Here is a 288,358-nt window from a genome sequence, read left to right as displayed (position 1 = left end):
GCTTTCTGCGCACCTCATATCTCATTCTGGGCCACACTCTCCTTCTCCTGATCTGCTGCCTGTCAGGCAGGTGCCGAGTCCAGGCAGTGTGGTGTCTCTGTATCCAGTGCTCACAGCACAAGGCACATTCTATGTTCCCAATACAGCCTCTGACAGTCATGGTATCGGGGGAGGAAGGTGGAGATCCCCCAGTAGAAGGCACCCCCCAAGCCGCAGCAGACCTCCCCCAGGAAAACCCGGCAGCAGGCAGCTCAGGTCCGGGGACAGGGGGGGGGGAGACAGGCATCACCATCAGATGGTGATCAGTATCCCCGGTCAGAGCAGCCAACATTCACACCACAATGGAACTATAATCCTCCACAGCCTCAACAGGGTGGGGACACATCCTCTCACAAAAAGACAATATCCAAGACCGCTTATCAGCCACTGCAGGACCCCAGTGCACTCTATCACAACTATTCCTCTGATGAGGATGAAGAGGGGACTTCATACATGCTACCCAGTACTAGAAAGAAAAACCCACGGGCACCTAGGAGACAGGGGCAGATAGAAGCACCACCATTACACTATGTGCACTTCACCCCAAGTCAGGTGACCAGTATCCTCGAAAATCTTCCAGACCCAGAGATGCACCCCATGCCATTCTACAGAAGAATGCAGCAGAACCAGCGCACATATGCAGCCACCTGGAATGATCTGTGGGCAGTGATGGAGATAAAGGCAGGTGATGCCTTCTGGCCAATCATGAAAGAACACTTCAAGCTTTTAGCAGACTTAGACGTACATGCCTGGGAGTCAGGGCCGAAGCTGATTGAACAACTCAGTGAGTGGGCCAAAGGCAGGCTGGCCGGACAGGCCCTCAGCTTACATGACATGAGTCAGGAGAAGACAGAGACTGTGGAGAAGTTTCATGGCAGAGTAATGCAGGTTTTCCAGGACCTGGGCTTCACCATTCATGATCAGATACACAGGCAGATGTTAGCACAGGCCTTTGTGCATGGACTCAGAGAACCAATCAAGAAGCCACTGATAGTGGCTAGACCCGAGTACAGGTCAATAGCAATGGACACCCTGCTCACCGTAGCCAAAGGGATCGAGTCCCAACCAGGAGTGCGGAAGACAACACCCCTTATGGCGGCCATAGACTCTGAAGAGCCACCGCAATACCGAGACAGAAGGAACGTCAGATGTTTCAACTGCGGCAAATTGGGTCATTACCAGAGCCGGTGCAGAGCTCCATCACAACCCAAGACCCTGCCCAGAGGAGCAAGCCGAGGAGCAGACAAGGTGGACAGTGAAGCGCCCCATCCATAGGACAGGGGCAAGCCAGGTCTGCAAGACACCACCTGACATGCAAAACCCCTTCAGCAGGACCAACCCCTCAAATTACCCTGAAAGTGGATGGCGTTGTCAGGTCTTTTCTTGTGGACACTGGTGCAGCCAGAAGTGTGATGAGACATGTGGAACTCCCTGACCCTACCTGCCTATCAGAATCCTCTGTGTCTTGCGTAGGCATCGACGGTCAAGTCAGAAATTCTCAGCTTACAAAGCCTCTGAGCGTGTGCACTCAGCCAGGACACTCTATCCTATCCCAGTTTGTGGTGTCAAGAACCTGCCCCCTCAACCTACTGGGGGCAGACCTTCTACAGAAACTAAAAGCAACCATAGTGTTCCAGGAAGATGGGACCGTGACCCTTTCTTCACCTCTGACCCAGGAAGAGTCAGTCATGCTGGCAGCCTTACAGGAACCTCAAACAACCCATAAAGGCCTACCCAAGGAGGTACTGGACGTAGTACCAGAAAGTCTATGGTCTAAGGGACCCCAAGATGTGGGAAAACTTCAAGTTGCCCCGGTGCGGGTATCACTCAAGCCAGGTACTCCATATCCTCGTAAGGCCCAGTATCCTTTGTCCATCGCACAGAGTCAAGCCGTCTCAGACCAATTGAAGGTGTTCCTGGAAATAGGGGTCGTTGTCCCCTGCACCTCTCCTTGTAATACCCCGCTTTTCCCCGTCAAGAAAAAGACTGTAAAAGGAGAGCCAGCCAAGTTCAGAATGGTACATGACCTAAGAGCGGTGAATGACGCTACAGTATTTGAAACTCCAATTGTGCCGAATCCACACACCCTGCTCTCAAATGTGCCTTCCACAGCAACAGTGTTCACGGTGATCGACCTGGCAAATGCTTTCTTCAGTGTTCCCCTCCATCCAGACGACCAGTTCCTGTTTGCCTTCACGCATCAGGGGGCACAGTACACATGGGCGGTGATGCCCCAGGGGGCCCAGAACAGACCCTCGCAATTCACCAAAGCAATGTCCACAGTTCTCGCCAACTGGATCACAGAACATGCAGAAGTGACCCTGCTACAATACGTGGACGATCTACTCCTTTGTTTAGTTGACTGACACGTGTAAAGCACATTCCGTGTCTCTCCTACTCTACCTGGCGAAACAACACTGCAAGGTCTCGAAGAACAAAGTCCAGTGGTGTCTGAAGCGAGTTACTTTCCTTGGGCACTGCATTGCTCACCAGACTAAACACCTGACAGATGACCGGAAGACCACAGTGGAGAGGATGGCTCCCCCAACATCTCCAAAGGCACTACAAGCTTTTCTTGGTCTAGTATCGTACTGCAGAACCTGGATCCCTGATGCCTCAGTCCTAATGCAACCTCTGTATGACTGCGTTAACGTAACCCCGTTCCTGCTGACAGATGTGGCCTTCATTTCATTCAAGAAGCTAAAAGACTCAGTAGTCTCAGCGCCAGCGCTAGGCCTACCTGACTACGAGAAGCCATTCCGTCTCTACCTGATGGAGAAAGAAGGCCATGCTACTGGAGTCCTGACACAGACTCACGGGGGAAGACAGAGACCTCTAGGCTATTTTTCAGCTCGCCTGGATCCAGTTGCAAGGGGAGCCCCCTCCTGCATGAGAGCAGTATTTGCAGCACACGCCCTCCTGGACAAAACAGCTGACATCTTTCTTGGACATCCACTGGAAATCCTGGCTCCACATGACATCTCAGCAATTCTCAATCAAACCCAGCCAAAACATCTCTCCACCGCAAGACATCTTCGTCTACAGTGCTCACTACTACTGCCTGACAACTTCACCATCTCCAGATGTACAGTCCTCAATCTGGCCACTCTACTCCCACTCCCAAGGGGGATACAGATACGAACCTTCCAGATCAAAATCTGCATGATACCTTCCACAAGGATCTGGATTTGCTCCGACCGGATGATTCTATCTTCGGCATTGAATCCTGCATGTATCTATATATGTTAGTCATCCTATTATGCCTTTGTTTGTGTTTATAGATATTTAACTCACTTTTGCATGTCCTTACTCAGAGAGATCACATAACTGTTTCAAAGCGGTTTATGATCCATGTAGACCTGGACATTTGTTTATCTGATCACTACATTTATTGTGTCCTGTTGTCTCAACTGAGTTAGATTGATTGCTAACGAGCTTTAACCCCAAAAAAAAAAAAAAAAAGAGAGATCTAAGGGCTAGCCTTCTATAAATGTAGATTTAGCTTGGGGATGCATTCGTGCAGGGGTGCATTCGTGCACTGTTATTCGTGTATTTTTTATTCAAAGTATTTTTTTTTCTAAGTACTCGGCAGTTATAACATGGCAGTTAGACAGGGCAGGAGACAGGTAAGACAATCAAAATCTAATCCATATTCACTTGAAATAGCACAAATACTCACCATATTTATTTGTATAATCTATATTCTAGCTGCTGCATTCACTCACATTCACCGCCCTCGCATTAACTCTCTACACTCCATCCATATCGGCCCCTCTGTCCTTGCCTCTCCTATGTATAGCACTCATGCTCTATTCACATTGCTTAACAGCACAGATCCATTCAGTCCCACCATCCAACACAAGAGACGCTCTCACAAATCACTTAACCATCTGCTCACTCTTTCGATCCTCCTTCTCCTAGTCGCTGGAGACATATCTCCAAACCCCGGCCCCCCATGTTATAGCCAGTCAAACCTCCCAATTGCTACACCCAGAAACCCCTCTAACCTTATTAATATTCCCTGCATGCCTTCTGTCTCTTTCAATTGTGCCCTTTGGAATTCTCGCTCTGTGTGTAATAAACTCTCCTTCATTCATGACTTCTTCCTTTCTAATTCTCTTAATCTCCTGGCTCTTACTGAAACCTGGATCCAGCAGTCAGACACCACTGCTGCTGCTGCTCTTTCATATGGTGGACTACACTTTTCTCATACCCCAAGGTCAGACAACAGAGCAGGTGGAGGCGTTGGCCTGCTCCTTTCACCCAAATGTACTTTCCAAATTATCCCCCAAGTACCCTCACTTGTCTTCCCTTCCTTTGAGGTCCATGTGGTCAGACTCTACGTCCCCTTCTCCATGCGAGTGGCAGTGGTGTATCGTCCTCCCGGCCCCTCTCATCAGTTCCTGGATCACTTTGCCACCTGGCTTCCACACTTTCTCTCCTGTGACACCCCCACCCTTATCATGGGTGATTTCAACATCCCCATTGCCTCTCTCCTCTCCCCATCTGCTTCTCACCTTTTATCTCTATCCTCCTCTTTTGGCCTCTCGCAGCATACTAACTCTCCAACACATGAAGATGGAAACTCCCTTGACTTGGTCTTCTCCCGACTTTGCTCAGTGGATGATTTCGCAAACTCCCCTCTCCCGCTCTCTGACCACAACCTTCTTTCATTCTCTATCAAGAACTGCCATCCCGCTCAGGTCACCCCCACTTTCCACACTTATAGAAACATACAGGCCATTAACACCCAGAAACTTATGAAGAACTTGCAGTCCTCATTGGCCCCTATCTCCTCCATCTCATGTCCTGATTCTGCATTGAAGCATTACAATGAAACCCTGCAAAGTGCTCTGGATGAAGCTGCTCCTCCTATACATAAAACAACTCGGCACAGACGGCAACAACCGTGGCACACGCTGCAAACACGTTTCCTGCAGCGGTGCTCCAGGTGCGCAGAACGTCTGTGGAGAAAATCTAATCTACCCGAAGATTTCATCCATTATAAGTTCATGCTAATGACATACAATTCTGCCCTTCACCTCTCCAAACAAACCTACTTCAACACCCTCATCACCTCCCTGTCCAATAACCCTAAACGTCTCTTTGACACGTTCCAGTCCCTACTCAACCCAAGAGAGCAGGCCCCAACCACGGATCTCCGTGCTGACGATCTGGCCAATTACTTCAAAGAAAAAATTGACCACATTCGACAGGAAATCATCTCCCAATCTCTTCATACCATGCACTGTCCTCCCTCCCCCACTGCATCTAGTTCACTCTCTGACTTTGAAGCAGTTACAGAAGAAGAAGTAAGCAGGCTCCTTGCATCTTCTCGCCCGACCACTTGCACCAGTGACCCCATTCCGTCACATCTCCTCCAGTCCCTTTCCCCGGCTGTCACCTCTCACCTAACAAAAATATTCAACCTTTCCCTCACTTCCGGTATTTTTCCCTCCTCATTTAAGCATGCCATCATACATCCATTACTTAAAAAACCATCCCTCGATCAAAACTGTGCCGCTAATTATAGACCTGTCTCTAATCTTCCCTTCATCTCTAAACTCCTCGAACGCCTGGTCCACTCCCGTCTTACCCGCTATCTCTCAGATAACTCTCTTCTCGACCCTCTTCAATCTGGCTTCCGCTCTTTACACTCTACTGAAACTGCCCTCACTAAAGTCTCTAATGACCTACTTACAGCTAAATCTAATGGTCTCTACTCCATGCTAATTCTCTTGGATCTCTCTGCAGCATTCGATACTGTGGATCATCAGCTCCTCCTCACTATGCTCCGCTCCATCGGCCTCAAGGACACCGTTCTCTCCTGGTTCTCCTCCTATCTCTCTGACCGATCCTTCACTGTATGTTTTGCGGGTTCCTCCTCCTCTCACCTTCCCCTTACTGTTGGGGTTCCTAAAGGATCAGTCCTAGGCCCCCTACTCTTCTCGTTGTATACTGCCCCTATTGGACAAACAATCAGTAGATTTGGTTTCCAGTACCATCTCTATGCTGACGACACCCAATTATACACTTCTGCTCCTGATATCACACCAACCTTTTTAGAAAACACCAGTGATTGTCTTACCGCTGTCTCTAACATCATGTCCTCCCTCTATCTGAAACTAAACCTGTCAAAAACTGAACTCCTCGTGTTCTCTCCCTCTACTAACCTACCTTTGCCTGACATTGCCATCTCCGTGTGCGGTTCCACCATTACTCCAAAGCAACATGTCCGCTGCCTTGGGGTCATCCTTGATTCTGACCTTTCATTCACCCCCTACATCCGATCACTGGCTCGCTCTTCTTACCTGCATCTCAAAAACATTTCTAGAATTCGCCCTTTTCTTACTTTCGACTCTGCAAAAACTCTGACTGTTTCACTTATTCATTCTCGTCTGGACTATTGTAACTCTCTACTAATCGGCCTCCCTCTTACCAAACTCTCCCCGCTCCAATCTGTCCTGAATGCTGCAGCCAGGATCATATTCCTCACCAAAGGTTACACCGATGCCTCTACCCTGTGCCAGTCATTACACTGGCTACCCATCCACTCCAGAATCCAGTACAAAACTACTACCCTCATCCACAAAGCACTCCATGGCTCAGCACCACCCTACATCTCCTCCCTGGTATCAGTCTACCACCCTACCCGTGCCCTCCGCTCCGCTAATGACCTCAGGTTAGCATCCTCAATAATCAGAACCTCCCACTCCCGTCTACAAGACTTTACACGTGCTGCGCCGATTCTTTGGAATGCACTACCTAGGTTAATACGATTAATCCCCAATCCCCACAGTTTTAAGCGTACCCTAAAAACTCATTTGTTCAGACTGGCCTACCGCCTCAATGCATTAACCTAACGATCCCTGTGTGGCCTATTTATAATAATAAAAAAAAAAGGTTCCTCGCATCATGTTTTCATACACTTTATGCAGTATTAGCCCTCTGTGTCTGTACTGCTACATACTGGTTCATGCAGCTTTACATGAACACCTGAGCCTTACACTATAGCTGGTCCGAATAACTAAAGCAATTGTTACCATCCACCTCTCGTGTCTCCCCTTTTCCTCATAGTTTGTAAGCTTGCGAGCAGGGCCCTCACTCCTCCTGGTATCTGTTTTGAACTGTATTTCTGTTATGCTGTAATGTCTATTGTCTGTACAAGTCCCCTCTATAATTTGTAAAGCGCTGCGGAATATGTTGGCGCTATATAAATAAAAATTATTATTATTATATTATTATTATCATGATTGTTTCAGCATCATGCAACAGGAAACAGCAGGACTACCCAATGTGGCAGAAGAGCCACTGGCCAACCCAGAGTTGATCCTCTATGTAGATGGCTCCAGATTTGCAGATGATGAAGGAAGATTTCACACGGGATGTGCAGTGACCAGCAATCAAGAAATCCTGTGGTCCAGGAGTCTGCCACCTAGCCTGTCAGCCCAGGAAGCAGAACTGATAGCGCTGACGAAGGCTTGCCAGATTGCAGAAGGCAAAACTGCGAACATTTACACCGATTAAAGGTATTCGCATGGCATAGCACACGACTTTGGACCCATCTGGGCTGCAAGAGACTTCATCACAGCAAGCGGAACAACCGTAAAGCATCATGGAGCTATTAAAGACCTACTGAGTGCACTCCAACTCCCAAAAATGGTGGCAGTACTGAAGGTCAAAGCACATGGAAAACTGAACACAGTAGAGGCACGGGGCAACAACATGGCGGATATGGCAGCCAAAGAAGCCGCCAAAGGAAGACAGTATGGAGAAATGGGAGAGGTCGTAGAGCCGGATGGCTACTGCGTGGCAACTGAGGACAAGACACCAGATGAGATGACGTCTTGGGATCTATTCAAGAAGTTGCAAGAACAAGCCCCAAAGGAGGAGAAGGAGAATTGGATGCGGAAGGGTGCAACACATCAAGAAGGAAGGGTATACTCAATGGACTTCAAACCCTGTTTACCCTGTTATGAAAGGCAATTCAGAAACACAATGTACATAGCGATCAGAGCACACACAGTGATCTGACAACAACCCAAAATAACAGAACGAGCTCTGAGACGTGGGAACTCTGTAGACCGCAATTCCTAATCCTCTCCAAACACAACTAGAGGCAGCTGTGGATTGCGCCTAACGCTCCCTATGCAACTCGGCACAGCCTGAGAAACTAACTAGCCTGAAGATAGAAAAATAAGCCTACCTTGCCTCAGAGAAATACCCCAAAGGAAAAGGCAGCCCCCCACATATAATGACTGTGAGTAAGATGAAAAGACAAACGTAGGGATGAAATAGATTCAGCAAAGTGAGGCCCGATATTCTAGACAGAACGAGGATAGGAAAGATAACTTTGCGGTCTACACAAAACCCTAAAGAAAACCACACAAAGGGGGCAAAAAGACCCTCCGTACCGAACTAACGGCACGGAGGTACACCCCTTGCGTCCCAGAGCTTCCAGCAAAACAAATAGACAAGCTGGACAGAAAAAATAGCAAAGAAGCACTTAGCTATGCAGAGCAGCAGGCCACAGGAATGATCCAGAGAAACACAAGTCCAACACTGGAACATTGACAGGAAGCATGAATCAAAGCATTAGGTGGAGTTAAGTAGAGAAGCAGCTAACGACCTCACCAGATCACCTGAGGGAGGAAACTCAGAAGCTGCAGTACCACTTTCCTCCACAAACGGAAGCTCCCAGAGAGAATCAGCCGAAGTACCACTTGTGACCACAGGAGTGAACTCTGCCACAGAATTCACAACAGTACCCCCCCTTGAGGAGGGGTCACCGAACCCTCACCAGAGCCCCCAGGCCGACCAGGATGAGCCACATGAAAGGCACGAACAAGATCGGGAGCATGGACATCAGAGGCAAAAACCCAGGAATTATCTTCCTGAGCATAACCCTTCCATTTAACCAGATACTGGAGTTTCCGTCTTGAAACACGAGAATCCAAAATCTTCTCCACAATATACTCCAATTCCCCCTCCACCAAAACAGGGGCAGGAGGGTCAACAGATGGAACCATAGGTGCCACGTATCTCCGCAACAATGACCTATGAAATACGTTATGTATGGAAAAAGAATCTGGGAGGGTCAGACGAAAAGACACAGGATTAAGAACCTCAGAAATCCTATACGGACCAATAAAACGAGGTTTAAACTTAGGAGAGGAAACCTTCATAGGAATATGACGAGAAGATAACCAAACCAGATCCCCAACACGAAGTCGGGGACCCACACGGCGTCTGCGATTAGCGAAAAGTTGAGCCTTCTCCTGGGACAAGGTCAAATTGTCCACTACCTGAGTCCAAATCTGCTGCAACCTGTCCACCACAGTATCCACACCAGGACAGTCCGAAGACTCAACCTGTCCTGAAGAGAAACGAGGATGGAACCCAGAATTGCAGAAAAACGGTGAAACCAGGGTAGCCGAGCTGGCCCGATTATTAAGGGCGAACTCAGCCAAAGGCAAAAAGGACACCCAGTCATCCTGATCAGCAGAAACAAAGCATCTCAGATATGTTTCCAAGGTCTGATTGGTTCGTTCGGTCTGGCCATTAGTCTGAGGATGGAAAGCCGAGGAAAAAGACAAGTCAATGCCCATCCTACCACAAAAGGCTCGCCAAAACCTCGAAACAAACTGGGAACCTCTGTCAGAAACGATATTCTCTGGAATGCCATGTAAATGAACCACATGCTGGAAGAACAAAGGCACCAAATCAGAGGAGGAAGGCAATTTAGACAAGGGTACCAGATGGACCATCTTAGAAAAGCGATCACAGACCACCCAAATGACTGACATCTTTTGAGAAACGGGAAGGTCAGAAATAAAATCCATAGAGATATGTGTCCAAGGCCTCTTCGGGACCGGCAAGGGCAAAAGCAACCCACTGGCACGAGAACAGCAGGGCTTAGCCCGAGCACAAATCCCACAGGACTGCACAAAAGTACGCACATCCTGCGACAGAGACGGCCACCAAAAGGATCTAGCCACTAACTCTCTGGTACCAAAGATTCCAGGATGACCAGCCAACACCGAACAATGAAGTTCAGAGATAACTCTATTCGTCCACCTATCAGGGACAAACAGTTTCTCCGCTGGGCAACGATCAGGTTTATTAGCCTGAAATTTTTGCAGCACCCGCCGCAAATCAGGGGAGATGGCAGACACAATTACTCCTTCCTTGAGGATACCCGCCGGCTCAGATAAACCCGGAGAGTCGGGCACAAAACTCCTAGACAGAGCATCCGCCTTCACATTTTTAGAGCCCGGAAGGTACGAAATCACAAAGTCAAAACGGGCAAAAAACAACGACCAACGAGCCTGTCTAGGATTCAAGCGCTTAGCAGACTCGAGATAAGTCAAGTTCTTATGATCAGTCAATACCACCACGCGATGCTTAGCTCCTTCAAGCCAATGACGCCACTCCTCGAATGCCCACTTCATGGCCAGCAACTCTCGGTTGCCCACATCATAATTTCGCTCAGCAGGCGAAAACTTCCTGGAAAAGAAAGCGCATGGTTTCATCACTGAGCAATCAGAACCTCTCTGCGACAAAACAGCCCCTTCTCCAATCTCAGAAGCATCAACCTCGACCTGGAACGGAAGAGAAACATCTGGTTGACACAACACAGGGGCAGAGGAAAAACGACGCTTCAACTCTTGAAAAGCTTCCACAGCAGCAGAAGACCAATTGACCAAATCAGCACCCTTCTTGGTCAAATCGGTCAATGGTTTAGCAATACTAGAGAAATTGCAGATGAAGCGACGATAAAAATTAGCAAAGCCCAGGAACTTTTGCAGACTTTTCAGAGATGTCGGCTGAGTCCAATCATGGATGGCCTGGACCTTAACAGGATCCATCTCGATAGTAGAAGGGGAAAAGATGAACCCCAAAAATGAAACCTTCTGCACACCAAAGAGACACTTTGATCCCTTCACAAACAAAGAATTAGCACGCAGGACCTGAAAAACCGCTCTGACCTGCTTCACATGAGACTCCCAATCATCCGAGAAGATCAAAATGTCATCCAAGTACACAATCAGGAATTTATCCAGGTACTCTCGGAAGATGTCATGCATAAAGGACTGAAACACTGATGGAGCATTAGCAAGTCCGAACGGCATCACTAGATACTCAAAATGACCCTCGGGCGTATTAAATGCAGTTTTCCATTCATCGCCTTGCTTAATTCGCACCAGATTATACGCACCACGAAGATCTATCTTTGTGAACCAACTAGCCCCCTTAATCCGAGCAAACAGGTCAGATAACAATGGCAAGGGGTACTGAAATTTAACCGTGATCTTATTAAGAAGGCGGTAATCTATACAAGGTCTCAGCGAACCATCCTTCTTGGCTACAAAAAAGAACCCTGCTCCTAATGGCGACGATGACGGGCGAATATGCCCCTTCTCCAGGGATTCCTTCACATAACTGCGCATAGCGGTGTGCTCAGGTACGGATAAATTAAACAATCGACCTTTTGGGAATTTACTACCAGGAATCAAATTGATAGCACAATCACAATCCCTATGCGGAGGTAGGGTATCGGACTTGGGCTCATCAAATACATCCCGGTAATCAGACAAGAACTCTGGGACCTCAGAAGGGGTGGATGACAAAATTGACAGAAATGGAACATCACCATGTACCCCCTGACAACCCCAGCTGGACACCGACATGGATTTCCAATCTAATACTGGATTATGGACTTGTAGCCATGGCAACCCCAACACGACCACATCATGCAGATTATGCAACACCAGAAAGCGAATATCCTCCTGATGTGCAGGAGCCATGCACATGGTCAGCTGGGTCCAGTACTGAGGCTTATTCTTGGCCAAAGGTGTAGCATCAATTCCTCTTAATGGAATAGGACACTGCAAGGGCTCCAAGAAAAACCCACAACGCTTAGCATAATCCAAGTCCATCAAATTCAGGGCAGCGCCCGAATCCACAAACGCCATGACAGAATATGATGACAAAGAGCATATCAAGGTAACAGACAGAAGAAATTTTGACTGTACTGTACCAATGGTGGCAAACCTAGCGAACCGCTTAGAGCGCTTAGGACAATCAGAAATGGCATGAGTGGAATCACCACAGTAGAAACACAGACCATTCAGACGTCTGTGTTCATGCCGTTCAACTCTGGACAAAGTCCTATCGCACTGCATAGGCTTAGGTTTAATCTCAGATAATGCCGCCAAATGGTGCACAGCTTTACGCTCACGCAAGCGTCGACTGATCTGAATGGCCAAAGACATAGATTCATTCAGACCATCAGGCATAGGAAATCCCACCATGACATCTTTAAGGGCTTCAGAGAGACCCTTTCTGAAAATCGCTGCGAGCGCAGCTTCATTCCATTGAATGAGTACAGACCACTTTCTAAATTTCTGACAGTATACCTCTATCTCATCCTGACCCTGACACAAAGCCAGCAAATTTTTCTCTGCCTGATCCACTGAATTAGGCTCATCGTACAGCAATCCGAGCGCCAGGAAAAACGCATCAATATTACCCAACGCAGGATCTCCCGGCGCAAGGGAAAATGCCCAGTCTTGAGGGTCCCCACGCAAAAAAGAAATAATAATTCTCACTTGTTGAGCTGGGTCACCAGAGGAGTGAGGTTTCAAGGCCAAAAACAGCTTGCAATTATTTTTGAAATTCATAAACTTGACTCTATCACCAAAAAACAAATCAGGAATAGGAATTTTAGGTTCTAACATAGGCTTCTGAACCACCAAGTCTTGAATCTTTTGTACATTTATAACGAGATTATCCATTGAAGAGTACAGACCCTGAATATCCATGTCCACACCTGTGTCCTGAACCACCCAAATGTCTAGGGGAAAAAAAAGACAAAACACAGTGCAAAGGAAAAAACTCAGAACTTCTTTTTTCCCTCTATTGAGAAACATTAGTACTTTGGGCTTCCTGTACTGTTATGAAAGGCAATTCAGGAACACAATGTACATAGCGATCAGAGCACACACAGTGATCTGACAACAACCCAAAATAACAGAACGAGCTCTGAGACGTGGGAACTCTGTAGACCGCAATTCCTAATCCTCTCCAAACACAACTAGAGGCAGCTGTGGATTGCGCCTAACGCTCCCTATGCAACTCGGCACAGCCTGAGAAACTAACTAGCCTGAAGATAGAAAAATAAGCCTACCTTGCCTCAGAGAAATACCCCAAAGGAAAAGGCAGCCCCCCACATATAATGACTGTGAGTAAGATGAAAAGACAAACGTAGGGATGAAATAGATTCAGCAAAGTGAGGCCCGATATTCTAGACAGAACGAGGATAGGAAAGATAACTTTGCGGTCTACACAAAACCCTAAAGAAAACCACGCAAAGGGGGCAAAAAGACCCTCCGTACCGAACTAACGGCACGGAGGTACACCCCTTGCGTCCCAGAGCTTCCAGCAAAACAAATAGACAAGCTGGACAGAAAAAATAGCAAAGAAGCACTTAGCTATGCAGAGCAGCAGGCCACAGGAATGATCCAGAGAAACACAAGTCCAACACTGGAACATTGACAGGAAGCATGAATCAAAGCATTAGGTGGAGTTAAGTAGAGAAGCAGCTAACGACCTCACCAGATCACCTGAGGGAGGAAACTCAGAAGCTGCAGTACCACTTTCCTCCACAAACGGAAGCTCCCAGAGAGAATCAGCCAAGGTACCACTTGTGACCACAGGAGTGAACTCTGCCACAGAATTCACAACATTACCCCGAAGCATGTACCCTATGGTGGTCCAGTGGGCACGTGGGCCCACGCACAGATCAAAGACACAGATGAATGATCTGATTGGTGCTTACTGGTTCGCTCCAGGGATCTCCACCCTAACAGCCAAGTTCACTAGCAGCTGTCTGACCTGCGGCAAATGCAACCCTGGAAGAATGGAGAAAGTTCCCACACATCATCTTGCCAGACCGCTGTACCCCTTCCAGAGGATCCAAATAGACCACATCCAGATGCCGCCAACTGGAGGATTCGAATATGCCCTTGTGGTCGTGGACGTGTTTTCAGGATGGCCAGAAGCTTTCCCAGTGAGGAATCAGTCAGCAAAGACTACTGCAAAGAAGCTACTCTCAGAAATCGTGAGCAGATACGGGGTCCCAGAAGTGATAGAGAGTGATCAGGGGCCCGCATTCACAGCAAACCTCACAAGGGAGATCTGGTCAGCATTAGGGTCAGACTTAGGCCTACACACTCCCTACCACCCCCAGAGTAGCGGGAAAGTAGAAAGACTGAATGGGGCACTCAAAAACAGGATGTTGAAAGTTGCCCAAGAAACACACAAACCATGGCATGAGACACTCCCCATCGCACTGTTTAGTGTCAGGCACACTCCCCGGGGCCCAGAAAAGCTGTCACCTCATGAGATTCTGTTTGGGTCCAGCCCTCGGTTAGCGGTATTCTTCCCTCAGCAGTTGACAATGCAATATGATACTTTGTCTGCTTATGTAATTGAACTCACCAAGAAACTTGCTAACATCCATTCTCGAGTTTTCTCTTCATTACCAGATCCAGGATCGGTACCCGGTTCACACTCCCTGAAACCAGGAGACTGGGTGTTGGTGAAGAAGTTTGTGAGGAGAATGCTCGACCCCAGATTTGACGGTCCCTTCCAAGTGCTGCTGACGACACCAACCTCTGTGAAACTAGAGGGAAGGCCCACTTGGATCCACACATCGCACTGCAAGAAGGCTCCCGTACCAGAAGATACGCCTAAGCCAGAATGATCCTTATGATGGAAAAGACAGTAAAGGAAACAACAAACCTGATGCCGCATCTCCTCCTGGACGAACCTATCCGAATTCAGATTCACCCACCTGATGGCTCCTCCAATCCTGATGACGACGAATATGTGGAACTGATCGAACAGAGTCGCCAATATGAGACCATGCATGTTTCTACCCCCGTTTAGGGACAGATCTCCTGATCGCTCATTGCGAAAGTCTGTACGGTGTAGGGCGTAGGCACTAGGTTTGCGTCAGTTCGCCGGCAGCACAAAAGAGTTGCAGCGCCTTGGGACAGGAGGCTAGGCTTAGGGCAAGTGATATCTAAGGGGGGCTTGTGATAGAAATATGTATATCATGTAGATCTTACTTGCATGTATACTCCTTTAAATCATATATATATTCCTTTAAATCACATATACTTACACAAAAGCAAATATATATCTATCTACTCAGCTACTTTATAATCAATTGCTCAATTTTACCACATGAGCTAGGCCAGATTGTGCTCGGTACTTTCCGCTGTTACGTCCGCTGCACATACTTACCCGGCTACTTCCATCCCTCGGCGCACTCGCGATCCTGTCCCTCACCGCTCTGCCTCCTCCTTCGCCGGCTCACGGCGTCCGGTCTCTCTGCGCATGCGCGGTCGCGTCTCCTCCGTCGCAGAGCCTTCTGGGAGGTCGCGACCCGATGGCTCCGCCCCAACATGGCGGCGCCCATCGGGTATTTCTTCCCGGCGTCTTTCCAGGCAAGACGCCTTTGCTTTGTAGGTGCACTGTCTGCCGTCAGTGTCCCTTTGATCTAGGCTCCCCTGTATCAGTATCTTTTCCCTGCTTAGTTTTCGCTTTGTCTCAGTGTTCCTGCTGTGTCCTGCCAAGTTCCGTGTTCCTGCTGTGTCCTGCCAAGTTCCGTGTCCCTGCTGTGTCCTGCCAAGTTCCGTGCTCCTGTTGTGTCCTGCCAAGTTCCGTGTACCTGCCGTCTCCTGCCAAGTCCTGTGTTCCTGCCGTGTCCTGCATCGTCTCGTGTTCCTGTCATTATCAGTTAAGTCCTGTTTTCCTATTATTCCCCGCCATTCCAATAGCTCTGTGGTCTTCTTCTTTATCTTGGGTCGTCCCTTTGGCTCTAGCTGTTGTGTCTCCATTCCCCCGAGGTCCTGCTCCTAACACTCCCTGTATAGGGGGTGATTCCATCTGGTCCGCTCGACCCCGGGGGCTCTAGAGTCACGACCCAGAGGGTCCACTCTCGGATTTCTGTCCGAATCCCTACATCCGCTATGTCTCAAACACCTTAAAAACGGGAAGTTGGACCAGATGTTCGGGACTGATACCGCTGAGTCTTCTGAAATGGCAGATCAACAGTGCCAAATGTATTAAGTCCTGGTCAGATGTCTCAACTTTGCCCTACATACCGAGAGCTACATTTTAGTTGCATAATCAGCAGTCATATGCGCATTAATCACAATATTCCATATATATCAGATAACCAATAACTGAATTGTATGTTAATTAACTAACCGCCCCAACCACACCTTTCTATATGCTATTATAAAAACTATGTATCAGGAAATAAATGTCCAGTCTTTTGATTGAATGTCAAGCTGTCACCACGTGTCAGACTCATTCTTTAAGGGCTCAGAAATAATTGGGAGCGGCCGCAGCACACACGGGTAGATTTATCCAACCCAAATTTCCATAACATAACCTATTAAATATTTGTTAAAATCTGCAATACAATTTAGGTATATTTTGACCAATAATATCACATACAAGGAACAAATACCACCGCACCATGACCAGACCACAAATTACAACCACAGTGATCGAATATTATCACATACAAGGAACAAATACCACCGCACCATGACCAGACCACAAATTACCACCACAGTGATCGAATAATATCACATACAAGGAACAAATACCACCGCACCATGTCAAGACCACATATTACCACCACTTGGTGACCAAATAGCACATACAAGGGACAAATACCACAACACCATTTCCAGACCACATATTACCACCACATAGTGACTGAATACTACAATACTGATCAGTAATTAAAAAAAAACAAATCACAATACTATCACCATAAGTGCCAGTATTCACAGGAGCTCTGCATATAATGTATAGGTAATACAGTGATCACTGGTGACATTGTACACAGGACCTCTGTATATAGTATACAGTGTATAGTGTCAGTGTATAGGCAACACTGACTCACCAGTGACGTCTCTAGGTGAAGTCCTTCATCTTTCATCCAGCACAGACCGCCATCATTTCTTCCAGCCAGGACTCATTTCTGCAGGAAATAACACAGTTATCTCAAGCTCCGCTTGTAGAACACATTACTTAATTTTTCACAACTTCTACATTACACCACATGAAGAAAAAAAGGCGATATAGTGTCACTCTGCACAGTGACAGGACTGCCCCCCATTTAAAACAGTATACTCAAAAAATAAAATAAATACATCACTGCAGTAATAATATCCCTTAATTAGCCCCTATGGTAATAATATTCCCCACCCTGGCCCCGTGTGTCTCATTCCTGGCTCCAGCCATATGTTCTCCCATCCTGCACTCATGAGTATCCATTCTACACCATATGATCTCCCCTTCCTGCCCCATCTGTCTCCATCGTATCCATCCTGCCCCATGATCCAATCCTGCTCCATGTCTTTCATTCTGCCCCATGTCTCCAATCATGCCCCATGTCTACATTCTGCCCATGCCTTCAGTCCTGCCCCCAGTGTGTCCAGCAATCTGCCCCAGTGTGTCCAGCATATTACCCCCAGTGTGTCCAGCATATTACCCCCAGTGTGTCCAGCAATCTGCCCCAGTGTCTGACTCCAGCATATTGCCCCCAGTATGTCCAGAAATCTGCCCCAGTGTGTCCAGCATTGCCCCCAGACAGTGTGTCCAGCAATCTGCCCCAGTGTGTCCAGCAATCTGCCCCAGTGTGTCCAGCATATTACCCCCAGTGTGTCCAGCAATCTGCCCCAGTGTCTGACTCCAGCATACTGCCCCCAGTGTGTCCAGAAATCTGCCCCAGTGTGTCCAGCATTGCCCCCAGACAGTGTGTCCAGCAATCTTCCCCAGTGTGTCCAGCAATCTGCCCCAGTGTGTCCAGCATATTACCCCCAGTGTGTCCAGCAATCTGCCCCAGTATGTCCAGCATATTGCCCCAGTGTGTCCAGCATATTACCACCAGTGTGTCCAGCAATCTGCCCCAGTATGTCCAGCATTGTCCCCAGTGTGTCCAGCAATCTGCCCCAGTATGTCCAATTGTCCAGTATTGCCCACAGTTTGTCCAGCATTGCCCCAGGGTCTCCAGCATTGCCCCAGTGACTCTAGCATTGCCCCAGTGTTTCTAGCAATCTGCCCCAGTGTGTCCTCCAGCATTGCCCCAGTTTGTCCAGCAATCTGCCCCAGTGTCTCCAGCATTGCCCCAGTGTCTCCAGCAATCATCTGCCCCAGTGTGTCCTCCAGCATTGCCCCCAGTGTGTCCAGCAATCTGCCCCAGTGTCTCCAGCATTGCCCCAGTGTCTCCAGCATTGCCCCAGTGTCTCCAGCAATCTGCCCCAGTGTGTCCTCCAGCATTGCCCCAGTGTCTCCAGCAATCTGCCCCAGTGTCTCCAGCATTGCCCCAGTGTCTCCAGCATTGCCCCAGTGTCTCCAGCATTGCCCCAGTGTCTCCAGCAATCTGCCCCAGTGTGTCCTCCAGCATTGCCCCAGTGTGTCCAGCAGTCTGCCCCAGTGTCTCCAGCATTGCCCCAGTGTCTCCAGCAATCTGCCCCAGTGTCTCCAGCATTGCCCCCAGTGTGTCCAGCAATCTGCCCCAGTGTCTCCAGCATTGCCCCAGTGTGTCCTCCAGCATTGCCCCCCCCCCCCCGTGTGTCCACCGTTAACTGATGAAAAGACAAAACAAAATAAAAAAAACAAACAAACAGAGTCTCCTCACCTGACCGACGCTCCAGCGGCGAGCTCCCTCCAGCAGCGCACACTCGCCGGCGACAGACAATGACGTCAGACGCCGGCAACGTGTGCGCTGCGGCCGACTTCAGCTGCCAGCCTCCAATTGGCTGGCGGCTGTTAACTATTGACGTGCGGGAGCGCGCCCGCACGTCAATAGGAAACCGCCGCAGCGCCGGAAGGGGCCCGGTGAGCAGATGAGAAGGGGCCCGATGCGGGCCCCCTCTCTCTGCCCACCGGGTCCGGGGGCACATAAATGCCGCCCGGCGGGCACAGTCACACTCAGGCGGATTATCAGAGGGTCAATCTGTGCGGTAGCCCATATTGACCCTTTGATAATCCGCCCCTGTAAGTGGCAGAAAGTGGCTGGCTGGTATAGACAAACTAACAAGACTGAAGTATATACACTTTGTGAGAATTTGAATCTCCCTTTTTTTGGTGGAGACTGAACCAAAACTCTGGCCCTGTGCATAAAACAACACAATGTAAGTGGCAGAAAGTGGCTGGCTGATATACAAAAAACTAACAGGACTGAAGTATATCCACTTTGTGAGAATTTGAATCTCCCTTTTTTTTGGGGGGAGACTGAAACAAAACTCAGGCCCAGTGTATAAAACAGCGCAATGTAAGTGGCAGAAAGTGGCTGGCTGATAAATGAAAAACTAACAGGACTGAAGTATATCCACTTTGTGAGAATTTGAATCTCCCTTTTTTTGGGGGAGACTGAAATAAAACTCAGGCCCAGTGTATATAGCAACGCAATCTAAGTGGCAGAAAGTGGCTGGAAGATATATGAAAAAATACAAGGACTGTAGTACAATTTCAATCTCCCTACAATGATCTCAGGACAAGTATGGCAGCAATAAAAAGGACTGCTGCACACAAAAGTGTGGACAAATAAACAAGATAACTGTGCAGAAAGGAGCAACAGGATTTTTGCTTTTAAAAAAGCAGTTGGTTTGAACAGCAGCGTGCAAACAGCAATGCAGCTATCAGGGAGCCTTATAAGGCAGCCTAATAGGCTACAGAGCTGATGCACAAAAATATAGCCTCCACTGTCCCTGTAAAAAAATGGTGGTGTTGGACAGTGGAAATTGCTACAGCACAACCAGTTTGGGGGTTAATCTTCCCTCCCTAATGATATCCCTTCTTCTGATGAAGCTGCAGCAACCTCTCCCTATGCTACGATCGGCAGAAGTAAGATGGCGGTCGGCGTGCACGCCCCTTTATAGCCCCTGTGACGCCGCAGAAAGCAAGCCAATCACTGTCATACTCTTCTCTAAGATGGTGGGGACCGACACCTATGTCATCACGCAGCCCACACTCTGCGTCCTCCTTCATTGGCTGAAAAATGGCGCTGAAAGCGTCATACGAAACGTGACTTTGGCGCGTAGATCGCCGACCTCATGGCCGATCCCATATTAGGATTGGGTCGGGTTTCATGAAACCCGACTTTGCCAAAAGTCGGCAATTTTTTAATTTGTCCGATCCGTTTAGCTCAACCCCAGATTAGACGAGAGTGGAGAGATGAAGGGGAGATTAGAGATGGGTCTATAGTTAGCAGCACAGTTTTGGTCAAGGGATGTATTTTTAAGTAATGGATGTATGATGGCATGTTTAAATGAGGAGGGAAAGATACCGGAAGAGAGAGAGAGGTTTGTTGTGAATTCTGTGGCAGAGCTCCCTCCTGTGGTCACAAGTGGTACTTCGGCTGGTTCTCTCTGTGAGCTTCCGTTGGTGGAGGAAAGTGGTACTGCGGCTTCTGAGTTTCCTCCTCAGGTGATGTGGTGAAGTCGTTGGGTGCTGCTCTATTTAACTCCACCTGGTGCTTTGATCCTGGCCTCCAGTCAATGTTCTAGTATTGGACCTGTTTCCTCCTGGATCGTTCCTGTGGCCTTCTGCTCTGCATAGCTAAGTTCCTCTTTGCTATTTGTTTGCTGTTTTTTTCTGTCCAGCTTGTCAATTTGTTTTTTACTGCTTGCTGGAAGCTCTGGGACGCAGAGGGTGTACCTCCGTGCCGTTAGTTCGGTACAGAGGGTCTTTTTGCCCCCTTTGCGTGGTGTTTGTAGGGTTTTGTGTTGACCGCAAAGTTACCTTTCCTATCCTCGCTCTGTTTAGAAAGTTGGGCCTCACTTTGCTAAATCTATTTCATCTCTACGTTTGTCTTTTCATCTTAACTCACAGTCATTATATGTGGGGGCTGCCTTTTCCTTTGGGGTATTTCTCTGAGGCAAGGCAGGCTTATTTTCTATCTTCAGGCTAGCTAGTTTCTCAGGCCGTGCCGAGTTGCATAGGGAGCGTTAGGCGCAATCCACGGCTGCCTTTAGTGTGGTTTGAGAGGATTAGGGATTGCGGTCAACAGAGTTCCCACGTCTCAGAGCTCGTTCTTGTTTTTTGGGTTATTGCCAGGTCACTGTATGTGCGCTGACCTCTATGTCCATTGTGGTACTGAATTACCTTTCACAACAGAGGTTGAATATTTTTGTTACATGAGTCGTGATAGCAGGGGAAAGAGACTGGAGGAAATGTGACGAAATAGGGTCACTGGTGCAAGTAGTAGGGCGAGAAGATACAAAGAGACTGATCGCTTCTTCTTCTGTGACTGGTTCAAAGTCAGGGAGTGAGCTAGATGCAGTGGAGGAGGGAGGACAGTGTGTGGTATGAGGGGATTGTGAAAAATTTCCTGTCAGATATGGTCAATTTTTTCTTTGAAATAATTGGTCAGATCGTCAGCGTGGAGATCCGTGGTTAGGGCCTGCACTCACGGATTGAGTAGGCATTAAAAAGTGTCAGAGAGACGTTTAGGATTATTGGATAGCAAGGTGATGAGGGTGTTGAAATAGGTTTGTTTGGAGAACTGAAGGGCAGAGTTGTATGTTTTAAGAATAAACTTAAAATGGATGAAATCTTCGGACAGATTGGATTGTCTCCACAGACGTTCAGCACACCTGGAGCACCACTGTAGAACACGTGTTTTGCAGCATGTGCCAGGTTTGTCGCCGTCTGTGCACATAAACGGGGGGTGTTAAGAACTGAAGCCTGGCGCACCGTGGAGGAGGCAGAGGTGGCAGGAGAAGGGGCAATGAAACTGGAAGGGTCTGGAAGTTCGGGGATGGGGCTTAACACATGAGAGGCTTGAGACGCACTGGAAGGGTGAGACAACACTGACAATACAGATACATCGGTAGGTGATGGGGGAGGAATACTAAGAGTTTTTAGTTTTTTATGGGTTTTCGGAGTTTTCTTTTGTGTTTTCCTGGTAGGGGGACGTCTTGGTGGGCTCATATGTTGTTGCGTGGTGGCAGGAGACACGTCAGGGTCCGACTCTACTATCTCACAGTCCATTTCGATTGTGGATCGCTCGGCCACGCCAGAGTCCAACTACATCGTAGTGGGGGGAAACATAAAGCCCTGCCAGGGTCCTGGTGCATCGTTGGGGGGGGAACATAAACCCCTCCCAGGGTCCTGCTGCATTGCTGGAGGGGGGAACATAATGCCCTCCCAGGGTCCTGCTGCATTGCTGGTGGGGGGGAACATAAAGCCCTGCCAGGGTCCTGCTGCATCGGGGTGGGTCCTGCCCGGAAAGCCATGCCTGGCTCCTGCTGCATCAGGGGGGGGGGGATCGGTCTAATACGCCATGCCTGGGTCCTGCTGCATCGGGGGGTGTCCTGCCCGGAAAGCCATACCTCGGTCCTACTGCATCGAGGGGGGGCCGGTCCAATACGCCATGCCTGGGTCCTGCTGCATCGGGAGGGGGCCGGGCCGAAAAGCCACGCCAGGGTCCTGCGGCATCGTGGTGTCAGCGGAGGAGGTCCAAGCCGGAGCAGCGGTTGTCACGGTGGTGGCGGTGGGATGTCCAACAGCACTCGTCATCGTGTTGGCGCTGTAGTGGAGTACACCTGTGCATGGAATAGAGGTGGCCGTGCAGTGGTATGCAGCAGAGGTAGGAATGGAGGTTAATCGTGACAGTGACGGCACAGTTGGATATGCCACCACTGTCTGCTGTACATTGCGACTCTGCTGCATAGCCTGCACAAAAGCAACATTGCAGGCCTGCATCACACTGAGCTGGAGATCAGGGCTAAGGTGTTCCGACATGTCCTGCTCTATTTGGTTAAAAAAATGATGAGCTGGCCTCTGGAGGTCGGCTTTAACTTGATCAGGGCTTTTGGTGACATCCTGGATCCTGCAATTTAAGAGGTTATGAGACACGTCCATTCTGTCACCTAAAGCCTTGATTGCTTCGTGTAAAACCGAGCTCAAGTGCAAAAACTCGGGCATGAGTGACCTATCCGAAGCCCTCTGTCGCTGCCGGGATGAGCCCGCAAAAAAGGGTGCAGTGAAAGAGGACTGCGAAAGGGGAATACCTGATGGGCCAGCTCCCTGGTCTCCAGTGAGTGTGGAAGGCCCACCTGCTGCTGCTGGATGGCTGGGACGGGTCCGTGGCTGCCGGCTGAAGGACCGCTCCAGAACCTGGTGCGACAGTCGTGCTGTGTGTGCTGTGAAAAAAGGAAACAGAAAATTAATACCAAAATATAACAAGACGGTACATCCTGTGGAATTTGAAATTACATATTATGTCAATGCAATACAACCGGAAGCATGTGAGAAATACTTACGCTCTCTGGAGAAGGACCGGTCTTAAAAAGGACAGCACACGATGGTACTTGTACAGCCGGTGCCTTGCTCCGGAACCACTTGCAGCACGATTCTCTGCGCGCACGTCCTTGTTGAAGCGGTCCTTCGTGGAACGCCAACGTGTTCTTATTTTCTCCACTGTGAAATAAAAATAAAATATAATGGTCAGAAAATGGACTTTTGGCCGTGCAAAGACAACTGTGTGTGATGAAAGAAACTCCGAAAAGTTTCTTTCATCACACACAGTCAAGAGAGCACGACCAAGGTCTCTGCTGCTTCACACTGCATTGCAATACTTGCCAAATGCATTACGGACCCGTGGCGGGGCATTCTCCCAGCCATCCCACAACGCTTGTGCCACCTCACTCCATAAGCGGCGTAGTGTGCTGTTTACTGAATGCTGTGGATCCCGGCCGTCGCACAACAGAACTCGCTCCTGGACAAGGGTTATCATGAGGTCATTATCTATCCTGTCACCGTCCCGTTGTGAAACCTAAAATTAAAAGAAAATCATTTAAGTTTGCTCAATCACATTAGGAAAAAAAAATTAACAGATGATGAGAAATGGCATGAATATGAAAGTCAACTCAGAAAAGGATTCTAGAAGAAAAATTAAAAGAAATACAAGGGTAAAGAAAGGAAGATTCAAGAATATTACAATGAGGACAGTCTGCCTTGTATACATACCCGCTGCCGTCTTCCCACCGGACCTTGACTCCGCTGCTCCGTCCCTGTCTGTCCCTCAGTAGAAGTGCTCTAAAAAAAAAAAATCAAATTGTCACATGTGTCGATGTGACAGTGAATACTTACCAAGCTGACGGGCCAAAAACTCACCTCACTCACATGATCCACTTCCGACTGACGTGGCTCAAACTCCTCATCAGATGAAGACTCCGCAGAAGACATTCTGATGCATGTTGAAAGAAAAAATGGAAGAAATTAGGACATGTAGATCCAAAAAATTGAAAATAAAGGCATTGGCTAGGATATACTAACATTGCTCTGTGTCTTGTCCACCAAAATGCTTCCCGGCAGTGTCTTGTCTTCTTGGGAGTCTGATGAGAAGTGACCAGAAACTTCCCCCAACCTCCCTTTTATCACCCTGCTGCTAGGGGGTGGCTTATCAGTGTCTAGACCACCTTATCTAAATTGAAACGCATGCGTTTGCATGCACAAAAAAACGCATGCGTTTCCATTGACTCCAATGTATTTATGTATTTTTTGACACACAAAAAACGCATGAAAACGCATGCGTTTTTATGTGTCAAAAAAACGCCTCTCAAAAATACTACATGTTGCATTTCTGCAAAAGAACGCATGCAGCAAAAAAACACATGCGTTGCAAAACGCGACCAAACGTGTACAAAAAAAATCCATGAGTTTTTAATGTTAAATATAGGAAAAAAAACGCTGCAGACAAAAACGCAAGTGTGAAACCACCCTAACTGAGCAAGTCTGGGAGAAGACCAGGTTGAGGGAGTTACCGACTTCATGCGAAGGAGAGTTAGTAAGCTGCAAAAGGCTGAAGGACGAGGTTAGAGATTAAAGGTGAGTGGCAGATGGGGAGAGGGGAGAAGCAATGGGGATGTTGAAATCACCCATGATGAGGGTGGTGATGTCACAGGAGAGAAAATGTGGAAGCCAGGTGGCAAAGTGATCCAGGAAATGATGGGAGGGGCCCGGAGGACGATACACCACCGCTACTCGCATGAAGAAGGGGATGTAGAGTCTGACAGAATGGACCTCAAAAGAAGGGAAGATAAGTGAGGGTGCTTGGGGAATAACCTTAAAGGTACATTTGGGTGATAGGAGCAGACCAACATCTCCACCTGGTCTGTTGTCTGATCTTGGGGTATGAGAGAAATGTAGTCCACCATATGAAAGAGCAGCAGCAGCGGTGGTGTCTGACTTCTGGATCTAGGTTTCAGTAAGAGCCAGAACATTAAGAGAATTAAAAAGGAAGAAATGGTGGTCTGTCTCTATAAGGATAAAGCTGAAATATGCCAGAAAAATAACCCCCTGCTATAGATGCTTCTTTATTATTACTATTCTTCACTATTACTATCAATCTGACAATTGATCTGCTTCATCCTCAGGTATGTCCACTGGCTGCAATACCATCACCCATCTTTCCTGACCGCATTCACCCTGTATCTGTCTGCTATTACTGGTATGTCCACTGGCTGCAATACCATCACCCATCTTTCCTGACCCCAATCACCCTGTATCTGTCTGCTATTACTGGTGGCTTTATCTGTCCATTTGGATCTATTTCCTTTGGCATTTTACCTGCTAATTAATCCCCTCCTGTGTCTGTGATCAGTCTCCCTGCTGCCCCTCCCTCCTGATCACACCTGGCCTATTTCATGTGCACTTAGCTAGTTATAAATACGGATTTGTAGGTCTGTCGGACGGTGGTCTGTCTCTATGAGGATGGCTCTAAAAGGATAAAGCTGAAATATGCCAGAAATGAGCCAGAAGTGAACAGAAGGTACGACTAATCACTGTTAATAAATGTACTAAACTTATTTCTCTTTCCTCCACACTCATCATGCTGAAATATGCTCTAACAATTTTTGCTCCATTAATCCTCACTCTCTTTCGCTATCCACAGACCCCAGCACCCACAAACCAAGTAATAATCTCTCCTTCCTTCTTGCCCCCCCACCTGACCTCTGCTGACCTGCTCCTCAACCTCAGATCATCTCTCCTAATAAAGCACAAAACAAGCTGGCCACTCTCCTTCTCCCACCTGCTCTGTCTCTCTCTGCTTCTCCTCACTGCTGGCGACATATCTTCCAATCCTGGACCCCCACAGTTCATTCCTCCCATTACCCCCTCCTATCGCTCCCAACCCAATATAAACACCCTAAATCTTTCCCACCTCAAATCCGTGCCCTTGACACCCACCACCCTGCTCCCTCTCTCTGGATCACTCTGGAATGCCCGCTCCGTCTGCAATAAACTCCAGGTGATTCACGACCTCTTCACTTCTCGTAATCTTTCCTTCCTGGGCATCACCGAAACATAGCTGACACCCTCCGACACTGCCTCCCCTGCTGCACTATGTCACCGCGGCCTCCACTTCATCCACACTCCTCGCCCTGGCAACAGACATGGTGGAGGAGTGGGCCTTCTCCTTTCTTCCAACTTTACCTTTAACCCAATCCTACCTCTCTACCCTCCCTTATTCTCCCCTCTTTTGAAGTCCACTCTGTCCGTATCTACTCACCCTACAACCTTCAAATAGCCGTCATATACTAACCTCTAGGCCCTACCACTGCCTTTATTGAGCATTTCTCCACCTGGCTCCTTCACTTTCTCTCTGCTGACATTACCACCATCATCATGGGTGACTTCAACATCCCCACTGACACCCACCAGTCAGCAGCCTCCAAACTTCTATCCCTTACTTCATCTTTTGGACTTACTCAGTGATCCTCCTCAGCCACCCACACAGACGGTCATACATTAGACCTGGTCTTCACCCATCTCTACTCACTATCTAACTTCACAACCTCCCCTCTTCCTCTATCTGACCACGATCTCTCCACCTTCTCATCCCTGTCCTCTTCACCTGTCACCCATGTCCAGCAACATGCGCATCCCCGCAGAAACCTCGCACACCTATACACCCACATGCTCTCTGACTCTATCCTACCACTGGCATCCATATCCTCACTCCATGACACAGACACTGCCACTAGTTTCTACAGTGACACTCTTGCATCAGCCATCGACTCAGTTGCCCCTCTCATGCATGGCAGAGTGCGACAAATCAATTGACAACCCTGGCACAATAACATCACTAAAAAGCTTCGGCAAGTATCCAGAAATGCAGAAAGGTGTTGAAGGAAAACGCTTTCGCAAGATGACTTCACTGCACTCAAACAAGTAACACTCGCATTCAAATCAGCTCTCACTTCTGCTAAACAGGCCTACTTTACATCCCTTCTATCTTCCTTAACCCACAACCCCAGTTGTTCGTTCAACACTTTTAACTCCCTCCTCCGCCCACCACTGCCCCCTCCGAGTTCCGTAATCTCTACCGAGAACTTTGCCATGCACATCAAAAATAAGATAGACCAAACAAGGCAAGTTTTTGTTGTCAAACCACCACAACCCCTCCATACCAGACCAATGCCCTAACCCCATAACTTCCCTCTCCAAAATCACTGAAGGAGAGCTTGCTTATCTTCTCTCCAAATCACACCTCACCACTTGTGCGCCTGACCCCATCCCACCTCCTCCCCAACCTCACCACCACCCTAATCCCATCCCTAACCCATTTCTTCAACCTATCACTAAATTCTGGTACCTTCCCCTCTGCTTTCAAACATGCCACAATCACACCTACAGTGGGGCAAAAAAGTATTTAGTCAGTCAGCAATAGTGCAAGTTCCACCACTTAAAAAGATGAGAGGCGTCTGTAATTTACATCATAGGTATACCTCAACTATGGGAGACAAACTGAGAAAAAAAAATCCAGAAAATCACATTGTCTGTTTTTTTAACAATATTGCTGACTGACTAAATACTTTTTTGCCCCACTGTATCCTTAAAAAGCCAACCCTCGATCCAATTGCTATGTCCAGCTATCGCCCAATATCGCTGCTCCCACTCGCTCCAAACTCCTGGAGCAGCACGTCCATGCTAAACTTTCCTCTCACTTTGCATCTAATTCTCTCTACCTACAATCTGACTTCTGTCCCCACCATTCCACTGAGACTGCCCTGACCAAAATTGCTAACGATACTAACTACAGATCCTCTCTTCCTTTGGTGTCAAAGACCTTGCACTTTCTTGGATCTTCTCATACCTTTCCAACCGCACATTTAGCGTTTCCTACTCCCATACTACCTCTTCATCTCGCCCCTCTCTGTTGGTGTCCCTCAAGGCTCCTTCCTATGACCCCTTCTCTTCTCAATCTATACCCATGGCCTGGGACTACTCATAAAGTCCTATGGCTTCCAGTACCATCTATATGCTCATAACACTCAGATCTACCTCTCTGGCACAGATGTCACCTCTCTGCTATCCAGAATCCCAGAGTGTCTATCAGCCATATCCTCCTTCTTCTACTCTCGCTTCCTCAAGCTCAATGTGGACAAATCTGAATTAAGTATCTTCCCTACCTGATCTATCTATCAAAATAAATGAAATCATACTTTCCCCTTTCCCGGAAATCCGCTGCCTCGGAGTAACCTTCGACTCTGCCCTGTCCTTCAAGCCGCACATCCAAGCTCTCGCCACCTTCTGTCGCCTCCTGCTGAAAAATATTTCCAGAATCCGCCCTTTCCTCAGCCCTCACTCTACCAAAATGCTTGTGCATGCCCTAATCATTTCCCGCCTCAACTACTGCAATATCCTCCTCTGTGGCCTACCTTCAACACTGTCGCACCCCACCAGTCCGTCCTTAACTCTGCTGCCCGACTAATTAATCTTTCTCCTCACTACACTCCTGCTTCCCCTGCTTTGCAAATCCCTTCACTGGCTCCCAATTTCCCAACGTATCCAGTTGAAACTACTAACACTGACCTACAAAGCCATCCATAACCTTTCTCCTCCATATATTTCCGAACTAATCTCTCAATATCTTCCCTAACGTAATATCCGGTCCTCCCAAGACCTCCTTCTCTTCTCCACGCTTATTCGCTCCTCACGCAATCGCCTCCAAGACTTCTCCTGAATATCCTCCATCCTCTGGAATTCTGTGCCCCAACACGTCCGGTTATCCTTCAAACGGAACCTGAAAACCCACCTCTCAAAAAAGCTTACAATCTGTAATGACTACACGACCACCTCAACACCATCAGAGCTACTGCAGCCCCGAACCTGCTGTCTCCTTCCCCTTAATCCTGTAGAATGTAAGCCCGCAAGGGAAGGGTCCTCTTCCTTCTGTACCAGTTTGCCATTGTTAGTTTGTTTACTGTAAGTAATATTTGTATTTTAATGTAACTCCTTCTCATGCACAGCACCATGGAATTAATGGTGCTATATAAATAAATAAATAATAATAATAAAAAGTAATGGAAGAACGAGAGTTTATTACAAACTGAGCGAGAATTTCAGAGGGCACAATTAAAAGAGACAGAAGGCATGCAGGGAATGCGGCGTATTTTAGGCCATGCCTCTGACCACACCCATTTCACAACTACTCACACCCCAACCCCACCCATTTAGCATTGCTGATCACAATGTTTCATAAACAATAATTCTAAGCAAAAAAATATGGCCACACAGTGCTCCATACTGTATAATGGCCACACATGATGCTCCATACTCTATAATGGCCCCACATGATGTTCCATACTGTATAATGGCCACACATGATGCTCCATACTGTATAATGGCCACACATAGTGCTCCATACTGTATAATGGCCCCAAATGATGCTGCGTACTCTGTACTGGCCCCATGTGATGCTCCATAAAGTATAATGGGCCCACATGATGCTGCATACTGTATAATGGCCACACATGATGCTCCATACTGTATAATGGCCACACATGATGCTCCATACTGTATAATGGCCACACATGATGCTCCATAGTTTATAATGGCCACACATGATGCTGCGTACTGTATAATGGCTCCACACGATGCTCCATACTGTATAATGGCCACACATGATGCTCCATACTGTGTAATGGCCCCACATGATGCTGCGTACAGTATACTGGCCCCATGTGATGTTCCATACAGTATAATGGGCTCACATGATGCTTTGTACAGTATAATGGCCCCACATGATACTGGGTACAGTATAATGGCCCCACATGATGCTGGGTACAGTATAATGGCCACACATGGTTACCCTACCGCCATCATTGCCTTCTCCATAACTACATACACACACCTTTCACCACGATCCCTCGCATCAGCCGCCAGCTTCCACTCCCGCGGCGCTGAATGATGTCATCCAACTGCGCCGCTGACTGCTCACATCGCTGCAGCTGTTATACGACACTGAAAAAGACCTCTCCGTGTCTCTCTGCTCTGATCCGACAGAACTAGCATCTGCTACGTACACCTCGTACACACGCGACTCCGCTCCACACACCTCGTATACACGTGGCTCCGCTCCACACACCTCATACACACACAAATCCATTCCATACACCTTGCACATGCGCCTCCACTCTGTACACCTTGTACACACACGGCTCCGCTCTGTCACCTCATACACACACAGCTCCTCTCCAGACACCTCGTACACACACACGACTCCACTCCGTACACCTCGTACACACACGGCTCCACTCCATACACCTCGTACAGACACACGACTCCGCTCCATACACATTGCACACTCTGCTCCGCTCCGCTCCGTATACCTTGTACACACACGGCTCCGCTCCGTACACACGTGGCTCTGCTCCGTACATCTCGTACACACACAACTCCGCTCCATACACCTTTCACACGCTGCTCCAATCCGTACACCTCTAACACACACGGCTCCGCTCCGTATACCTCTTACACACACGGCTCCGCTCCATACACCTTTCACACGCTGCTCCGATCCGTAGACCTCGTACACACGCGACTGCGCTCCATACACCTCATACACACATGACTCCGCTCCATATACCTTTCACACGCTGCTCCGATACATACACCTCGTACACACACGGCTCTGCTACATCCACACTGTAAACACCTCCTGACCTCACACATACACTTACCCTCATCCAGCACCATGACAACCACAGTCCTGTACACGGAGGTCCTCCCGATCAGGTGACCCCTGACTCGTTCCATCCTGTGCGCACAGAGCAGCCAATATGTGATGTGCTGCTCTGCGGGTGCAGGGACTTAGGGAGCTGACCGGGTAATATTACACACCTCCCAACCAGTGCGGAACAACTAATGTCCCACCCATGATCGCGGGGCTCACTGTCAAAATCGGGACAGTCCCGCTGGATCCGGGATGGTAGGGAGGTGTGTAAATAGTAGAGGAGAGGAGAGGACATAGGGGCTGATAAAGATGGAGTCTAAAGAGTTAGTGCAAGAAATGTGATTGTGAGTGCATGCAGCAGCCAGGATATAAAATATACAAATACATATGGTGATCATTGGTTGCAATCCAAATGTACTGGAAATAGGTTTCTTTAAATGTCTTACCTGTCTCCTGCCCTGTCTAACTTCCATGATTAACTATATGGCACTTTGAAAAAATGTACTTAGAATAAAATGTACATAAATGCCCCCTTTAGAACTCAGTCAGAGGCCTCTCATACAGCCAAATCATAACTCATGCTCTGTATTGACAAGGGGCATCATCCCGAAACATGTGTCTGTAAATTAAGCTTGTGGGTTGGCATTTTTCTATGTGATATGACAAGGCACATTAAAAAGTTGATATGGACATTTATAGGATTGCAATTTCCAATTCAGTGGCTCTAGAGTTCTAGTCCTCTTCCTCTCTGAAGAGGCAATTTCCATATGCAAGTAAGCTTGTAACTTATAGTTATCTTCTGTAGAATGCGCTATGCTACATAGTTTGCACTTATCTCCAAAAATAGAACGACACTATTAATCCTGGTTTTTAGCCAGTTTTAAATCTTTAGTAAAACCACTCTGGCTATCACTAATAATGTTATTTTCTATCAAATACTCCTGTGTGGTCCCTTACAAGAGCTTGAACATTCTTCTTGCAATAAAGATTAAAGTGAACCTGTCAGCAGATTTTAACCTAACCTTCAGACACTGTCATGTTGCTGCTGTTAAAGTGATTAAAATGATACCTGGGTGGGGTAAAGAAACCCATCTTGTGGTTCTTGTGTAATCAGTGTTAGAAGTTTTAGCTAATGATATACTCGTGTTCTGGGGTGGGACTGCAGGCAGAGTGTTATCTTCCTGCTCTAAGCCAGAGAAACCAAGAAAAGACCTTCCCACAGTTTGCCCCAAAGCACAAAGTCTGTCTCTATGATGAGAAACAGGTTTGTGCTTCGCGACGGCCTGTGGGCAGGTCTCTCCTTGGTCTCTCTTGCTTAGGCTACTTTCACAATTGCGTTGTGTGACGTACGTCGCAATGCATCGTTTTGGGTTAAAAACGCATCCTGCAAAATTGACCGCATGATGCATTTTTTCTCCATAGACTTGCATTAGCGACGCATTAGCGACGCATTGCGACATATGGCGACACGTCGCTTCCGTTGTGCGACAGATGCGTTGTATTTTGGCGTACAGTCGGCACAAAAAAAGTTACATGTAACTTTTTTTGTGCGTCGCGTCCGCCATTTTCGAAACTCCGCCCCCCGCTCCCCGGACATCACAATGGGGCAGCGGATGCATTGAAAAACTGCACCCGCTGCCCCCATTGTGCAATTCTTTCACAACCTGCGTCGGTAAGCCGGGCCGACACAAGTGTGAAAGTACCCTTAGAGCAGAAAGATAAGACTCTGCCTACAGTCCCGCCCTGGAGCACGAGCATATCATTAGAAGCACCTGAAGAGTGTTAGGGTTGTCAGATCGCACTAAATATATATTATGATGAAGTGCGATCACCGTGCAGAGATGGAAAACTGCAACTAATATGAACAATGGCGGAACAACACAGCGAGTTAGCTTGCACTGAGTGTAATGTCACTCAGTGTATAGCACATGAGGTGTGTCAATCGCACTCAGCAACAGAAAAGATGCTCTGCAGTAGAGCTGTGTCACTCACACACAGTAACAGAGCAGGTATGGTGCTAAACACGAACCCGGTTAACTTCACAGGAGAACGCTACCCTCACTGGGGCAGGGTAACAGGTAGTGGACACAAACACAGCGTGTGCACGCAAAAAAACTCCTCTCTGGAGGTGCCTGAATTCTAAAGGCTTTACGCCTGCCCTGAATTCACTCACACTCCTGTCCGGAGGTGCCAGAATTTTAAAGGCTATACACCTGCCCTGAGCACACGCAGACAAGTCCACACTACCTTTAAGTTCCACACACTCATAAAGCATAAATGATCTTAAAAAATTGTGCTGATGTAATGTAGACATGTGGGAAATGTTATTTATTACCTATTTTATGTGACATAATTCTCTGATTTAAGGGCTGTGAGGGGTTGACACGCTTAGCTGCTCCTCGAGGTAGATGCAGGCACATATGTGGTTAAAGTCTATGGGTGGTTTATTACATCATAATAAACCCCCCCAAAAAATGGTAACAAAATAACAGCCTGTCAGGCTCAAGTGAAAATTAACAGTTCAAACAGTACATACACTGTCCTGCCCAGGTCCTCTGGGACAACACATAGGGCAGCTCTCACAAGAGCTAGCAATTGGGAGGCTTGCTTTCCTCCACACATAGGAAAAAAAACTGGTTGGACATTTAACTCCCACCAGCCACACCCTGGAGGTGGAGATATGGTGGGGTAGGCGTTCCTCCCATCTCTGACCTACCCACCATAAAAGTCAGGCCCAAATAGCGACTGTATTGCTCTCAGCACATATCATGCTGGAGAAAACACTTAAAGCTTTTACATCATGTCAGAAAGTAACCTTTGTGACACATATCTCCCTTCATGTATGACACCAGTGACCCTGTCACATATTCCCCCCTCTGCCAAAAGCCAGGGGCTTTGGCACCTACGGACATAAAACAGAGAATTCGGGAGAGGGCATCTGCATTCATGTGTAGATTCTCAGGCCTATATTTTACGTGGAACCTGAAATCCTGGAGGCCTAAGAACCATCTCATCACCCAGGCATTCTTACCCTGTTTCTCCCTTAACCATCTCAGAGGGGCATGATCGCACAAGAGTTTGAACCTCCGGCCTAGTAGATAATATCTCAATGTGTCCACTGCCCATTTTATAGCCAGACATTCTATCTCCACAATGGCGTAATTTTTCTTACATGACGAGAGCTTCCGGCTCAGGATTAGGATGGGATGCTCTTCCCCATTTATCTCCTGAGAAGGCACCAACCCGACTTCTGAGGCATCTGTCAGGATCACAAACTCCTTGCTGAAGTCTGGTGCAACCAGAACTGGATGTTTACACAGAGCCTGTTTCAGCCCCTGGAACGCCTCTCTGTGTCAGCAGTCCTTTTAACTACGGTCGACTTAGTACCTCTAAGAAGATCCATCAATGGTGCAGCGAATATAGCAAAACTTGGGATGAACCATGCGTAATAGCCCACAATTCCAAGAAACGCCCTTACTTGCTTCTGAATTGCCTCAATCTTATTTATCGGCAGTTTAATTTTGCCCTTTCCTACGACAAAGCCTAGGTAGTTAGCCTCTTCCTTTCCTATGGCACACTTTTTCGGATTTATGGTGAACCCCGCTCTTCTTAAAGCATCCAGCACCGACTCTATCTTTTGCAGATGATTGGCCCAGTCAGAGCTAAAGACCACTATGTCATCGAGGTACGCTGCTGCATACTTCTTATACGAAGTTAGCATCCGATCCATCGCACACTTGAACGTTGGCCGGGGCACCCTGCAGACCAAAGGACATCCTGATGTATTGAAAACACCCATCAGGCGTTGAAAAGGCTGTCTTCTCCTTGGCACTCTGGGACATGGGGATCTGCTAATAGCCCTTCATAAGGTCCAGGGTTGTAATGTATCTCACGGGTCCAAGTCTCTCTATGAGTTCATCCACATGAGGCATCGGGTAAGCGTCAAAACTAGAGACTTCATTCAGCTTGCGGTAGTCATTGCAAAACCGCCACCCACCGTCAGGTTTCAGTATGAGGACGATGGGACTTGACCATCCACTTTTCGACTGCTTTATCACCCTGAGGTCTAGCATCCTTTTCACCTCATTGGATATCACCTCTCTCCATGCTTCTGGAATTCTATAGGGCTTGAAGTTCACCCTGACGTGCAGTTCCGTCAACACGTCACGCTCGACCACCTGTGTATGCCCCAGCAACTCTGAGAATAGGTCCCGATTCCACTGCAACAGCTCCTGACACTGTTGCCTCTGGGCCGGCGTCAGAGTCTCTGCAATGGTGACATCGTCCACGGTGACTTTGGGACTGGCTCCCAGGCAAGGGGTGTCCAGCGGTTCTCTGTCTTGCCAGGGTTTGAGCAAGTTCACGTGATAGACCTGGTGTGGCTTCCTTCGCCCCAGCTCGTGTGCAACAGCTCCTGACACTGTTGCCTCTGGGCCACCGTCAGAGTCTCTGCAATGGTGACATCGTCCACGGTGACTTTCGAACTGGCTCCCAGGCAAGGGGTGTCCAGCGGTTCTCTGTCTTGCCAGGGTTTGAGCAAGTTCACGTGACAGACCTGGTGTGGCTTCCTTCGCCCCAGCTCGTGTACTTTGTTATTAACTTTGACAAATTTTTCCACCACCTCATATGGGCCTTGCCACTTGGCTAGGAACTTGCTGTCCACCGTGGGGATAATCACTAGCACGCGGTCTCTGGGCTGGAACTGCCTCAGCCTTGCTGATCGGTTATACACCCTTGCCTGTGCCTCCTGTGCCTGGAGAAGATGCTCCTTCACGATAGGCATTACTTTTGCCATTCTCTCCTGCAGGTGGGCGGCATGCTCTATGATGCTCCTATGTGACGTGACCTCAGCTTCCCATGTTTTCTTGGCGATGTCCAGGAGCCCTCGCGGATGTCAACCATACCGGAGCTCGAACAGCGACTAGCCAGTACAGGCCTGGGGAACTTCCCTGATGGAAAAGAGCAAAAACGGAAGCAGGTAGTCCCGGTCATGACCATCCTTCTCAATTACCTTTTTGAGCATGGCTTTCAAGGTTTTATTGAAGCGTTCTACTAGGCCATCGGTTTGTGGATGGTACACTGAGGTGCACAGCTGGGTGATCTGGAGGACCCTACACGGTTCTTTCATTACCTTGCTCATGAAGGGATTGCCTGGTCTGTAAAAATCTCCTTCGGCAGGCCTGTCCTTGCAAAAATATGGACAAGTTCTCGGGCAATACTCTTAGCCGAAGAGTTCCTTAGGGGTACTGCTTTAGGGTACCAGGTCACATAGTCCATAACCACTAGAATATATTGGTGCCCTCGTGCAGACTTAACTAAAGGACCAACTAGGTCCATCGCAATTTGCTCTAACGGGATCTCTATTACCGCTAACAGGACTAGACAACTTTGGAAGTGAGAAAAGGGAGTGGTTATCTGGCAGGTGGAGCAGGACCGATAATAATTCAGGATCTCCCGGTCACATCTCGGCCAATAAAACCTCTGCAATATCCTCTCCTGTGTTTTCTCCACCCCAGATGTCACCGCAAAAACATGTGAATGTACCATGTCTAGAATCCTTTGCTGGTGTGGCCATGAAACCAACAGCTGCTCCACTATTTCACCTCCCCTCAGGGTAGTCACTCAATACAATAATTCGCTATGGACTGCAAAGTGTGGGTACCTGGTGTCAGCCCCCGGCTCTTGAGCAACCCCATCAATCACAGACATATTTTCAAATGTCCCTTTTAGGGTAAGATCCCACATTTAAAGGGACTCTGTCACCTGAATTTGGAGGGAACAATCTTCAGCCATAGATTGCCTTGTGCAGGCATGTACTACGGAGGACAGAGAATGAACTTCAATCCAATATTGCAGCCAGCATGCAGCCAGCGGGTAAGAAAAGGGTGAATCAAACACCCGAAAACCCCGCCCCTATGGCTGAAGATTGTTCCCTCCAAATTCAGGTGACAGAGTCCCTTTAAAGGGAACCTGCCACCCCCAAAAGGGAAGTTGAGCTAAGCCCACCGTCATCAGGGGCTTATCTGTTATGGACCTGGTGGTTAGGAGCACCCGGAAAGACCTGATGGTTAAACTAACACAGGGTAAGCTCTGGGAAGTGGGAGCTCTGCTGACCGCAACCCCTAATCCTATCACACACACTAGAAATAGCCGTGGAGCGTACCTAACTCGGCCTAGATGCCTCTTCACAGCCTAAGAGCTAGCTAGCCCTAGAGATAGAAAATAAAGCCTACCTTGCCTCAGAGAAATTCCCCAAAGGAAAAGGCAGCCCCCCACATATATTGACTGTGAGTTAAGATGAAAGTCACAAACAAAGAAATGAAACAGGTTTCAGCAAAGGAGGCCAGACTAACTAAACAGACTGAGGATAGGAAAGGTATCTTTGCGGTCAGCACAAAAAAATACAAAAAGACCACGCAGAGTGTGCAAAAAGACCTCCGCACCGACTCACGGTGCGGAGGTGCCACTCTGCATCCCAGAGCTTCCAGCTAGCAAGGCAAAATCATGATAGCAAGCTGGACAAGAAAACAATGAACAAATAATTAACTAGCAGGGACTTAGCTTCTGCTGGAGTAGACAGGTCACCAGAAAGATCCAAGAGCGAACTGAACCAGTACAAGAACATTGACAGCTGGCATGGAGTAACGATCTGAGTGGAGTTAAATAGAGCAGCCAGCCAAAGAATAAACTAAGTCACCTGTGGAAGGAACCTCAGAAGCAGCAGCTCCACTCACAGCCACCAGAGGGAGTCCATGGACAGAACTCGCCGAAGTACCATTCATGACCACAGGAGGGAGTTCGATAACAGAATTCACAACACTTATCTACAGCATGCTGTAGATAAGTCCCCGATGTATCCTGAAAGGTGAGAAAAAGAGGTTATATTATACTCACCTGGGCAGGCGGTCCAATCCAATGGGCGTCGCGGTCCAGTCCAGGGCCTCCCATCTTCTTACAATGATGTCCTCTTCTTGTCTTCATGCTGCGGCTCCGTCGCAGGCGTACATTGTCTGCCCTGTTGAGGGCAGAGCAAAGTACTGCAGTGCACAATACGTCGGGCAAGGTAAGAGAGGCGAGACCGCCCCTGGGTGAGTATAATCTAACCTCTTTTTCTCATCTTTCAGGATACATCGGGGGCTTATCTACAGCATTCCAGGATGCTGTAGATAAGCCCCTGATGCCAGGGGGCTTAGCTCAACTTCCATTTTGGGGGTGACAGGTTCCCTTTAAGCAGTCCCGAAATATTCCCCAGAAACCCTCAGTTCAGGAACCTCAGCCTCCCTGGTCACCAATTTAGCCTCATCACCAGCTAGGACACACAAGGGGAACTCCTCCACCTCTGACTGCAGTGGGGATTCATCAGGGTTGTGCTGGCTCCTGCCTGAGACACTGGGTACTAGTGATGAGCGAATATACTCGTTACTCAAGATTTCCCGAGCATGCTCGGGTGTTCTCAGAGTATTTTTTAGTGCTCGGAGATTTAGTTTTCATCACCTCAGCTGAATGATTTACATCTGTTAGCCAGCATAAGTACATGTGGGGGTTACCTGATTGCTAGGGAATCCCCACATGTACTTATGCTGGATAACGAGTATATTCGCTCATCACTACTGGGTACCCCTGTTTTTCCCCACAAGTCCCAGAACAGGCTGAAGTCCCGCCCGATTATCAAGAGGTGCAGCAAGTCTCTGACTACCCCGACCTCATGAAACTGTGTACCACGGCTCGTTTTAATCAACACTCTGGCAACAGGGTAGTTTTTGGAATTCCCGTGGATACAGCGGATGCCCACGTTTCCCTGTGATTAACTGGTGGGGAAGTGCAGGAGCCCTCCCCCAGGGCCAGGGGTTACTCGGATCCGGGCCCTTTGGTTCTCGTCGGGGATGTCACGGTGACTGACCCAGTCCGTGGCCCTAGGGGAAGTCTCTTGATAAGTTGGGGAAAGGTCTTTAAAGGGATAATGTTTGTGACGCCACCTGTGGTATTCTGTCAGGGTGACCGTTGCTGCTTAGGGGTCCACTGGGGTGATATTATGGCAGCCAGATGGTGTACCTTCCCACAGGTGAAGTGTTTCCCCAGGGCTTCCCAGAGGTGTAGATGGTGGATGATGTAAGGCGCAGTGAATAACGAGGACACGAGGTTGCAGTCTCTGAAGGCTTCAGCGTCCACAGTCCAGGGTACGGACCACAGGGTAGGCAGAGTCCGGCCGGTCTGAAGGCAAATCCAGAGTCCCCTTATCCAGGTGGAATTCAATAGCCTTCCTCTAGCGCCTGGGCGTTGTAGTACCTCCCTGCTGAGCAACTCGGTGAGGTCCTTACAACTATTGTAAATGTAATGTCTCTTCCTCTCTGTCCCCCTGATGATTAGGATAGGACAAAACCCGTATGACTGGTGGCCTGAGGCTTTTTATAGGGACCCTAGAGACGCCCCGGCCCCCACAAGTTGCCACCGTGCCTCCTGGGTATATGGTCGGGCAGCCAACGTGGAATCAACTGTCCTGCCAGTCTCTGAAGTAAAGCATAGAGATCCTTACTCTCTCGGTGTTCTGGCTACCGGCTACTGCGCTTCAGAAGGAGGCAGCCTGCTCCTGGCTGGTCTCCCCCTGATATTCCTCTCCTTTCGCTATGACTTTGTTTCTCACTCACTGCAACACAATTCCTTTCAATGTCTCTTTCTTTGGATGCTGCCGCACGTGGGGCAGGCGCAGCTCCGAGTACCCTCGTCCTCCGCAGACCGCAGTCTGGATCTGGCTGGAACCCACTCCAACCAGCTTCTGCCAAACTCCGTCGGGTTCTGACTAACTCTCTGTCCTGACCACCAGTTTTACCTATATGTGAGGAGTGCACGAATAGATAGCTTAACTCCCCCTGGCGGACTGGAGTGTGAAGTGTGTTATGTGGTTGTGATCAGTGGCGTAACTAGAAAGTTATGGGCCCCGATGCGAACTTTCAAATGGGGCCCCCCCAACCATGCAAAAATATTTTCCACCCAAATTCAGATTTTCCCTATTCATTTCGCACACTATAGCTTTATTGCAAACTTGTATAGTGTGACCTCAGTGGCGTAACTATCCGGTGCCCCATCCTGGTATATATCTGTCCCCCGTACTGCCATTGTTATGTAATTTATAAAAGAAAATAAACGATTATACTCATCAGGGGCTTACATAGAAGTCATGGGGATCCATATAAGAAGTATAATGCACCCCCATAGTACTCCTTATAATATAATGCACCCCCTAGTCCTCTATATAATACACTGCAAAGTTCATAGTCATCCATATAGTATAATACACTCTCCATTGTCATCCGTATAGTATAATACACTCTCCATTGTCATCCGTATAGTATAATACACGCTCCATAGTCCTCCATATAGTACAATAGTATAATACACTCCCCATAGTCCTCCATATAGTATTATACACTCCTCGTAGTCCTCCATATATTAAAATACACTCCTCATAGTGCTCCATATAGTGTAATACACTGCTCAGTCCTCCATATAGTAAACTACACTCCTCAGTCCTCCATATAGTATACTACACTGCTCATAGTGCTCCATATAGTATAATGCACCCCTCATAGTCCTCCATATAGTATAATACACTCCTCAGTCCTCCATATAGTATTATACACTCCTCATAGTCCTCCATATATTAAAATACACTGCTCAGTCCTCCATATAGTATAATACACTCCTCATAGTGCTCCATATAGTATAATGCACCGCCATCGTCATCCAAGTCGTACAATTCATTTCTCATAGTATAATGCACCCCATAGTATTTCATATAGTATAATGTATTCCCCATAGTCCTCGATACAGTATAACGCAGCCCACATATAGTATAATGCAGCCACCCCACAGAGTTTAATGCAACCACCCCACAAAAGTATAATGCAGCCCCACCATAAAATATAATGTAACCCCATAGAATATAATGCAGCCCCCCTCATAGTATAATGCAGCCACTCCATACAGGTGCAATGAGAAAGACACGGGCAAATGGTGACTATGGGGCAGGGGAGAAGGACACAAGGGGGCTAAGGGAGATAGGCACAATGGTCACACGGGGGGCTAGGGAGCAACGAAGACAGGCACAAGGGGACACATGCGGGCTAGGAGGCAGGGGAGAAGGGCACAAGGGGACTAGTGGGCAAGGGAGACTGACACAAGGGGACACACAGGGACAAGGGACTCAAGCGCAAGGGGACAAAGGAGACAGGCACAAGGGGACAAACAGGGACTAGTGCGCAAGGGAGACTGACACAAGGCTACACACAGGGAACAAGGGACACAAGCACAAGGGGACTTATGGGGACCAGGAAGAAGAGAAGGGCACAAGGGGACACATGGGGACTAGGGGGCAAGGGAGACAGGCACAAGGGGACTCCGAGGGCAGAGTAGATAGGGACGCAAGTAGACGGAGTTGCAAGGGGACAGGGGGAGACTTGGGACCAGGGAAGAAGGGGGCACAGGGATTACGAGGACAGGGTAGATGGGGAACACACGGTGAGAAAGGGGACAGGGGAGACTTGAGAGAAGGGCAGACGGGTCACATGGGGACAAGGGGCTGGGAATGCATGGGGGGAGCAGGAGGACTCAGGGCATGGGAGATGGGAAGCATTGGGGGACCAGGGGAGGAGTGACAAGGAGCATATGGGGCCTGGAGGTGCACAATGACCTGAACCTGGGGGCCTACGAGGACATGGGGCACGGGAGAGCAGGGAGGAAACGGGGCTGGTGTCACAGGAGGCTGGGGATGCTGGGGGCCGAAGACGGCGACACCCGGGCAGCAGACACACCTCACTGCCGCCGGTCCCGTACACCTTCATGTTCATCCCTGGATCCTCCACATGGCTGAGCGGCTGTGGCATGCCCCTCCTAGGCGGATCGGTCCACGTGCCCCCCGCCAGATCCGGAGCCGAATGTTCCTCGGACCCAGCAGCCACCATAGGCTCTGCCAATATGGTGGCCGCCATCACCTGTGCAGATGCTGCACTGCCTGGGTCCTGCAGAGAGTGGGTGCGCGATGAAGTGATGTCATCACGCACCCGCAGTGTCAGAGGCAGAGGGGAGTGCTTTGAACTGTATTGGCGTCATAGACGCCAGTATAGTTCAATGCGGCGGAGGGGGGAAGCGGGTTCTTTTGACCTGCCGGGCCCCTGACCTGCCAGGCCCAGTCGCAACGGCGACCACTGCGACCGTGGTAGTTACGCCCCTGCCTAACACACACACATACTACAGATCACACACACACACACTACAGATCACACACACACTACAGATCACACACACATACTACAGATCACACACACACACTACAGATCACACACACTACAGATCACACACACATACTACAGATCACACACACACACTACAGATCACACACACACGTACACACTACAGATCGCACACACGTACACACTACAGATCACACACACATACTACAGATCACACACACACTACAGATCACACACACATATTACAGATCACACACACACGCACACACTACAGATCACACACACACACACTACAGATCACACACACACACACTACAGATCACACACATACACACTACAGATCACACACACAACAGATCACATACAATAAAAGAAAAGGTATCAATAGAAGCTTTGAAGAGAAAATGAAAATGCGCAAGATTTAATTTTCAATAAAGTTGCAGAATGAATGTTCAATAACTTTTTATATATAATATTGTGTACATTTTTGATTACACCAAATATTTTTCTTGTTCATCTCGCTTGAATGTAATTTCATATGCGTTTTGTGTAAAATCCATACGTGATGGTTAAAAATAGAAGCTTTTTTAAATCAGGAGAAAATACAAAAATCATAAACCCAAATTTAGCAAAAAAATTTGTTTTGATTATAACATTTCCTACATTCTAAGCATGAAAATCTATTTTCTCAGGTGTGAATAATCTGATGTCTAAGAAGATTTGATTTGGATGTAAAATATTTCCCACATTGGGAACATGAAAATGGCTTCTCTCCTGTGTGACTTCTCTGATGTTTTTCAAGATTTGATTTGGCTGTAAAAAATTTCCCACATTGTGTACATGAAAATGGCTTCTCCCCTGTGTGAACTCTCTGATGTGTAACAAGATTTGATTTTACTGTAAATTTTTTATCACATTGGAAACATGAAAATGGCCTCTCCCCTGTGTGAACTCTTTGATGTGTAAGAAGATATGACTTGTTTGAAAAATATTTCCCACATTCTGAACATGAAAATGAATTTTCCCCTGAGTGAATTCTCAGATGTGCAATAAGATTAGTTTTCTGATAAAAACATTTCCCACACACTGAGCATATAAATTGCTTGTTTCCTGTGTGAGTTTTCCGATGGTTATCAAGATCAGATTTCTGAAAAAAAAATTTCCTACATTCTGGACACGAAAATAACTTCTCCCCGGTATGAACTGTTTGATGCCTAACAAGAGTTGATTTTTTTGCAAAACATTTCCCACATTTTGAACATGAAAATGGCTTCTCCCCTGTGTGACTTCTCTGATGTGTAACAAGATGTATTTTCTGATTAAAACATTTACCACATTCTGAACATGAAAATGGCTTCTCCCCTGTGTGACTTCTCTGATGTGTAACAAGTGTTGATATCTGATTAAAGGATTTCCCGCATTCTGAACATGAAAATGTCTTCTTCTCTGTGTGAGTTCTTTGATGTTTAAGAAGATTAGATTTGCGAGAACAACATTTCCCACATTCTGAACATGAAAATGGCTTCTCCCCTGTGTGAATTCTTTCATGTGTAACAAGATTTGTTTTCTGAGTAAAACATTTCCCACATTCTGAACATGAAAATGGCTTCTCCCCTGTGTGAATTCTCTGATGTGTACCAAGAGTTGATTTGTCTGTAAAACATTTATCACATTCTGGACATGAAAATGGCTTCTTTCTTGCGTGATCTCTTTGATGTTTACCATCCCTTTGGTTATTTTGTTTTAAAGTCTCTGATGAGTCAGTTGAAAGAACCTGTTCAAAGGGATCAGATGATCCATCTATACTGTGAAAGGCTGGAGGTATATCTTGGATAATGACATACTCTTCATATGTATCTGGTGTAATACTATGGTCATCGGCTTTAACATCTGGAAATATCATATGTTCCTGTGAGCTCCTGGCACAGTATTCTGCAAAAATGAAACCATTGATATTATTCAATAACAGTGCATTTTATGAATATTAACTCTAATAAACATTTTATATCATATATTTATTAAAGTGTCTAAACAATTTGTAGTAAAATTAAATTTTGAACTGAGTAAGACATTGGCTGCAACAAAAGATTTTGGACAATGAAGAATTTCACAAGAAAAACAATGGGGTGCTTGGTTTTAAAGTAACTTTATTCTATTATGAGTTATTTACAAGTTTATGACCACTTATAAAATGTGTTCAAAGTGCTGCCCATTGTGTTGGATTGTCAATGCAACCCTCTTCTCCCACTCTTGACACACTGATAGCAACACCGCGGAAAAAATGCTAACAGGCTTCCAGTATCTGTTGTTTCAGATGCTGCACATCTCGTATCTTCACAGCATAGACAATTGCCTTCAGATGACCCCAAAGATAAAAGTCTAAGGAGGTCAGATCGGGAGATCTTGGTGGCTATTCAACTGGCCCACAACTTTTCAAGAAAGGCATCCAGTCCCTTCTTAAATTTTAATAGTGAATCACTCATTACAACATCATACGGCACAGAGTTCCATAGTCTCACTGCTCTTACAGTAAAAAATCCACATCTGTGATTATGATTAAACCTTTTTTTCTCCAGACATAGAGGACACCCCCTTGTCCCTGTCTCAAGCCTAAGAGTAAAAAGATCATTCGAAAGGTCTCTATACTGCCCCCTCATATATTTATACATTGTAATATGGGATTATTTTTACTCTCTCTGGCAATGAGTCTCTGTCTCAATCTTTGCTGCCTTGATTTGTATTTTACAGAATTTAATTGTCTGTATTTATTTAATGCCTCATCACTACCTACTTGCTTTAATTCTTAAAATGCTTTATTTTTCTCACTTATTGCGCCGCTTACAGCTCTATTTAGCCATATTGGTTTCCTCCTATTTCTAGTATTTTTATTCCCATACGTTATATATTGTGCACAGGTCCTATTCAGAATGCTAATAAACGTCTCCCATTTTTTTTGTATACTTTTATGTCTCAGGATATTATCCCAGTTTACTGAGATAATCTCTCAACCGTTGGAAATTTGCCTACCTGAGTAGAAGCACCCTTTTGAGCTAGTACAGTCATGAGTCTTCTTGGGAATGATGCAACAAGTTTTTCACACCTGGATTTGGTAATCCTCTGCCATTCTTCCTTACAGATCCTCTCCAGTTCTGTCAGGTTGGATGGTGAACATTGGTGGACAGCCATTTTCAGGTCTCTCCAGAGATGTTCAATTTGGTTTAGGTCAGGGCTCTGGCTGGGCCATTCAACAATGGTCACAAAGTTGTTCTGAATCCACTCCTTTGTTATTTTAGCTGTGTGCTTAGGGTCATTGTCTTGTTGGAAGGTGAACCTTTCGCCAAGTCTGAAGTCCAGAGCACTCTGGAAGAGTTTTTCATCCATGATATCTCTGTACTTGGCCGCATTCAAGTTTCCTTTAATGACAACCAGTTGTCCTGTCCCTGCAGCTGAAAAACACCCCCATAGCATGATGCTGCCACCATCATCATGTTTCATATGTCTTGCCCTGAGGAGAGGCTTCCGTAGGGCCACTCTGCCATAAGTGCCCGACTGGTGAAGGGCTGCAGTGATTGTTGACTTTGTGGAACTTTCTCCCATCTCCCTACTGCATCTCTGGAGCTCATCCACAGTGATCTTGGGGTTCCTCTTTACCTCTCTCACCAAGGCTCTTCTCCAACGATTGCTCAGTTTGGCTTCCATTTAAGGATTATGGAGGCCACTGTGCTCCTAGGAGCCTTGACTACTGAAGAAATTCCATTGTAACATTGGCCAGATCTGTGCTTTGCCACAATTCTGTCTCTGAGCTCCTTGGCCAGTTCCTTTGACCTCATGATTCTCATTTTGTCTAACATGCACTGTGAGCTGTGAGTTCTTATATAGACAGGTGTGTGCCTTTCCAAATCAAGTCCTATCAGTTTAATTAAACATAGCTGGACTCCAATGAAGGAGTAGAACCATTTCAAGGAGGATCACAATGAAATGGACAGCGTGTGACTTAAATATGAGTGTCTGAGCAAAGGGTCTGAATACTTATGACTAGGTCTTGAGCGAAACGGATTGGACAAATTCAAAAGTCGCCGACTTTTGGCAAAGTCGGGTTTCATGAAACCCGACCCGATCCTAGTGTAGGATCGGCCATGCGGTCGGCGATCTTCGCGCCAAAGTTGCGTTTCGTATGACGCGTTTGGCGCCATTTTTTCAGCCAATGAAGGAGCGTGGGCAGAGTGATGACATAGGTCTTAGGGGCGTGGATGCTTATCGCCATCTTCTCGCTTGTGCGCTGTAGCGATTTGCAATGTGTAACACCAACTTTTCTGTTCAGGGACGGAGGGGAGAGAGAGAGAGAGAGAGAGAGAAAAAAAAAAAAAACATTTCCCATTGACTTTGCATTGGGTTTCGTGTTTCGGTCGATCCCCGACTTTTCGCCATAATCGGCCGATTTCACTGGACTCGACTTTTGAGATAGTCGGGTTTTTTCGAAACCCGACTCGACCCTAAAAAAGTAAAAGTCGCTCAACCCTACTTATGACCATGTGATATTTCAGTTTTTCTTTTTTAATAAATTTGCAAAAATTTCTACATTTGTTTTTTTCAGTCAACATGGGGTACAGAGTGTACATGAATGAGAAAAAAAATGAACTTTTTGAATTTACTAAATGGCTGCAATGAAACAAAGAGTGACAAATTTAAAGGGGTCTGAATACTTTCCGTACCAAGGGTATGCACTCCCGGCATTCATAAGTGTACGTTGGTTGTCGGGAAGGAGTTAATGACCTAAACATAGCGCAGAAAGAAAAATTCTATCTTGCATCAGGGTGGACACTGAGCAGGAGACAGTTGCACTGAGTTCCGATGATAAATTCTGCAGTGGACAGATTGTGACATCTGGAGTCAATTTCTTCTAGAACTGTCAGATCTAGAAGAAACTGATGATTTACTATCCAACCTCTAATTCTCTGTATACTGCCGTGACTTTGCTCTTGGATTGGATATGATTTTGTGTAAACGTTGTCTAAAACAGATCTGGGCTTTTCCACTGAATGGGTGAAACGTCTCTATCACCAGCTAATTAAATTGGCATTATGAACTCCATCCCACAAAATATATCACAGCACGAATCATACTGCATCATAAGGTATCAGACAAATCAATAAATGGTAATTTCTGGTGGCTCAGATCTATAGCCTTGATCTTTTTTCACTTGAACAATCTTCCAAGCTGATTCATGACACAATCATGGTTGAACCTCTTTCCTGTAGCGGTTGATACTCCTGGGTCTGTTTCTGATCATTTCAATACTATCTGGTAAGAGTCTAGTAATATACAAAAAAAAAAATCAGCTGACAGGAGCAAGTGCAAGAGTTTCTCGTTTCATGGCTCCAATTCTTTACAACTAGCAATTTTTCATGCTTTCATTTTAACTTTGCCTCTCACTTAGCTGTTCTATACCATTCATATCTGCTACACAGCCACAGTTTCTTGACAAATTCAATTAAAGTGCTTCACTCAACTCTTCTGTTTATCTGTTCTTGACCCTCCAGCCATACCTAGCTCTGCTACCTCACTGGGCTCAGCTCTACTATTTATCCAGTCCACGTAAGATGCTGCCACATACTCTGCCCATTCGCTAAGTCTACTCAAAGGTGCTGCTATCTTGACTATCCCTCATCAGTCTCTATGCTGACCCACCAGCTTCTTAGTGGACTCAACAGATCCACTTGCCGTTTACTCTCCACAGCCTATGTTCCTTCTATCGGATCGAGTGCTGCACCAACGTAATCTGTATGTACAACTGTAATACAACTACACATGCAAACCAAGGGCTTTGATCTACCTTCCCAGGTGAGACTTAACACCTGGGGACTGTGGGATGCGTGCCGCAGTCTGTCATTATTAATACTTTGATCATTGCCCAATGCAGGGTGACTATTTAGTAACCCTGTTTTACTCCTGGGACTTGTGGCTCTGGGAAGTGAATAAGGTTTGGGGTTAAATTCCATTAGTTTGTGTTTCTTCCTGCTGCCAGCCCTGGGTTGGGTTTCTCACTATTTAAACTCTTGAGAATCAGTATTCACTGCAGTTATAACCTAAATCGCTCTGGTTGTGTATCGCTGATACTGTATTTTAGTGGATATTCTTGTTTTTGAGACAGAGTAAGACTCTGTAGTTGAAATGGGTTGATCGTGGTCACTGGTGTGCCAGGTGTTTGCTATATACATTTTTTGAAGAACGTTATGCATTTTTAAGTTGTCCAATAAAGTTTCACAAAGTTTTAGCTGCCTCCCCTCAAGCTGGATCATTTCTCCTCTTGTTCTCATTTGGCGTGGGTGCTCACCCCAATCCATGCTGGGCGTTGGCAGGTTTGGGGATTTCATCGCAGACCAGTAAGCTGACTATTGTTTTAAAATTATTTTTAACCCCTTCATGACCCAGCCTATTTTGACCTTAAAGACCTTGCCGTTTTTTGCAATTCTGACCAGTGTCCCTTTATGAGGTAATAACTCAGGAACGCTTCAACGGATCCTAGCGGTTCTGAGATTGTTTTTTCATGACATATTGGGCTTCATGTTAGTGGTAAATTTAGGTCAATAAATTCTGCGTTTATTTGTGATAAAAACGGAAATTTGGCGAAAATTTTGAAAATTTCGCAATTTTCACATTTTGAATTTTTATTCTGTTAAACCAGAGAGTTATGTGACACAACATAGTTAATAAATAACATTTCCCACATGTTTACTTTACATCAGCACAATTTTGGAAACAAAATTTTTTTTTGCTAGAAAGTTATAAGGGTTAAAATTTGACCAGTGATTTCTCATTTTTACAACGAAATTTACAAAACCATTTTTTTTAGGGACCACCTCACATTTGAAGTCAGTTTGAGGGGTCTATATGGCTGAAAATACCCAAAAGTGACACCATTCTAAAAACTGCACCCCTCAAGGTTCTCAAAACCACATTCAAGAAGTTTATTAACCCTTCAGGTGCTTCACAGCAGCAGAAGCAACATGGAAGGAAAAAAGGAACATTTAACTTTTTAGTCACAAAAATTATCTTTTAGCAACAATTTTTTTATTTTCCCAATGGTAAAAGGAGAAACTGAACCACGAAAGTTGTTGTCCAATTTGTCCTGAGTACGCTGATACCTCATATGTGGGGGTAAACCACTGTTTGGGCGCACGGCAGGGCTTGGAAGGGAAGGAGCGCCATTTGACTTTTTGAATGAAAAATTGGCTCCACTCTTTAGCGGACACCATGTCACGTTTGGAGAGCCCCCGTGTGCCTAAAAATTGGAGCTCCCCCACAAGTGACCCCATTTTGGAAACTAGACGCCCCAAGGAACTTATCTAGATGCATAGTGAGCACTTTGAACCCCCAGGTGCTTCATAAATTGATCCGTAAAAATGAAAAAGTACTTTTTTTTCACAAAAAAATTCTTTTAGCCTCAATTTTTTCATTTTCACATGGGCAACAGGATAAAATGGATCCTAAAATTTGTTGGGCAATTTCTCCTGAGTACACTGATACCTCATATGTGGGGGTAAACCACTGTTTGGGCACATGGTAAGGCTCGGAAGGGAAGGAGCGCCATTTGACTTTTTGAATGAAAAATTATCTCCATCGTTAGCAGACACCATGTCGCGTTTGGAGAGCTCCTGTGTGCCTAAACATTGGCGCTCCCCCACAAGTGACCCCATTTTGGAAACTAGACCCCCCAAGGAACTTATTTAGATGCCTAGTGAGCACTTTAAACCCTCAGGTGCTTCACAAATTGATCTGTAAAAATGAAAAAGTACTTTTTTTTCACAAAAAAATTCTTTTCGCCTCAATTTTTTCATTTTCACATGGGCAATAGGATAAAATGGATCATAAAATTTGTTGGGCAATTTCTCCCGAGTACGCCGATACCTCATATGTGGGGGTAAACCACTGTTTGGGCACTCGGCAGGGCTCGGAAGGGAAGACGCGCCATTTGACTTTTTGAATGGAAAATTAGCTCCAATTGTTAGCGGACACCATGTCGCGTTTGGAGAGCCCCTGTGTGCCTAAACATTGGAGCTCCCCCACAAGTGACCCCATTTTGGAAACTAGACCCCCCCAAGGAACTTATCTAGATGCATATTGAGCACTTTAAACCCCCAGGTGCTTCACAGAAGTTTATAACGCAGAGCCATGAAAATAAAAAATAATTTTTCTTTCCTCAAAAATGATTTTTTAGCCTGGAATTTCCTATTTTGCCAAGGGTAATAGGAGAAATTGGACCCCAAATGTTCTTGTCCAGTTTGTCCTGAGTACGCTGATACCCCATATGTGGGGGTAAACCACTGTTTGGGCGCACGGCAGGGCTCGGAAGGGAAGGCACGCCATTTGGCTTTTTAAATGGAAAATTAGCTCCAATCATTAGCGGACACCATGTCACGTTTGGAGAGCCCCTGTGTGCCTAAACATTGGAGATCCCCCAGAAATGACCCCATTTTGGAAACTATTCTACCAAAGGAACTAATCTACATGTGTGGTGAGGACTTTGAACCCCCAAGTGCTTCAAAGAAGTTTATAAGGCAGAGCCATGAAAATAAAAATAAAAAATTATTTTCTCAAAAATGATCTTTTAGCCTGCAATTTTTTATTTTCCCAAGGATAACAGGAGAAATTTGACCCCAAAAGTTGTTGTCCAGTTTCTCCTGAGTACGCTGATACCCCATATGTGGGGGTAAACTACTGTTTGGGCACATGCCGGGGCTCGGAATTGAAGTAGTGACGTTTTGAAATGCAGACTTTGATGGAATGCTCTGTGGCCGTCACGTTGCGTTTGCAGAGCCCCTGATGTGGCTTAACAGTAGAAACCCCCCACAAGTGACCCCATTTTGGAAACTAGACCCCGAAAGTAACTTATCTAGATGTGTGGTGAGCACTTTGAACCCCCAAGTGCTTCACAGAAGTTTATAATGCAGAGCCGTGAAAATAATAAATACGTTTTCTTTCCTCAAAAATAATTATTTAGCCCAGAATTTTTAAATTTTCCCAAGGGTAACAGGAGAAATTTGACCCCAATATTTGTTGTCCAGTTTCTCCTGAGTACGGTGATACCCCATATCTGGGGGTAAACTACTGTTTGGGCACATGCCGGGGCTCGGAATTGAAGTAGTGACGTTTTGAAATGCAGACTTTGATGGAATGCTCTGCGGGCGTCACGTTGCGTTTGCAGAGCCCCTGATGTGGCTAAACAGTAGAAACCCCCCACAAGTGACCCCATTTTGGAAACTAGACCCCGAAAGGAACTTATCTAGATGTGTGGTGAGCACTTTGAACCCCCAAGTGCTTCACAGAAGTTTACAACGCAGAGCCGTGAAAATAATAAATACGTTTTCTTTCCTCAAAAATAATTATTTAGCCCAGAATTTTTTAATTTTCCCAAGGGTAACAGGAGAAATTTGACCCCAATATTTGTTGTCCAGTTTCTCCTGAGTACGGTGATACCCCATATCTGGGGGTAAACTACTGTTTGGGCACATGCCGGGGCTCGGAATTGAAGTAGTGACGTTTTGAAATGCAGACTTTGATGGAATGCTCTGCGGGCGTCACGTTGCGTTTGCAGAGCCCCTGATGTGGCTAAACAGTAGAAACCCCCCACAAGTGACCCCATTTTGGAAACTAGACCCCGAAAGGAACTTATCTAGATGTGTGGTGAGCACTTTGAACCCCCAAGTGCTTCACAGAAGTTTATAATGCAGAGCCGTGAAAATAATAAATACGTTTTCTTTCCTCAAAAATAATTATTTAGCCCAGAATTTTTTAATTTTCCCAAGGGTAACAGGAGAAATTTGACCCCAATATTTGTTGTCCAGTTTCTCCTGAGTACGGTGATACCCCATATCTGGGGGTAAACTACTGTTTGGGCACATGCCGGGGCTCGGAATTGAAGTAGTGACGTTTTGAAATGCAGACTTTGATGGAATGCTCTGCGGGCGTCACGTTGCGTTTGCAGAGCCCCTGATGTGGCTTAACAGTAGAAACCCCCCACAAGTGACCCCATTTTGGAAACTAGACCCTGAAAGGAACTTATCTAGATGTGTGGTGAGCACTTTGAACCCCCAAGTGCTTCACAGAAGTTTATAATGCAGAGCCGTGAAAATAATAAATACGTTTTCTTTCCTCAAAAATAATTATTTAGCCCAGAGTTTTTTAATTTTCCCAAGGGTAACAGGAGAAATTTGACCCCAATATTTGTTGTCCAGTTTCTCCTGAGTACGGTGATACCCCATATGTGGGGGTAAACTACTGTTTGCAGACTTTGATGGAATGGTCTGCGGGCGTCACGTTGCGTTTGCAGAGCCCCTGGTGTGCCTAAACAGTAGAAACCCCCCACAAATGACCCCATTTTAGAAACTAGACCCCCCAAGGAACTTATCTAGATATGTGGTGAGCACTTTGAACCCCCAAGTGCTTCACAGACGTTTACAACGCAGAGCCGTGAAAATAAAAAATCATTTTTCTTTCCTCAAAAATGATGTTTTAGCAAGCATTTTTTTATTTTCACAAGGGTAACAGGAGAAATTGGACCCCAGTAATTGTTGCGCAGTTTATCCTGAGTATGGTACCCCATATGTGGGGGTAAACCACTGTTTGGGCACACGTCGGGGCTCGGAAGTGAGGGAGCACCATTTGACTTTTTGAATACGAGATTGGCTGGAATCAATGGTGGCGCCATGTTGCGTTTGGAGACCCCTGATGTGCCTAAACAGTGGTAACCCCTCAATTCTAACTCCAACACTAACCCCCCCACACCCCTAATCCCAACTGTAGCCATAACCCTAATCACAACCCTAACCACAACCCTAATTCCAACCCTAACCCTAAGGCTATGTGCCCACGTTGCGGATTCGTGTGAGATTTTTCAGCATCATTTTTGAAAAATCCGCGGGTAAAAGGCACTGCGTTTTACCTTCGGATTTTCCGCGGATTTTCAGTGTTTTTTGTGCGGATTTCACCTGCGGATTCCTATTGAGGAACAGGTGTAAAACGCTGCAGAATCCGCACAAAGAATTGACATGCTGCGGAAAATACAACGTAGCGTTTCCGCGCGGTATTTTCCGCACCATGGGCACAGCGGATTTGGTTTCCATATGTTTACATGGTGCTGTAAACCTGATGGAACACTGCTGCGGATCCGCAGCCAAATCCGCACCGTGTGCACATAGCCTAATTCTAAAGGTATGTGCACACGCTGCGGAAAACGCTGCGGATCCGCAGCAGTTTCCTATGAGTTTACAGTTCAATGTAAACCTATGGGAAACAAAAATCGCTGTACACATGCTGCGGAAAAACTGCACGGAAACGCAGCGGTTTACATTCCGCAGCATGTCACTTCTTTGTGCGGATTCCGCAGCGGTTTTACAACTGCTCAAACAGAAAATCGCAGTTGTAAAACCGCAGTGAAATGCGCAGAAAAAACGCGGTAAATCCGCCATAAATCCGCAGCGGTTTAGCACTGCGGATTTATCAAATCCGCAGCGGAAAAATCCGCAGAGGACCAGAATACGTGTGCACATACCGAAACCCTAACCCTAGCCCTAGCCCTAACCCTACCCCTAACCGTAGCCCTAACCCTACCCCTAACCCTACCCCTAACCCTATTCTAACATTAGTGGAAAAAAAAAAATTCTTTATTTTTTATTGTCCCTACCTATGGGGGTGACAAAGGGGGGGGGGTCATTTATTATTTTTTTTATTTTGATCACTGAGATATAATCTATCTCAGTGATCAAAATGCACTTTGGAACGAATCTGCCGGCAGATTCGGCGGGCGCACTGCGCATGCGCCCGCCATTTTGGAAGATGGCGGCGCCCTGGGAGAAGACGGACGGACCCCGGCAGGATCGGTAAGTATGATGGGGTGGGGGGGGATCGGAGCATGGGGGGTGGATCGGAGCGCGGGAGGGGTGGAACGGAGCACGGGGGGGTGGAACGGAGCACGGGGGAGTGGAACGGAGCACGGGGGGGGTGGATCGGAGTGCAGGGGGGGTGATTGGAGCACGGGGGGAGCGGACAAAAGCACGAGGGGAGCGGAGCACAGGACGGAGGGGAGCCGGAGCAGTGTACCGGACAGATCGGAGGGCTGGGGCGGCGATCGGTGGGGTGGGGGCACATCAATGTTTCCAGCCATGGCCGATGATATTGCAGCATCGACCATGGCTGGATTGTAATATTTCACCAGTTATAATAGGTGAAATATTACAAATCGCTCTGATTGGCAGTTTCACTTTCAACAGCCAATCAGAGCGATCGTAGCCACGGGGGGGTGAAGCCACCCCCCCTGGGCTAAACTACCACTCCCCCTGTCCCTGCAGATCGGGTGAAATGGGAGTTAACCCTTTCACCCGATCTGCAGGGACGCGATCTTTCCATGACGCCACATAGGCGTCATGGGTCGGATTGGCACCGACTTTCATGACGCCTACGTGGCGTCAAAGGTCGGGAAGGGGTTAATTAATTGTTTTTGAGTACAGCTTCTTTGCTAACATTTCTCCTGCTTGATGATTTTATATCTACCCGTACCTCCAGGTTCTGAGCCGGCTACCAGACAATTCTTCCTGCCAGTTTGCCCCATTGAACAGCAGCTGACTCCCTTGCCCCAGCCTAGGGGCACATGTGTAAGTCCAGATCCCTGTACAGCAATTAATTAGCTCCAAGCTTGTTCAAATTAACCATCTTAAGAGCTGCCAAGTGACCACGATCAGTGCCCCCACAACAGGGATTTTGTAGCTGTTACGGAACCCCACCGCACCAAGAATATGTTGTGCAGTTATATGTATGTATAATAGGTTCCAGGTGAGATGGATGATGGATATCCCTAATGCATCAGCCCACAGGCTGCGCCCCTGGGCAGAAAGGACAAGATATTTCCCTTTTGACCTTCCCCACCTTTGTAATTCATAGTAACATAGTAACATAGTAACATAGTTAGTAAGGCCGAAAAAAGACATTTGTCCATCCAGTTCAGCCTATATTCCGTCATAATAAATCCCCAGATCTACGTCCTTTTACAGAACCTAATAATTGTATGATACAATATTGTTCTGCTCCAGGAAGACATCCAGGCCTCTCTTGAACCCCTCGACTGAGTTCGCCATCACCACCTCCTCAGGCAAGCAATTCCAGATTCTCACTGCCCTAACAGTAAAGAATCCTCTTCTATGTTGGTGGAAAAACCTTCTCTCCTCCAGACGCAAAGAATGCCCCCTTGTGCCCGTCACCTTCCTTGGTATAAACAGATCCTCAGCGAGATATTTGTATTGTCCCCTTATATACTTATACATGGTTATTAGATCGCCCCTCAGTCGTCTTTTTTCTAGACTAAATAATCCTAATTTCGCTAATCTATCTGGGTATTGTAGTTCTCCCATCCCCTTTATTAATTTTGTTGCCCTCCTTTGTACTCTCTCTAGTTCCATTATATCCTTCCTGAGCACCGGTGCCCAAAACTGGACACAGTACTCCATGTGCGGTCTAACTAGGGATTTGTACAGAGGCAGTATAATGCTCTCATCATGTGTATCCAGACCTCTTTTAATGCACCCCATGATCCTGTTTGCCTTGGCAGCTGCTGCCTGGCACTGGCTGCTCCAGGTAAGTTTATCATTAACTAGGATCCCCAAGTCCTTCTCCCTGTCAGATTTACCCAGTGGTTTCCCGTTCAGTGTGTAATGGTGATATTGATTCCTTCTTCCCATGTGTATAACCTTACATTTATCATTGTTAAACCTCATCTGCCACCTTTCAGCCCAAGTTTCCAACTTATCCAGATCCATCTGTAGCAGAATACTATCTTCTCTTGTATTAACTGCTTTACATAGTTTTGTATCATCTGCAAATATCGATATTTTACTGTGTAAACCTTCTACCAGATCATTAATGAATATGTTGAAGAGAACAGGTCCCAATACTGACCCCTGCGGTACCCCACTGGTCACAGCGACCCAGTTAGAGACTATACCATTTATAACCACCCTCTGCTTTCTATCACTAAGCCAGTTACTAACCCATTTACACACATTTTCCCCCAGACCAAGCATTCTCATTTTGTGTACCAACCTCTTGTGCGGCACGGTATCAAACGCTTTGGAAAAATCGAGATATACCACGTCCAATGACTCACCGTGGTCCAGCCTATAGCTTACCTCTTCATAAAAATTGATTAGATTGGTTTGACAGGAGCGATTTCTCATAAACCCATGCTGATATGGAGTTAAACAGTTATTCTCATTGAGATAATCCAGAATAACATCCCTCAGAAACCCTTCAAATATTTTACCAACAATAGAGGTTAGACTTACTGGCCTATAATTTCCAGGTTCACTTTTAGAGCCCTTTTTGAATATTGGCACCACATTTGCTATGCGCCAGTCCTGCGGAACAGACCCGGTCGCTATAGAGTCCCTAAAAATAAGAAATAATGGTTTATCTATTACATTACTTAGTTCCCTTAGTACTCGTGGGTGTATGCCATCCGGACCCGGAGATTTATCTATTTTAATCTTATTTAGCCGGTTTCGCACCTCTTCTTGGGTTAGATTGGTGACCCTTAATATAGGGTTTTCATTGTTTCTTGGGATTTCACCTAGCATTTCATTTTCCACCGTGAATACCGTGGAGAAGAAGGTGTTTAATATGTTAGCTTTTTCCTCGTCATCTACAACCATTCTTTCCTCACTATTTTTTAAGGGGCCTACATTTTCAGTTTTTATTCTTTTACTATTGATATAGTTGAAGAACAGTTTGGGATTAGTTTTACTCTCCTTAGCAATGTGCTTCTCTGTTTCCTTTTTGGCAGCTTTAATTAGTTTTTTAGATAAAGTATTTTTCTCCCTATAGTTTTTTAGAGCTTCAATGGTGCCATCCTGCTTTAGTAGTGCAAATGCTTTCTTTTTACTGTTAATTGCCTGTCTTACTTCTTTGTTTAGCCACATTGGGTTTTTCCTATTTCTAGTCCTTTTATTCCCACAAGGTATAAACCGCTTACACTGCCTATTTAGGATGTTCTTAAACATTTCCCATTTATTATCTGTATTCTCATTTCTGAGGATATTGTCCCAGTCTACCAGATTAAGGGCATCTCTAAGCTGTTCAAACTTTGCCTTCCTAAAGTTCAATGTTTTTGTGACTCCCTGACAAGTCCCCCTAGTGAAAGACAGGTGAAACTGCACAATATTGTGGTCGCTATTTCCTAAATGCCCAACCACCTGCAGATTTGTTATTCTGTCAGGTCTATTAGATAGTATTAGGTCTAAAAGTGCTGCTCCTCTGGTTGGATTCTGCACCAATTGTGAAAGATAATTTTTCTTGGTTATTAGCAGAAACCTGTTGCCTTTATGGGTTTCACAGGTTTCTGTTTCCCAGTTAATATCCGGGTAGTTAAAGTCCCCCATAACCAGGACCTCATTATGGGTTGCAGCTTCATCTATCTGCTTTAGAAGTAGACTTTCCATGCTTTCTGTTATATTTGGGGGTTTGTAACAGACCCCAATGAGAATTTTGTTACCATTTTTCCCTCCATGAATTTCAACCCATATGGACTCGACACAGTAATTCCCACAGTAAATATCGGCAGGCTCCGGCCACCTGCGGCTATGGTAATGTATGTCTGGCCTGCCGCTTTTCAATTGGCCCGCCCTCTGTATCTGTGTGATATATATTCTGTATCCTATGAGTAATTCTGACTCCAGCCAAAGCAGAGTGGACCTCCTGAAACACAGGTTGGTACTAAAAGAGGTACTCCAGCATGGCAGACCCAGTTACAGTAGTGTTATTCTGCCTAGTTACTACCTTTGTCTGTTCCCGATTTCTCAAAAAAACATATCACTATGGACTTTATAACAGAATTAATCTGCTAATTTTACTGTACAGTTATTTGACTGATTGTGGACTGATTTTTTCAAAAAGGTTTACTTCTTCTAACTGGTTTTCCTGCAACCACCAGCGGCACATCTTTCATTTACATCCACCATTGCATATCATCTCTGATAGACCTACAGAGTTTGTAGCAATGTACTAGAGTGTGTTAAGAATCATAGAATGTTGAGTTGGTGGGAACTTCAAGGGTCATTGTGTCCAACCCCCTGCTCAATGCAACGCAGGATTCACTAAACCATCCCAGACAGATGTCTATCCAGCTTCTATTTGAAGACTTCCATTGAAGGAGAACTTGCCACCTCTTGTGGCAACCTGTTCCACTCATTGATCACCCTCACTGTAAAAAAGTTGTTTTTTTATATCTAATCTATATCTTTTTCCTTTCAGTTTAATTCCATTGCTTCTCATGTTTCCATGTGCAAATTAGAAGGAGGTTGATCCTTCTACACTGGGACATCCCTTAACATATTTGTAGACAGCTATTAGGTCTCCTCTTAGCCTTCTTTTTTGCAAGCTAAAAATTCCCAGATCCTTTAATCATTCCTCGTAGAGCATACTCTACAGTTCGCTGATTATCTTGGTAGCTCTTCTTTGAAACTGCTTAAGCTTTTCAATATCTTTTTTAAAGTGTGGTGCCCAGAACTGGACTCAGTATTCCAGATGAGACCTGACAAGGAGTAGAGATGTAGGATTGATTCACGTGATTTAGACTCTATACTTTTCTTAATACATAATAGAACTATGATTGCCTTTTGTTATGCCGCGTCACACTGTTTACTCATGTGCAGTCTGTGATCTATTAGTATACCCAAATCTTTTTCACACATGCGGTTGCTTAGTTCTATTCCTCCCATTTGGCAGATGTTATTGTCATTTTTATTGCCCAGATGTAGAATCTTGCATTTCTTCCTGTTAAATACCATTATATTAGTAGCTTTCCATTGTTCAAGCTTATCTAGATCCTCCTGAATACTTCCTCTGTCTTCCCTAGTGTTAAGGTACCGTCACATTTAGCGACGCTCCAGCGATATAGACAACGATCCGACCTAAACTAGATCGCTGGTGCGTCGCTGTTAGGTCGCTGTAGAGATGTCAAACACAGCAACACCAGAACAATGCAGGAGCGATCCAGTGACGTACTTATCGTTCTCGCTGGTTGTTAGCTCCGTGAAAAAACATTGCAGGCATCGTTGCTTTTGCTGTCAAACATGACGAATCACGCTGACCTGACGACCAAATAAAGTTCTGGACTTTCAGCTACGACCAGCGATGTCACAGCAGGATCTAGATCGCTGCTGCATGTCAAACACAACGAGATCGCTATCCAGGACGCTGCAACGTTACGGATCGTTGTCGTTCTCGTTGTAAAGTTGCTCAGTGTGAAGGTACCTTAAGCTATCCCTCCTAGCTTTGTATTGTCTGCAAATTTGATCACTTACCTTTAGTTCCCTTATCTAGATCACTTATAAAAATGATTCTTGTGGTTGCCCACTTGAAACACTCTTCCAATTGGATGTGCAACCATGCTTTACCACCATTTGAGTACAATCACTGAGCCAGTTATGAATCTCCCTAACCGTGGCCTTGCCAATCCCATACTTGGTCATTTTTTTTCCAATAAGGATAGTATGAGATACTTTATCAAATGCTTTCCTGAAGACGAGATATAATATAACTACCACATTTCCCTGATCCATCTTCTTTCCTTTTTTGAAGATAGGGACAACATTTGCCCTCCTCCTATCTTCTGGCACCTCTCCTGTTCTCCCGGATTTTTCAAAAATTCTGGCTAGTGGTTCTACATTTTCCACTGCTAACTCTTTCAGTACCCTAGCATGTAATTCATGTGGACTAGCAGACTGGAAAATTCATTTAAATTAGCCAAGTGTTCCCTCACCCCATCTCTATTTATAGATAATGTGGATTCTTGTATTCCTTTGAAGGCACCGTGAAGGTCAATTGATGTTACAATTACTTTATTACAGAACACAGATGCAAAATTAAAATGTAAAAGTTTGGACCTTTCCTACCCTCTTTCTGAGTCTATTAAAATATGTCCTTCTGAAGTCCAACTTTAAAGTCTGAGTACACACTGGTCTTCCTTTTCTTGTAATCCAAAATTCGAGGATAGCATGATCGCTGCTTCCTAAATTCCCAGTTACCTTTACTTCCTCAAACATTTCCTCCCTGTTGGTAAAAATTAGGTCCAAGATTGCCGACCTACTTATTCTTTCTTCTACATTTTGAAAAGATAACGTTTTCAGCAAGAGAAGATAAGATTTTTCTCTGCACATTTCTTTTGCCTCAAGAGATTACCAACAAATATCTGGATAGATAAAATCTCCCATGATCATTATGTTGTACTTTTTTGAGAACAGAGACATCTGATGTAAAAAGAATTCATCCATATCTTCAGTCTATCCAGGTGACCTATTGTAAACGCTTACAATAGTGTCCTTTCTGTTCTTCCCTGCTTGTTTTCTTACCCAAACAGTTTCTACAGAGCTACCAGTCTCTGAAGATTGGATTTCTGTGGAGATATACATTTTCCTAACATGCAATGCAACACCTCCTCACTTCTTGTTAAATGGACTCTGTCACCTGAATTTGCAGGCATGTACTACGTGGACAGAGAATGAACTTCAATCCAATATTGCAGCCAGCATGCAGCCAGCGGGTAAGGAAAGGGTGAATCAAACACCCGAAAACCCCGCCCCTATGGCTGAAAATTGTTCCCTCCAAATTCAGGTGACAGAGTCCCTTTAATCATGTTTCATATTTCTAATAAATAAGCTGTAGCCTTCAAGGTTTCTATTCTAAGCATGTGTATCATCCCACCAAGTTTCAGTGATGCCTATGACATCATATCTCTCTTCCTATGTTAGCAGCTCCAATTCTACATGTTTGTTTCTAAAGCTCTGTGCATTTGTATAGATACATTTTAGTTTGTAGTCGGTTTCTCTTACTCTACTATTTTCATTCAGAGTTTGTTTTTGTTCTTTATTTCCACTTCTAGTAGCAGGGTTCTCAAAAGAATTCATTAGCTGCATATTTTTTCCTGGCAGTATATATCCCGTACATATCCCATAACAAGGTATCTACCAAATATGTGTTTTCTTATTTTCGTTAGATGCAACCCATCTCTAGCAAGTAGTCCATTATACTGTGTATTCTGTGAATTACTGCATGTCCAGTTAGATTTATTTTCTTCTCACCCACGACATCAATCAGGACAATTCCATGGACTACAAACTGCACATTCCAGCATCTTTGCAGAGTCTCTATTATTTCATGTGTCTCATCTAAGTCAATAGGCCAAAATCATTTCCCTAGGAGTCCTGCTGTTATGTCAGAGTCTTCTAATCCATGTCCTTAATTCAGGTTTGAGTAAAATAAATGTACAGATGTCCTGAATAAATGTATTATATTTCATGGGCTGGAGTAATTATGGTCTTGCCTATGATAAAACAATAAGGCATAGTCACCTTATAACTGGGACCATTTCAGCCTCTCACTAACCTCAGTAGTGACCATTACATTGATGCTGTGACCATTGATTTGATGCAGCAATCATGTTTCCGTACATCCAGAACACAACGCACAGAGACTAACTCTCTTTTTATTCTTAAAAGCATCAGTTTACTTTTGCCTAATTCAATTTTGCAAAAACAATACAATAAAAATAAAACAGGTATGAAAATGCTGAGTAATACACCTTAAAAATTCATCATATAATTGTATCAGCATCTGGATGAATAAAATCTGTAACTTCTTTGCATTTAGTGGTTACTACTCACCTTTGTAGTCATCTGTAGGAATCTCCTCTTTACACTGCCCATCACCCCTAGCATATGTCTCTGTAGTAATAATATGGGTCAGATCTTCACCCTGAAACAAATATTATAAATATGGAAAAGTTGTGTTAAAAACAGAAAATATCATAAATTAAGAAGATGACCACAAATCAAATGACAGCAGTAGCTATCACATAGCTGCTCGTCTCCTGTACAAATTCAACAACCTGTTAGCTCCTAATTCTAACCAGCAGCCTCCACAAAAAAAATTGTAAGAAGATCTAGACAACATCTAATGTCTATGGTCAGCTTTATTTTGCCTTCTCCACCAAATATAAAACATATAATGAACAGTCACGTTATTAAAGACACCCACCTAGTGGAGCATTAAAACTTCGTGACCATCAGAATCTCAGCAATTTGTTGTTGTTGAATACACTTGTTAAAATGTTGGCCATTGAAGGCAGGATACTTTTTCACCAAACCTTGTGACATGGGGCATTGTCCTTCTACCACAGGGTAAACAGCTGCCATGATGAGATGAGCTTGGTCATCTACAACAATCAGTTCACGCAAATTTCCTACTCTATTATATATTCAGTTGCAATTTGCATGAATTGTGCACCACGTGTTTGCTAAGAACGGTTCTTGATATCTTTTTTGATGAGTCGTTAACATCCACATGATCCCCTTTCAATGGTAGTTTATCACTGATCACAACGTTCTCTATATACTCCTGACACATTATATGTATAAATCTCACAAAGTTGGCAGTTTCTGAAATACTGGCCCTGACCCTAGCACCAATTATATGCCTTATTCAAAGTTGCTCAGAGCATTCTTGTTTTTCATTATACTGTGGATTCACAATGAAAACTTATCACTTCTTTTCTTGCTGCATTCTGGGGTCATTGGTCTAATTTCCATACATGGAAGCACTAATTATGAAAGAACCAGTGTCTCTAATAAATTGGCAATTCAGAGTACAATACTGGTGAATAAAACAAGACTGAACACAAGACCTTCACAGCCTTGAATACATCATAGGGAAGATTTCATGACACATTCTCTCCATGTACCTGATGATCCTGAGGGGCATTGGGACTTTCTTGTTTACAGTCCTGTGGAAGAAGAGGACGGGGACATCTCTCTGGTGTTGAACTCTTACTCGATAGAACTGGAGGAAACACATACAGTAACTGAATTAATTCTTTACATACAAATAATTATAGGCCGTGTGTGTTAAGTCCTGTTTATTACCTGGTGATGTGAGGGGCTGGGGAACCTCCATCATGGCGTCCTTGTACAGATCTTTGTGTCCTTCTAAATACTCCCTCTCCTCCATGGAGAAATAGATGGCAACATCTTCAAACCTTATAGGAACCTGACACATATAATAATACCGTCATCCCCCAGATCCCTTCATAGTGTTACTGTATAATGTCCCAGCATTCCCTGCAGTGTCACCTCTCCAGTCAGCAGCTCAATCATCTTGTAGGTGAGTTCCAGGATCTTCTGGTCATTGATGTCCTCATCTGTCATGGGGTGAGGTAGAGGCCCCGTGATTGGGCTCAGGGGTCTTCCACATCCCTCAGACACAGAGGCCTGATAGTGCTCACTAGAGGTCTTCTTCACTACTGTGTAATCCTAGTTATGGAGAGACACATTAATAAACCTCACTACAGACATTTCCAGAGTCCTCACCTCTCCAGTTCTGTCCATTTTTGTTATTCCCATAGATAAGAATGATGTAATATGACGTCATCAGAATCTCTCACCTCTCCAGTAAGCCGGAAGAGAATCTCTAGAGTGAGGTGTAATATTCTCTCCATCACTTTGTCCTTGTTCATATCCATCCTTGATGGTCAAGTCAGAAAAATTCTCTTAAATAGAAAATCTCCACTTAAAGGATCCGATATTGTAGGAATCTGAATGGAAAGAAGATGCCGATGTCACATAATAAAGAATCCCATGCAGGGCTGGTGTTAGGGGCAGGCAGACCAGGCAGCCACCTAGGGCCCCTGCTCCTCCAGGAGCCCCCAGCCAGTGGCTGCTATGGGGCCCCTGAGTATGAGGGGCCTGGCGCGGCCCCCTCCCCACATTCAACTTATCGGCATCACAGATAAAGTTGAAAGCAGTGATGGAGGAGAGTGTGTCATATGACACTCCCTCTCCCATCACTTCTCTCTGCCTCTGACTCAGCGTGTTTCAGCTGTAGTGCTGATGAGACGCTGAGACGCTCTGCCGAAATCGGAGCAACAGGGGTAAGAGGAGGAGAGGTAAGTATTGTGTGTGTGTGTCTGCATTATAGTGTGTGTGTCTGTCTGCATTATAGTGTGTGTGTGTCTGCTGCACGATAGTGTGTGTGGGGGTACTGAACTATACTGTATGTGGGGGCTGCACTATACTGTGTATGTGGGGGGCTACATTGTACTGTGTGTGGGGGCTGCACTATACTGTGTGTGGGGGCTGCACTATACTGTGTGTGGGGGGGACTGCATTATATTGTGCGTGCTTGGGGGGTCTTCATTATACTGTGTGTAGGGCTGCATTATACTGTGTGTAGGGCTGCATCATACTCTGAGGGGGCTGCATTATACTGTGTGTGTGAGGGACTGTACTATATTGTGCTTTATACTCTGGGGGCTGCATTATACTCTGCGGGGGCTGCATTATACTCTGGGGGGCTGCATTATACTGTGCGTGTGTGTGTTGGGCTGCATTACACTCTTAGGGTGTTGCATTATACTGTGTGCAGCGGCTGCACTATACTTTGTGTGGGGGCTGCATTATACTATGTGTAGGGCTGCATTATACTCTGAGGGGGCTGCATTATACTGTGTGTGTGGGGGGCTGCACTATATTGTGTGTTTGTGGGGGGCTGAATTATACTGTGTGGGGGTGGGGCCTACATTATACTGTGTGTGGGGCTGCATTATACCCTGGGGGGCTGCATTATAGTGTGTGTGTGTGGGGGCTCCATTACACTGTGTAAAGGGGCTGAACTATACTGTGTGTTTGTGGGGGTGAGGCCTGCATTATACTGTGTGTGGGGGCTGCATTATACTGTGTGTGGGGCTGCATTATACTCTATGAGGGGGGCTGCATTATACTCTATGACGGGGGCTGCAGTATACTCTATCAAGGACCATAGGGAGTGCATTTTACTATATGTACTACATGTGACCTACATTATCCTGTATCGAGGACTATCTGCACCAATCATTCTTCCTCACCCGGAGTAAGGGTAGGTGCACACGGTTAGTAAACGATGCAAGGTTGGACAATGTGTACTTGTGCAGCAGCCAGATGTTACAGCATAGCAGATGGGATTTCAAGAAATCCCATGTACACTATGCATGCACAGACACCCGCAGCTCACCCATGGAGACGGACATGCGGCGCGTGTTTTCAGACAGCAGCATGTCAATTTATCTTTATTTGTCTCCGCAAGATAAATTTCACCCATACAATGTATTGAACGAAGTGAATCCACACGGTTCAATGAACACATGCGGATTCACCTGCGTTCAATAGCCGGCAGCGCTTTGGACGCAGCGGACATGTGCTGCGTCTAAAGCGCTGCCAATTACTGAACGTTTGCACCTCTCCTAAAAAGGCCGGGAAACAAGCGTTGAATGAATTCAATACTGTCGATCAGGCTCATTTAGTGGCCTGAACGTAGCGCTTGTAAATAAAACGGAAATGTTTCTGGGTGATGTGAGCATTTGGGGCCCCACCTTAAACTTTTACCCAGGGCCCCAGTTTGTCTAAAGCTGGCCATGATCCAATGAAATTTTACAATTATTGGACAAAATAGAGGTAAATATATGAGGAAATATAATGTTTAAATTTTGTATTTTCTCTTTGTATGGACTGGAACATTTAATTTCACATGAAGCCAGCGCCATCACGGATACCAGAAGTTGAGGATGATAAAGACGCTAACAACAGGATTTGTGTCGTAAAGATGGAGCGCAGCCTGAATGCCATGTGCTTTATTTCTGTCCACCAGAATCTGCCGCATACACTGGGAGTGAAGGAGATTATCACTACAGGAGCCGCTCAGGTCACAGGGACCCCAGAAATATGGAGGAGACAGGCAGAAGTACAAAGAGTAATGACACTGGGAAAGTCCCGAGGAGCGGCCATGATTTACAGGAGTCATTAATTATAAGAGCAGCATATACTGTACATAGCAACAATTACCCATAGAAAAAATAACATCTCTCTGATATATAATATATCCAATTATAAAATACTACTTTTAATGTGCAATTAATATAGTTGTACTCTTACGGTTTGCAAGACAGATCGTTGATAAGTAAAGTAAAAAGAAACACTTCTAAAGCAATCCATGAAAAGCTTGATTTCCATGTAATATCATTCAAAACATTTAGTACATCTATACTGTCCATTAGAAAACCTGGTGCCCTCTGAATGAGAGGCTGGAGGAGCTGGTCAAGCCACTCACCCAGCCTCCTGCCCAGAGAGCCAATTACTGACACTATGGTTCTCATGGGAGGTGAATGTCTTCCCTTTTGGTTTTTAGGCAATACATGTAAAATTGGCAGCATTGGGTTTGTCACTCACCTTGAGGTATTTAGCTTAATTGTTTTTTTTCTAGGAAAAAACTATGACCCTGGTCTATTAGTGAAAAAGTATTTTCTGGATAGACAAAGTGGGATAACTAGATACCGTAGGTGTCTGTACACATTCGTGTCAGAAAGCGTTTTCTCAACCCAGGCTGTATATTCCCTGTTATCCATTACAATGACTGACCCTCCCTTGTCTGAATTTTTTATAACAAGCTTGTCATTGTTTTTTAAATGTCGTAGGACTGATTGCAGACTAGGTCTGATATTACAATTGCACACATGCCGTTTTGTAATTTATTAGAGAGTGCCTTCAGGTATGACTCAATCTTGTTTTGGAAACATTGTTTGTGCTTGACAGTAGTAAAGATAAGATATATTTTATTTTGAGGGGAAGGGAATATTAATACCACTAATATCAAAATTATCATTTTCTAGACCTTGTAGACAGATTAAATGACTAGATATGAGCAAACCTTTTAGGTTCGGTTCCATATGCCGAACATTTAGACGTTCCCTGAACATGTTAGTCGAGCGGTTTCGATGAATGTACCCGAATCCTATTAAATTCAATGTGAGGCCAAACCAAAAGTATACACAACACCTTAAGGGGGTGACAATAAACTTCCAAAACAACTAAAATTAGGGGTAGACATCATGAAAAGTGGCATCAATTGACCCACAGTAGAAATTTGCAAATGGCACAGCAGCACTCAGCCATGGGCCATTATTAACGAGGTATCAGGTTCTGGGTGAGCATATACAGCTTGTAATTGAAGTTTCAAAGATGACCTGGTGGTTAAGGGAGTGGTATAAGCCTTCTTAGCTGGGAGTCCTGATACCTCATACAAGACCTGCCCATTTTTTTTCCCAGCCACACTCAGATGGCACAAACATCAGTTTTATACAATACTATTGGTAGAAAAATGTAAGGAAAGTAACACAGGTACTAGAGTGAAAGTAAGTGCAGGCCTGCCTATCTGGGAGCCCTACTTGTACAGGCAACACACATGAAGGAGACCCAACTCAAATTCTCCACATTTCAAAAAAATATTGTCTCACACCACTAAAGTAACATCAATTTCCACCGAGTAGAAAGAGTATAATAGGCCTCTGACACACCTTCCACTACAGGCAACCCACCAGACGGAGACCTAACTCAGAGTCTCCATATTTCAAAAAATTGTTTGTAACATCAGCAGCAGTAGCAACAGCAGGCACAGAAGCCACGACAAAGGAGTCACAGACTACAATAATGCTAGATCAATGCATGACACTAAAAACTACAAAATCGCCCAGTCTGCAACTGGAGTGCAAAAGTCATTGGAGATCCATGACTTGTTCATTTTGATGAAAGTTACACATTCAGGGGACAGCCATATGCACTTATCCTTCAGGACATCACCAGCAGCGCTGAAGACACGTTCCGAGAGAATGCTGCCTGCTGAGCATGACAAAACCTCCAAGGCGTGACAGGCGAGCTCAGGCCACCCGTTTTTGAAGACCAAAATGCAAAAGGGTCCAAAACTTCCTGATGGCATTGATATTGAGCTTCAAATATGCCTGAACTATCCTCTCCAGTCACTCACAACATGTCAGACTTGCACTCTGTTCTGCTTGTGCACGGGCTCCCCTAAAAATGTGAGAAATGACTCACAGAAATTGCTTATGCTACGTACACTGCTGCAGCTGCTAATATTTCTGCGATGACTCCTTGACATTTTGGGGTTGGACGTCTACAACTGTGATGCACACTGTGTGCCTCACTGCTGTCTTGGGCAAAACCACTCTTAAGATTGTCTGCAAGCCTGTTTTCATAGAGGACGTCCCTTTCCAGGGGGGAAGAATTTGGATAAATTTACTCTTGTACCATGGATCTCACAGAGTGGTAACCCAGTAGTCTGCATTATTTCTAACCCTAAGAATACCGGCATCATGTTGAAGTGCAGCAAGAAGGTGCTTATGTGTCAGGCGCTTCCATAACATCCAAGTCCATGGTATGTTGGTGGCAGGGTAACACTCAAGGTTGCTTCCTCCGTCACCTCCTGCCAAGCACGGACAATAGAGAGGGAATCATTATCCTCTTCATCTCCTGACTGTTGCTCATCCAACAACCCTGCCTCCTCCATTTGTTCGTCGGATCCTGTACCTTCACTAACAGTGTGTCTGGTACCAGGAGCCCCCTCGATCGCTGTAATCCACCCCTCCATGGCACCTGCCTGTGCGACAGCAGCCTGTAAATTTGAGATATTGTTATCCCGTCTGCATCCTCCTTTGCTTCAACCTCTTCCTACTTCTCATGCAGACTATTCAAACTTTTCCCAGCATCTAGATCATATAGATGAATGGAATAGTGATACTGATCAGGCATCGTCAGCACTAACCATCTTAGTAGCCAATTCAAAACTGGGCATTGGTCCTTCATCTGTGCCCACTCCACAAGCGTGATTTGCACCACGTCCGTACTGCGTTGGCCCACTTCTATGCAAAAGGACATATTGCACCAGGGTTCGTTGCTAGTGTCACAGTCGCTGCAACATGTGCAGAGCAGAATTCCACCGTGTTGGAACATCACAAATCAAAGGAGTAACCGGTAGGCTAAAAGACCTCTGTAGCAATGCAAGTCATTGACCTGCGGGGTGTGATTGTCGGAAGTGAGCACACAGTGACCATACTTTCTGCAGCAGCTCATCCAGGCAGGGATAGTGGCAGAGAAATTGATTTACCATCAGGTTGAGGATGTGAGCCATGCAAGGCATGTGTGTGAGGTTGCCCCAGCATAGGGCTGCCACCAGATTTGCACCATTATCGCACACAGCCTTCCCTGGCTCCAGGTTCATTGGAGACAGCTATTGCTCTAATTCAACCTGGATAGTGGTCCACAACTCTTGAGATGTGTCACTGTGATCTCCAATGCATATTAATTTGAACACGGATTGTGGTGAGCCATGGCTGCTCAGTACGGAAGTGGGGAGGATTCTCTCTGTACTGTTGGAACACATGTCTGATTAAGGGAGAGATTGAGGGCACAAGTGGCAGCCCTAAAGGAGGTGGAGAAGCCAGAAGCAGTGGAGGAAGTGTTAGATACAGAGATTTTTCCCGCAAGCCTTGGAGATTCGAAGACTTGTGGTGCAGCCCCTTGACTGCATGCCCCTGCTGCCACCAGAGTCACCCAGTGCCCAGTCAGAGAGATGTAACGTCCCTGTTCATGTTTGCTTATCCATGTGTCAGTGGTGAAATGCATGCTGGCAGACATAGAATTTTTCAGGGAATGGGTGATGTCTGTGACATGCTGATGTAGCGCAGGCACAGCTTAGAGAACTAATGGTGACTGCGCAACTGATACTGAGGGACTGCAATGGCCATCAACTTTTGGAAACAATCTGTATCCACCAGGCAGAAATACCGGATTACTCACCGGTAATGCTCTTTTATAGAGCCCACTACAGCACCCACTAGAGAGAGAGAGAGAGGGGATCCGCCCCTAGGAACAGGAAACCTACAGAGAGATAAAAGGGGCGGCCCCCCTCGCTCCTCAGTTGTTTTACAGAGAATAGGAGGAACCGCCGCCAGGTTTTAGTTAACAGGTTCAGGTATATACATATATATATACATATTTACAACCTTATGGTACATCCTTCTAATATTTACACCTCACCAAAAAAGCACCACGTGCAACTATATAAGGAAAAGGGAGGGATGTGAACGGGTGCTGTCGTGGGCTCTATAAAAGAGCATTACCGGTGAGTAATCCGGTATTTTCTATTCGCCACGACAGCACCCACTAGAGAGAATTACAGAGACTATAGATTGGGTGGGTTTACTGAGTCAAGGACCGATACCCCAAAGGTTAGATCAGAAGCAGAGGATAGATCTAATCTATAATGCTTATAGAAGGTATTAGGTGAAGACCAAGTTGCAGCCTTACATATAAGGTCTATTGGCACATTCGCCCTTTCTGCCCAGGAAGTCGACAAGGCTCTTGCAGAGTGTGCTCCTATATGCATTGGAGGATCTCTTCCTCCCGCTTTATATGCCAAGATTATGGCCTCTCTGATCCAGCGAGATAATGTGTTCTTTGTGACTCTGGTACCCTTTGTTTTACCCTGGAAAGACTCAAAGAGAGCCCTACTCTTCCTCCAGTCCCTAGTTCTCTCTAAATAGGCCAAGACAGTCGTTTTTACATCTAGGGTGTGAAGTCTTTCTTCTTCTGGAGTTGAGTGGTTCTCATAAAAGGTAGGTAACAAGATCTCCTGGGATCTATGAAAAGTAGTGGCCACCTTAGGGAGATAACAAGGATCTGTTTTTAAAAGTATCCTATCTGATGTCACAGATAAAAAGGGAGGATCTATAGATAATGAATGAAGATCACTTACTCTTCTAGCAGAAACTAACGCCACTAATAATACAGTTTTCAAAGAAATATTTTTTAGTGAGGCTGCATGGAGAGGCTCAAAAGGTGGTTGTGTCAATGCATTTAGGACTATAGATAGATCCCACTGAGGAACCTGTGGTATGCTAATTGGTCTCGATCTCTCACAAGCAGATATAAACCGGGATATCCATTTATTACCCGCAACGTCATAATTAAAAAGAGCTCCTAAGGCTGAAACCTGAACCTTCAGAGTGCTTACGGAGAGACCTAATTCCAGACCCTTTTGTAGAAATTCTAACATTGGAAATATAGGAACTTCAGAGGAAAGCTGCGTAGTATGGAACTGAAGAAATTTCTTCCAAATTCTAACGTAAATCCTGGTAGTTGAAGGTTTTCTACTCTTCATAAGAGTATCGATTAACCCATTAGAAAACCCCCTGAGATTTAGTAACCGCCTCTCAAACTCCATGCAGTTAAGTTCATGCCCTTTGCCTGAGGATGGAGGAATGGACCCTGAGAGAGCAAGTCCTTGGACTGAGGCAGAATCCATGGATCTGACACTGACATCGCCCTCAGCCATGAGAACCATGGCCTTTTGGGCCAGAATGGGGCTATTAACAGAACTCTTGCGCCTTCCTCCCTTATTTTTCTTATTACTATAGGCAATAGATTCCATGGAGGGAAAGCATAGGCCAGGTCGAATGTCCATGGTACCTGGAGGGCATCGAGTATGTCCGGCTTGTCCTCCCTGCTTAGAGAGGCAAACACCTTGACCTGCCGGTTGGCTCTTGTGGCAAACAAGTCTATTTGAGGAACACCCCATCGAGCTGTTATCAATTTGAAAATTTTTCTGTTTAGCATCCATTCCCCCTGATGAAGAGTGTGACGGCTCAGGAAATCGGCACGAAAGTTGTCTGTGCCTCTGATGTGCACTGCTGACAGTGATAGCAGATGACCTTCGGCTAACTCCATGATGTCTGATGCCACCTCCCTGAGTTTGACTGCGTACCTCCTTGATGGTTCAGATAAGCCACCGCAGTGGTATTGTCGGAGAATACTCTTGTATGAGAGCCGCTGAGCTGAGGAAGAAAGTGAAGTAGGGAATAATATATAGCCCTCAACTCTTTGACATTCGAGGAACTATTAAGTTCTGAGCTGGACCAAAGATCCTGAACCCACTGATCCTGAAAATGTGCCCCCCAGCCTTCAGGACTAGCATCTGTGGTCACTATACTAGAAGGGGTGATTACTAGTGTTGAGCGATACCTTCCGATATCGGAAAGTATCGGTATCGGTTGGGATCGGCCGATATTCAAAAAATATCGGATATCGCCGATACCGATACCCGATCCCAATGCAAGTCAATGGGACCAAAATATCGGAATTAAAATAATCCCTTTCTTTCCTTGTAGGTTCATTCTACATCAAGGAAAACAACTAAGAATAATGTAGGATGTATTGTGGGAGGTGGCGGAGACATTAAAGGCAATGAGGTTTAGCCCAATCAAATAGAATAGCATGTTTTTGTTTTTTTTTAAGACGTTCGGAGTGAAAAAGATATTGAGTATGTAAATTTTTTTTTATTTTGTCAGATATTGATGTTTCACTATTCCACGCCCTTCCCCTTCTTTTTTTTTTTTACTTTTCCCACACTTTCATCTTCATCATCATCAGCATCTTTGACATCAACTTCTTCTTCACCTTATTCATCTTCTTCTTCATCTTCTACCTATTTTTTTTTTTATTACATTCTTCATATTCATTTTATTCAACTATTATTATTCTTCCTATTCTACATATTCTTTTTATTCCACTGTTATTATTCTTCCTATTCTACTTCTTCATCATATTCTCATTTGTGACAGGCATTCCCGTAGTTGTTATCTATAAAAGTTGGAAGATTACACCTTCCGTTCTGCCAGTCACAAAAGTTACATTTGTCCGCGTTCAGTTTGGCCTGCAGCATCAGGCTTTATCCAGGGGCACCACGAGGAGGAACGGACTCACCCCCATACACTGCTTAGTCTTCTTCTGCATATGATTTAGATAATATCTTTTGCTCTGATATTAAGTCTTATGCTTAATGTTCTTCTGCTCTTTGTTCTGCAGCCTCTTGTTCTTCTGCTTCTCGGTCTTCCATGTCGTCGTCTCCAGGGTCGTCGTCTCCAGTGTCGTCATCTCCGCCGTCGTCGTCTCAGCCGTCGTCGTCTCCGCCGTCGTCGTTGTCGTCATCGGGGTGGTCTTCCGGGTCGTCGTCGTCGTCATCGGGGTGGTCTTCCGGGTCGTCGACTTTAGGGTCTTCAACTTGGAAATGTAGCAGAAGGTACAAGAAGGCTGAGAAAATGCCAAGAACCAGCTGATGGAACTGGAACTCGGATGGCTACCCGAAGGTTCAAGAGCCTATGGAACTACCGAGGACCAGCTGACGTTACTGGAACCCGGTTACTAAGCAGGAGGTACCCGTGCTAAAAAGCACTACCAAGGACCGCCTGACGTTGGCGGAACTCGGATACCCAGAAGGAGGCACCTAAGCCAAAGGCTCTGCCCGGAACCAGCTGACAATACTGGAACCAGGATGGGGAGCAGAAGGGACAAGAGCAAAAGACACTGCCGAGAACCAGCTGACGGTACTGGAACCCGGATGGGTAGCCGAAGGTCCAAGAGCCAATGGAACTACCGAGGACCAGCTGACGTTACTGGAACCCGGTTACTAAGCAGGAGGTACCCGTGCCCGAAAGCACTACCAAGGACCACCTGACGTTGGTGGAACTTGGATACCCAGAAGGAGGCACCTAAGCCAAAGGCTCTGCCCGGAACCAGCTGACGGTACTGGAACCAGGATGGGGAGCAGAAGGTACAAGAGCAAAAGACACTGCCGAGAACCAGCTGACGGTGCTGGAACCAGGTGGTGGACCTGAAGGTCCACAGGAGAGGAGAGAACAGCTAGGCCGCGAGGCAGCCGCAGTTACCGAACCCCAACAGTCCTACAGGGGGAGCTGGGCCTACTGGCACTACAGAACCAGCCTTGACTACCAGTTCACGCAGCCCACATAGGAAGCTCCTAAACTGGAGGCACCCTGGAGTTGGCTAACCCGACCGCACCACGACGGGGCAAGCATAGGCGTCTCAGTGAGCTTGACACAACCCGGAAACAGCTGGCGGTGCTGAAACCAGGCTTGGCACGAGGGAGTACCTGTGTCAAGAACACTGCCGAGAACCAGCTGGCGGTGCTGGAACCCAGATGCGTTGCCCCAGTGTGCAAGAGCCAATGGCACGACCGAGGACCAGCTGGCGGTGCTGGAACCCGGTTACTAAGCTGTAGGTGCCCGCGCTTAAAAGCACTACCAAGGACCGCCTGACGTTGGCGGAACTCGGATACCCAGGAGGAGGCACCTAAGCCAAAGGCTCGGCCCGGAACCAGCTGACGGTGCTGGAACCAGGTGGTGGACCCCAAGGCCCACAGGAGAGGAGAGAACAGCTAGGCCGCGAGGCAGCCGCAGTTACCGAACCCCAACAGTCCTACAGGGGGAGCTGGGCCTACTGGCACTACAGAACCAGCCTTGACTGCCAGTTCACGCAGCCCACATAGGAAGCTCCTAAACTGGAGGCACCCTGGAGTTGGCTAACCCGACCGCACCACGATGGGGCAAGCATAGGCGTCTCAGTGAGCTTGACACAACCCGGAAACAGCTGGCGGTGCTGAAACCAGGCTTGGCACGAGGGAGTACCTGTGTCAAGAACACTGCCGAGAACCAGCTGGCGGTGCTGGAACCCAGATGCGTTGCCCCATTGTGCAAGAGCCAATGGCACGACCGAGGACCAGCTGACGGTGCTGGAACACGGTTACTAAGCTGTAGGTGCCCGCGCTTAAAAGCACTACCAAGGACCGCCTGACGTTGGCAGAACTCGGATACCCAGGAGGAGGCACCTAAGCCAAAGGCTCGGCCCGGAACCAGCTGACGGTGCTGGAACCAGGTGGTGGACCAGAAGGCCCACAGGAGAGGAGAGAACAGCTAGGCCGCGAGGCAGCCGCAGTTACCGAACCCCAACAGTCCTACAGGAGGAGCTGGGCCTACTGGCACTACAGAACCAGCCTTGACTACCAGTTCACGCAGCCCACATAGGAAGCTCCTAAACTGGAGGCACCCTGGAGTTGGCTAACCCGACTGCAACACGACGGGGCAAACATAGGCGTCTCAGCGAGTTTGACACACCCCGGAAACAGCTGACGGTGCTGAAACCAGGTTTGGCACGAGGGAGTACCTGTGACAAAAACACTGCCGAGAACCAGCTGGCGGTGCTGGAACCCAGATGCGTTGCCCCAGTGTGCAAGAGCCAATGGCACGACCGAGGACCAGCTGACGGTGCTGGAACACGGTTACTAAGCTGTAGGTGCCCGCGCTTAAAAGCACTACCAAGGACCGCCTGACGTTGGCGGAACTCGGATACCCAGGAGGAGGCACCTAAGCCAAAGGCTCGGCCCGGAACCAGCTGACGGTGCTGGAACCAGGTGGTGGACCCCAAGGCCCACAGGAGAGGAGAGAACAGCTAGGCCGCGAGGCTGCCGCAGTTACCGAACCCCAACAGTCCTACAGGGGGAGCTGGGCCTACTGGCACTACAGAACCAGCCTTGACTACCAGTTCACGCAGCCCACATAGGAAGCTCCTAAACTGGAGGCACCCTGGAGTTGGCTAACCCGACTGCAACACGACGGGGCAAACATAGGCGTCTCAGCGAGTTTGACACACCCCGGAAACAGCTGACGGTGCTGAAACCAGGTTTGGCACGAGGGAGTACCTGTGACAAAAACACTGCCGAGAACCAGCTGGCGGTGCTGGAACCCAGATGCGTTGCCCCAGTGTGCAAGAGCCAATGGCACGACCGAGGACCAGCTGACGGTGCTGGAACACGGTTACTAAGCTGTAGGTGCCCGCGCTTAAAAGCACTACCAAGGACCGCCTGACGTTGGCGGAACTCGGATACCCAGGAGGAGGCACCTAAGCCAAAGGCTCGGCCTGGAACCAGCTGACGGTGCTGGAACCAGGTGGTGGACCCCAAGGCCCACAGGAGAGGAGAGAACAGCTAGGCCGCGAGGCAGCCGCAGTTACCGAACCCCAACAGTCCTACAGGGGGAGCTGGGCCTACTGGCACTACAGAACCAGCCTTGACTACCAGTTCACGCAGCCCACATAGGAAGCTCCTAAACTGGAGGCACCCTGGAGTTGGCTAACCCGACCGCACCACGACGGGGCAAGCATAGGCGTCTCAGTGAGCTTGACACAACCCGGAAACAGCTGACGGTGCTGAAACCAGGCTTGGCACGAGGGAGTACCTGTGACAAGAACACTGCCGAGAACCAGCTGGCGGTGCTGGAACCCAGATGCGTTGCCTATTAAAGATTGTCTTCCTAGAGCCCCAACTAGCGGTGTTGGAGCTAAGGGTAAGCAGGGGGAGCAGAGTGTAGGCCGAAGCCTGCACTGGAGGCAGCTTTGTGTCTGCGTTGCGTTTGCAGGACAGTTTGCCGGCTACACAGTGGGGGAACAGCTGGCGTTGCTGAACCCCACTAACACAATGGCGTGTGTTTTTCTCTGTGCAGCTAGCACTTGCGGTCAAAAACTAGCGATGTTAGAGCCCGTGTTGAAGCAGGAGGAGGAGGAGAGGAGCAGAGTGTAGGCCGAAGCCTATTTGAACCAATTTCAAAGGAAACCTTTAACCCCCCTCAGGTGTTACAAAGTACAAGAGACACACCTTGTGCAGTATTAATGCTGCACAAGTGAAAGGTTGCTCTATTAATTTGTCTACTTGCACACGCTGAATGAAAGACGTACACAATTTAGCCCATTCTACATTCAAACTGTAGTGGATGCGTGACTTGGCTTTTTAAGGAGACGCAGCACAGGTGTCCCAAATAACGCCTTGGTGCTTGGCGCAGCTTCCTGAGCGTTGTTATTTGCTGTACAGGAGTCTGCGCTCTTGTGTTATCCCTTGGCAATGCCCTGTTAGAGCTGCCCGTCTTATGACCTCATTTCATGTTGGCCGGTGCGGTTAACGATGGCCATAAATCCCAGACCCACAGTGCCTTTTCATAAAGTCACACTGCGGTGCTGTGATTCGTGGCCTTGAGCAGTAAATATTTTGGCCGCTCACACACGTCCTTACACCTGCTTCAGACTGGGCGGCCTCTGCTGATCCCTTCTCGCATGCCGCGGCCATGAGGCTGCACAGTCTGAAGAAGGCGGAAGGAGATGAGTTAAGACAGGTGAAGATATGCACTGCTCGTGCCCATCAATCACACCCTCGCAGTCAAAATAAGACAACGAGGAGCATTGTTTCAGGCAGGGCGGACGCACAGGCGCAACAAGCCAACCAATGATGTCAGAAGACGGGAGGCGCTACCAAGGGGGGTGCTGCGTATCATTAGAAAGGAAAGTCACACCTCAGGGACAGTGGAATGGTCTCAATGAGACACATTTTGTACGTTTTGAGTTCCACGTGGGCAAGGACAAAAAGTCAGCCACCTTGTACAAATGCAGCAGTACTGCTGTACAAGGTGGCTGTTATACATAGAAACACCTGGGGGTGGGGGGCAGGCTCCCTTCAATTTCAGTTCATGTGCCTGCGTGGCGTTTGCAGGACACGTTGCCAGCTACACAGCAGGGGAACAGCTGGCGGTGCTGAACCCCACTAACACATTGGCTGGTGTTTTTCTCTGTGCAGCTAGCATGTCCGGGCAGAAACTGGCGTTGTTTGAGCCCAGGGTCAGCAGGAGGAGGAGAGGAGCAAAGTGTAGGCCGAAGCCTGCACTGGTGGCAGCTTTTGTTCAGTTGTGCCAGCGTGGCTTGTGCTGGACACGATGCCGACTACACAGCAGGGGAACAGCTGGCGGTGCTGAACCCCACTAACACATTGGCTGGTGTTTTTCTCTGTGCAGCTAGCATGTCCGGGCAGAAACTGGCGTTGTTTGAGCCCAGGGTCAGCAGGAGGAGGAGAGGAGCAAAGTGTAGGCCGAAGCCTGCACTGGTGGCAGCTTTTGTTCTGTTGTGCCAGCGTGGCTTGTGCTGGACACGTTGCCGACTACACAGCAGGGGAACAGCTGGCGTTGCTGAACCCCACTAACACATTGACTGGTGTTTTTCTCTGTGCAGCTAGCAGTTCCGGGCAAAAACTAGCGGTGTTTGAGCCCAGGGTCAGCAGGAGGAGTAGAGGAGCAGAGTGTAGGCCGAAGCCTAGTTGAACCAATTTCAAAGGTTACCTTTAACCCCCCCTCAGGTGTTGCAAGGTACAAGAGCCACACCTTGAACAGCATTAATGATGCACAAGTCAAAGGTTGCTCTATTTAATTTTGCTCCTTGCACACGCTGAATTAAACACGTACACTATTTAGCCCATTATACTGTCAAACAGTAGTGGAGGCGTGACTAGTCTACTAGTCTTTTTAAGGAGACGCAGCACAGGTGTACAAATTTACACCTAGGTGCTGTGCGCAGATTCCTTACCGTTGTTATTTGCAGTACAGGAAACTGCGCTCTTGTGTTATCCCTTGGCAATACCCTGTTAGTGCAGGCCGTCTCATGACCTCATTTCATGTTGGCCGGTGCGGTTAACGATGGCCATAAATCCCAGACCCACAGTGGCTTTTCCTAAAGTCACACTGCGGTGCTGGGATTCGTGGCCTTGTGCAGTAAATATGTTCGCCGCTCACACATGTCCTTACACCTGCTTCAGACTGGGCGGCCTCAGCTGATCCCTTATCGCATGCCGCGGCCATGAGGCCGCACAGTCAGAGGAAGGCGGAAGGAGGGGAGTGAAGACAGGGGAACATATGCACTGCTCGTGCCCATCAATCACACCCTCGCAGTCAAAATATATGAGACAACGGGGGGCGTTGTGTCGGGCAGGGGGGACGCACAGGCACAGCCAGCCAACCAATGATGTCAGGAGACGGGCAGCGCTAACAATGGGGGTGCTGCGTGTCATTAAAAAGGAAAGTCACACCTCAGGGACATTGTAATGGTCTGTAATGAGACACATTTTGTACTTGTTGAGTTCCACGTGTGCAAGGAGAAAAAGTCAGCCACCTTGTACAAATGCAGCAGTACTGCTGTACAAGGTGGCTGTTATACATAGAAACACCTGGGGGGGTGGGGGGCAGGCTCCCTTCAATTTCAGTTCATGTGCCTGCGTGGCGTTTGCAGGACACGTTGCCAGCTACACAGCAGGGGAACAGCTGGCGGTGCTGAACCCCACTAACACATTGGCTGGTGTTTTTCTCTGTGCAGCTAGCATGTCCGGGCAGAAACTGGCGTTGTTTGAGCCCAGGGTCAGCAGGAGGAGGAGAGGAGCAAAGTGTAGGCCGAAGCCTGCACTGGTGGCAGCTTTTGGTCAGTTGTGCCAGCGTGGCTTGTGCTGGACACGATGCCGACTACACAGCAGGGGAACAGCTGGCGGTGCTGAACCCCACTAACACATTGACTGGTGTTTTTCTCTGTGCAGCTAGCATGTCCGGGCAGAAACTGGCGGTGTTTGAGCCCGGGGTCAGCAGGAGGAGGAGAGGAGCAGAGTGTAGGCCGAAGCCTGCACTGGTGGCAGCTTTTGGTCGGTTGTGCCAGCGTGGCTTGTGCTGGACACGATGCCAACTACACAGCAGGGGAACAGCTGGCGGTGCTGAACCCCACGAACACATTGACTGGTGTTTTTCTCTGTGCAGCTAGCAGTTCCGGGCAGAAACTAGCGGTGTTTGAGCCCAGGGTCAGCAGGAGGAGTAGAGGAGCAGAGTGTAGGCCGAAGCCTAGTTGAACCAATTTCAAAGGTTACCTTTAACCCCCCCCCTCAGGTGTTGCAAGGTACAAGAGCCACACCTTGAACAGCATTAATGATGCACAAGTCAAAGGTTGCTCTATTTAATTTTGCTCCTTGCACACGCTGAATTAAACACGTACACTATTTAGCCCATTATACTGTCAAACAGTAGTGGAGGCGTGACTACTAGTCTTTTTAAGGAGACGCAGCACAGGTGTACAAATTTACACCTAGGTGCTGTGCGCAGATTCCTTACCGTTGTTATTTGCAGTACAGGAAACTGCGCTCTTGTGTTATCCCTTGGCAATACCGTTAGTGCAGGCCGTCTCATGACCTCATTTCATGTTGGCCGTTGCGGTTAACGATGGCCATAAATCCCAGACCCACAGTGGCTTTTCCTAAAGTCACACTGCGGTGCTGGGATTCGTGGCCTTGTGCAGTAAATATGTTCGCCGCTCACACATGTCCTTACACCTGCTTCAGACTGGGCGGCCTCAGCTGATCCCTTATCGCATGCCGCGGCCATGAGGCCGCACAGTCAGAAGAAGGCGGAAGGAGGGGAGTGAAGACAGGGGAACATATGCACTGCTCGTGCCCATCAATCACACCCTCGCAGTCAAAATATATGAGACAACGGGGGGCGTTGTGTCGGGCAGGGGGGACGCACAGGCACAGCCAGCCAACCAATGATGTCAGGAGACGGGCAGCGCTAACAATGGGGGTGCTGCGTGTCATTAAAAAGGAAAGTCACACCTCAGGGACATTGTAATGGTCTGTAATGAGACACATTTTGTACTTGTTGAGTTCCACGTTTGCAAGGAGAAAAAGTCAGCCACCTTGTACAAATGCAGCAGTACTGCTGTACAAGGCGGCTGTTATACATAGAAACACCTGGGGGGGTGGGGGGCAGGCTCCCTTCAATTTCAGTTCATGTGCCTGCGTGGCGTTTGCAGGACACGTTGCCAGCTACACAGCAGGGGAACAGCTGGCGGTGCTGAACCCCACTAACACATTGGCTGGTGTTTTTCTCTGTGCAGCTAGCATGTCCGGGCAGAAACTGGCGTTGTTTGAGCCCAGGGTCAGCAGGAGGAGGAGAGGAGCAAAGTGTAGGCCGAAGCCTGCACTGGTGGCAGCTTTTGGTCAGTTGTGCCAGCGTGGCTTGTGCTGGACACGATGCCGACTACACAGCAGGGGAACAGCTGGCGGTGCTGAACCCCACTAACACATTGGCTGGTGTTTTTCTCTGTGCAGCTAGCATGTCCGGGCAGAAACTGGCGTTGTTTGAGCCCAGGGTCAGCAGGAGGAGGAGAGGAGCAAAGTGTAGGCCGAAGCCTGCACTGGTGGCAGCTTTTGGTCAGTTGTGCCAGCGTGGCTTGTGCTGGACACGATGCCGACTACACAGCAGGGGAACAGCTGGCGGTGCTGAACCCCACTAACACATTGGCTGGTGTTTTTCTCTGTGCAGCTAGCATGTCCGGGCAGAAACTGGCGTTGTTTGAGCCCAGGGTCAGCAGGAGGAGTAGAGGAGCAGAGTGTAGGCTGAAGCCTAGTTGAACCAATTTCAAAGGTTACCTTTAACCCCCCCCCTCAGGTGTTGCAAGGTACAAGAGCCACACCTTGAACAGCATTAATGATGCACAAGTCAAAGGTTGCTCTATTTAATTTTGCTCCTTGCACACGCTGAATAAAACACGTACACTATTTAGCCCATTATACTGTCAAACAGTAGTGGAGGCGTGACTACTAGTCTTTTTAAGGAGATGCAGCACAGGTGTCAAAATTTACACCTAGCTGCTGTGCGCAGATTCCTGAGCGTTGTTATTTGCTGTACAGGAGTCTGCGCTATTGGGATCCCTTGGCCATGCGCTGTGAGCGCTTCCTGTCTTCTGACCTCATTTAATGTCGGCCGTTACGGTTAGCGATGGACATGAATCCCAGACCCACAGTGTGTTTTCAAAAAATCACACTGCGTGGCTGGGATTCGTGGCCTTGTTCAGTAAATATGTTTGACGCTCACACATGTCCTTACACCTGCTTCAGACTGGGCGGCCTCATCTGATCCCTTATCGCCTGCCGCGGCCATGAGGACACCCTGTCTGAAGAAGGCGGAAGGAGATGAGTGAACACAGGCAAACATATGCACTGCACATGCCCATCAATCACACCCTCGCTGTTCAAAAAAATAAGACACCGAGGGGCGTTGTTTCGAGCAGGGCAGACGCACAGGCGCAGCCAGCTAACCAATGATGTCAAAAGACGGGCAGCGCTAACAAGGGTGGTGCTGCGTATCATTAGAAAGGAAAGTCACACCTCAGGGACAGTGGAATGGTCTCAATGAGACACATTTTGTACGTGTTGAGTTCCACGTGGGCAAGGAGAAAAAGTCAGCCACCTTGTACAAATGCAGCAGTACTGCTGTACAAGGTGGCTGTTTTACATAGAAACACCTGGGGGTGGGGGGCAGGCTCCCTTCAATTTCAGTTCATGTGCCTGCGTGGCGTTTGCAGGTCACGTTGCAAGCTACACAGCAGGGGAACAGCTGGCGGTGCTGAACCCCACTGACACATTGACTGGTGTTTTTCTCTGTGCAGCTCGCATGTCCGGGCAAAAACTGGCGGTGTTAGAACCCAGGGTCAGCAGGAGGAGGAGAGGAGCAATGTGTAGGCCGAAGCCTGCACTGGTGGCAGCTTTTGGTCAGTTGTGCCAGCGTGGCTTGTGCTGGACACGATGCCGGCTACACAGCGGGGGAACAGCTGGCGGTGCTGAACCCCACTAACACATTGGCTGGTGTTTTTCTCTGTGCAGCTAGCACTTCCGGGCAGAAACTGGCGGTGTTTGAGCCCAGGGTCAGCAGGAGGAGGAGAGGAGCAGAGTGTAGGCCGAAGCCTGCACTGGTGGCAGCTTTTGGTCAGTTGTGCCAGCGTGGCTTGTGCTGGACACGATGCCGACTACACAGCAGGGGAACAGCTGGCGGTGCTGAACCTCACTAACACATTGACTGGTGTTTTTCTCTGTGCAGCTAGCAGTTCCGGGCAAAAACTAGCGGTGTTTGAGCCCAGGGTCAGCAGGAGAGGAGCAGAGTGTAGGCCGAAGCCTAGTTGAACCAATTTCAAAGGTTACCTTTAACCCCCCTCAGGTGTTGCAAGGTACAAGAGCCACACTTTGTGCAGCATTAATGCTGCACAAGTAAAAGGTTGCTCTATTTGTTTTGCTCCTTGCACACGCTGACTAAAACACGTACACTATTTAGCCCATTATACTGTCAAACAGTTGTGGAGGCGTGACTTGTCTTTTTAAGGAGACGCAGCACAGGTGTCAAAATTTGCACCTAGGTACTGGGCGCAGATTCCTGAGCGTTGATATTTGCTGTACAGGAGTCTGCGCTATTGTGATCCCTTGGCCATGCGCTGTGAGCGCTTCCTGTCTTCTGACCTCATTTCATTTCGGCCGTTGCGGTTAGCGATGGACATGAATCCCAGACCCACAGTGTGTTTTCAAAAAATCACACTGCGTGGCTGGGATTCGTGGCCTTGTGCAGTAAATAGGTTTGCCGCTTACACATGTCCTTACACCTGCTCCAGACTGGGCGGCCTCAGCTGATCCCTTATCGCCTACCACGGCCAGGAGGCCGCACAGTCTGAAGAAGGCGGAAAGAGATGAGTTAAGACAGGCGAACATATGCACTGCTCGTGCCCATAAACCACACCCTCGCTGACAAAATAAATATGACAACGAGGGGCGTTGTTTCTAGCAGGGCGGATGCACAGGCGCAGCCAGCTAACCATGATGACAAAAGACGGGAAACGCTACCAAGGGGGGTGCTGCGTATCATTAGAAAGGAAAGTCACACCTCAGGGACAGTGGAATGGTCTCAATGAGACACATTTTGTACGTGTTGAGTTCCACGTGGGCAAGGAGAAAAAGTCAGCCACCTTGTACAAATGCAGCAGTACTGCTGTACTAGGTGGCTGTTATACATAGAAACACCTGGGGGGGTGGGGCCAGGTTCCCTTTAATTTCAGTTCATGTGCCTGCGTGGCGTTTGCAGGTCACGTTGCCGGCTACACAGCAGGGGAACAGCTGGCGTTGCTGAACCCCACTAACACATTGGCTGGTGTTTTTCTCTGTGCAGCTAGCACTTCCAGGCAAAAACTAGCGGTGTTTGAGCCCAGGGTCAGCAGGAGGAGGAGAGGAGCAGAGTGTAGGCCGAAGCCTGCACTGGTGGCAGCTTTTGTTCTGTTGTGCCAGCGTGGCTTGTGCTGGACACGTTGCCGACTACACAGCAGGGGAACAGCTGGCGGTGCTGAACCCCACTGACACATCACCTAGTGTTTTTTCTGTGTAGACAACACTTCCAGGTGGCAACTGACAGTGTTGAAACCCAGGGAATCAAAGAGGAGCAGAGTGTAGGCCGAAGCCTGCAGTGGAGCAAGTTGAAAAGGGAACCTTTAACCCCCCCCCCCCCCCCCCTAGGCATTTGTTGCTGAAAGAGCCATCTTGTACAGCAGTAATACTGCACATGGAAAATGGTGGCTCCGAAAATTATGCTCCTTGCAAACGCTGAAGTACACACTCATATAATGTGTCCCCTCACACCGTCAAACCATCCCGGAAGTGGGACTTTCCTTTGTAATGTGACACAGCACAGCCGTCATTCCAACCCCCTTGGTGCCGGGCGCCACCTCCTCAACGTTGTTTGGTTCTGTCACGGAGCCCGCGCTGTAATGTTATCCCTTGGCCATGCACAGTTAGCGGTGCCCGTCTTCTGACATCATGTAGGTGTCAGGCTGGCAGTGCCTGTGCGTCCAAGCTGCCCGAGATCCAACCTTGCAGTGTCATCTAATGTAGTCCCACTGCGGGCCAGGGATCCATGGGCATGCGCAGTGCATATCATCGCCTCTCACTCACCTCCTTCCTGCTTCTTCAGACTGTGCGGCGTCACGGCCGTGGCATGCTATTAGGGATCAGCTGACGCCGCCTAGTCTGAAGAAGCGTGAAGAAGGGGAGTGAGAGGCTAGTATATGCACTGCGCATGGCCATGGATACCAGGCCCACTGTGGGATCACATTAGACGACACTGCGAGGTGTGATTTCGGGCAGCGTGGACGCACAGGCGCAGCCAGGACGACAACAAATGATGTCAGAGGACGGGCAGCGCAAACTGTGCATGGCCAAGGGATAACATAACAGCGCAGGGTCCATGACGGAATCAAACAACGCTAAGGAGGCAGCGCACGGTGCCAAGGGGGTAGCAATGACGGCTGTGCTGCGTCACATTACAAAGGAAAGTCCCACCTCCGGGACGGTTGGACGGTGTGAGGGGACACATTACATGAGTGTGTAGTTCAGCGTTTGCAAGGAGCATAATTTCAAGAGCGACCTTTCCCTTGTGCAGTATTAGTGCTGCACATGGTGGCTCTTTCAGTAACAAACGCCTAGGGGGGGGGGGACAGGTCCCCTTACATTTTAGTTGTGCCAGCGTGGCGGTCGCATGACACGTTGCCGGATACACAGCTGGGGATCAGCTGACGTTACTGAACCCCAATAACAGAGGAGCGACTGTTGACTGTGCACACAGCACTTCCAGGCACCAACTGGCGGTGTTAGAGCCCAGGGACAGCAGGAGGAGCAGATTGGAGGTATTGCCGCACACACAGCTGGGGATCAGCTGACGTTACTGAACCCCAATAACAGAGGAGCGACTGTTGACTGTGCACACAGCACTTCCAGCCACCAACTGGCGGTGTTAGAGCCCAGGGACAGCAGGAGGAGCAGATTGGAGGTATTGCCGCACACACAGCTGGGGATCAGCTGACGTTACTGAACCCCAATAACAGAGGAGCGACTGTTGACTGTGCACACAGCACTTCCAGGCACCAACTGGCGGTGTTAGAGCCCAGGGACAGCAGGAGGAGCAGATTGGAGGTATTGCCGCACACACAGCTGGGGATCAGCTGACGTTACTGAACCCCAATAACAGAGGAGCGACTGTTGACTGTGCACACAGCACTTCCAGGCACCAACTGGCGGTGTTAGAGCCCAGGGACAGCAGGAGGAGCAGAGGAACAGAGTGTAGGCCGAAGCCTGATTGGAGCAAGTTGAAAGGAAACCTTTAACCCCCCCCCCCCAAGACGTTTGTAGCTGAAAGAGCCATCTTGTGCAGCACTAAGGATGCAAAAGGAAAAGGTTGCTCTTTTAATTATGCTCCTTGCAAACACCGAAGTAAACACTAAAAATGTGTCCCTTTATACCGTTAAACCGTTCCGGAGGTGCGAATTTCCTTCGTAATGGGACACAGCACAGCTGTCATTCCTATCCCCTTGATGCCGTGCGCTGCCTCCTCAGCGTTGTTTTAAGCTGTCACGGAGCCTGCGCTGTTCTGTTAGCCCTTGGCCATGCCCAATTAGCGCTGCCTGTCTTCTGACATAATTTGGTGTCAGGCTGTCAGTGCCTGTGCGTCCACGCTGCTCCAGATCCCACCTCGCAGTCTCGTCTAACGTAATCCCACTGCGGGCCTTGGAACCATGGGCATGCACAGTGCATAACCTCGACTCTCACTCCCCTCCTTCCCTCTTCTTCAGACTGTGCGGTGTCACGGCCGTGGCATGCTAGGGATCAGCTGACGGCGCACAGTCTAAAGAAGGCGGAGGGAAATGAGCGAGAGCCCGAGGGGAAGATATGCACTGCGCATGCCCATGGATCCCAGGCCCACAGTGTGACTCAATCAGAAGACACTGCGAGGCGGGATCTCGGGCAGCGCGGCCGCACAGGCGCAGCCAGCCTGACACCAAATTATGTCAGAAGACAGGCAGCGCAAATAGGGCATGCCCAAGGGATAACAGAACAGCGCAGGCTCCGTGACAGCTTAAAACAACGCTGAGGAGGCAGCGCATGGCACCAAGGGGGTAGGAATGACGGCTGTGCTGCGTCACATTACGAAGGAAAGTCCCAGCTCCGGGACGGTATAACGGTATCAGTGAACACATTTTATAAGTGTTAAGTTCTGCGTGTGCAAAGAGCTAAAAAAAAAGAGCTACCTTTTCCTTGTGCAGCATTACTGCTGCACAAGATGGCTCTTTCAGTAACAAATGACGGGGGGGGGGGGGGGACAGGTTCCCTTACATTTAGGTTGTTGTGCCAGCGTGGCGGTCGCAGGACACATTGCCGGCTACACAGCTGGGGATCAGCTGACGTTACTGAAACCCAATAACACTGGGTCGTATGTTTTTACTGTGCAGCCTGCACTTCTGAGCCGCAACTGGCGGTGTTGGAGCCCAGGAATAGCAGTTCAGGTGGTAGAAAGATGAACACAGCAGGAGACCTGGATGACACCCAATTACTTAATCAGGCAGAGGAGTGGCAAATTCCTGCGAGATCCAGGCCTGGTTCATTTTCAGGAAAGTAAGCCGGTCAACGTTATCGGAGGATAGTCGCATGCGACGGTCTGTTAGTACACCACCTGCGGCACTAAAGACACGTTCCGATAAGACACTAGCCGCAGGGCAAGCCAGCACCTCCAATGCATACTGGCTTAGCTCTGGCCATGTATCCAGCTTAGAGACCCAAAACTTGAACGGGGAAGAGCCGTCTGGGAGTACAGTAAGAGGGCAAGCCATGTAGTCTGTCACCATCTGACGGAACCGTTGCCTCCTGCTGACTGGAGCCGCCGGTGATGGTGTAGACATTTGGGGCGGGCACACAAAAGTGTGCCAGAGTTGTGCCATACTGGGCTTGCCTTGGGCAGAGGCACTGCTTCTGCTCCCTCTTTGGGCAGAGCCTCCCCCACTGCCTCGACGCACTGAGCTGCTTTGTAAAGCACTAGCAGCACTCCTCTCAGTTGGACAGGAGAAGATGATGGAATTCACCAGTGTGTCGTGGTACTCCCGCAATTTACGCTCCCGGGTCAACGCAGGGATGAGGCTTTGGACGTTGTCCCGGTAGCGAGGATCGAGGAGGGTGAACACCCAATAATCAGGCATGTTGAGAATGTGGTCGATGCGGCGGTCGTTTCTCAGGCACTGCAGCATGAAATCCACCATGTGCTGCAGAGTGCCAACTGGCCCAGAAACGCTGTCCCCTGCTTGAGACATGATCTCTGCCCGCTCGTCATCACCCCACCCTCGCTGTACACACTGACCACTGGACAATTGTGTCGCTCCATCCTCTGGACGGAGCTCTTCCTCCTCCATTGACTCCTCCTCATCCTCCTCACAAATTGGCCCCTGCGTACCCCTTTGTGAGGAACCACGTGGCGCTGACTCTCCAGAAGCTGATGGAAAAGGTGACTCCTCATCCTCCACCTCTTCCACCACATCATCCCTTAACCCTTGCAAAGTTTGCTGAAGCAGGCAGATAAGGGGGACAGTCATGCTGACTAGTGCATCATCTGCACTTGCCATCCGCGTGGAATAATCAAAAGGACGCAAAACCTGGCAGACGTCCTTCATAGTGGCCCACTCTGTGGTTGTGAAGTCTGATCGGCGCTGACTGCGACTTCTTTGCGCCTGATGCAGCTGGTACTCCATAACTGCTTGCTGCTGCTCACACAACCGCTCCAACATATGTAACGTGGAATTCCACCGGGTAGGTAGGTCACATATGATGCGGTGTTCCGGAAGGCGGAATCGGCGCTGCAGAGCAGCAATGCGGGATCTGACCAAGCTGGAACGCCGCAAGTGAGCACACTCTAGGCGGACCTTGTGCAGCAGGGCATCAAGATCCGGATAGTCCCTCAGAAAACTCTGCACAACCAAATTGAGCACATGTGCCAGACATGGGATGTGAGTGAGGTTGCCAAGGGCCAAAGCTGCCACCAGATTTCGGCCATTGTCACACACTACCATGCCTGGCTGGAGATTCGCTGGCAGTAACCACACATCGCTCTCCTGCTTGATGGCATTCCAGAGCTCCTGCGCTGTGTGGCTTCGATGCCCCAATGAAACTAGTTTCAAGACGGCCTGCTGACGTTTGGCCACGGCTGTGCTCATGTCGGTCATAGGTAAACGTTCACGGGTCCATGTGGAGGTGGACTGTGACGGATCCTGCAGAGAGGAATCAGAGGAACTGGTGTAAGAGGAGGAGTCGATGCGTACAGACTGGATTCCTGCAATCCTTGGAGTGGGCAGGACACGTCCTGCGCCACTCGCACGATCTGTACCTGGCTCAACAACATTAACCCAATGGGCAGTGAGGGAAACATATCGCCCCTGTCCATGCTGACTGGTCCACGCATCGGTGGTGAGGTGGACCTTGCTACTGACGGCGTTCAGTAGCGCATGTTTTATGTTTGCCTCAACATGCCTGTGCAGAGCAGGGACAGCCTGCCTGCTGAAGTAAAAGCGGCTGGGCACCTTGTACTGTGGGACTGCCAATGCCATCAAGTCACGGTAGCTGTCAGTCTCCACCAGCCTGAACGAGAGCATTTCCAGGGACAACAGTTTGGCAATGCCTGCATTCAGAGCCTGTGCTCGGGGGTGGTTGGCCGAGAATGCCCGCCTTTTCTCCCATGCCTGGACTACCGATGGCTGTAGAGTAGACTGGGAGTGTGAGGATGACTGGGAAGGTGGTGCTGTGGGTGGAATTACACTAGGTCTCTGGACAACAGTGGAGGAAGAGGCAACACGAGATGAAGAGGTGGTAGCTGCCGCTGTTGGTTGGCCTACGTCTTCACTGTGTTTCTGTAACTCCACCGCGTGCCTGTTCCGCACATGTTTCCACATATTTGTGGTATTGAGGTTGCTGACACTTTTACCTCTTTTTACTTTCTGATGACACAGCTTGCATTTGACAAAACAAATGTCATCTGCAACTGTGTCAAAAAAGGACCAGGCACTGCAAGTCTTGGGAGCGCCCTTTTTGGCTTTGGAAAGAGACAGGCTCCTAACGGGTGCCAAAGTGGAGGCTACAGGCTCCGCAGTCTTCCCCCTCCCTCTCCCTCTTTGGCCCGTAAGGGGAAGCTCTTCCTCAGAGCTGCTCCCACCACCTTCCTGTTCCTCACGCCACGATGGGTCAAGGACCTCATCATCTCCACTACCCTCTGCCACCAACTGCTCCTCCTGGGTAGTCTCGGCAGCACAGTACGCATCAGAAAGCGGCACCTGAGTTTCATCATCAGATGCGTACTGCGCTGTGGTCACCGGAGGCACTGGCCCACCTGCCTCTTCAGAGTCAGAGAGATAAAGCTTTTGGGCATCACTGCACACTGCCTCTTCTTCCATTTCTCCAATGCTGCTTGGCTGGCCCCCTGTTTCCAAGCCAAGAGATTCAGAGAACAGAAGTAGAGACGGCTCCTGTCCTGGGCTCTCTGACTGCCTGGCCAATTTGGCAGGTGGTGAAGAGACAGATGGCTGCTCTCCAGTGCTCTGTGCCTGAGAGGATGTGGCACTAACTGAAGTCGATGCCGAGGCGTTAGCTGCCATCCACCCGACAACGGCTTCAATTTGGTCTTCACGTAGCAGCGGTGCACGGCGCTCTCTGACAAAGCTGCGCATGAAGGACTGTTCCCTGCTGAAACTGAGTGACGACGAGTCACCGGCGCCCGCAGCAGGCACAGAATCACCACGTCCTCTCCCTGCTCCTCTCCCTGCTCCGCGCCCACGCCCACGTGCCTTACTCCCTGCCCTCTTCATCTTGGTTGACAGATAAAGATAAGCAGAAAAGTACTAAGGCCTTAGTGTGCTTATTCCTGAAATGCTCCTCCTAACAGGTGTAAGAAACACTAATGTTGTAAATTGTGGACTAAACTTTATTATTTTTCAAATGTGGCCTACACAAGTGTTAAGTTGTGTTTGGTGAACTTAACTTTTTTTTTGGTGCAGATCGGGCTACAGAGCTAGTTTAAATCACACGGAGACCGTGTAGACAGCCGTAAACGGCGCTGCAAGGCCAAAAAACCCTCCTCTCGGTTATCCTATATAGTGTTTTTCCACTATTTAGCTGGATACGAGTGGAAAGACACTAATAGGAATTTTTTTTTTCAAATTTTAAACTGGCTGCACTATTTGAAAAAAAGGAAATTGTTTTTCAAGGTATGAGGCAGTAACGCACCCTGAGCTGAATCCAACCGGCTATGGCTGCACACAGACTACAGGGCGAGCTGGGCTCACACGGAGACCGTGCAGACAGCCGTAAACGGCGCTGCAAGGCCAAAAAACCCTCCTCTAGGTTATCCTATATAGTGTTTTTCCACTATTTAGCTGGATACGAGTGGAAAGACACTAATAGGAATTTTTTTTTTTCAAATTTTAAACAGGCTGCACTATTTGAAAAAAAGTAAAATTTTTCTCAAGGTATGAGCCAGTAACGAACCCTGAGCTGAATCCAACCGGCTATGGCTGCACACAGACTACAGGGCGAGCTGGGCTCACACGGAGACCGTGCAGACAGCCGTAAACGGCGCTGCAAGGCCCAAAAACCCTCCTCTAGGTTATCCTATGTAGTGTTTTTCCACAATAGAGCTGGAGACTGGTGGAAAAACACTAATAGGAAATTTGAGAAAAAATGTGCAGCAGGCTGCACTAAGAGCAAAAAAGGACAACTGTGTGAGGCAGTGTGAACCCTCCCTGAGCTGAATACAACCGGGTATATGGCTGCACACAGACTACAGAGTGAGCTGCACACACACACACACACACACAGAGACCTTGCAGAACGCTGTTAAAACAGCGCTGCAAGGCAAGAGCAAGGTGAACAGTGAAGAACACACAGCGTTTTGCTAAATTAGCCTTTGGAAAGGAAAATAAAGCAATTAGCTAGCTCGACTGGCCCTCAGTTAGAACACAGCGTCCTGTCCCTAACTGAAATCACAGCAGAGTGAGCGCAAAATGGCGGCAGCGTTTTTTATAGTGCAGAGTGACATCATTTCAGCAGCCAATCCAAGCCTTGCCAGTACTTACATGCCCACCATGCTAAACAGGATGTGCCCACACTTCCAATCATTCCTCATTGGCTGCTGCGTTCAGTTTGAATTCTGGGAACTTCCGATTCCGGTATCCGATACGCGGGAAGTATCGGAATTCGGTATCGGAATTCCGATACCGCAAATATCGGCTGATACCCGATACTTGCGGTATCGGAATGCTCAACACTAGTGATTACCCATAGAACCCCCTTTGAAAGATTTTCCTGATCCAACCACCACTTAAGGGAGTGTAATACTTCCGACGTTAGGAAAACTGTTTTATCCAGACATCCTCTATTCTTAATGTCCTCCTCCAATACAAATTTTTGTAGATGCCTAGTATGGAACTGCGCCCACTGGACCGCAGGAATGCACGATGTTAGAGAACCTAGTAATGACATGACCTGTCTTAGTGACATACTACGCTTTTTTATTGCTAAGGATACTTTATCAACTATGGAAATTTTCTTATCCTCGGGCAGCTTACAAATCTGGTCAACCGAATCCAGAAGGAGCCCAAGGAATTTCTGACACGTTACAGGCTGAAGTCTAGATTTTTCCCAATTAACCAGCCAGCCCAGGGATTGTAAGGATAACACTACCTCCCGTAACCTCTGCTCACACTGTAGGGTTTTTTTACCTACAATCAATAGGTCATCTAAATATGGAATGACCAAAGTATCCTTTACCCGTAAAAAAGACATTACTTCCAATAGTAATTTAGTAAAAACCCTTGGGGCCATAGATAACCCGAAGGGCATTGCCCTGTATTGTAGATGACGATTTTGCCCCTCTATACAAACTGCTACCCGAAGAAATTGCTGGTGTAAATGATGTATAGGAATATGGTAATAAGCATCCTTAAGATCCAATACTACCATGTAACAGTTTAGAAATAGATTTTTTATAGCTGAACAAATGGATTCCATCTTAAATGTTTTAGGTCTTATAAAGGAATTCAGCTTTCTTAAATTAATTATAGTTCTGAAAGAGCCATCCGGCTTACTAATCAGAAACAAGGGAGAGTAAAATCCCCTCCCTATCTGGGAAGATGGAACCTCTACTAGGACTTGTTTGAGTAAGAGGGATTTAACTTCTGTTTCAAGTGCCTCTTGCTGAGGCCTGGATCTTAAGGTGGTAAGAAGGAAAGAATCCGGAGGAGTTCTAATAAAGTCTAACGTGAGGCCTGAAGATATTAATTCAATAGCCCATGGATTAATCATTATTTCTTTTCATTGTTGAATAAATTGTTTTAGTCTTCCACCCACCGGAGAAATATAATCAATGGAATTTATCTGCTGGCTTGAAGGGGCGTTTATTAAACAAATTTCCTTTTTGTTTGAAATCTTTATTATTCCATCTGTCTCTGAAGCCTCCCCTCCTTCCGAATGGTGGCTTCCTGAACGCCCTTCTGTAAGACGGAATAAAGGGATTAGGAAACCCTTTCTTCCTTTCCCCCGCCTTAGTGAGTATATCATCAAGGACTGCTCCAAAGAGGTACTCACCCTGACAGGGTATGGCACACAATTTGGATCTAGACTGGGCATCCCCCTTCCAGTTTTTTAGCCATAATGCACGCCGAGCCGTATTGGAGAGATTAGCTGTTCTGGCCGCGAGGCGGAGAGAATCAATTGAGGCATCCGATATAAAAGCAGCAGCACCCTTAATCAAAGGAATAGATGCCCGTAACTTCTCCCTGGATACGCCACTTTTAATATTTTGATCCAGCTGTTCCAGCCAGACTAGCATAGACCTGCTAGTACACGTGGCTGAGATTGCCGGCTTGAATGCCGTGACACAGGCTTCCCACGATTTTTTAAGAAGTGCGTCTGATTTTCGATCCATGGGATCTGATAAGGAACATGCATCCTCCACAGGTAAGGAGAAACGGCGAGATGTAGACGCAACCGCCGCATCCACTTTTGGCATTTTAGCCCAGGTATTCAAATCCTCGTCATCGAAGGGGTAGCGTCTCTTACAGGATATTGGCACAAACCCCTTTTGACCTCTACTCCATTGTTTCTTAACGAGGTCCTTTATGGCCTGGTTTACCGGAAATAAGTGGCCCTTCCGCTGAGAAAGACCAGCGAACATGACTTCCTGTGGTGTTTGGGGTTCTTTTGACTCAGATAACCCCATCGTATTCCTCACTGACTTAACTAAGTTGTTTATACCATCAGTTGGAAAACAGACAAAGTCTTCTTCCTCTGAAGAATTGGACAGCTGAGAGACATGTGAGTCGACCTCCCCACTCTCTGCTGACGTGTCAGCTTTAGGTGAGGATACTCTTCTACTTCTTTTTTCAATATTTACGGAAGAAGAACCACCTCCCAACGACTGAAGTTCTTCCCGAATTATAAGCCGTATCTCATTCATCTTAACAGACTCCTCCTGCGGCAAGGTGTTATCTATACACGCCTGACACAGACTTTTAAGATAGGAGTCAGGCAGGGGTTCGGTACATATAGCACATTGTTTGTGCTTGATCTTCCCCGTCCTCTTTGCCTAGGAACAATATAAGCAAAGGAATCAATATAAGCTTCAGTGAAGCTATATATACACTCACCCAGCGTATTATTTTATACCGGCTGCGGGGTTGTCTTAGCTTGGGATGTAGAACGGGACGACTTCCTTCCTGATTTGTCAGTGGAGTCACTTATTTTAGAGTGTCCACTACTCCTTTTCCTGGCTTCACCACTGGGTACTAGTGGCTCTTCCATAGGGTGCACACCGACCTCCACTTGGGACGACATAATGGCACACAGACTGCACTACTAACTCAACTTTATAGTGCAGTAACTCCCTGTACACGCCCTTTCCTCCGCTGCATCCCCTTTTTTTTTTTTTTTTTTTACTCACAGAAGTCCGGCGTCAGGGCAATGGAACCGCATAGAGGAATCCAATATGGCGGTTCCCCCGGAAATGGTACTCCAACCCCGCGACCCCGGAAGTTCAAGCCTCTTTTTCCGGGACGCCGACGCTACTGCGCATGCGCCCGCATCTCTGCTGCACCGGAAGACGTCGCCGTAAGCGCTACACCTACAACCATGTCGCCTCTACCTTGGAGGGACCAGGAGGGAAACCCAGACCGGGGAGTCGCCACACAGCCGCTCAGCCCCACATACCTCAGGAGGGCACCATCTACCTGCTCCAGGTCCGGGCCGGACAAGGTACTTGTCGCACTGTCAGCGCTTCACACAACGGTGTCCCAGCAGGGAGACCGTTGGTAACCTCCAGGCTTCACATCAGCCGCAGCAGATGAGGGGGGAGCCAGCAGGATCATTCCCCCGATACCTGCTCTGGGGCCCCTGCCGCTCAGCAGAGTCGTACAGGCGGCAGTCCAGGCTGGTCTTCCTCTTCTTAGCTCCATAGAGTCTTCTCTGTGGGTTCCCATCTAGGAACAGGAAACCAACTGAGGAGCGAGGGGGGCCGCCCCTTTTATCTCTCTGTAGGTTTCCTGTTCCTAGGGGCGGATCCCCTCTCTCTCTAGTGGGTGCTGTCGTGGCAAATAAAAAAAGCAGCATTTCCATGGCCAACAGATTGGAGATGGTGGAGTTCAACCTCTTAGCTTTGGCATGTGTAGGAGGAAACATACTTTTATGTGATCACAACTATGGGACCAAGAGCTGGCTGCTGTGCTGAGAGAGGGTGGAGTACGCAGAACAGGACAAACTGCTGGACTGTGAGTGAGCAGAGATGTTATGGTGGATTGAGAAAGATGTGTTTTGCTAGGTAACACAAAAAGAGCAGGCATGTCCGATTCCGTAACAGCTGACGGCCTCTCACTCATCCCAGCTGTAGGGGGTAAACAACTGGAGTTTCTGCGGCCGGTGACCTTGTGAGAACACTTGGCATGGTGACGGAGGAGGAGGAAGCAGCAGATGTGGTTGATGGGACAGCTGGTGGTTGGTGTGTAACGCTAGTCGGCATTTTACTGCAGTAAGATTCCCAGACTAAGGCATGTTGATAGCGCGCATGCCGATTCATGCATGTAGTTGTCAAATTATTGGCCCCGGATCGAACATGAAAACATTTTGGGCATTGGTGCAGATGCTTTCCTCCTCTGGATTCTGTGAATCTTTAAGCAGACTGCTGATGCCCATCGAATAGATTGTGTGAACAGCTCTGAAGAATGGCTTATCTGTGGTTCCCCAGTCAGTTGGACGTTTAGAAAATTGTGTCGCGGAGAGAAACAAGGGTGATTGGGGAGCCACCTCTGAGGATTGTACTATGTGATGTTAAGGTGGAGGCAGAGGCACTTGATGCAGCGCTTGCCAACCACTAGAGCACATGCTCTTTCTGGCCCTTATCTACAAGGCATACCGCTGTGCAGCTGCCAAAGAATGGGAGTGAAGTAGCCTGTCCAGTAACAGATGTTGTAAGTCGTCTTTGGATAGGAAGATATGGTGTTTGTTCAGTTGAGCTTTCATAATCATTAACACTTAACCCATGTACACATCGAAAACGAAGCCTATTAACCCTCCCACTACGACTTCGCATTTTTTCACTCATGTTGAATGTACTCTTCCCCTCTTGTAATCTGCTGTTTAACAACCTTAGGCCCACACCTGTCAGTCACATGTCACTAAATGAAGAATCACTATTTATTTTCTTAGATAGTATGCCTGAACAACACTGTTATACCCAACGATTTTTAAGAGGAAATGTGGCCTTCTCATTTCTCACTGCAACACAGTAGTATCAAAACCTATTTGGATTAGCAAATTGGGCCTCCTGGCTGCACCCTAATGTTAGGCCTAACGATTTGTAAGTGGAAATCTGGCCTTCTGATTTGTCACTGAAACACAGTTTTATCACAAAAGATTTGGATTAGCAAATGGGGCCTCCTGAAACTGCAACGCAGTTTTAGCACAATCTAGTTAGATGCTGGAAGATCGATTTCACACAGGACAGGATCCTATGTAGCTAACTGACCAGTTCAGTTACAGCAGTAGCAGAAGCGACTTCTCTGCACTGTGACACTGAGAAAAGGGTGCCAGCAAAACAAGATGTCTGCTTTTCATATGGCCAGGGACAAGTGATTTTGGCAGCTAATCACAGAAGACCTTCTGTAATGATGTTGTGGATGGCTTCTGCACCCTGATTGGCTGTCGGATTGTGCACATATTAAAAGTTATTAAAGAAAGAAAAAAAGGTAAAAAAAAAATCAACTCCACAGCTCCCCTGATCTAGACACACCACATCAAACATGTCTCCCCCCCCCCCCACTCATCATAAAGCACACTATCGTAGCCAAAGTCATAACAAAAGCATTAGTGGAAACACGGTGATTTACCAAACTGTGACCAAATTTTGCCGACTTAAAGGAAAAATGTTCAGGAAACCGAACACGAATCTGAATGTGCTACATTCTTGCCAAATTTAAGTTTGGCAAACGTTTTCCGAACAAGTTCGCTCATCTCTATTAATGACAGTTGTTCAGCAAAATGAAGTGACCTGAAGGAATTCTCTGGATCAACATCAGCAGGATGATTATCAAAAATGTAATTTTAGAGTGATGTATCTGATTAATTTATTAACATCACATGCAGTGGAAAAAAGATTGAGGTCACAGGCAGGTAAAAAATGTATGCCATACAATAATTCACGTCGATCGTAAGTCAGAATAAAAGAAGACAAATTTATGACATAAAATGTCTTATTGAAGATTCCAGAGTTGACATATCGGTACATTTTTATTTGTGTTGATGTTCCCTTCCTTTTCTCCTACATGTTTTATTTTGGAGTACGGATGTCTGTTTTTTTTTTCTGTAGTAGGATTTTTTGCATTCATGAATAGATTCCGAATATGTGTACTCTGTAACTTCATGGGAAGTATCAAGACCCGAGGAACTAAATGTGACCTTGTCCGGTGTGCTATACACATTAGTTCAGTATTTGGGATTTCTTAGGATAGATTTGGGAGATTTATTTTTTTTCCACCTGCCTCATACGTAAACCTGTTCTATGGAGTAATCACATGTATCACGCTCCCATTTTTTTAATGTCCAGGATTTTCTCCTCTGCTTTCTTTATTTTGATCTTGCTCTTATTGATAAAATCATCAAAATGCTCAGGTGACATTTTTCTTTCACTTCCATTTAAATGGCTTCTATATTGATTTGCAACTATTTGAGCGCTACCTCATCTTGCCGTATAATAAGGGTAATTAGTTTCAAAGAACAGTCTGAAAGTATTTCATTACACAAATATGTCTCAATAAACTGTGCTAGGGGGATTTTTCATTCTGAGTCCCCTGGGAATAATACTCATGTCCTTATAGTTTTTAACCCCTTCATGACCTTCTGATTTTTCGTTTTTCCGTGTTCGTTTTTCACTCCCCTCCTTCCCAGAGCAATAACTTTTTTATTTTTCCGTCAATTTGGCCATGTGAGGGCTTATTTTTTGCGAGACGAGTTGTACTTTTGAACGACATCATTGGTTTTAGCATGGCGTGTACTAGAAAACAGGAAAAAAATTCCAAGTGCGGTGAAATTGCAAAAAAAGTGCAGTCCCACACTTGTTTTTTGTTTGGCTTTTTTGCTAGGTTCACTAAATGCTAAAACTGACCTGCCATTATGATTCCCCAGGTCAGTACGAGTTCATAGACACCTAACATGACTAGGTTATTTTTTACCTAAGTGGTGAAAAAAAATTCCAAACTTTGCTAAAAAAAAATAAAAATTTACGCCATTTTCCAATACTCGTAGCGTCTCTATTTTTCGTGATCTGGGGTCGGTTGAGGGCTTATTTTTTGCATGCCGAGATGACGTTTTTAATTATAGCATTTTGGTGCAGATACTTTCTTTTGATCGCCCGTTATTGCATTTTAATGCAATGTCACGGTGACCAAAAAAACGTAATTCTGGCGTTTCGAATTTTTTTCTCGCTACGCCGTTTAGCGATCAGGTCAATGCTTTTTTTTAATTGATAGATCGGGCGATTCTGAACGCGGTGATACCAAATATGTGTAGATTTGATTTTTATTATTGATTTATTTTGATTGGGGTGAAAGGGGGGTGATTTAAACTTTTATATTTTTTTCACATTTTTTAAACTTTTTTTTTTTTTACTTTTGCCATGCTTCAATAGCCTCCATGGGAGGCTTGAAGCAGGCACAGCACGATCGGCTCTGCTACATAGCAGCGATCTGCTGTTCGCTGCTATGTAGCAGAAAATCGGGTGTGTTGTGAGCGCCGACCACAGGGTGGCGCTCACAGCTACCGGCGATCAGTAACCATAGAGGTCTCAAGGTCATTTCCGGCCGCCCGGACGGATGCGGTAGTTAAATGCCGCTATCTGCGTTTGACAGCGGCATTTAACTAGTTAATAGGCGCGGGCAGATCGCGATTTCGCCCGCGCCTATTACGGGCACATGTCAGCTGTTCAAAACAGCTGACATGTCCCAGCTTTGATGCGGGCTCACCGCCGGAGCCCGCATCAAAGCGGGGCTTCTAACCTCGGACGTACTATCCCGTCCGAGGTCAGAAAGGGGTTAAGTGAGCTAAGGCTAGGTTCACATTATGTTATGTGAACCCGTTTAACGGACTATGTTACGCCGCATCATAACGCGGTGTAACGTAGTCCGTTAACGCCGCCATTGCTTGTAATGGCGAACGCATCGCTAGTGCACGCCCACATTGGGCGTGCGCTAGCGATGTGCCGTCATTTGAGTGACGGACCGCGAACGCTGCTTGCAGCGCAGATCGGGCATCTGCGTTAGCGGGATCGGCAAACGCGATCCCTTTTGGGACATTGCGTTAGCGCAGTCCATAGCGCATAGTGCTAAACGGACTGCTCTAACGCAATGTGAACCTAGCCTTAGATCCCACCATAAGCCTACAACCTGCAGTAACCACCGATTGACCAAACCGCTGCACGGCCAGCTCTACCCTCACCTACTGTATCCTCACCCATCCCTTGTAGATTGTGAGCCCTCGCGGGCAGGGTCCTCTCTCCTCCTGTACCAGTTGTGACTTGCATTGTTCAAGATTATTGTACTTGTTTTATTATGTATACCCCTCCTCACATGTAAAGCGCCATGGAATAAATGGCGCTATAATAATAAATAATAATGTGCTGTCCATCTTTGTTTACCTATATGTATATATACCCCCTTCCCTCAACTATTAGTCTTTCGATAAACATTTGTATTTTGTCTATTACTGGGGACTTTTGAAAGTCTTTTGTGTTTCTTTGTTCTTTGTATATATATATATATATATATATATATATATATATATATATATATATATATATATATATATACACACATATATATATATATATATATATAACCGCAGAGAGGTTTCCCCAGGAGACGAGTGCGCTTCTCTCTATTCATCGTCTATGGAGAGAACCGAAGCTCCAGAGAAAGAGAAGAAACTTCAATCAGTAAGTTATATGGGAGCGAGGAGAGAAATGTCACCAGCACTGAGAAAGTTAATGTCCCCAGATAGTGACAACATGGCGATGGCTATAATGGAGACTGTACAGTAACAGAGCAGCGAGCGGCGTCAGGAGGGAAGTGACCCAATGTAATCCAATACAGAGAGACCCTGATATAGCGACACAGACGGGAACACGTTCTGTCTCCTGGAATGTGACCGCAGCTCTGAGGGGGTTAATGTCCCTGCCCCCGCCCAGTAATGGGGAATCTCCAGCACCTACCTCCACCTGCAGAGCCGCACACCACATATATGGCTGTTCTGTGCGCACAGGACCTGTGATGAGGTCACAGTCATGTGATCAGTCACATGGAGGGGGAGGAGTCAGGGGTCACATGATCAATTACCTCAGTGTCTCAGACTCAGCGGGAGCATTGGTGAAGCTGCTAAACAGAAATAGGACCCCGGCCACCACATTCAGGAAGAATTGTAGAGGAGACGTTTGGTTAGAGGAGACCGATCAGTAGAGAGTTGCAGTAGTCCAGACAAAAAGAGCGATTTTAAGAGATTTTGCAAAGTTGAGAAAAGAATCAGATTCTGGGGATGTTTTTTACAGTCGCTTGCACAAGCACTTACTCTCTTGGCTTTTTACCTATTTTTTTATCATTATAACTTGTGTTTAAATATTTTTGTAATCCGATTTGTGTGTGATGCATCGGCAAATAGGCTAAGTTAGTAAAGTGAAAAAAATATAGGCAAAATTTTAATTTATGGTATAATTTTTTTTTCATGTGCATATGTATTCACCCCTTTTGCTATGAAGCCCCTATAATTTTTTGGTGCAAGCAATTACCTTCATAAGTCACATGCTTAGGGGCACAAAGTCCACATGTGTGCAATCTAAGTGTCACATGGTCTGTCAGTATCAGGGCCGCCATTAGGGCATTACAGCCGTGACTGGCGTATGGGGCCCGGTGGACAGAGGGGGCTCACAGCGGGCTCCATCTCATCTGCTCACCGGGCCCCAAGCCGCAGGCTAAACCGGGCCCTTAGCGGCGCTGCAGCTTTTTAACGGGCCCGCGCCCGCACGTCAATATTTAACAGCCGCCAGCCAATCTGAAGCTGGCAGCTGACGTCAGCTGAAGCGTGCATGTCGCCGGCGTCTGACGTCATTGTCAGTCGCCAGCGAGTGCGCGCTTCACTGCGTGGAGAGAGCTTCGCCCGCCGCAGGACCGCGGTCAGGTGAGAAGAACTTGTTTTTTTGTTTTTTTTATTGAGAGCGGCGATCCGGGGGGCCCAGGGCAGAATGCTGGACACGGGCAGAAAGCTGGGCACAGGGGCAGATAGCTGGGCACAGGGGTAGAAAGCTGGACACAGTGGCAGAACGTTGGACACAGTGGCAGAGCGCTGGACACAGGGGCAGAAAGCTGGACACAGGGGCAGAAAGCTGGGCACAGGGGCAGATAGCTGGGCACAGGGGTAGAAAGCTGGACACAGTGGCAGAACGTTGGACACAGTGGCAGAGAGCTGGACTCGGGCAGAAAACTGGACACAGGCAGAACGCTGGACACAGGGGCAGAAAGCTGGACACAGGCAGAAAGCTGGACACAGGGGCAGAAAGCTGGGCACAGGGGCAGAAAGCTGGTCACGGGCAGAACGCTGGACACAGTGGCAGAACTCTGGACACAGGGGCAGAAAGCTGGGCACAGGGGCGGAACGCTGGGCACAGGGGCAGAAAGCTGGACAAGGGCAGAAAGCTGAACACAGGGGCAGAAAGCTGGGCACAGGGGCAGAAAGCTGGACACAGAGGCAGAAATCTGGACATAGGGCCAGAATGCTGGACACGGGGCATAATGGATATACGGGGCATGATTGGAGACACAGGGGGCAGGATGAAAGACATGGCGGCATGACTGGAGACACTGGGGTAAGACTGGAGACAGATGGGGCAGGATTGGAAACAGATGGGGCAGAATGGAGACACAGGGGGCATGATTGCAGACATGGGGGCATGATTGGAGACGGGGCAGAATGGAGATATGGGCATGATTGGAAACACTGGGGGCAGGATTGGAGACAGATGGGGCAGGATGGATACGATGGAGACAGATGGGGCAGGATGTGGAGATCATATGAGGTAGAATGGATACTCATGAGGGCAGGATGGGAGAACATATGGCTGATGCCAGGAATGAGACACACGGGGGCTAGGATGGCAAATATTATTACCATAGGGGCTAATTAAGGGATATTATTACTGCAGTGATGTATTCATTTAATTTTTTTAGTATACTGTTTTAAATGGGGGGGCGGTCCTGTTATTGTGTAGAGTGATACTATGTCGCCTTCTTCATGTGGTGTAATGTAGAAGTTGGGAAAATTAAGTAATGTGTTCTGCAAGCGGAGCTCGAGATAACTGTGTTATTTCCTGCAGAGACGAGTCCTGGCTGGATGAAGTGATGGCGGTCTGTGCTGGCTGAAAGATGAAGGACTTCACCTAGAGGCGTCACTGGTGAGTCAGTGTGTTACCTATACACTGACACTATACACTGTATACTATATACAGCGGTCCTGTGTATAATGTCACCAGTGATCACTGTATTACCTATACACAGACACTGCATACTAAGTACAGATCTCCTGTGTATAATGGCACTGATGGTGATAGTATTGTGTTTTGTTTTTTTTTATTACTGATCAGTATTCAGTCACTGTGGTGGTAATATGTGGTCTGGTCATGATGTTGTGGTATTTGTTCCTTGTATTTGATATTATTCGATCACTATGGTGGTAATATGTCATCTGGTAATAGTGCTGTGGTATTTGTTCCTTGTATGTGGTATTATATGTCATTTTAAAAATTGAAAAACAAATAAAAATATACCTAAATTGTATTGCATATTTTAACAAATATTTAATAGGTTACAGTAGAGTAGGGCCCGGCCAAAAGTGTCTACCTTGTCATTTTGGTGGCTTAAAAAATCTTTTGGCCAAAACAAAAGCTGCTGGCTATATGTGTGATCTGTTGATGGGAACTGTGTGATAGGTGAGAAGTGGAGATTTTCCAAGAGAGAGTGGTGGGACTGTGGACAGTTCGAGGGGTGGGGGCGGGGCTGGGTGTTATGGCTGGCAATCAGGCAACACAGCGTGCAGTAATCAGCGCACATACAGAGATCTGGCAATAACCAAAAACAATAGGACGAGCTCTGAGACGTGGAATCTCTGTAGACTGCAGTACCTGATCTATCCTCACACAACTATAAGCAGCAGTGGATTGCGCCTATCACTACCTATGCAACTCGGCACTGCCTGAGGAGCTGACTAGCCTGAAGATAGAAATACAAGCCTGACTTACCTCAGAGAAATACCCCAAAGGAATAGGCAGCCCCCCACATATAATGACTGTTAGCAAGATGAAAAGACAAACGTAGGAATGAAATAGATTCAGCAAAGTGAGGCCCGATATTCTAGACAGAGCGAGGATAGCAAAGAGAACTATGCAGTCTACTAAAAACCCTAAAACGAAAACCACGCAAAGGGGCAAAAAGACCCACCGTGCCGAACTAACAGCACGGCGGTGCACCCCTTTGCTTCTCAGAGCTTCCAGCAAAAGTTAATAGCAAGCTGGACAGAAAAAACAGAAAACAAACTAGAAGCACTTATCTAGCAGAGCAGCAGGCCCAAGGAAAGATGCAGTAGCTCAGATCCAACACTGGAACATTGACAAGGAGCAAGGAAGACAGACTCAGGTGGAGCTAAATAGCAAGGCAGCCAACGAGCTCACCAAAACACCTGAGGGAGGAAGCCCAGAGACTGCAATACCACTTGTGACCACAGAAGTGAACTCAGCCACAGAATTCACAACAGTACCCCCCCCTTGAGGAGGGGTCACCGAACCCTCACCAGAACCCCCAGGCCGACCAGGATGAGCCACATGAAAGGCACGAACAAGATCTGGGGCATGGACATCAGAGGCAAAAACCCAGGAATTATCTTCCTGAGCATAACCCTTCCATTTGACCAGATACTGGAGTTTCCGTCTAGAGACACGAGAATCCAAAATCTTCTCCACAATATACTCCAATTCCCCCTCCACCAAAACAGGGGCAGGAGGCTCCACAGATGGAACCATAGGTGCCACGTATCTCCTCAACAACGACCTATGGAATACATTATGTATGGAAAAGGAGTCTGGGAGGGTCAGACGAAAAGACACCGGATTGAGAATCTCAGAAATCCTATATGGACCAATAAAACGAGGTTTAAATTTAGGAGAGGAAACCTTCATAGGAATATGACGAGAAGATAACCAAACCAGATCCCCAACACGAAATCGGGGTCCCACACGGCGTCTGCGATTAGCGAAAAGATGAGCCTTCTCCTGGGACAAGGTCAAATTGTCCACTACCTGAGTCCAGATCTGCTGCAACCTGTCCACCACAGAATCCACACCAGGACAGTCCGAAGACTCAACCTGTCCTGAAGAGAAACGAGGATGGAACCCAGAATTGCAGAAAAATGGAGAGACCAAGGTAGCCGAGCTGGCCCGATTATTAAGGGCGAACTCAGCCAACGGCAAAAATGACACCCAATCATCCTGGTCAGCGGAAACAAAACATCTCAGATATGTTTCCAAGGTCTGATTGGTTCGTTCGGTCTGGCCATTAGTCTGAGGATGGAAGGCCGAGGAGAAAGATAGGTCAATGCCCATCCTACCACAAAAGGCTCGCCAGAACCTCGAGACAAACTGGGAACCTCTGTCAGAAACAATATTCTCAGGAATGCCATGTAAACGAACCACATGCTGGAAGAACAAAGGCACCAAATCAGAGGAGGAAGGCAATTTAACCAAGGGCACCAGATGGACCATTTTAGAAAAGCGATCACAGACCACCCAAATGACCGACATTTTTTGAGAAACGGGAAGGTCAGAAATGAAATCCATCGAAATATGTGTCCAAGGCCTCTTCGGGACCGGCAAGGGCAAAAGCAAGCCACTGGCACGTGAACAGCAGGGCTTAGCCCTAGCACAAATTCCACAGGACTGCACAAAAGCACGCACATCCCGTGACAGAGATGGCCACCAGAAGGATCTAGCAACCAACTCCCTGGTACCAAAGATTCCTGGATGACCGGCCAGCACCGAACAATGAAGTTCAGAGATAACTTTACTAGTCCACCTATCAGGGACGAACAGTTTCTCGGCCGGACAACGATCAGGTTTATTAGCCTGAAATTTCTGCAACACTCTCCGCAAATCAGGGGAGATGGCAGACACAATGACTCCTTCCTTGAGGATACTCGCCGCTCAGATAACCCCGGAGAGTCGGGCACAAAACTCCTAGACAGAGCATCCGCCTTCACATTTTTAGAGCCCGGAAGGTATGAAATCACAAAATCAAAACGAGCAAAAAATAACGACCAACGGGCCTGTTTAGGATTCAAGCGCTTGGCAGACTCAAGATAAGTAAGGTTCTTATGATCAGTCAAAACCACCACGCGATGCTTAGCACCCTCAAGCCAATGACGCCACTCCTCGAATGCCCACTTCATGGCCAGCAACTCTCGGTTGCCCACATCATAATTACGCTCAGCAGCAGAAAATTTCCTGGAAAAGAAAGCACATGGTTTGAACACTGAGCAACCAGAACCTCTCTGTGACAAAACCGCCCCTGCACCAATCTCAGAAGCATCAACCTCGACCTGGAACGGAAGAGAAACATCAGGTTGACACAACACAGGGGCACAGCAAAAACGACGCTTCAACTCCTGAAAAGCTTCCACGGCAGCAGAAGACCAATTAACCAAATCAGCACCCTTCTTGGTCAAATCGGTCAATGGTCTGGCAATGCTAGAAAAATTACAGATGAAGCGACGATAAAAATTAGCAAAGCCCAGGAATTTCTGCAGACTTTTTAGAGATGTCGGCTGAGTCCAATCCTGAATGGCCTGAACCTTAACCGGATCCATCTCGATAGTAGAAGGGGAAAAGATGAACCCCAAAAATTAAACTTTCTACACACCGAAGAGACACTTTGATCCCTTCACGAACAAGGAATTAGCACGCAGTACCTGGAAAACCATTCTGACTTGCTTCACATGAGACTCCCAATCATCTGAGAAGATCAAAATGTCATCCAAGTAAACAATCAAGAATTTATCCAGATACTCACGGAAAATGTCATGCATAAAAGACTGAAAAACAGATGGAGCATTGGCAAGTCCGAACGGCATCACCAGATACTCAAAATGACCCTCGGGCGTATTAAATGCCGTTTTCCATTCATCTCCCTGCCTGATTCTCACCAGATTATACGCACCACGAAGATCAATCTTAGTAAACCAACTAGCCCCCTTAATCCGAGCAAACAAGTCAGAAATCAATGGCAAGGGATACTGAAACTTAACAGTGATCTTATTAAGAAGGCGGTAATCAATACACGGTCTTAGCGAACCATCCTTCTTGGCTACAAAAAAGAACCCTGCTCCCAATGGTGACGACGATGGGCGAATATGTCCCTTCTCCAGGGACTCCTTCACATAACTGCGCATAGCGGTGTGTTCAGGCACGGACAAATTAAATAAACGACCCTTAGGGAATTTACTACCAGGAATCAAATCGATAGCACAATCACAATTCCTATGCGGAGGTAGGGCATCAGACTTGGACTCTTCAAATACATCCTGAAAGTCCGACAAGAACTCTGGGATGTCAGAAGGAATGGATGACGAAATAGACAAAAATGGAACATCACCATGTACTCCCTGACAACCCCAGCTGGTTACCGACATAGAGTTCCAATCCAATACTGGATTATGGGTTTGTAGCCATGGCAACCCCAACACGACCACATCATGCAAATTATGCAGTACCAGAAAGCGAATAACTTCCTGATGTGCAGGAGCAATGCACATGGTCAGCTGGGCCCAGTACTGAGGCTTATTCTTGGCCAAAGGTGTAGCATCAATTCCTCTCAACGGAATAGGACACCGCAAAGGCTCCAAGAAAAATCCACAACGTTTAGCATAATCCAAATCCATCAGATTCAGGGCAGCGCCTGAATCCACAAATGCCATGACAGAATATGATGACAAAGAGCACATTAAGGTAATGGACAAAAGGAATTTGGACTGTACAGTACCAATAACGGCAGAGCTATCGAACCGCCTAGTGCGTGTAGGACAATTAGAAATAGCATGAGTAGAATCACCACAATAGAAACACAGTCTGTTCAGACGTCTGTGTTCTTGCCGTTCTACTTTAGTCATAGTCCTGTCGCACTGCATAGGCTCAGGTTTACTCTCAGACAATACCGCCAGATGGTGCACAGATTTACGCTCGCGCAAGCGACGACCGATCTGAATGGCCAAGGACATAGACTCATTCAAACCAGCAGGCATAGGAAATCCCACCATTACATCCTTAAGAGCTTCAGAGAGACCCTTTCTGAACAAAGCCGCTAGTGCAGATTCATTCCACAGAGTGAGTACTGACCACTTCCTAAATTTCTGACAATATACTTCTACATCATCCTGACCCTGGCATAAAGCCAGCAGATTTTTCTCAGCCTGATCCACTGAATTAGGCTCATCGTAAAGCAATCCCAGCGCCTGGAAAAATGCATCAACATTACTCAATGCAGAATCTCCTGGTGCAAGAGAAAACGCCCAGTCCTGTGGGTCGCCGCGCAAAAAAGAAATAATAATCAAAACCTGTTGAATAGGATTACCAGAAGAATGAGGTTTCAAGGCCAAAAATAGCTTACAATTATTTCTGAAGCTCAGGAACTTAGTTCTGTCACCAAAAAACAAATCAGGAATCGGAATTCTTGGTTCTAGCATCGATTTCTGATCAATAGTATCTTGAATCTTTTGTACATTTACAACGAGATTATCCATTGAGGAGCACAGAGCCTGAATATCCATGTCCACAGCTGTGTCCTGAAGCACTCTAATGTCTAGGGGAAAAAAAAGACTGAAGACAGAGCTAAGAAAAAAAAATGATGTCAGGATTTCTTTTTTCCCTCTATTGGGAATCATTGGTGTGGCTCCTTGTACTGTTATGGCTGGCAATCAGGCAACACAGCGTGCAGTAATCAGCGCACATACAGAGATCTGGCAATAACCAAAAACAATAGGACGAGCTCTGAGACGTGGAATCTCTGTAGACTGCAGTACCTGATCTATCCTCACACAACTATAAGCAGCAGTGGATTGCGCCTATCACTACCTATGCAACTCGGCACTGCCTGAGGAGCTGACTAGCCTGAAGATAGAAATACAAGCCTGACTTACCTCAGAGAAATACCCCAAAGGAATAGGCAGCCCCCCACATATAATGACTGTTAGCAAGATGAAAAGACAAACGTAGGAATGAAATAGATTCAGCAAAGTGAGGCCCGATATTCTAGACAGAGCGAGGATAGCAAAGAGAACTATGCAGTCTACAAAAAACCCTAAAACGAAAACCACGCAAAGGGGCAAAAAGACCCACCGTGCCGAACTAACAGCACGGCGGTGCACCCCTTTGCTTCTCAGAGCTTCCAGCAAAAGTTAATAGCAAGCTGGACAGAAAAAACAGAAAACAAACTAGAAGCACTTATCTAGCAGAGCAGCAGGCCCAAGGAAAGATGCAGTAGCTCAGATCCAACACTGGAACATTGACAAGGAGCAAGGAAGACAGACTCAGGTGGAGCTAAATAGCAAGGCAGCCAACGAGCTCACCAAAACACCTGAGGGAGGAAGCCCAGAGACTGCAATACCACTTGTGACCACAGAAGTGAACTCAGCCACAGAATTCACAACAGCTGGGATGGAGCCTGGGCGGAGTCTCAAGGGGGCCCCGAACATTTTGCCAGTATGGGGCCCCAAAATTTCTAGTGGCAGCCCTGGTCAGTATATACATTTACTTTTTCTGAAAGGCCACAGAGGCTGCAACACCAATAAGGAAGAAACACCACTAACCAAACATCATGAAGATCACGGAGATCTCCAAACAAGTCAGGCACAAAGTTGTTAAAAAGTTCAAGTCAGGGTTGTGTTATAAAAATATCCCAATCCCTGATGATCCTCCAGAGCACAATCAAATCTATTATCATCCAATGGTAAGAACATGGTACCACAACCAGCCGGCCAAGAGATGGCCACCCAATAAAACTCTCAGCCTGGTCAAGGAGGACATTAATCAGAAAGGCAGCACAGAGACCAAAGGTAACCCTGAAGGAGCTGACGAGTTCCCAAGCAGAGACTTGAGTATCCATATGATCGGTCACATCTCCACCAGAACCTGCTCCTGCGACTTTTGCTTCTGCCACCAGGTGCTGCAATATTCACTCTGTGGGTGGCGCTGGTGATAGCGTTGTCAGAACCAGAAGCTCTGGAAGGCGTGCTCTGTAGTCTCTGAAAACCTTGCAGTATTTTCTTGGGTTTGCAAACTATTATTGTAAATTCCTTAATAATGTTTCCAAGATTGCCAGATCACTCACTGACTTGACTAAGAAGGGGGCAGATGTGGTTAATTGGAAGCCCGAGGCAATCTTGAGTTAAATTAATGTTTTTTTGTCTGACCCTATATTGGTTCAGCCTGATCTTGAGCATCCTTTTAGTGTGGAGGTCGATGCCTCTGAGGTTGGAGTTGGGGCGGTGTTAATGCAAGGTACCCCATCTCTCACTGAACTTCATCCATGCACCTACTTTTCGCGAAAAATGTAATCTGATGTGCCTGATGAAGAGACCCTAGTAGTCTCGAAAGCTTGCAATTTGTTACCATCTTTTCAGTTAGCCATTAAAAAATATCAACCACTGAGGACTCTCAATTCTAAATATTTTTCCATCTGCTGAGAGGAATTCTGACATTAGTAATCGTGAACTGTTGGCAGTTAAGTGGCAATCAAGGAATTGGCTTTGTTCTTTTCTAGATTTGATATTGTGGTGACTTTCAGACCTGGTACTAAGAACCTCAAAGCTGGTGCACTTTCCCAGAGTTTCTGCTCTTCACAGTCTGAAAACCTGAACCAGTTCCTATTCTATAGGGTATAGTTGTGTCATCCAAAAAAATAGTTATGTTCAACTGTTTTAGTCTCTGAACCAATTTGTCTGTAGTACAGTCTAAATAATAAACTAAACTAGTTGGAATAATTGTAAAGCCGTGTGTAACTCCCTGTCCTTATTATAGTATCTGTGAATAAGTACACCTAAGCGATGAGTGCTTGATAAAACAAAGATAAATGTGCAATGATGATTGATCAACTGAAACCCTTCAGTATCTGTGAATATGTGTAAACATAAATGAGAAAAGTTGGTTGTCATGATTCCACCACTCACTGTATTCTGGATGCAGTGAGTGACAGCTCAGCCACCCTGTAGGATCAGCGTTGTGCTGAACTGTCAGTATTGTGAGTGACAGCTCAGCTGTTCAATCTGAAGTAGGGGCGGGCTGAGCTGTCAGTATTGTGAGTGACAGATCAGATTTCCTACCTGGGATAGGGGTGTGCTGAGTTGTCAGTATTGTCAATGACAGCTCAGCCATCCAATCTGAAGTAGGTGCTTGCTGAGCTGTCAGTATTGGATTTGGATTCTCACCGGGAAAATGTCCCTGTGGTATTACAAGGGTTGAGGGAGAATTCTTTGTTGGCAAAATTAAAGAAATATATCTTTTCCTTTCCAGGAAATTTCATCCCTTCATTGTTCATTCATTGTTTCGGCTGAAGGGTTTAAGATGGATCCTGGGAAGGTGCAGGCCGTAATTGATTGAGTTAAACTTTGTGACCTTAAAGCATTGCAACGTTTTGTAGGATTTACCAATTACTATAGAAAATGTATTAGGTTTTTTTTTTCAGATCCTTAAACCTTTTTCTGATCTCACATGTAAAGTGGCGGATCTTAAGGTTTGGTCACCGGAGGCTATTGGGACTTTTAAAACATTGAGTGTTTCATGAAGCTCCAGTTTTAATCCATTCCAGAATTCATTGTGGCGTTAGATCAGGATAAGGGTCGTATTTTTTCAAGGTTCCAAAACTGTGACCAACTTGCGGTCATGTGCATTTTTCTGTGGGAAATTTTCTTCTGTTGAAAGAAATTACTGTATAATGAGTCGCGAGCTTCTCGCTGTCAAATAAGCTTTTGAAAAATGGAGACAATTTTTGGAAAGGCAGTTCATCAGTTCACGGTGGTTACAGATAATAAGAATTTAGCTTATATTGAATGAGCTAAATGGATAGCCTGAAGACAGGCCAGATGGTCATTAGTTTTTCTACATTTAATTTTTTTAGAACGTTCAGGCTGTGATTCAAGAATGTGAGGTCTGATGATTTATCACGCAGCCTTTTTTCAGAATCTCCATCCTCCATTCTTCCTAAGAGCATAGTGGTTTCCATGTGATCCTCGGAGTTGGAAGCGGAGATATGTAGAGTCCAGTTGATGGCCTCTTCTGCTACTCCAGGGTCCAAAATATTTGTACCCACAGTATGTATTTAAGATTGCACTTGTTACAAGCCATTTCTAGACTTCTTTTGGGAACAAAAATACATAATGATGTTATAGATTTTGTTTCTGCCTGTGAAGTTTACGCACGCGCTAAAGTGTGTCATAAACGGACAGCTGGGGAATTGTCTCCATTGACAATTTCAGAAAGACCATGGAATCATTTGTCTATGGCTTTCATCACGGATTTGCCATCTGGTGGGGAAACCGTTATTTGATGGTGGTTGGCCGATTCAGCAAACAAGCTTTTTTTGTTCTTTTATTGGGACTACTGAATGGGGAAACACTTTCCAGGTTGTTTATCTGTTGTGGATTCTGTGGCTGAGTTCACTTCTGTGGTCACAAGTGGTATTGCAGTCTCTGGGCTTCCTCCCTCAGGTGTTTTGGTGAGCTCGTTGGCTGCCTTGCTATTTAGCTCCACCTGAGTCTGTCTTCCTTGCTCCTTGTCAATGTTCCAGTGTTGGATCTGAGCTACTGCATCTTTCCTTGGGCCTGCTGCTCTGCTAGATAAGTGCTTCTAGTTTGTTTTCTGTTTTTTTCTGTCCAGCTTGCTATTGTCTTTTGCTGGAAGCTCTGAGAAGCAGAGGGGTGCACCGCCGTGCTGTTAGTTCGGCACGGTGGGTCTTTTTGCCCCTTTGCGTGGTTTTCGTTTTAGGGTTTTTTGTAGACTGCATAGTTCTCTTTGCTATCCTCGCTCTGTCTAGAATATCGGGCCTCACTTTGCTGAATCTATTTCATTCCTACGTTTGTCTTTTCATCTTGCTAACAGTCATTATATGTGGGGGGCTGCCTATTCCTTTGGGGTATTTCTCTGAGGTAAGTCAGGCTTGTATTTCTATCTTCAGGCTAGTCAGCTCCTCAGGCAGTGCCGAGTTGCATAGGTAGTTGTTAGGCGCAATCCACTGCTGCTTATAGTTGTGTGAGGATAGATCAGGTACTGCAGTCTACAGAGATTCCACGTCTCAGAGCTCGTCCTATTGTTTTTGGTTATTGCCAGATCTCTGTATGTGCGCTGATTACTGCACGCTGTGTTGCCTGATTGCCAGCCATAACATTTATCAGCCATGTTGAGAAATTGCATGGAATTCCACTTACATTGTATCTGATAGCGGGGTGCAATTTTTCTCCAAATTTTGGAGTTTTGGGTAGGAAATTGGGGATTGACTTGTCATTTTCCTTGGCCTGCCACCCTGAAACCAATGGTCAGACAGATGGGGCAAATCAATCGGAGCAAATTTTAAGGTGTTTTGTTGCAGCTCAGCAGGAGGATTTGTACAAAAACCATCAAGCGCTACAAAGAAACTGGCTCACATGAGGACCGCCCCAGGAAAGGAAGACCAAGAGTCACCTCTGCTTCTGAGGATAAGTTTATCCGAGTCACCAGCCTCAGAAATCGCAGTTTAACAGCAGCTCAGATTAGAGACCAGGTCAATGCCACACAGAGTTCTAGCAGCAGACACATCTCTACAACAACTGTTAAGAGGAGACTTTGTGCAGCAGGCCTTCATGGTAAAATAGCTGGTAGGAAACCACTGCTAAGGACAGGCAACAAGCAGAAGAGACTTGTTTGGGCTAAAGGACACAAGGAATGGACATTAGACCAGTGGAAATCTGTGCTTTGGTTTGATGAGTCCAAATTTGAGATCTTTAGTTCCAACCATCGTGTCTTTGTGCAATGTAGAAAAGGTGAACGGATGGACTCTACATGCCTGGTTCCCATGATAGTGTGGGGGTGCTTTGCTGGTGACACTGTTGGGAATTTATTCAAAATTGAAGGCATACTGAACCAGCATGGCTACCAAAGCATCTTGCAGCGGCATGCTATTCCATCCAGTTTGTGTTTAGTTGGACCATCATTTATTTTTCAACAGGACCTCCAGGCTGTGTAAGGGCTATTTGACCAAGAAGGAGCGTGATGGGGTGCTACGCCAGATGACATGGCCTCCACATTCACCAGACCTGAACCCAATCGAGATGGTTTGGGGTGAGCCCTGACCGCAGAGTAAAGGCAAAAGAGTCAACAAGTGCTAAGCATCTCTGGGAACTCCTTCAAGATTGTTGGAAGACCATTTCCGGTAACTACCTCTTGAAGCTCATCAAGCGAATGCCAAGAGTGTGCAAAACAGTCAGGAAAGCAAAAGGTGGCTACTTTGAAGAACCTAGAATATAAGACATATTTTCAGTTGTTTCACACTTTTTTGTTAAGTACATAATTCCACATGTGTTAATTCATAGTTTTGATGCCTTCAGTATGAATTTACAATTTTCATAGTCATGAAAATACAGAAGAATCTTTAAATGAGAAAGTGTGTCCAAACTATTGGTCTGTACTGTATATGGATTCAATGATTTATCCATAACTAACGTGGTTCTTATTACATTACACTGGTATATTAAGCTACACAAAAAGCTTCCAAAACTTTCTATGGATCGAATGATTCATCCATACACTGTAATGTGGTTTTTGTTACATTTCATTGATTCATCCATACGGTTTATCGTGCTTTGTGTAAAATTACTGTGGGTTAAAAATTTTAAAAAACACTTGGCCTGGTACAGTTTACAAAATATTTTTGGTAAAAAGAATTGACTATTGTCATATGTACTGTAGAACCTGCTTTGTGTGAAATTTTGTTGGTTTGAAAAATACAAAACAAAATTGTCCTGCTACAGGTGTACACTTTCTTAATATTTGAATGAGACCGTCCAGTTGTTGCCTTCAAGGTTGTATGGATGACCCAGCTTGTAATTTTTGGAACAGGAGGGGCAGAGGGATGGCGGAGGTATCAGGGGGACCTAATTTCTCTATGATATGTTAGATCATATCAGAGGAGAGAGAAATTAATTTTAAATAGGACTTTATTTTTATGTGATCACCGTTTTTATCAGTGAATACCGGTGATCATGTAACAGGGAACTGTAAAAACCGGCCATGATCATGTTCTCCATGGTCTCAGCTACCCCCGGTAGCCAAGACCTCTGAGATTTTCCAACGCCGAGGGGCGCTATAACCTTATTTTATGGTGCTGAGGAATAAGTACCTATAACAGCCGCCATTAAAAGGTGTATTGAAAGGCATATTGCTGTTGAAAATAAGAGTAAAGTTACCTTATTTCAGCAGAAGACTTTTGTAGAAGAGTTTCCTGGATAATGAGAAAGTTATTTTTAGTTGTTCTCTTCTGTATTCATTTGTTTCCCTTGGGAAGATGAAAGCTTTTGGAAATTGTGGATAAATTTGTTTTATACGATGTGTACGATGTTGTCGTTGTTGACTAGCAGTTTCGTAGTGAAATCCCATCTGTATAGGATGCCATTATGGTGAAGTGTAGATGTGTCTTCTTTAAAAGATTTTAATTTTTGAAGCGTTTCCTTTGAGAAATCGAGGAAAATCTTAATCCCATTAAATGGTGGAGGGAGAGCTTTATTTACTCTCATGTAGGACATGAGCTGGTCTTTGATGTGGTAGTAAAAATGAAGTCTTACTATAACATCTCTTGGTAAATCTTTCGCCACAAAGCCAGGCTTTATGTAGTCCATGTCGTGGTATCTGGCAGGGCTTTCTGTATAAATTCTTGATGAATTATGGTAGTTTCAGAGGAAAGATATATTCAGGTATGCCTCTTATATTTAAATTATTCATCCTGCTCTTTTCCTCTCAATCTGCGATTTTTATGTTTAGCTTTTTGACTACTTCTTTTAGAAGGATGCTATCCTTTTGTTTGGCAATTTGAGGTTTAGATATGACATCAATTTTCTCCTCAGACTTCAAAACACCGATTTTAATATCATCAATAGAAGCTTGGAGTCCATCAAACTTCTTGCTGAGTGTTTTAGGGTATTGTTAAGTGCCTCCATGGTATCTTTGAAGCTTTTTGTATCCAGAGTGGAACTACAGTTGTTGCAATCTGATTCTGACTTCCCATTTAAATGTGCTGGATTTGTTTTAGGAGAGTCTGCAAAGTCCAGTCCCGGCTTTTGCTTATGTAGGGACTGTGAGTCCCTGTCTTCATGTTCTGGGACATTTATCGACTGATCCTGGTCAGTGTATATAACAGCAGAATTCATGGTCATGGCACCTTTCATGCCCTTACTGTCATCACACAAGTCTTTCTTTTAACAATGATTGTTGAGTCTGCGTCTTCCTGTGTGGTGGAGGATGGGGAAGTTTTCTGTAGACCTCTGCAGACCCCTTGCTGGCATGGATAGGACATCTAGTATTCCATGCCGCAGGTAGGCCTTGTGGTCTGGCATAGGCAGCTGTTGTGGATTCTGTTTTTGGGCTCCCTCTGGTGGTTACAGATGGTACTGGGTGACTTGTGTTCTCTGCGGTCTCTGGTGTCCACCTGTTCTATCAGGATATGGGAGTTTCCTATTTAACCTGGCTTTCTTGTCATTTCCTCGCCGGCGATCAATGTAATCAGTGTGTCTTGTTACCTCTGCTTTCCGCTTCAGTAATCTTCAGGACAAGCTAAGTTTTTGATTTTCCTGTTCCACGTTTTGCTTTATTTTTGTTTTAGTCCAGCTTGCAGTTATGTGATTCCTTGTTGCTGGTTGCTCTAGTGGGCTGATATTACTCCTCATGTTCCATGAGTTGGCACATGAGTTCAGGTAATTTCAGGATGGTTTTTTGTAGGGTTTTTCGCTGACCGCGCAGTTCATTTTTGTATCCTCTGCTATCTAGTTTTATCGGGCCTCATTTTGCTGAATCTGTTTTCATTACTACGTATGTGCTTTCCTCTCATTTCACCGTCATTACATGTGGGGGGCTGCTATTTCTGTGGGGTGTTTCTCTGGAGGCAAGAGAGGTCTTTGTTTCTTCTAATAGGGGAAGCTAGTCCTTCGGCTGGCGCGAGACGTCTAGAATCATCGTAGGCACGTTCCCCGGCTACTGCTAGTGTTGTGAATTAGGTTCAGGATCGCGGTCAGCTCAGTTTCCATCACCCTAGAGCTTGTTCTGTTTTTTTGTGTGCTTGTCCTTTTGTGATCCCCTGCCATTGGGATCATGACAGTATCGCCGGCCAGAAAAGTGGTAATCATATTGGCTGAAGTAGGAGGAAAAGTAGTCTGAGGAAGTTTTTTTTTTTTTTTTCCTTCCCTCAGAGTTTGCTGCGTCTTACCTCCTCTTAATCCTTGAATGGCTCTGACCTCAGCTGTTTATCATGGACGTCCAGAGTTTGGCTTCCAGCCTGAATAATCTTGCTGCTAAGGTTCAAAATATACAAGATTTTGTTGTACATGCTCCTATGTCTGAACCTAGAATTCCTATCCCAGAGTTTTTTTCTGGAGATAGATCTAGTTTTCTGAATTTTAGGAACAATTGCAAGTTGTTTCTTTCTTTGAAATCTCGCTCCTCTGGAGACCCTGCTCAGCAAGTCAAGATTGTAATATCTTTACTGCGGGGTGACCCTCAGAATTGGGCATTTGCATTGGCACCAGGGGATCCTGCGTTGCTCAATATGGATGCGTTTTTTCTGGCATTGGGTTTGCTCTATGAGGAACCTAACCTAGAGATTCAGGCTGAAAAAGCTTTATTGGCTCTCTCTCAGGGGCAAGATGAAGCAGAATTATATTGTCAGAAATTTCGGAAATGGTCGGTGCTTACTCAGTGGAATGAGTGCGCCCTGGCTGCAAGATTCAGAGATGGCCTTTCTGAGGCCATTAAAGATGTTATGGTGGGGTTCCCTGCGCCTACAGGTCTGAATGAGTCTATGACTATGGCTATTCAGATTGATCGGCGTTTACGGGAGCGCAAACCTGTGCACCATTTGGCGGTGTCTTCTGAACAGGCACCTGAGACAATGCAATGTGATAGAATTCAGTCCAGAAGTGAACGGCAAAACTATAGGCGGAAAAATGGGTTGTGTTTTTATTGTGGTGATTCAGCTCATGTTATATCAGCATGCTCTAAACGCACAAAAAAGGTTGATAAGTCTGTTGCCATTAGTACTTTACAGTCTAAGTTCATTCTGTCTGTGACTCTGATTTGTTCATTATCAGCCATTTCCGTCGATGCCTATGTGGATTCAGGCGCTGCCCTGAGTCTTATGGATTGGTCATTTGCCAACCGCTGTGGGTTTAGTCTGGAGCCTCTGGAAGTCCCTATTCCTTTGAAAGGAATTGACTCTACACCTTTGGCTATGAATAAACCTCAGTACTGGACACACGTGACCATGCGTATGACTCCCGTTCATCAGGAGGTGATTCGATTCCTGGTACTGTATAATTTACATGATGTCTTAGTGCTTGGTCTGCCATGGTTACAAACTCATAACCCAGTCTTGGACTGGAAAACGATGTCTGTGTTAAGCTGGGGATGTCAGGGGGTTCATGATGATGCACCTCCGATTTCTATCGCTTCATCTACTCCTTCTGAGGTTCCTGTATTTTTGTCTGATTATCGGGATGTTTTTGAGGAGCCTAAGCTCAATTCGCTTCCTCCTCACAGGGATTGCGATTGTGCTATAGATTTGATTCCTGGCAGTAAATTTCCTAAAGGTCGTTTGTTCAATCTGTCAGTGCCAGAGCATACTGCTATGCGGGATTATGTTAAGGAGTCCTTGGAAAAGGGACATATCCGTCCATCTTCGTCTCCTTTGGGAGCAGGTTTTTTTTTTTGTGGCCAAAAAAGATGGTTCCTTGAGGCCTTGTATAGATTACCGTCTTTTGAATAAGATTACGGTCAAATATCAGTATCCTTTGCCATTGTTGACTGATTTGTTCGCTCGCATTAAGGGGGCTAAATGGTTCACTAAGATTGATCTTCGGGGTGCGTATAATCTTGTGCGGATTAAGCAGGGTGATGAGTGGAAAACCGCATTTAATACGCCTGAGGGCCATTTTGAGTATTTGGTGATGCCTTTTGGACTTTCTAATGCTCCTTCTGTCTTCCAGTCCTTTATGCACAATATTTTCCGTGAATATCTGGATAAATTTATGATTGTGTATTTGGATGATGTTTTGGTTTTTTCTGATGACTGGGAGTCCCATGTTCAGCAGGTCAGGAAGGTGTTTCAGGTCCTGCGGGCCAATTCTTTGTTTGTAAAAGGTTCAAAGTGTCTCTTTGGAGTCCAGAAGATTTCTTTTTTGGGGTATATTTTTTCCCCTTCTACTATTGAGATGGATCCCGTCAAGGTTCGAGCTATTTGTGACTGGACGCAGCCTGCATCTCTTAAGAGTCTGCAGAAGTTCTTGGGCTTTGCTGGTTTCTATCGTCGTTTCATAACTAATTTTTCTAGTGTTGTTAAGCCTTTGACGGATCTGACTAAGAAGGGTGCTGATGTTGCTGATTGGTCTCCTGCGGCTGTGGAGGCCTTTCAGGAACTTAAGCGCCGGTTTTCTTCTGCTCCTGTGTTGCGTCAGCCAGATGTTTCGCTTCCTTTTCAGGTTGAGGTTGATGCTTCTGAGATTGGAGCGGGGGCGGTTTTGTCACAGAGAAGCTCCGATTGCTCGGTGATGAAGCCATGTGCGTTCTTTTCTAGAAAGTTTTCGCCCACTGAGCGGAATTATGATGTTGGTAATCGGGAGCTTTTGGCCATGAAGTGGGCATTTGAGGAGTGGCGTCATTGGCTTGAGGGTGCTAGACATCGTGTGGTGGTCTTGACTGATCACAAAAATTTGATTTACCTTGAGTCTGCCAAGCGTCTGAATCCTAGACAGGCTCGTTGGTCACTGTTTTTCTCCCGTTTCGATTTTGTGGTTTCATACCTGCCAGGTTCAAAGAATGTGAAGGCGGATGCTCTTTCTAGGAGTTTTATGCCTGATTCCCCTGGAAATTCTGAGCCCACTGGTATCCTTAGGGATGGGGTGATTTTGTCGGCTGTCTTCCCAGACTTGCGACGTGCTTTGCAGGAGTTTCAGGCGGATAAACCTGATCGTTGTCCGCCTGAAAGACTGTTTGTTTCGGATAATTGGACCAGTAGAGTCATCTCCGAGGTCCATTCTTCTGCGTTGGCAGGTCATCCTGGAATATTTGGTACTAGAGACTTGGTGGCCAGGTCTTTTTGGTGGCCTTCCTTGTCGAGGGATGTGCGTTCTTTTGTGCAGTCTTGTGAAGTTTGCGCTCGGGCTAAGCCTTGCTGTTCTCGGGCCAGTGGATTGTTGTCACCTTTGCCTATCCTGAAGAGGCCTTGGACGCACATTTCCATGGACTTTATTTCGGATCTCCTTGTCTCTCAAAAAATATCCGTCATCTGGGTTGTGTGTGACCGCTTTTCTAAGATGGTTCATCTGGTACCCTTGCCTAAGTTACCTTCCTCCTCTGAGTTGGTCCCTCTGTTTTTTCAGAACATGGTTCGTTTACATGGGATTCCGGAGAACATTGTTTCTGACAGGGGATCCCAGTTTGTGTCTAGATTTTGGCGGACGTTCTGTGCTAAGATGGGCATTGATTTGTCCTTTTCGTCTGCATTCCATCCTCAGACGAATGGCCAGACGGAACGAACTAATCAGACCTTGGAAACTTATTTAAGGTGTTTTGTTTCTGCTGATCAAGATGACTGGGTTACCTTTTTGCCGCTTGCCGAATTTGCCCTTAATAATCGGGCTAGTTCTGCTACCTTGGTTTCTCCTTTCTTTTGTAATTCGGGGTTTCATCCTCGTTTTTCCTCTGGTCAGGTGGAGCCTTCTGATTGTCCTGGAGTGGACATGGTGGTGGATAGGTTGCATCAGATTTGGAGTCATGTGGTGGACAATTTGAAGTTGTCCCAGGAGAGGGCTCAGCAGTTTGCTAATCGCCGTCGCCGCGTGGGTCCTCGACTTCGTGTTGGGGACTTGGTGTGGTTGTCTTCTCGTTTTGTTCCTATGAAGGTCTCTTCTCCTAAGTTCAAGCCTCGGTTCATCGTCCCTATAGGATCTTGGAAATTCTTAACCCTGTGTCGTTTCGTTTGGATCTCCCGGCATCGTTTGCTATTCATAATGTGTTCCATCGGTCGTTGTTGCGGAAGTATGAGGTACCTGTTGTTCCTTCGCTTGAGCCTCCTGCTCCGGTGCTGGTGGAGGGAGAATTGGAGTATGTTGTGGAGAAGATCTTGGATTCTCGTGTTTCCAGACAGAAACTTCAGTATTTGGTCAAGTGGAAGGGTTATGGTCAGGAGGATAATTCTTGGGTGGTTGCCTCTGATGTTCATGCTGCTGATTTGGTCCTTGCATTTCATAGGGCTCATCCTGGTCGCCCTGGTGGTTCTCGTGAGGGTTCGGTGACCCCTCCTCAAGGGGGGGGTACTGTTGTGGATTCTGTTTTTGGGCTCCCTCTGGTGGTTACAGATGGTACTGGGTGACTTGTGTTCTCTGCGGTCTCTGGTGTCCACCTGTTCTATCAGGATATGGGAGTTTCCTATTTAACCTGGCTTTCTTGTCATTTCCTCGCCGGCGATCAATGTAATCAGTGTGTCTTGTTACCTCTGCTTTCCGCTTCAGTAATCTTCAGGACAAGCTAAGTTTTTGATTTTCCTGTTCCACGTTTTGCTTTATTTTTGTTTTAGTCCAGCTTGCAGTTATGTGATTCCTTGTTGCTGGTTGCTCTAGTGGGCTGATATTACTCCTCATGTTCCATGAGTTGGCACATGAGTCCAGGTAATTTCAGGATGGTTTTTTGTAGGGTTTTTCGCTGACCACGCAGTTCATTTTTGTATCCTCTGCTATCTAGTTTTATTGGGCCTCATTTTGCTGAATCTGTTTTCATTACTACGTATGTGCTTTCCTCTCATTTCACCGTCATTACATGTGGGGGGCTGCTATTTCTGTGGGGTGTTTCTCTGGAGGCAAGAGAGGTCTTTGTTTCTTCTAATAGGGGAAGCTAGTCCTTCGGCTGGCGCGAGACGTCTAGAATCATCGTAGGCACATTCCCCGGCTACTGCTAGTGTTGTGAATTAGGTTCAGGATCGCGGTCAGCTCAGTTTCCATCACCCTAGAGCTTGTTCTGTTTTTTGTGTGCTTGTCCTTTTGTGATCCCCTGCCATTGGGATCATGACAGGCAGCCTACTAGGAGCTGAAACTTTATTGCGGCCTAGTTCTTTTTGTAATGTTGCCTGTGGAAACCCAGAGCCTTTATCCTTCTTCCTAGTTTTAATTATCCCAGTGCCTGGAGTATTCCGGAGGAAATTGGGATATGGTTTAAGTGGAAATGATGCTTTTTAGGCCACTGTTAGTTGCTTTTTATGGGCTCAGCTGTGGAGCCTCAGCACCATGCAACCATTCAGTAGCACTTCAAGCACACCCCTTGCTACCACCTTCTTTATAATCAACATGCATGCTCCATCGCCCTTAGCACTGATGCTCTCTCCTTTTAAGTGATCCACAGCAACTTCACCTCCCAGCATGACATGGCTGAGTTCTTGTGTACAACGAAACACATTATAATAACGGAAAAAAATTGGCATCCAAGTTATCAACATGTGAATCACATGAAGTGCCAGATCTGGGAGGGTTGGCCAGGAATGTATTGATCAACCAACTGTTCCAGATCAGTCCCAGATAAAAAATGTATGGGGAAGTTCTCGGACACACTCACTTCCCTTAATCTCCACATGGCAACCCAACCTGTTGTGAATTCTGTGGCAGGGCTCCCTCCTGTGGTCACAAGTGGTACTTCGGCTGATTCTCTCTGTGAGCTTCTGTTGGTGGAGGGAAGTGGTACTGCAGCTTCTGAGTTTCCTCCCTCAGGTGATCTGGTGAGGTCGTTAGGTGCTTCTCTACTTAACTCCACCTAATGCTTTGATCCTGGCTTCCTGTCAATGTTCCAGTGTTGGACTTGCTTTTTCCTGGATCATTCCTGTGGCCTGCTGCTCTGCATAGCTAAGTTCTTCTTTGCTATTTGTTTGCTATTTTTTCTGTCCAGCTTGTCTATTTGTTGCTGGAAGCTCTGGGACGCAAAGGGTGTACCTCCGTGCCGTTAGTTCGGTACGGAGGGTCTTTTTGCCCCCTTTGCGTGGTTTTCTTTAGGGTTTTGTGTAGACCGCAAAGTTACCTTTTCTATCCTCGATCTGTTAAGAAAGTCGGGCCTCACTTTGCTGAATCTATTTCATCTCTACGTTTGTCTTTTCATCTTAATTCACAGTCATTATATGTGGGGGGCTGCCTTTTCCTTTGGGGTATTTCTCTGAGGCAAGGTAGGCTTATTTTCTATCTTCAGGCTAGTTAATTTCTCAGGCTGTGTCGAGTTGCATAGGCAGAGTTAGGCGCAATCCACGGCTGCCTCTAGTGTTGTTTGGAGAGGATTAGGGATTGCGGTCTGCAGAGTTCCCACGTCTCAGAGCTCGTTCTGTGATTTTGGGTTATTGTCAGATCACTGTATGTGCTCTGACCGCTATGTCCATTGTAGTACTGAATTGCCTTTCACAACAGTACAGGAAGCCAAAAGTACTAATGATTCTCAATAGAGGGAAAAAAGAAGTTCTGAGACCATTTTTTTTTCTTTGCACTGTGTTTTGCCTTTTTTTTCCCCTAGACATTTGGGTGGTTCAGTACACAGGTGTAGCGATGGACATTAGAAGTCTGTCTTCATCTGTGGATCAGCTCTCGGCAAGAGTACAAAAGATTCAAGACACTATTGATCAGAAATCTATGTTAGAACCAAGAATTCCTATTCCTGATTGTTTTTTGGAGATAGAACTAAGTTTCTGAGTTTCAAAAATAATTGTAAATTATTTCTGGCCTTGAAACCTCGCTCCTCTGGTGATCCAGTTCAACAGGTTTTGATTGTTATTTCTTTTTTGCGCGGCGACCCTCAGGACTGGGCATTTTCTCTTGCGTCAGGAGATCCTGCATTAAGTAATATCGATGCGTTTTTCCTGGCTCTCGGATTGCTGTACGATGAACCTAATTCAGTGGATCAGGCAGAGAAAAATTTGCTGGCTCTTTGTCAGGGTCAGGATGAGATAGAGGTATATTGTCAGAAATTTAGAAAGTGGTCCGTGCTCACTCAATGGAATGAATCTGCGCTGGCAGCTATGTTCAGAAAGGGTCTCTCTGAAGCCCTTAAGGATGTCATGGTGGGATTTCCTATGCCTGCTGGTTTGAATGAGTCTATGTCTTTGGCCATTCAGATCGGTCGACGCTTGCGTGAGCGTAAATCTGTGCACCATTTGGCGGTATTACCTGAGCTTAAACCTGAGCCTATGCAGTGCGATAGGACTTTGACCAGAGTTGAACGGCAAGAACACAGACGTCTGAATGGGCTGTGTTTCTACTGTGGTGATTCCACTCATGCTATCTCTGATTGTCCTAAGCGCACTAAGCGGTTCGCTAGGTCTGCCACCATTAGTACGGTACAGTCAAAATTTCTTCTGTCTGTTACCTTGATCTGCTCTTTGTCATCGTATTCTGTCATGGCATTTGTGGATTCAGGCGCTGCCCTGAATTTGATGGACTTGGAGTATGCTAAGCGTTGTGGGTTTCTCTTAGAGCCCTTGCAGTGTCCTATTCCATTGAGAGGAATTGATGCCACGCCTTTGGCCAAGAATAAGCCTCAATACTGGACCCAGCTGACCATGTGCATGGCTCCTGCACATCAGGAGGTTATTCGCTTTCTGGTGTTGCATAATCTGCATGATGTGGTCGTGTTGGGGTTGCCATGGCTACAAGCCCATAATCCAGTATTAGATTGGAAATCCATGTCGGTGTCCAGCTGGGGTTGTCAGGGGGTACATGGTGATGTTCCATTTCTGTCAATTTCGTCATCCACCCCTTCTGAGGTTCCAGAGTTCTTGTCTGATTACTGGGATGTATTTGATGAGCCCAAGTCCGATGCCCTACCTCCGCATAGGGATTGTGATTGTGCTATCAATTTGATTCCTGGTAGTAAATTCCCAAAAGGTCGACTGTTTAATTTATCCGTGCCTGAGCACGCCGCTATGCGCAGTTATGTGAAGGAATCCCTGGAGAAGGGGCATATTCGCCCGTCATCGTCACCTTTAGGAGTAGGGTTCTTTTTTGTAGCCAAGAAGGATGGTTCGCTGAGACCTTGTATAGATTACCGCCTTCTAAATAAGATCACAGTTAAATTTCAGTACCCCTTGCCATTGTTATCTGATTTGTTTGCTCGGATTAAGGGGGCTAGTTGGTTCACCAAGATAGATCTTCGTGGTGCGTATAATCTGGTGCGAATCAGGCGAGGAGATGAATGGAAAACTGCATTTAATACGCCCGAGGGTCATTTTGAGTATCTAGTGATGCCATTCGGACTTGCCAATGCTCCATCAGTGTTTCAGTCCTTTATGCATGACATCTTCCGAGAGTACCTGGATAAATTCCTGATTGTGTACTTGGATGACATTTTGATCTTCTCGGATGATTGGGAGTCTCATGTGAAGCAGGTCAGAACAGTTTTTCAGGTCCTGCGTGCTAATTCTTTGTTTGTGAAGGGATCAAAGTGTCTCTTTGGTGTGCAGAAGGTTTCATTTTTGGGGTTCATCTTTTCCCCTTCTACTATCGAGATGGATCCTGTTAAGGTCCAAGCCATCCATGATTGGACTCAGCCGACATCTCTGAAAAGTCTGCAAAAGTTCCTGGGCTTTGCTAATTTTTATCGTCGCTTCATCTGCAATTTTTCTAGTATTGCCAAACCATTGACCGATTTGACCAAGAAGGGTGCTGATTTGGTCAATTGGTCTTCTGCTGCTGTGGAAGCTTTTCAAGAGTTGAAGCGTCGTTTTTCTTCTGCCCCTGTGTTGTGTCAACCAGATGTTTCTCTTCCGTTCCAGGTCGAGGTTGATGCTTCTGAGATTGGAGCAGGGGCTGTTTTGTCACAGAGAGGTTCTGATTGCTCAGTGATGAAACCATGCGCTTTTTTTTCCAGGAAGTTTTCGCCTGCTGAGCGAAATTATGATGTGGGCAACCGAGAGTTGCTGGCCATGAAGTGGGCATTCGAGGAGTGGCATCATTGGCTTGAAGGAGCTAAGCATCGCGTGGTGGTATTGACTGATCATAAGAACTTGACTTATCTTGAGTCTGCTAAGCGGTTGAATCCTAGACAGGCTCGTTGGTCGCTGTTTTATGCCCGTTTTGACTTTGTGATTTCGTACCTTCCGGGCTCTAAAAATGTGAAGGCGGATGCTCTGTCTAGGAGTTTTGTGCCCGACTCTCCGGGTTTGTCTGAGCCGGTGGGTATCCTCAAGGAAGGAGTAATTGTGTCTGCCATCTCCCCTGATTTGCGGCGGGTGCTGCAAAAATTTCAGGCTAATAAACCTGATCGTTGTCCAGCGGAGAGACTGTTTGTCCCTGATAAGTGGACCAATAAAGTTATCTCTGAGGTTCATTGTTCGGTGTTGGCTGGTCATCCTGGAATCTTTGGTACCAGAGAGTTAGTGGCTAGATCCTTTTGGTGGCCGTCTCTGTCACGGGATGTGCGTACTTTTGTGCAGTCCTGTGGGATTTGTGCTCGGGCTAAGCCCTGCTGTTCTCGTGCCAGTGGGTTGCTTTTGCCCTTGCCGGTCCCGAAGAGGCCTTGGACACATCTCTATGGATTTTATTTCTGATCTTCCCGTTTCTCAAAAGATGTCAGTCATTTGGGTGGTCTGTGATCGCTTTTCTAAGATGGTCCATTTGGTACCCTTGTCTAAATTGCCTTCCTCCTCTGATTTGGTGCCATTGTTCTTCCAGCATGTGGTTCGTTTACATGGCATTCCAGAGAATATCGTTTCTTACAGAGGTTCCCAGTTTGTTTCAAGGTTTTGGCGAGCCTTTTGTGGTAGGATGGGCATTGACTTGTCTTTTTCCTCGGCTTTCCATCCTCAGACTAATGGCCAGACCGAACGAACCAATCAGACCTTGGAAACATATCTGAGATGCTTTGTTTCTGCCGATCAGGATGACTGGGTGTCCTTTTTGCCTTTGGCTGAGTTCGCCCTTAATAATCGGGCCAGCTCGGCTACCTTGGTTTCACCATTTTTCTGCAATTCTGGGTTCCATCCTCGTTTCTCTTCAGGACAGGTTGAGTCTTCTGACTGTCCTGGTGTGGATACTGTGGTGGACAGGTTGCAGCAGATTTGGACTCATGTAGTGGACAATTTGACCTTGTCCCAGGAGAAGGCTCAACGTTTCGCTAATCGCAGACGCCGTGTGGGTCCCCGACTTCGTGTTGGGGATCTGGTTTGGTTGTCTTCTCGTCATATTCCTATGAAGGTTTCCTCTCCTAAGTTTAAACCTCGTTTCATTGGTCCGTATAGGATTTCTGAGGTTCTTAATCCTGTGTCTTTTCGTCTGACCCTTCCAGATTCTTTTTCCATACATAACGTATTCCATAGGTCATTGTTGCGGAGATACGTGGCACCTATGGTTCCGTCTGTTGATCCTCCTGCCCCGGTTTTGGTGGAGGGGGAATTGGAGTATATTGTGGAGAAGATTTTGGATTCTCGTGTTTCTAGACGGAAACTCCAGTATCTGGTTAAATGGAAGGGTTATGCTCAGGAAGATAATTCCTGGGTTTTTGCCTCTGATGTCCATGCTCCCGATCTTGTTCGTGCCTTTCATGTGGCTCATCCTGGTCGGCCTTGGGGCTATGGTGAGGGTTCGGTAACCCCTCCTCAAGGGGGGGGGTACTGTTGTGAATTCTGTGGCAGGGCTCCCTCCTGTGGTCACAAGTGGTACTTCGGCTGATTCTCTCTGTGAGCTTCTGTTGGTGGAGGGAAGTGGTACTGCGGCTTCTGAGTTTCCTCCCTCAGGTGATCTGGTGAGGTCGTTAGGTGCTTCTCTACTTAACTCCACCTAATGCTTTGATCCTGGCTTCCTGTCAATGTTCCAGTGTTGGACTTGCTTTTCCCTGGATCATTCCTGTGGCCTGCTGCTCTGCATAGCTAAGTTCTTCTTTGCTATTTGTTTGCTATTTTTTCTGTCCAGCTTGTCTATTTGTTGCTGGAAGCTCTGGGACGCAAAGGGTGTACCTCCGTGCCATTAGTTCGGTATGGAGGGTCTTTTTGCCCCCTTTGCGTGGTTTTCTTTAGGGTTTTGTGTAGACCGCAAAGTTACCTTTTCTATCCTCGATCTGTTAAGAAAGTCGGGCCTCACTTTGCTGAATCTATTTCATCTCTACGTTTGTCTTTTCATCTTAACTCACAGTCATTATATGTGGGGGGCTGCCTTTTCCTTAGGGGTATTTCTCTGAGGCAAGGTAGGCTTATTTTCTATCTTCAGGCTAGTTAGTTTCTCAGGCTGTGCCGAGTTGCATAGGCAGAGTTAGGCGCAATCCACGGCTGCCTCTAGTGTTGTTTGGAGAGGATTAGGGATTGCGGTCTGCAGAGTTCCCACGTCTCAGAGCTCGTTCTATGATTTTGGGTTATTGTCAGATCTCTGTATGTGCTCTGACCGCTATGTCCATTGTAGTACTGAATTGCCTTTCACAACACCAACCTATGAAAACCAGGGCCATTGGGAAAGGTCGGCTAACATCTCCAATCCTGGTGACAGTGTCTTCCTAGGAATACGTTTTTCAGGGTACCAAAATTCAGGATGGATAAGAGTTCATTCTGCACCAGTGTCTTTGAGCCTCAAAGTAATGGTGTCACCCACAGTAACCGGTTGCAAGTTTTTGTGGGCCCTTCCAACCGCCCCACTCACAAAAAGGACTGCCACATTAGGCTCCTTAGCTTAGATGTGAGGGTCCTCCTCTGCCTCTCCCTAATATGTCAAAGTAGATTGCAGGTATACCGCCGTCGGGAGTCAGGTGCAGGCCGGGTGCTGGAAAATGCGGCGAGGAGCGGCTGGACAGCGCCATGGGATGTCGGCTTACACCCTTTCCAACTAGCAACAGCCAGCTTCCAAATCTCAGGTGTATGGTTGGCCTCACAGATATCGGCAATCTGTGGGACCTTGGCGAACTCCTTTGGCTCCAGGTCCATCACGAACTGTCACACCTCCACAGGGCAAAGTTGAAGAAATTGATCCTTCACCATCAGGTGCCTCAATTCCCTAAAGATGTAACTAATAGTCACTTGAACCAATGTTTGAACTTGGTTCTGAGCTCGTCCACCACATCACTGTAGCTGCCATGATGTCCACATTGGAGGGTCTGGAACTATTATCAGTACACTACTGGGGTCAGCTGATATTTCCTTCACAGGTCGTTTGATGACCTCATAGTTTCCATCTTGTTTTCAAGCAAGGGCAATGAACACCTCTAGAGCTTTGCCTCGTAGTCCTTGGGTTGATTATCAAGCCGACTGGTCATCAGTAATGATGAGCGGACCTGTGGATGTTTGGGTTTGACTGTACAGTCCAAAGTTCGGTTTCCGGACTTCACCCTGGACCTAAACCCAATAGAAGTCAATGGCGATCCGAACTCCAATGCTTTAAAATGGGTGTAAAATTGTAAATGATAAACGGATAGGTAAATGACTTAAAATAACATAGAATAAAAAAAGGACCTCCCACAGTGAATTAAGGTCCAAGCTTGACAGAGGTGCCACATAGGCCCCCTCACCCTCAACCCTCTCCCAAGCGAACCAGTGCATCGCCTTGTGTGCGGTGGGTGACGAGGCAGGGTGGCCATGGTGTTCTATGGCGGCCAGTCACCTCACCCTCTCCGTGTAACGGGTCTTTTCCGTATGCGAGCTGCTTCAGGACTTGCCGCTTTCCCTTCTGACCACCCTCCCACCCCTGTACCATACGGGCTTCCATGGTGACCAAGGCTAATGGATAATCAGTGTTCTATTACAGAGAGGGAGCCTGATAAATGGCTACCACATGCATGGAAGGCAGCAGTCGTGCAAATTAGTTACTGCTGAGCAGGTGAGGTAGCAAGCCAAAATAGCCATCGACAACAATTTAGAAGCTCTGTAATTGGAATGAGTTTATTAAATACATTAACGAAGATCTATTGGAGAGCAAATTTGGTGTCAGCAGTGGCAGTAATTCCAGCTCTAGTAGCAAACACTTAACTCCCCCACGACTATTACGTAAGAACAGATGGTACAGTCAAACTATGAATGGCCATTGAATGAGTTAAGTTTACCTGCTCTAATGAATTTCCAACAACAGATCACCATAAAAAACACGAATCGTATAGACTGTGGAAGAGATGTATGTGACCAGGATGAATAAAATGAACATTCATTTCCAGCAGATGATACGTTTTTGGAAAAAATCCACCTAAACCATATTAAGGCACAAATATTAATGCTACTCCAAAGAATTAATATATAGCAATAAAACAAAAAGGAGTTTTAGGCACAAAAATTATACATTTTATTTAACAATTAGATAAAATACATAATAAAGGACGACACACAGACACCAATACCTGAGTGACAAATGCCTGTAAAGTTATATCATGTAATAAAATTGTGGGTCCCAATGGAACAAAGTGCAGCAGAAATAGTCTAGGGATAAACAGTGCATCATGAGCTTCGTATATAACAGACGTGGGCAAAGTGTGTCCCGCAGGCCACATTCGGCCCTCTGGCTGTCTTAGTCTGGCCCGCGGACCAAGACAGTCGAGGGGCTGGAAAACAGAGGCCCTCCACCAATCAGCGTGTGAAACAGCTGACGCGATGTCATTTCATTGCGTCAGCTGTGTACTGCGGAGAGTCAGCACACTGGAGACAGGAACAGAAGCAGAGCGACGGAGAACAGGACCGAGGTGAGTATGTGGTGTTCTTTTTTTTTTTTCACGACCAGCATGGCACACACTCGCACACCAGAAGTTGGCATGTGAATAGATAGAACATGTATAATACGATCACTAATGCATTAATAAACATATTGTAATCATACATGCAGGACAATACAAAAACAATACGAAAAATTTGTACATAATGTTAATATCAATAGTTGACTAATTATTAAAATCCCATAATGCCCATGCATTCCCAACTTTATTAGGATTATTGGTTGTTGTGAGAGATGAGGGAGACTCCATTTTGGATTTATTAATTCAGGCCCCATAGATTATCCAGAGATCTCCCTTCAACTGCAGTGGTGTGGCCCCCACCCTTGGGATAAGTACACAATTCCCAAAAAAAACAGAACTTTACCACATGGCCAGAGAATTAGAGGCCACGTGCTAATGAAGCCAAGGAGGAGCAGAGTTGAGACATCTCTAGATGTCGGTTATGCTCAGTCTAGAGTTTCCATTGATAGATAATTGATGCTGACCGTCTTGCACAAAAGACAGCAGGGGTGATGTCTTTTGTGCAAGACGGTCAGCATCAATTATCTATCAATGGAAACTCTAGACTGAGCATAACCGACATCTAGAGATGAATTATGAGCAGGGCCAGCGTTAGGGGCAGGCAGACTAGGCAGCTGCCTAGGGCCTCCACTGCCCTAGGGGCCCCCAGCCAGGGGCGGACATACCACTGGTGCCACTGCTCTGGGGCCGAGAGGTGGAGGGTGGTCTCTCCAGGCAGGCCCCGTATCAGTAGCATCGGGCCCCTCTCACTCCCTCCTGTAATCATGCTAACACCCAGTGCCAGGGAGAGAGCGGCGCGCGGAGTGCAGGAGTTCAAAAGGGGGGCGTGTCATGCAGGGAGAGATGCTGGCCAATGAACGCTTTCCTAACCAGACTGAGGAGAGCGCTCATTGGCTGCTGTCTCTCTGTTCTCCTGCATGGCGTGTCCCAATGGAGACTGGTGAGTAGTCACCTACAGTCAGGGGCCTCGCCGCACAGCTCACAGGGAGTCAGGGACAGCAGTGGAGGAAGAGCAGGACTTAAGTTGTATATCTGCTCCCTCCACTGTGCTGTTCTCAGCAGGCTGCAGCATCTCCTCACTGTGAAGAGATGGGGGAGGCGCTCACTGCACGGGACAGCACAGCAGCACCAGGGGGCTGATATCAGTCCTGTCTGCTCTGTGCCCCATCCCCCACAGTGAGTTCTGCAGCCCTCTCCAACTGAACTGACCTCCTCCAGGGCTCATCTGATCACCTGATATACAAGATTAGTATGTGTGTATGTATATGCTTGTAGATGTATGTATGTGCATCTGTGTATTTACAGTGTGTGTATCTATGTGTACGCATGTACAGTATATGTGTATGTCTGTGCGTAGAATATGTGTGCATCTGTGTATATGCGATATAGGGGGAGTGCAAAATGCAAGATATTCATCGAGTGATTGGATTGGTTGTGCCGCAACAAAAATCATTGTTCTCAGCAGCACATCGCCCGGTGAAAACTGCATATATGCTATATATGCTGCTAAGATGATACTGTATGTGGACAGATTGATCTACTAGTGATTATTCTGTCCCCATCATTATTCCTCAGCCGGTGTAAAGTGGCTGGAAACAAGCGGCGAATGACTTCAATATTGTTAATAACACACGTTTAGTGGCCTGAAATCGGTGCATGTAACTGCAACCGAAATGTTTCTGTGTGATGGTACAATTTGGTAGCATTTGGGGCCCCATTTTAAACTTTTGCCTAGGGCCCCACTTTGCCTAAAACCAGCCCTGATTATGTACCGTGCATCTCAGGGTTAAGTCCAACATACTACCAGGACCCTGGGAGCCCTCTGCATGCACCCCTGCATCTCATCTTTCTGTAGCAGTCCTGGATACCGAGCTATAGAGACTGGCTCTCCAGAACCACTTAGCCGACCTCTCCATATCGGTCCAGCCCCAACGAACCTGTTGAGACATCAGTCGTCCCGTTTAGACCTCCCGCTAGGAAGTTATGACCCATCCTAGATATTGGGACTTATTTCAGCTTGGAGTTCAAAGGAGAATTCAGTCCAACCCAGAGGGGTAGTGGCAAATATGGGAGGTGGTGAGCTAGGGGTTAAAAGCTAGCTGCACACCTTTAGCCTTTGTCTCTGTTCTGCCATAGAAGCCACATCACGTCATGTGTGGAGACGGACAGAAACTAAGAAGGTGCCTGTGGACACATACAGCTAACTGCAATCCCAACCTGTGTCCTACTTTTTTCTGTACTTCTGGCTATAATATCTGTATATTACTCTGCATATATTTGTATTGTCTAGTGCGCCTTTCGGCATTTACAATATCAATTAATTTTGGGCTGCTCTTTCATCTCGAAACCCGATTGCCCATGTCCGTGAGTCCTGCTAGTACTTATTCGCTACCTGGGGTTGGTTTCTGACCAGATATAAGCATGTTAATGGATCGGGCTTATGTCTAATGAGGAACTGGTGGCAATATATATATTCCCGGCCTGGGACAGGTGATATATATACTGCCCTCACTGCAGAGTGCTCCGATAACCAGTACGTGACAGGGCAGGTTCTCCGGCGACTACTTATCCTAGGTGCAGTTCCCTGACTGACCTGGGTGTGAGGGGGGAGCCAGAGAGCTGTGACTGTGTAAGCTTTGTCACAGATTGGTGACGGTGGGTGGGATAACCATATCCCCCGACTCTCCTCTTGTTTGTGTTTCCTTTACAATTGTCATTATGATATAGATGACCAAAACAAGCTATGAAAGAAAAAAGGGCAAATAAAAATAGAAATTAGTAATTAAAAACACTATTAAAAATATAAGAGGTACATATTTAAAGAAACAAGGTGAAACTCAAAATCTCATTAAGACCTCCTAGTGTGCGCATGTTGCTCTGTGCCCTCACACTGCTCCCGGCATCTATATGGGGTCTGCGCATGCCCGGGAACCTTGAAAAAGCATCCTGGGTCGCAGGTCATGTCCAGTCTACTTTGATGGCTGTGGGCAGTGCAGTTTGGGTGCACGGCGCATTGCGCATATGCCACTTAATTGTGCTATTATTGGCTGATCCCAGTCATGTGACCACAGGTTCTGTGGGATGAAATGAGCATGAAAGGTCCTTTTTCTTTAACATCCCCTGAGGAAGCTGCAAATATATATAGAAGGGTTAATAGTTTGCCTTTAGCTACCTTGCCTTTAAGTGCCTTTTGCCTTTAAGTGTTAGAATTACTAGAATCTGTTGACTCAGTAGTCTGACGGTCTCCTCTTCAAGGAGACTGTACTTCTTATCATGTATGTTCTCAAGAGTCAGTACAGCATATTCTGGGTTATGGTAAATAAAGTATGACCCTGGGTGATGGTGGGGGCTACATGAGTTACATTGAAAGGCATTATGTGTAAATGGTATAAAATATTGCTTCTTGCTCTATTACTTCAGATTGCTCACAGGATATGTGTGAGGTGTCTTTTTGTCTCCAAGCGCGCTTGTAAAATGACGGGCGTAACTCCACAATTTGGCCCTCACTGGTGAACTGTCAGCTGACATTTGGGTCAGAATGAAAAACAGCTATAACAGTTTTGGTGCCCGACCGGGGCCGTGTATCCAGCCTATTCGGAATCCGTATGGGGGAGCTTCTGGGAGATTGGCATGCAAAACACCAGCTGCAGCAAGGTGAGAAATGTTATTCTTACAAACCTGTTTTGCACTTGCAATCGCTCATCTGGATCTCTCCATACCTCTGGGTAAAAGGCTGCGAACATGGTTCAAAGAATCCACATCACCAGTGAGTTTTGTGTTTGTTGTCTGTTTATGTCCGTATGAGAGTTGAATAATAGAGTTATAAGATGATAATTGTTATCTGTATCATTTGTCAGTATCCTAATTGGTTGTGTATTTGCGTAGTGTGTAATACAGAGCTGGGATAGACTCTGTGCAGTGTTGTTATTTTGGTCATTTTGGATTGGCAGTACATTATATGAAGCTGTATTTTGTATAAGGCTGTGGTTTTTGTTGTTTGGCCTTAAAGTGCTTTCAGAGTGTCAGTGGACACTGCTGCAGTTTTTGTTATATAGAGTTGTGTTAATTCCAAAGTGCAAAATAGGCAGGCTGTGTGAGCCTTGTATGTCTATGAGAACTCTGAATGAGCTAAGAGGTGAGTAATTGAGTATAAGGAATAAACATAAATCCCTGATTGATGAGGGGTTCCGTTAGGTGTGGTCCTCTGTATGTGACAGAAAACATTATTCAGCGCAGTTTGAGCTGAATTAGGTGGAGTGATTGAGATAAGGGATTTTCTTCTTGTAAAAATCAACTGAAAGTGAAAGGAAAAGAAACAACAATCCCTGAATGAGTATGTATGTATGAGTGATCACATAAGTATCATTACTTATCTAACTGTTGTTAATTGTCCAGGACGAATGAGTTGTGGATATTTTTAATGTACATTTAATTTACATCTGAGATTCAGTGAAACCCGTGTTATGTGTAGTTTGACATTGGATAGGTTTCTATATGTACAAACAAAAACTGGCACTACGGACGTACCTAGAAGTGAAAATATCCCTCTTATACAGCATGCCCATGGCATACCACCAGGGACAAAACGGGACCAAAACTCCCTAACAATATAATGAACCTACAGAGAACAGGGAGCAAAATGCCCCAAGAATGGATCTAATACAAGAAGTAATCATATAAAAATATGTAAATTTTATTAGAAAACAAAATATAAGACAAAACAAATAAATACAGAGGTATGGTGATGATAGACAAGAAGAACAATTCTATGGGCATATGTACAAGCACATTGGCGCGACCAGACAATGCCAAATAAAGTGACATGTGCATAGGGTAGGTAGCCCGCACCTGTGTGCTACCAGCGGGACGTGTAGTGGGACAGACAAAGTGGCTATGCTACCGCAGCCCTACAAAAACCCCCGGGAGCAGTGCCTTTTAATGGGGGGGCAGAGTATAGCAGCAGCATATACATATGTAAAATGTCAGGGTAATGTAGACACACCAAGCATGATACCATCAATTAGTGCCTCCATGGAATAAAGCAATCATTACAACTCTAGTATGCCCACAAACATTAATCGCCGTCCCAATGCTTACCCATGTCGTATAGGTGCCCAAAGAAGAAGTGTCCTCCTAGAAGCCCCGACGCGCGTTTCGCGTATAAATTTGCTTCCTCGGGGGGCTGTGTGGTCTCTAAATGTACCCAGCTTATATGGTGTGTGTGCATGTGAAGTCCATTAGCCGCAGTGATATGCGGCGCATGCGCGCAGAGCAGCCGGCACCCCACGCGCAGCTTCCGGCCTTCCCATCGGCACCGAGCAAAGAGGGAAATCCCTCGTGACGTCAGTACAGCTCAGTGCCGATGTACGGAAGCCGTCAGCAACGCGGCGTCATCGCTACTCCACCGCGGTTTCTATATGTGTTTGGCCGGACGCGGTCAGAATCAGCTTATTCAAGTTGTGCAGTGATCTGCCTGTATAGAGAAACTGTTTTTAATTCCGAGAGAATGAATGTTTTGTAGAGATTAAGTTTGAAAACTGCTGCATTCTGTTTGTGTGTGTGTAAGACAACAAGCTTATCAGCGCGAAATAGCTGATGGGAGGGGTAAGCTGAGCCCCTGCGCGACTTGCTTGACATTTCTCCCTTTTGTGCTGTGGGCCAGAGGAAGGGGCATAACTGCATTCTAAAGTTTCTCTGTCTTTGGTTTAGTATACGCTGAGAGATTGTGTTTAAAGCAATAAGTACTGTAGGTATTGAAGAAAAAGGGAATGTTGTACAATTGAAGTTGGAATTTGAAAGTGAAAGAATTGTGCCTATTTTAGAGGAAACTTAAAGTGATTGAAAAGATTGGTAAAAGATTCTCCTGCTTCAAGTTGAGTGATTGATATATAGCAAATTGAGGATCAACAGAGGAGGTAGCCAACTGCACGGCTGATGTAATAGGTGGTGTAACCTGCTACAGTCAGCCTAAGGTAAATTGGTGGTGTAACCTTGCCGTCCATGGAGCTGTGCTAGCCAGCTGATCTACCGAGTGGTAGGTGGTTAACCTGCTCGCTAGAATCCTTTAGGTCTACCGAGTGGTAGGTGGTGTAACCTGCTCGCTAAACCTTGACACTCACTCTGACTTGTCACGTGTTGCAACCCTGGTTTAAGGCAAGGCACACTAATAAAGGGCATTTTTAGAGGTGAGTGTCTGAGCGGATAAGTTGAAGCCATGGGCAACTTATTCTGTGTGCAGTCAGGGCCCCCAATGGGATCCAGAACCGCTATAGAGATTGTAATAGACAGAGAAGGAAAGGAAGCAGTGAAAGATGTGAGACCAATATTGAAACAGGCAAAAATGCCAGTGAGTGGATGGATGTTTGGATGTTCAAAAAGGCACAGACAAATGAGGAAAATAGCATGTGAATAAATGGCATCTGAGAGAGAGTGCAGCAGGACGGTAGTAAGGTGTATTATGAATGTTTTGATGCTCAAAAGTCCGACTATGACCGACACATTACTGCTACGGTCATACCTTTGTATAACCAGAGACCAAGACAAGACAGATGGACTTGTAAACATTGCGGTCAGACAAACCCAGACTGGAGAAATACTTGTATGATCTGTGATGTAATCAGGTAGTGTAAGACAGATACAGGAGTATTATCCCTGGAAGCCCTCTGACTAGCTAGCTATGCTAAAATGATTGGCTGACCCTGAGAACAAACCTTTTCCATTTTACAGACAAAGACAATATGATGGACGTATAAGTGCACCTGAGCAGACCTAGAGAGTTGGTGAGCACCAAAGCAGGTGACGTACTAGGATGCAAATTAAGACTTTTACAGATGTGGCAAAAGGAGAGAGTGTAGAGATGTACTCTGGACGGTTACAGCTGAAATGGGCAGACATGGGGTACAGTCCAGTAAACCCACTTGATCTTAAAATATTGGTAAATACATTCATTTACGGTATGACAAAAGGCTTACGAGACGCAGTACAGACAGCCGGACCTAAATGGAGAAATGTAGATCCAAAGACCTCCTGAAGATTGCTCAGGAGTTGAAGAAACTAGGACAATAAGACGACGTGTCATGTATGCTGGAGCACAAGGAAAACAGTAGAGACGTAGTAAGAATTCTTGACCGACACTGGGGCAGCTGGGACTAGTACACAAAGACTTGATACTGCCAGACATGATTACTGACGAGACTGTGGAATATGTGAGGGTAGGGGGACAAGCGACTGAAGCCCCTATGAGTCACGAGACAGCCAAGAGGTGCTTACAAACTTATTGTTAGTAACAATACCCCTATGAATTTGCTCGGAGCAGAGTTGAGTGCTGTCTAGGCACTATACAGTACTCTCCTGAGGGTATTACAGTCACAAGTCCCCTTTTCAAATAAACACTTGTGGTAGAGGGATGCCAGAGTCTTCCACGTACACATTATACCACAGGTAAATCATGCCCTATTGTAGTTACACTTAATTCCATTCATTTGCCAGTTTTAGTAGTTTCCTTGCACAAAGATGGTATAGTTACTGTGTATTTCTAGGTTGTCTTCATATGATATATAGTTTTTTAGCCATTCATTATATTGGCTCAAACCATAGTCACTGTTTATTTGTCTTTTCCAGTCCTTATACCTTATCGCAGGCGACTGGCATTGATATTTGGTATTTTTCAAATCCCTTCTTTTTGTATTTGGAACTGTTAGTTATGGATTTATATAGGGCTGTTACTTTCTTAGAATTGTGCTTTGCTGTGGCCTATGGCATTGTGCTCCCCCGTTTTATGACTCAGTATCTTTCGTAATTATATATATATATATATACATATTCATATATATAATTTTCTTTTGGTAACATTTTGTGAATCAAATTTAGTTTTTTTAAGGGATACTCTACCCAATCAAATACGGGTATAAATATTTGGACATTAATGTGTGACTTATATAAACACTTGTGTAATATTGCAGAAATGGTGTATATGGCAAGAGTAGTGAAAGTAACACCTGACACCAGAATGTCTGAGGACAGGGAAAAGAGTCAGGTACCAGACACCGTTTGGGCAAGGGGAAAATCTGATATGGGTCGGCTGCCCATTCCCCCTGTCATGATAAATCAAGAGAAGTAATCACTCCTCTTTGGTTAAGGCAATACCCCTTAAGTCTAGTCAAATCAATGGCCCTGAGCAGGGATATTAAAGATTATGTTAAGGCAGGGGTTCTAGTGCAGAGATATTCCCCCTGCAACACCCCTTTGTATCCCATTAAGAAAAAAGGACCCAAAGGGTTCCCCTGACACTTACAGAATGGTTCATGACTAACGAGCTATTAATGCTGTTACAGTGAGTGTGACCTCAACAGTCCCTAATACACACACCGTACGGTCACAGATCCCCGCAATGTCAAAATGTTTCACAGTTATTGATTTGGCAAATGCATTGTTCTCTGTACCACTGCACTCTGACTGTCAGTATTTTTTTTTCTTTCACTCACGAAGGTAAACAATACTGTTGGACGGTCCTCCCACAAAGGGGGAAAGAACTCCCCAACCATCTATTCAACAGCGATGGCAGGGATTCTTGAGCAGTGGCAACCACCTCATCCACAGATTGTACTATTACAGTACGTGGATGACCTCTTGCTATGCTGCCCGGACCAGATGTCCGGAAGCTACAGTTTCCTTGCTGTGTTTTTTTTTGGCAGAAAAGGGTTGCAGAGTCTCACGTGATTGCAAACAAAAGGTGACATTTTTAGGACATTGTATTGCTGAAGGTACAAGACACCTGACTGAAGACAGAAAACAGGCAATACAAATCTCCCTTTACCCAGGTCACACCAGCATCTACGCACTTTTCTAGGTTTGGTGACCTACTGTAGGCCTTGGATAAGGTCTGCTTCACAAATGATGCACCCACTCTATGACTGTTTGCCATCAGAACCCTACAATCTCACTCAAGAAGCAATTGACTCTTTCCACTCTCTCAAGCTGCTCATTGTGTCAGACATTCCAAACTAGGATCAGCCATTTTTCTTATTTTTCACAGAGCAGGGTGGACATGCTAACCGCAGTACTGACACTACAACATGGAAAGAAACAGAGACCGATAGCTTACTACTTAGCACAATTAGACCCAGTGATTAGAGGGTCTTCTATATGTGTACATGCTGTAAGAGCTGCTGTATTACTGAAAGGCATGTGAAATCACACTGACTTTTTCTTTTTGACAATTTTGTTCCCCACGTGACATTAATGCCATACTCGTACAAGTTCAACCAAAACAAATTGTCAATGGATAGACAGATCAGACTTGAATGTGCTCTAATACTAATTGCTGAATATGTCACCCTCAAAAGACATAATGTTCTGAATCCAGCCACTCATCTGCCTGCGGATTCAGAAAAGGGGGAATTGGTGACAGCATTGGCAGGTGGGAAAGAGAACATGACATGACGTTGACATGACGCACGAACATGACTGCATAGGAACTGATGAGTCAGGAGACAGTGGGTTTTACATTTGTTCGTGGGAAGAAAAAAACCTGTTCCTAATGCATATTTTGAGGTTTTTTATTTTTGTAGATGGCTTCAGATACCACCAGAATGGGTGACTCTACATTGGATATGCAGTAGTATCCTCACATGAGCTGAACCACTCGCTCCTCACATGTCGGTGCAGGAGGCAGAGTTGAAGGCACTCACTGAGGCGTGTAGAGTTGCTGCAGGTAAAGTCGCTAACAGTTACACAGATTCGAATTGTGCATGGGGAATATCCCATGATTATTGCCCTATCTGGAGAAGCAGAACGTTTCTTACATCAGCCGGTAAGCCCATTAAAAATGCAGAGCTGGTGAAACAATTAGTGGAGGCATTGACGTTATCAGTCCAGGTTGGCATCGTCAAGGTAAAAAGCACACACGGACGGTGACTCTGTGGAGGAAAAGGGCAACAGAAGGACGGACGAGGCTGCTAAAGTAGCAGCAAGGCGGCCTAGGGAGCAGTGGACGGTGGCGGGGAGTCAGAGTATTCCAGCCACACTGAGCCTAGATGTCCTGAAATCCCTCCAGCTGCCCAAACAGAGAAGGAACACTGGGAGAATGGGAGCTGAGCTGAACTCAGAAAGAATATGGGAGAATCAGGATAAATCGTATATACCAAGATCCCTGCTCCCAATCATGGCGCAAGCAACACAAGATGCCTTCTGGATCGCTCCTGGTTTCAGTTACGCAGCCGCAAAGCTCGTACGGTCATGCCTCATCTGTGCACAGCACAACCCAGGTAAAACAGTATGAATCCCTAAGAAAGCGACACCCAGGCCTCTCTACCCGTTTCAGAGACTGCAGACTGGCTACATACAGCTACCCAAGGTAGGAGTGTGTTAAAAATATCCTAGTATGTGTAGATCTCTTCTCTGGTTGGCAGGAAGCCTATTTTGTAAAATGTGCAAATACTAAAGCGACTGCAGACAAACTCATGAAAAAAACTGATCTGCAGGTATGGTGTCCTAGAAACCATAGACAGCGATAGGGACACACACTTCACGGGAGAAATAATGAGGGAAGTCATGCAGGTCCTGGGAGTACAGCAAGCATATCATGCACCATATAGACCACAAAGTAGTGGGAAAGTGATGAGACTAAATGGGACACTTAAACTGGAAAATCAAAGGCCATGGCAAAGGAAAGAGCGGGGTAGAGTGTTTGTCTCTTGCACTCTTCAGTCACACACACTCCAAATAGAAAGACAGGCTTGTGTCCTTTTGAAGTCCTGTTTAGTAGTTTGCCAGAGGCTGGTCTGTACTTCCCACAGGTGCTACAAAAGCAACACGGTGCTATGACAGCCCATGTCCAGACCTTACAGAAAAGACTTAATGTGGTGCATAAACATGTGTTTTCATCCATTCCAGATCCTAATGCCAGTGCAGACGTATATCAGCTGAATCCAGGTGATTGGTGGTCATACACAGACGTACATCAGCTGAATCCAGGTGATTGGTGGTCATACACAGACACGTGAGAAGGAGCCTAGATCCACGGTTTGACGGCCCGTTTTAAAGTCCAGCTGACCACATTCACCTCAGGGAAACTTGAGGGAAAGCCCACCTGGATCCTTGCCAGTCACTGCAAAAAGATCTTTTCACCAGCAGAATGACGGTTCTCCTAATCACCTTGCTGGCAGTGGTAGGATGTTTGCACCTTACAGAGACACTGGATAAACAAACTTATTCAACATCTTGCTTTTCTTATAAAAGACGCGGAAGGACAAAAACTGCTGGACTGTTGGATCTGTGCACACAGCCCAGTATCTGCAAGGACTATGCTGTACTTAGCCTTACCCCAGGACCCAAGGAAGGTATTAACACCACACTGCATGCACAGTGAGACTTGGACTCAGATTTTCGTGGTTCCTTAAGGCTCTTAATGAGACTAATACAATATAGAGACTCCTTTTTTTTTTTTTCCAGCCAATTGGCTTAGCGGCCTAGCGGGATGGATTATTTTCGGTGTTTTACAGACTTGTAAGCAAATTTTGTTGCTTTACTTATTCTTTTATGTAGCCGTAAAAGCGCTAATATATATATTACCTAAGCTATGGAATAATGTAGGTGTAGAAAAAAATCTAAGGCTGAACCTTCTGTAGTGTATCATAGGCCCCGTATGGCCACTGCTGATGGGGAAGTTGAGTGTCCACACTGAGGGTGGATGGGCGAAGCAGGTAGGAAGTCCCCTTGTGGGTACTAGACCCATGAGACAGTAGCTCCTTTGTGGACATCAGCTGACCCCGTAGCAGAGGTTATACCATTTACAAAAGGGGGAAATTGATATAGAAGGGTTAATAGTTTGCCTTTAGCTACCTTGCCTTTAAGTGCCTTTTGCCTTTAAGTGTTAGAATTACTAGAATCTGTTGACTCAGTAGTCTGACGGTCTCCTCTTCAAGGAGACTGTACTTCTTATCATGTATGTTCTCAAGAGTCAGTACAGCATATTCTGGGTTATGGTAAATAAAGTATGACCCTGGGTGATGGTGGGGCTACATGAGTTACATTGAAAGGCATTATGTGTAAATGGTATAAAATATTGCTTCTTGCTCTATTACTTCAGATAAAAGTGACTTGCTCACAGGATATGTGTGAGGTGTCTTTTTGTCTCCAAGCGCGCTTGTAAAATGACGGGCGTAACTCCACAATTTGGCCCTCACTGGTGATCTGTCAGCTGACATTTGGGTCAGAATGAAAAACAGCTATAACAACCACATGGAACTTGGAGCTTTATTATTCTTATTCTTGATGACTGCTATTCGGCTCCATATGGGTAAGAGTACAATATTAGGGATAAGACTCACTGACAATTATAGTGTTTGGGTCTTTTTGGATATTCATGTTATAGACCATGCCCGTGACGCAATGTTTGTCCCTAGAATATTTCTGCTGCACTTTCTTCCATTGGGACCCACAACTTTGTTACATCACATAACTCATGAATTTGCCACTCAGGTATTGGTTTCTGAGTGTCATTCTTTTTTTTTTATTACAGTGTTTTTTTATAATTGTAAAATAAAGTGTATATTTATTGTGCCTAAAACTCCTATATGTCTTATTGCTATATACTATTTAAATGCTATTTACCAGCAGAATTCCACTCTGTAGGTAAATTGCATTTTTGGGAGAAATATTTTTCCTCATAGGTCAATTTACTATTTCTGTATTTGTATTAAAGTGCTTGAAAGATTTTAGAGTTTTAAGTGACCTCAGAGTGTTTTACACATCTATTCAGAACAATTGGAGGTTTTGAATTTTTTTTAAAGTTTGACGAAGTTGGCAAATTCGCATTTCAAAAGAGTAACTCTGTAATAAAATGTACATTACTAATATTAAATCTAGACTCCAGAGAATAAAACACATAGATAAAATATATATATTTTTTTTAATCGTACTCATCAAATCCCAGTTCCAATCAACTTTGAACACATCACTGATGCGGTCTTCCGTGAGCCATTTTGGCATCTTCAGGCTCACAGCATCTTTAGCGTCTCTTGCACTGGCAAAATTGCAAGGTCATGATGTCGCGGCCTATTTAGCACAGGAGACTCCAGAGATGCCAGGTGCAAGAGGATGTCAAAAATATTTTAGTGAAGTTCAACCTAGGGATGAGAAATGATAAAGGAAATAGGTATGTGTACCACCATAATGCATGATCCAGTCTGTCCTAGAAGAGATAATTTCCCTCCCTCTTCAATAGTTTATAGGGAACCAAATATGCAGAAAACAACTTTACACATTTACATAAGCATTTATGTTATTTTCCACTAATAAAGCATTTAAACCTTTTTTGAAATCATCAATAGTTTTTGCTGTGACCAAGTCCCGACGTCCGCTGTTCTACAGATTAATAGTTTTCAAAGTAACAGCGTGGCTCCTCTGGAGACTGAACCTTTCTTTCTTCAGGTGGAGGGAGCGCCCCCTTATCTTTTGAGGGGAATTTAAGTAAGATATATATTTGAGCCTCTTTCATTCAGGTGCAATTTATCTGCAGAATGCAAATTGTACCTCAATGAAAAGTCAGTTCACTGCTCAAGGAACCCAAATCCCTCAGCTCTCCACCAAGATTTAAGCCATGCATTCAGCTCTTTAAGATCCCACTGTCTCTCTTGTGTTATGTAGGCAGTTTTCCAGTGAATACTACTTTGGAGGTCCTTCTCTTCAGCTTGGAGTAAAAATATTTAAAATAATTTTAAGAATCCTCTATCTATGGCTTTGGTCACACTTGCGAGTGTGATGTGAGAAACTCATGCGCGTCTCTCACATCAATACCCGACACTGCCGCCGACACTCCGGACCGTAGTGTGTGGCTGCATATAAATACATGCAACCTCATACTCCGGTCCCTTGTGCCGGCAGCAGTGCCGGGTATTGATGCGCGTTTTTCGCATCAAATTCCCAAGTGTGACCCCTGCCATTCACTTATTCTGTCACTGATTACCAAGGTGACCATGACACTTGGATCTTCACGAGCCCCCATAGAAGTTTATCAACCAATTCCACCACATGCTGATCCCTGGCACTAGGAAGACAGGAAACCATTCAGTTGAGGTGCTCTTGGTGATAAACTATTCTATCCTTCATCTTAAATATAGAATCTACTATAAACTCCAACTGGCTATTGGCTCATTCACGCCATTTTTTTCAGGAATGAATTAAGCTGACTTTGTTTCATCAGCTATTTTGGTCAGTTTCCTCAGAGTTTTAACAAAGTTTCTCTACCTTCCCCTATCTAACAGTCAATGAAAATCGGACCACACTTGGATGGCATCAGAGTGCTGACTGATTTTTCTTACAGACCCATAGACTTGCATAGCCGATTTTGATACAAAATTTTAAACAATATCAGACATTTGTCCACAATTTTGAGCAAACTGCTCGGTCCATGAAAAATCATGGACATATGAATCGCTTCATTCACTATTGCAGGTACGAGTCCTACCCGTGAAAACCACAAAGAACCCTGGAACACAAAATTTAGATGTCTGAATGAGCCCTTACTGAACCTACATTATCTTAGATGGGCTGTTCTCACAGTGATTGCGAAGAGCAGCATCCACTAGGATTGACATTTCTGAGACTGACACCCTTATATCTTCACCCATTTTGACAATTTTGCTTATAAGACACATTGCAGAAAATAGAGAAATAGCAGAGACTCAACGCTGGACCTTTGTACTGTGAGTATAGGACAGTTTTTTAATTGAAAATAAACTTCAGCTTTGAAACAGGCTTTCAGAATCTGAAAACTCCATTAAAAGTCATTCTGAGGAACACCAGTGGACATTTAAAGGGAACCTGTCACCCCCAAAATCGAAGATGAGCTAAGCCCACCAGCATCAGGGGCTAATCTACAGCATTCTGGAATGCTGTAGATAAGCCCCCGATGTATCCTAAAAGATGAGAAAAAGAGGTTAGATTATACTCACCCCCTTTGGCGGTCCCGCTGCGGTCAGGTCCGATGGGCGTCGCGGTCCGGTCCGGGGCCTCCCATCTTCTTATGATGACGTCCTCTTCTTGTATTCACGCTGCGGCTCCGGCGCAGGCGTACTTTGTCTGCCTTGTTGAGGGCAGAGAAAGTACTGCAGTGCGCAGGCGCCGGGAAAGGTCAGAGGCCCGGAACCTGCGCACTGCAGTACTTTGCTCTGCCCTCAACAGGGCAGACAAAGTACGCCTGTGCCGGAGCCGCAGTATGAAGACAAGAAGAGGACATCATCCTATGAAGATAGGAGGCCCCGAACCGTGATGCCCATTGGATCGGACCGCCCCCCCAGGTGAGTATAATCTAACCTCTTTTTCTCATCTTTCAGGATACATCGGAGGCTTATTACAGCATTACAGAATGCTGTAGATAAGCCCCTGATGCTGGTGGGTTTAGCTCATCTTCGATTTTGGGGGTGACAGGTTCCCTTTAAGAAAATTGGAGCCAAAAATAACACCAATCTCTATCAAGTTGCTTATTTAGTGTATGGGTGAGTTATTTAGATTCCATTTGCATTTTAATGACCAATGCTTATTGCTAATTTCCTATATTCCAGAATCATCATTCAATGCTTTAAGTTGCGTTTCATTCCTCATCTATAACATATGACTTTACTTTCACTTTAACTGATGTTTGTACCTTGTACAATTTGTCAATGGTAATAAAAAAGAAAAACAATGGTTACTTCCCTATGAGAGTGCAATAAAAATTGATTTTTGATTAAAACATTTCCCACATTCTAAACATGAAAATGTATTTTCTCCCATGTGAATAATCTGTTGTCGAAGAACATTTGATTTAGATATAAAATATTTCCCACATTGGGAACATGAAAATGTCTTTTCCCCGGCATTTTATCTTGTGTGAATTTTCAGGTATGTAACAAGATTTCTTTTGTTTAAAAAACATTTCCCACACACCGAACATAATAATTACTTCTCCTTTGTGTGAGTTTTCTGATGTTTAGCAAGATCATATTTCCGAGAATAACATTTCCCACATTCTGGACATGAAAATAATTTCTCCCCTGTGTGAATTCTTTGATGTCTAGCAAGAGATGATTTCTCTGCAAAACATTTTCCACATTCTAAACATGAAAATGGCTTCTCCCCTGTGTGAATTCTATGATGTGAAGCAAGATTAGTTTTCTTTTTAAAACATTTCCCACATTCTAAACATAAAAATGGCTTCTCCCCTGTGTGACTTCTCTGATGTGTAACAAGATTTGTTTTCTGATTAAAACATTTCCCACATTCTAAACATAAAAATGGCTTATGCCCGGTGTGAATTCTCTGATGTGAAACAAGATTTGTTTTCCTATTAAAACATTTCCCACATTCTGAACATGAAAATGGCTTCTCCCCTGTGTGAATTCTCTGATGTATAGCAAGATTTGTTTTGTCTGGAAAACATTTACCACATTCTGAACATGAAAGTGTCTTCTTTCTTGTGTGATCTCTTTGATGTTCACCATCCCTTTGGTTATTTTTATTTTGTTTAAAAGTCTGTGATGAATCAGTAGAAAGAACCTGCTGAAAGGGATCAGATGATACATCTATGCTGTGAAAGGCTGGAGGTATTTCTTGGATAATGGCATACTCTTCATATGTATCTGGTGTGATACTACAGTCATCTGCATTAACATCCGAAAATATCGTATGTTCCTTTGAGCTCCTGGTACAGTCATCTGCCAAAAATGAAACCATTAATATTAGTCAGTAACTGCCTATTAGTTATATTAATGCTATTCACTGTTTAACTAATTTACTAAATATCTAAAAGTTATTTTATAAACCACTTCACAGAACTAATCCAATTGAAGTAATAGTAAAAAGTAACCTTTATTCTATACAATTAAATTAGGAATGCACTAATTAAATAAAAAAAATTTTTTTGACTCAGTAGTCTCAAAAATAAAAGTAGGTCAGGATTATCATTAATTAAGGATTTTTCACTACATTTGGTCCCAATATATCTTACTCGAGATTATTTATTTTTATAGGAACAAACCTTCTAGATATATCTGTCTGGTAGCACAATATGTTGGGGGATTGTCAATAAGTTCACTATGTTCTGTTTATGTCATCAAGCTGCCATATTGACAATTTAATTACTCCATCTATTACATTGTGCTTATAACAGCATCTTTAAAGGGAACCTATCAGCAGGATTGTGCACAGTAACCTACAGACAGTATCAGGTCACCGTTGTTATACTGATTACAATGAAACCTTGGTTGTTGAAATCCGTCTTGTGGTTGTTTAATCTTTAACTCAAAGCTGAAAATAAAGATTAAAAACAACGAGAAGACGGATTTCATGAACCAAGGTATCATGTTAATCAGCATAACATTGCCGACCTGACACTGTCTGTAGGTTACTGTGCACAATCCTGCTGACAGGTTCCCTTTAGGCTATGTGCACATAGAGCGTTTTTGATGCATTTTCGTGGTGCTTTTTCCGCACGGAAATTGTCAAAAACGCTATGGATTCCTTATGCAAGCTAATTCAATGACAATCCTGTAGCGTTGTGCACATGATTAGTTAATTTTCTCAAGTATTTGCAGTGCGTTTTTTTCTGCAGCATGCAAATTCTTTGTGCTTTTCTGCAGCGTTTTTCACCCATTGACTTCAATTGAGTCAGTCAAATCTGCAGCAAAAATGTAGGTATAAAAATGTTTGTAGATTTTCTGCTGAATTACTGAGTTTTTGTTTTGCATTTTACCAGATTACTATGGTGTTTCCCGCTGGTAAGAGCGCTGCGGGATCATGCTGTCAAATGTCAGCGCGACCCAGCAGCTGTGACTGCGACCCGCAGTAATGCTACCACCGGTACTATCAGTCCGAGCACTGTGGGGTTACGCTGTCAGATGTCAGCGTGACCCCACAGCTGTTACTGCAGGTCATGGCAGGGCTGAGGAAACTACTACTTTCATCGGGCTGTCTGCTGTCACTGATGACAGAGACAGCAGGTGCCGCTGATGGAAGACATAGTATCATCTGCCGGTGGCTGTGATCACAGTTGAAAAAAGAAAAGTAAAATAATGTAAAATAATAAACCAACATATACTCACCTGTCCGCCGTAGTTCACATAATCCAGAATGTCCCACGGCGATCTCATGTGTGGAACAGTCACATCGGGAGACGTGACTGCTCTATCCGGTCGCCGATGATTCACTGACAGGAGGCAATCGCTCCTGCAGTGTATCACTGATCTGTTGTGAGAGTTCACCGAAGTTCATCAGCTCCAGTGCTCTCATGGCACTGCTGCGTGAGAACTTTCTCAAGCAGCAGTGGTGCCGTAAGGGAGATCACCGGAGCTGATGAAGTCTGGTGAACTCTCACGGCAGCTTAGTGATACACTGCAGGAGCAATTACCTCTTGTGTCAGTGTATCGCCGGTGACCGAGTAGAGCAGTCATGTCTCCCGATGAGACTGTTCCACACATCAGTGACTGCTCTCAAAGTGATCAGGATCATCGTGGGACATTATGGATTATCTTCTCTGTGGACAGGTGAGGAATATTGTGGTTTATTATTTTATTTTTGTTGCAAGAGACTTTGGCTTTGGTGGGTAAGTCGTTCGGTAAGTATGGTTTAATTAAGATTTATTAAAGGAGTCTGTGTCATTATTTCAAATAAAGGACTTTATTCTGGGTGTCTGTATTTTTATACAATATCACTATGGGGTTACTAATGGATAGGTGCCTTATAGACGCCTCTCCATTACTAGCCTGTGGGCTTGATGTCACCTGACAATACATAGGTGACATGAACCTCACAAAAATGAACCCCACTTGCAACCGCTACAGGGCAAGTGGGAAGAACGAGGCTTAGTGCCACATTTGGTGCATTTTATAGATGCACCTTTTCTGGGACAGCTGAGAGCTGATGTTTTTAGTCTGGGTGGGGCCAATATTCATGGCCCATTCCTAGGCTATTATTATCAGGCCAGAGTTGTCTGCCTAGCCTTTGCTGGTTAGATTTTATAGGGGGACACTATTTCAATTTTTTCTGGGGTCCCCCTGTAAACTAGCCAGTAAAAGCTAAGCAAACAGCTGTGAGCTGATATTAATAGCCTGAGAACCTTTATGGCTATTGGCTCCTTCCCAGAATATTATCAGCCCTCAGCCATCGGCTTACCCTCTGCTGGTTATTAAAATTACGTGGGAGCCCACAGAGAAAATGCTAGCACAGGCTTCCAGTATCTGTTGTTTCAGATGCTGCACATCTCGTATCTTCACAGCATAGACAATTGCCTTCAGATGACCCCAGCATCTGGAACAATGGATACTGGAAGCCTGTGCTAGCATTTATTCTGCGGGGTTGCTATCAGTGTGTCAAGAGTGGGAGAAGAGGGTTGCATTGACAATGCAACACAATGGGAAGCACTTTCAACACATTTTATAAGTGTTATCCACCTACAAAAAGAGGCACCACACATTGATAATAAAAACCACTTTATTAATATCAAAAAAAGACCAAGAATGGCCATAAAATAGCCTAAATAGGCAACAGGTGAGGGATAACAGACACAAGAAAAAAAAAAAAAGGTAGACAACTGGCACAAGTTACAAAAAGTTATCCATACATATGCACACTAGTGTGTCCAAAAGACTCACATTACAAAAACAGGGGGGGGGGGGCGCATGGTGAGTTTTTAACAGATATATATATACATATATATATATATATATATATATATATATATATATATATATATATATATATATATATATATAAAAACAGGGGGGGGGCGCATGGTGAGTTTTTAACAGATATATATATATATATATATATATATATATATATAGATATAGATATAGATATAGATATAGAGAGAGAGAGAGAGAGAGAGAGAGAGAGAGAGAGAGAGAATGGTACATTAGCAGGAACTGGTTACAGAAACATTATTCTTAGAAATAGGCATGTAATCTATATATCAAAGGCCAATGTGCCATGTATAAGCACATGCAGATTATCCAAAAACCACCGCCTGCTATCAAAATGTTACTTTGCCCACTAACACATATTTACCGAGTAATGGAGAAAGAGCCAGGAGTCCACCACACCCGACGCGCGTTTCGCAATGAAAGCATTTTTTTGTAATGTGAGTTTTTTGGACACACTAGTGTGCATATGTATGGATAACTTTTTGTAACTTGTGCCAGTTGTCTACCTTTTTTTTTTCTTTTCTTGTGTCTGTTATCCCTCACCAGTTGCCTATTTAGGCTATTTTATGGCCATTCTTGGTCTTTTTTGATATTAATAAAGTGGTTTTTATTATCAATGTGTGGTGCCTCTTTTTGTAGGTGGATATCTGTTGTGCGGCTAACCACCGTAGGGTACATTATAGGTGTTGTGTTACATTTTATAAGTGGTCATAAACTTGTAAATAACTCATGAAAGAATAAAGTTACGTTAAAACCAAGCACACCATTGTTTTTTTTGTGAAATTCTGAATAAGTTTGATGTGTCACATGACCCTCTTCCCATTGGAAAAAATAAAGTTGGATCCAAAATGGCCGCCTTAAAAATGGCCGCCATGGTCACCACCCATCTTGAAAAGTTTCCCCCCCCCCATATGCTAATGTGCCACAAACAGGAAGTTGATATCACCAACCATTCCCATTTTATTTAGGTGTTTCCATATAAATGGCCAACCCTGTAGGTATACTTTTCATCTTGTATTGAACTTGCATAATTTATTCATCCCAATTTGATATTTTTTCAAAAGAAATGGATAAGTTGCCTATCGTCAAATAGTGACTGTTTATACTAAAATCAATACATATATCCACCAAATTCACCTATTCCTCATTAATATTCATCTTTGATTTCAGAGGTTTAGCAAAGCAACATTTGCAATCAAATTTTATATGGATTCTAAAGAATATTATTATTATTATTATTTATTGTTATAGCGCCATTTGTTCCATGGCGCTATACATGTGAGGAGGGGTATACATAATGAAAACAAGTACAATAATCTTAAACAATACAAGTCATAACTGGTACAGGAGGAATGAGGACCCTGCCCGCGAAGGCTCACAATCTACAAGGGATGGGTGAGAATACAGTAGGTGAGGGTAGAGATGGTCATGCAGCGGTTTGGTCGATCGGTGGTAACTGCAGGTTGTAGGCTTGTCTGAAGAGGTGGGTCTTCAGGTTCTTTTTGAAGGTTTCGATGGTAGGCGAGAGTCTGATGTGTTGTGGTAGAGGGTTCCAGAGTAGGGGTGATACGCGAGAGAAATCTTGTATACGATTGTGGGAAGAGGAGATAAGAGGGGAGTAGAGTAGGAGATCTTGTGAGGATCGGAGGTTGCGGGTAGGTAAGTACCGGGAGACGAGGTCACAGATGTATGGAGGAGACAGGATGTGGATGGCTTTGTACGTCATGGTTAGGGTTTTGTAAGAGATGGGTTAGGGTTGGGATGAAGATTGTGGTGAGGTTTGGGATGAGGTGGGATGGGAGTGGGTCAAGTGCACAGGTGGTGAGATGTGATCTTGAGAGTAGAGTGGAGAGTTGATCTTCTGTAATGGTGGAGAAGTTGGTTTTGGAGGTGGAGGGCTGGGAAATCGGGAGGAAGGGCTCTGGGGGTTGTTGACCAAAACTGTCTCTAATGCTATCAATCTTCTGCTTGAAAAATGAGGCAAAGTCTTCAGCAGAGATAAGTGGGGAGGGAGGAGGTGCTGGCGGACGGAGGAGAGAATTGAAGGTGTTGAATAACTGTTTAGGGTTGTGAGACAGGGAGGATATGAGAGATGAGAAGTAGGTTTGTTTAGCTGTGGCGAGTGTGGTCTTGAAAGTAGTGAGGGACTGTTTGAATGCGATGAAGTGCTCGTTAGAGTGGGATCTTTTCCATCTGCGCTCAGCAGCCCTGGAAGCTCGCCTCAGTTCTTTGGTCAGGCTGGTGTGCCAGGGCTGTCTGTTGATTTTGCGAGCTTTGGTATGTGTAAGTGGGGCAGCAGATTCCAAAGCTACAGCTATTGTGGTGTTATATAGAGCAGCAGCGTCATCCGCATTGTGTATGGAACTTATGCTTGTGAGGGGGAGGAGGGATTCAGAGAATGAATGTAGGTCAAGATGTTTAATATTTCTGCGAGGGTGTGAAAGTTTGTGGGGTGGGGATTGTAGACATGGAGTGGAGAGAGATGAGAATGTGAGAAAGTTGTGGTCAGAGAGTGGAAGAGGTGAGTTAGAGAGGTAAGATAGGGAGCAGAGGCGGGTGAAGATGAGGTCCAGTGTGTGACCGTCTTTGTGAGTGGCTGCAGAAGACCATTGAGTGAGGCCGAAGGAGGAAGTGAGAGTTAGAAGTTTAGTGGCAGCTGAGAGGGAAGTGTCAATGGGTATGTTGAAGTCGCCCATGATGATAGTGGGGATGTCCGCAGAAAGAAAGTGAAGTAGCCAGGTGGTGAAGTGGTCAAAGAAGATGGTGGCTGGCCCTGGGGGGCGGTAAATGACAGCCAGTTGGAGGTTGGTGGGGGAATATATGCGCACAGAGTGCACCTCAAAGGAAGGGAGGGTAACAGAGGGTGGCAGTGGGATTGGGGTGAAGGAGCAGTTATCTGACAGGAGAAAACCAACTCCTCCGCCATGTTTGCTGCTGGGGCGGGGTGTGTGGGAAAGGTGGAAGCCACCGTAAGAGAGTGCAGCAGGGGAGGCTGTGTCAGAAGGGGTGAGCCAGGTTTCGGTGATGGCAAGGAAGGAAAGTTTGGTAGTAACAAAGAGATCATGGATGTAGGAGAGCTTGTTGCAGACAGAGCGGGCGTTCCACAGAGCTCCTGTTAGTGGGACTGGGGAGGCGGGGGCTGGGCAAATGGGTATAAGGTTAAAGAGGTTACGGAAGTTTGTGCGTGTGATCCCTTAGAAGTGTGTCCTTAAAAGTGTGGATTACAGTAGAATTAAAACCTGAATTGAACCTGAAGGTAACTGGCAAGCCACTGAAAACAATGTTTCTGTTTGTTGTCACTTTCACCCCTATAATCCTTCACTTTCTGCTACCTCCCCTGATCCCTACACCAAGTAAGGAACTATTCATCTCCTCTTCAATCCTCCCCATCCACCTCACCTCCTCCTCCAAACTGTTCCTTAACATACAATCCTCTGTCTCCAAGCACAGACAGCCCCCTCATGCCCTCTCCTTCTCCCACCTGCTAACACTTTCTCTGCTCCTTCTCACTGCTGGTGATATCTCTCCAAATCCTGGTCCTCCTCATCACATTCCCACAATCATTTCTACCTCCCATCCACGCTCTAGCACAAATTGTTATTGTAATTGCAACATAGTTTAGAGATGAGGTAGTAATATATTTTAGTTTGGATGCAGTCTTAATGTTGCCATTATAATTAATATTTATCAGTGATTATTAATTTATATATGCTTGCATGAGGCACTGCGTTTGTTATGAGAATCTGAACCACATGCGCTATGGGGCACATAATGTTTAACCCCTTCACCCCGGAGCTTTTTTCGGTTTTGCATTTTCATTTTTCGCTCCCCTTCTTCCCAGAGCCATAACTTTTTTATTTTTCTGTCAATATGGCCATGTGAGGGCTTGTTTTTTTGCAGGACGAGCTATACTTTTGAACAACACCATTGGTTTTACCATGTCTTGTACTAGAAAACGGGAAAAAAATTCCAAGTGTAAAAAGTGCAATCCCACACTGGATTTTTGCTTGGCTATTTTGCTAGGTTCACTAAATGCTAAAACTGAGCTGCCATTATGATTCTACAGGTCATTACGGGTTCATAGACACCAAACATGTCTAGGTTATTTTTTAACTAAGTGGTGAAAAAAAAATTCCAAACTTTCTTTAAAAAAGTGTCTCCATTTTTTGTGATCTTGGGTCGGGTGAGGGCTTATTTTTTGCGTGCCGAGCTGATGTTTTTAATGATACCATTTTTGTGCAGATACGATCTTTTGATCGCCTGTCATTGCATTTTAATTCTGGCATTTTGTTTTTTTTCCTTGCTATGTCATTTAGCGATCAGGTTAATCCTTTTTTTATTGATAGATCGGGCGATTCTGAACACAATGATACCAAATATGTGTAGGTTTGATTTTACTTTTATTGTTATATTTTGAATGGGGTGAAAGGAGGGTGATATAAACTTTTATTTTATTTGTTTTTTCTTATTTTTAATCACATTTTCTTTTTAACTTTTGGCATGCTATTGGATCTGCTGCATAGAGGCGATGCTCAGGTCGCCTCTATGATGTAGAATTAGGATATATGCACACGCTGCAGATTTTTCCGGACTGATTTTGATAAATCCGCAGGTAATCTGCACTGAGGATTTCCTGCAGAATTACCGCTTTTTTGTGGTTTTTGTGCAGATTCCACCTGCGATTTTACACCTGCGGATTCCTGTTATGGAGCAGGTGTAAACCACTGTGGAATCCGCACAAAAAATTGACATGCTGCGGAATAAACAACGCAGCGGTTTCACGCTTTTTTTTTCCCGCAGCATGTGCACTGCGGATTTTGTTTTCCATAGGTTTACATGGTACTGTAAACGAATGGAAAACTGCTGTGAATCTGCAGCGGCCAATCCGCTGCGAATCCACAGCAAAATCCGCAACGTTTGCACATAGCTTTACAGCATTGCTGTGAGTGCCGACCACAGGGTGGCGCTCAAAGCAATCCGGCATCAACAACCATAGAGGTCTCAAGGAGACCTCAGGTTATGGCAATGCAGCGCTGACCCCCGATCATGTGACGGGGGTCAGCGGTGCACGTATTTCCAGCCCGATGGCCGGAAGCACACTGTGAATGCCGCTGTCAGAGTTTGACAGCGGCATTTAACTAGTTATTAGGCGCTGGCAGATCGCAATTCCACCCGCTCCTATTGCGGGCACATGTCAGCTGTTGAAAACAGCTGAAATGTCGCAGCTATGAGGTGGGTTTCACCGCCGGAGCCCACCCCAAAGCGGGGCTTCTGATATCTGATGTACTATCCCATCCGACGTCAGAAAGGGGTTAATATTGTAATAATTTAATTTATATAGCGCCAACATATTCCGCAGCACTTTACAATTAAGTAGGGACATGTACAGACAATGACAATACAATGCAACACATTTCAACAGTTACAGGAGGCAGAGGCGTATCTAGGGTTTCTGGCACCCGGGGCAAGATTTCATTTTGGCGCCCCCCCTCCCCCCAAGGACATATGCGATTTGCACACTTAGGCCGCCGTCACACATGCGAGTTTTACGGACGTAAGAGCGCAGAATCTACGTCCGTAAAACTCGCAAAAAATACGGCACAATTATTCTCTATGCCCCTGCTCCTATTTGCCGTATTTTACTGATCAGTATTATACGGCTTTCTACGGCCGTACAAAATCGCAGCATGCTGCGTTTGTCACCGTACTGCGCAAGAAATACGCCAATGAAAGTCTATGGAAGCGTGAAAAATACGGATTACACACGGACAAGCAGTGTGACTTGCGAGAAATACGCAGCGCTGTTAGAGAGAAAAGCCGGTAATTCAGTGCGGTGTACAGTAAAATCACACTGACAGCTTACAGAAGAATAGGTAGAATAAATGTGTACACATAGAATAGGTATATATATATATATATATATATATATATATATATATATATGTCAGTGAGACACATATATGTATATATATTAATATTTATTCCAGCGCTAGACAGCTTGAAAGCCGGTAATTCAATTACCGGCTTTTTCCTTCTCCTTCCTAAAACCCGACATGATTTGAGACATGGTTTACATACAGTAAACCATGTCTTCTCTCCATTTTTTTTGCAGATTCCACACTACTAATGTCAGTAGTGTGTATCTGCAAAATTTGGCCGTTCTAGCTCTTAAAATAAAGGGTTAAATGGCAGAAAAAATTGGCGTGGGCTCCCGCGCAATTTTCTCCGCCAGAGTAGTAAAGCCAGTTACTGAGGGCAGATATTAATAGCCTGGAGAGGGTCCACGGTTATTGGCCCCCCCCTGGCTAAAAATATCTGCCCCCAGCCACCCCAGAAAAGGCACATCTGGAAGATGCGCCTATTCTGGCACTTGGCCACTCTCTTCCCATTCCCGTGTAGCGGTGGGATATGGGGTAATGAAGGGTTAATGCCACCTTGCTATTGTAAGGTGACATTAAGCCTAATTAATAATGGAGAGGCGTCAATTATGACACCTATCCATTATTAATCCAATACTAGTAAAGGGTTAAATAAAACACAAACACATTTTTTAAAATTATTTTAATGAAATAAAAACAATGGTTGTTGCAGTATTTTATTCAACGCCCAATCCAGTCACTGAAGACCCTCGTTCTGTGAGTAAAAAAACATAATAAACCAACAATATACTTACCCTCCGCAGATCTGTAACGTCCAACGATGTAAATCCTTCTGAAGGGGTTAAAACATTTTGCAGCAAGGAGCTGTGCTAATGCAGGCTGCTCCTCGCTGCAAAACCCCAGGGAATGATGCTAAAAATAGATCAATGATCTATATTTAGCTTCATTTGCGGTGAGGCGCCCTCTGCTGGCTGTTCATAGATCGTGGGAAATTACCTAGAAAGCCAGGGAGCTTTATTTTCTTTTCTTTTTGGGACACATGGATCACTTCTATAGCGGTATGTTGGTTTTGCTAGCCTGCGAGAAAACCACGCAGTACGGATGCCATACGGATTACATACGGAGGATGCCATGCGCAAAAAACGCTGACACACCCTGCCTACGGAGGAGCTACGGACCACTTTTTTCGGGACTTTTCAGCGTATTACGGCCGTAATATACGGACCGTATTGTTTTACGCTGTGTGTGACGCCGGCCTTAGTCATGTACCCACGAGCCCCTCTCCCTAATGCTCTCAATATTCAGTGAAAAATTGAGAGAAGCAGAAGAGAAGCTCGTTGTCACAGGACCATAAGTAATAAGTGAATCCTGACATCGCAGCTTCTGAATTCGCACAACTAATGCACTGCACACTTTTAGGATTCTTCCTTGCCGGTGGACAGTCATGTCAGCACAAGTATGTGATTTGTATACTTCTGACCACATTCTGACTAGACGTGCCCGGCCTCGCTCAGTTCATTTTCATTGAGTGAGGCCACACGTCTTGTCAGCACGTGACCGCATGTATGTAAATCGCCAGCACAACAGATTCCTGACAGCGTGCAGTGCGCACTCTGAGAAGTCAGAAGTCTGCAGTCACATAGAATGACTGCAGACTCATTACAAACCTGGACATCCCCTTTAATGCTCCTAACATAAATAAAAACATGAGTTAGTCAGTATCATAAATATCATTTACATCCCGGTACCTTATAGATGACGTCGTCTCTGGAGTCGTTCTCCTTCTTTTCTTCATCTTGTCCAGACCCCATGATGAGTTTTCTCATTCACAGCCGTCTCTGCAGACCTCCATCTTCTCCGCTTTTTTGCAGAAAATCTCCACACGATACCCTTAAAGATATAAGTGTCATTATAATGCTCCTGAATAAAAAATTGCCCCTCACTATATTGTCTGCACAACATATGACCCCCACATTGTCCCTCTTATGGTACATGCTCTTCACACTGATCTCTCCCTTCCACACCAGCCCCCTCTTCACACTGTCCTCTCACACTGTGTCCCCCCTATAGGGTCCAGTATTTATACTGCACTCTCTCATCACACTCCCCCTCCTTGGTATACTGTCCCTTCCTGGCTGTGCACTTACACTGTCTCTCTATGCTACGCCCCCCCTACTCAGTTTCTATTCTGTGCCCAATCACGTTTCTCTCCCCATACTGTCTCCTCACACTATTCCCCCCCCTCCTCATACTGTCTTCTCTCACATCCCCCTGTTCACCATACGGTCTCCTCATATATTTACCCCCTCACTTTCTACACTGCCTGCTCACCTGACTACCCATACTGTGCCTGCACACATCCCATCACCCCCGCTCCCTGTACTCTGTCCACATACATTTTTCACATCACTACTCATACTGTGTCCACATACATTCCCCCGTTCGCTCCTCATACTGTCTGCACCCATCCCCCATACTGTTTCCTCAGATATGCCCCCCATTCCCCAGTACTGTTTCCTCATACATGCCCCCAATTCCCCTGTACTGTTTCCTCATACATGCCTCCCAGTCTCCTGTACTGCTTCTTCATACAGTATATGCCCATTATTTTCCTCTACCCCACCCCATCATTGCTCTCTTCACCACCTCCATCTTTGCCTTCTCCACCACCACTATCATTGCTTTCTCCCCCACCACCCCATAATTTCCCATTCCACAACCTCCATCATTTCCTCCTTCCCCAGCACTCCCATCATTGCCCATTCCACCACCTCCATCATTTCCTCCTTTGCCTTTTCAACCACATCCATAATTTTCTCTTCAACCACCATCCTCATCATTGCCCTTTCCACCACCATCATCATTTTCCTTTCCGCCGCCATCACCATACTTGCCCATTCCACTACCTCCATCATTTTCTCCCCCTCCAATATCATCAGTGTGCTTTCCACCACCACCATCCTTGTCCACTCTACCACCTCCATCATTTCTTCCCCCCCTCATTATTGCCCTTTCCACCACCTTCATGATTTCCTCCTCCCCCACCATCATTGCATTCTCCCCCACCACCATCATTGCCCATTCCAATTTCCACCTCCATCATTGCCTCCACCACCCCCATCATTGCCCATTCCACCACCTCCGTAATTTCCTTCCCCCACCCCCTTCATTGCCCATTCCACCTCCATCATTGCCACCTCCATCATTGCCCATTCCACTACATCCATCATTTCCTCCTCCCCCTCCATCCCAATTATTGCCTTCTCCCCATCAGCCCCATCATTGCCCTCGCCTCTCCTCCCCGTACACACACACACAAAACCATTTACCTTTCTGAACATTCACCTGCAGCACTACGCATGCACACACGCAGCACTTCTCGCCTATATACACACACGCACAAAAAACACACAGCACCTCTCACCTCTATACACACACACACACACACACACGCACAACACACATACAGCACCTCTCTATACAGATGCACACACACAGACAACACACACCAGCACCTCTATATATACACACACACAACCTCTCCACGCGCTCTGCCGCAGCATCTCATCGCCTTCCTCTGACACAGCCGGCCGCTGAATGATGACGTCATCCAGCGGCGCTGCCTGTGTGAGAGGAAGCGCGGGCAGGAAGACAGATCCCTGCAGCTCCGTTGCTATTTTCTCTTGTAGGCAGCGGAGCTGCAGAGATTTCTCCCTGCACGTCGCAACCACCCTGCAGGGGCCCCCTTCCTTCTCCGCCGGACCCCGATGCAGCCGCACAGGCTGCACATGCGGTATGTCTGCACATGTTGGGAGCCGACGCGCTGTAGCTTCTCTGTGCCGGCTGTCAGCTTGACAGTCGGCACAGAGAACAGCCGACTCTCAATCCGGCGGGTGGCAGAATGCAGCCGCTGGGGGAGACATTGTGGACCACCGAATTAGGCGGCCTGACTGCGCCCCCCTGCTGTCTGCACTCGGAATACATGCCCCGGCTGCCCCCCCTAGATACGCCACTAACAGGAGGAGTGAGGGTCCTGCTTACAAGCTTACAGTATATAAGGAAATAGGGGGACACAATTGGTAGGACGTGCCGTCATGCACAGTGCAGCCATCAATGTAATAAATAGGGGTTTTCATATAAAGCTGCAGGATCGGTCATCAGCCAGGATCTGTCTAAGTGCAGTTACCAAGTGCTATTCGGTGAACAGATGTGGAGGCAGATGTGGAGGCAGATGAGTAGGCAGGAGCAGATTATTATTAAAATTTAGGAGGGAAAAAGGGAGAGATAAGTTAGTGAGTTGAGGAGATAAGTATGCAGGGCTGGACTGGCCATCTGGCAATTCTGGCAAATGCCAGAAGGGCCTGTCTGGTCATGGGCTGCCTTGTCTGCTACATTGTTAACAGAATCAGTGATCTCAAGACACCCATACTGTAAAGAGTTTTGATGGAGCACAAAGTTGCTGACTCCATCAATTACCCCAGCAGGCCACAGGCATTATTAGAAATATTGGTCTTGCATAAAATCTTCCTATCCTACATCCAGGGTAATATTAGTAATATATCCACATCTGATGCTTGGGGATGGGGACTGCGTGGGCCTGTGTGATTTCAAATGCCAGGGCTGAATTTCAGCCCCAATCTGTACCTGTAGGTATGTCTAAACATATGTGTTTAAGAACGCTTGAAAACATGGGGGCTAAATAATCATGCTAGAGGGGCAGAGTTTCTCAGAAACAAAGATGGTCAGAGGATCAACAATCTGTGATTAAAGCGAACCTGTTAGTAGGATTTTGCTCAGTAAACTACATCGGCGATAGATGCTACTGCGCAGGCGCCGTCGGCAGCATTTTAGGCTATTAATGTAGCCCGCAGCTGTCTGCCTAGCTTTTTTTGGTTATTAATTGTAGGAGGTACCCCAAATTATTTTTGGGTGGGTTCACCCATTTAATAGCAAGTAAAGGCTAAGTATACAGTTGTGAGCTGATATTAATATCCTGGGAAGCTCCATGTGTGTAACCCACTTCCCAGCCACAAGCTGTCCACTTTCTCTCTGCTGGTTAATAAAATTTAGGGGGATCCTAAAACATTTTTTTCTTTAATTTATTGATTTATTAAATACATGTGCAGTAAGCTACACACGCACTGTACTAATTATATATGTCACTGACATCTTTTTATTTATTCTGTTTGTACATATCTTTTCATTCTGTTCTAACTTGTGATTTTACTGTACTTGGCCAATGAAAGTTTTCAAAGACATTGGTGTGTAAAAATTGAACACGCGTGGTCCATGTGCTGTGCGATTTTTTTTTTCTAAGTTCGATCTGAGCTGGAAAAAAAAAAATAAAAAAAAAAAAAAAATCGCACATGAGCAGGGCTTATAGAATAACATTAGTCTGAGTGCGATTTTTTTTTTTTATCAGATTGCACTCGTCCGTTTTAAATGCAGATGAGTATGAGCCCTAAGGCTGGCGTCACACCTAACATATAAAAATACGGTCCATTTTCTACTGCCGAGATACGCAGAAATGTTCATGAACAGTGATCCGTATTCAATGCGAGGATGCGATTTTTTTTCTCCAAAAAGTATCCATATGCATCCATATGGCATCCGTACGGCGAGATTTTCTCGCTATAATGGATCTATGGGCTCAAATATTCGTGAAAACACACACACACATATATATCGGCCGACAGGGGTGCGGGTCGGGTGCAGGGGAGAGTGGAAAATTCACCCTAACTAGCTCCAAGCTTGTTCAAAGTAGCCATCTTAAGGGCTGCCAAGTGACCATGAATAGTGTCCCCATGCGTCTCATCTTAAGTCAAGAGGCCTAAATCATTTCCATAGGAGTCTTGCTGTTATCTCAGAGTCTTTTAATCCTTATCCCGAATTCAGGTTGGAGTAAAATAAATGTAAAGAGTTTAGGAGTAAAATTATTATATCTCATGGATAAGAAAAACTATGGTCCTGAGTATAATAAAGTAATAAAGCATACTCACCTTATAATTGGGACCACGTCAGCCTTTCACTGACCTCAGTGGCGACCAATGCATCGCTGCTGTGACCAGTGATAGGAGAGAGCAATCACAATACCTTACATCAAGAACACAACGCATGGAGATTAAATCTCTTTTTATTCTGAAAAGCATAATTTCACATTTGCCCAATGAAATTTTGCAAAAACAATGCAATAAAAAAACAAGTATGAAAATGCTGAGTAATACAGCCTAATAATTCATCATATAATTATATCAGCATCTGAATGAATAAAATCTGTGAGTTCTCTGCATTTAGTGGTCACTACTCACCTGTACGGTTATCTGTAGGAATCTCCTCTTTACACCGCTCATCACCCCTCACATATGTTTCTGTAGTAATAATATGGGGCAGATCTTTACCCTAAAGCAAAAATATTGTAAAAAGTGACAGACAGATGAAAAAGTTGCATCAAAGAATAGAAAAGATTGTACATTCACAAGACGACCACAAATGACATTAAAGCAGTAGTTATCACATAGCATCAGGTCTCCTGTATAAATCCAACATGTCAGCTCCTAATTCTAACCAGCAGGCTCACTAATCAGAAAATTGTGAGATCTAGACAACATCTAATGTCTATGATCAACTTTATCCTGACATGTTCACCAACTATAAGGCTGTGTGCACACGTTGCGGTTTTTTCGCGTTTTTTCCCGATAAAAACGCTATAAAACCGCAAAAAAAAACGCATACAATAAGCATCCCATCATTTAGAATGAATTCCGCATGTTTTGTGCACATGATGCGTTTTTTTCCGCGAAAAAAACGCATCGTGGTAAAAAACGCAGCCTGTTCATTAATTTTGCGTTTTTTTTGCGGATTTCCCACTACAAAATGCATTGGGAAGTGTCCGGAAAAAACCGCGGCAAAAACGCGTCAAAACCGCAGCAAAATCGCAGCAAAAACGCATGCGGTTTTCTTGCAGATTTCTTGCAGAAAATGTCCGGTTTTTCTCAGGAATTTTCTGCGAGAAATCCTGAAAGTGTGCACATAGCCTAAATCTTATACTGAATCGCCACGTTATTAGAGACACCCATCCAGTAGAGCAGACGTGGGGAACCTTTTTCCAGCCAGGGGGTCATTTGGAAATTTCCACCATCATCTGGGGGCCACATAAAATTAATCACCTTGAAAATTACCCCGGTATATTTAGTCAAACAATTAATTACGATAACTCACCCTTAGGCCGGCGTCACACTCAGCGTATGCAAATACGGTCCGTATATTACGGCCGTAATACGCTGAAAAGTCCCGAAAATAGTGGTCCGTAGCTCCTCCGTAGGCAGGGTGTGTCACCGTTTTTTGCGCATGGCATCCTCCGTATGTAATCCGTATGGCAGCCGTACTGCGTGTTTTTATCGCAGGCTTGCCAAACCGACATACGCCTATACAAGGGATCCATGTGTTAAAAAAAAAAATAAAAACATATATACGGTCTCTATATATATATATATATATATATATATATATATATATATATATATATATATATATATATATATATATAATTCCTTCATACAGCGCGAGATAGCAAAAAGCCGGTTTTTGCTTTCTCCTTCCTAAACCCGACATGATATGAGACCTGGTTTACATACAGTATACCATCTCATATCACCATTTTTTTTGCATAATCCACACTACTAATGTTAGTAGTGTGTATCTGCAAAATTTGGCCGTTCTAGCTCTTAAAATAAAGGGTTAAATGGCGGAAAAACTTGGCGTGGGCTCCCGCGCAATTTTCTCCGCCAGAGTAGTAAAGCCAGTGACTGAGGGCAGATATTAATAGCCTGGAGAGGGTCCATGGTTATTGGCTTCCCCCTGGCTAAAAACATCTGCCCCCAGCCATCATAGATCATTGACCTATATTTAGCTTCATTCCCCGGGGTTTTGCAGCAAGGAGCAGCCTGCATTAGCGGAACTCCTTGCTGCAAAATAATTTAACCCCTTCAGAAGGATTTACATCGTTGGACTTTACAGATCTGCGGAAGGTAAGTATATTGTTGGTTTATTATGTTTTTTCTTTTACAGCACGAGGGTCTTCAGTGATTGGATTGGGCGTTAAATAAAATATTACAACAACCTTTGTTTTTATTTCACTAAAATAATTTTTAATAATGTGTGTGTTTTTTTTTTAACCCTTTCATTCAATTGGATTAATAATGGATAGGTGTCATAATTGACGCCTCTCCATTATTAATTAGGCTTAATGTCACCTTACAATAGCAAGGTGGCATTAACCCTTCATTACCCCATATCCCACCGCTACACGGGAATGGGAAGAGAGTGGCCAAGTGCCAGAATAGGCGCATCTTCCAGATGTGCCTTTTCTGGGGTGGCTGGGGGCAGGTGTTTTTAGCCAGGGGGGGGGCCAATAACCGTGGACCCTCTCCAGGCTATTAATATCTGCCCTCAGTCACTGGCTTTACTACTCTGGCGGAGAAAATTGCGCGGGAGCCCACGCCAATTTTTTCCGCCATTTAACCCTTTATTTTAAGAGCTAGAACGGCCAAATTTTGCAGATACACACTACTAACATTAGTAGTGTGGATTATGCAAAAAAAATGGTGATATGAGATGGTTTACTGTATGTAAACCAGGTCTCATATCATGTCGGGTTTTAGGAAGGAGAAAGCAAAAGCCGGTAATTGAATTACCGGCTTTTTGCTATATCGCGGCTGTATGAAGTAAGAATATATATACATATGTGTCTCACTGACATATACATATATACAGTGGGGCAAAAAAGTATTTAGTCAGTCAGCAATAGTGCAAGTTCCACCACTTAAAAAGATGAGAGGCGTCTGTAATTTACATCATAGGTAGACCTCAACTATGGGAGACAAACTGAGAAAAAAAAATCCTGAAAATCACATTGTCTGTTTTTTTATCATTTTATTTGCATATTATGGTGGAAAATAAGTATTTGGTCAGAAACAAACAATCAAGATTTCTGGCTCTCACAGACCTGTAACTTCTTCTTTAAGAGTCTCCTCTTTCCTCCACTCATTACCTGTAGTAATGGCACCTGTTTAAACTTGTTATCAGTATAAAAAGACACCTGTGCACACCCTCAAACAGTCTGACTCCAAACTCCACTATGGTGAAGACCAAAGAGCTGTCAAAGGACACCAGAAACAAAATTGTAGCCCTGTACCAGGCTGGGAAGACTGAATCTGCAATAGCCAACCAGCTTGGAGTGAAGAAATCAACAGTGGGAGCAATAATTAGAAAATGGAAGACATACAAGACCACTGATAATCTCCCTCAATCTGGGGCTCCATGCAAAATCCCACCCCGTGGGGCCAGAATGATCACAAGAACGGTGAGCAAAAATCCCAGAACCACGCGGGGGGACCTAGTGAATGAACTGCAGAGAGCTGGGACCAATGTAACAAGGCCTACCGTAAGTAACACACTACGCCACCATGGACTCAGATCCTGCAGTGCCAGACGTGTCCCACTGCTTAAGCCAGTATATGTCCGGGCCCGTCTGAAGTTTGCTAGAGAGCATTTGGATGATCCAGAGGAGTTTTGGGAGAATGTCCTATGGTCTGATGAAACCAAACTGGAACTGTTTGGTAGAAACACAACTTGTCGTGTTTGGAGGAAAAAGAATACTGAGTTGCATCCATCAAACACCATACCTACTGTAAAGCATGGTGGTGGAAACATCATGCTTTGGGGCTGTTTCTCTGCAAAGGGGCCAGGACGACTGATCCGGGTACATGAAAGAATGAATGGGGCCATGTATCGTGAGATTTTGAGTGCAAACCTCCTTCCATCAGCAAGGGCATTGAAGATGAAACGTGGCTGGGTCTTTCAACATGACAATGATCCAAAGCACACCGCCAGGGCAACGAAGGAGTGGCTTCGTAAGAAGCATTTCAAGGTCCTGGAGTGGCCTAGCCAGTCTCCAGATCTCAACCCTATAGAAAACCTTTGGAGGGAGTTGAAATTCCGTGTTGCCAAGCGAAAAGCCAAAAACATCACTGCTCTAGAGGAGATCTGCATGGAGGAATGGGCCAACATACCAACAACAGTGTGTGGCAACCTTGTGAAGACTTACAGAAAACGTTTGACCTCTGTCATTGCCAACAAAGGATATATTACAAAGTATTGAGATGAAATTTTGTTTCTGACCAAATACTTATTTTCCACCATAATATGCAAATAAAATGTTAAAAAAACAGACAATGTGATTTTCTGGATTTTTTTTTCTCAGTTTGTCTCCCATAGTTGAGGTCTACCTATGATGTAAATTACAGACGCCTCTCATCTTTTTAAGTGGTGGAACTTGCACTATTGCTGACTGACTAAATACTTTTTTGCCCCACTGTATATATATACATATATATATATATACCTATTCTATGTGTACATATTCTACCTATTCTACTGTAAGCTGTCAGTGTGATTTTACTGTACACCGCACTGAATTACCGGCTTTTCTCTCTAACAGCGCTGCGTATTTCTCGCAAGTCACACTGCTGGTCCGTGTGTAATCCGTATTTTTGGGGCTTCCATAGACTTTCATTGGCGTTTTATTTGCGCAATACGGTGACAAACGCAGCATGCTGCGATTTTCTACGGCCGTAGAAAGCCGTATAATACTGATCAGTAAAATACGGCAGATAGGAGCAGGGGCATAGAGAATAATTGTGCCGTATTTTTTGCGAGTTTTTTACGGACGTAGTTTCTGCGCTCTTACGTCCGTAAAACTCGCAAGTGTGACGCCGGCCTTAATGTGACGGCTGGAGCTGCTTCTCTTTGGTGATGTTAAGTGATGCTGATCATGTTGCTTCTCACAGCTGTTTTCCAGGGGTGGCACGAAGATCACAGAAGTGAGAAGTGCACAGAAATCACAGGGGGGGCACAAAGATCAAAGGATGGCACATAGTTGGGGGGGTACAGAGATCATGGAGGGGCACATAGCTGGAGAAGACAGAGATCACAGATCACATGGGAGCACAAATATCACAGGGGGTACATAGCAGCGGGGCACAGGGATCACAGGGGGCACAAAGCTGGGAGACACAGAGATGCACATAGCTGGGGACACAGAGATCACGGGGTGCATATAGCTGAAGGGCACAGAAGTCACAGAGGGGCATATAGCTGGAGAGCACAGAAATCACAGGGGGGAACAAAGATCAAAGGAGGGCACATAGCTGGGGGGCACAGATCATGGAGGGGCACAAAGCTGGGGGACACATAGCTGGAGGGGACAGAGATCACCGGGGGCACAGATCACATGGGAGCACAAATACTGCAGGGGGGTACATAGCAGGGGGGCACAGGGTTCACAGGGGGTACAAAGCTGGGAGCCACAGAGATCACAGGGATACACATAGCTGGAGGGCACAGAAATCACAGGGTACATAACTGGGGAGCACAGAGATCACAGGGGGCATATAGCTGGGGGGCACAGAGATCACATGGGGGCATATAGCTGGAGGGCACAGAAACCACCGGGAACAGAGATCACAGGGGGGTACCTAGCTAGGGGGCACGACTCACAGGGGGCATATAGCTGGAGGGGCAGAGAGATCACTGGGGGGCTCAGAAATCACAGGGGGCACATAGCTGGGGTGACAGAGATCACAAGGGGCACAGATCACATGGGAGCACAAATATCACAGGGGGTACATAGCAGGGGGGCACAGGGACCACAGGGGGCACATAGATCACAGGGGGGCACAAAGCTGGGAGCCACAGAGATCCAGGGATGCACATAACTAGGGGTCACAGAGATCAAGGGGGGCATATACCTGGAGAGCACAGAAATTACAGGGGGGCACATAGCTTTGGGGCACAGAGATCACGGAGGGGCACAAAGCTGGGGGGCACATAGCTGGAGGGGACAGAGATCACAGGGGGCACAGTTCACATGGAAGCACAAGTACTGCAGGGGGTACATAGCATGGGGCACAGGGATCACAGGGGGCACAAAGCTGGGAGCCACAGAGATCACAGGGATGCACATAGCTGTGGGGCACAGAGATCACAGGCGTGCATATAGCTGGAAGAATCACAGAAATCATGGGGTACATAACTGGGGGCACAGATCACAGGGGGCATATAGCTGGAGGGGCAGAGAGATCACAGGAGGAACAGAGAACACAGGGGGCACATAGCTGGGGCAGAGAGATCACAGGGGGCATATAGCTGGAGGGCACAGAAACCACAGGGTTCATATAGCTGCAGGGGGCAGAAAGATCACGGGGGGGCTCAGAAATCACAGGGAGCACATAGCTGGGGTGAAAGGGATCACAGGAGGGGCACAGAGATGACATGGGGGCACATAGCTGGGGGGAACAGAGATCACAGGGGGCTTATAGTTGGGGGAGCAAAGAGATCATATTGGGGCACATAGCAGGGGGGCACAGAGATCACAATGGGCACATAGCTGAGGGGCACAGAGATCACAGGAAGGGCACAGAGATGACATTGGGGCACATAGCGGTGTGGCACAGAGATCACAGTGGGCACATATCACCTGCAGTCACAGAGCTGCCAGCACAGAGATCGCTCTGGACTCTCTGTCAGCAGCTCCTCTTCCGGGACAGGAGAGCATTTGGCGCTAACCCCGCCACTAACCCCACCTATCCCTAACCCCGCCCACTCCGATTACATCATTTATGTGCAGAGCAGGCAGCATTCTGTGATGAACACTGCTTGCAGTGCACTTGGAGTTAAAGCTGGCAGGATGCGGCTGCCGCCCGGACATTGCTGACTCTGGGGACCTTCCCTCAGGCCGCATGAAAAGCCACCGGAGGTTCCCCACCCCTGTAGTAGAGCATTAAACCTCTGTGGCCATCAGAATCTCAGCACTTTGTTGTTGATTACACTTGATGTAGAAATGTTGGCGAATGTAGACAGGATGCTTTTTTACAAAACCATGTGACATGGGGCATTGTCCTTCTACCACAAGGTAAACAGCTGCCATAAAGTGATGAACTTGGTTGTCCACAATGCTTAGGTAAGCTCCAGTTTACAGACACCCATATGAGTATCATAGGACACAGGATGCGAACACAAAACAATACCCGAACTATTACTCCATCTTTACCAGACTGAAATAATCAGTTCACTCAAATATCCTATTCAATCATGGATTCAGTGCAATTTGGATTAATTGTGCACCACGTGTCCCAAAAGAACAGTCCTCCATATCTTCTTTGATGAGTTGTTAACATCCACATGATCCCCTTTCAAAGGAAGTTTATCTTCGATCTCATCATTCTCTGTATAGTCCTGACATACTGTACATATAAATCTCACAAAGTTGGTCCTGGAAATACTGGTCCTGACCCTAGCATGGATGACTGTACCCCAGATCACTGTTTTTCAACCTAATATCGATTCTCAATGAAAAATTATCACTTCATTTTCTGCTGCACTCCAGGGTCATTGGTTTAATTTCCATATACGGAAACTCTAATTCTAAAACAACCGGTCTCTCTAAGAAATTAGTAATTCAGTGTATAATACTGGTGGATAAAACTAGACTAAACACAAGACCTTCACAGCTTCTACACATCATAGGGGAGATCTCATGACCCCTTCTCTCCATCTACCTGATGATCCTGAGGAACGTTGGCATCTTCTTGTTTACAGTCCTGTGGAAGAAGAGGACGGGGACATCTCTCTGGTGTTGTCCTCTTACTGGACAGAACTGGAGGAAACACATACAGGACTGAATTCACTCTTCATATATAGATAATTATAGGCCATGTATATTTAATCCTATTACCTGGTGATCTGAGAGGCTTTGGAACCTCCAACATGACGTCCTTGTACAGATCTTTGTGTCCTTCTAAATACTCCCACTCCTCCATGGAGAAATAGACAGCGACATCCTGACACCTTATAGGAACCTGATACATACAATGATACCGTCATCCCCCGATCCCTCCATAGCGTTACTGTATAATGTCCCAGCATTCCCAGTAGTGTCACCTCTCCAGTCAGCAGCTCAATCATCTTGTAGGTGAGTTCTAGGATCTTCTGGTCATTGATGTCCTCATGTATCAGGGGGTGAGATGGAGGCCCCGTGATTGGGCTCAGGGGTCTTCCCCGTCCCTCAGACACAGGGTCCTGACAGCGCTCACTAGAGGTCTTCTTCACTACTGTGTAATCCTGGTTATGGAGAGACACATTAATAAATCTCACTACAGACATTTCCAGAGTCCTCACCTCTCCAGTTCTGTCCATCTGTTATTCCCATAGATAAGAATGATGTAATGTGACGTCATCAGAATCTCTCACCTCTCCAGTAAGCTGGAAGAGGATCTCTAGGGTGAGGTGTAATATCCTCTCCACCATCTTGTCCCTGTCCCGATCCATCCTTGTAGGGTCACTCAGGAGAATTCTCTTATATAGAAGATCTCCACTGAGAGGATCCGATATTGTAGGGACCTGAATGGGGAGAAGATGACGATGTAACATCATAAAGATCCCATGTAAGAAACCTCCAAAGCTGTTACCGGCGTCACATGATCACTACATCCAGTCATGGCCCCGTCCTGCCCCCGGTATAACACACAGTCCCATTATAGTCACATACAGAGATTTATCACAGGCTCAGCACTGAGGGGGTTAATGTCCCCTGCGCCCATTAATGGGGAATCTCCAGCACCTACCTCCACCTGCAGAGCCGCACACCACATATATGGCTGTTCTGTGCGCACAGGACCTGTGATGAGGTCACAGGAGGGGAGGAGTCAGGGGTCACATGATCAGGGGTCCCAGTGTTTGCAGGACTCTGTGCTGTGCTGGTTGTAGTATAGAAAATGCAAAGCACAGCCTGAAATGGTGAGGTGCACAGTCATAGGTACCCAAACCTGAACGTATAAAGTGACTAGCACACTCCAAAGTGTTGTGATGCAAAAGGTGGGGATTTATTACATACAGTAATCACAAACGTTTTGGTCGATACTGGACCTTCATCAGTGTGCTAGATACACTTGTATGCTTGTATGGCCCCAGAGAGATTGGTTACTTTAATTTGCATCAATCAAAAGATTCTGGTAAGAAAAATACCGGGAAAGATAGCACAAGGCTGTCAAATGGCGGTAAGCCAAAGGAATATATAGCGATGAGGCACCAAGGAGCCGTCAGTGCGCCCCGGGACACTATGGACATACGCGGTATCCACCGCTAGTAAGGTGCGCACAGGACCTGTGATGAGGTCACAGGAGGGGAGGAGTCAGTGGTCACATGATCAGGGGTCTCAGTGTATGTATACAGGACTCTGCTGTGCTGGTTGTCATGGGGCTGGATGAGGGGAAGTTTATGTGTGGGGTCAGGAGGGGTTTACAGGGTGGATAAAACACGAAAATTAAGCTTGGATTAAGTTTGTATTCATGCAGCACATAAACATTTAAAGGCTTCCCAGACTGGTGTCCATAGATTAGGACCCAGTCCTTTTGTCTGCCCTTATTCACACACTGAGGTCAACTCTGACACGTGTAAGGTTTTTAATATTAGACAGCGTAGGTCCCGTCCCTATCAGAGTCACCTTGTCGCGGTGGGATGGCTTTTATGCTGTTTTTGATCAAAAACAGTATTACTAAAAACTCTGTTATTTAAATGCACTTTTGCTTTTTAATTACTTTGTTACAGTAGGGGTTTTGCTCATTTTGTTTCTTGAAGGTTTTGCTTACAGTATGGATGTAGCAGAGCAGTGTGTGTACAAAGCAGAGCTGCATGTGGATGATGTGGAGCCATGTGCATACGACGGGAACGGTGCGAAGCTGTGTGTGCACACAATGTGGACAAATCCAAGCCATGTGTGCATAAGACGTTACAGAGCCGAGCCACGTGTTTACGACCTGGACGAAGTCAAGCTGCGTGTGTGTACGTCATGGACAGAGCTGAGTCGCTTGTGTGTACAACGTTGACAGAGCCAAGCCGCGTGAAATGACGTTTACTGAGTCGAGCCGAGTGTGCGTACTTCTACTTATCCCCCCCAAAAAAACACTCGGGTCCATCATCGATGAATTGAATAACCGAGGTTTCTATATTTTTAGTGGCTCAATGGATCTTGAAAAGCAATATGGCTTCCATAAATCAATCCAGCAAAATCTGCTCTACCAAAGTCAAATCTTTCCCTTGATTCTGAGCCAGTTGCCATGGCTCAGTTTGGGGGATTTGATATGGTGACTAGTGATGAGCGAATATACTCGTTACTCGAGATTTCCCGAGCACGCTCGGGTGTACTCCAAGTATATTTTAGTGCTCGGAGATTTAGTTTTCATCGCTGCAGCTGAATGATTTACATCTGTTAGCCAGCATAAGTACATGTGGGGGTTGCCTGGTTGCTAGGGAATCCCCACATGTAATCAAGCTGGCAAAGAGATGTAAATCATTCAGCTACGGTGAGGAAAACTAAATCTCCGAACACTAAAAAATACTCGGAAGACGCCTGAGCATGCTTGGGAAATCTCGAGTAACGAGTATATTCGCTCATCACTAATGGTGACCTGTTGCCGCATGGTCGGTTCCTCTGTCTGCTGAGCTATTGCCCTATCCTCTCTGTCCAAATGCTGCTGGTTAGCCCAATCAAAATCTGGGTGTGGTTTTATATGTTCATCATTCACTGTTTCTCACCCTGGGTTTTCGTATTTTGCTTAAAGGGAACCTGTCACCCCCCAGACGTTTGTAACTAAAAGAGCCACCTTGTGCAGCACTAATGCTGCATTCTGACAAGGTGGCTCTTTTAGTTCTGGTCCCTGCCAATGCTGCAATAATCGCTTTTATAATGTGCCCCTCATACCTTGAAATCACCAGGGGGGCAGGTCTTTCCCCCCTAACACAGACACACCACAGCCGTCACTCAGGGCCTCTGCACACCGCCTCCTCTTCCTTCATTAGCGTCCCCGGCGCCTGCGATGTAAGTTTTTTTTTTTTCGGGCATACGCAGTTGCGCTGCCCTTCCAATTTACAGCGCAGGCGCCAGGGACGCTAATGAAGGAAGACGAGCACTATCTGAGGCACATTATAGTGCCCCACAGTTTTATGGCCCCATATAGTGCAGCACAGTATAATGCTTGAGCAGTCTTTCAAAATTTCATAAATTACATTTTTTGCTCTTTGGTAGGTAGACTTATGATATACTGATTTACTAGCGTTCTCGTTGAAGAGCATCGTGAGCATGTCAGACAGGTTCTCCAAGTTCTACATAACAACCATTTATTTGCTAAACTGGAGAAATGTCAGTTTGAAGTACAGCAAGTCCAGTTCTTAGGACATTTGGTTTCTGAATTGGGGTTACGGATGGACCCTCTTAAGGTACAAGCTGTCATTAAGTTCAACAGAGTAATCTGAAAGCATTACAGAGATTTCTTGGCTTTGCAAATTTTTAACAGAAGTGTGTTAAAGGGAACCTGTCACCTGAATTTGGCGGGACTGGTTTTGGGTCATATGGGCGGAGTTTTTGGGTGTTTGATTCACCCTTTCCTTACCCGCTGGCTGCATGCTGGCTGCAATATTGGATTGAAGGTCATTCTCTGTCCTCCATAGTACACGCCTGCGCAAGGCAAGATTGCCTTGTGCAGGCATGTACTATGGAGGACAGAGAATCAACTTCAATCCAATATTGCAGCCAGCATGCAGTCAGCGGGTAAGGAAAGGGTGAATCAAACACCCAAAAACTCCGCCCATATGACCCAAAACCAGTCCCGCCAAATTCAGGTGACAGAGTCCCTTTAAGGACTTTTCAGTCATAGATAAGCCTTTAACTCACATGACTAAGAAGGGAACAGATTTTTCTTCTTGGTCAGTCGAGGTGGTAAAGGCTATTTCTGCTCTCAAGGCAGCTTTCTCAAAGGTCGATAGGAGCTTTTCTTTCACTAAAAAAGTGGGTATTTACATGGTTGTGCTTTTTTCCTAGAAGTTCTCTCAGAGTCTAATTAGGATATTTGTGACGAGAAATTCTGGCAGTTAAAAGAGCATTTGAGGATTGGAGACATTGGTTGGAGCTGTCAAGACATAAGGTGATGCTGCTAAGTGCTTAAACACCAAGCGTGTCTGGGTCCTTTTTTTGCCCAGTTTTAATTCTGCGTTACTTATCTCCCCGAATCTAAGAACGTTAAGGCTGATGCTTTGTCCCTTTGATTTGTCTCAGAGTTGAGGGACGAAAATCCAGTCAAGATTCTTAGCGAGGGGCTAGATCTTAAGCAGCACAATAAGGCTACTCACTATAGTACACCAGGTTTACGTATTCAAACTTTATGTACTGCCCTCTTTACACAAAGATCTTCCTAATTAATTGCATGATTCCGTTTTAGCTGGACATCCAGGTTCTTCTGCCACTTGGAGCTCTTTTTCTAGGTCCTTTTGGTGGCAGAAAGCTCATGAAAATATTGAAAAGTATGTCCGTAAATACAGTCTGTGCCAAGGCTAAAGTCTCTCGTCAAGCCACAGCAGGTTATCTCTTGCCTAACGGTGTTCCATCGCAGCTCTGGACCCATTTGTCCATAAACTTTTTCACTGAGTTGCCTACCTCTGGTGGTAATACAGTTGTGTGGGTGGTGGTCCGTTTTAGCAAAACAGTTAATTTGGTCTCACGTTAAAAGTCACTGTTAAGAGAATTTAACTGAAACTTTGTTAATTTCTCTTATCGTTAAATTGCATGAGGTTCCCAAAAAAATTTCCAATAGAGGGGTTCAATTTCCAGCTGGCATTTGGTGTAGTTTTTGCCCCAGATTGGGTATCAAGCTGTCTTATTCCTCAGATTATCATCCCGAGACTAATGGGCAAACAGAAAGGATGAACCAGGAGGTAGAGCAGTACTTGAGATGTTTTGATTCCGGATTTTGAATTAGGAAAACTGAGTGAAGCTTCTGTCCCTTGCCAAGATTGCTGTAAATAACTGTACCTCTATGACTATTGGGACCTCACCTTGTTTTTGCTGCGGGGGGTTTCATCCAGTATTTGGGAACTTTTCAGGGTTACAGTCCTCTATGCCAGAGGAGGAGAGATTTTCTTCTTGAATTAATTAAGGTGTGGAGAGAGGTGGAAATGGGTCTTTTGCTAGTTAGTGACTGGGTCAAAAGAGGTTCTAACCGCAGATGTAGGAAGGCTCCTGTCTTTAGGGTGGGCGATTTTGTGGATGTCCTAAATAAATTTGAGCTTAAAGGTCATATGTAGGAAGTTCGTCCCCTGCTCAGGGGGGCCCACACGGAGCCCCACAGTAGAGTGAGGAGACATGATCCCCCTGCACTGCCACTGTTTTGTAGAGCACAGGTGGATGTAACCCTGCCTACAGAACGGCCGAAGTGCTGCCGCACGTAAAGAAAAAAAAATGGGGACAAAATGGTTGTTTTCAGCACACTTATAGCCCCCAGTATAATGAGATAAAAAATATTATCAATAAATATATCTATCTATCCCTTTTCAAGACCCTGTCTTCAATCATATTCTTCCAAAAGGTCACAAATGTGTGGCTAAAAAAGTTTGATCCCTTGTAAATAGTCCATCTCCCAGTATGTACCAGAAACCGCAACTTAAAATGTGCAGGTACCAAGTGTTAATATATGCTCCTTGGCACAAAAGATACATAAAATTAATGACATCTATAATATAAATTCCTTTATTAAATGTGATACCAAGTATGTAGTGTATTGTATACAATGTAATATATGCAATTTAAAGTACATAGGCTTCACAATTCGAAAACTTAAAAAAGGATCTTGGAACATCTATTTAATATTAATATTAACACTAAAACTCATTCTAGTGCAACAAAACACTTCTTAGAAATTCATAATGGAAATGTCCAGGATTTCATTGTTTATGGTACTTGAAAAGGTAGATCGCCTGACTAGAGGAGATGATTGTAGGAAAAAATGTCATAAAGAAACATTTTGGATAATAAAGTTAGACACCAAACAATCTAAAGGATTGAACTATAGGAACGACACAATGTTGATTTATTAGAACTAATACCTATGTGAAACTAATGAAGTTGGTTAAATATTATGGGAACCATATAATGTGTGTTAATTAGAATTTTTTCATATATGTATTACAGCAATGTAACTAGAGTTCACTATACACTGCAATGAACTGCCTGTATTCACGTGGTCTTTTCTTTTCATGATTGGTTAATATGTGTTTTAAATTTCTTGTCACGTGGTTTGTATTTAGCTCACTGATCAAGGGCAGCATACCAGAAACGCACATGAGCGTTTTTCTATCCTCCACCGTGGACGTTCAAGATGTTTTTACTACAATAAAGCTTTGGAGATTTTAAGTGGCTGCAATCTGGAATTTTTTTTCCATTTGAATAGCGTTTTTTGGGTGCAACATCGTTTCAGAGCAATTGGAGGTATTTCATTTTTCTTTTAAAGTTCGGCAAAGTTGTCAAATTTGAATTTCAAAACAGTCAACCTTTTCTAGAATCAAATGTACATTACTAAGATCAATCTAGACTCCAGAGAATAATAAACATTTATAAAAGAAATTTTCAAAACTCACACTCATCAAAGCCCAGCTTTAGTAAACTTCTTTGATCACACCACTGATGCGGTCTCAAGTGAGCTATTTTAGCATCTTCCGGCTCTCCGCATCTTTAGCGTTTCCTGCGCTGACAAGGAGTCTCAAAGTTATGATGTCGCTGCTTTTTTAGCAAAGGAGACTCCAGAGATGCCAGGTGCAAGAAGATGCCAAAAATATTTCAGTGAAGTTCAACTGAGGGATGTGAAATGATAAAGGAAAGGGGTATGTGTACCACCATAATACATGATCCAGTCTGTTCTAGAAGAGATAATTTTCACCTCTTTCAGACTTGTTTATAGTGAACCAAATATTCAGAAACAGCTTTACATAAGCATTTGCATTTACATAAGCATTTGTTATTTTCTACTAAGGCATTTAAACAATTGTTTTTGAAATCATTAATGGTTCTTGCTGTGACCAAGTCCTGAGGTCAGCTGTTCTTCAGATTAATAGTTTTCAACGTAAAGGTGTGTCACCTCTGGAGACTGAACCTTTCTTTCTCTAGGCGGAGTGAGTGATCCCTTGTCTTTTGACGGGATTTTACTTAAAATGGCTTTGATCCTTTTCCTTCAGGAGCAATTTATCTGCAGAATACAGATTGTATTGCAATGAAAAATCTGCTCACTGCTCAAGTAACCCAAATCCTTCAGCTCTGAACCAAGACATAAACCATACATTTAGCTCCTTAAGATCCCACTGTGTCTACTGTGTTGTGTATGAATCAGACACTTTTCCAGGGAATACCACTTTGGAGGTCCTCCCCTTCAGCTTGCAGCCTAAATCTTTAAATTAATTTTAAGGATCATCTATCTATCACTTATTCTATCTGTATTCATTCACATGTTGACCATGACACTTGGATCTTCGCCAGCCCCTGCAGTAATTTATCAACCTATTCAAGCACATGCTGATCCCTGACACTAGGAAGACAGGAAAACATTTGGGGCGCTCTTGGTGACAAACTATTATATCCCTCTTAGAATCTGCTATAACTTCCAACTGGCTAACGGCGCTTTCACATGTCAGTTTTTTCAGGTACTAGTCAAGTGACCGAATTTCATCATATCAAGATCGACTCTCCATTCTACTCTCAAGATCACATCTCACCACCTGTGCACTTGACCCGATCCCATCCCACTTCATCCCAAACCTCACCACAGTCTTCATCCCAACCCTAACCCATCTCTTCAACCTATCACTAACAACTGCTATTTTCCCCTCAAGCTTTAAACATGCCTCCATCACACCTATCCTCAAAAATCCCTCTCTTGACCCATCCTCTGTATCTAGCTATCGCCCTATATCACTTCTCCCCTATGCCTCCAAACTACTGGAACAACACATCTACCTTGAACTGTCCTCCCATCTCTCTTCTTGCTCCCTCTTCGACCTTACAATCTGGCTTCCGGTCACACCACTCCACTGAAACTGCCCTATCTAAGGTCACCAATGACCTCTTAACCGCCAAGAGCAAGCGACACTACTCTGTCCTCCTCCTCCTGGACCTTTCGGCTGCCTTTGACACAGTGGACCATTCCCTATTATTACAGACCCTCTCATCCCTTGGCATCACAGACTTGGCCCTATCCTGGATCTCATCATACCTAACAGACCGGACATTCAGCGTCTCCCACTCACACACCACCTCCTGACCTCGCCCCCTATCTGTCGGAGTCCCACAAGGTTCAGTCCTAGGGCCCCTGCTCTTCTCCATTTACACCTTTGGCCTGGGACAGCTCATAGAATCTTATGGCTTTCAGTATCATCTCTATGCTGATGACACACAGGTCTACATCTCTGGACCAGATATCACCTCCCTACTAACCAGAATCCCTCAATGTCTGTCCACTATTTCATCCTTCTTCTCCGCTAGATTTCTGAAACTTAACATGGACAAAACAGAATTCATCATCTTTCCCCCATCTCACGTGACCCCCCCAACAAATTTATCCATTACAGTAAATGGCTGCCCACTCTCCCCAGTCCCACAAGCTCGCTGCCTCGGGGTAATCCTTGACGCTGATCTCTCCTTCAAACCACATATCCAAGCCCTTTCCACTTCCTGCCAACTTCAACTCAAAAATATTTCACGAATCCGTTCATTCCTCAACCAAGAATCTGCAAAAACCCTAGTCCATGCCTTCATCATCTCTCGCCTTGACTACTGCATGCTCCTGCTCTGTGGCCTCCCCTCGAACACTCTTGCACCCCTCCAATCTATTCTAAACTCTGCTGCCCGACTAATCCACCTGTCCCCCCCGCTATTCCCCAGCTTCTCTCCTCTGTCAATCCCTTCACTGGCTCCCCATTGCCCAGAGACTCCAGTACAAAACCCTAACCATGACATACAAAGCTATCCACAACCTGTCTCCTCCATACATCTGTGACCTCGTCTCATGGTACTTACCTACATGCAACCTCCGATCCTCACAAGATCTCCTTCTCTACTCCCCTCTTATCTCCTCTTCCCACAATCGTATACAAGATTTCTCTCGCGTATCACCCCTACTCTGGAACTCTCTACCACAACACATCAGACTCTCACCTACCATCGAAACTTTCAAAAAGATCCTTAAGACCTACCTCTTCCGACAAGCCTATAACCTGCAGTAACCACAGATCGACAAAACCCTCGCCTACTGTATTCTCACCCATCCTTTGTAGATTGTGAGCCTTCGCGGGCAGGGTCCTCTCTCCTCCTGTACCAGTTATGACTTGTATTGTTTAAGATTATTGTACTTGTTTTTATTATGTATACCCCTCCTTACATGTAAAGCGCCATGGAATAAATGGCCCTATAACAATAAATAATAATAATAATAATATATTTCAGTCATAATTTCCTTAGAGTTTTATCAGAGTTTGGCAACATTTCTTTAGTTTTTCTCAAACGTGAAAAAAGTTTCTCTACCTTCTCCTATCTAACAGGCAATGAAAATAGCACCACACTCGAATCGAATGTCATCAGAATACTGACTAATTTTTTACAGGCCCATGCACTTGCATTGCCGATTTTGATCCAACACTTGAAACCATATTAGATATGTGTCCATGATTTTGAGGAAACTGCTCTGTCCATGAAAAATCATGGACATGTGAACAGCCCCATTCACTATGAATGAGCCCTTACTGCACCTAGATAATCTTTTTATCTTTTCAGGGCTGCTCTTGCAGTAACTGGAAAGAGCAGCATCCACTAGGATTGCCATTTTTGAGACTGACACCCTTATATCTACACCCTTTTTGGCAATTTTGCTTGGAAGACACACTGCAGAAAATAGAGCAGTGGCAGGATCTCAGTGCTGCACCAAGGGACTGTGAGCAAAGGACAGTTATTCTTTTTATTTAAAACAAACTGCAGCTTAGAAATGGGCTTTCTGAATCAGAAAACCCTATTCAGAATTATTCTGAGGAACAGGTAGTGAGTGCACATGCCAGAAAATTGCATCCAAAAGCAACACAGGTGGCACTGTCAAGTTGCCCATTTAGCATATGGGGGAGTTATTTAGATTCAAAATGCAACTCCCCTATGTGAGTGCTCTGATGTGCAACAAAAATAGATTTTTGGTTAAAATATTTCCCACATTGAAAACATGAAAATATTTTTCATCCCATGTAAATAATCTGATGTCTAAGAAGATTTGATTTAGATGTAAGATATTTCCCACATTAGGAACATGAAAATGGCTTATCCCCTGTGTGACTTCTCTAACGCATAACAAGATTTGATTTGTTTGAAAAATATTTCCCACATTCTGTACATGAAAATGCATTTTACCCTGTGTGATGTCTCATATGTGTAACAAGATATCTTTTCTGTACAAAAAATTTCCCACACACTGGACAAGTTAATTGATTCTCCCCTGTGTGAGTTTTCCGATGGGTAGTAAGATCATATTTCTGAGAATAACATTTCCCACATTCTGGACACGAAAATAACTTCTCCCCTGTGTGACTTCTTTGATGTCTAACAAGAGTTGATCTGTCTATAAAACATTTCCCACATTCTGAACATGAAAATGGCTTTTCTCCTGTGTGAATTCTTTGATGTGTAACAAGATTTGTTTTCTTATTAAAACATTTCCCACATTCTAAACATAAAAATGGCTTCTCCCCTGTGTGAATTCTCTGATGTATAATAAGTTGTGATTTCTGATTAAAACATTTCCCACATTCTGAACATGAAAATGGCTTCTCCCCTGTGTGACTTCTCTGATGTATAACAAGATTTGTTTTCTTATTAAAACATTTCCAACATTCTGAACATTTAAATGGCTTCTCCCCTGTGTGAATTCTCTGATGTTCAATAAGAATTGCTTTCTTATTAAAACATTTCCCACATTCTGAACATGAAAATGGCTTCTCCCCTGTGTGAATTCTCTGATGTATAGCAAGATTTGTTTTGTCTGTAAAACGTTTTCCACATTCTGAACATGAACATTTCTTCTTTCTTGTGTGATCTCTTTGATGTTCACCATCCCTTTGGTCATTTTTATTTTGTTTAAAAGTCTGTGATGAATCAGTAGAAAGAACCTGCTGAAAGGCATCAGATGATACATCTATGCTGTGAAAGGCTGGAGGTATATCTTGGATAATGGTATACTCTTCATATGTATCTGGTGTGATACTACGGTCATCTTCTTTAACATCTGAAAATATCATATGTTCCGTTGCGCTCCAGGTACAGTCATCTGCCAAAAATGAAACCATTGGTATTATTCAATAACAGTGAGTTTTAGTCATATTAATCTTAACATACATTTTATAACATTTATTAAAGTGTCTATACAATTTGTAGTAAAATTAGATTTTGAATGGAGTAAGACATTGGCTGCAGCTAAAGACCTCGAACAACCCCAATTCTAAAAACATTGGGATGCTGTGTAAAATGTAAAGAAAATAAGAATGCAATGACTTGTAAATCTCTTAACCCCTTCGCAAAATAGGACATAAATATATGTCACATATCTCGTCCCTGACTTTGATACAGGCTCTAGCGCTGAGCCAGCATCTTTCCCTGCACATTTAATCAGCCTTTAACAGCTGTTAATCTGTTAAATCCCGCTATCAATCTCACACAGCGGGATTTAGCAAGCATCGGTGGGACGCTCATCATTCCACTCTCCCATTGGTGCGCAAGTGATGTGTTCTTGGCCGACGTTCATAGAAGATAATGATTTCTGCTATACATAGCAGTTCTGAAGCATAACACAGGCGATCGGATGATCACAGCTTCAAGTTTCCTAAAGGGACTATTAAAGTAAAAAGTGAGAATTAGTTTTTCTTCATATTTTTAAAAACACTAACACAAAAGTTCAAATCATCCCTCTTTTGCCAAATTGAAAATAAAAGAGTAAAAAAATGCACATATTTGGTATCGCTGCATTCAGAAATGTCTAATCTATCGAAATATATAGTAAATTAATCTGATTGGTAAAAAGCGCAATGAGAAAAAAATCTAGATGCCAGAAATATGGGTTTTTTTTTGGTCGCTGCAACATTGCAATAAAATGCAGTAAGAGGTGATCAAAACATCATATCTATTTCAAAATAGTAACAATAAAACATCAGCACAGGGCACAAAAACTAAGCCCTCACCCAGCTTTTGATCCCAAAAAATTTAATCGGTACAGGTCTCAGAAAATGGAGACAAAAGCAAAAACTTTTTTTCATACAAATTTCGGAATTACCATTTTGCAGATTATGAGACGCATTGGTTTATAAGATGCACCTTAAATTGTGGGGAGGAAAATAAGAAAAAAAAATTTCTCTAACAAACCTGAGGGACAGCAATGGTGGTGCGGGGTCCGAGGTAGAAGGGTAGCTGGTGGCGTAGGCAGATGTTGTGGGCTCCAGGCTAGTAGGACAGAGTGTTCAGCGACAGCAGGAGTTGGGCCATGGCTGTGGGTCCCAGGCTGGTACGACAAGGTGTTCAGTAGTGCGAAGGCTCTGGCAACATTTTCTGACAAACCAGAACCCCACACCACCTTCCATATTTTCTAATGCGATGAACTCTGGGAAAATGGTCCCCGGAGGTGGCGCATGCGCAACTGAGATTTCAAGAGCAGAGATCTTGGAAGAGGAGATCTCAGTGCCAAGATCTCAATTTGTGCATACGCCGCCTAGGGCGGCCATTTTACCGGAGTCCACCGCGTAAAAGAGCATGGAAAGTGCAGAGCTACGGGCTTTCACAAAATGTTGGAAGAGCTCTCGCATCACCAAACACCTTGTCATGCCAGCCTGGGGCCTGCAGTCATCGCCCGACTTCTGCCTCTGACAAGACACACCCCCATTGTTCCCCCAAATTTTGGGGGAGAAAAGTGGGTCTTATAATATGAAAAATATGGTATTTTTCACCACTTAAACAAAATAATAAACTATATATGTTTGTTATCTGTGTACTCATACTGACCTGTGGAATCATAGTGCCAGAGAAACGTTACCATATAGTGAATATGGTTAAAGGGCCACGGTCACCCCCTCCAGCCGTTATAAATTAAAAGAGCCACCTTGTGCAGCAGTAATGCTGCATTCTAACAAGGTGGCTCTTTTAATTTTTGGTGCATGTATTCCCAAAATAAAGCGTTTTATAACTTCTCCAAAGTACCTGTCTTTATCCAGGGAGGCAGGTCCTCACCCCCCTGCTTGAACCGCCACACTGTCGTCACTCAAATATTCATGGACTCCGGGTGCCGCCCCCTCCGCGCTGTTTTTGCTTGAAATCCGGCGCCTGCGCTGTGTACTACTGTGTGGGGCAGGCGCAGTGAGCTCTGGCCGTGTGACATCACATGCACCAAAAACTAAAATAGCCACCTTGTTAGAATGCAGCATTACTGCTGCACAAGGTGGCTCTTTTAGTTTATAACGGCTGGAAAGGGTGACAGTGGCCCTTTAATTAAAAAAAAATATTGTGGAATTACACATTTTTTTGCAATTTTACAGCATTTGGAATTTGTTTCCTTTTCCCAGTAAAATCAATAAAACCCTTCAACAGTACAACTCATTCTGAAAAAAACAAGTCCTTATATGGCTATATTGATGTTAATATAAAAAAATAAATAAAAAAAAACACAGAAAACGGCCCAGGGGTGAAGGGGCTAAAGTCATATTTTCTTCACAACAGAATGTAAAACACATATTAAAAGTTGAAAGTTAGATATTTATCCATTTTATTGAAAAAGTTAACTCCTTTAACCTCGTTCCGACATCGGGCTTACATTTAAGCAGATGTCGGACTCCCTCCCTTTGATGTGGGCTCCAGTGGTAAGCCCTCATCTTTCCCGGCACATGTCAACTGTTTTGAACAGCTGACATGTTCTGGAACAGCCGCGGGTGGAATCGCGATCCACCCACGGCTATTAACCCATTAAATGCTGATGTCAAGAGTTGACAGCGGCATTTAACAAGCGCTTCCGGCCATCAGGCCGGAAATCCGCCTACCGGTGACCCCCGTCACGTGATCGCGGGTCACTGGTTCATTGGCATGACAACCAGAGGTCTTCTGGAGACCTCTATCGTTGTCACTGTCGGTTTGCTGTGAGCGCCACCCAGTGGTTGGTGCCCATAGCAAGCAAGTAATTCTACTACATAGAGGCGAGTGGATCATCGCCTCTATGAAACAGAGCCGATCGGGTTGTGGCAGCTTCTAGTCTCCCATGGAGACTATTGAAGCATGCCAAGAGAATTTTTTTTTAAATATAAAAGTTCAAATCACCCCCCTTTCGTCCCATTCAAAATAAAGCAACCCCCCCCCCAAAATATCAAACATACACATATTTGATATCCCCGTGTTCAGAATCATCCAATCTATCAATAAAAAAAATTAACCTGATTGCTTATCAGCATAGCAAGAAAAAAAGGCAAAACGCCAGAATTACTTTTTTTGGTCGCCGCAACATTGCATTAAAATGCAATAAAGGGCGATCAAAAGAACGTATCTATACCAATATGGTATTATTAAAAACGTCAGCTCGGCACGCAAAAAATAAGCCCTCACCCAACCTGAGATCACGAAAAATGGAGACACTACGGGTATTGGAAAATGGCGCAATTTTTTTTTAAACAAACTTTGGAAGTTTTTTTCATTACTTAGATAAAAGAGAGCCGTGACATATTTGGTGTCTATGAATTCGTAATGACCTGGAGAATCATAATGGCAGGTCAGCTTTAGCATTTAGTGAACATAGTAATTAAAAAAACAAACAAAAAAAAAACAAGTGTGGGATTGCCCTTTTTTTGCAATTTCACCACACTTGGAATTTTTTTCCTGTTTTCTGGTACACAACATGGTAAAACTAATGGTGTTGTTCAAAAGTACAACTTGTCCCACAAAAAACAAGCCCCCACATGGCCATTCTGACCAAAAAATAAAAACGTTATGGCTCTGGGAAGAAGGGGACCAAAAAATGAAAATGCAAAACCAAAAATACCTCTGGTCGTTAAGGGGTTAAAAATTGATGGCAGCAATACATCACAAAAAAGCAGTGAAAGGATTAACAAAAAGGAAGGAAAAGTAAGTACTACTAATGAAAAACAGCTTGAGGGTCAATATTCAACTACAGTCACATTCCCACGTTCAGTATTTGGTCAAAATTTTACATCAGTATTTGTAAGTGAGAACCAGGAGTGGGGAAATTAGAGGAAAAGTATGATAGAAACATATGCACCACTTCTGCATTTATCACCCACTCCTGGTTTTGGATTACAAACACTGATGTAAAATACTGACCAAATACTGAATGTGTGAATGTGGCCTAAGTCATATGATTGTATATAAAAAAAACATGCTAGAGGGGCAGAGTCTCAAAAGCAAAGATTGTCAGAGTTTCAACAATCTGTGATCAACTGAGTCTACAAATTGTGGAACGATTTCACAACAATGCTTCTGAATGCAGAATTGCAAAGACTTTGAATATTCCACCATCTACAGCACATTATGCAGACAATATCCATTTCAAGAAAGGCCTTGCATATTTCAGCAAGACAATGCTAAACTACATACTGCATCCATCACATCACACCAACATGGATTTGCGGTAGAAGAGTTCAGGTGATGAACTGGCCATGTGCAGACTAGTCCGTTCACCAATAGAAGTACCGTATTTTGCAGTTTATAAGACACACCGAATTACAAGACACACCCCAAATTTTGAGGAGAAAAATAGGAAAAAAAACATTTTAAAAAAATAAAATGGTGGTGCTTCTTACAATCCATGCGTCTTATTGCTTACCGGGGGTGGTGGTTGTGGTGATGCGGGGTCCCAGGGTCGCTGCTGGTGGAGGCAGGAGTGGGGCGATGCTGCGGACCCTGGACTGGGAGAAAGGGGTGTTTGGATGTGCGACGCTGCAGGTGTTCAGTGGTGCATTTTGTGAAAGCTCAGAGCCCCCATACTTCCATGGTTTACTTTGCGGTGGACTCTGGGAAGATGGTTGTCGGGCGGCGCATGTGCAGATGGAGATCTTGGCACTGAGATCTCATCTCCTGTGATCTTGGTGCCCAAATCTCCATCTGTACACGCGCCGCCCCTGCAGCCATTTTCACGAAGTCCACCGCAATGTAAAGCATCGAAGTGCAGGGGTCCCGGGCTATCACAAAATGTTGGTGGAGCACCCGCACCACTGAACACCCACAGTGTCGCACCTCCAAACACCTCCTTATCCCAGCCTGTGGCAACGCATCACTGTTGCCTCCTCCAGTAGCTACCCTAAGACCCTGCTGTACCGAAGCCGGTAAGGTATATTTGAATTATAGGACGCACCCCCCATTTTCCCCAAAAATTTTTGGGGAAAAGTGTGTCTTATAATCTGAAAAATATGGTATATGTTGCATTATGACATGAAGAATTTGGGAAGGAAAAGTCTGGACTGTTAAACAGCTAGAATCCCAAAGCAGTCAAGACTGGGATAAAATTTCTCTCCCAACACTCCAGCAAAACTCCTTCACTTCCTAATCATTTACAGACTGTTGTAAAAATAAGATTGGATGCTACACAATAGTAGGCACAAGCCAGGTCCAACATTTTGGGGATATGATCCTTCAATCAATTTATAATGAGTTAATTTTTACCAATTAATTGGAAAAATTACTGACTTTCAATTTTTGATCTGTTTTCTATGAAGACTATATGGCTATAAGAGGTTTCCCAACAACTTCTTACACAGCCCCTTGACTTGTGTTGAATTGTGGTTGTAGTATTGCTTAAATTGACCTTAGTTTGATTCTTACTTGCTTCCTAGTTCAATCCCAGCTTAGATGTCCATCTACCTGACTTTTAGGGTATGACCCAACTCAATCTTTTTGACCTAGTTATTGTCATAAGCTGAAAATTGCAAGTTAGTCAAAGACTTATTCCTGGGATGACCTGGAGACTCCCTGTAGCGAAATCCAAATCCCAGCTAAAAGGTGAATATCATAAATCGTGGCCGGCTCCAGGATTTCGTGGGCCCCGGGCGAGAGTCTCAGTGGGCCCCTTTAACACATACCACAATTCATAATGAACAGTTACAGCACAGAAATATAGGTATAGTACTGTACAATGCCAAAGATTTCACTTCTTACATTACATGAGTGATAACTATTGTAAATTCTTCAATAGGTCAGAAACCAGAAAGTATAGTCCTCCATACAGTATTATGGGCATCACATAATGCTCCATGCAGAATAATGTGCCCCATATATTGCTCCTTACAGAATTATGGGCACCACATAATGCTCCATACAGAATAAAGTGCCCCATATATTGCTGCATACAGTATTATGGGCACCACATAATGCTCCATACATAATAATGAGCCCCACATATTGCTCTATACAGAATAATGAGAAACATAATGCTCCATACAAAATAATGAACCCCATGCAATGCTCCATACAGTATAATGCTCCATACAGTACAATGAGCCACATATATTGCTCCGTACCGTATTATGGGCACCATATTTTGCTCCATTCAGAATAATAGGCTCCATATAATTCTCCATACAGAATAATGAGCCCCATATATTTATCCATACAGAATAATAGACCTCATATAGTGCTCCATACAGTATAATGAGCCACATATATTGCTCCATACAGAATAGTGAGCCCGATATATTGCTCAATACAGTATAATGAGCCCTATGTATTACTCCGTACTGTATAATGGGCCCCATATATTGCTCCATACATAATGGGTCCCATATGATGTTCCATACAGTATATGATGGGCTCCATATAATGCTCTAAATATAATGGGCCCCATATATAATGCTCCAGGGTATGATGTGCCCATATCATTCTCCTTATATAATTGGCCCAATATATGATGCTCCAGAGTATGATGGTCCCCATATATAATGCTCCAAACATAAAAAAATTAAATACCTCTCATCGCTGGCTGCTGCTCTGCTCCGGACTCCTCAGCGTCGTCGTCTTCCAGCTCTCTGAACTGTGACTGATCAGGCAGAGGGTGCACAGACGTGACGTCATCGCGCCCTCTGACTTGAACGTCAGTCATCAAATGCCGCAGCAGTGGAGCTTGGAGAGGTAAGTATCACAAGTGCCGGGACCCTGACCAAGCGGAGGGGCCCACTCGCGGGAGTCTGCACTAGCACAGACACCGGGCCCCCATAGTGTGCAGGTGTCCCCGACGGCGAGTGGGCCTCCCTGCCTGCTCAGGGTCCTGGCACTTGCCCAGGTACGCCAGGTGCTGATGCCGGCCTTGTCAGAAATACATTGAACCCATTGTTTGCTTTAGCCTGCACCTAGTTCCATGCGCTTTTTCTCACCTTGAACTGTACGCAATTTGTCAAGGACAAAATTGATGGATTCTCTCAGCTTTGAATACACCTCCACCTACAGTGCATAATATCATGAGAAGATTCAGAGATCCTGGAGAAATCCATTCACACCGTGAACAAGGCCGACAGTCAATTTTGGGATTATCATGATCTACAGGCCCTATGATGGCATTGCCTTAAGAGACACAATTCAGTTGTGCAAATCACTGTTTGGGCTCAGGAATACTTCCAGAAATCATTCTCTATGTAAGAAGATGGGCATATTGTCCTGTTCCCCCTTGAAGACATCAGTGCTGTGTACAACGTAAAGTGTAATGTGTACTGTATAAGTCGTAACTTGAAAATGAGTCATTTCTGATTGTATATGTTTATTCATACATATTATTCTTCATAATTCTATCTATAACATCTGTAATCAAGGAAATACATGTTTGTTTCCATTTAGACAACAATAACAGCTTTGTTACCAAGAAAATTCCCCATGATGTTTGCCTTGGCACAATCCCCACAACATAATTCAAAGGGTGTGATGTGTGCAGTAGTTCTACAAAACTGGTGCGCCCGAGAGTTCTCGAATGTGGCTGCAAAGTACGTTCAGGGATGTCTCATTTGTGAAACACATAACCCCGGTAGGCCTATTTAAGTTCCACAGAAATACACACCAAAACCAGATTACCGTTTCAGAGACTGCATGTGGACTACATACAGCTACCTAAGGTGGATACTTATGAACACGCCCCGATATAAATTGACCCCTCCTCTGGGTGGCCTGAAGCATGGGCAGTGACCAAAACTAACACAAAAATACCCGCCAAGAAATTGATAAGTGAGGTGGTCTACAGATATGAAGGGAACACGAAACCAGAGAGTGACGAGGCACTCCCTTCACTGGAGAACTTATGAAACAGGTCATGGCCACTCTGGAGATAGAACAGCCTTTCCATGTTTGATATCACCCACAAAGTAGTGGGAAGGTGGAATGCCTTAATGGTACTCTGAAATTAAATATCCAGAAGTGCATTGCGGCAACACACTTGTCCTGGGCAGCGAGGACTCTCCCAAGGGGTAAAGAGAAGCTGTCCCCACATTAAATAATGTTTGGTAGTGTCACTAAGTCAGGGTTGTATTTCCCACAACAGCTGTGGGTCTTCTACAGTTCCCTCACTGAATGTTTGGGGAGTTGCACAAACATTTGACTGTTACTCATAACTGTGTTGTTTCCTCCATCCCAGACCACAACTGTATAAGTGGCACACAACTGGAACCCAGACAAAGTGATCCATTTCAAGTGCTACTGACCACTGTCACTTTTTACAAGCTCCAAGTCAAAGACACTTGGATCCATGCCAGCCACTGCAAAATGGTCCTGAGCCAAGACAGCAGCAAAGATGATAATCCTGCCTATCTGAACTATGCTGATGGCAATTGCATCCCTTGCCCTAGTTCTCTATGAGGTACTAAAGGAGAACTGAGACAACAAACTGATAAAGCATCAACAAGTCCTGCTCCAAGACATGGACTCTAAAGATCATCCTAAGAACTGCTGGATATACACCCATAGTCCCATATCCTCTAATACTATGCCATATCTTGCTGTTCCCCTAACCCCATTTGAAGTTTTCAACAATAGCTGTTTCCATAAAGAGGCTTTTGATATTGCCCTTTACGACGGATGAAACCTCACCAGCACCCATGTGGTTCCGGACCAGATTGTGGGGTGGTAGAAAGCCCATGGTTACAGAAAAATCTCACTGGTAGCTAAAAACATTGGTATGGGCTAGATCTAATAAAAGGTAAATTTATAAAACACAGCGTTAAGAAAATTCCAGTAACAGAACTGAAGTTAAGCTTACCATGCCCACTCTCCGAGGGCTGGAAAAGGTGAGAAGCAATTTTAGGATTTGTGATATTTGTTTTCAGTAAAAAAGTGGTTGTGGTTTACAGATTCTGCCCAGACTTGTGAACAACTTGATCCATTTGAATACCCTTTGAGCTTAAAGGGAACCTGTCACCCCGTTTTTTCAGATTGAGATAAAAATACTGTTAAATAGGGCCTGCGCTGTGCGTTACAATAGTGTATGTAGTGTACCCTGATTCCCCACCTATGCTGCGCAATACATTACCAAAGTCGCCGTTTTCGCCTGTCAATCAGGCTGGTCAGGTCAGGTGGGCGTGGTGACATCGCTCTTTTCTTCCCCAGCTTTCCGTTGGTGGCGTAGTGGTGTGCGCATGTCGCAGTGACGATTCCACTGCGCGCACGTGAAGAAGCAGCGCGCGATCTGCGCTATTACCCCCTGTCATCGGTGGGGGCGGCCATCTTCCTTTGCAAACTCGGCTTTGGGAAAATGGCTGCCGCGATCTCTTCTGCGCACGCGCGGCATCCCGCGGCCATTTTCCTGAAGCCCCGTGCAGCAGAGCACTCCATCTGCGCACGCGCGGCCCCAGGAAGATGGCCGCCCCCACCGATGACAGGGGGTAATAGCGCAGATCGTGCGCTGCTTCTTCACGTGCGCGCAGTGGAATCGTCACTGCGACATGCGCACACCACTACGCCACCAACGGAAAGCTGGGGAAGAAAAGAGCGATGTCACCACGCCCACCTGACCTGACCAGCCTGATTGACAGGCGAAAACGGCGACTTTGGTAATGTATTGCGCAGCATAGGTGGGGAATCAGGGTACACTACATACACTATTGTAACGCACAGCGCAGGCCCTATTTAACAGTATTTTTATCTCAATCTGAAAAAACGGGGTGACAGGTTCCCTTTAAGGCAAGCCAACAAAATAAGGTCGATTTCCAAAACAACCAAACTTGGTGTGCCAAACCACTGATGCAAGTACTTTTGACATATATTTGTTATCTTGGAGGACCCACTGACATCATACTCTGCATACTGCCTAAGGATTTAAAGCTAGTATGTGGTCACCAGGCCTAATAATGGCTTCCCCCTCGTGCAGAAGGAACCTGCTCCTTAGAACACTTTATGCCTGCTACATTCAGATTGCCGAATGATGATCTAGATATAAACGCTGTCCCCAAACATTCCCTGTATAAACGAGCTGCAGACAACCATCCCAGACCAAATGGTAGACCGAATATATTAGATATCGGGATAGGGAATAAGATTATTAGTAGTATATTCATTTACCCTTTCGTTACACAAATGTGGGATAAACTGGTGAAATCAACTGACTATCTAAATGACCAGATATAGGAAATATTAGGAAAAGTAAATCAGACAAATACAGTGCAGGGCCAGATTATTGCGGTGGTTAGCTAGCATACAATAGTATAAGACTACTTGACTGCAAAGGAGGGTGGGATCTGTCAAGTAATAGGCCCTACCTGTTGCTATTACATAGACCCCACAGGGAATTTCCAAGTAAAAGCCAAGTTAGAGGTAATTAAAGAAATGAGGGACAAATGGTTACAGGAACATCTTGAAAACAAGGATTCTTGGACCTTCTCAATCCTTAATCCAGCCAATTGATTCAAGGGTATAGGTGGGTGGCTCATTGGCCTGCTATTAAAGAAGATGAATATTCACTGCTCTCCACGCCCATAGTCCCAGGCGTGGAGAGCAGTGAATATTCTGGCAGCTGATCTCTGCATGTAAGCAGCTAAATACGTCACTGCCATGCACTCCTTACAAGCTGAAATCAGCTGCCGGCATCAGAACAGAACGCTGCAAGGGAGCGGAGATAAGGTAAGTAGGACGGTTTATGTTTTTATGTGTGCAGCGTGGTGGGGGCCATATATACCAGGATGGGGAGGAGTGGACCATCTGTACCAGGATGGGGATGAGGGAACCATGTATTCCAGTATGGGGATGAGGGAACCATGTATACTAGTATGGGGATGAAGGGACCATGTATACCAGGATGGGAATGACGGAACCATATATACCAGGATGGGGATGACGGGACCATGTATGCCAGGAGGGGGATGATGGGACCATGTTTACTGGGAAGGGGATGAGGGGACGTTTTATACCAGGATGGGGATGAGGGAACCATGTATACCAGTATAGAGATGAGGGGACCATGTACTAATATGGGGATGAGGGGACCATGTATACCAGGATGGGGATGACGGGACTATGTATACTAGGATGGGGACGATGAGACCATTCATACCAGGACAGGGATGATGTGACCATGTATATCAGGATGGGGATGACGGGACCACAGGTTCTTTGCAAAAAAAAACCTGAAGCAGAGGGTTGGGTGTGTCAGTTTGGCTTTGCAAGTGTGCAGAACAGAAGACTCTGCAGAGCTCTACTTATGTGAGTTAACACAGGCCAGGCGAAGCCAAAAGGCCTGGCAACCACAGCGTACTTGGCGGTGCAGTCGCCCACAGCAACTGGTCTCGGAGGTGGACTGGCATGTTTACCAGCTGCGATCCGGAGGATATGTTTCCCAGCTGCGATCTGGAGGAGACCATGTGATGTATTTCTATGAGTTGGACATTAAAACACGTTTTGCTTTGAGCTTTGCTGGGTCACTGCCTCATCACTGCACAGTGTGGATACCGCTGTGCCACACGAAGTGCAGAAAAAAAAATTCTATCTTAGCGGGAGACTGTTGCTCTGAGTTCAGATGATAAATTCTCAGTGGAAAGATTCTGACATCTGAAGTCAATTTCTTCTAAAACTGCCAGACCTAGAGGAAACTGATGCTTCACTATACAATCTCTGATTCTCTGTAGACTGCCATGACTTTTCTCTCAGTCTGGAAAGGATATTGCATAAACCTTGCCTGACACAGGGTGACTACTCAGTAGCCCTGTTTTACTCCTTGGGACTTATGGCTAGAAATGAGAAAATTTGTTCGGAAAATGTTTGCCAATCTCAAATTTGGCGCGAATGTTGCACATTCGGATTCGTGTTTAGATTCCAAAGCATTTTTCCTAAAAAATACGCAAAATTTTGCTAAAGCTTGGTAAATAATCAAGTTTCCACTAATGCTTTTGTTAAGACTTTGGCTACGATAGTGGTGCTGTATGATAAGCGGGGTGATGTGTTTGGTGTGGGGAGATATCAGAGTAGCGGCGGACTGTATTTTTTTTTTCACTTAATGGGTGGATATTCCGGCAGCCAATCAGGATGCAGAAACCATTCACAGAGTTGTGGCTGAGGATGCAGTGCTTGTCGTTGTTGTATCACTCCGTGTCTGTGCGGGAAGCCGCAACATGACCTCCTCACCTTCCTAGCCCTTGTAGACTGTAGCCCTCGCGGGCAGGGTCCTCTCTCCTCCTGTACCAGTCGGTGACTTGTACCGTTCAAGATTATTGTACTTGTTTTTATTATGTATACCCCTTTTCATATGTAAAGTGCCGTGGCGCTATAGCAATAATAATAATAATACTGGTGTGCAGCTGCCAAAGAAAGGGAGTCGAGCAGCTTGTCCAGTAACTTAAGTTGTCAAAATGATGAGCAATTACAGTATACTATTCTACATTGGGAAATTGATGCCACTTTAGTGGTGTGCAGCAATAATTTTTGGAAATACTTGCACTTGCTTTCAGTCCACTGCCTATGTTACTATCATTAAGGCTATGTGCACACGTCAGGATTCTTTGCAGAACTTTCCTGAACAAAACTGGACTTTTCTGCAGGAAATCTGCATGCGTTTTTCTCGCGTTTTTTTTGCCTGGTTTTTGTGTGTTTTTTTGTGTGGATTTTTTGCATTTTTTCCCAATGCATTAAATAGCGGGAAAACTGCAAAAAATCTGCAAAATTAATGAACATGCTGCTTTTTTACCGCGATGCGTTTTTTTCGCGGGGAAAAAAGGCAACATGTGCACAAAAATTGCGGATTACATTCTATTAATAGGATGCTTAATGGATGCGTTTTTTTTGCGGTTTTATAGAGAAAAAACACGGAACGTGTGCACACAGCCTTAATGTTTCTAACAATAGCAGTCTACCAAGCTGATATTTCTGCTACCTATGTGTGGCTGGGAAAAAAATCCAGTTTCCGCTGTTGCATGAGGTATCAGGGCTCCCAGCAAAGGAGGCTTACACCACTCCCTTACCCATCTCGTCTTAATTGAAACTTCAATTCAAAGCTCTAAATGCTGGCCCAGACCCTGATACCTCATGCATGGCACATGGCTGACTGCTGCTGTGCCATTATGAAATTTCTAATGTGGGTTAACTAATGCCATCTTTCCTGGTGTCTTCCCCTAATTTTTGGAAATGTTTGGACTCCAAGTTAGGTCTCCTTCATTCGCGTTGTCTGAATTTGGCAGTGCTCTCAGAGCACCAGGCCTACACCTGTCACTCATCCACCTGTTACTGATCAATGTTTAAGCTAGAAATGCTGGTCCAAGCCCTGTTCCATGCATCCATGCTGCACAATTAGAGTATTTGTACTCTGGGCAATTGATGTCACTTTTCCTGGTGTTTGCCCCTAATTTGAGCTGTTTTGACAGCTTCTTGGACCCCGTGAAGGTGTTGTGTATGCGTTTGTTTTTTCCTCTCATTGAATTCAATGGGGTTCAGTTATGTTGGACGTACACCAGGAAGTATACATAATAAAAACAAGTACAGCAATCTTAAACTATAGAAGTCTCCGACTGGTACATTAGGAGAGAGGACCCTGCCCGTGAGGGTTCACATTCTAAAAGGGCTGGGTAAGGATACAATAGGTGAGGGTAGAGCTGGTCATACAGCGGTTTGGTGGAATGAGGGTTACTGCAGGTTGTAGGCCTGTCGGAAGAGATAGGTCTTCAGATTCCTTTTGAAGGTTTCCATGGTAGGAGAGAGTTCCAGAAAAGGAGGGATGCACAGGAAAAATCTTGTATGCGATTGTAGGAAGAGAGAGGAGATCTTGTGAGGATCGGAGGTTACGTGCAGGTAAGTACAAGGAGAGTAGGTCACAGATGTATGGCGGAGACATGCTGTGGATGGATGTGTATGCCATGGTTAGGGTTTTGAACTGGAGTCTCTGGGTAACGGAGAGCCATTGAAGGGATTGACAGAGGGGAGAGGCCGGGGAATAGAGGAAGGACCGGTGGATTAGTTAGGCAGCAGAGTTCAGAATAGATTGCAGAAGTGCAAGACGGTTAGAAGGGAGGCTGCAAAGAAGGAGGTTGCAGTAGTTGAGGAGGGAGATGATGAGTCATGGATGATGGTTTCTGCAGATTCTTGATTAAGGAATGTACAGATACGGGAAATATTTTTAAGTTGGATTCGACAGGAAGTGGAAAGGGTATGGATATGTGGTTTGAAAGAGAGATCAGAGTCCAGGGCTAGCCCAAAGCAGCAAGCTTGCGGGACTGTGGAAATTGTGCAGCCATTTACTTTAATGGATAGGTCCGTTGGGGGTAGAGTGAGATGGGGAAACATGATGAATTATGTTTTATCCATATTAAGTTTTAGAAATCTAACAGAGAAGAACTGGTCCAGAAAGATAGATCTGTATGTCATCAGCATAGAGGTGATACTGAAAGCTGTGAGACTCTATGAGCTGTCCCAGGCGAAGGTGTAAATGGAAACGAACAGGGGGCCCTAGGACTGAACCTTGCGGGACACCAACAGATAGGGGGCGAGGGGACAGGTGGTGTGTGAGTGGGAGACACTGAATGTCCGGTCTGTTAGGTATGAAAGAGATCCAAGACATGGCCAAGTCTGTGATACCAATGAAGAAGCTATGGGGATATTCCTGGTTTTCAGTTTGGCTTTTATCCTGACTTTTTTCCCATCTGACACTTTTGTATCTACCCGTACCTCCTGGTGCTGAGCGGACTCCCTGACAATTCTTTCTGCCAGCAGGCACCATAGAACAGCAGCTGACTCAGTGGCCACAGTAGGGGACATGTGTAAGTCCAAATCCCTGTACAGCAGTTAAAGGGCGAAAGTCAGGGCAACCCCAGGGATCTAAAAAATGGATTAACTAGCTCTTAGCCTGTTCACAGTAGCCATCTTAAGAGCTGCCAAGTGATCTTGAAGAATGTCCCCATGTGTCTCATCTTAAGTCAATAGGCCTACATAATTCTCTACTCTCTCTATTTAGTCTGTAAAACATCATTTACATTTTGCCAATGAAATTTTACAAAAACAATGCAGTAAAAAAATAAAATAAAACAAGTACGAAATTGCTGAGTAATTCACCATAAACATTCATCATATAATTGTATTTGCATCTGTACGAAAAAAATCTATGACTCCTCTGTATTTAGTGGTCACTACTCACCTATGTCTCCTATGTAGTCATCTGTAGGAATCTCCTCTTTACACCACTCATCAGCCTTCACATATGTCTCAGTAGTAATAATATGGGTCAGATCTTTAACCTGAAACAAATATTGTAAAAAGTCACAGACAGAAGTAAAAGGTGCGTGAAAGAATAGAAAAAATTGTAAATTCAAAAGATGACCACAAATGACATGACAGCAGAAGTTATCACATAGTGGCAGGTCTCCTGTGTAAATCCAACAAGCAGTCTACATTACCAGAAAATATCCAAACAACATCTAATGTCTATGATCAGCTTTATTCTCTGATTTCCACCAAGTACAAAACAAATACTAAATCGCAACGTTATTAGAGACACCCATCTAGTAGAGCATTAAACCTCCGTGGCCATCAGAATCTCAGCACTTTGTGGTTGATTACACTTGCAATGTTGGTCTATGAAGACAAGATCCTTTTTACAAAACCATGTGGCATGGGACATTACCCTTCTACCACAGGGTAAACAGCTGCCATGAAGTGATGAACTTGGTTGTCCACAATGCTTAGGTAAGCTCCAGTTTACAAACATCCATACAAGAGTATCAGAAGGCACAGAATGTGAACAGAAAACAATCCCCGAACCACTACTCCATGTTTACCAGACTGAAATAATCAGTTCACTCGAATTTCCTATTCTATCATGAATTCAGTCGCTATTTCCATTAATTATGTACCACCTGTTGCTTAGAACAGTTCTTGTTATCTCTTTTGAGGCATTGTTAACATTCAGATGATCCCCTTCCAATGGAAGTTTATCCTCAATCGCAACATTCTCTGTATAGTCCTGACATATTGTATGTATAAATGTCACAAAGTTGGCAGTTTCTGAAATATTGATCCTGACCCTAACACTGATGACAGTGCCTCATTCAGAGTTGCTCAGATCACTCGTATTTTCATTCTCATGTGGATTAACAATAAAAAATGATCACTTCATTTTCTGCTGCACTCCGAGGTCATGGGACTAATTTTCATATACGGAAACTCCTAACCAAGGTCTCTAATAAATTAATCATTGAGAGTAGAATACTGGTCGATTAAATAAGGCCGATCACAAGACCTTCACTACTTCTACACATTATAGGGGATTTCTCATGACACCTTCTCTCCATCTACCTGATGATGCTGAAGAACAGTGGTACTTTCTTGTTTACAGTCCTGTGGTAGAAAAGGAAGGGGACATCCCTCTGGTGTTGTCCTATTACTGTGTAGATCTGTAGGAAACACATACAAGAATTAAAATTAATTTCCTTACATACAGGTAATTATAGGCCATGTGTATTTAGTCCTATCTATTACCTGGTGATGTGAGGGGCTGGGGTACATTCATGATGACTTCCTTGTACAGATCTTTGTGTCCTAAATACGCCCACTCTTTCATGGAGAAATAGACTGTGACATCCTGACACCTTATAGGAACCTGACACATAAAATGATACTGTCACCCCCTGCTCCCTTCATAGCATTATTGAAAAATGACCCAGCATTTCCAGCAGTGTCAAGTCTCCAGTCAGCAGCTTAATCATCTTGTAGGGGAGTTCTAGGATCTTCCGGTTACTGATGTCCTCAAGTATTAGGGGGTGAGGTGGAGACCCGGGACAGCTTATCCGTTACGACACCACCAGCAGCGTTGAAGACACGTTCTGAGAGAACACTGGCTGCCAGGCATGACAAAACCTTCAAGGCGTGACAGATGAGCTCAGGCTACTCTTACATTTTTGAAGACCAAAATGCAAAAGAGTCCAAACCCCCTGTTGGCATTGATATTGAGCTTGAGATTCTTCTGCACCATCCTCTCCAGTCATTCACTATGTCAGACTTGCACTCCGTTCTGCTGTTGAACGGGCTGCTCTACAAATATGTGAAAAGACTCACAGAAATTGCTTCAGCCACTTATACTGTTGCTAATACTTTTGCATTGACGACTCGACATTCCCAAGGTTGTAAGTCTATAACTGCGATGCACACTGTGTGCCTCTGTGCTGTCTTGGGGAAAACCACGCTTAAGATTATCTACAAGCATGCTTCGATACTTCAGCATGCACTTGTCCTTTTCCAGGGGGTGAAGCATCTAGCAAAATGTACTCTTGTACCGTGAATCTAACAGAGTGGCAACCCAGTAGTCAGCATTATTTCTAATCCTAACAATACGGGATTCATGTTGCAGCAAGAAGGTGCTCATGTGTCGCGCGCTTACATGAGGTCCAAGTCCACAGTGTGTTGGTGGTGGTGCAACACTCAAGCTTGCTTCCTCCGTCTCCTCCAGCCAAGTACAGACAACAGAGAGGGGATCATTATCCTCTTCATCTCCTGACTGTTGCGCACCCATCGCCTCTTCCTCCACGTCCTCCACCATTTGTTCCTCGGCTCCTGCAACTTCATTAACAGTTTGTCTGGTACCATGAGCCCCCTCGATCGCTGTAATCCACTCTCCCATGGCACCCGCCTGTGTGATAAATGTCCGGAACTTAGAAATATTGATACCCCTTCCGTATTCTCGTCTTCCTCTGGGACCACCACCTCCTCCAGCAGACTAATCAAAGTGTGCTCCAGCGTGTAGATGACCGCAATAGTGATGCTGATGACATCATCATCTGCACTAACCATCTTAATAGCCATTTTGAAACTGTGCAGAGGTTCTTTATCTTTGCTCACTCTGCAAACGAGATTTGCACCACATCCGTACTGCATTGACTCAGGCTAATGCAAAATGACAATGCGCCAGTTCTCGTCGCTGCTGCAAAAGTCGCTGCAACATGTGCAGAGTGGAATTCCACCCCATGTCGGCAAATCGCATATCAACCAGTTAACCGTTTGCCTGAAAGACCTCTGTAGCGATGCAAATAGATGACCTGAGAGTGCGAACGGCGGAAGTGAACACAAAGAAACAGTGCTTTCTGCAGCAGCGCATCCATGGCGGGATAGTAGCGAAGAAATTGCTGTACCAACAGGTTGAGGACATGAGCAATGCAAGGCATGTGTGTGAGGCTGCCCCGGCGAATGACCGCCACCACGTTTGCACCGTTATCACACATGGGCTTCCCTGCCTGCAGGTTCAGTGGAGACAGTCATTGCTCAAACTTGGATTGGATAGCTGTCCACAACTCTTGAGCTGGGTGACTGCGATTTCAAAGTCATATATCATTTAACCACTGCCTGATTGTGGTGAGCCCTGGCTGTGCAGTAAGAAGGTGGGTGGGATTTTCTCTGCACTATTGGAGCGCGTGTCTCATTAAGGGAGAGGTTAAGGGTGCAGATGGAGGCCATGTTAGATACAGAGGTTTATCCTGCAAGCCTTGGAGTTTCCAGGACATGGTGTCTAGTGACACCTTGGTGTCTTAGTCGATTAGACTCAAAAATATTTCCCTTAATCAATAATCTGCAAAAATCCTAGTCCATGCATTCATCATCTCCCGCCTCGACTACTGCAACGTTCTGCTTTGTGGACTCCCTTCTAAAAGTCTTGCACCCCTCCAATCTATCCTAAACTCTACTGCCCAACTAATCCATCTATCATCTCGCTATTCCCCGGCTTCTCCTCTCTGTCAATCTATTCACTGGCTTCCCATTACCCAGAAACTCCAGTTCAAAACCCCAACTATGGCATACAAAGCCAACAACAACCTGTCTCCTCCATACATCTATGACCACGTCTCAGCTCAGGACCTACCTGCACGCAACCTCCGATCCTCACAAAATCTACATCACTACTTTCCTCTTATCTCCTCTTCCCACAATAGCATACAAGATTTCTCCCATGCATCTCCTCTACTCTGGAATTCTCTATCCCAACATATCAGACTCTCGCCTACGATGGAAACCTTCAAAAGCAATCTGAAGAACCACCTCTTCTGACAAGCCTACAACCTACAGTAACTATCGTTCCACCATACCGCAGCACGACCAGCTCTACCCTTACCTACTGTATCCTGATCCATCCCTTGTAGACTTTGAGCCCTTACGGGCACGGTCCTCTCTCCTCCTGTACCAGTTGGTGACTTGAATTGTTCAAGATTTTTGTACTTGATTTTATTATGTATACCATTTTTCACATGCAAAGAACCATGGGTGGCTGTCAAAGGGAATAGAGTAGCCCGTCCAGCAACAAAAGTTTTCAAAATACTGCGCAATTATACTATTTCTACCCTAGGGAAATTGATGCCACTTCAGTGGTGTGTGGAAATAATTTTTGATATGCGGAGACTACAAATTGTGTCTCCATCTAGTGGGTTGACGGTAGTGGAAGGGGTGTCAAAGCTCCATTATACTATTATTACTCTGGGAAATTGATGCCACTTTAGTGGTGTCTGTCTCTTATTTTTGGAAATGTTTGTACTCAAAGTTGAGTCGCCTTCATGTGTGTTGCCTGGAGCAGTAGGGCTACCAGACCGGCGGCCATGCACTTTCAGTCTGATATTTGGGCCACCTGAGTTTGGCTGAGCAAAAAAACAGTTTGATTATCAGGGCTTCTAGCACAACAGGCTTCACCGGTCCATCACTCACCTGGGGGGCAGTCCGGTCCGATGGGTGTCGCAGATCCGGTCTGGCGCCTCCTATCTTCTTGCGATGCCGCCCTCCTGTTGCTTCATCGCTCCCCGGCTTCGCGCTCCTGCGCAAGTGTACTTATCTACCCTGTTGAGGGCAGAGTAAAGTACTACCTTGCGCAGGCGCTAGGCCTCTCTGACCTTTCCCAGTGCCTGCGTACTGCATTACTTTACTCTGCCCTCAACAGAGTAGATAAGTACACTTGCGAAGGAGCGCGAAGCCGGGAAGCGATGAAGCAACAGGAGGGCGGCATCGCAAGAAGATGGGAGGCGCCAGACCCAGACCTGCTACACCCATAGGACCGGACCGCACCCCCGGGTGAGTATAATAAAACTTATTTTTCTTATCTTTCAGGTCAGACCGGGGGCTTATCTACAGCATTTAAGAATGCTGTAGATAAGCCCTGAAAGGCAGTGGCCGTATCTTATATTGGCCAAAACTGCTGACAGGTTCGTTTAAGCATCTGAGAATCAGTTCTCACTGCCAGTTATAACCTAAATAGCTCTGGTTGTGTATCACAAACCCTGTGTCTCTTGGCACTTCTTCCTTCTAGTTTGCATCATCATACAGCAGCTGACTCAGTGGCCTCAGCCTAGGGTACATGTGTTAGTTCAAATCCCTGGGATCTAAAAAATGGATTTACTCCAAGCCTGCTCAAAGTAGCCATCTTAACAGCTGCCAAGTGACCAAGAACAGTGTCCCCATGCGTCTCATCTTAGGTCAATAGGCCTAAATCATTTCCCTAGGAGTCTTGCTGTTATCTCAGAGTCTTCTAATCCTTATCCTGAATTCAGGTTTGAGTAAAATAAATGTGAAGAGATCTGGAGTAAAATTATTATATCTCAAGAATTACAAAAACTATAGTCCGGCGTATGATAACCTAATAAGGCATATTCACCTTATAATTATGATGAGATCAGCCTCTCATTGATCTTAGGGGTGACCAGTGCATCGCTGCTGTGACCAGTGATTGAACGCAGCAATCACAATACCGTAAATCCAGAACGCAACATAAGGAGATTTACGCTCTTTATTTATTCTGAAAATAGGAATTTTTGTGAACTCACCGTAAAATCCTTTTCTCCGAGCCACTCGTTGGGGAACACAGGACCATGGGTGTATGCTGCTGTCACTAGGAGGCTGACACTAAGTAAATACAAAAAAGGGTTAGCTCCTCCTCTGCAGTATACACCACCCACTGGCTCCGGATAATACCAGTTCGTAGCAAAGCAGTAGGAGATTAACAAAAAAACTTTTAAGCATAGAAACAACATGTCAAAGACTAGAACACTTATTATAGGCAACAAGCCAAACAAGGGGGGGTGCTTTGTCCCCCAATGAGTGGCTCGGAGAAAAGGATTTTACGGTGAGTACACAAAAATCCCTATTTCTCCATCGCCACATTAGGGGACACAGGACCGTGGGACGTCCAAAAGCAGTCCCTGGGTGGGAAATAACACCCCAACAGTGTAAACTTATGGCACCTGCTGACTACAGTTGCACTACCGCTGCCTGCAGAATACTCCTACCCAGTCTCGCATCTGAAAATGCCTGAGTATGGACATTGTAATGCTTTGAAAAGGTGTGCAGGCTAGACCAGGTTGCAGCTTTGCAAACCTGCTCTGCAGACGCTAGATTCCGAATCCGAATGGATTGTGAACCAAGTGTTAGCTGTCCTACCTGCTATTAATCCAACTTTCCCAGCAAAATGTGTTTTACTGTACGGACTCCATCTTCTTAAAATAGAGGATGCGGAACGAAGACGGATTTCCAAGTTCTTTATTATCAGGTTTGATTTCTATCTGTGCATGAGTTCTGACGGTTTGCTTTCTGAACGCCGTTTTGTAACTTCGCCGAGCAAATAGTCGACCGAATCCATTTGGCGATTGTCGACTTAGAGGCGGCCAGTCCCTTCCGGTGTCCCGCCGGGAACACGAACAGAGCATCCGTCTGTCGAAAAGATGCCGTCCTGGACATGTACTTCCTGAGGGCTCTGACAAGATCCAAGAAGTGAAGAGCCTTCTCCACGCGGTGCGTTGGAGCAGGGCAAAGAGACGGAAGTACGATGTCCTCATTGAGGTGGAAGGAAGACACCACCTTCGGGAGGAAAGTAAGGGATGGTCGGAGAACTACCTTGTCCCAGTGGAACGTAAGGAACGGCGTCCTACAGGAAAGAGCCGCCAACTCCGAGACTCGTCTGATCGAGGTAATAGCGACGAGAAAAGCCACTTTCCATGAAAGGAGATGCAGAGAGATGTCCTGCAACGGCTCAAAGGGAGATTCCTGTAAGACACCTAGGACCAGATTAAGGTCCCAAGCCTCTAGTGGCGCCCTGTAGGGAGGCACCACGTGAGAGATTCCCTGAAAGAACGTTCTGACCTGAGGTTTGGAAGCGATTTTGCGTTGAAAGAGGACTAACAAGGCCGAGACCTGCCCTTTAAGGGAACTCGGCGAAAGCTCCAAGTCCAAACCGGATTGGAGGAAATCCAGGATGGTAGGGATGTTGAAAACCATCAGAGGGCGACCTCTGCTTCTGCACCAATCAAAGAAAATCTTCCAGGTCCGATGGTAGATGCGCAATGACACCGGCTTTCGGGCACTGATCAAGGTGGAAACTACCTCGCGGAAAAAACCCGCTTGAGTCAGAACCCAGGATTCAACGGCCAAGCCGTCAAACACAGCGCCCCTGAGTTCTGGTGGTAGATCGGGCCCTGAGAAAGTAGATCTGGGCGATCTGGTATGCGCCAAGGAACGTGTGTGATGAGCTGGACCAGCTCTGCATACCACGCCCGGCGAGGCCAATCCAGGGCGATGAGAATTACCGGGACACCCTCTGCTCTGATTTTCCTGATGACTCTGGGGAGCAGGGGCAGGGGGAGAAAGAGGTAAGGAAGGTGAAACTGACTCCAAGGAAGGACTAGCGCGTCTGCTCCTATTGCTCTGGGATCCCGGGACCGGGCCACAAACTGAGGTACCTTGGCATTGAACCAGGAAGCCATCAGGTCTACGTCCGGAGTACCCCAACGAAGACAGATTTGTTGGAATACGTCCTGATGGAGAGACCACTCTCCTGAGGCAAAACCTTGCCGGCTGAGGAAGTCCGCGGCCGAAGAAGCTTCCAGAACCCACTGTTGAAGAGCCAGGACTTTGTCCCGAGGAAGAAGCACCAACCCTAGGGACGTGTCCAGGTTCATGACCAGGAAAGAAATCCGTTGAGCTAGAAGAAGGGATGAGTTCTTTAAATTGATCAACCAGCCCAGCCGAGAAAGAGTATCCAAGGAAATGCGGACGCATTCCTCGCAGGCTCGGACGGATGGGCCTTTGACTAGTAAGTCATCTAGATAGGGGAGAACGACTAAGCCCCGAGAATGCAGAATGGCCATGACGGCCACCATGACCTTTGTGAAAACTCCGGGGGTGGTGGTGAGGCCGAAAGGCAAGGCCGTGAACTGAAAGTGTTCTTCTCCGACGGCGAAGCGGAGAAACCTGTCAAGAGGCGGGAAGATTGGAATGTGGAGGTATGCATCCCGGATGTCGATGGATGCTAAGAATTCGCCGTGTTCCATCGAGGCAATGACGGAACGGAGGGATTCCATTCTGAAATGACGGACTTTGACAAATCCGTTCAAGAGCTTTAGGTCCAGGATGGGCCTTACTGTTCCATCCTTTTTTGGGAACCATAAACAGGTTTGAATAAAAACCGCGGAATCTTTCGTCCTCTGGGACAGGGACAATCACTCCGTCTTGTCGGAGCGACTGGATGGCCTGGGAAAAAACTCGGGCGCGCCTTCCTGCTTCGGGAGGGCGGGAAGCGAAAAACCGGGTTGGAGGGGGGGGGGGAGGAAAAATCGATTTTGTAACCGGAGGACACCAGATCCCTGACCCACTCGTCGTGAACAACGGCGAGCCAGGCATGACGGAATGAGAGAAGGCGTCCGACAACTTTGCTGGTGTCGTATGGACGGGATTGCGAGTCATTTGGAAGAAGATGATTGGGGTCTGGATCCACTGGACTTAGATTGTGTGGAGCGGCCCCTCCAGGAATGGTTGGGCCTGTATAAAGCCTGAGGGCTTTTGTCTCAGGCGGCATGGCGCCCCGAACCAGGGGAACTGGCCGAGGAATGCCATGAGTAGGTTCCACGAACGGGCCGAAACCGGGTCTGTGGCTGTCGTCAGAACGTTTGTCTGAATCTCTGCTGGAGAAGGGAAGTACTTTTACCTCCCGTAGCGTCAGAAATCAGTATGTCCAGTTTTTCACCAAAAAGGCCACTGAGATATGGCAGAGACGTGAGCGACTTTTTAGACACTGAGTCCGCTCGCCAGTTCCTCAGGCATAGTGCTCTCCTAATCGCCACAGCGTTAGCAGCCATAAGTGCAGAGCAGTTGGCCACGTCCAGGGAAGCGTTTACTAAGTAATTGCCAGCCAAGGAGATCTGATTTGCAAGCTCTGCTACGTCAGGAGAAAGGTCGCTGTTCTGTAAGGCCTTTTGCAGAGAGTCTGCCCAAAAAGCCACGGCTTTGGCTACCCAGGTAGCAGCGAAGGAGGGGAAGAATGCCGAGCCTGAAGCCTCAAAGACTGAACGGGCGAGACTGTCAACTAGGCCGTCCGTGGGATCTTTGATAGAAGATCCGTCTGTTACGGAACGGATAGTTTTAGAGGACAAACGTGAGACAGGAGGATCCACAGGAGGGGATTCTGTCCATTGTTTTCGGAGATCAGGAGAAAAGGGATATTTGGACTCAAGAGATCTCTAGCTCTGAAAGCGCTTGTCTGGACGCTCCCTATGTCGCTGGACTATGGTCTGGAACTCCGGGTGATTTGCAAACACCCTGTGAGTACGTTTAGTCTTTTGGAAGGACACCGAATTATCCGTACTGGAAGTCGCCAGTTCCTCGTCGACCTGAAGGGACTGGTTGACGGCCTCAATCAGACTATCTATAGTGCTCTGATAACCTGGCGACTCCAGATATAGAGGCCCATCGGACTCAGGATCAGAGTCCTGGTCGGAAGAGGTGCCTGGGGAGCGAGAGCGGGAAGCGGAGCTACCAGACGCCGAGGCACCAGAGGGCCTGGGGGACGAGCTACGGACGCGCTTCCTAGATGGCCGCTTGTGCTTAGAATGAGAGCGGCCCCTGCAGGCTGAAGATTCCGCAGCCGTAGGGGAGTCCTCCTGAATAGTCGGATTAGTGGTCCTGCTCCTGGTTGGATCCTGGAGGGACTCAATAGCCTTAGTCAAAGAAGCCATAGACTGCGAAAGTGACAAAGCCCACTCAGGGGGACTGGTCACCGCGGGCTCGTCACAAGGATTACAGAGCGGGAAAGTATGCCTGCTTGGTAGCGCAGCCTGACATGAGGTGCAAGAAATAAAGAACACTGTATGCGTTTTTGCAGACTTTTTGTGTTTAGGCAGAGACATGTTGTGTGTTAATCTCCGTGCAGGCTGTGCAGCTAGTAAAAGCAGAGCACTGTGCGGCTAGTAACGCGCAGCACTGTGCAGCTAGTAAAAATTGAGCACTGTGCAGCTAGAAGAATGGGGCGCTGAGTAAAGCGGAGCCTGCAGAAGGATGGGAGCTGTCAGTGCGCAGCGCACGTACCCAGGTCCTGTGTCCAGATGCCACTCTGAGACCGGTGAGGAGAAGTGGCGTTGAGGTACCCCTGTTGTGGCAAGATGGCCGCCGAGAGCTTGGAGGGCGCTTCTCGCAGTGTGCGAGAAGCGCTGAAGCGGTGGGCGGGGCCTCGTGCGTGACGCGCGCTGTGGGCAGACCGCGGCCAAGCAGAATGAGAAGCCGGGGACTAAATTAGCGGTGCCCAGCCGCAAGATGCGTCCGAGCCCGCGGTGCGCTCGGGAGCCCCCTCCTTACCCCAGAAGACTCACTGCTTGAGGTCATCTTCAGGCGAGGTATGAGGGGCGATGCAGTCCACCTCGATCCAGCGCGCTCGTGATGAGGGGCTGGAGAGGGACTGGGAAGCTCCTTGCAGCACCGCTATTCTTTTAGTGGTGGAGCAGAGGGAGAGCGGCCGGACAGTACTGTGGGAAGATAGCCTCTGTGTATCCTAAGGGTTCGCTCGCCTAGGATTTCACAGGGCATGTCCACGGCCGAGCATTCCACGTCACATGAAAGGGTACGGGGAGTAAAATCGCCGTGCTCGCCTGTTGGTGTTTCGGGGGAGATCGGACCCCTTAAAAGGGTCCATCGCCCCCTTCATCCTCTTGCGCAAAGTGAGAAAAAATAAAAATAAGATCGTCTGGAAAGAAACAGACGCAGTGTACCTCCTACTGAGACTAAGCAAGAACTGGTATTATCCGGAGCCAGTGGGCGGTGTATACTGCAGAGGAGGAGCTAACCCTTTTTTGTATTTACTTCGTGTCAGCCTCCTAGTGACAGCAGCATACACCCACGGTCCTGTGTCCCCCAATGTGGCGATGGAGAAAGCATCATTTCAATTTTTCCTAATGAAAATTTGCAAAAACAATGCAGTAAAAATAAAATTAACCATTTCACACCGCAGCCTATTTTTGTTTTAGCGTTTTTTGCTCCCCTGTATCCCAGAGCCATAATTTTTTTAATTTTCCGTCAATGTGGCCATGTGAGGGCTTGTGTTTTGCGGGACGAGTTATACTTTTGAATGACACCATTGGTTTTACCATGTCATGTACTGGAAAATGATGAAATTGCAAAAAAAAAAAAGCGAAATTCCACAACGTTTTTTTCTGTTTTTACCATGTTCACCAAATGCTAAAACTGACCTGCCAATATGATTCTTCAGGTCCTTACGAGTTTGTAGATACAAAAACATGTATAAGTTGTTTTTTTTTTAAGTGGTGAAAAAAAAATCCAAAATTTGTAAAAAAAATAAAAAAAATTGTGTCATTTTCCGAGACCCGTAGCGTCTCCAATTTTCATGATCTGGGGCTGGGTGAGGGCTTATTTTTTCTGTGCCAAGCTGATGTTTTAATTGATACCATTTTGGTGTAGCTACAATCTTTTGATCGCCTGTCATTGCATTTTAATGATATGTTGCGGCGACCCCCAAAAAAGTAATTCTGGCTTTTTTTCTTTTTTTCGCTACACCATTTACCAATCGGATTAATTCTTGATACATTTGTCAATTTTGAAAGTGGCGATACCAGATATATGCACTTTTTATTGTTTTATTTTGAATGGGGGGTGGTTTTAACTTTTATATTTTAAAAATTTTTTTAAATATTTTTAAAAACATTTTTTTTACTTTACACTTGCTTCAATAGTCTCCATGGGAGACTAGAAGCTGCGATAATGTAGAGCCCTGCTCTATGTAGCAGAAATGCTCATTTGCTATTAACGTCGACCGCTGGGTGGCGCTCGTAGCAATCTGGCAATGACAACCACAGGGGTCTGCTGCAGAGCCTGGGTTGTCATGCCAACCCATCTGTGACCTGCGGTAATGTGACACGGGAGCCGATGGGTGGGATTAGTGACGCGCTTCCGGCGCGATCACATTAAAAGCCGCTATCAGAAATTGATAGCGGCATTTAACAGGTTAACAGACGCGGGTGGATCGAGACTCCACCCGCGGCTGTTAGAGGCACATGTCAGCTGTTCAAATCAGCTGACATGTGCCTGTAAAGATGTGGGCTCAGCGCTGGAGCTCACATTAAAGGGAGAGACCCGACATGTGCAGTACGTGGCGTAAGTAGTTAAGGGGTTAAACAAGTAAGATAATGCTGAGTAATACACCCTAAAAATTCACCATATAATTGTATCAGCATCTGGATGAAAAAAAGGTGACTTCTCTGCATTTAGTGGTTACTACTCACCTGTGCAGTTATCTGTAGGAATCTCCACTTTACATCGCTTATCAGCCCTCACATATGTCTCTGTGGTATTAATATGGATCATATCTTTACCCTGGAACAAATATTGTAAAAAAGTCACAGACAGATGTAAAAGGTGCGTGAAAGATTAGAAAAGATTTTCAAAAGATGACCACAAATGAATTGACAGCAGAAGTTATCACATAGCGGCAGGTCTCCTGTATAAATGCAACCAGCAGTCTCCATAACCAGAAAATTGTGAGAAGATTCAAACAACAACTCATGTCTATGGTCAGCTTTATTCTGTCATCTCCACCAAGTCGAATATGAACTGTAAATCACCACATTATTAGTGACACCCATATAGTAGAGCACTAAACCGCCGTGGCCATCAGAATCTCAGCACTTTGCTGTTGATTACACTTGATGTTGAAATGTTGGCCAATGAAGACAGGATACTTTTGCCCTTCTACCACAGGGTAAACAGCTGCCATGAAGTAATGAACTTGGTCATCAACAATGCTTAGGTAAGCTCTAGTTTACAAACATCCATACACGAGCATCAGAGGGCACAGGATGTGAACAGAAAACAATCCCCGAACCACTACTCCATCTTTACCAGACTGAAATAATCAGTTCAGTCGAATTTCCCATTCCATCATGGATTCAGTTGCAATTTGCATTAATTGTGCACCACGTGTTGCTTAGAACGGTTATAGATATCTCTTTTGAGGCATTGTGAACAACCACAAGATCCCCTTCCAATGGAAGTTTATCCTCGATCGTAACATTCTCTGTTTAGTCCTGACACATTGTACGCAAAAATGTCAAAAAGTTGGCAGTTTCTGAAATACTGATCGTGATTACTGATGAGCGAATATACTCGTTACTCGAGATTTCCCGAGCACGCTCGGGTGTCCTCCGAGAATTTTTTAGTGCTCGGAGACTTAGTTTTTATTGCTGCAGCGGAATGATTTACATCTGTTAGCCAGCATAAGTACATGTGGGGATTCCCTAGCAACCAGGCAACCCCCACATGTACTTATGCTGGCTAACAGATGTAAATCATTCAGTTGCGGCAATAAAAACTAAATTTCTGAACACTACAAAATACTCGGCGGACACCCGAGCGTGCTCGGGAAATATCGAGTAACGAGTATATTCGCTCATCACTAATCGTGATCTTAGCACCGATGACAGTACCTCATTCAAAGTTGCTCAGATCACTCGTATTTTCATTCTCATGTGGATTCACAATGAAAAATTAGCACTTCATTTTCTGCTGCACGCTGGGATCATTGGTCTAATTTTCATATATGGAAACTCTAATTATGAAATAACCGGTGTCTCTAATAAATTGACCATTCAGAGTACAATACTGGTCGATAAAACAAGACTGAGCACAAGAGCTTCATAGCCTTCTACACATTACGGAGGATTTTTGATGACACGCACGCTCCATCTACCTGATGATGCTGAAGAACAGTGGAACTTTTTTGTTTACAGTCCTGCGGAAGAAGAGGACGGGGACATCTCTCTGGTGCTGTCCTCTTACTGGATTGATCTGTAGGAAACACATACAAGGATTTAAATTAATTCTTCACAAACAGATAATTATAGGCCATGTGTATTTAATCGAATTACTTAGTGATGCGAGAGGCTGGGAAATATTCGTCATGACTTCCTAGTACAGATCTTTGTGTCTTTCTAAATACTCCCACTCTTCCATGGAGAAATAAATTGTGACATCCTGACACCATATAGGAACCTGACACATACAATGATACCGTAATCAACCCCAATCCTTTCATAGCGTTATTGAAAAATGACCCTGCATATCCATGATGGCATCGTCAGCGCTAACCAACTTAGTAGCCATTTTGAAACTGTGCAGAAGGGTGTAGAGGTCCTTCATCTGTGCTCACTCCGCAAGCGTGATTTGCACCACATCTGTACTGCGTGGCCCAGGCTATGCAAAATGACATACTGCACCAGGGCTCATCACTGCTGCCACAGTTGCTGCAGCATGTCAGCACATCTACCGGTTAACCGGTAGCCCAAAAGACGTCTGTAGCGATGCAAGTTGATGACACTCGGGGAGAGTACGGCGGAAGTGAGCACACAGCCACCCTGCTTTCTACAGCATCGCATCCAGACAGGTATAGTGGCGGAGAAATTGCTGTACCACCAGGTTGTGGACATGAGTCATGCAAGGCACATGTGTGATGTTGCCCTGGCGTAGGGCCGCCACCAGATTTGCACATTTATCACACACGGCCTTCCCTGCCTCCAGTTTCAGTGGAGACAGCAATTGCTCAAACTCAGCCTGGATAGTTGTCCACAACTCTTGAGCTGTGTGACTGCAATTTCCAAGGCTTATTAATTTAAACACTGCCTGATTGCAGTGAGCCCTGGCTGCGCAGTAAGGAGGTGGGGGAGATTTTCTCTGAACTGTTGGAACGCGTGTCTCATTAACAGAGAGGTTGAGGGCATAGGTGGAGGCCCTAGAGGAGGTGGAGGAGGCAGAAGCAGTGGAGGAAGTGTTAGATACAGAGGTTTGTCCCGCAAGCCTTGGGGTTTCCAAGACTTGGTGTGTAGTGACACCTTGGTTGAGACTCAAAAATATTTCCGGGATCCGTATATTCCTTAATCAATAATCTGCAAAAACCCTAGTCCCTGCACTCATCATGTTCCGCCTTGACTCCCTTCTAACAGTCTCGCAGCCCTCAAATGTAGCCTAAACTCTGCTGCCAGTCTAATCCACCTATCGCCCCGCTATTCCTGCAGCAGAGATGACACACTGAAAAACGGCTCACTCTCCTGTCAGAGAGACTATCATTTTTCGCCCCTGTGATTCTATAGGGGGGGCCATCATCTATCTACTGGTATAGAAATCTGCCAGGAGACAAGGGTCACAAAACCCTGTTTTAGGCCAATCTGATGAAGTTATTCTCCCTGCTCTATCTCTTAAAAGGGACAGCACCCTCCACATGCCATCACTCCTTACAGACTTGGAGGATTGTGCTACATTTATTAAGAACCACAAATGATCCCTCAGGAGCTCTTGCCGCACCAGATCTGAACCTTGGCACCTTTAGAGTCTCAATGACCAAGGAGGACCCTCATTATCAACCGGTGTTGACGTCCCCCTGAGGCCCCAACTTTTTCCCTTCATGGTCTACAGGCTCCTCATGGGGTTCTTACCCCCCACACTCTTCAAAAGATCCATCGCCAATGAACTTGCTCCATCCAGACCAGGCTCTGAGTAAAGGGGGAGCAATAATACCTCCCTCTAGAACCATGTTAATTTCTTCTTCAGCATTGGCTCTGACAAGGAAAGTGGTGCTGTTCATCCCAGACATCAGCTTCTCCGTGGTCCAATCTTTCACTGTCATCAGGCCTCAGAGACCTCTGGTTCTGTTGTTTCTGGCTCTTTGACTCCGGTAGATGATAGTAGACATTCTTCCCTGGCTGACCTCTGCACTCTCCTGCAGTCAATCTCCACTAGAAATCAAGTGGTGTCCGAGTGCAAACAGAAATGTGCTCATTTTCCTACTGAACTTTCTCTGTTTCAGCCAGAGTACACAAATTATCTTAGCCTACACAAACTATCTTATCCTACACAAACATCCCGGACCTCGTGCAAAAGATTTGACTCTGATTCATGGCGTACTGGTTATTTTACATCTGCTTTAATAGGTGTCTTCATTACCTCTTAACTTTGGCTTATTAGCCTCAGTGTTATACTCCCTTATTATGTGCTCTGGTCATTTGCTTTTATTATATCTTACTGTTAATATTTTTCTTCTACGTTTGATCATGCTTTGTGATCTATTTTTACATGTTTACTGTTTTATCAGTGCCAATTCATTTGTGCTTGTACTTTCACAGGAGGTCCCTTAGCCATGACTTCCATTTTTCTCCCCCCACCTTGTCACTTACCTCTTCAACTACTAAACAACTCAGTTACAATTTTTATTCTTTAGTTTATGCTGCGGTAACTATCCTACTGCTTTTGTTTTATGTCTTTAATATGCATTTTATTTTACTTGTTACCCTTTCCTTTGTCTCCCAGGTGAATATAGGGATCATCCAACCTAGATGCACCATAGCATGTCACATCAGGTAGATTTAACCACAAATTCACCATGACGGATCTAAATATTGCATCCTTCAATGCAAAGGGACTCAATACCCCTGAAAATTGAGACTAGATTCTTTGGCATTTTCAGTCGTAGGGTACATCTCATCTGTGTTTTCAAGAAACTCATTTAAAGGTAAACCACTCCCCATCCATTAAAAATAAGCACTACACAACTTGGCATTTTGCAAACAACCCTATATATCACGTTCTAAGGGAGTAGCAATTGCGAACCCTTGATTCTTGAATCACCAAGTGATTGATGGCACCATTGACCCAAACGCTAACCACAATTTTTAGCCTCTCGGTAGAGAGCCAAATTCTTACTATTATGAATGCCTATTCTCCAAACCAAGAACAAGCCTCTTATATATATATATATATATACAGTTAGGTCCATATATATTTGGACAGAGACAACATTTTTCGAATTTTGGTTATAGACATTACCACAATGAATTTTAAACAAAACAATTCAGATGCAGTTGAAGTTCAGACTTTCAGCTTTCATTCGAGGGTATCCACATTAAAATTGGATGAAGGGTTTAGGAGTTTCAGCTCCTTAACATGTGCCACCCTGTTTTTAAAGGGACCAAAAGTAATTGGACAATTGACTCCAAGGCTATTTCATGTACAGGTGTGGGCAATCCCCTCGTTATGTCATTTTCAATTAAGCAGATAAATGGCTTAGAGTTGATTTGAGGTGTGGTGCTTGCATTTGGAAGATTTTGCTGTGAAGTAAACATGCGGTCAAAGGAGCTCTCCATGCAGGTGAAACAAGCCATCCTTAAGCTGCAAAAACAGAAAAATATCATCTGAGAAATTACTACAATATTAGGAGTGGCAAAATCTACAGTTTGGTACATCCTGAGAAAGAAAGAAAGCATTGGTGAACTCATCAATGCAAAAAGACCTGGGCGCCCACAGAAGACAACAGTGGTGGATGATTGCAGAATAATCTCCGTGGTGAAGAGAAACCCCTTCACATCAGCCAACCAAGTGAACAACACTCTCCAAGAGGTCGGCGTATCAATATCCAAATCTACCATAAAGAGAAGACTGCATGAAAGTAAATACAGAGGGTTCACTGCACGGTGCAAGCCACTTATAAGCATCAAGAATAAAAAGGTTAGACTGGACTTTGATAAAAAAACATCTAAAAAAGCCAGCACAGTTCTGGAAGAACATTCTTTGTACAGATGAAACCAAGATCAACCTCTACCAGAATGATCGAAAGAGAAAAGTATGGTGAAGGCGTGGTACAGCTCATGATCCAAAGCATACCACATCATCTGTAAAACACGGCGGAGGCAGTGTGATGGCTTGGGCATGCATGGCTGCCAGTGGCACTGGGTCACTAGTGTTTATTGATGATGTGACACAGGACAGAAGCAGCCGAATGAATTCTAAGGTATTCAGAGCCATACTGTGTCCTCAGATCCAGCCAAATGCAGCAAACTGATTGGTCGTCGTTTCATACTACAGATGGACAATGACCCAAAACATAAAGCCAAAGCAACCCAGGAGTTTATTAAAGCAAAGAAGTGGAATATTCTTGAATGGCCAAGTCAGTCACCTGATCTCAACCCAATTGAGCATGCATTTCACTTGTTAAAGACTAAACTTCAGACAGAAAGGCCCACAAACAAACAGCAACTAAAAACCACTGCAGTGAAGGCCTGGCAGAGCATCAAAAAGGAGGAAACACAGCGTCTGGTGATGTCCATGAGTTCAAGACTTCAGGCAGTCATTGCCAACAAAGGGTTTTCAACCAAGTACTAAAAATGAACATTTTATTTAAAATTATTGAATCTGTCCAATTACTTTTGGTCCCTTTAAAAACAGGGTGGCACATGTTAAGGAGCTGAAACTCCTAAACCCTTCATCCAATTTTAATGTGGATACCCTAAAATGAAAGCTGAAAGTCTGAACTTCGACTGCATCTGAACTGTTTTGTTTAAAATTCATTGTGGTAATGTCTATAACCAAAATTCGAAAAATGTTGTCTCTGTCCAAATACATATGGACCTAACTGTATATATATTAGAATCCCACAATGTCTATCCGCTATTTCATCCTCCTTCTACGCTAGATTTCTGAAACTTAACATGGACCAAACATAATTCATTGTCTTTCTCCCATCTCACGCGACCCCCCCAACGAACCTATCCATTACAGTAAACGGCTGCCCACTCTCCCCAGTCCCACAAGCTCGCTGTCTCGGGGTAATCCTTGACACTGATCTCTCCTTCAAACCGCATATCCAAGCCCTTTCCACTTCCTGCCGCCTTCAACTCAAAAATATTTCATGGATCCGTACATTCCTAAATCAAGAATCTGCAAAAACCCTAGTCCATGCCCTCATCATCTCCCGCCTTGACTACTGTAACCTCCTGCTCTGTGGCCTCCTCTCGAACACTCTCGCACCCCTCCAATCTATTCTAAACTCAGCTGCCCGACTAATCCACCTGTCCCCTGCTATTCCGCGGCCTCTCCCCTCTGTCAATCCCTTCACTGGCTCCCCATTACCCAGAGACTCCAGTACAAAAGCCTAACAATGACATACAAAGCCATCCACAACCTGTCTCCTCGTCTCCCGGTAATTTCCTGCACGCAACCTCCGATCCTCACAAGACCTCCTTCTCTACTCCCCTCTTATCTCCTCTTCCCACAATCACATACAAGATTTCTCTCGCGCATCACCCCTACTCTAGAACTCTCTACCACAACATATCAGACTCTCACCTACCATCGAAACTTTCAAAAACAACCTGAACACCTACCTCTTCCGGCAAGCCTACAACCTGCAGTAATCACCAATCGACCAAACCACTGCATGACAGCTCTATCCTTACATACTGTATCCTCACCCATCCATTGTAGATTGTGAGCCCTCGCGGGCAGGGTCCTCTCTCCTCCTGTACCAGTTGTGACTTGTATTGTTCAAGATTATTGTACCTGTTTTTATTATGTATACCCCTCCTCACATGTAAAGCGCCATGAAATATATGGTGCTATAATAATAAATAATAATAATAATATATCTAACTTAATGGACCTTACTACTCCTTTGGTCAAAGGTACACTAGTTGTTTGTGGCGACCTTAACACCACGTTAGACCCGACCATAGACAATTCCAAAGGCAAAAACAATCTCACCTCTTATCAGGACTTAGGAAGTGGACCCTCTGAGTCATGACTTCAGAGCCCCCGAGGGCGAGTGAACCAGATGATGCCACCCCCTGTACAGGGAGTGTTAGGGACAGGCCCAAGGAGGGTGAAGCCGCAACTGCCGGAGCCAAAGGGACGACTGAAGATAGAACAAAGAGAGAACGGAAGACGGAGGGAAGACGGAGCTACTGAAGTGACAAGAATGGCGGAGGCACTGGACAGATAGAGGCATCAAAAGACAAAGTACTGATCAGTAAGATGAAAGCACACTTTAGACGAAAACAACTGAGACTCGGGACTGGCAGGCACGGCAGGAACACAGGACTAGCAAGAACGGCAGGAACACAGGACTGGCAGGAACACAGGTCTGACAGGAACGGCAAGAACACAGGACTGGCAGGAACACAAGAGACTCGGGACTGGAAGGCACGGCAGGAACACAGGACTGGTAGGTATGGCAGAAACACAGGACTGGCTGGAACGGCAGGAACACAGGACTGGCAGGAACGGTGAGAACACAGGACTGGAAGGCACGGCAGGAACCGCCGGGTCACGACCTCCCAGAAGCCCCAGTGACGAAAGGAGCGCGTCTGCGCATGCGCGGACCGCAGAATGGACGAGCGCCGGAGAAGCTGGAAGACGGAGAGAAGGAAGGAGCATCGGGAGAGCGCCGGCCGGACAGGTAAGTATGAGGTAGCGGCGTAACACCTCTCCTATGCGATTATCGGGTTTATTAAAAAATCTTTCTTAGATCTACAACTTTACGACACGTGGAGACTCCAACATCCTTCTGACAGAGATCACAGTTTCTACTCCTCCCATGACTCTTATAGCCTTATAGACTATATTTTACTTCAACACAGTGCAGTACCCTGGATGACCTTCAAAAGCATAGGAAATATTTTATGGTCAGACCACGCACCAGTATATTGCTCTATTAAAATCCTCACTCTCACCAAGACAGTTTGGTCTTATCACCTCAATAAATCCCTTATATTGAACTCACATTGTAGTGCTGACATCCAGTCAACTATTGAGAATTTTGTAGTGGAACATGCCTCCAATAACATTAAACAATTAAATAGGAAACCTTAAAATGTGTCTTGAGAGGAATCGATCAAACACGGCACTAGAATTAAAAAAAAAACAAAACAGGATTTTTTGTTACCGTAAAATCTGTTTCTCCGAGCCTTCATTGGGGGACACAGGAAACCATGGGTGTATGCTGATGCCACTACAAGGCTGGCACTATGCACAAAAAAGTTAGCTCCTCCTCCACAGTGCACACCCCATTGACTTGCACTAGGATAATCAGTTAGTGAGAAAGCAGTAGGAGAAGCAACATGATAAAGAAAAACAAAACATCCAACTGAAACTGTAACAACATAACACAGTAACCAGAGCTGCTAAACATGGGAGTGTTCTGTGTTGAAGGCTCAGAGAAACAGAATTTACGGTAACAAAAAAATCTAGTTTTCTCTATCGCATCATTGGGTGATATAGGAACCATGGGACGTTCCAAAGCAGTCCATGGGGAGGGAACAGCAGAAACTTGATTCTGGTCATAGACCTAACCGTTGCCTTCTACAAGATCCTTCTACCTAGCCTGGCATCCGCCGAATTGTAGATATGGACCCTGTAAAATTCAGCGAATATGTGGATGAAGGAGCAGGTTGCAGCTTTGCAGAGATGCAGGGTGGAGGCCTTATGGTATACCACCCAGGAGGCGCCCACTGGCTGGGTAAAGTGTGCCTTAAACCTAAGAGAAGGCACTCTGTTCTAACCCGACATGCCTCCAAAATTGCCATCCGGATCCAGCGAGCAATCATTGTCCTAGATGCCGAAAGGACTCTGAGTACACCCAGCAGGAATGACAAAGAGAGTCCGTCTTCCGAAAGGGGGGCGGTTGTAGCCAGATAGACAGCCATCGCCCTGACTAGGACTAACCAGTTAAGAAAAAAACTACAGAGGAAGAGTCAGAGCTGGACAAAAATAAAGGGAGGATAATATCCTCATTTAGGTGAGAGGTGGACACCAGCTTGAGAAGGAAAGAATGTATAGGTTGCCAAACCACCTTATCCTGGTGGAGAGCCAGAAAGGTGGGGGGCAACAGAAAAAAAAAAAAGAAAAACCGCCAACTCCAAGAGGCGCCTAATGGTGGTGATGGCCCCAAGAAATGCAACCGTCCAAGACAGAGAGACTTCACAAAGTGGTTCAAGTGAGAACTTCTGAGTGTCTCTAGGATTAAAGTGAGGTCCCATGGGTCCACAGGTGTCTGATACCGGGGCACGGCATGCGCCATTCTCTGGAGAAAAGTTTTAATCTGAAAAGCGCTGACACCTGGTCCTTTAGCGACTGAGAATTCTGGTGGCATACTGGCCCTTATGACAGAAGATCCCGTCTTTCTGGAAGCCTCCAGGGGGTGTCCACAAGAAGAATTGACAACTTCTGCGAACCAAGAATTTCTGGGCCAATCCGGTGCTATAAGAATGACCGGCACCCCTGGAGACAGGGATTCAAGAAAGATGGACAGACTTTCCAGGGCCTGGAAAAATGACGGAGTTGTAATGAAAATGTTGAGGTACGGGGGAACACTGGACCTCTGATCCTCAGAATGGCTATTACTGCTGCCATGATCTTGTGAAGACCCTGAGAGAGGTAGTGCGTCCAAAGACAGGGCAACAAACTGAAGTGGTCCTGCCACCCCGCAGAATGCAGGAGTCTGAGCCTTGGGAAAAAAAAAGGACATGTAGATAGGCGTCCATGGAGAACAGTAACTCCTGCGATTCCATGGAAGCAATTACTGAACGAAGAGACTCCATCCTAAAATAACACAGATGGACCCTTTTGTTCAGTAACTTTAGATCCAGGATGGGTCATGCAGAGGAAAAACTGCCAGGACTGGTCCTGGAAGATCTACCCTGCACATTACTGGAACACCCGGATGGGGAGGGTTTAAAGGAAACCCTTTTCCTATCCTGGCGAACCTTTGGCCTCTCTTGGCAGGAGAAAACCTCCATCGAAGAGAAACAAGAGGGCAGAAAGGACCGAAACTCACAATTCAAAGGAGGACGTCGAGGTGAGCCTGACGAAGGAGAGAGCTTGTCCCTCTGGTGGCCTCCTTAAAAATTTGGTCCAGCTTGGAGCCAAAAAGACAGGAAACCTGGAAAGTTAAGTTGGTAATGGACCTTTTTGTAGATAAGCCCATCTGCCACGCCGTAAGCCAAATGGTCCTTCGGATGGCCACTATATTGCTGAACGCCTGAGCAGCACATGAAGCAGCGTCCAGGGACGTGGATACGATGTACTTCCCTGCATGAGAAATCTGGTCCGCGATGTCAGCCAATTCCTCCGATCGGGCTCCAGAAAGAATGCCCTGGTGGAACTGCTTATCCCTGAAGCGGCTGCTTCAAAGGGTGACCTTGCAAAGGATGCTATAAGCTTGTCACTGGTGTCCTTAAGGGATCCTCCATCCGTAAGAGGAAGGACCGTGCTGGCTGAGTCTGGAAACTGAAGGGGTTCACAGTCGGAGAAGCGAACCAGTTCGCAGTGAGCTCAGGGGACAAAGGATTTATGATGCTGAGGCGCTTCCTTCTTTGGAAGTGGCTGGTTGGGTTGTCCCATTCCCTGGAAAGTATCTCCTCCTATAACTTATGAGGGGCAAAGGCCTTAGAAGGTGCCTCGACCGTCTAAACAAAACCACCTGACCTGCGGGCGTAGCAGCATCGTTAATGTTAAAGGTCTGGTTGACAGCTACAATGAGGCTCTGGACCATGTCTCTGATATCAGAGGCCCAGTCAGAATCTAGGTCCGAGTAATCCTCTGACAGTACATCCAAAACCGTCACGGCTGACTCTGGAGAAGAGGATAGGGAAGAAATTGTCCACCGGGAGAGGTCAGGGGGAGAGAGGGATCTATTACGGCCCATGCTGGTAGGCACAGCCAGAGAGTCTGAGGACCCATTGATAATGGTGGAGACAGGAACGGGCAATCTGTCAAGAAAGGACACCAGGGTCTGTGACACCCTGGTGAGGTCCGTCACAGATAGCGACAGAGAGGTATCCCACGCTGTGATAGGAGCATCACTCTCATCTGGGACAGTAGGGAACTCCTACTGAAGCTGCTGCAGTCCTGACAGAGGGGAGAGGACTGACCTGAATGGAGCTTGCAGTTACATGAAGAGCAGACAAAGTGCATGACAAGAGCAGAAGAAAAAGAGAAAGCAGGAGGCCGAGAACTCTCTCTCTTAGGATTGAGAATGGTAAGAAGCAGACCCACTAACTAATGCCAGAAGGTTAGGGGACAGAAAAGAATATGCTGAGGAGAGTGTCTGTCTGCAGAGCAAAGCTACTCACAGTAAGATGCGGGTCTTGAAGACGGCTTCCAGGTTGTAGAGGGCACGAGGAGGGAGCAGGGCTGCAGATCCCTGCAGAGAGAGGCCACCATCCGGGTCCATTTGAAGGCAAATGGCGACCGCATAAAGTAAAAGGAGTGTCAGCAGAGAGGAAAAGCACACGCAGATTGTGCGCCACCAAGAGGGGAGGAGGGGGCGAGATAAAAAGCCTGCTCGATTGAGATCTGAAGGGGGCGGAGCTAACCACACGGTGCAGAGCTAACCGGGAGAGGAGGCATGCCAGCGATGGGCAGGAGAAATCCCGCCCAAAGATGCCAGAAGGAGTAGAGCTAACCACAGGGGGGAACTAACCACCAGAGACAGGGAGAGGAGGCGTGTCAGCAATGGGTGGGAGAAAGCCTGCCCGAAGATGCCAGAAGGAGGCGGAGCTATCCGCCGGGAACTAGGCCACGCTGAAGTCGGGGCCCAGAGTAGAAAAGACGGTCGCCAAGTAAGAGGAGGGAGGAGCGGAGGCCCAGAGATTACCATTTCTTTATTTTTGTGTGTGACCTCCATACCATGCAATCCCAATTATAGCTGATTAATGTTTAATCCATTGCTATAGGGGTTGACTAGGACACATTGTCTATAAGAACAGGTCAGTTTGACATTTGATTATAGTTTCTATGTATTATCTGTTATTATCTATCCTCATGAGTGATTGCTATATGCTATTTTGTGATCCGGTCATAGCTTACTACTAACTGTTATTTGTCTACTGTTGGTTTAACATACAGTTATAAAATCTGATAGTTACCCTTTAACTTTTTTGGGCACGGGTGGACTGCCATGATGTTTACATGTTTTTAATTGTTTTTATTGTTTATGGATTTGTGCATCCTAGAGTTCGAATAAAGCTGTATATTTTATCATTGTTTTCTTGGTGTAACAACCCTGCCGGCATCACTGCATGGCCTTCCATTCCCCACCTGCCTGTTACATCTACTCACTCACCCAGTGCCATGCTGTGAGATCTGTCTGCTGCTGGTTCCATGCCATGTGCTTCATGGCGGCCTGCTCTGTGTACACTTCCTGGCTGTGTGCATAGGGGGGCGGCGCCAGCCACTCCGGATTCTTATTGAGACTGTGTGCACCTCCCTAAGGTGCTTCTGGCCAATAGCCTTGAGGCCTCTGATACTTAAGGCATCCTCACCCATTGGAGGATGCCTGAGCAAACTATTCCCCTCAGTTAGCATTTGCTACTGAGCTGCCAGGTCGTGTGTTTCCTGTCTCTGAGGGCTGCACTATTGCAGGCCTTCATCTGTGTTCTGTTTGTGTATCCGTTCCTGTCTGTACTCTGGTCTATGTCCGTCCCTGCTCCTTCTTTGTCATTGGTCATTTCCCACTCAGCTGTGTGTATCTCTGCCTTATCTTTCTGCTCTGTTCGCCACTGTCTGTGGCTCTGCTTCTCTCTGCTCAGTTCTACCACAACCTGTGGCTCTGTGTCTCTCAGCTTTTCTCTCAGCTCTGCTCTCTGACCTTGCTCCGCTCTCTGTGGCTTTGCTCTACGGCTCCGCTCCTTGCGGTTCCACCTGGCACCGCTCCTTGCGGTTCTCCGTCTTTAGCTCTTGGCTCCGCCTCCAGCGTCTCCGCTCTTGGCTCCGCCTCCAGCGTCTCCGCTCTTGGCTCCGCCTCCAGCGTCTCCGCTCTTGGCTCCACCTCCAGCGTCTCCGCTCTTGGCTCCTCCTCCAGCGTCTCCGCCTCCAGCGTCTCTGCTCTTGGCTCCGCCTCCTGCGGCTCCGTCCTTGGCTCTGCCTTCTCCTTCTCTACTCTCTGCTCTGCCTTCTCCTTCTCTGCTCATAGCTCCACCTTCTACTCGTACTCCGCCTCCTGCGATTCAGCTTTTCTTCCACTCTTGCTCTATCTTAATTCTGCAACTTTCCCTACAGGTCTCTACCTGTTCCTTTATATTCTCCAGTCTGAACAGGTTCTTACCTGTTTCCACGCATCCATCTGATTACCAGTTCCTACCAGAGTATCAGTCCTGTCTGCCAGTGCCAGCCGTGCCCGCCTGTCTGCCTGAGTGCCAGCCGCGCCCATCTGCCTGCCTGTATCTCCGTCAAGCCAGTCCGCCCGTCAAGGCCTCTGCCATACCAGTCTGTCAGCCAGTGTCACAGCCGTGCCTGCCTGCCCGTGTCTTGTCCCCGGTGGGATCAGCATCCACAGTCCGACTCCACCCTGGAGTGGTACCTGGTAGCTTCCTATTGCACAAGTCTGACCTTACCATCAGAGGCTGCAGCGAACACCTAGGAAGCTACTTAGTTACGCCCCTTCCAGGGAAGTTCGGTCTGTGGTCCAGTGGGGCCACACCCCCAGGTACCCGCGCCAACCAGTCTCGGCGCGAGCGTTACACTTGGTCTGAGTGTTGAAACAGGTGTGCTCACCCGTTATGAGTCTGGACTTTCTTGCATTTTGTTCATGTTATATTTCCAGGCACGGTGTAGCACCCTGGTACATACATTGACATGCACACTTTAATGGAGGTGCACCCTATTTCCCTTTTGTTACATTGATTGTTCTTCCCTGTGTCCCAGGGGTGTTTTCTTCTAGGGTTGCACACGCCTGATTCCGGTGGTTTCCTTTTTTGGCATTGTATGTTGTTTGGATATATTTTTATTTCCGGTGTGATCCATTCCAGCTGGTCATGGATTGGGATGAACGAGGAGGAGCTAACTTTTTTTGTGCATAGTGTCAGCCTCCCAGTGGCAGCAGCATGCACCCATGATTTCCTGTGACCCCCAATGAAGCGATAGAGTAAAAAGAAAAATCTTAAACCCTTAGGGACCCTTTTCGGGAGGCCACTACACTTGAACAGGCAGACAAAAACGCTCTCTCTACATCAACTCTTAGAGAGCTCCTCGAGGATAGACTGGAGGTCAAATGTTTATTGGAGACTTCTTATAACTGCCTTTTGCAGATAAGGTGTAGTAAATTTTCTGAATATGGCAATAAGCCTGGGAGAATGTTAGTTTGAGCTTTAAGAGATAAAATAGCACAAAATCATATCCCCTGTATCAAAACTACACGCAGCAACCAAGTATACACCACTCACGAGATTGCTATTGACTTTTACTCTAAACTTTATAACCTCTCTGTGACGCATCCTAATTTGGTCTCCTTGGTCCCTTTCAAAGAGTTGTTGGATGAGTCTGTGGAGGAGTTGGAAGCACCTTTCACCCCCCAGGACCTTTCACTGATAATAACAGTCTGTGACCTGATGGTCTAACATCCAAATTCTAAAAAATATTTAGAATTGAGATTCCTCAGTGGTTGATACCTTTTAATGGCTAACTGAAAAGATGGTAACATTTGTTCTAAATATTTTTCTATCTACTGGCTAACACGGTACCAAGATATATATCTTTACTGTATCCAAATTCTATAAATCCTTTCAGGATCAGTTGGTTCCTTTGATGCTTGAAGCATTCAACAAGATTTCGACCTCCACTCCTTTTCCCACGCAGGCCACATCTGCGCATTTCACTATCATTCCTAAACCTGGCAAGAATCTTCATTTATGCGCAAGTTACTGCCCAATATCATTACTCAATGTCGATATCAAACTGTATGCTACATTAATAGCAAATAGATTAAACCCACTTTTCCCGAGGCTTATCCACTCAGACCAGGTGGGTTTTGTCCTGGGTAGAGAAGGGCAAAATAACACTTAAAACCCTGGATATTATTTACTTTGCTGAAACTCATAAAACTGCACTGATGATTCTATCACTTGATGCTGAAAAGGCTTTCGATAGGGTTTCATGGCTTTCTATTGACCAAACTGACTTTATCGGCTTGGGTCAGTCCCTCAAATCCAAAATAGGTGTTCTGTATAATCGCTTGTCTGCTACACTTAAAATTAATGGCTCACTTTCTGATCAATTTTCAATTAATAATGGCACCCGTCAGACAACCTTGACATTCGCGGTATTGTAATAAAAAAATAAAATCAAGACTATAAATGTTCTGTTTTTGCTGATGACTTTCTGCCTTACCCCACATATACAGTGGGGCAAAAAAGTATTTAGTCAGTCAGCAATAGTGCAAGTTCCACCACTTAAAAAGATGAGAGGCGTCTGTAATTTACATCATAGGTAGACCTCAACTATGGGAGACAAACTGAGAAAAAAAAATCCAGAAAATCACATTGTCTGTTTTTTTAACATTTTATTTGCATATTATGGTGGAAAATAAGTATTTGGTCAGAAACAAAATTTCATCTCAATACTTTGTAATATATCCATTGTTGGCAATGACAGAGGTCAAACGTTTTCTGTAAGTCTTCACAAGGTTGCCACACACTGTTGTTGGTATGTTGGCCCATTCCTCCATGCAGATCTCCTCTAGAGCAGTGATGTTTTTGGCTTTTCGCTTGGCAACACGGACTTTCAACTCCCTCCAAAGGTTTTCTATAGGGTTGAGATCTGGAGACTGGCTAGGCCACTCCAGGACCTTGAAATGCTTCTTACGAAGCCACTCCTTCGTTGCCCTGGCGGTGTGCTTTGGATCATTGTCATGTTGAAAGACCCAGCCACGTTTCATCTTCAATGCCCTTGCTGGTGGAAGGAGGTTTGCACTCAAAATCTCACGATACATGGCCCCATTCATTCTTTCATGTACCCGGATCAGTCGTCCTGGCCCCTTTGCAGAGAAACAGCCCCAAAGCATGATGTTTCCACCACCATGCTTTACAGTAGGTATGGTGTTTGATGGATGCAACTCAGTATTCTTTTTCCTCCAAACACGACAAGTTGTGTTTCTACCAAACAGTTCCAGTTTGGTTTCATCAGACCATAGGACATTCTTCCAAAACTCCTCTGGATCATCCAAATGCTCTCTAGCAAACTTCAGACGGGCCCGGACATGTACTGGCTTAGCAGTGGGACACGTCTGGCACTGCAGGATCTGAGTCCATGGTGGCGTAGTGTGTTACTTATGGTAGGCCTTGTTACATTGGTCCCAGCTCTCTGCAGTTCATTCACTAGGTCCCCCCGCGTGGTTCTGGGATTTTTGCTCACCGTTCTTGTGATCATTCTGACCCCACGGGGTGGGATTTTGCGTGGAGCCCCAGATCGAGGGAGATTATCAGTGGTCTTGTATGTCTTCCATTTTCTAATTATTGCTCCCACTGTTGATTTCTTCACTCCAAGCTGGTTGGCTATTGCAGATTCAGTCTTCCCAGCCTGGTGCAGGGCTACAATTTTGTTTCTGGTGTCCATTGACAGCTCTTTGGTCTTCACCATAGTGGAGTTTGGAGTCAGACTGTTTGAGGGTGTGCACAGGTGTCTTTTTATACTGATAACAAGTTTAAACAGGTGCCATTACTACAGGTAATGAGTGGAGGAAAGAGGAGACTCTTAAAGAAGAAGTTACAGGTCTGTGAGAGCCAGAAATCTTGATTGTTTGTTTCTGACCAAATACTTATTTTCCACCATAATATGCAAAAAAAATGATAAAAAAACAGACAATGTGATTTTCTGGATTTTTTTTTCTCAGTTTGTCTCCCATAGTTGAGGTCTACCTATGATGTAAATTACAGACGCCTCTCATCTTTTTAAGTGGTGGAACTTGCAGTATTGCTGACTGACTAAATACTTTTTTGCCCCACTGTATATCTTCCCTTTTATTGCTGGAGTTAGACAAATTTGGGAAATGGTCAAACTTCAAAATAAATGCTGACAAATCTGAGGCTCTTAACATTTCACTACACCCACAGGTAAACAAAAAATTAAAAGACAACCTCCCCTTTAAATGGTCTGCTGATGATTCATCAGCTATTTGGGCATTCACATCCCATCTGGTCTTTCTAAGGGTACCGTCACACTATACCATTTCGATCGCTACGACGGTACGATTCGTGACGTTCCAGCGATATCGTTACGATATCGCTGTGTATGACACGCAGCAGCGATCAGGGATCCTGCTGAGAATCGTACGTCGTAGCAGATCGTTTAGAACTTTCTTTCATCGCTGGATCTCCCGCTGTCATCGCTAGATCGGTGTGTGTGACACCGATCTAGCGATCTAGCGATGCGATCCAGCGATGCGTTCGCTTGTAACCAGGGTAAACATCGGGTTACTAAGCGCAGGGCCGCGCTTAGTAACCCGATGTTTACCCTGGTTACAAGCGTAAAACTGAAAAAAAAACAAACAGCACATACTTACATTCTGGTGTCCGTCAGGTCCCTTGCAGTCTGCTTCCCGCACTGTGACTGCCGGCCGTAAAGTGAAAGCAGAGCACAGCGGCTGTGCTTTCACTTTCACTTTACGGCCGGCAGTCAGTGAGTGCGGGAAGCAGACGGCAAGGGACCTGACGGACACCAGAATGTAAGTATGTGCTGTTTTTTTTTTTTTAGTTTTACGCTTGTAACCAGGGTAAACATGGGGTTACTAAGCGCGGTCCTGCGCTTAGTTACCCGATGTTTACCCTGGTTACCCAGGGACCTCGGCATCGTTGGTCGCTGGAGAGCTGTCTGTGTGACAGCTCCCCAGCGACCACACTACGATTTACCTACGATCACGGCCAGGTCATATCGCTGGTCGTGATCGTAGGTAAATCGTATAGTGTGACGGTACCCTAACTTGTTCTCAATGAACTTGGTTTGGAAGTGTAAATATTGTTAAAATAACAATTCTACCTAGATTGCTTTACCTTTTCCAGACTATTCCATTACATATTCCTCCTCCCTTCTGACATAGAATTCAACTAATGCTCAATTGCTTTGTCTGGGCCTCGAGATGTCCCAAAATCAGATCTAATATATCGACCAAACCTAAGGATGCGTCTGGTACAAGAATGTAGATATTATTTAGCAGCTGCCCACTTCCGGGTTCTTGACTTCACTGTTTCCCCGCTAAACTTTGGGTCTCAATTGCTCAAGACATTTTGTTCTCTATCTCTGCTCTGTTCTGAATCTGGCCCTTAATTACCCAACATAGGGAAGATCCTTTGTCTTTCAGTGTGCTCCATACTCTTAAATAGGGCTGTGGAGTCGGTAAGCCAAAACTACGACTCCGACTCCTCAATTTTGATGACACCGACTCTACCAAAATGGGCTCCAACTCCAACTCCACAGCCCTGCTCTTAAAGCTATACATTCATCTACATCCAAGGATCCACTGATTGATTTACAAGGTCCCCTTTTCCCAATTAACGATAACCCGGGATTTCTACCGGGTTCCTCCTCTAATGCATTTTTACATAGTTCCAAAAAAAACCTTCGTTTATACAATGTTGCTCTTCAGGGTTTAATACCCCGTCTCTCAGCCATACTGCTAGCTCAGACTCCCACATTACAACAATTTTTGTTATACACTCAACTTAACCATTTTCTTAGCCCTCTCATTAGGAGTCCTGATTACTTGCGCCCACTTTCAGCATTTGAAAAATTGTGCATATCCCCCTCTACACCAGATTATGCGATCTCAGTCTTATATAAGTTAATTTCATCTTCTGTCCAGGAGTGCCTTCCCCACTTTTGCAGAGCCTGGGAGACAGAGTTGTAATTTAAGTTTTCCCCTGAAAGTTGGAGGACCTGTTTCCATCTTTCACATAAATCAGTTATTGCAACCAAAGCTCAGGAGACAAACTACAAAATTGTATCCGGGTGGTACCGGGTTCCTGTAGTTCTGCAGAAGTGGTTTCCAGCCTGTGTTGGCGCTGCAGAGCACATGAGTGCACAATGGTTCACATCTGGTGGTCCTGCCCAGCCCTTTAGGTTGCCTATGTTGGGCCCTGGCTTTAATTTAAAAAAATTAAACAAAAAAAAATGTCACGTGCCCGAAAATGGTACCAATAAAAACGTCAACTCGTCCTGCAAAAAACAAGACCTCACAATAAAAAGCATCTTTTAGTGTGTGACGGCTGCCAATCATAAACATTTGCTAAAAAAAACAGCTATAAAAGTAAACCCCCCTTCATCACCCCCTTAGTTAGGGAAAAATAATAAAATAAAAAAAATGTATTTATTTCCATTTTCCCATTAGGGTTAGGGTTGGGGCTAAAGTTAGGGTTAGGGTTGGGGCTAAAGTGAGGGAGAGGGCTACAGTTAGGGTTGGGGTTGGGGTTAGGATTGTAGCTTAAGTTAGGGTTAGAGTTGGGGCTAAAGTTATAGTTGGGGTTGGGGCTACAGTTAGGGTTTGGATTACATTTACGGTTGGGATTAGGGTTGGGTTTAGGGGTGTGGTTAAGGTTATGGTTGGGATTAGGGTTAGGGGTGTGTTTGGATTAGGGTTTCAGTTAGAATTGGGGGGTTTCCACTGTTTAGGCACATCAGGGGCTCTCCAAACGCGACATGGCATCTGATCTCAATTCCAGCCAGTTCTGCGTTGAAAAGTCAAACGGCGCTCCTTCCCTTCCGAGCTCTGCCAAGCGCCCAAACAGTGGTTTACCCCCACATATGGGGTATCAGCGTACTCAGGACAAATTGCACAACAACTTTTGGGGTCCAATTTCTCATGTTACCCCTGGTAAAATAAAACAAATTGGAGCTAAAGTAAATTTGAAGTAAATGAAAAAAAAGTTAAATGTTCAATTTTAATTCCAAAAATTCCTGTGAAACACCTGAAGGCTTAATAAACTTCTTGAATGTGGTTTTGAGCACCTTGAGATGTGCAGTTTTTAGAATGGTGTCGCCCTTGGGTATTTTCTATCATAAAGTGACTTTCTATCAAAGTGACTACAACTGTGATGTAGTACCTAAAAAAAAATGGTGTTGTAAAAATGAGAACTTGCTGGTCAACTTTTAACCCTTATAACTCCCTAACCCAAAAAAATTTTGGCTCCAAAATTGTGCTGATGTAAAGTAGACATGTGGAAAATGTTACTTATTAAGTATTTTGTGTAACATATCTCTGTGATTTAAGGGCATAAAAATTTAAAGTTGAAAAATTGCGAAATTTTCAAAATGTTCGCCAAATTTCTGTTTTTTTCACAAATAAACTCAGGCAATATCAAAGAACTTTTAGCACTAACATGAAGTACAATATGTCACGAGAAAACATTGTCAGAATCACCGGGATCCGTTGATGCGTTTCAGAGTTATAACCTCAAAGGGACAGTGGTCAGAATTGTAAAAATTGGCCCGGTCATTAACGTGCAAACCACCCTTGGGGGTTAAGGGGTTAACCCTTTAATGACCACCAATACGTCTTTTAACTGACCAGAGATATAAGAGAATACCTCCCCATATAGGTGACAATCCAGCATCTGTCGATTGTACACTATAGCTGACAACTTGCTGCATCAGCCACAATCAGTGTTTGCACTGTCCAAATCTGTTTAACCCCTTAGATGCTGCTGTCAATAATGACTACATCATTATAAATGGTTTACACAGTGTGGGGGCTTCCTCTTTATCCCAATTGGTGCCCTCAGGTCATGATTGTGTGGTCCTGATGTTTGCCATAGCAATTCATGACCAAATAGCGGCCTTAGGGTACCGTCACACAGTGGCATTTTGATCGCTACGATGGCACGATCCGTGACGCTCCAGCATCGTAACAATATCGCTCCAGCGTCGTAGACTGCTGTCACACTTTGCAATGTACGACGCTGGAGCGATAATTTCATGACGTATGTGCGATGTAGAAGCCATTGGTTACTATGCGCACATCGTATACAATATCGTGCACACCTTTGTTACACCATGCGATCATGCTGCCACAGCGGGACACTAGACGACGAAAGAAAGTTTCAAACGATCTGCTATGACGTACGATTCTCAGCGGGGTCCCTGATCGCAGGAGCGTGTCAGACACAGCGAGATCGCTGGAACGTCACGGATATATCGCTGGAACGTCACAAATCGTGCCGTCGTAGCGATCAAAATGCCACTGTGTGACGGTACCCTTAGAGTCTGACGCTTGTTGTAACCTGTTCAGAAGTTAGAGGCATTTAGATGGTAAAAATGCACATTTTAATTTCTGTCATGTCACTTTGCATTAATTCCTGAAAAGTAACTGAAGGGTTAATAAACTACCTGACAGCAGTTTTCAATATGTCAGGGGGTGCGGTTTTTAAAATGGTATAACTTTTGGGGGTTTCCCAATATATGGGACCCCTAAAGGCACTTCAAACATGGATAAGTCCATAAAAAAATATTTTTTAAAAATTTCCTTGAAAAAATGAAAAATTACTGCTACATTTTTAAACCTCCTAAAATGCTAACAAAATAAAATTAACATTTTACAAACAGTGCTGATGTAAAGCAGACATGTGGTAAATATTATTAATGTTTTGCTGTGGCATGACTATCTGGATTAAAGGGATAATCATTCAAAGTTTGAAAATTGCAAATATTTTAACATTTTTCTCAAATTTCTGATATTTTTTATAAACAAACTCAAAACATATCGACCTAAATTTACTATTATCATAAAGTATAATGTGTCACGAAAAAACAATCTCAAAATCACTGGGATTTGGTGAAGCATTACAGAGTTATTACCACAGAAAGTGACACTGGTCAGATTTCAAAAATTCGGCTCCATCACTTAAGGGTTAATTTGAAAAAAAGGAACTTAAAGAACCATCTCTTCCGACAACCCTACAATCTACAGTAACCATCGTGACTGACACTGTGCATGCTACTGAATAGCAATGACTACTCACTGCTCAAAGCGCGCAGTCCCGGTTTTGGGAGTATTCCGGAAGCTGTGCTCTGCTTGTGAGCAGCGCATGACATTCGTGCCATGCTGCTTACAAGCATAAAGCAGCTGCTGGCAGCGGAACAAGATGCTGAGAGGGAGCACCAGGAAGGTAAGTGTAATGTTTTGGGTTTCTTTATGTTTTCTGATGGAGCCATGCATACCAGGACCCGAGCCGGGGTCCAAATCATACCAAGAAGCTATTAAAGAGAAATTAATATTCATTGCCCTCCATGCCCATGGGCGTGGAATACAGTGAACATTAATTTCTTTTTAGCAGCAGGCACAGCAGTTAAACGCAGAGGTTGGCTCCAGCCTCCTGTGACCCGCTTCTCCGCCGATGCTGCTCCCCCGCCTACACACCACAGCCAGTACCAGTACATCCGGACTATAAGACACTTCCCCATTTTTCTCCACATTTTTGGAGGAAAAAAGTGAGTCTTATAGTCTGAAAAATACAGTAATTGTATCAGCATCTGAATGAAAGAAATCTGTGACTTCTCTGCATTCAATGGCCACTACTCACTTGTGCAGTCATCTGTAGGAATCTCCTCTTTACACCGCTTATCACCCCTCACATATGTCTCCGTAGTATTAATATGGGTCAGATCTTCATCCTGAAACAAATATTTCAAAAAGTCACAGACAGATAGAAAAGGTGCGTGAAAGATTATAAAAGATTGTAAATTCAAAAGAAGACCACAAATGATATGACAGCAGTAGTTAACACATAGCAGGTCTACTATATAAACCAACCTGTTGTCTCCTAATTCTAACCAGCAGTCTTCATAACCATAAAATTGTGAGAAGATCCAAACAACATCTAATGTCTATGATCAGCTTTATTCTGTCATCTCCAACAAGTATACAACATACACTGAATCGCCACGTTATTAGAGACACCCATCTAGTAGAGCATTAAACCTCTGTGGCCATCAGAATCTCAGCACTTTGTTGTTGATTACACTTGGTGTTGAATTGTTAACTTACTAAGACAGTATACTTTTTACAAAACCATGCGGCATGGGACATTGCCCTTCTACCACAGTGTAAACAGCTGCCATGAAGTGATGAACTTGGTCGTCCACAATGCTTAGGTATGCTCCAGTTTACAAACATCCATACACGCGCATCACAGGATGCGCACAGAAAACAATCCCTGAACCACTACTCCATCTTTATCAGACAGAAAAGTTCACTCGAATTACCTATTCTATCACGGATTCAGCTGCAATTTGCATTCATTGTGCACGAGTTGCTTAGAAAGGTTCTTGATATCTTTTTGGGGGCATTGTTAACATTCATATGATCCCCTTCCAATGGAAGTTTATCTTCGATCTCATCATTCTCTGTATAGTCCTGACACATTGTACGTATAAATGTCACAACATTGGCAGTTTCTGAAATACAGGTCCTGACCCTAGCACTGATGACAGTGCCTCATTCAAAGTTGCTCTGATCACTCGTATTTTGATTCTCATGTAGATTCACACGGAAAAATGACCGCTTCATTTTCTGCTGCAAGCCGGGGTCAATGGTCTAATTTTCATATACGGAAACTCTAATTATGAAATAACCGGTGTCTCAAACAAATTGGCCATTCAGAGTTTAATACTAGTTGATAAAGCAAGACTGAGCACAAGACCTTCACAGCTTCTACACATTATAGGGGAGATTTCATGACACCTTCTCTCCATCTACCTGATGATCCTGAGGAACATCTGGATCTTCTTTTTTAAAGTCCTGTGGAAGAAAAGGATGGGGACATCTCTCTGGTGTTGTCCTCTCACTGGATAGAACTGGAGGAAACACATACAGGGACTGAATTCATTCTTTACATACAGATAATTATAGGCCGTGTGTATTTAGTCCAGTCTATTACCTGGTGATGTGAGGGGCTGGGGAACCTCCATCTTGAAGTCCTCGTACAGATCTGTGTGTCCTTCTAAAAACTCCCACTCCTCCATGGAGAAATAGATGGTGACATCCTGATGCCTTATAGGAACCTGACACATACAATAATACGTCATCACCCCGATCCCTCCATAGCGTTACTGTATAATGTCCCAGCATTCCCACCAGTGTCACCTCTCCAGTCAGCAGCTCAATCATCTTGTAGGTGAGTTCCAGGATCTTCTGGCCATTGATGTCCTCATGTATCAGGGGGTGAGGTGGAGTTCCCGTGATTGGGCTCAGAGGTCTTCCCCATCCATCAGACACAGGGGCCTGACAGTGCTCACTACAGGTCTTCTTCACTACTGTGTAATCCTGGTTATGGAGAGACACATTAATAAATCTTACTATAGACATTTCCAGAGTCTTCACCTCTCCACGTCTGTTCATTCTGTTATTCCCATAGATAAGAATAAGGTAATGTGACGTCATCAGAATCTCTCACCTCTCCAGTAAGCCGGAAGAGGATCTCTAGGGTGAGGTGTAATATCCTCTCCGCCATCTGGTCCTTGTTAATATCCATGCTTAATAGTCAATAAAAAATTTGCTTATAATGGAGATCTCTACTGAGAGGATCCGATATTGTAGAGACCTGAATGGGGAGAAGATGACGATGTAACATCATAAAGATCCCATGTAATAATACAATTACTAGATAAAATAGAGGTAAAACATATGAGGAAATATAACGTGTAGAATTTGTATTTTCTCTTTATGTGGACTGGAACAAGTAGTATCGTATAAAGGCAGCTCCGTCACTGATACCAGAAGTCGAGGACGATGACGGGATACATGTGATGAAGATAGGGGCAAGCCTGAGAACCATGTGCTTTATATCCGTCCTATAAGTCAGCACGTTGGTCTTTTTTAGAAAAGGCCAAAAATTGGACAATAAAGCCGGAATCCCAATAGTAAACAATACCTACACTACCGTTCAAAAGTTTAGGGTCACTTAGAAATTTCCTTATTTTTTAAAGAAAAGCACAGTTTTTTCCAATGAAACTAACATTAAATAATTCAGAAATACACTCTATACATTGTTAATGTGGTAAATGACTATTCTAGCTGCAAACGTCTGGTTTGTAATGCAATATCTTCATAGGTATATAGAGGCCCATTTCCAACAGCCATCAGTACAGTGTTCTTATGGTACTTTGTGTTTGCTAACTGTGTAAGAAGGCTAATGGATTGTTAGAATACCCTTGAAAACCCTTGTGCAAGTATGTTAGCACAGCTCAAAACAGTTTGGCTGATTAGAGAACCTATAAACCTGACCTTCCTTTGAGCTAGTTGAGAATCTGGGACATTACAGGTCCTTCTCAAAAAATTAGCATATAGTGTTAAATTTCATTATTTACCATAATGTAATGATTACAATTAAACTTTCATATATTATAGATTATCCACCAACTGAAATTTGTCAGGTCTTTTATTGTTTTAATACTGATGATTTTGGCATACAACTCCTGATAACCCAAAAAACCTGTCTCAATAAATTAGCATATTTCACCCATCCAATCAAATAAAAGTGTTTTTTAATAACAAACAAAAAACCCATCAAATAATAATGTTCAGTTATGCACTCAATACTTGGTGGGGAATCCTTTGGCAGAAATGACTGCTTCAATGCGGCGTGGCATGGAGGCAATCAGCCTGTGACACTGCTGAGATGTTATGGAGGCCCAGGATGCTTCAATAGCGGCCTTAAGCTCATCCAGAGTGTTGGGTCTTGCGTCTCTCAACTTTCTCTTCACAATATCCCACAGATTCTCTATGGGGTTCAGGTCAGGAGAGTTGGCAGGCCAATTGAGCACAGTAATACCATGGTCAGTAAACCATTTACCAGTGGTTTTGGCACTGTGAGCAGGTGCCAGGTCGTGCTGAAAAATGAAATCTTCATCTCCATAAAGCATTTCAGCCGATGGAAGCATGAAGTGCTCCAAAATCTCCTGATAGCTAGCTGCATTGACCCTGCCCTTGATGAAACACAGTGGACCAACACCAGCAGCTGACATGGCACCCCACACCATCACTGACTGTGGGTACTTGACACTGGACTTCAGGCATTTTGGCATTTCCTTCTCCCCAGTCTTCCTCCAGACTCTGGCACCTTGATTTCCAAATGACATGCAAAATTTGCTTTCATCAGAAAAAAGTACTTGGGACCACTTAGCAACAGTCCAGTGCTGCTTCTCTGTAGCCCAGGTCAGGCGCCTCTGCCGCTGTTTATGGTTCAAAAGTGGCTTTACCTGGGGAATGCGGCACCTGTAGCCCATTTCCTGCACACGCCTGTGCACGGTGGCTCTGGATGTTTCCACACCAGACTCAGTCCACTGCTTCCTCAGGTTCTCCAAGGTCTGGAATCGGTCCTTCTCCACAATCTTCCTCAGGGTCCGGTCTCCTCTTCTCGTTGTACAGCGTTTTCTGCCACATTGTTTCCTTCCAACAGACTTACCATTGAGGTGCCTTGATACAGCACTCTGGGAACAGCCTATTTGTTGAGAAATTTCTTTCTGGGTCTTACCCTCTTGCTTGAGGGTGTCAATGATGGCCTTCTTGACATCTGTCAGGTCGCTAGTCTTACCCATGATGGGGGTTTTGAGTAATGAACCAGGCAGGGAGTTTATAAAAGCCTCAGGTATCTTTTGCATGTGTTTAGAGTTAATTAGTTGATTCAGAAGATTAGGGTAATAGGTCGTTTAGAGAACCTTTTCTTGATATGCTAATTTATTGAGACAGGTTTTTTGGGTTATCAGGAGTTGTATGCCAAAATCATCAGTATTAAAACAATAAAAGACCTGACAAATTTCAGTTGGTGGATAATGAATCTATAATATATGAAAGTTTAATTGTAATCATTACATTATGGTAAATAATGAAATTTAACACTATATGCTAATTTTTTGAGAAGGACCTGTACATTTGTTGGTTCCATTAAATTCTCAAAATGGCCAGAAAAAAAGAACTTTCATGTGAAACTCGACAGTCTATTCTTGTTCTTAGAAATGAAGGCTATTCCATGCGAGAAATTGCCAAGAAACTGAAGATTTCCTACAACAGTGTGTACTACTCCCATCAGAGGAGAGCACAAACAGGCTCTAATCAGAGCTGAAAGAGAAGTGGGAGGCCCCGCTGCACAACTGAGCAACAAGATAAGTACATTAGCGTCTGTAGTTTGAGAAATCGACGCCTCTCAGGTCCTCAACTGGCAGCTTCATTAAAACAGTACAAGCAAAGCGCCAGTGTCAACATCTACAGTGAAGAGGCGACTCCGGGATGCTGGCCTTCAGGGCAGAGTGGCAAAGAAAAAGCCATATCTGAGACTGGCTAATAAAAGGAAAAGATTAATATGGGTAAAAGAACACAGTCATTGGACAGAGGAAGACTGGAAAAAGTGTTATTGACAGACAAATCCAAGTTTGAGGTGTTTGGATCACACAGAACATTTGTGAGACACAGAACAACTGAAAAGATGCTGGAAGATTGTCTGACATCATCTGTCAAGCATGGTGGAGGTAATGTGATGGTCTGGGGTTGCTTTGGTGCTGGTAAAGTGGGAGATTTGTACAAGGTAAAAGGGATATTGAATAAGGAAGGCTATCACTCCATTTTGCAATGCCATGCCATACCCTGTAGGCAGCGCTTTATTGGAGACAATTTCATCCTACAACAGGACAATGACCCAAAGCACACCTCCAAATTATGCAAGAACTATTTAGAGAAGAATCAGGCAGCTGGTATTCTATCTGTAAGGCTAGGTTCACATTGCGTTAACAGCAGCCCGTTCAACACATGCGTTAACGGGCTGCTGTTAATGCAAGTGCCGACATGACATCGCGCTAGCGCAGATAGAGCTAGCAGATGCTCTATCTGCGTTAGCAGTGACGGACCCGGAAACGCTGCAGCCCGCATCCCAGGGTCCGTCACTCAATGACGGCACATCGCTAGCGCACGCCCATTGTGGGCGTATGCTAGCGATGCATCCGACACTGGACTCAATGGCGGCGTTAACGGACTGCGTTACACCACGTTATGCCGCAGTGTAATGTAGTGCGTCTAACGGACGCCTAAAACTCAGTATGAACCCAGCCTTATGGAGTGACCAGCGCAGTCACCAGATCTCAACCCCATTGAGCTGTTGTGGGAGCAGCTTGACCGTATGGTACGCAAAAAGTGTCCATCAAGCCAAACCAACTTGTGGGAGGGGCTTCTGGAAGAATGGGGCAAAATTTTTCCAGATCACCTCAGCAAATTAACTGCTAGAATGCCAAAGGTCTGCAATGTTGTAATTGTTGCAAAAAGAGAGCATTCTTTGACAAAAGCAAAGTTTGAAAGAGAAAATTATTATTTCAAATAAAAATCTTTTTTTTCTAAGCTTGTCAATGTCTGGATTAGATTTTAAATTCATTTGGCAACTCATTTGATTAATAAAAGTACCGTATGAGTTTTCATGGAAAACACAAAATTGTCTGGGTGACCCTAAACTTTTGAACGGTAGTGTATAGCAGTGAGGAATTTTTTTAAAATATAGCTTTTATTAGGTAAATTAAAAAAGTAAAAAAAATCAATACACAAGTAGACACACAACTCATACAATAGACTCAAATCAATGTACAGGGCCAAGTAGCCTAGTGTGTTTACCTTGAGAGCAAGATAAATGAGGATAGAATAAATTCTTTCCTTATATGCTGCAAATTTGGAGTAATGAAACAACAGGTGAGAAGTATGCACCATAGAAGTACTTATACATATTAGTCCATATAAACTTTACCAGAACACATTCAAAAACATATTCACCTTGCTGGAGCACACTCAAAAGAAACCCCTACGCGCTGGCGCCCCCGGATGAAGATACAATCGAAACGCGCGTAGGGGTTTCTTTTGAGTGTGCTCCAGCAAGGTGAATATGTTTTTATGCTCTATACTTACCATCTTAAAGTTCTAACTAGGCATGTGCGCATTATGAAGGGATTTTTCATTAGGGCATGAGCTAAAGAAGTAGTGCTGTATTTACTACTCATATATATATTGGCAGTATCACAGTGGATCTTGGCCGCAAAATCTCAGCATGCAGATAGGTACCTAGGCACATTGGCACTTTAGAAAGTTCATATTAAAACAGTCACCTTGCAATAAGAATCTAGAGCCTGCATAGCATTGTCACGGTTTCAAATTAAGGTCAGCATGTATGTCAGGTGTAACTATTAAGCACATATCAATTGTTGTTTATTTGGATTGGAGGTACTTGTACAATTTTTTGTATTATATGTGTTTTTTACAAAGTTGTTCTTATGGATCAATAAAATTTATATGTTTGAACTAAACATTCTGTGCCCTGAATAATATTCTTGGGGGCCTTTTGGTGGTACCATAGAAGTACTGCAGCTATTATCCACTGATGGTACCAGGAGGGCAATATGTCTCTGACACTAATGCACATGTATTTATGATACAGTGCCTTGCGAAAGTATTTGGCCCCCTGGAACTTTTCAACTTTTTCCCACATATCATGCTTCAAACATAAAGATACCAAATGTCAATTTTTGGTGAAGAATCAACAAGTGGAGCACAATTGTGAAGTTGAACAAAATTTATTGGTTATTTTACATTTTTGTGGAAATTCAAAAACTGAAAAAGTGGGTCGTGCAATATTATACGGCCCCTATAACTTAATACTTTGTGGCGTCACCTTTTGCTGCGATTACAGCTGCAAGTCGCTTAGGGTATGTCTCTATCAGTTTTGTACATCGAGAGACTGAAATTCTTGCCCATTCTTCCTTGACAAACAGCTCGAGCTCAGTGAGGTTTGATGGAGATCGTTTGTGAACAGCAGTTTTCAGCTCTTTCCACAGATTCTCGATTGGATTGAGGTCTGGACTTTGACTTGGCCATTCTAACACCTGGATACATTTATTTGTGAACCATTCCATTGTAGATTTTGCTTTATGTTTGGGATCATTGTCTTGTTGGAAGACAAATCTCCGTCCCAGTCTCAGGTCTTTTGCAGACTCCAACAGGTTTTCTTCAAGAATGGTCCTGTATTTGGCTCATCCATCTTCCCATCAATTTTAACCATCTTCCCTGTCCCTGCTGAAGAAAAGCAGGCCCAAACCATGATGCTGCCACCACCATGTTTGACATTGGGAATGGTGTGTTCAGGGTGATGACCTGTGTTGCCTTTACACCAAACGTATAGTTTGGCATTGTTGCCAAAAAGTTCGATTTTCGTTTCATCTGACCAGAGTACATTCTTCCACATGTTTGGTGTCTCCTAGATGGCTTGTTGCAAACTTTAACCCCTTTACCCCCAAAGGGGGTTTGCACGTTAATGACCAGGCCAATTTTTACAATTCTGACCACTGTCCCTTTATGAGGTTATAACTCTGGAACGCTTCAACGGATCCCGGTGATTCTGACAATGTTTTCTCGTGACATATTGTACTTCATGATAGTGATACAATTTCTTTGATATTACCTGCGCTTATTTGTGGAAAAAAAACCACGGAAATTTGGCAAAAATTTTGAAAATTTTGCAATTATCCAAATTTGAATTTTTATGCCCTTACATCACAGAGATACAGTTATATGAAAAAGTTTGGGCACCCCTATTAATCTTAAGCTTAATGTTTTATAAAAATTGGTTTTTTTTGCAACAGCTATTTCAGTTTCATATATCTAATAACTGTTGGACACAGTAATGTTTCTGCCTTAAAATGAGGTTTATTGTACTAACAGAAAATGTGCAATCTGCATTCAAACAAAATTTGAAAGGTGCATAAGTATGGCCACCCTTATCATTTTCTTGTTTTAAATACTCCTACCTACTTTTTACTGACTTACTAAAGCACTTTTTTTGGTTTTCTAACCTTCATAGCCAGGTGTGTGCAATCATGAGAAAAGCTACTTAAAGTGGCCACTTGCAAGTTGTTCTCCTGTTTGAATCTCATCTGAAGAGTGGCATCATGGGCTCCTCAAAACAACTGTCTAATGATCTGAAAACAAAGATTATTCCACATAGTTGTTCAGGGGAAGGATACAAAAAGCTGTCTCAGAGATTTAACCTGTCAATTTCCACTCTGAGGAACATAGTAAGGAAATGGAAAAACACAGGTACAGTTCTTGTTAAGGCCAGACGTGGCAGGCCAAGAAAAACATCAGAAAGGCAGAGAAGAAGAATGGTGAGATCAGTCAAGGACAATCCTCAGACCACCTCCAGAGAACTGCAGCATCAACTTGCTGCAGATGGTGTCACTGTGCATCGGTCAACTATACAACGCACTTTGCACAAGGAGAAGCTGTATGGGAGAGTGATGCGAAAGAAGCCGTTTCTGCAAGCACGCCACAAACAGAGTCGGCTGAGGTATGCAAAAGCACATTTGGAGAAGCCAATTTATTTTTGGAAAAAGGTCCTGTGGACTGATGAAACCAAGATTGAGTTGTTTGGTCATACAAAAAGGCGTTATGCATGGCGGCCAAAAAACACAGCATTCCAAGAAAAACACTTGCTACCCACAGTAAAATTTGGTGAAGGTTCCATCATGCTTTGGGGCTGTATGGCCAATGCCGGCACAGGGAATCTTGTTAAAGTTGAGGGACACATGGATTTCTCTCAGTATCAGCAGATTCTTGACAATAATGTTCATGAATCAGTGACAAAGTTGAAGTTACGCAGGGGATGGATCTTTCAGCAAGACAATGATCCAAAAGACCGCTCCAAATCTACTCAGGCATTCATGCAGAGGAACAATTACACTGTTCTGGAATGGCCATCCCAGTCCCCAGACCTGAATATCATTGAATATATGTGGGATCATTTGAAGAGGGCTGTCCATGCTCGGCGACCATCAAACTTAACTGAACTGGAATTGTTTTGTAAAGAGGAATGGTCAAAATTACCTTCATCCAGGATCCAGGAACTCATTAAAAGCTACAGGAAGCGACTAGAGGCTGTTATTTTTGCAAAAGGAGGATCTACTAAATATTAATGTCACTTTTCTGGTGGGGTGCCCATACTTATGCACCTGACAAATTTTGTTTGAATGCAGATTGCACATTTTCTGTTAGTACAATAAACCTCATTTCAAGGCAGAAACATTACTGTGTCCAACAATTACTTGTTATATGAAACTGAAATAGCTGTTGCAAAAAAAAACAATTTTTATAAAACATTAAGCTTAAGATTAATAGGGGTGCCCAAACTTTTTCATATAACTGTATGTCACACAAAATACTTAATAAATAACATTTCCCACATGTCTACTTTACATCAGCACAATTTTGGAGCCAAATTTTTTTTTGTTAGGGAGTTATAAGGGTTAAAAGTTGACCAGCAATTTCTCATTTTTACAACACCATTTTTTTTGTAGGGACCACATCACATTTGAAGTCATTTTGAGGGGTCTATATGATAGAAAATAACCAAGTGTGACACCATTCTAAAAACTGCACCCCTCAAGGTGCTCAAAACCACATTCAAGAAGTTTATTAACCCTTCAGGTGTTTCACAGGAATGTTTGGAATGTTTAAAAAAAATGAACATTTAACTTTTTTTTCACAAAAAATTTATTCAGCTCCAATTTGTTTTATTTTACCAAGGGTAACAGGAGAAATTGGACCCCAAAAGTTGTTGTACAATTTGTCCTGAGTACGCCGATACCCCACATGTGGGGGTAAACCACTGTTTGGGCGCATGGCAGAGCTCGGAAGGAGCGCCATTTCATTTTTTCAATGCAAAATTGACTGGAATTGAGATGGGACGCCATGTTGCCTTTGGAAAGCCCCTGATGTGCCTAAACATTGAAACCCCCCACAAGTGACACCATTTTGGAAACAAGACCCCATAAGGAATTTATCTAGATGTGTGGTGAGCACTTTGACCCACCAAGTGCTTCACAGAAGTTTATAATGCAGAGCTGTAAAAATAAAAAATCATATTTTTTTCACAAAAATGATCTTTTTGCCCCCAATTTTTTATTTTCCCAAGGGTAAGAGAAGAAATTGGACCCCAAAAGTTGTTGTGCAATTTGTCCTAAGTACGCTGATACCCCATATGTGGGGGTAAACCACTGTTTGGGCGCATGGCAGAGCTCGGAAGGGAAGAAGCGCCGTTTGACTTTTCAATGCAAAATTGACTGGAATTGAGATGGGACACCATGTTGCGTTTGGAGAGCCCCTGATGTGCCTAAACAGTGAAAACCCCCAATTCTAACTGAAACCCTAACCTAAACACACCCCTAACCCTAATCCCAAACACACCCCTAACCCTAACCACACCCCTAACCCCAACACACCCCTAACCCTAATCCCAACCCTAACCACACCCCTAACCCTAATCCCAACCATAACTCTAACCACACCCCTAACCCTAACACACCCCTAACCCTAATCCCAACTGTAAATGTAATCCAAACCCTAGCCTCAGGCCTAACCCTAACTGTAGCCCTAACCCTAATGGGAAAATGGAAATAAATACATTTTTTTAATTTTTCCCTAATTAAGGGGGTGATGAAGGGGGGTTTGATTTACTTTTCTAGCGGGTTTTCTAGCGGATTTTTATGATTGGAAGCCGTCACACACTGAAGGACGCTTTTTATTGCAAAAAAATATTTTTTGCGTTACCACATTTTGAGAGCTATAATTTTTCCATATTTTGGTCCACAGAGTCATGTGAGGTCTTGTTTTTTGCGGGACGAGTTGACGTTTTTATTGGTAACATTTTCGGGCACGTGACATTTTTTGATCGCTTTTTATTCCGATTTTTGTGAGGCAGAATGACCAAAAACCAGCTATTCATGAATTTCTTTTTTTTTTGGGGGGGGGGGGGGGGTGGCATTTATACAGTTCCACGTTTGGTAAAATGGATAAAGCAGTTTTATTCTTCAGGTCAGTACGATTACAGCGATACCTCATTTATATCACTTTTTTATGTTTTGGTGCTTTTATACGATAAAAACTATTTTATAGAAAAAATAATTATTTTTGCATCGCTTTATTCTGAGGACTATAACTTTTTTATTTTTTCGCTGATGATGCTGTATTGCGGCTCGTTTTTTGAGGGCCAAGATGACGTTTTCAGCAGTACCATCGTTATTTATATCTGTCTTTTTGATCGCGTGTTATTCCACTTTTTGTACGGCAGTATGATAATAAAGCTTTGCTTTTTGCCATTTTTTTTTTTTTTTTACTGTGTTCACTGAAGGGGTTAACTAGTGGGACAGTTTTATAGGTCGGGTCCTTACGGACACAGCGATACTAAATATGTGTACTTTTATTGTTTTTTTTAAATTTAGATAAAGAAATGTATTTATGGGAACAATATATATATTTTTTTAGGAATTTTTTTAAATTTTTATTTTTACACATCTGAATATTTTTTTTTTACACTATAACATTGCCCTGGGGGGGGGGGGGGAGGGAGGGGGGGGGAGCATCATGTTATAATGTAAGATCGCTGATCTGACACTTCGCTGTGCACTGTGTCAGATCAGCGATCTGACGTGCACTCCTGGAGGCTTCCCGGCGCCTGCTCTGATCAGGCGCTGGTAAGCCACCTCCCTGCCGGACCCGAATGCAGCCCCACGGTCATTTTGGATCTGGGGCCTGCAGGGAGAAGAAGGTAGGAGATCCTCGGAGCAACGCGATCAGATCGCGTTGCTCCGAGGGTCTCAGGGAAGCCCATAGGGAGCCCCCTCCCTGCGCGATGCTTCCCTATACCACTGGAACACTGCGATCATGTTTGATCGCAGTGTGTGGGGGGTTAATGTGCCGGGGGCGATCCGTGACCGCTCCTGGCACATAGTGTCGTATGTCAGCTACGATAGCGATACGCTATGATGTACTATCCCGTCGGTGGGCATACGGGCCCAACCCACCTCGACGGGATAGTACGTCTAATGTCAAAAAGGGGTTAAGCAACACTTTTTATGGATATCTTTGAGAAATGGCTTTCTTCTTGCCACTCTTCCATAAAGGCCAGATTTGTGCAGTGTACGACTGATTGTTGTCCTATGGACAGACTGTCCCGCCTCAGCTGTAGATCTCTGCAGTTCATCCAGAGTGATCATGGGCCTTTTGGCTGTTTCTCTGATCAGTCTTCTCCTTGTTTGAGATGAAAGTTTAAAGGGACGGCCGGGTCTTGGTAGATTTGCAGTGGTATGATACTCCTTCCATTTCAATATGATCGCTTGCAGAGTGCTCCTTGAGATGTTTAAAGTTTTGGAAATCATTTTGTATCCAAATCCGGCTTTAAACTTCTCCACAACAGTATCACGGACCTGCCTGTTGTGTTCCTTGGTCTGTGCTTCAAACAGAACCCTGAGACTATCACAGAGCAGGTGCATTTATACAGAGACTTGATTACACACAGGTGGATTATATTTATCATCGTTAGGCATTTAGGACAACATTGAATCGTTAAAGGGAACCTGTCACCTGAATTTGGCGGGACAGGTTTGCGGTCATATGGGCGGGGTTTTCTGGTGTTTGATTCACACTTTCCTTACCCGTTGGTTGCATGCTGGCCGCAATATTGGGTTGAAGTTTATGCTGTGTCCTCCGAAGTACACACCTGCGCAAGGCGCAAGATTGCCTTGCGCAGGCGTGTACTTCGGAGGACACATCATGAACTTCAACCCAATATTGCGGCCAGCATGCAGCCAGCGGGTAAGGGTGAATCAAACACCCGAAAACCCTGCCCATATGACCGCAAACCTGTCCCGCCAAATTCAGGTGACAGGTTCCCTTTAAGAGATCCACAATGAACTTCTGGAGTGAGTTTGTTGCACTGAAAGTAAAGGGGCCGAATAATATTGCACGCCCCACTTTTCAGCTTTTGAATTTCCTCAAAAATTTAAAATAACTAATAAATTTCGTTCAACTTCACAATTGTGTTCCACATATTGCTGATTCTTCACCAAAAAATTTACATTTGATATCTTTATGTTTGAAGCATGATATGTGGGAAAAGGTTGAAAAGTTCCAGGGGGCCGAATACTTTTGCAAGGCACTGTATATTTAATAGGTATGACTCCAGCTTCCAGCTTGCATAAATCATAACCACATTCATTAAAGTGGACAAAAATAGTGCGGGTAGACCCATATCCTCAATAATACAAAACAATACTGTGGTATACAGCTACTAATACAACTAGGATGAGTAAATGTTACCTTGTCATATACATGACCATTATAAATAAATGCAACTCTCTCACCCAAGGTTTTACAGAAGTCCAGACTGGTGGATATCACCTTTATATTGAGCCCATTAGGACGTAGAGGCAGATATACTGGTATGTCTCCATTACATGTCCATTTTAAAGGGCAACAAGGGGGGATAGTAGTAGGATAGAAGACCACCTTCCGAAGCGTTTCTTCCCACTCAGGGATTCATCTGGAGATCCAGTAGTCTGATTGGGAGGTGCCTTACTTTCACCTTTTGTAAAGGGCCTAGTTCCCGAGCTCCTTTTTAAATCATAATGGAGGCTCCAAGACAATAAAGCCATCACTTCTGTCTATCATTGCACATGTTCAGAGAGGCGATTGACACCAGTCTGAGCCCATCCCTTGTCTCTGGGAGGTGTGTTCTGCACACTACTTCTTCCTTTTGGAGCTCGGAAAATCCACTTCCGGTATCCTCGCTCCAGCAACAGGAAGTACGCCAACAACGTCACTTCCTCCCATTAGAAGGCAGGATTACAACTCTGGAGCGCTAACCTCATGTACGTCATTATACCTCATTTCCGATAGCCACGGTCAATGATAAGATCCTCTCTGGGGTTGTACAACCAGGACTATTAGCAGAGTGTATGTAGTTTCAGCCCCATAGAACACTGTTATGCCGCAATAATACCTCCATAACAATGGGGGCGCCGCTACAGCGCGATTATATATCAAGGGGAGGAGATCATATATCAAGGGAAGGAGATCAATATAAATGTTACCCAGAGAGCATATATCCATAACAAGTAAAACATTAGTCTGGGATAAAGGTAACACCGTGTGCCATATATTACCAAAATATATAGGTATCCCAAATCATATTATTAAATTATGAGATGGTACAATATCCTGGTATCCAATAAGATCAATTGCGTTGGTAAGTAATAAATGAAGAAGAGATTTTTGTCAGTTTCCACAGGGGTGACATTAACCCCCGTTCACTTGGTGGATAGACATTAGTAATTATAATGTTATAATAATAAATGATTGAGAGGTGGTTAAGATAGGTCACACACTAACCCCCCAGAAAGCCTAGTCAGAGTCGTCCAGGGGGAAGGATGAAGAATCAGAGGAAAATACTATACGGTCCCAAGTTAAGGGAGTATGGAGGGATGTAGGGGGGAAAAAAGGCCCTACCTGACAGTGGAGGCTGGCACCCTAATTTCTACACAAAGGCACTCCCAATCCGCGTCGTCTATCCCTCCCTGGTATAACCTACATTAGTTAGTTTGAGGAAACAGGCAAATGTCAGTTGTTCATTCAGACCCAGCGGAGACACAGTTTTCAGCCGATAGATCCATCTTGCAAAATGCATCTATCCCAATCACCTCCCCGTGAAGGCTTCTTGATTTTTTTCTATCCCCATAAACTTAACCACAGAAGCGAGTCCACCATGTACTTGATTCACCTGTCCTGATATCAGGGCTCTGAAGTCAGAGCTGTGGTGTCGGAGCCCATTTTGGGGGAGTCAGAGTCGGTGTCATGGAAATTGAGGAGTCGGAGGTTTGGCTTAGGCTTGGTTCCCATTGCGTTAATGGGAACGCACTAACGGACAGCGTTGCACGGCGAAATTAACGCCGTGCAACGCGTCCGTTAGCGCGCCCATTCACGGCAATGGGAACGCGCAGCACTAGCGCGTGCCATGTTCGGCACGCGCTAGCGACGTTTCCTGGCTGCTTGCAGCGTCCGAGGCGCGCCCGCGGTCCGTTCCCCGCTCTCGCAGATCGGGGATCTGCGAGAGCGGGGACGTTACCGCGACCCCGGAACGCGGCCCCATTAAAAACATTGCGTTAGCGCAACCCGCTAGCGCTAAACGGATTGCACTAACGCAATGTGACCCTAGCCTTACCGACTCCACAGCCCTGCTTGCTATATATAATACAATATTTTATTACATTTTTAATAGTGATGAGCGAATATACTTGTTACTCGATATTTCCCGAGCATGCTAGGGTGACCTCTGAGGGTATGTGCACACGCTGCGGATCCGCAGCTGCGGATCCACAGCGGTTTCCCATGACTTTACAGTATAATGTAAACCTATGGGAAACGAAATCCGCAGTGCACATGCTGCGAAAAAAAACGCGTGGAACCGCAGCGGCTTATATTCCGCAGCATGTCAATTCTTTGTGCGGATTCCGCTGCGGTTTTACACCTGCTCCAATAGAAAACTGCAGGTGTAAAGCCGCAGCGGAATCCGCAGTAGAAACCGCGATAAAGCTGCAGGAAAAACTGCAGCGGTTTTGCACTGTGGTTTTTCCAAATCCGCTGCGGAAAAATCCGCAGTCCTCCAGAATACGTGTGCACATAGCCAGAGTATTTTTTAGTGCTCGGAGATTTAGTTTTTCTTCCTGCAGCTGAATGATTTACATCTGTTAGCCAGCATAAGTAGATGTGGGGGTTGCCTGGTTGCTAGGGAATCCCCACATGTAATCAAGCTGGCTAGTAGATGTAAATCATTCAGCTGCGGCGAAAAAAACGAAATCTCCGAGCACTAAAAAATACTCGGAGGACTCATTACTCATTTTTAACTTTTTTAATTTACTTAATTAAATTTATATTTTAAAAATCCCCTCACTGCTATAGCTATGCTTTAGGCTGGTTTCACATTTGCGTTTTTTTGGGTGCGTTTTTGCGGTAAAAATCGCAAAAAAAAGGCATGGTGAAAAAACGCATGTAAACGCGTGCAAATGCTGCGTTTTTTGACGCATGCGTTTTTGCATGTGGTGAAAAAAACGCGGCGTTTTGACGCGTTTACATGCGTTTTTTCATGCGTTTGCGTTTTTTAAACGCATGCTGAGAAATGTGTGACAGCTGCCAATCATCAAAATAAAGTAAAAAACCCACTATAAACAGAAATAGTTAGGGGTAGGGGTAGGGTTAGGGGTAGGGATCATAACCCTAACCCTAAAGGGATCCTAACCCTAACCCTACCCCTAAAGGGATCCTAACCCTACCCCTAACCCTACCCCTAAGGGATCCTAACCCTACAGGGATCCTAACCCTACCCCTAACCCTACCCCTAAGGGATCCTAACCCTAACCCTAAGGGATCCTAACCCTAACCCTACCCCTAACCCTACCCCTAAGGGATCCTAACCCTAACACTACCCCTAACCATAAAGGGATTAGGGTTAGGGGTAGGGTTAGGATCCCTTAGGGGTAGGGTTAGGGGTAGGGTTAGAATCCCTTAGGGGTAGGGGTAGGGTTAGGATCCCTTAGGGGTAGGGTTAGGATCCCTTTATCACCTTTATGTTGGGGGGTGGCATATTAGTGTGTTTTCTGTTTTTTTAATAAAAAAACGCATGCTTTTTTAACGCAAAAAACGCATGCGTCCCCATTGACTCCAATGTATTTTTTGACCCAAAAAAAACGCATGCGTTTTTTTTTATCCAAAAAACGGTTCTAAAAATACTACAAGTAGCATTTTAGAAAATGAACGCATGCAGTAAAAAAACGCATGCGTTGCAAAACGCGACCAAACGCGTACACAAAAAAACACATGCGTTTTCAATGTTAAATATAGGGAAAAGAAACGCATGCGTTTTTTTGAAAAAAAAAAAAAAAACGCTGCAGACAAAAACGCAAGTGTGAAACCACCCTTATTTCCATCCACCAGAATCTACCTTCTACACGGGGAGTGGTGGAGAGTATCACTACAGGAGCCGCTCAGGTCACAGGGACCCCAGGAATATGGAGGAGACCTGCAGAAACACGAAGAGTGATGACACTGGGGGTCCCGGGGAGCGGACATGAGGGGGGGTTACAGGAGTCCATAATTATAACAGCCGCCGTTATAAATGTCACCTGAAGAAACCGCAACACACACAAGTTATATATATATGTATATATATATGTGTGTATATATATATATATATATATATATATATATATATATATATATATATATATATATATATATATATATATATAGGACCGCAGAGAGGTTTCCCCAGGAGACGAGTGCACTTCTCTCTATTCATCGTCTATGGAGAGAACCGAAGCTCCAGAGAAAGAGAAATCTCCATCAGTAAGATATATGGGAGCGAGGAGACAAATGTCACCAGCACTGAGGGGGTTAATGTCCCCTAATAGTGACAATATGGAGCGGGTGACAGCCATAATGGAGACTGTACAGTAACAGAGCAGCGAGCGCCGTCAGGAGGGAAGTGACCCAATGTAATCCAATACAGAGAGACCCTGATATAGCGACACAGACGGGAACACGTTCTGTCTCCTGGAAAGTGACCGCAGCACTGAGGGGGTTAATGTGAGAATCTCCAGCACCTACCTCCACCTGCAGAGCCGCACACTGGCTATATGGTAGCGTCTAGAATGGAGTGGATTTTTTTAGGGAATTACGTCACCGGAAGGGGCGGGGCGTTCTTCTGGTCAGTGAAGACCCGATAACAGGTGCCTTGGATGAATTGAGGGCGGCTGCTGGGGATGAGAGGGAGAAATGAGGGGCTGCATCATTGAGCCGTGTGAGGAGAGGATGGAGGGGCTGCACCGTGGAGCCCTGTGAAGAGAGGGATGAGGGGCTGCACCAAGCCCTGTGAGGAGAGGGCCGAGGGGCTGCACCATGTCGCCCTGCGAGGAGAGGGCCGAGGGGCTGCACCGTGGAGCCCTGAGAGGCGAGGGCCGATGGACTACACCGTGGAGCCCTGCGAGGCGAGGGCCGAGGGGCTGCACCGTGGAGCCCTGCGAGGACCGGGGGGCTGCACCGTGGAGCCCTGCGAGGGCCGAGGGGCTGCGCCGCGTAGCCCTGCGAGGGCCGAGGGGCTGCGCCGCGTAGCCCTGCGAGGGCCGAGGGGCTGCGCAGCGTAGCCCTGCGAGGGCCGAGGGGCTGCGCCGCGTAGCCCTGCGAGGGCCGAGGGGCTGCGCCGCGTCGCCCTGCGAGGGCCGAGGGGCTGCGCCGCGTCGCCCTGCGAGGGCCGAGGGGCTGCGCCGCGTCGCCCTGCGAGGGCCGAGGGGCTGCGCCGCGTCGCCCTGCGAGGGCCGAGGGGCTGCGCCGCGTCGCCCTGCGAGGGCCGAGGGGCTGCGCCGCGTCGCCCTGCGAGGGCCGAGGGGCTGCGCCGCGTCGCCCTGCGAGGGCCGAGGGGCTGCGCCGCGTCGCCCTGCGAGGGCCGAGGGGCTGCGCCGCGTCGCCCTGCGAGGGCCGAGGGGCTGCGCCGCGTCGCCCTGCGAGGGCCGAGGGGCTGCGCCGCGTCGCCCTGCGATTGCCGAGGGGCTGCGCCGCGTCGCCCTGCGAGGGCCGAGGGGCTGCGCCGCGTCGCCCTGCGAGGGCCGAGGGGCTGCGCCGCGTCGCCCTGCGAGGGCCGAGGGGCTGCGCCGCGTCGCCCTGCGAGGGCCGAGGGGCTGCGCCGCGTCGCCCTGCGAGGGCCGAGCGGCTGCGCCGCGTCGCCCTGCGGGGAGAGGGCCGAGGGGCTGCGCCGCGTCGCCCTGCGGGGAGAGGGCCGAGGGGCTGCGCCGCGTAGCCCTGCGAGGGCCGAGGGGCTGCGCCGCGTCGCCCTGCGAGGGCCGAGGGGCTGCGCCGCGTCGCCCTGCGAGGGCCGAGGGGCTGCGCCGCGTCGCCCTGCGGGGAGAGGGCCGAGGGGCTGCGCCGCGTCGCCCTGCGGGGAGAGGGCCGAGGGGCTGCGCCGCGTCGCCCTGCGGGGAGAGGGCCGAGGGGCTGCGCCGCGAGGGCCGAGGGGCTGCGCCGCGTAGCCCTGCGAGGGGCTGCGCCGCGTCGCCCTGCGAGGGCCGAGGGGCTGCGCCGCGTCGCCCTGCGGGGAGAGGGCCGAGGGGCTGCGCCGCGTCGCCCTGCGGGGAGAGGGCCGAGGGGCTGCGCCGCGTCGCCCTGCGGGGAGAGGGCCGAGGGGCTGCGCCGCGTCGCCCCGCGGCGAGAGGGCCGAGGGGCTGCGCCGCGTCGCCCTGCGAGGAGAGGGCCTGCACCGTGGAGCCCTGCGAGGAGACGGGAGAGGGGCTGCACCGAGGAGAGGGCCGAGGGCTGCACCGTGGAGCCCTGCGAGGAGAGAACTGAGGGGCTGCACCATGGATCCTTGTACAAATAGAAATGAGGACACAGGACTCAGTGTGAGTGGTCTAAGGATGTATTTTGGAAACGGTTGATGTTACATGAGTGGTGCTGCATAGGGATGGTGATGTGTAGAGAAGGAGAAAAGATTGCATGGGGGTGTGATGAGGGTCTGTGTGGAGAAGGGTTGCATGATGATGACAGACTGTGCGGAGAACGTTCAGATGATGAGGGGCTGTGCGGAGAAGGGGGGGATGATGAGGGGCTGTACGAAGAAGGGGGAATGATGATGAGGGGCTTTACGAAGAAGGGATGATGATGAGGGTCTGCGGAGAAGGGATGGTGATGAGCGTTGGAGAAAGGGGTAATGTCACTCTTGTGAGGCTGCATACAAGGTGGGGCTGTGCGGTGAAGGGAGTGATGCTTCTCACATGGGGCTGCACAGTGAAGGGGATTAAAAAATCCTTTTTTTTTCTAACCAAAATTTAGCGTGCTTCTTGTGGTCCATTGCGTGTTAGTCCAAAAAACAGTAAATATTAAAGGGAACCTGTCACCCCGTTTTTTCGATATGAGATAAAATAGGGCCTGAGCTCTGCTTTACATCAGTACCTTTCATATCCCCTGATTCCCCACCTTTACTAAGAAAATACCTGTCACGATCCATGTTTGGATCTATGGCAGATCTGGTTTGCCTCAGTTAAAGACCTTTTTTCCTTTCTGGTCATCGGGGGTTAATGCAGTTTCTTCCCCCCGGTTGCCGCTGATGTTATTGCATTGCTGCTGGCTCAGCTGATGCTCGTGATGACCACTCCATCCTTTAAAAGGTCACCTGGTTCATCAGCTGACAGTCGGTGTTAGTTCATTCTTCAGCGACCAGGCCAGGAGTAGGAGCTAGCTGGGAACTGCTGTTCTACAGCTGTGTCCGTGTTATCTGGTGTTTCTTTCTGCTGTGCTATGCCTTGCCTTGCAGCATTAATCTAAGTTTGGTTTTCCTTTACATAGTCTGTTTTCCTGTTTATTGTAAAGTTATATACTGGTGCAGTCCATCTCCCTTGGGGGGAGTGGGGGTCACTATAGGGCCTGCATAGGAGACGGATACGCTGGCGGCTCGGGCCTCCTAACCTTCATAGGTACCCCCGGGATAAGGGAAAGCCAGGGCCCTTATAGTGGCAGGGACAGGTGCGGGTTCCAAATACGCTGACCTTCACATTTTTTCTGGTGAGCTATGGCTCAAATGCAGGCCTTTGCCCAACTGCTTCAGACCCTCACTGACGAGTTTAAGGTGCTGCGCGGTGAGGTGCTGCAGCAGTTGGTGGGGTTTTGGGCTTCGGCCCAGGTAAATGCTCAACCTGAGCCCAAGTTATCTTTTCCTGACAGGTTCTCTGGTGGGAGAGATAAATTTTTGGTTTTTAAGGAGGCCTGTAAGTTGTACTTCAGGCTCCGCCCTCGTTCATCAGGGAGTGAGGAACAATGGGTGGGAATCATCGTTTCCCTCCTTAAGGGTGATCCCCAATCCTGGCCTTCTCCCTGCCGACCGGTTCTCCATCTCTACGTTTAATGGACAAGTTTTTTGCGGCTCTGGCGCTGGTATATGGTGACCCGGACGGCGTCTCCTTGGCGGAATCCCGACTCCGTAAGATCAAGTAGGGGGCTCAGCCGGCGGAGGAATACTGTTCAGAGTTCAGGAGGTGGGCCACTGACAGTGGAATGACCCGGCCCTTAGGAGCCATTATGTGCAGGGTCTGTCCCCTAGGTTGCAAGATACTCTGGTATAGTACGCCGCTCCCAAGTCATTGGAGGCCGCCATGTCCCTTGCCATCCGGGTGGATAGACGTCTGAGGGAGAGGCATACACCAAATGTGCCCCCGGTAGTCCTTGCTAGGGAGGAGGACACACCTGACCAAGTGGAGGAACCCATGCAGGTGGGAGGGAGTTGCTGCCCAAACAGAGTTGTCTGGGGTTCGCCGTGGTGTGGGGGCATGTTTTTACTGAGGGCAGACTGGTCATTTTATCAATGTCTGCCCAGCTCGCGCCAAGATACCTGTTCCATCTAAAAAACCTTGTCCCCCTGGTTGTGTGGAAGGAAGCGACCAGGGAGTGTATATTTCCTCCATTTTCTCGTCTCGGTGTACCTTACCTGCTGAGGTGGGGTAACTGAGAATATTCCGGTGCTTGTGGACAGTGGAGCAGGAGTCAATTTGGTGGATGCTCATTTTGTCCAAAACCATGGCCTGATGAGTAGGTCGCTAGCTAGACCCCTAAGCTTTCAGGCCATTGACTCTGTCCCGCTCAGCCAGGGGAGCATTACCCAAGTCGTTGACAAGATACATTTGCGTATAGGGGCTTGTCATGAAGAGTTCCTGTCATGCTACGTCTTGGAGAACATACCAACTCCCATTGTCTTAGGTCTCCCTTGGTTGAGTAAACACAACCCTGTCATAGACTGGCGGTCCAGAGAAGTAGTCAGCTGGGGTCAGTTGTGTAAGGACTGCTGTCCAGGAGCTACAATCTCTGCCGTCCTTCTACAACCTACCCCTTCTTCTCCTGTGGGGGCAGTAGAGGTGTTTGAAGGGACTAGGGGCAAGACTCTACCCTCATTACATTCTAACCCGGTATGTCAGAGACCACTTAGGAGGAGGGGTCGGAGGAGAGTGGTGGTTCCCTCGGTGCATAGTGGGGGTGTGAGTTTGGTGACACGGGGACGCCTCTGTTGTCGGTTCTATAAAGAGTTCACCATCTTGTGGCAGACGCATGCGTGAAAATAAACGTTCAGGTCCGGACCTGTGTGTGAATGATTACGTATGGGTGTCCACCAAAATATTAGGTGGAACTGGAATCTGGAGTTCAAGGGTAATCGGGCCATACCGGGTGTCAGCCATTGTCGGTCCGAAGACTTTCCAGTTGGAGTTACCCTCTGTAATGCCCATACAAAACTCATTCCACAGGTCGGCGCTCTGAAGATTTGTGCCGCCTACGTTGTCATCTCCAATGTGCTGTGTCCACCGTAAACCTAAGGGTCAGGTGACTGATGAGGTGAACTCAGGTGAATCGAGACGTTCTCACTGTAGGTTGTTTACTGGTGAGGTCCAGTGTTGAGGGTCCAGAGGCCCCTCATTGAAAGGGGGGTACTGTCACGATCCATGTTTGGATCTGTGGCAGATCTGGTTTGCCTCAGTTAAAGACCTTTTTTCCTTTCTGGTCATCGGGGGTTAATGCAGTTTCTTCCCCCCGGTGGCCGCTGATATTATTGCATTGCTGCTGGCTCAGCTGATGCTTGTGATGACCACTCCCTCCATCCTTTAAAAGGTCACCTGGTTCATCAGCTGACTGTCGTTGTTAGTTCATTCTTCAGCAACCAAGCCAGGAGTAGGAGCTAGCTGGGAACTGCTGTTCTACAGCTGTGTCTGTTATCTGGTGTTTCTTTCTGCTGTGCTGTGCCTTGCAGCATTAGGCTAAGTTTGGTTTTCCTTTACATAGCCTGTTTTCCTGTTTTATTGTAAAGTTATATACTGGTGCAGTCCATTTCCCTTGGGGGTTGGGGGGGGAGTTGGGGTCACTATAGGGCCTGCATAGGAGACAGGGATGCGCTGGCGGCTCGGGCCTCCTCACCTTCATAGGTACCCCCGAGATAAGGGAAAGCCAGGGCCCCTTATAGTGGCAGGGACAGGTGCGGGTTCCAAATACGCCGTCCTGCCCCTTTATCGCCGTAATCGGCGTGACAATACCTTACTAATCTCTCCGTTTTCATATGTTCACCCCGTTCCGATGGGTGGAGCCTAATCGCCGATTCTCCCCACCTCCGGCTTTGCTCTATGAATCTTTCCTGCGTTGGCATAGTTTTCTGCGCATTCAGGTGGCATCTCGCGCGTGTGCAGTATGTTTTGCCCAACAGTGGGCAAAGCACACAACTCAATATTGCGCATGCGCCGGCATTTTCCTTGACGTTCTGTGCCCCGGAAGTCTTTCTATGCTTCCGGGGCACAGAGCATGGTGTCAAAAGCCGGCGCATGTGCAATAATTATTTCATGCTTTGCCCACAGTTGGTGAAAGCATACTGCGCAGGCGCTAGAGGCTAATTCAATGCGCAACCGCAGAAAATGACCAGGATCTGTGCTATTCACAGATCTAGTTACGTCTGACATGCAGGGGAGAGACAGCGACTAGGCCCCACCCATCGGACCGGGGTGATTGACATACGAAAACGGAGAGATTACTAAGGTACTTTCTCAGCAAGGCTAGGGGATATGAAAGGTACTAAAGTAAAGTAGAGCTCAGGCCCTATTTAACCATATTTTTATCTCATATTGAAAAAACGGGGTGACAGGTTCCCTTTAATTAAAAAAAGTTAATAAAAACATGGTAATCTCTTATGTACCCAATTTATTAGATCCCAGCTGTGTGTCTCGGCCTTCTGTGGCCACTTACCATCCTCTGTGACCCATACAGCCTGATCAGTTGTAGAAGTCCTTATAGGACAACATTTTTTTATGGATATGTGTTATAGGGCCATCAGTTGCTGGGGGTCTGACTTCCAGTGCCTCCACTGCTACGTGGGACGGGCTCTAGCAGAGGTCACACTATATATTTTGCAGAGGGGTAAAAATACTTCTTAGCAATTTTGAAGAGTAATTTTTAGCCAAGAAGGACAAAATTTATAGTAACTTAAATCTTTGTACATTAGACCTGGGCAAAGTGCAGCACGCAGGACACATCTGGCCCCCTAGCTGTTCCTGTCTGGCTTGTGGAATGAGGCAGCCAAAGGGCTGAAAACAGTGGCCCATGGACTGTAGCATGTGACCGCTCTTCCCCATCTCGGCGTCCAAAGTTGTCAGCTGTCCAGAAATTCCAGGACAATTTAGAAATTTAAGGCCATTTTTTCCCGGTCTGAAAGAAAAATTTAAGGGGTGGGTTTTTTTTTTTTTTTTAAGATGAAGAAATATACGCCGATAATTTTCATTCTCATCATTTTACAGTGAATGCAGCTATTGTTTTCATATCAGAATTATCATACTGGGTATAGGGGCCAATGACAACCATTATACCATGTGTGGAGGGCTGTGATGACCATCAAACCATGTGTGGGAGATCTGTGAGATGTATTGTACTGTGAGGCCATCATACAGTCTTTGTAGAGCCATCAAATTATGTTGGGGAGCTGTGGGGGCATTGTATGCTGTGGGAGGATGTGGTGGCATCGTACTGTGTGAGACAGCTGTGCTGACATTCTTTGCGTAGGAGGGTTTTGGGGATATCCTACTATGTAGATGTGTATCAAGGTACAATGGCTGAAGGACGGAAGCAAATGATGTATATATTTTAGAAAAAGCAGTGAATTACAGGTGCTTCTCACAAATTAGAATATCATCAAAAAGTTAATTTTATTTCAGTTTATCAATACAAAAAGTGAAAAATATAGAGTCATTACAAACAGTGATTTATTTCAAGTGTTTTTCTGTTAATCTTAATGATTATGGCTTACAGCCAATGAAAGCCCAAAAGTCATTGTCTCAGTAAATTAGAATAATTAACAAAAAACACCCGCAAAGGCTTGCTAAGCATTTAAAAAGGTCCCTTGGTCTGTTTGAATAGGCTCCACAATCATGGCAAAGAATGCTGACTTGACAATATGTCCGGAAGGCAGTCATTGACACACTCCACGAGGAGGGTAAGCCACAAAAGGTCTTTGCTAAAGAAGCTGGCTGTTCACAGAGTGCTGTATCCAAGCATATTAATGGAAAGTTGAGTGGAAGGAAAAGGTGTGGTAGAAAAAGGTGTACAAGCAACCGGGATAACCGCAACCTTGAAAGGATTGTTAAGAAAAGGCCATTCAAAAATTTGGGGAAGATTCACAAGGAGTGGACTGCTGCTGGAGTCATTGCTTCAAGAGCCACCACACACAGATGTATCCAGGACATGGGCTACAAATGTCGTATTCCTTGTGTCAAGCCACTAATGACCAATAGACAACGCCAGAAGCGTCTTACCTGGGCCAAGGAGAAAAAGAACTGGACTGTTGCTCAGTGGTACAAGATGTTGTTTTCAGATTAAAGTAATTTTTGCATTTCATTTGGAAATCAAGGTCACAGAGACTGGAGGAAGAGTGGAGAGGCACACAGTCCAAGTTGATTGAGGTCTAGTATGAAGTTTCAACAATGAGTGATGGTTTGGGGAGCCATGTCATCTGCTGGTGTAGATCCACTGTGTTTTATCAAGGTCAAAAATAGAGATATATAGTAGGGTAAACCATCAGCACTCAGACAACGGATGCACGCTCCAAGGTCCAAGGATCCAATCGGACACAAACGTATAAGAAAAGAAGAAAAGCAGCATCATGTAGATGTTAGCATAAGTAGGGGCCACATTGGACCCCATGGCGGTACCCCGTAACTGCTGGTAGTACTCATCCCCAAAGAGAAAAAAATTTCTCCTGAGGATGAACTCCAGCAGTGTGAGGACCAACTGTGCACAATCCGGCGGCACGTCCGAGCCCGATAGCGCCACACCGACGGCATCCAAGCCTTTCTCATGCTCAATGGAAGTGTACAATGACACTAAGGCCGCCTCTGGATGGTGATTGGTGCTCATGTGAGCTCCACACTATTTAAGATGGCCATTTTTAATTCTGTGTATACTTGACAAAGGCCAACCTGGCCGAAACGTTGTATTTTACCATGGCAGAATAAAGATACGTTTTGGATTTTCATCACCTGATATGGATGCTGCTTTTCTTCTTTTCTTATCAAGGTCAAAGTCATCACAGCTGTCTGCCAGTAAATTTTAGAGCACTTAATTTTTCCCTCTGCCGACAAGCTTGTTGGAAATGGAAATTTCATTCTCCAGCAGGACTTGGCACCTGTCCACACTGCCAAAAGTACCAATATCTGATTTAAAAAGGTATCACTGTGCTTGATCGGCCAGCAAGCTCGCCTGATCTTAACCCCGTAGAGAATCTATGGGATATTGTCAAGGGAAAATTGAGACACTAGACCCAACAATGCAGATGTGCTCAAGGCTAGAGTTGAGCGCATTTGCTCAGGTCTCTGTTTATTCGATATATATAATTGTCTAAGGGTCACTTCCGTCTGTTCTTCTTTCTGTCAAGGATATTCATTGGTCGCGGCCTCTGTCTGTCATGGAAATCCAAGTCACTGATTGGTCGCGGCAAAACAGCCACGACCAATCAGCGACGGGCACAGTCCGGAAGAAAATGGCCGCTCCTTCCCACAGTCAGTGCCCACTCCATATTCCCCTCCAGTCAGCCCTCACACGGGGTTAATGGACCGCGTTATGCTGCGGTGTAACGCACTCCATTAACGCTGCTATTAACCCTGTGTGACCAACTTTTTTACTATTGAGGCTGCCTATGCAGCCTCAATAGTAAAAACATCTAATGTTAAAAAAAAATAAAAAATCATCATCTCACATTCCGGTGCCTTTCCCGCTCCTCGCGACGCTCCGGTGACCGCTCCATGCAAGCGGCAGGTGTTGTGAATTCTGCTCTTGGGTTCCCTCCAGTGGTTGTTGGTGGGAATGCAGTTGTCTCTGACTCGCAGTCCTGGCCAGGTGTATCGGATGATTACAATTCTGACTGGGATATTTAGGTGTGCAGGATCCTTTAGCCCTTTCCAGTTGTCAATGTTACTTGTGAAGTATTGGATCACTTTCTGGCTTCTCCTGCTTGCTGCCAAATTCTGCAAAGATAAGTGTTTTGTTTTTGTATCTGTGGCACACTGCTGTGTGCTTGTTTCAGTTTTATTCCTGCTCTGTTTGTGGGATTCACTGGAGTTGCAGATATACGCTCCTACATCTTTAGTTAGATGTAGGAAGTTCTTTGTATATTCTGCTGTGGATTTTTTGAAGGGTTTTAATACTGACCGCACAGAACTCTGTCCTATCCTGTCCTATCTAGCTAGAGTGGCCTCATGTGCTAAATCCTGTTTTTTCTGCCAGTGTATGTTTTTTCCTCTCCGACTCACCGCCAATATTTGTGGGGGGCTGTCTATCCTTTGGGGATTTTCTCTGAGGCAAGTTAGTATTCCGATTTCTATCTTTAGGGGAATTTAGTCCTCCGGCTGTGACGAGGTGTCTAGGTGTGTTAGGTACACTCCACGGCTACTTCTAGTTGCGGTGTTAAGTTCAGGATTGCGGTCAGTATAGTGGCCACTTTCTCCAGTGAAAGTTCTCATGCAGCTCCAAGGTCACCGGATCATAACAGGCAGGTTCCGGTGGCAAGGATGGTATGCGACAAGGACCTACCATGATGTCACGGTCATGTGACCGCGACATCATCACAAGTCCTGCACCCATACCAACCCTCGGACCGGAAGCTGCCGCGTGCACCGCACACAGGGCCAGGATTTCAACGGAGGGTGAGTATATGTTTATTTTTTATTTCAACTGTATACTACATGGCTCTGCTGTATACTCCGTCGCTGAGCAATATACTACGTGGCTGGGCAATATACTTCGTGACTGGGCAATATACTACGTGGCTGGGCAATATACTACATGGTTGGGCAATATACTACGTGACTGGGCAATATACTACCTGGACATGCATATTCTAGAATACCTGATGCGTTAGAATTGGGCCACCGTCTAGTACTGAATAAGAGGGAACCCGGTTTCCTGGATCGCTCCGGCTGATCAGATGTGTGACAGTCATGACACATGCATGGAGAGCCTGTTTGATTGGCTCTCCATGCATGTGTTGTGACTGTCACACAGCCACGACACATGCAGTTGTGGATCCGAACAGCTGATCAGCCGGAGCAAAGTCGGGTTCCCTCTGCAGCTTATTCTTTAAGCGCTATAGCTTGCTGAATAAGCAGAGACCTGTGTAAATTCGCTCAACCCTACTGAAGGCTGCTGTCAAAGCAACCTGGGCTTCCATAATACCTCAGCAGTGCTACAGGGTGGTCGTCTCCATGCCACACCGCATTGATGCAAAAGGAACCCTGACCAAGTATTGAGTGTATTTACTGAACATGCATTTCGGTAGACCAACATTTCAGATTTTACAGGGAACCTGTCACCCCGAAAATCGAAGGTGAGCTAAGCCCACCGGCATCAGGGGCTTATCTACAGCATTCTGGATTGCTGTAGATAAGCCACCGATGTAACCTGAAAGATGAGAAAAAGAGGTTAGATTATATTCACCTGGGCGGGCTCTCCGATGGGCGTCACGTTCTGGGGCCTCCCATCTTCTTACAATGACGTCCTCTTGTCTTCACGCTGCGGCTCCAGCGCAGACGTACTTTGTCTGCCCTGTTGAGGGCAGAGCAAAGTACTGCAGTGCGCAAGCGCCGGGCCACTCTGACCTTTCCCGGCACCTGCGCACTGCAGTACTTTGCTCTGCCCTCAATAGGGCAGAAAAAGTGCGCCGGAGTAGCAGCGTGAAGACAAGAAGAGGACGTTATCGTAAGAAGATGGGAGGCGCTGGACCGGACCGCAGTGGGAACACCCCTCCTCTTTATCTCATCTTTCAGGATACATCGGGGGCTTATCTACAACATTACAGAATGCTGTAGATAAGCCCCTGATGCCGGTAGGCTTAGCTCACCTTCGATTTTGGGGGTGACAGGTTCTCTTTAAAATTTTGTAAGCAAGTCCTTAGAATTGAGCAGCAGTGCACATGCTCAATCTGAGCTTCATTCTTGCTCTATGGAGCTGCAGAGCACTCTGCTTCTTCCAGCAGCTCCATTGAGAATGAACGGGGTAGTGGTCGGGCATCCCTCCAGCCGCTCTTATTTTGTAATGAGTGTATCAAGTATCCGTTTTCCCAAACGGTGCAGGTCCAAGCGGTTGCACACTCATTGATCATCAAGTTAGGTGATAACTTGTTTTCACTGCATGACCCTTTAAAAGGAATTTGTCAGCACATAATGATTATTCAAAACAAGCACAGGCACTCGGTACACCCTTGGTGTGGTTAGACATTTAAAGGGGTTGTCCACTACTAGTGCAACCCCTTATTAAACTAAATGTTCAGCCCTGATAAAATAATAAAGCTTATTCTCACCTCCTGTGCCTGCTCCGTTCCAGTGGTGTCGGCACTCGCGGTCCCATGGCTGGGATGTGGCGGAATGATAAGTGATGCTCGGCTCCCAATCAGCGCCGCCTTCACGTCACCATCTTCGACCAAACTGAACATGAAGAAGTCAGGGCTGCAGCTGATCCCTTGCTTCCTCTTTGTGTTCAATTTATCCGAATACGGAGACAGTAACGCCAGCGCAGATTGGCTGCCGGTCACATGTAACAACACCGCATCACTGCCTCGGGGAGCGCAAGTGCCGACACCGCGGGAATGGAGCTGGCACGGGAGGTGAGTTATAGGCTACTGTATATTATCAGATCATAATATTTAGTTTAAGAAGGGGTTGTCCTAGTAGTGGACAACCCCTTTAAGTGCTCCTTCCCACTTGTTTTTATTTCGTTTGTCTGCCCTCCCTCTATTTTGACTGACAGCTCTGACTTTATAGAACCAGAGGTCAGAGAGAGATGGAAAACAAGTGAGAAGGTGCACTTAAATGGCTGCAACAAGGGTAGTATATTGAGCGCCTGTGCTTGGTTTCAAGTAATTCTGTGCTGACAAGAGTCTTTGTAAGGCTACAGTGCAACTATCAGTATTTGGTCAATATTTGACATCAGTATTTATAAGCCATAATAAGGAGTGGGTGAAAAATGCAAAAGTGGTACATGTGTTTCTATTAAACTTTTCTTCTGACTGTTCCTCACCTGATTTTGGCTTACAAATAGTGAGGTAAAATACTGACCAAATAATCAGTGTGACTATGGCCTAAGGCTACGTTCACATTCGCGTCTTTGGACGCAGCGTCGTCGCCGCAACGCACGACGGATGTGAAACGCATGCAAAAACGCATTATTTTGTGACGCATGCGTCCATTTTTGGCTTGATTTTGGACGCAAAAAAAATGCAACTTGCTGCGTCCTCTGCGCCCTGACGCTTGCGCCAAAAATGACGCGTCACAAAACGCAAGACAACGCATGTCCATGCGCCCCCATGTTAAATATAGGGGCGCATGATGCATGCTTCGCTATGCGTCGCCGAACCTGCGCCCGACGCAACGCAAATGTGAACGTAGCTTAAGACCCTAAAATATGGCTATCTCTCCAGGCTATCACATACACAGGAGCATTTTTACAAATGTTCTTGTTTTGCCTTTTACAGAGCAGATGTCAAGCTCCTGTAGCAGCAGCTTCTCTTCAGAGAAAACAAGAGGATCAGCCATTAGAATTCCAACACACTGTATCGTTCCCTTAACTTAAAAGTAAGGAAGGAAAGTAGAGGCGCTATTCACATCAGATTGTTGACTGAACCTGCCTACTTTAGCCTTATGTACATGGAAGCCTGAGGGTGTGTGTCCACGGTTCGGATTGCCAGCGCTTTGGACGGAGCGGAAAACCTGCTCCGCCCAAAGCGCCGCCCTCCTTCTGTACGCGCAGTGATTCCTGATGTGTTCATTGCACACATCCGGAATCGCTGCACCCTATACATAGGACCCTGTTATTTAGGTAAACAGACCTGCTGCGTTCTAAAAAGACGCACCGCATGTCCGTAAACGTAGGGCCGCCAGATGCGTGTTTGCACGCATAGTGGAGACGGGATTTCATAAAATCCCTTCCACTATGCTGTAACATCTGGACGCTGCGGTTGTACGCAGCGTTTAATCCAGAGCTCATCCAGATGTAAGCCGGCCCGTGGACACATACAGTCATGGCCAAAAGTATTAACACCCCTGCAATTCTGTCAGATAATACTCAGTTTCTTCCTGAAAATGATTGCAATTACAAATTCTTTGGTATTATTATCTTCATTTAATTTGTCTTAAATGAAAAAAACACAAAAAGAATTTTCCTAAAGTTAAATTGAATATAATTCCACACCAAACATAAAAAAGGGCGTGGACAAAAGTATTGGCACCGTTCAAAAAATCATGTGCTGCTTCTCTAATTTGTGTAATTAACAGCACCTGTAACTTACCTGTGGCACCTAACAGGTGTTGGCAATAACTAAATCACACTTGCAGCCAGTTGACATGGATTAAAGTTGACTCAACCTCTGTCCTGTGTCCTTGTGTGTACCACATTGAGCATGGAGAAAAGAAAGAAGACCAAAGAACTGTCTGAGGACTTGAGAAACCAAATTGTGAGGAAGCATGAGCAATCTCAAGGCTACAAGTCCTTCTCCAAAGACCTGAATGTTCCTGTGTCTACCGTGCGCAGTGTCATCAAGAAGTTTAAAGCCCATGGCACTGTGGCTAACCTCCCTAGATGTGGATGGAAAAGAAAAATTGACAAGAGATTTCAACGCAAGATTGTGCGGATGTTGGATAAAGAACCCTGACTAACATCCAAACAAGTTCAAGCTGCCCTGCAGTCCGAGGGTACAAAAGTGTCAACCCGTACTATCCGTCGGCGTCTGAATGAAAAGGGACTGTATGGTAGGAGACCCAGGAAGACCCCACTTCTTACCCCGAGACATAAAAAAGCCTGGCTGGAGTTTGCCAAAACTAACCTGAAAAAGCCTAAAACGTTTTGGAAGAATGTTCTCTGGTCAGATGAGACAAAAGTAGAACTTTTTGGGCAAAGGCATCAACATAGAGTTTACAGGAGAAAAAAAGAGGCATTCAAAGAAAAGAACACGGTCCCTACAGTCAAACATGGCGGAGGTTCCCTGATGTTTTGGTGTTGCTTTGCTGCCTCTGGCACTGGACTGCTTGACCGTGTGCATGGCATTATGAAGTCTGAAGACTACCAACAAATGTGGGCAGTCTATCAAAATAGGGATTCCACTATAGACAATTCACTATTATTTTGGGAACATGAGGTATGTATAGTACCTCACCATTTTTATGAAGTAGTGGGATGCTGGTCATCCCCCCCCCCTCTTTTATAGAGGTATGCTACACTTTCATTATTATATCATATTATCTGTTATTAGCACACCTATTTAGGCACCATATATAATAATTATTATACTTTGTCACTAATTTAGTTTTTATTTTTCTAGTTATATTGACACTTTTATGTCTATGCGGGCTTCCCTGTTTCTTTCCCCCTCTTGTTCTTGGTTTGTCTCCCTCTTGGACCTTTACCTTTTATTCCCTTTAGTCCCCTAGTCCCCCTTATTTGGTGGCTGAGCGCTTATGTGGATCACAGACCTGTGGAGAGCGGTGAACGGTCGCTAGGGAAACGAGGACGCAGTGTCGTATTTACCAACGACCTGGGTCTTCCGATCCCATGACCGTGATCCAGCTCTCCATTGGATACGGGATTCTGTAGATCTGCGCAAGCGCCATAAGAGCTGCCTCCAACATAACATCCGGAGTGCACATGAAGGGACTTCCGGTCTCCGTACAGGGAGCTCACATGATAGGATTTCCGGGGTTCCGTACACTGATGCGCCGTGACACCGTATTTAGGTGCCGGCGCTTTATATGCTAATCATATTTTATTTGTGTACGACCACATCCGCACAAGTGGAACTTCCGGTTTCCGCACACTGATGCGCGGCGATACCTCATAGTGGCGCCGGCGCACCATTAGTGAGTCATCACATGTCAGCTGTTAGTAGTTGCTCATTAATACCGGGCCCAATCACTTTATCGCCTATTGTATTTAAGCCGGCTAATCCCCTGCCCTGACACGCCTCCTGAAGAAGCAGTGTGAAACGCGCGTCGGGGCAGAGGGACGCCGCGGCTTTATCCCCATTGGACTGACCATCAGGTACATTTTAGACATTTACATCTTAATGCCTTTGTAGAGTCATCTTTGTCTTGTTTTGGTCATATCACTAGGAGACATAGCGTCTAGCCTCTCCTATATGTATATATTATGATAAACTAAAAACCATACAGATATCTTACCGTTAACATGTTTACAAGGCTATGTATGATGTTTTAATATTATTAGAGGTCGGTCAGTTCATATGTTAGAAATAAGCCTATGGCAGATCCATCCCTCGTTCTTTGGTTCCAGCACCTTCCTTATTAGTAGAAACTTGTTGTTTTTAACATCATATAATAAATATTGTTTTTAATTTTGTACCATTTCATTTACTGATCACGCCGGTGTGAAATAGTTTAGTCTAATGGTACTTCGTCCCCTGTTGGGAGGGACATTATAGATACTATTGAGCCCAATCTGTGAATATACCAACAAATTTTGCAGCATTATGTAGGGTCAAGTGTGAGAAAGCTGGGTCTTCCTCAGAGGTCATGGGTCTTCCAGCAGGACAATGACCCAAAACACACTTCAAAAAGCACTAGAAAATGGTTTGAGAGAAAGCACTGGAGACTTCTAAGGTGGCCAGCAATGAGTTCAGACCTGAATTCCATAAAACACCTGTGGAGAGATCTAAAAATGGCAGTTTGGACAAGGCACCCTTCAAATATCAGGGACCTGGAGCAGTTTGCCAAAGAAGAATAGTCTAAAATTCCAGCAAAGCATTGTAAGAAACTCATTGATGGTTACCGGAAGCGGTTGGTCGCAGTTATTTTGGCTAAAGGTTGTGCAACCAAGTATTAGGCTGAGAGTGCCAATACTTTTGTCTGGCCCATTTTTGGAGTTTTGTGTGAACTGATCAATGTTTTGCTTTTTGTTTCATTCTCTTTTGTGTTTTTTCATTTAAGACAAATTAAATGAAGATAATAATACCAAAGAATTTGTGATTGCAATCATTTTCAGGAAGAAACTGAGTATTATCTGACAGACTTGCAGGGGTGTTAATACTTTTGGCCATGACTGTACATATAGTGTAACCACTAGAATAGACATTACTGTCTGCACAGAAATTATGAACCTCAGTGCAGTAAGGCCAGGTTCACATTGCGTTATGGTGGTCCGTTAAACGGACTACGTTACACCGCGGCATAACGTGGTGTAACGTAGTCCGGTAACGCCGCCATTGAAAGCAATGTCAGATGCATCGCTAGCGCACGCCCACAATGGGCGTGTGCTAGCGATGTGCCGTCATTGAGTGACGGACCCCGAGACGCGGGCTGCAGCGTTTCCGGGTCCGTCATCACTAGCGCAGGTAGAGCTAGCAGATGCTCTATCTGCGCTAGTGGGCTGCAATAACGACACTTGCGTTAACAGCAGCCCGTTAACGTATGTGTTTAACGGGCTGCTATTAACGCAATGTGAACCTGGCCTAACTACGATCTAATCATCTCTATTGAGACCGCTAGAATGGAGTTTCTGTACAGAGAACGTCCGTAGGGCTCATTTCTACTTGCGAGGAAAACGGACGAGTGCAATCCGGTAAAAAAATCGGATTGCACTCGGACCAATGTTCTTCAATAGATGTCATCTCGTTTGCGATTTTTTTTTTTTCTCATCCAAAATCGGACTGAGAAAAAAATCGCAGCATACTGCGTATTGCTGCGATTCTCAGACGAGACTCGCCAATGTAAGTCAATGGGTGCGAGAAAAAAATCATACAGCAGTCGCACCATGCGAGTTCTGTCCGATTTTTACGCACTGGTGTCCTTTGAAAAGCCGGTAATTCAGCACGGTGTACAGTAAAATCACACTGACAGGTTAGAATAGAATAGATATATACACATAGAATAGGTATATATACAGTATATATATATGTCAGTGAGACACCTATATGTATATATATATATATATATATATATATATATATATATATATATATATTTAATGCAGCGCTAGATAGCAGAAAAGCCGGTAATTCAATTGCCGGCTTTTGCTATCTCCTTCCCAAACTCGACAGGATATGAGACATGGTTTACATACAGTAAACCATTTCATATCCCTTATTTTATTACATATTCCTGACTACTAATATAAGAAGTGTCTTTGTGTAAAATTTGGTGGCTCTACCAGTTAAAATAAAGGGTTAAATCACGGAATAAATTGGCGTGGGCTCCCGCGCAATTTTCTCCGCCAAAGTGGCAAAGCCAGTGACTGAACTGCCTTCAGTCACTGCCTTTCCCACTTTGGCTTTGCCAAATATTTATAGCCTAGAGAGAGACCATGGATATTCTGGTAAGATGCCTATTCTGGCACTTGGCCACTCTCTTCTCACTCCCCTGTAGTAGTGGGATCTGGGGTAACAAAGGGTTAATGTCACCTTGCTATTGTAAGGTGACATTAAGCCTGGTTAATAATGGAGAGGCGTCAATAAGACACCTATCTATTATTAATCCAATACTAGCAAATGGTTAATAAAACACACATTAGGAAAAAAGTATTTTAATGAAATAAAGACACATGGTGTTGTAATAGTTATTAAATGCTCAATCCAATTGAAGACCCTTGTCACCTGAAACAAAGTTAAAATAAAAAATTAACAATATCCCATACCTGCCCCGCAGATCTCCCCCCTGCCCTGCTGATGTCCTTCCCTGCCCCGCTGATGTCCTCCCCTGCCCCGCAGATCTCCCCCTTGCCCTGTGGATCGCCCCCCTGCCCCGGTGATGTCCTCCCCAGCCCCGCTGATTTCCCCCTTGCCCTGTGGATCGCCCCCCTGCCCCGCTGATGTCCTCCCCTGCCCTGTTGATGGCCTCCCCTGCCCCGCTGATCTCCCCCCTGCCCCGCTGATCTCCCCCCTGCCCCGCTGATCTCCCCCCTGCCCTGCAGATTTCCCCCCTGCCCTGTGGATGTCCCCCGTGTCCCGCTGATGTCCTCCCCTGCCCCGCTGATGTCCCCCCTGCCCCGCTGATCACCCCCCAGCCCCAGTTTTCCCATTAGGGTTGGGGCTAAAATTAGGGTTGGGATTAGGGGTAGGGTTAGGATTAGGGTTGGGATTAGGGGTAGGGTTAGGATTAGGGGTAGGGTTGGGATTAGGGGTAGGTTTGTGTTGGGGTTAGGGTTGGAGATAGAATTGGGGGTTTTCACTGTTTAGGCACATCAGGGGCTCTCCAAACGCGACATGGCGTCCGATCTCAATTCCAGCCAATTCTGCGTTGAAAAAGTAAAACAGTGCTCCTTCCCTTCCGAGCTCTCCCGTGCGCGTAAACAGGGGTTTACCCCAACATATGGAGTATCAGCATACTCAGGACAAATTGGACAACAACTTTTTTGTTCAATTTCTCTTGTTACCCTTGGCAAAAAAAATTGGGGGGGTCTAAAAAACCCTTTTTGTGGAACAAAAAAATGATTATTTTTGTTTTCACGGCTCTGCATTATAAACTGTAGTGAAACACTTAGGGGTTCAAAGTTCACACATCTAGATAAGTTCCTTGGGGGATCTAGTTTCCAATATGGGGTCACTTGTGGGGGGTTTCTACTGTTTAGGTACATTAGGGGATCTGCAAACGCAATGTGACGCCTGCAGACCATTCCATCTAACTCTGCATTCCAAATGGCGCTCCTTCCATTCCGAGCTCTGCCATGCACCCAAACGGTGGTTCCCCCCCACATAGGGTATCAGCGTACTCAGGACAAATTGGACAACAACTTTTGGGGAAAAAGTTTTGAAGAAAAAAAAAGATTTTTTTATTTTTACGGCTCTGCGTTATAAACTTCTGTGAAGCATTAGGGGGTAAAAAGTGCTCACCACACATCTAGATAAGTTTCTGGGGGGTCTAGTTTCCAAACTGGGGTCATATGTGGGGGGGTTTCTACTGTTTAGGCACATCAGGGGCTCTGCAAATGCAATGTGATGCCCGCAGACCATTCCATCAAAGTCTGCATTCCAAATGGCGCTCTTTCCCTTCCGAGCCGCGATGTGTGCCCAAACAGTGGTTTACCCCCACATATGGGGTATCAGCGTACTCAGGACAAACTGGGCAACAAATATTGGGGTCCAATTTCTCCTGTTACCCTTGTGAAAATAAAAAATTGCTTGCTAAAACATAATTTTTGAGGAAAGAAAAAGGATTTTTTTATTTTCACAGGTCTGCGTTGTAAACTTCTGTGAAGCACTTGGGGGTTCAAAGTGCTCACCATACATCTAGATAAGTTCCTTGGGGGATCTAGTTTCCAAAATGGGGTCACTTGTGGGGGGTTCCTACTGGTTAGGCATATCAGGGGCTCTGCAAACGTAACGTGATGCCCGCAGACCATTCCATCAAAGCCTGCATTCCAAAACGTCACTACTTCCCTTCTGAGCCCCGACTTGTGCCCAAACAGTGGTTCCCCCCACATATGGGTTATCGGCGTACTCAGGACAAACTAGACAATAACTTTTGGGGTCCAATTTCTCCTGTCACTCTTGTGAAAATAAAAAATAACTTGCTAAAAATAAATTTTTGAGGAAAGAAAAATGAATTTTTATTTTCACGGCTCTGCGTTATAAACTTCTTTGAAGCACTTGGGGGTTTAAAGTACTCACCACACATCTAGATTAGTTCCATGGGAGGTCTAGTTTCAAAAATGGGGTCACTTGTGGGGGAGCTCCAATGTTTAGGAACACAGGGGCTTTCCAAACGCCACATGGTGTCCGCTAATGATTGGAGCTAATTTTTCATTGAAAAAGTCAAATGGTGCTCCTTCCCTTCCGAGCCCTGTCGTGCGCCCAAACAGTGGTTCCCCCCACATATGGGGTATCTGCGTACTCCGGACAAATTGTACAATAGCTTTTGGGGTCCAGTTTCTCCTTTTACCCTTGGGAAAATAAAAAATTGTTGCTAAAAGATCATTTTTGTGACTAAAAAGTTAAATGTTCATTTTTTCCTTCCATGTTGCTTCTGCTGCTGTGAAGCACCTGAAGGGTTAATAAGCTTCTTGAATGTGGTTTGGAGCACCTTGAGGGGTGCAGTTTTTAGAATGGTGTCACTTTCGGGTATTTTAAGCCATATAGACCCCTCAAACTGACTTCAAATGTGAGGTGGTCCCTAAAAAAATGGTTTTGTAAATTTTGTTGCAAAAATGAGAAATCGCTGGTCAAATTTTAACCCTTATAACTTCCTAGCAAAAAAAATTTTGTTTCCAAAATTGTGCTGATGTAAAGTAGACATGTGGGTAATGTTATTTTTTAACTATTTTGTGTCACATAACTCTCTCGTTTAACCCTCCGTCACATACAATATTCGGACTAACGAGTTCACATACAATGTGCCTGTCAGGCGCCTGCTGGAAAAATACCTATAATATCTAATGTTTGCAATTTCAGTGCTCTAAAAGTGATCAGTGACCTTCATAGGGATGTAATAAAAGAGACTACACATAATCAGTTGCAAAAAAAACCATTTACTTAACATAAAACTAATAACTATGAAATACAAACTTTTCAAAACTCCCGCCAAATAGTCCCCAGTTCGACACTTTCAAAAAAATGTACAAAGAAAATTTTTGAACACAAACTTAATTTTAAGGTACCTTAAGTACTATTAAAAACATATTCAATCAGAAGTAGATGCTGACGTTTCCCCAGAAAAGTCACACTTGCAGAGCAAATAGCAAGAATTACACACCATTTTTGCATGTGTCAGGCAAATTGCTTTATGACATTTGAGACATTCATAATTTGAAAGCCTTCTGGTTCCGCTTTCCATTTGGCAGGTGGTGCATCTCCTTCTTTTGTGAGGTGGTGCAGATGGTGACTTTTCACCATCATCTTCTGGGCGGAACCTTTTGAGCTGAACTTGAAGGCGAGAGGGGATACCGATTGTTTTCACGCTTCTCCTGCGTAGCTCTCCAAGTACTAGTTCATGGGCCAATTTTTTCAGATACAATCGTCTACGGAGTGGTTCAAGCTTGTTTTCAAGATAAATTACTTGTGAATTTATACCACCCAAATTCAACATAGCAAAAAATATGACCATTGGCCAGCGTTTGATGTTTCTGCTGACGTTGAAAGTGGAGCACATCTGATCTGCTGTATCCACACCCCCTTTGGTGGCATTGTAAAATGTAATTATCTCCGGGTTTTTTTCTGCCCCAGTCCCAGGATCGATGGCAGCATCATCATGAAGTGTTGATAGAAGAAGTACGATTTTTTTGGCATGTGGTACATAGGAAACTAAAGCCTTTCCATTATGGAATGCAAACATACTGCTGTACTGTTGTCTCTCTTTCACACTTACAAACTGTGGCGGCAATTCCCTTTTGTTTTTTCTTACAGTTCCCACATACGACAGTTTCTGAATTTTCAGATAATCAATCAGATCACAACTTGTAAACCAATTGTCAGCTGTAATATTGCGACCCGATCCAAATAAGGGTTCAGCCAGTCTTTTTACAACATCAATGGGTTTGTTGCTCACACAGTAAGGACCTTCTGGTTGTTTTCCTGCATAAACTTCCAGGTTGTAAGTGTAGGTCTTACTGGCATCAACAAGGGCATAAATTTTTATTCCATATTTGTTTGGCTTTGATGGAATATATTGACGAAAGGCACATCTACCACGAAAACCAGGGAGCATTTCGTTAATAGTGAGATTCTCTCCAGGGTAATAACTTTGTTTACAGTTTACAACAAATCTTTGAAATATATCACGAATTGGAGCAAGTCGGTCATGTGTTTTGCGTTCGGTTCGGGTAGTTCTGTCGTCAAACCGAAGGCAACGAATTAGAATCTTGAATCTGTTTATGGACATAACAAGGCTAAATTTTTCAACTCCATCCCCATCTTTACCCCAAAGTTCCTCCAAACTTTGTCTATTTGCCCTATAAGCTCCTGCAAGGTACAGTAATCCAAAAAAAGCACGCAGTTCTATTTCATCTGTGGGCTTGATGGTTCTGTTGCAGATGTACTTGTCCTTTATAATGTCTATATATTGGTTGGTATATGTGACAATAAAGTCCAGAATGTCATCTGTAAATATACTGTTCCAGCATTCAACTGCAGTTTTTGCATTACGTGCAGTTCCTATTACTGCAGGAAGGTGAGTAATAATGTTTAAAGGTTCCCTACGTTTTTTCTGGAATGGCTTCTTGTTCCATTTAGTATTTTTATCTTTTCCAATATAATTTGATCCAACTTCTTCATCCTCACCACTGTCACCATCTTGCTCTGTTTCAGAATCCAGGACACATTCTTCCACCTCATCATGAGAATTAATCTCACTTTCCTCTCCTAAATCCTCATTCAGTGTGAGGTCTCTATCATCTAACAGCATGTTTGTTACTTCCTCAACATCAAGTTGTTTGGATAAATTGTACATTTTCCTCTCCATTTCAGCAGATAATCTGAAGCAAGAGAAGGAATATGTGAGGGAACTACTGTATATGCCTGAGCAGCACACTTTCTTTTATAAAATCTCCCTTATTTCTATGAAATATCCTCACATTTTGTGCTATACGTTCATAAAACAAGCTAAATAAACTATTGTGATGAATAAAAACATAAAATACCAACCTTACTGAATGTGACGTATTCACATACAATGAGCCTGAGAGATCTGTGCAGCTATATCCTCTCCCCTGAAGCTCTGAAATCCAACTGTGATATCAGGTTTCACAGACCTTCAAGAGACCGGAGACTACCTGGAGGGAGGGGGTTTCCTCACAATCTGGTGAGGAAGGAGAAATGAAAGTAAAAGAGAAGCGCCTGTCAGATCAGTTGTATGTGACAGAGGGTTAACAGAATAAAAATTCAAAACTTGAAAATTGTGAAATTTTCTAAAATTTCGCCAAATTATGTAAGGAGGAAGACCGGGCCGCGGGTACCTGTATCGCGCTGGGTCTGGAAATGTCAAGGCTGCGTCCCAGGTAGTTCGGGAGAAAGAATAGTAAACCGGACTGACCCGGAAGCAGGGGGCATGGCAAAGGAGAAGGAAGTCAGTTTTGGCGCGAACAAACAGCGCAGCAGGGTGAGCAGCGTGCTCCGTCTCCTGAGCACAGGCGCTGTTGTGAATTCTGCTCTTGGGTTCCCTCCAGTGGTTGTTGCTGGGAATGCAGTTGTTTCTGACTCGCAGTCCTGGCCAGGTGTATCGGATAATTACAATTCTGACTGGGATATTTAGGTGTGCTGGATCCTTTAGCCCTTGCCAGTAGTCAATGTTTCTCTGGAAGTGTTGGATCTCAGCCTGGCCTCTCCTTCTTATCTGACAGTTCTGCAAAGATAAGTGTTTGTTTCTTTTCTTGTGGCACACATGCAGTGTGCTTATTTTCAGTACTATTCGTTTGTTTTTCTTTTGTCCAGATTAGACTGTGTCTGTGTTTGCTCAGTCTGATTTGTTTCACTGGAGTTGCAGATATACGCTCCTACATCTTTAGTTTGATGTAGGAAGGTTTTTGTATATTTTGCTGTGGATTTTTGAAGGGTTTTAATACTGACCGCACAGAACTCTGTCCTATCCTGTCCTATCTAGCTAGAGTGGCCTCCTGTGCTAAATCCTGTTTTTTCTGCCTGTGTATGTTTTTTCCTCTCCGACTCACCGCCAATATTTGTGGGGGGCTGTCTATTCTTTGGGGATTTTCTCTGAGGCAAGACAGTATTCCAATTTCCATCTTTAGAGGAATTTAGTCCTCCGGCTGTGACGAGGTGTCTAGGATTGTTAGGTACACTCCACAGCTACTTCTAGTTGGGGTATTAAGTTCAGGTTAGCGATCAGTATAGTGGCCACTTTCTCCAGTGAAAGTTCTCATGCAGCTCCAAGGTCACCGGATCATAACACGGCGCTGCGTCTGGCTGTATTTTCCGACTCCCGTTACCACAAGTGGGACTGAAAGAGAGAGGGGTGCCTGTTGTGAATTCCGCTCTTGGGCTCCCTCCGGTGGTTGTAAGTGGCACTTTTGTGAGTTCTGCTCTTGGGCTCCCTCTTGTGGTTTCAAGTGGTATGGCTGCTCCTTGGAGTTAGCTGTCTTCAGCTGCCTCCACTTATCGTCTCTTCTGCTTGGCTATTTAGGCCTGGCTGTTCCTTCAGCCAGTGCCACTTGTAAATGGTTCCTGGTTGGATTCACATCTCTTTGGATTTCCCTGTTATCCTGACCAGTTCAGCAAAGCTAAGTTTTTGCTTGCGCTTTTCTGTTCACAGATTGTAGACTTAACCGTTCAGTGCTTTCTATGTTTGTCCAGCGTTATCAGTATGAATTAATTCTGTCTTGCTGGAAGCTCTGGGAAGCAGATTTACCCTCCACACCTTTAGTCAGGTGTGGAGATTTTTTTGTAAACTCTGCGTGGATTTTTGTAGTGTTTTATACTGACCGCACAGTATTCCATCCTGTCCTATCTATCAAGCTAGGTTCTCAGTTTGTCTCTAGATTTTGGCGGGCCTTTTGTGCTAGGATGGGCATTGATTTGTCTTTTTCTTCGGCGTTTCATCCTCAGACTAATGGCCAAACTGAGCGAACTAATCAGACCTTGGAGACCTATTTGAGATGCTTTGTGTCTGCTGATCAGGATGATTGAGTGTCTTTCTTGCCATTGGCCGAGTTTGCCCTTAATAATCGGGCTAGTTCGGCTACTTTGGTTTCACCTTTCTTTTGTAATTTTGGTTTTCATCCTCGTTTTTCTTCTGGGCAGGTTGAGCCTTCTGATTGTCCTGGTGTTGATTCTGTGGTGGACAGGCTGCAGCAGATTTGGACTAATGTGGTGGACAATTTGACGTTGTTGATTTTTTTGTAAACTCTGCGTGGATTTTTGTAGTGTTTTATACTGACCGCACAGTATTCCATCCTGTCCTATCTATCAAGCTAGACTGGCCTCCTGTGCTCATCCTGGTTTCATTCTGTGTATGTCTTTTTCCTCTCCACTCACAGTCATTATTTGTGGGGGCTAATCTATCCTTTGGGGATTTTCTCTGAGGCAAGATAGTTTTCCTGCTTCTGTCTTTAGGGGTAGTTAGCTCTTAGGCTGTGACGAGATGCCTAGGGAGAGTTAGGAGCATTCCACGGCTACTTCTAGTGTTGTGTTGAGCTTAGGGACTGCGGTCAGTACAGTTACCACTTCCTTCAGAGCTCGTTCCATGTTGCTCCTAGACCACCGCATCATAACAGGTTCTATGCTCAGTGACCGTGAGTAGGAGAGAAAGTTGAGTACCAGACATATGCTTGCAGCCCTCCTTACCAGTTGCTGTTTGCCAGCCCACGTTTGACTCTGGAAGTGCCGCGACCTTGTTTAATTTGGTCGCACAGGTTTAACCCCTTAAGCCCCAAGGGTGGTTTGCACGTTAATGACCGGGCCAATTTTTACAATTCTGACCACTGTCCCTTTATGAGGTTATAACTCTGGAACGCTTCAACGGATCCCAGTGATTCTGACATTGTTTTCTCGGGACATACTGTACTTCATGATAGTGGTAAAATTTCTTTGATATTACCTGCGTTTATTTGTGAAAAAAACGGAAATTTGGCGAAAATTTTGAAAATTTCACAATTTTCCAACTTTGAATTTTTATGCAATTAAATCACAGAGATATGTCACACAAAATACTTAATAAGTAACATTTCCCACATGTCTACTTTACATCAGCACAATTTTGGAACCAAATTTTTATTTGTTAGGGAGTTATAAGGGTTAAAAGTTGACCAGCAATTTCTCATTTTTACAACACCATTTTTTTTTAGCGACCACATCTCATTTGAAGTCATTTTGAGGGGTCTATATGATAGAAAATACCCAAGTGTGACATCATTCTAAAAACTGCACCCCTCAAGGTGCTCAAAACCATATTCAAGAAGTAACTTTAGCCCTAACCCTAACGGTAGCCTTATAATAATATAATAATAATTTTTATTTATATAGCGCCAACATATTCCGCAGCGCTTTACAAATTATAGAGGGGACTTGTACAGACAATAGACATTACAGCATAACAGAAATACAGTTCAAAACAGATACCAGGAGGAATGAGGGCCCTGCTCGCAAGCTTACAAACTATGGGGAAAAGGGGAGACACGAGAGGTGGATGATAACAATTGCTTTAGTTATTCGGACCAGCTATAGTGTAAGGCTCAGGTGCTCATGTAAAGCTGCATAAACCAGTTAACTGCCTAAGTATGTAGCAGTACAGACACAGAGGGCTAATACTGCATAAAGTGTATGAGAACATGATGCGAGGAACCTTTTTTTTTTATTTTTTTTTTTATTATAAATAGGCCACACAGGGATCGTTAGGTTAATGCATTGAGGCGGTAGGCCAGTCTGAACAAATGAGTTTTTAGGGCACGCTTAAAACTGTGGGGATTGGGGATTAATCGTATTAACCTAGGTAGTGCATTCCAAAGCCTAGCCCCAACCCTAGCCCTAACCCTAACCCTAGACCTAACCCTAACCCTAGCCCCAACCCTAACCCTAGCCCTAACCCTAGCCCTAATGGGAAAATGGAAATAAATACATTTTTTTTATTTTTCCCTAACTAAGGGAGTGATGAAGGGGGGTTTGATTTACTTTTATAGCGGGTTTTTTAGCGGATTTTTATGATTGGCAGCCGTCACACACTGAAAGACGCTTTTTATTGCAAAAAATATTTTTTGCTTTACCACATTTTGAGAGCTATAAATTTTCCATATTTTGGTCCACAGAGTCATGTGAGGGCTTGTTTTTTGCGGGACGAGTTGACGTTTTTATTGGTAACATTTTTGGGCACGTCACATTTTTTGATCGCTTTTTATTCCGATTTTTGTGAGGCAGAATGACCAAAAACCAGCTATTCATGAATTTCTTTTGGGGGAGACGTTTATACCGTTCCGCGTTTGGTAAAATTGATAAAGCAGTTTTATTCTTTGGGTCAGTACGATTACAGCGATACCTCATTTATATTATTTTTTTATGTTTTGGCGCTTTTATACGATAAAAACTATTTTAGAGAAAAAATAATTATTTTTGCATCGCTTTATTCTGAGGACTATAACTTTTTTATTTTTTTGCTGATCATGCTGTATGGCGGCTCGTTTTTTGCGGGACAAGATGACGGTTTCAGCGGTACCATGGTTATTTATATCTGTCTTTTTGATCGCGTGTTATTCCACTTTTTGTTCGGCGGTATGATAATAAAGCGTTGTTTTTTGCCTTGTTTTTTTTTTTTCTTACGTTGTTTACTGAAGGGGTTAACTAGTGGGCCAGTTTTATAGGTCGGGTCGTTACGGACGCGGCGATACTAAATATGTGTACTTTTATTGTTTTTTTTTTTATTTAGATAAAGAAATGTATTTATGGGAATAATATATATTTTTTTTCATTATTTTGGAATATTTTTTTTAATTTTTTTTACACATTTGGAAATTTTTTTTTAACTTTTTTAGTTTGCCCCGGGGGGGACATCAGAGATCGGTGATCTGACAGTTTGCACAGCACTCTCTCAGATCACCGATCTGAGAGAAGTGCAGGCTGCTTCACAGTGCCTGCTCTGAGCAGGCTTCTGTGAAGCCACCTCCCTCCCTGCAGGACCCGGATCCGTGGCCATCTTGGATCCGGGCCTGAAAGAAGCAGGGAGGGAGGTAAGACCCTCGCAGCAACGCGATCACATCGCGTTGCTGCGGGGGGCTCAGGCAAGCCCGCAGGGAGCCCCCTCCCTGCGGGAAGCTTCCCTATACCGCCGGCACATCGCGATCATCTTTGATCGCGGTGTGCCGGGGGTTAATGTGCCGGGAGCGGTCCGTGACCGCTCCTGGCACATAGTGCCGGATGTCAGCTGCGATAGGCAGCTGACACCCGGCCGTGATCGGCCGCGCTCCCCCCGTGCGCGCGGCCGATCGCATATGACGTACTATCCCGTCACTGGGAATTAAGTCCCAGGGCACCTCGACGGGATAGTACGTCATATGGGATTAAGGGGTTAAGGACTAGGGGCTCAGTGGAAGGTACCGGAGACCGACCGCTGCTACCACCTGAAGATGGACCCTCGCTTAACCCCTTTACCCCCAAGGGTGGTTTGCACGTTAATGACCGGGCCAATTTTTAAAATTTTGACCACTGTCCATTTATGAGGTTATAACACTGGAACGCTTCAACGATCCCAGTGATTTTGACATTGTTGTCTCGTGATATATTGTACTTCACGGTGGCGCAGTGGTTAGCACTACAGCCTTGCAGCGCTGGGGTCCTGGGTTCTAATCCCACCCAGGACAACATCTGCAAAGAGTTTGTATGTTTTCTCCGTGTTTGCGTGGGTTTCCTCCGGGCACTCCGGTTTCCTCCCACATTCCAAAGACATACTGATAGGAATTCTAGATTGTGAGCCCAATCGGGGACAGTGATGATAATGTGTGCAAAACTGTAAAGCGCTGCGGAATATGTTAGCGCTATATAAAAATAAAAAATAAAGATTATTATTAAAAATAAAGATTATTACTTCATGTTAGTGGTAACATTTCTTTGATATTACCTGCTTTATTTGTGAAAAAAACCTAAACTTGGCCCTTAAATCATTATTTCACACCACATGTCTACTTTACATCAGCACAATTTTGGAACCAAATTTTTTGTTGTTGTTAGGGAGTTATAAGGGTTGAAAGTTGACCAGCAATTTCTCATTTTTATAACCATTTTTTTTTAGGGACCACATCACATTTGAAGTCACTTTGAGGGGTCTATGTGATAGAAAATACCCAAGTGTGACACCATTCTAAAAACTGCACCCCCCAAGGTGCTCAAAACCACATTCAAGAAGTTTATTAACCCTTCAGGTGTTTCACAGGAATTTTTGGAATGTTTAAAAAAAAATGAACATTTAACTTTTTTTCACAATAAATTTACTTTAGCTCCAATTTGTTTTATTTTTCAAGAGTAACAATAGAAATTGGACCACAAAAGTTGTACAATTTGTTCTGAGTATGCTGATACCCCATATGTGGGGGTAAACCACTATTTGGGTGCATGGCAGAGCTCAGAAGGGAAGTAGCGCCATTTGACTTTTCAATGCAAAATTGACTGGAATTGAGATGGGACGCCATGCCACGTTTGGAGAGCCCCTGATGTGCCTAAACAGTGAAACCCTCCACAAGTGACACCATTTTGGAAAGTAGATTCCCTACGGAACTTATCTAGATGTGTAGTGAGTACTTTGAACCCCCAAGTGCTTCACAGAATTTTATAATATAGAACCGTAAAAATAAAAAAATCATCTTTTCACTCCAAATTTTTTATTTTCCCAATGGTAAGAAGAGATATTGGACACAAAAAATTGTGCAATTTGCCCTGAGTACGCTGATACCCCATATGTGGGGAAAACCACTGTTTGGGCGCATGGCAGAACTCGGAAGGGAAGGAACGCCATTTGACTTTTCAATGCAAAATTGACTGGAATTGAGATAGGACGCCATGTCGAGTTTGGAGCTCCCCTGATGTGCCTAAACAGTGGAAACCACTCACAAGTGACACCATTTTGGAAAGTAGACCCCCTAAGGAACTTATTTAGATGTGTTGTGAGAACTTTAAGCCCCACACTACAGTTTATAATGCAGAGCCGTAAAAATAAAAAATCTTTTTTTTTCCACAAAAATTATTTTTTAGCCCCCAGTTTTGTATTTTCCCATGAATAGCAGGAGAAATTAGACCCCTAAAGTTGTCCCGAGTATGCTGATACCCCATATGTGGGGTGGACAAATGTTTGGGTGCATGGCAGAGATTGGAAGGGAAAAAGCGCCGTTTGGAATGCAGACTTAGATGGAATGGTCTGCGGGCATCACGTTGCGTTTGCAGAGCACCTTATTTACCTAAACAGTAGAAACCCCCCACAAGTGACTCCATATTGGAAACTAGACCCCCCAAGGAACTTATCTGGATGTGTTGTGAGAACTTTGAATCCCCAATTGTTTCACTAGTTTATAACGTAGAGCCGTGAAAATAAAAAATCTTTTTTTCCACAAAAACTATTTTTTAGCCCCCAATTTTGTATTTTCCCAAAGGTAACAGGAGAAATTGGACCCCAAAAGTTGTCCAATTTGTCCTGAGTACACTGATACCCCATATGGGGGGGAACCACAGTTTAGGTGCATGGCAGATCTCTGAAGAGTAGGAGCGCCATTTGAAATGCAGACTTAGTTGGAATGGGTTGCGGACGTCACATTGCATTTGCAGAGCCCCTGATGTACCTAAACAGTAGAAACCCCCCACAAGTGACCCCATGTTGGAAACTAGACCCCCAAATGAACTTATCTAGATGTGTTGTGAGAACTTTGAACCCCCATGTGTTTCACTATAGTTTATAACGCACAGCCGAGAAGATAAAAAAAAAAATTTTTCCCACAAAAATGATTTTTAGCCGCCAACTTTTTATATTTCCAAGGGTAACAACAGAAATTGGTTTGCAAAAGTTGTTGTCCAATTTGTCCTGAGTACGCTGATACCCCATATGTTGGGGTAAACCCCTGTTTGGGCATACGGGAGAGCTCGGAAAGGGAAGGAGCACTGTTTTACTTTTTTAATGCAGAATTAGCTGAAATTGAGATCGGATGCCATGTTGCATTTGGAGAGCCCCTGATGTGCCTAAACAGTGGAAACCCCCCAATTCTAACTCCAGCCCTAACCCCAACACATCCCTAACCCTAATCCCAACCTTAACCATAACCCTAACCACACCCCTAACCCAAACACGCCCCTAATCCCAACCCTAACGACACCCCTAACCCCAACACACCCCTTAACACACCACTAACTCCAACACACCCCTAACCCTAATCTAAACCATAACCCTAACCACACCCCTAACTCTGAAACACCCCTAGCCCTAATCCCAACCGTAAATGTAATCCTTAAACTTTAGCCCCAACCCTAACCCTAACTGTAGCCCTAACCATAACTTTAGCCCTAACCCTAATGGTAAAATAGAAATAAAAACTTTTTTTATTTTATTATTTTTCCCTATCTAAGACGGTGATAAAGGGGGGTTTGACTATTTATAGCGGGTTTTTATGTTTGGCACCTGTCACACACTAAAAGAGGCTTTTTATTGCAAAAAATAGTTTTTGCATCACCACATTTTGAGAGCTATGATTTTTCCAGATTTTGGTCCACAGAGCCATGTGAGGTCTTGTTTTTTGCGGGATGAGTTGACGTTTTTATTGGTACCATTTTCGGGCACATTACATTTTTTGATCGCTTTTTATTCAGATTTTTGTGAGGCAGAATGAACAAAAACCAGCAATTCATGAATTTCTTTTGGGGGGGGGGGGGGGGCGTTTATACCGTTCTGCATTTGGTAAAATTGATAAAGCAGTTTTATTCTTCAGATCAGTACGATTATGGCGATACCTAATTTATATTTTTTTTATGTTTTGGCGCTTTTATACAATAAAAACTATTTTAAAGATAAAATAATTATTTTTGCATCACTTTATTCTGAGTGCTTGAACTTTTTTATTTTTTCACTGATGACACTGTATGGTGGCTCGATTTTTGCAGGACAAGATGACGTTTTCAGTGGTACCATGTTTATTTATATCCATCTTTTTGATCGCGTGTTATTCCACTTTATGTTCGGCGGTATGATAAAGCATTTTTTTTTGCCTCGTTTTTTATTTTTTTTTTTTACGGTGTTCACTGAAGGGGTTAACTAGTGGGACAGTTTTATAGGTCGGGTCATTACGGATGTGGCGATACTAAATATGTGTGCTTTTATCGTTTTTTTATTATTTACATAAAGAAATGTCTTTATTGGAACAATATTTTTTTTTCTTTATTTAGGAATTATTATTTTTTTACTCATGTTAATATATTTTTTTACTTTATAAGGTTGCCCCAGGCGGGGACATGACTATATGACTATATAGTGTCTGGTCGCTGATCTGATACTTTGCAAAGCACTGTGTCAGCGATCTGACAGGCAACGCAGGAGGCTTACAGGCGCCTGCTCTCAGTGTGAAAAAGTGTGAAGAAGTGAACAGGCGAGAACCAAGATAAAACAATTGAATCAAGCCCGAGCATGTCAGAGCCTGCTCGTTCAGCTTGCAACATGTTGATGCTGGTTTCATTAGCTCACTCTGAAAGTTCTTTTCTTTGAAAGTTATATTTTTTTGGCATTGTATATCTTCAATGCATTGATGTGAATTAATTAATAGTAATTTTGACTTTCAAAACCCTAAGATAAAAATACCAAAAATTGAGAAAAATATACTAAATTTGAAGAGAATTTTGCATTTAGTGGCAAATCCTGACGTCCAGGATTTTTTTCAATATTTTTTCGTTTTCAGCACACCAAAATACATGGAAATTAGATGAAAATAATCAAACAGCTTTTTAGTCACAGACCTGTGTAATCAGCTGACACCCGGCCGCGATCGGCCGCTCTCCCCCCGTGAGCGCAGCTGATTGATGATGACGAACTATCCCGTCCCTGGGAATTAAGTCCCAGGTCACCTCGACTGGATAGTACGTCAGATGGCAGAAAGGGGTTAATGTCCCCATTTATAACAAATAATGTCCTGAGTGCCCACACAGCTCTGCCTATACAGAATGATGGTCTTATAGACCCGAATTCACAATATGGTGGTCTCCAAAGCCCTTTATTATACATTGAGGACCTCATAGCTCTCCATATAGTAAAATGGCTACATAGCCCCTTTATACAATGTGATGTCCCCACTGCCCCATATATAGAGTATGATGGGCCCCACTGCCCCTGTATATAGTATCATTGTCCCCAATACCCCTATATATGGCCCCAGTTTTCATCACATATATAGTATGATGGCCCTAGTTCTCCAAGTACCCCCATATATATAGTACGATGGTCCCAGTTCTCCCTATATAAGTAACAGAAAAACTGAAACAAAGAGAACTAGTCTGAATAGGTGCACTGCATACCAAAAAACAACATATATCAAAATACAAAAAATGGTTGCACAATAGTGTTAAAGCATGTCAATGTGAAATACATGAAGTGTGAATAGCAAAATGGCTTTTTAGAAATTTAGGAAAAGTACACATGAGACGCTTAGCACACAATTTGGACAAATGACGTGAGCCCATCCACTATCGTCAAGGTAATCTCATGAATCGGATGGGTCCCCGACCTAACTGCCTATTGTGAACACTTACCTATGGCTAATCTCTGAATGTATGGGTGAATATAAACACCTCTCTTGGTAAAGCCTACATTTATGGGTTATCGGAACCTGATGTGATCAGATGTAATTAAAATCACCACATGGTGAAGGGAGGAGTGCACCTATTCAGACTAGTTCTCATTGTTTCAGTCACTTCTTCTGTTAGGCCGGGGTCACTCTTGCCAGTGTGATGCGAGAAACTCACGTGAGTCTCTCGCATCAATACTCGGCACTGCCGCTGGCACTCGAACCGGAGTGTGCGGCTGCATAGAAATATAGAGCCCCAGCCCTAGTTCTCCCATATATAAAGTATGATGGCCCCAGTTCCCCCCATGTATATAGTAGGAATGCTCCAGTTCCCCCCATGTATGTAGTAGGATGGCCCCAGTTCCCCCATATATATAGTATGATGGCCCCAGTTCATCCATATATACAGTATGATGGCCCCAGCCCCTATATATACAGTATGATGGCCCCAGTTCCTCCATATATAAAGTATAATGGCCCCAGCCCCCGTATATACAGTATGATGGCTCCAGTTCCTCCATATATAAAGTATGATGGCCCCAGCCCTCATATATACAGTATTACAATATTATGGCCCCAGTTCCTCCATATATAAAGTATGATGGCTCCAGCCCCCATATATACAGTATGGTGGCCCCAGCCCCCATATATACCTGTGGGTGGAGATAAGGGGAGGGGGAAGAAATAATAAATTACTGATAGGGGTTTGTTATAAATCTCCAAAAATAATGGAAGCAATGGAGAATATCCTCGTAAAGCAAATAGATGAAGCTGCGACTCAAGGAGAAGTCATTATTATGGTGGACTTCAACTACCCTGAAATAGATTGGGGAACAGAAACCTGCAGTTCCAGCAAAGGTAATCGGTTTTTGACAACTATGAGAGACAATTACCTTTCACAACTGGTTCAGGACCCAACAAGAAGGGGGCACTGCTAGACCTAATATTAACCAACAGGCCAGACCGCATAGCAAATATAAGGGTTGGGGGTCACTTGGGAAATAGCGATCACAAAATAATAAGTTTTCATGTATCCTTTAAAAAGATGTGTAATAGAGGGGTTACAAGGACACTAAACTTCAGGAGGGCAAATTTCCAACGGATGAGAGAGGATCTTTGTGCAATTAACTGGGACGATATCCTGAGACACAAAAATACACAAAGAAAATGGGAGACATTTATTAGCATCCTGGATAGGACCTGTGCACAGTGTATATCGTATGGGAATAAACATACTAGAAATAGGAGGAAACCAATATGGCTAAATAGAGCTGTAATTGGCGCAATAAGTGACAGAAAGCATTTAGTGAATTAAAGGAAGTAGGTAGTGAGGAGGCATTAAATAAATACAAAAAATTAAATTCTGTAAAAAGCAAATCAAGGCAGCAAAGATTGAGACAGAGAGACTCATTGCCAAAGAGAGTAAAAATAATCCTAAAATATTCTTTTAACTACATAAATAGTAAGAAACCAAAAAATTATAGTGTTGGCCCCCTTAAAAATAGTCTGGGTGAAATGGTGGATGAGGATGAGGAAAAAGCCAATATGCTAAATGACTTTTTTTCATCAGTATTTACACAAGAAAATCCCATGGCAGACAAAATGACTAGTGATAAAAATTCCCAATTAAATGTCACCTGCTTAACCCAGCAGGAAGTGCGGCGGCGTCTAAAAATCACTAAAATTAACAAATCTCCGGGCCCGGATGGGATAACATAGTAACATAGTTAGTAAGGCCGAAAAAAGACATTTGTCCATCCAGTTCAGCCTATATTCCATCATAATAAATACCCAGATCTACGTCCTTCTACAGAACCTAATAATTGTATGATACAATATTGTTCTGCTCCAGGAAGACATCCAGGCCTCTCTTGAACCCCTTGACTGAGTTCGCCATCACCACCTCCTCAGGCAAGCAATTCCAGATTCTCACTGCCCTAACAGTAAAGAATCCTCTTCTATGTTGGTGGAAAAACCTTCTCTCCTCCAGACGCAAAGAATGCCCCCTTGTGCCCGTCACCTTCCTTGGTATAAACAGATCCTCAGCGAGATATTTGTATTGTCCCCTTATATACTTATACATGGTTATTAGATCGCCCCTCAGTCGTCTTTTTTCTAGACTAAATAATCCTAATTTCGCTAATCTATCTGGGTATTGTAGTTCTCCCATCCCCTTTATTAATTTTGTTGCCCTCCTTTGTACTCTCTCTAGTTCCATTATATCCTTCCTGAGCACCGGTGCCCAAAACTGGACACAGTACTCCATGTGCGGTCTAACTAGGGATTTGTACAGAGGCAGTATAATGCTCTCATCATGTGTATCCAGACCTCTTTTAATGCACCCCATGATCCTGTTTGCCTTGGCAGCTGCTGCCTGGCACTGGCTGCTCCAGGTAAGTTTATCATTAACTAGGATCCCCAAGTCCTTCTCCCTGTCAGATTTACCCAGTGGTTTCCCGTTCAGTGTGTAATGGTGATATTGATTCCCTCTTCCCATATGTATAACCTTACATTTATCATTGTTAAACCTCATCTGCCACCTTTCAGCCCAAGTTTCCAACTTATCCAGATCCATCTGTAGCAGAATACTATCTTCTCTTGTATTAACTGCTTTGCATAGTTTTGTATCATCTGCAAATATCGATATTTTACTGTGTAAACCTTCTACCAGATCATTAATGAATATGTTGAAGAGAACAGGTCCCAATACTGACCCCTGCGGTACCCCACTGGTCACAGCGACCCAGTTAGAGACTATACCATTTATAACCACCCTCTGCTTTCTATCACTAAGCCAGTTACTAACCCATTTACACACATTTTCCCCCAGACCAAGCATTCTCATTTTGTGTACCAACCTCTTGTGCGGCACGGTATCAAACGCTTTGGAAAAATCGAGATATACCACGTCCAATGACTCACCGTGGTCCAGTCTATAGCTTACCTCTTCATAAAAACTGATTAGATTGGTTTGACAGGAGCGATTTCTCATAAACCCATGCTGATATGGAGTTAAACAGTTATTCTCATTGAGATAATCCAGAATAACATCCCTCAGAAACCCTTCAAATATTTTACCAACAATAGAGGTTAGACTTACTGGCCTATAATTTCCAGGTTCACTTTTAGAGCCCTTTTTGAATATTGGCACCACATTTGCTATGCGCCAGTCCTGCGGAACAGACCCTGTCGCTATAGAGTCACTAAAAATAAGAAATAATGGTTTATCTATTACATTACTTAGTTCTCTTAGTACTCGTGGGTGTATGCCATCCGGACCCGGAGATTTATCTATTTTAATCTTATTTAGCCGGTTTCGCACCTCTTCTTGGGTTAGATTGGTGACCCTTAATATAGGGTTTTCATTGTTTCTTGGGATTTCATCTAGCATTTCATTTTCCACCGTGAATACCGTGGATACACCCTCGAGTACTGCAGGAATTAAGTACAGTCATTGATAGACCATTATTAGACTCCATAATAACAGTCTGTACCACAGGACTGGCGTATAGCAAATGTGGTGCCAATATTCAAAAAGGGGACAAAAACTGAACTCGGAAATTATAGGCCAGTAAGCTTAACCTCTACTGTGGGTAAAATCCTGGAGGGCATTCTAAGGAATGCTATACTGGAGTATCTGAAGACGAATAACCTCATGACCCAGTATCAGCACGGGTTTACTAGGAACCGTTCATGTCAGACTAATTTGATCAGTTTCTATGAAGAAGTAAGTTCCGGATTGGACCAAGGGAACCCAGTGGATGTAGTGTATATGGACTTTTCAAAAGCTTTTGATACGGTGCCACACAAAAGGTTGATACATAAAATGAGAATAATGGGGATAGGGGAAAATATGTTCAAGTGGGTTGAGAGCTGGCTCAGGGATAGGAAACAAAGGGTGGTTATTAATGGAGCACACTCGGACTGGGTAGCGGTTAGCAGTGGGGTACCACAGGGGTCAGTATTGGGCCCTCTTTTTAACATATTTATTAATGACCTTGTAGGGGGCATTCAGAGTAGAATTTCAATATTTGCAGATGACACTAAACTCTGCAGGGTAATCAATACAGAGGAAGACAATTTTATATTACAGGATGATTTATGTAAACTAGAAGCTTGGGCTGATAAATGGCAAATGAGCTTTAATGGGGATAAATGTAAGGTCATGCACTTGGGTAGAAGTAATAAGATGTATAATTATGTGCTTAATTCTAAAACTATGGACAAAACCGTCAAAAAGACCTGGGTGTATGGGTGGATGACAAACTCATATTCAGTGGCCAGTGTCAGGCAGCTGCTACAAAGGCAAATAAAATAATGGGATGCATTAAAAGAGGCATAGATGCTCATGAGGAGAATATAATTGTACCTCTATACAAGTCACTAGTTCGACCACACTTAGAATACTGTGCACAGTTCTGGTCTCCGGTGTATTAGGAAGACAGCTGAACTAGAGCGGGTGCAGAGAAGAGCGACCAATGTTATTAGAGGACTGGGGGGTCTGCAATACCAAGATAGGTTATTACATTTGGGGCTATTTAGTTTGGAAAAACGAAGACTAAGGGGTGATCTTATTTTAATGTATAAATATATGAGGGGACAGTACAAAGACCCTTCTGATGATCTTTTTAATCATAGACCTGAAACAGGGACAAGGGGGCATCCTCTGCGTTTGGAGGAAAAAAAGTTTAAGCATAATAACAGATGCAGATTCTTTACTGTAAGAGCAGTGAGACTATGGAACTCTCTGCCGTATGATGTTGTAATGAGTGATTTATTACTTAAATTTAAGAGGGGACTGGATACCTTTCTGGAAAAGTATAATGTTACAGGGTATATACACTAGATTCCTTGATAGGGCGTTGATCCAGGGAACTAGTCTGATTGCCGTATGTGGAGTCGGGAAGGAATTTTTTTCCCCAATGTGGAGCTTACTATTTGCCACATGGGTTTTTTTTTGCCTTCCTCTGGATCAACATGTTAGGGCATGTGTAAGGATTTGGACTGTACATCTGTTCCTGTCTGCTGTTGCCCTCAGTTCGGTTACTTTTGCCCTTACCTAAGATGGAGTCACTGGCCTCATGGGGGCCATCTTGCTTCCTGTCAGACTTTCCTTGTTCCTGTCTGTGGTGTATATAAGGGAGCTCTGTATATTACTCATTGCTTGAGTATCTTGTTCCTGGACTTGTGATCAAGCTGGAAGAACTGCTATCTTGCTGGTTTCTTCGTTACCTTGGGATACCCTATCTGTCTCGGATCTAC

At 45.4% G+C, this 288,358-nt stretch overlaps 3 protein-coding genes across 4 annotated transcripts; all 3 read right to left on the bottom strand.

Moving 5' to 3' along the window:
• Positions 1–42,740: 42,740 nt before the first annotated feature.
• Positions 42,741–100,444, bottom strand: LOC138664139 (gastrula zinc finger protein XlCGF26.1-like). Its single transcript, XM_069750580.1, has 7 exons — positions 100,388–100,444; positions 63,827–63,976; positions 63,516–63,695; positions 63,309–63,432; positions 63,128–63,225; positions 62,052–62,142; positions 42,741–44,277 (listed from the first exon to the last, which is right to left on the bottom strand). The coding sequence occupies exons 2-7, from the start codon at positions 63,902–63,904 to the stop codon at positions 43,034–43,036; spliced, it is 1,815 nt and encodes a 604-aa protein (XP_069606681.1). The 5' UTR covers positions 63,905–63,976; positions 100,388–100,444; the 3' UTR covers positions 42,741–43,033.
• A 45,157-nt stretch (positions 100,445–145,601) lies between these two features.
• Positions 145,602–170,056, bottom strand: LOC138664143 (oocyte zinc finger protein XlCOF7.1-like). Of its 2 annotated transcripts, XM_069750585.1 has the most exons (5): positions 169,761–170,056; positions 169,555–169,678; positions 169,379–169,476; positions 162,071–162,161; positions 145,602–146,898 (listed from the first exon to the last, which is right to left on the bottom strand). In XM_069750585.1, the coding sequence occupies exons 1-5, from the start codon at positions 170,013–170,015 to the stop codon at positions 146,144–146,146; spliced, it is 1,323 nt and encodes a 440-aa protein (XP_069606686.1). In that variant the 5' UTR covers positions 170,016–170,056; the 3' UTR covers positions 145,602–146,143. The 2 variants fall into 2 exon arrangements, 1 of the variants encoding a protein (XP_069606686.1); XR_011318299.1 differs by lacking the exons at positions 162,071–162,161; positions 169,379–169,476; positions 169,555–169,678; positions 169,761–170,056 and adding an exon at positions 157,511–157,943 and having other exon boundaries at positions 146,770–146,898.
• Positions 170,057–175,379: 5,323 nt separating this feature from the next.
• On the bottom strand, positions 175,380–249,528 carry LOC138664138 (oocyte zinc finger protein XlCOF7.1-like). The gene is made up of 11 exons (XM_069750579.1): positions 249,479–249,528; positions 233,418–233,564; positions 233,108–233,287; positions 232,902–233,025; positions 232,721–232,818; positions 231,546–231,636; positions 210,134–210,231; positions 208,671–208,761; positions 197,443–197,540; positions 196,286–196,385; positions 175,380–180,994 (listed from the first exon to the last, which is right to left on the bottom strand). Exons 2-11 carry the CDS (start codon positions 233,493–233,495, stop codon positions 180,078–180,080), a joined length of 1,875 nt encoding a protein of 624 aa, XP_069606680.1. The 5' UTR covers positions 233,496–233,564; positions 249,479–249,528; the 3' UTR covers positions 175,380–180,077.
• Between the last annotated feature and the right edge of the window lie 38,830 nt (positions 249,529–288,358).

Source organism: Ranitomeya imitator, chromosome 2 (assembly GCF_032444005.1).
Source record: "Ranitomeya imitator isolate aRanImi1 chromosome 2, aRanImi1.pri, whole genome shotgun sequence".
In the NCBI taxonomy this organism is placed as follows: domain Eukaryota; kingdom Metazoa; phylum Chordata; class Amphibia; order Anura; family Dendrobatidae; genus Ranitomeya; species Ranitomeya imitator.
This window is presented reverse-complemented; position numbering and strand designations above follow the sequence as displayed.

Bases quoted from the DNA above. Each gene is read 5' to 3' on its own strand.
- LOC138664139 (XM_069750580.1), bottom strand. From the start codon at position 63,904: ATGGATATGAACAAGGACAAAGTGATGGAGAGAATATTACACCTCACT. The intron at 63,696-63,826 runs GTGAGAGATTCT...CTCCATAACTAG, and splicing joins TCTTCCGGCTTACTGGAGAG to GATTACACAGTAGTGAAGAA. The intron at 63,433-63,515 runs GTGACACTGCAG...TATATGTGTCAG, and splicing joins TTGAGCTGCTGACTGGAGAG to GTTCCTATAAGGTTTGAAGA.
- LOC138664143 (XM_069750585.1), bottom strand. From the start codon at position 170,015: ATGGACAGAACTGGAGAGGTGAGGACTCTGGAAATGTCTGTAGTGAGA. The intron at 162,162-169,378 runs GTAGATGGAGAG...TTTTTGCTTTAG, and splicing joins ACGTTCCTCAGGATCATCAG to GGTAAAGATCTGCCCCATAT. The intron at 146,899-162,070 runs GTGAGTAGTGAC...CATTTTTGGCAG, and splicing joins TCCTACAGATAACCGTACAG to ATGACTGTACCAGGAGCTCA.
- LOC138664138 (XM_069750579.1), bottom strand. From the start codon at position 233,495: ATGGATATTAACAAGGACCAGATGGCGGAGAGGATATTACACCTCACC. The intron at 233,026-233,107 runs GTGACACTGGTG...TGTATGTGTCAG, and splicing joins TTGAGCTGCTGACTGGAGAG to GTTCCTATAAGGCATCAGGA. The intron at 208,762-210,133 runs GTAGATGGAGCG...TATTTGTTCCAG, and splicing joins CTGTTCTTCAGCATCATCAG to GGTAAAGATATGATCCATAT.